The following is a 288,358-nucleotide window of genomic DNA, read 5'->3' as shown; positions in this document are numbered from 1 at the left end:
ATACAAATGTAGTGTCATGGCTCATTGTCAATTGGACATTGGCTTCAGTCACACTCTCAGCAACAGGAGCACCTATCCACACCCTCTTGTGAACAGAGGTATGTCAGTGGAATCAGAAGCTACAATGAGACGTGAGTCAATAACTATGGAAAAAAGATTACTTGATACAAAGCTGACCTGATCAAACAATGACTTCGCCTATAACACAGTCCTTTTATGACCAATTAACCTGCTGAGTTAAGCTAAACACAATCTTTATATTCATCCAATTTTACTCTGGCCTCACAAGACAGCTGCTCAAAGAACCCCAATGTCTTTTCAAATAAAATCTCCCCATTTTGCTTTTGTGCACAAAAAAAAAAAAACCAAACCATCTCAACCCCATTGCTTCATTCTATATCTCTATCTCTTCTATACATTTCACTTCAGATGAGTATAGCCAAACCTCCTCATCTATTCATCTCATATCACTGGCCCAACCAGGCAGAAGTTGAAAGAACCACCCATTGCCATTTATCCCAAAGCCCATCAGAAGATTTTTTTATCATTAAAACAGCACTTCATAAACAAAAAAAAACCCACAAATATACTAAAAAACTCACTATTGTGATATTTAGAACACTGATGAGAAAGATCATAAAACTTCTGGGCAAGATGGGGGCATAGGTAAACACAGCACTCACCTCCTCCTACAACCACATCAAAATTACAACTAAACTACAGAACAGCCATTATTCAGAACCAGCTGAATCTGACTGAATGGAAGTCCCACAACCAGAATTAAAGAAGCCACACCTGACTGGTGGTGGCACAGTAAATAGAGCTTTGATCTAGAATGCCGAGGTCCTAGGTTTGAAAACCATCAGCTTGAGCACAGGCTCACCAGCTTGAGCTCAGGGTCACTGGGTTGAGCGCAAGATCATCAAAATGATCCTTTGGGCTTGAGCCCAAAGGCTGCTGAACTGAAGCCCAAGGTTGCTGGCTGGAGAACAAGGTCACTGGCTTGAGCAAGGGGTCACTGGCTCAGCTGAAGCCCTCTGATTGAGGCACATATGGAGAAAGCAATCAATGACCAACTAAAGTCACACACTAGGAATTGATGCTTCTCATCTCTCTCCTTTCATGTCTGCTATCTCTCTTGCAAAAAAAAAAAAAAAAAAAAAAAAAAAGATGAAGATGCAGCCACATTCATGTGTGGCAGATAAAAATCAGGAGGGATATCTTAGCTGCAGAGATGGCCTTCTGAGGAGGGAGGGGTGCCAGTACCAGGAAGAGATGACACCATAACTTCTGGCTGTGAAAACCAATGAGAATTGAGGCTGAATGAGATGGAGGGCTGCTGGAGCCCTCAATATTTCTTTTAACAGGCCTGCACACAGACTTATCTGGAGTCACTCCCTCTGAGCTCCAGGGCTGGGGCAGCAGCTTGAAAGGCACCAGAAACCCACAAAAAGGAACTAAATTGTCCAGCATCAGCACAAGAGCTGGGGGACAGCTTTTCTCTCAGAAAGATGGGCTGGCCAAGTCCATTGTTCTTTTTCTGAGCCCTCCCCCACACAGAGCCAATAGGCAGGAGCCATATCTGAGTCTCCATCTACCTGGCTCACACTGTTTGCCCTGCCCTGGTGACTCCTTGAGGCCTCACCTCACCCAACTTGCAGGCCCACCCAAGCTATTTCAGCAGCTTTTCTACACAAATGGACCTGCCTTGACTCATGCTTCAGATTTTCCTAAAATTTCTAAAACAAGCAGCATCTGGCATCTGTGAGCCCAGTACCTCTAAGTGGCCCCAGCTGTAGCAGCAGTCTACCTTGATTCACAGCTTGGCTTCTCCCAGGTACCTCCAAGCCCAGCACAAGTAGCAGCCATCTGCAGATTGCTTTGTTGCTCATGCCAGGTGTCCCCAGGCAAGACACAGGTGGTGACTGACCTTGGCCTGCACCCCCTGAAAGGCCCCAGAGCCAGTGCACCCAGTGGACAGCTTCAGACCGCATCAAAACATCACCATTCAACCACCTCCACAGGTGACACACTCAAAGGGCAGACTCAGCAGGCATCAGAGCCCTGCTCAAGTTAGTCCTGCTCTGTGGGGTGAGACCCTGTACAGCTGATACCCTATGGTGATTGAAGGTCAGTGGTCAATGGTCACAGCCAATCTTTGCATGTTTTTTTAATGTGGCCTGACCAGGATCAAACTGGAACCTTGGTGTACTGGGATAATGCTCTAACCAACTGAGCTACATGGCCAGAGCTGAAATGTCATCTTTATAACATACCAAAACCTTATTATGCATGGATTTGGTTCATAACTCTTCTGGTAGCATCACCCCATTTTAGTTGCTATAGATTTGTAATATATTTTGCCGTGTGATAATGCAAATATTTTATCCTCATTCTTTAACACTTTCTCTTAACTATTCTTTCACATTTCAATTTTCCTGGTAAATTTGAGAATTAATTTAACATAAAAAGAAATTTAAATTTCAAAAGAGAAAAATACACAAACTATAAAATGACTTATTCCAAAAAAAATTGAAAGCGGTCTTTTGACAAATTGGAGAAATAAAATTAATTTATCTACTTCTAATACTATATTTCTTCTGCTGAAATCACCTCTTTCTCATTTTGACCCTTCTTGAAGGCAACAGAACATTGAACCCTAGACTAGGATACAAAATGTCTCTTCAAATATGAAAAGCATTGGCATTTATAAACCAGAAAATATTGATAGCTTATTGTTTTTTCAAGTCATTTGAACCTTTTATTTATCTCCCAAATATTTTTTTCTGGCCTCCAAAATTGGTGTGGGAGTCCAAGGATTATAACTTATCCTTCATTATAACTCCAAAAGTCCTCAACATTTGGTTAAGTGTTCAATAAATAACTGTGTAACCTACATAAAAGGATAATTAAATCATGTTAGTTGCTGCTTCAGGTATGGAGATTCTTATTGGTGCTACAGAAGAAACTATTGATGAACTGCATAATAAAGACTCAACAAGAGTAACTAATTCAGTGAGTCACCCACATTTTGAAGAACATACTAGAAGAAAGAAGACTCTAAATATCTGGTGATAGAGGCTCATTGCTGAAAGACTGTACTTTGAGCAAACACTATGACATTTCCATGATTCTGATTGCAGTCCTATCAATAAAACAAGAAGCTGACAATCCAGAACCGATGGCATGAGAAATGTAGGAGTGTATCACTGGGACAGGTGAAAGGAGAAAAGTAAGAAAGGATGGAGAAAGGATGTTTGGCAGAATAGGAAGGAGAACTGATGAGTGAGGAGAAAAAGGGAAGGGAAGGGAGGAGAAATCCAAAAGGAACAAAATATTCAGAACTATATTCTTTTTTTTTTTTTTTTTTTTTTTTTTTTTTGTATTTTTCTGAAGTTGGAAATGGGGAGGCAGTCAGACAGACTCCCACATGCGCCCGACCGGGATCCACCCAGCATGCCCACCAGGGGGTGATGCTCTGCCCATCTGGGGCATTGCTCTGTTGCCACCAGAGCTATTCTAGTGCCTGAGGCAGAGGCCATGGAGCCATCCTCAGCACCCGGGCCAACTTTGCTCCAATGGAGCCTTGGCTGTGGGAGGGGAAGAGAGAGACAGAGAGGAAAGAGAAGGAGAGGGGTGGAGAAGCAGATGGGCGCTTCTCCTGTGTGCCCTGGCCAGGAATCGAACCTAGGACTCCTGCACGCCAGGCCGATGTTCTACCACTGAGCCAACTGGCCAGGGCCTCAGAACTATATTCTTAATGGCCCTAAGTAAAGTTTATCATTGGTATACTCACAGAAATTATCATAATCCACTATTTCTTTCACTTACTTAACAAATGTATACTGTGATTCTGGTGTCAGGTAATGTAGTAAGAATTAAGTATTCAACAATATGTCATATACCATGATAATGTCTTCATTGAGCTTAAGATTTGTGTATAAATGTGTACATACTTAATAAATGTATATTGTTCTCATGTTATTGTTTTGTAATTCTCAATATATCCTTTTGTATTTTCATTAAAATTTAGAACAAAAAACTCATTACAGGACCTTAATCAGTTGGTCTTTCCTGATATGCTCAGGACTGAGGGGGAAGAGGTGCTGAGAGTATAAAGCCAAATAAGCAGCAATCTACACAATCATGTTTTACGAAAATTTATTTTTTCTGAGTTTAGTACATATTCCAGTTTCTGGTTTGTTTTTATTGCTGCTATTGATGCTAAGAGGGACATCAGGAAACTAGGGATTAAAATTTTCCAGCTCCGGGTGAGCTCAGGGTTACAACCCCAGAACTTACACAAGTAACTCTAATCAATTCGCCGAGGTCCTCACTAATGAATCTGTGAGATCAAGACTGGTGTGTCAAGGGTCTCCTGTATCAAGATATATTTTTTAAGCTACAGTCTCAGAATCCTGTTTTCCTCTGCGGCCCAGTAAGCCACTAAGATACATTGAGTCAGGATTTCAATAAAGACCAAACTCACATTTTACACATAAAATTGGAACCAGACAGAGAAGACTTGAAATTCAGTCATAAGCATTCAGGCAAATTATTCTGTGCCTCTCTCTCACACACAGACTAAAAACTATGGCTCTAAAATTGATCCCATTAGGGCCTGAAGCAAAACATTCTCCAGAATGAATGTGTTGTGCTAATTGCTCTCCTCTATCCATTTGTTTTCTATTTTCTCCCTGTTTTCCTTTCTCCTTACCTTTGCCCTTCAGTAATAGCTCAGGAAAAAAAATTGTTTCATTTTTCCTTTACAAAATCAAAAGGAATTGCTCACGAGAAAGGGGTTGTCTGAAATAAGAACCAAGAGGACAAAGGGCACATACAAGAAAAGAATCCCTGAAACTCTACTTTGCATTTGGATGTATCTTTATTCACAACTTGTGCAATTGAACACTTGAGACTAGGGGGGAAAAACACCCCAATTCTTTTATAGACCAAGGGGGTCATTCATCCTTTTACCATGTCCTCTCCTTTGCCTAAGCCACCCTAATAAAGAAGTGAATTCCCTTATCTTTTTATTTTCCTTGTGTGGCCGAGGCCTCAGATACACGTTGTTCTTCTAGAGACTTTGTGGACAAGAGAAATGAGGTGTGAGAGGCATGTTAAGAACCATTCATAGCTCATACAACAGAGTCTTAAAAAGCTCAGGGTCAGCACAGCAGTGTCTATTTCACCGAAAGCCAAATTTTAAAACTAAAGGGAAAATAGAAATAGTATTTGGTGCTTTATTTACCACATGCTGATAATGCAAAGAAAACAAAAGTAGCAAAGACCAAATGCACTGACTATTATTGACTCCTCTGTGCAGAAAAAAAGGGAGGGATTTTGAATGTGAAAAATTAAATATTAAACAATTACAATGCTTCAAATTTTTTGACAATCTTTCTGTGCCCTGGCTTCACTGTAGAAAAATCTCTGAAGCCAGAATTTCCCTTTTCTAAAACACTATAACCTATAAAAAGGGGAGACTGGTGATAATTATAGTACCAATATTCATCGTGTTGTTATGAGGCTTAAAGTACTTAATATAGTGCTTGATTTTTAGACTATGTTAAACAGCTTGTCAAAATAAAATTTAGGCTTGTTAAAATAAATTAATTTTAAAACGTAGATTGTAATCTGTTTATCACCACCATTTGTCATTAAAATACATTAACCTTTGTTACCTTACTTTTTAAATTTCTACATGCTTTACAGTAGACCCCTTTGGCTTTTATTCTTCTATTTTATACATCAAATAAAACTCAAAATTGTATATTCTAAATAAGCATTCTTTTTACCCCTAAACACAATAGTATCTAGCAAAAGATGTTAAACTGGAATAAATTTTAGCAAAAATTTACTTTCTTAATAATATACTCTCCCATTCCAAATGACATCAAACATCTGAGATCTTGTTTCACAGTTTATGTCATAAGTTAAACTAAGATAAACTCTCATAAAAATGCAAAATAGGCTTCTGATCAAAACGGCAGCATAAGATAAAGGTGCTCGACACTTGCATCTACCCACAACCACATCAAAATTACAACTAAACTATAGAACCACCATCTTTCAGAACAACCTGAAATCTAGTTGAATGGAGGTCCTACAGCTAATGATTTAAAAAAGAAGCCACTTTGAGACTTATAGGAGGGGAAAAGACATGGAACTGGCTGGTCTCACACCCATGTGTGGCAAATAAAAATCAGGAAGTTTATCTTGGCTATGGATGTCCTCCCAGAGGAGGAAGGGGTCCCAGCCCCACACCATGCCCCCAAGCCCAAGGTTCCAGTGCCAGGAAGAGAAATCTCTATAACTTTTCACTCTAAAACTAGCTGGCATTATGGTTGAGTTAGACAGAGGACTGATGAAGTTCCAGGTAGTTTCTCTTAAAGGGCCCATACACAGACTTACTTGGACTCACTCCCTCTGAGCTTTAGCTCTGGGGCAGCAGCTCCAAAAGCACCAAAGTCATAGGGGGCGGAACTGGATTATCTGGCATCAGAGAGAGCTGAGGGGGCAGTTTTTTGCCAGACAAAAATGGGGGCAAAAGCCATTATTCCTTTTCTGAGACCCTTCCCCACACACAGATCTGGCAGATGATCATCACATCTGAGTCTCCATCAACCTGGCTCACACTGTTCACCCACCCTGCTGATTCCCAGAGACACACCCCACTCCACTGGCAGGTCCAACCAAGCTATTTCCAGTGGCTCTTCCATATGAATGACCTGTCTCTTCTATACTTCATACTCTCTTAAAAATCTTTCAAATAAGCAGCATCTGGCTTCTAAATGCCCCATACCTCTCACTAAGTGGCCCCAGGCCCAGCACTAGAAGCAGCCAGCCTTGGTTCACAGCTTGGCCACACCTGGACACCTCCAAGCCCAGCACAAGTAGCAGCCACCTGCAGATTGCTTTGTAGCTCATGCCAGATGGCCCTGGGCAGAACACAGGCAGTGGCTGACCGTGGCCCACACCTCTTGGGAGACCCCAGAGCCAGAGCACCTGGTGGATAGCTTCAGACCATGTCAAAGAACCACTCAATCACCTCCATAAGCAACAAACTCAAGAGGCAAACTCAGTAGGCACCAGAGCCCCACTGAAGTAAGTCCTGTTCTATGGAGTGGGCACCAGCATAGCTGGGGCCCCACTAGTGGCCCCACTAGTCCTTGCTACAAATTGGCTTAGGGGTAAATGCCTCTTATTGATATGCCAATGGCAATCAAGGCTCAACTACAACAGGAGAGTATACACAGCCCACTTGGGGGGCACACCTGTAGTATCCCACTTAGGTGACTGGAGAGGCTGTGCTGCTGGACCCTTGAGAACACCGACTATATTGTGCCACTCTCCCAAGCCTGGGAGACATAGCACGTCTACAGAGCACACAGAAACAAACACAGGAAGACTGCCAAAATGAGGATAAAAAGAATCTTGTCCCAAGTAAAAACAGAACAAAACTCCAGAAAAAGAACTAAACAAAGTGTAGACAAGTAATCTACTAGATGCAGAGTTCAAAATATTCATTATAAGGATGCTCAATGAACTTAGTAAAACCTCAACAGCATAAAAAAGGACCATTCAGAAATGAAAGATACATTAAATAAAATAAAGAAGAATTTACAGGGAATCAATAGTAGAGCAGATGGAATGGCAAATCAAATCAGCAATTTGGAATATAAGGAAGCAAAAAATACCCAATTGGAACAGTAAAAAGGAAAAAGAATCCCCCAGAAAACGAGGATAGTATAAGGAGCCTCTAGGACAACTTTAAGGGTACCAACATTTACATCATGGGTGCCAAAAGGAGAAGAGAGAGAACAAGAAATTGAAAAAACAAGTGAAATAATAATGACAGAAACTTCCTTAAATTGGCTAAAGAAATAGACATTCAAGTCCAGAAATTGCAGAGTCCCAAACATGATGAATCCAAAGAGGCCCACATCAAGACACGTTGTAATTAAAATGTAAAAGATTAAAGACAAAGAGAAAATCTTAAAAGCAGCAAGAGAGGTGTGACGTCACGGAAATGGCGCCGTGAGCAGCGCGTCCGACAGATCTCCCCTAAATCACAACAAATTTATCAACTAGAAACAGAAAAATTTATCCTCGGAGCATTCCGGAGTTCCACACAAACTGAAAGCGAAAGGACTTTTATCACTTGAATCTGAGAGAGGAGGGTGTGGAGGAAGCTACCGCAGCGACATTCATTCAAAGCCGCGAGGGAGTGCGCCTGTGGTGAGTCAGCCCACACTCGGGAGCTGCGAGCAGCCGCGGGCGCACGCCTGGTACGGTTGCAGAGCGAGAACCACCCACACTCCGGAGCGCGAGCAGCCACCGGCGTGCCCGGTCCGGTTGCAGAGCGAGCACTGCCCACACTCGGGAGCCGCGAGCAGCTGCGGGCAAGCACCCAGTCTGGTTGCAGAGCGAGCACCGCCCACACTCGGGTCCGGTTGCAGAGCGAGCACCGCTAACGTTCCCAGTGGCCGGCGCACTGCGAGTGAGAGTCGCCAGCCACCGGTGCCCGGAGCAACCCATTCGCGCACGTGCCCTGGGCATTCCACATGCCCAGAGCGCCTTACTGGCCCGCACACCCAGGGTGCCCCATTATCCTGCGCCTGGTGGGATTCAGCCGCCAGCGGCAGGGCGAGCGGGAGAGGCACCAGGATGGTCTTCTACTTGGGAGATTCTCTCCGTGGGCGGGGCACCTCACCCAGCCATTCAAGCTAACAATCAAGCGTTGGAGGAGGGGCGCGCGCAAGCAGCCTAAAATACCTTCGGGAGCACAGCTGCGACCCAATCACTGAAATTAGCTTAACCCATGAAATCTGCGCACCCTCGGTTCTAATTGATAAGATCTCTCTCAGTTCAGCGACCCAAGACAAGAGGCGTGATATTTTTTAGTGCCTCTCGCTAAAGGGGTGGGGGCAACTTCTGATTGATAGAGCCTCCATATTCAGGGATAAATGCTAACAAGAGGGACTTGGCAGATAATAAGATCTATACTACACTAGTCTCAAGCAGAGACTAGTGCCTCTTCTTCCCAGCCAAAACAGGCTACAAAGTGTGGAAAGCCTGGGTTGAGAGGTCCAACTGAATGCTAGGTGCTGAACAGTCACCTTGACAACAATTGAATCCCACCCCCGCCTGATTACACTGGAGGCCCTGACTGCCAGAGCCTTTCCCAAAGCCTTGCACTGAGTGGGGATAGAGTGGGGATTTCCCAGCTCTTTGAGCCTCTTACTCCCCAGGCAGAAGCAGTTGCAGCCTTATAGCTGGATCACCAGGCTGCTAATTCAGGAAGGGGGGACTAGGAGAGAGAATACAGGAAAGCAAACTCTCTCATCGTTAGACCCTGCAAACGCCAACAAGCCTTGACTACCAGCAAGACTAAAGCCAATTATATGACATTTCCATAGAATCCCATCAACTGCAAATCCCTACCTAAGTGTGACACAGGGGCAGAGCCTGGGGTACAGAGTCACCGACCAGGAAGAGGGAGAGAAAAGAAAAAGGAAGAAGTTAACCTCTCAAAATCAAGAAAAATCCACAGACTTTACAACTTGTTCCACTAATTTTTTTTGTTGTTGTTGTTTGTTTCTTCTATCTTATTGCCTTTATTTCCTCCACCTTGGTCCTTCTATTCTCTGCCCATCTTATGCTTCCCTTTTCTTGAACTACACTACTCATAACTGTTACATTTTATTTCTCTTCTTCATCCTCACCCTCCTTTAAAGTTATACTCCAAAACACTTAACTCTCACTCTCTCCTCTTTTGTTTTTTTTTTTGATTTGCTTTATTTTGTTTTTTCTCTTCCTTTTTTATTTCTTCCTTCGTTTTTCTCTTTTTCTTATTTTTTCCTTTCTATTCGTTTTTTCTTTTCTCGTTTTACTTTCCTCCCATTTAATCCTCAATCACGAAAAAATTAGTTAATTTGGGACTCAAGGCTTTTTTTGGCTTTATTTTTCTTTTTTGCTTTTGTTTTTGTTTTTTTCTTGTTTGTTTATTTTTGTGGCATTTTGGGTCCTCCCAACCCAAGGTCTCCATTGTATTTAGTCTTCACTCCACTTAATACAACAGATTTTTACTTATTATTTTTATTTTTTTCTTCTTTATTATTCTTTTTTTGGTCCTTTATTCTGGTTCCCTCTTATCCCTCTCATTATATCTCTTAGTTGACCATCACTTACAGGCAAATCATCTTATGCTTGTCTAAAATTTTCTTCCTGTTTTTTTTTTTTTTTGCATTTAGTAGGTCCCTACTCCCTTTTTTTACCCCTTGAACTCTTCACCCCAAATCAGGCCCTCCATTATAGGCACGATATTTCCCTGAGGAGGGGAGAGGAGGGAAAGAGAAGAAAGAAAAAAAGGGGGAAATAATAAATTATTACTGTTTTTTTTTGTGGGGTGTTTTACCTTTTTTTTTTTTTTTTTTTTACTTTTTACTCTTTATTAATTCTAATTAGTGCTATCAACAAGACCACCCTCAGATGCCAATAAGAAAGAGGAAATCGAATATTATGGATACAAAGAAAGAGAGGTAACACAAATAGATGTGGAAAAATCTATGGAGTAAAGACTTAACGTACTGGAAGCCTTGGAGCTAAATGACAGAGAATTTAAAATAGAAATCTTAAAAATACTCAGATATATACAAGAAAACACAGAAAGGCAATATAGGGAGATCAGAAAACAACTCAATGAACACAAAGAATATATTACCAAGGAAATTGAAACTATTAAAACAAATCAAACAGAAATGAAAAACTCAATTCACGAGCTGAAAAACGAGGTAACAAGCTTAGCTAACAGAACAGCCCAGATTGAAGATAGGATTACTGAAATAGAAGACAAACAACTTGAGGCACAACAGAGAGAAGAAGAAAGAGACTCAAAAATAATAAAAAACGAGAAAGCCCTACAGGAATTGTCTGACTCCATCAGAAAGAATAACATAAGAATAATAGGTATATCAGAGGGAGAAGAGAAAGAAAATGGAATGGAGAATATACTCAAACAAATAATAGACAAGAACTTCCCAAGCCTGTGGAAAGAACTAAAGCCTCAAATTCAAGAAGCAAACAGAACACCGAGTTTTCTTAACCCCAACAAACCCACTCCAAGGCACATCATAATAAAGATGACACAAACCAATGACAAAGAAAAAATTCTCAAGGCAGCCAGGGAAAAGAAGAGTACAACATATAAAGGAAGGCCTATTAGATTATCATCAGACTTCTCAGCAGATACTCTACAAGCTAGAAGAGAGTGGACCCCAATATTTAAAGCCCTGAAAGAGAGGAACTTTCAGCCAAGAATACTATACCCATCAAAGCTATCCTTCAAGTATGAAGGAGATATAAAAACATTCACAAATACAGAAAAGATGAGAGAATTTATCAACAGAAAGCCCCCACTCCAGGAAATACTAAAGGGGGTTTTCCAACCAGATTCAAAGAACAAAAGAAAACAACACCACAAGTAACAGCTCCACCAAGAACACAATAAAACCAAACTTAAACTGTGACAACAAAAGAAAAAAAGGGGGGAGAGGATGGAGATTAACAGTAGCAAAGAACGATGAAGTGCAGAAATACTTATAAGATAGGGTACTACAATGAATATGGTAGGTACCCTTTTCATTACTTAATGGTAACCACCCTTAAAAAAACCACCACAAAAACACTTGACTTAAAAAAGGTAGCAACAGAGGAAAGAAGTATGGAACACAAACAAACAAAAACAAATGATAGAAAAACAAAAGAGAAGAATCAAACTAGATACAAAACTAACAGAAAGCATTTATAAAATGGCAGTAGGGAACCCACAAGTGTCAATAATTACACTAAATGTAAATGGATTAAACTTACCAATAAAGAGACACAGAGTAGCAGAATGGATTAAAAAAGAAAATTCAACTATATGCTGCCTACAAGAAACACATCTAAGCAACAAGGATAAAAACAAATTCAAAGTGAAAGGCTGGAAAACAATACTCCAAGCAAACAACACCCAAAAAAAAGCAGGCGTAGCAATACTCATATCTAATAATGCTGACTACAAGACAGAAAAAGTACTCAGAGACAAAAAGGGTCATTTCATAATGATTAAGGGGAAGTTGAATCAAGAAGACATAACAATCCTTAATATATATGCACCAAACCAAGGAGCACCAAAATATATAAGACAGCTACTTATTGACCTTAAAACAAAAACTAACAAAAATACAATCATACTTGGAGACCTCAATACACCGCTGACGGCTCTAGATCGGTCATCCAAACAGAGAATCAATAAAGATATAGTGGCCTTAAACGAAATACTAGAACACCTGGATATGATAGACATCTACAGGACACTTCATCCCAAAGTGACAGAGTATACATATTTCTCTAGTGTACATGGAACATTCTCAAGAATTGACCATATGTTGGGCCACAAAGACAATATCAGCAAATTTAGAAAAATTGAAATTGTACCAAGCATATTTTCTGATCATAAAGCCTTGAAACTAGAATTCAACTGCAAAAAAGAGGGGGAAAAACCCACAAAAATGTGGAAACTAAACAACATACTTCTAAAAAATGAATGGGTCAAAGAAGAAATAAGCGCAGAGATCAAAAGATATATACAGACAAATGAAAATGAAAATACGACATATCAGAATCTCTGGGATGCAGCAAAAGCAGTAATAAGGGAAAGTTCATATCACTTCAGGCCTATATGAACAAACAAGAGAGAGCCAAAGTAAACCACTTAACTTCACACCTTAAGGAACTAGAAAAAGAAGAACAAAGACAACCCAAAACCAGCCGAAGAAAGGAGATAATAAAAATCAGAGCAGAAATAAATGAAATAGAGAACAGAAAAACTATAAAAAAAATCAATAAAACAAGGAGCTGGTTCTTTAAAAAGATCAACAAAATTGACAAACCCTTGGCAAGACTCACCAAGGAAAAAAGGCACAGGACTCAAATAAATAAAATCCAAAATGAAAGAGGAGAGATCACCACAGACATCATAGATATACAAAGAATTATTGTAGAATACTATGAAAAATTATATGCCACCAAATACAACAATCTAGAAGAAATGGATAAATTCCTAGAACAATACAACCTTCCTAGACTGAGTCATGAAGAAGCAGAAAGCCTAAACAGACCAATCAGCAGGGAGGAAATAGAAAAAACTATTAAAAACCTCCCTAAAAATAAAAGTCCAGGCCCAGACGGTTATACTAGTGAATTCTATCAAACATTCAAAGAAGACTTGGTTCCTATTCTACTCAAAGTCTTCCAAAAAATTGAAGAAGAAGCAATACTTCCAAACACATTTTATGAGGCCAACATAACCCTCATACCAAAACCTGGCAAGGATGGCACAAAGAAAGAAAACTACAGACCAATATCTCTAATGAATACAGATGCTAAAATACTAAACAAAATACTGGCAAACCAAATACAACAACATATTAAAAAAAAATAATATGTCGGCCTAGTGTGCGGAGGACCCGGGTTCGATTCCCGGCCAGGGCACACAGGAGAAGCGCCCATTTGCTTCTCCACCCCTCCGCCGCGCTTTCCTCTCTGTCTCTCTCTTCCCCTCCCGCAGCCAAGGCTCCATTGGAGCAAAGATGGCCCGGGCGCTGGGCATGGCTCTGTGGCCTCTGCCTCAGGTGCTAGAGTGGCTCTGGTCGCAACATGGTGACGCCCAGGATGGGCAGAGCGTCGCCCCTTGTGGGCGTGCCGGGTGGATCCCGGTCGGGGGCATGCGGGAGTCTATCTGACTGTCTCTCCCTGTTTCCAGCTTCAGAAAAATGGGAAAAAAAAATAAAATACATCATGATCAAGTGGGATTCATCCCAGAATCTCAAGGATGGTTCAACATACGCAAAACGGTTAACGTAATACACCATATCAACAAAACAAAGAACAAAAACCACATGATCTTATCAATAGATGCAGAAAAGGCTTTTGATAAAATACAACACAATTTTATGTTTAAGACTCTCAACAAAATGGGTATAGAAGGAAAATATCTCAACATGATAAAGGCCATATATGATAAACCATCAGCCAACATCCTATTAAACGGCATAAAACTGAGGACTTTCTACCTTAAATCAGGAACAAGACAGGGTTGTCCACTCTCTCCACTCTTATTCAACGTGGTGCTAGAAGTTCTGGCCAGAGCAATCAGACAAGACAAAGAAATAAAAGGCATCCATATCGGAAAAGAAGAAGTAAAGCTATCACTTTTTGCTGATGATATGATCCTATACATCGAAAACCCGAAGGACTCCACAAAAAGATTATTAGAAACAATAAACCAATACAGTAAGGTCGCAGGATACAAAATTAACATACAAAAGTCCATAGCCTTTCTATATGCCAACAATGAAATATTAGAAAATGAACTAAAAAAAAAATCCCCTTCACGATTGCAACAAAAATATAAAATACCTAGGAATAAACATAACAAAGAATGTAAAGGACCTATATAATGAAAATTACAAAGCATTGTTAAGGGAAATCGAAAAAGATACAATGAGATGGAAAAATATCCCTTGTTCTTGGATAGGAAGAATAAATATAATCAAAATGGCCATATTACCCAAAGCAATATATAAATTTAATGCAATTCCCATCAAAATCCCTATGAGATTTTTTAAAGAAATGGAACAAAAAATCATCAGATTTATATGGAACTATAAAAAACCCCGAATAGCCAAAACAATCCTAAGGAAAAAGAATGAAGCTGGGGGCATTACAATTCCTGACTTTAAACTATATTATAGGGCCACGATAATCAAAACAGCATGGTATTGGCAGAAAAATAGACACTCAGACCAATGGAACAGAATAGAAAGCCCAGAAATAAAACCACATATATATGGTCAAATAATCTTTGATAAAGGGGCCAAAAACATACAATGGAGAAAAGAAAGCCTCTTCAACAAATGGTGTTGGGAAAACTGGAAAGCCACATGCAAAAGAATGAAACTCGACTATTACCTGTCCCCGTGTACTAAAATTAATTCAAAATGGATCAAAGACCTAAATATAAGACCTGAAACAATAAAGTACATAGAAGAAGACATAGGTACTAAAATCATGGACCTGGGTTTTAAAGAACATTTTATGAACTTGACTCCAATGGCAAGAGAAGTGAAGGCAAAGATAAATAAATGGGACTACATCAGAATAAAAAGTTTTTGCTCAGCAAGAGATACTGATCTAAAAATAAACAGACAGCCAACTAAATGGGAAATGATATTTACAAACAACAGCTCAGATAAGGGCCTAATATCCAAAATTTACAAAGAACTCATAAAACTCAACAACAAACAAACAATCCCATAAAAAAATGGGAAGAGGACATGAACAGACACTTCTCCCAGGAAGAGATACAAATGGCCAACAGATATATGAAAAGACGCTCATCTTCATTAGTTATTAGAGAAATGCAAATCAAAACTATAATGAGATACCACCTCACCCCTGTTAGATTAGCTATTATCAACAAGACGGGTAATAGCAAATGTTGGAGAGGCTGTGGAGAAAAAGGAACCCTCATTCACTGTTGGTGGGACTGTAAAGTAGTACAACCATTATGGAGGAAATTATGGTGGTTCCTCAAAAAACTGCAAATAGAACTACCTTATGACCCAGCAATCCCTCTACTGGGTATATACCCCAAAACCTCAGAAACATTGATACGTGAAGACACATGTAGCCCCATGTTCATTGCAGCACTGTTCACAGTGGCCAAGACATGGAAACAACCAAAAAGCCCTTCAATAGAAGACTGGATAAAGAAGATGTGGCACATATACACTATGGAATACTATTCAGCCATAAGAAATGATGACATCAGATCATTTACAGCAAAATGGTGGGATCTTGATAACATTATATGGAGTGAAATAAGTAAATCAGAAAAAAACAAGAACTACATGATTCCATACATTGGTGGAACATAAAAATGAGACTAAGAGACATGGACAAGAGTGTGGTGGTTACCAGGGGTGGGGGGAGGGAGGACATGGGAGGGAGGGAGGGAGGGAGGGAGAGAGTTAGGGGGAGGGGGAGGGGCACAGAGAACTAGATAGAGGGTGGCGGAGGACAATCTGACTTTGGGCGAGTGGTATGCAACATAATTTAATGACAAAATAACCTAGACATGTTTTCTTTGAATATATGTACCCTGATTTATTAATGTCATCCCATTACCATTAATAAAAAAAAAAAAAAAAGTTTCACCTCTAATGTAAAAAAATGAAAAAATATATATATATATGTACCCTGATTTATTAATGTCATCCCATTACCATTAATAAAAATTTATTAAAAAAAAAAGCAGCAAGAGAAAAGCAGTTAGTTACCTTTTAGGGAGGCACTATAAGACTGTCAGCTGATTTCTCAACAGAAACTTTGCAGGCCAGAAGGGATTGGCAAGAAATATTTAAAGTGATGAAAAACAAGGACCTATAACCAAGACTATTCTACCCAGCAAAGCTATCATTTTGAATTAAAAGGACAGATAAAGAGCTTCCCAGACAAGAAAGAGCTAATGGAGTTCATCACCACCAAACCAGATTACATGAAAAGTTAAAGGGCCTTCCTGAAAAAGAAGAAGAAATATTTTAAAATATGAACAATAAAATGGCAATAAATACAGATCTATTAATAATTGAATCTAAAAAACTAAATGAACAAGCAGAACAGAAACAGACTCACAGATATAGAAAAGATTTGACAGTTGTTAGATAGAAGAGAGTTCAGGGGGTAGAAAAAAAAGTGGGATTAAAACATATAAATTGGTTGTTACAGAATAATCATAAATATATAAAGTACAACATAGAAAATATAGCCAATAATATTCTACTATGTATTGTGTCAGATTTATCAAGATGATCATTTAGTAAGTGATATAATGTCTAATCACAGGGGTGTACATATGAAAATATTATAATATTGTATGTAAACTATAATCAAAAAATAAATATATGCCTGACCTATGTGGCACAATGGACAAAGCATCTACCTGGAACACTGAGGTTGCCAGTTCGAAGCCCCGGGCTTGCCTGGTCAAGGTACATATGGGAGTTGATGCTTCCTGCTCCTCCCCACTTCTGTTTCTTACTCTATTTCTCTCTCTCCTCCCTCTCTGAAAATTAATAAATAAAATCTAAAAAAATAAAAATAAATGTAAACTTTTTATTTCAAAATAAGTAAATTAAAATAAATAAAATAAAATTACTACCCTGTAAATGTATTCTGTAAAGGTGAACTTATTGTGGGAGAAATTGTAAAACTTCCATTTCCCCACCAAAGGTAGCTCAACAGCAGCTGCTGAGCATGGCCAAGAACTCTCCTCAAAGGAAACTCTGGTCAGCATCACCAGGCTATCCGCCTAACAGTGAATGCAACATTCAAATTTTTTTTTCTTCCTCATGTAAACAATAATATAAAGGGAGGTATTTTAAAATGGCACTGGAGCTACCACACAAGAGGAACTACCTTGCATGTCTTATGATCTCAAACCTTGAATGTTTGAAAAAGGGCAATATAACATTTGGATGGAACCTAAAGCAACACTGTTTCCCAAAACACTGTTTGCAAAGATAAGAAGAAAGCAGTAATTATGACTATTGGACTGATGACTACTAGACTAAAAAATTTTTTAGAATTACCATCACTATGTTATATGTTATATGTTATATTATCTACATCAACAGAAATGCCTTCCTCCTACTCATGTCAGTCTTTCCCTTCCCATTCACATAAATACTCATTGCCTTTGTCTCCTAATCAGAACATTACTGAGACTTCTTCTTGAATTAATGTTTTCTAAATAGTTATTCTTGCTGATCTCAATAAATGCACGTTGCCTCTCATTTTGCAAGGCATTTTAATTTTAGGTGAACACTCTGTATTCCTGAGACCAGAAGATGGCATCGGAGTAGGCAGATGTTCCAATTCCCACCTCCCAGAACCAAATTGGAATAAACTTAATTTAAGAACATTCATCTTAAAAAAATAACTTTGGACTAAACTAAGAGGAATGTGTAACCAATGATCACTGAAGAAGCCCCACTGAGCTGGTAGGAAGAGCAGAGATGTGGAAAGGGCTGCCCCACTCCCAGGAGCGAGCAGCAGCCTGGAGGGACACTCATGGTTGGGTGGGTTGCCCTGAGAGATGTAGGTCCTCAGCCCCAGGACCGAAGCCTCAGCCTAGAGCCTCAGAGACTAGACGATGTGCCCAGACAGCATTTAGCTGAGAAAAAAGCGGGTCATGGTTTGCAAGAAAGAGATAGAACTCTCAGACCCAGGCTCTGACTTAAAGAGATGGCACAGAAAACCTCAGTCACAGCCACTTACCTGGGGCTTCAGTGGTGTAGGAGAGCCAAGAGGACTGGAGTTGTGAGAGGAGAGTGTAACTCAGAGGCCCAGGGAGAGACACTGTGGGGGAAGGCCACTCTGGTGTTGAGTCATTTCCCAACACTAAAGTGGCCATTTTCCTGGGAAGAGCAACACCAACAAAAGGAAGCGATTACCACACACACCAGAGGCTCTCCCACTCAGTCAGAGCAAAGAGTCACTAAGAAGCAGGGGGCACACCAGGGACACAGGTTTTGAGTGCTAAGGTCTGGGCTACATCCCCCCACACACACACACTGCTGAGTACTCACTGGAGGACAGGTGGGCCAGGCGGCAGTGGCAGCAGCTGCAATAGCAGCATCCACATGCCCACAATGGCGGCAGCCACACCCCCACATGCCCATAGCAACATCAGCATACCCATGGGCCATGTGCCTGCATGCTTGTGGCACTGGTGGTGGCAGCGGCGGTGGTGGAGGCAGTGGTAGGGGCCAGTGGGCAGACCAAACCCTTATATCTCAGAGGGCACACCCACTGGACTCCTGTGCCCACACCCTTCTGAGGGCTGGAAAAAAAAGTCTAGATAGAATGACATCTGAGGCTAAGGAGCAAGCCATACCCACTGCCCTTCCTAATCCCTAAACTACCGTGCTAAGCCCATCAGGCTTATATAAAAATATTAAAAACCTCGAATAGCCAAAGTAATCCTAAGGAAAAAAACTTGAACTTTTAAGCAAACTTTACACAGCCAAGAGTAGATAAAATCTAGCCTAGGAGTGCAGCTGATATTTACAATGGCACCTGGGCCCAGCAGAGGCAGCCACAAATTTTGGATCACTGGTAGCTCCAAGAAGGTTGCTAAGGGCCAGTCATAGGCAGTGACTCCCACTGGTCTGTGTCATGTTCCTGCCAGGGAGGTCAAGGGCTGGCACATTCAGTGGCCAGGTGTGGAGAGCATCAGTTCAGGACCTAACAACCCTTGTTAGAATGGTATCTTAACAAAGGGCTCTTTATACCTGACCCAACTAAGGCACAGAAAACACCAACACAAATTGCAAAAAGAACAATGACAGCAGAGAAGTAGGCCACAATGGATTATAAACAACAGCTGATGCCAACACAAGAAGATCAAGAAACAACACAACTGGAAGCTGGAGGCAGACTACACCAACCCTAGACTCAGCTAGTTACACAAACAGCACACCCAAAGAAAGAGTCTATACACAGACAAAATGGGAAGACAGAAAAATGCAATCTAAATGAATCAGCAAGTGAAATCCCCAGGAAAATAAACTGAATGAAATGTAAGAAACCAAACTAACAGATGCAGAGTTTAAAACAATGATTTTCAAGATGCTCAAGGATCTTAGAGCAACAATGGATGGACATAATGAGCTCCTAAATAAGGAGATAGCAAGCATCAGAAAGGACTTTGAGATCATAAAAAAGAATCAGTCAGAAATGACAAATACAATATCAGAAATCAAGACTATACTAGAAGGAATTAACAGCAGGCTGGAAGAAGCAGAGGACTGAATCAGTGATTTAGAGGACAAGATAATAGAACAGAAGCAGAACAGAAAAAAGAAAAGATGCTCAAAAAGTCCAAGGAAACTCCAAGAGAACTCTGTGACAACATAAAGAGAAACAACATCTGCATCATAGGGGTTCCTGAAGGAGAAGAGAATGAACAAGGGATAGAAAACCTGTTTGAAGAAATCATAGCTGAAAACTGCCCTAAACTGATGAAGGGAATAGTCACACAAGTTCAGGAAGCACAGAGTTCCATTAAAGAGGAACCCAAGGAGGCATACAGCAAGACACATCATAATTAAAGTGTCAAAGTTAAGAGACAAAGAAAGAATACTAGAAGCTGCAAGAGAAAAGCAGTTAATTACCTACAGAGGAGTCCCCATAAGGATGACATCTGACTTCTCAACAGAAATACTTTAGGCCAGAAGAGAATGGCAAGAAATACTCAAAGTGATGCAAAGAAAGAATCTACAACCAAGACTTCTTTATCCAGCAAGGCTATTGTTGTTAAAATTGAAGGAGAAACAAAAAGCTTCCCAGACAAAACAAAAAACAAAAAAAAACAAACCTCAAGGAATTCATTACAAGCAAACCAATACTACAAGAAATGTTAAGGAGGCTACTGTAAAAAGAACAAAGGGAAAAAATTGAGAAAAAGAGGATTGTAGATTTAAAGAATAAAATGGCAATAAACAACTACACATCAATAATAACCTTAAATGTAAATGGATTAAATGTTCCAATCAGAAGACATGGGATAGCTGCATAGCTAAGAAAACAGGGCCCATACATATTCTGTCTACAAGAGACCTAAGTCAGAACAAGAGATACACATAGACTAAAAGTGAAGGGATGAAAAAAGTACTTCACACAATTAGAAATGAAAAAAAAAGCTGGGGTAGCAATACTTATATCTGACAGAATAGACTTTAAAACAAAGGCTAAGAGATAAAGAAGGTCACTACATAAGGATAAAGGGAGCAATACAACAAGATATAACCATTATAAATATAATGCGCCTAATAGAGGAGCACCTAAATATATAAAGCAGATGTTGATGGACATAAAGGGCAAGATCAACAACAATACTATAATAGTAGGGAACTTTAATACCCCACTAACATCACTGGATAGATTCTCCAGACAGAAAATTAACAAAGAAACAGCAGCCTTAAATGACACACCAGATCAACTGGATTTAATAGAAATCTTCAGAACCTTTCACCCCAAAGAAGCAGAATATACATTCTCTTCAAGTGCTAATGTTACATTCTCTAGGCTAGAACACATATTAGGGCACAAAAAGAATCTCAATAAATTTAAGAAGATTATAATCATATCAAGAATCTTCTGTGATCGCAATGGTATAAAACTAGAAATCAACTACAATAGAAAAACTGAAAAATAGTCAAACACTTGAAGGCTAAATAGCACGTTATTAAATAATGAATGGGTTAACAATGAGATCAAGGAAGAAGTCAAAAATTTCCTTGAAACAAATGAAAATGAACATACAACAACACAAAATCTATGGGATGCAGCGAAAGCAGTCCTGAGAGGGAAGTTCATAGCACTACAGGCCTACCTTAAGAAGCAAAAAAAAAAAAAAAAAAAAAAAAGCTAAAGTAAACAACTTAACCCTGCAATTAAAAGAACTAAAAAAGAACGAAATAAAAGCTCAGAGAAAGTAGAAGGAAGGAAATAATAAAGATCAGAGTGGAAATAAATGACAAAGACGCTAAAAAAAAAATACAGAAGATCAAAAATCCAAGAGGTGGTTTTTGAAAAGGTAAATAAGATTGATGAACCTTTCACCAGACTCACCAAGAAAAAAGAGAGAGAATTCAAATAAATAAAATTAAATATGAAAGTGGAGAAATAACAACTGACACCACAGAAATACAAAAGGATTGTAAGAAAATACTATGAAGATCTGTATGCCAAAAAACTGGACAACCTAGGTGAAATGGATAAATTCTTTGAAACATATAATCTTCCAAAAATCAATCTGGAAGAATCAGAAAACCTAAACAGACCGATTGCAACATATGAAATTGAAACCATTATTAAAAAACTCCCAACAAACAAAAGTCCTGGGCCAGATGGCTTCTCAGGCAAATTCTACCAAATATTCAAGGAAGAACTAACACCTATCCTTCTCAAGAAATTCAAGAGGAAGGAAGACTTCCAAACTCCTTTTATGAGGCAAGTATAACCCTCATTCCAAAAGCAGGTAAAGACACTACCAAAAAAGAAAACTATAGGCCAATATCCATGAAAAACCTAGATGCTAAAATTCTCAACAAAATATTAGCAAACCGAATTCAGCAATACATGAAAAAAATCATACATCATGAACAAGTGGGATTTATTGTGCAGAGCCAAAGCTGGTACAATATTTGCAAATCAATCAATGTGATTCATCGCATAAACAAAAGGAAGAAGAAAAACCACATGATAATTTCAATAGATGCAGAAAAAGCATTTGATAAAATCCAGCACCCATTCATGATCAAAACTCTCAGCAAAGTGGGAATATAGGGAACATACCTCAACATAATAAAGGCCATCTATGATAAACCCACAACCATCATACTCAATGGGCAAAAATTAAAAGCAATCTTCTTAAGATCAGTAACAAGGCAGGGGTGCCCCCTTTCACCGCTCTTATTCAACATAGTTCTGGAAGTCCTAGCTACAGCAATCAGACAAGAAGAAGAAATAAAAGGCAAAAGGCATTCAAATTGGAAAAGAAGAAGTAAAACTTGATGACATGGTACTGTACATAGAAAACCCTAAAGTCTCAGTCAAAAAACTACTAGACCCCTAATAAATGAATTCAGCAAGATGGCAGAATATAAATTTAATATTTAGAAATTAGTGGCATTTTTATACATTGACAATAAACTGTCTGAAAAAGAAATTAAGGAAACAATCCCCTTTACTACTGCAACAAAAACAATAAAATATTTACTTAAGAGTAAATTTAACCAAGGAGGTAAAAGACTTGTACTCAGCAAATTATAAGACATTGAAAAAGAAATAAGATACAGACAAATGGAAATATATATTGTGTTCATGAATAGAAAGAATAAACATCATTAAAATGTCTATATTACCCAAAGCAATGTACAAATTCAATGCAATTCCTATTAAAATACCAATGGCATACTTCAAAGATATAGAACAAATATTCCAAAACTATATGGAGCCAAAAAAGAACACAAATAGCCTCAGCAATCTTGAAAAAGAAGAATAAAGTGGGTAGTATAACACTTCCTGATATCAAGTTATACTACAAGGCTATTGTACTCAAAGTAGCTTGGTACTGGCATAAGAACAGACATACAGATCAATAGAACAAAACAGAAAACCCAGAAATAAATCCATACCATTATAGCCAATTGATATTTGACAAAGGAGGTAAGAGCATACAATGGAGTAAAGACAGTCTCTTTAACAAATGGTGTTGGGAAAATTGGTCAGGTGCATGCTAAATAATGAAACTAGACCACCAAGTTACACCACACAAAAAATAAATTCAAAATGGATAAAACACTTAAATATAAGTCGTGAAACCATAAACATCTTGGAAGAAAACATAGGAAGTAAACTCTCCGACATCTCTCATAGAAACATCTTTAATGATTTATCTCCACGTGCAAGTGAAATAAAGGACAGGATGAACAAATGGGACTATATCAAGCTAAAAAGCTTTTGCACAGCAAAAGACAATATGAATAAAATAAAAAGACAATCCACACAATGTGAGAACATATTTGCCAATATGTCTGATAAAGAGTTAATAACAAAAATTTACAAAGAACTTCTAAAACTCAACACCAAGAAGGTAAACAATCCAATTAAAAAATGGGAAAAAAAACTGATCAGACACTTCTCCAAAGAGGACATATAGATGGCCAATAGGCGTATGAAAAAATGTTTAACATCTCTAATCATTAGAGAAAGGCAAATTAAAACCACAATGAGATATCACCTCACACCAGTCAGAATGGCACTCATTAACAAAACAACACATAATAAGTGCTGGCAAGGGTGTGGAAAAAAGAGAACCCTCCTGCACTGCTGATGGGAATGAAGATTTGTGCAACCCCTGTGGAGAACTGTATGGAGTTTCCTCAAAAAATTAAAAATGGAACTGCCTTTTGACCCAGCTATCCTATTTTTAGGAATATATCCTAAGAATACCAAATCACTGATTCAAAAGAAGATATGCCCCCCCATGTTTATGGCAGCATTGTTTACAATAGCCAAGATCTGGAAACAGCCCAAGTGTTCGTCAGTGGATGAGTGGATTAAAAAACAGTGGTACATACACACAATGAAATACTATGCGGCCGTGAAAAAAAAGAAAATCTTACCTTTTGCGACAACATGGATGGACATGGAAACTACTATGCTAAGCAAAATAAGCCAGCAGAGAAAGACAAATATCATATGATCTCACTTATATGTGGAATCTAATGAACAAAGTGAACTGAGGAATGAAATAGAGGCAGAGGTGGGGTCACAGGAAGCAGAGGGACAGCTGTCAGAGGGAAGGGGGATGAGGGGATGGGATAAGAGAAGGTAAAGGGATTCGTGAAATTATATATACATAACACAGAGATATAGATAGCAGGATGGCAAATCCTAGAGGGAAGGGAGAAGGGTGTTGAGGGGAAAGGGGCAAGGGAGATGTAGGGGGGACACGGGGATGGGGGTGAGGAAGTTGTATTCGGTGGGACACTTGAATCCATGTAAACACAATAAATTAAAATTAATAATTAAAAAAAGACTCTCTATTCCTTAAAAAAAGATGCACCCTTCAAAAACATTTCAGGATACATAATAACTAACATTTACACCGCACAGTGGGGCTTACAGAATATTTTCATATATACACAAGTTTTATTTGCTTATTATTTTACAGAAATGAAAACAGACTTAAATATTATAATATAGGGTTCTCTCAAAGTCATTTCCTAGTTAGTGCTGGATTCACGACCCCACTGTCTCCTGCTAAATTCTAAATTTTGGTTGTTGTGGACCATAAATGGCAAAAGGCCTTTGTAGTCTCAGGGCTTAGCAAAAAGCTAAGTTCTCCCCCCTTCACCTCCATATTGGCTATGATGCTGAGTATTTGCACTCACTTCACTTGCTTCCTTGATATACAGACAGCAAATATTTTCTTATGGTTGTTTCCACTATAGAGACTGCTGTCTTAGGGACAACTACTGATGAGGAACTATTTCAGCAGTTTCTCCTTCTTCAAAGACTTGTACATCAACATAGAACTCCATGTTTTATAGGACAGAGTTGAGCTCACACCATGCTCCCTGGAGCTTTAGCACAAGAGAATGCCCTTGTTGATCAAACTACCCAAAAGAAAATTATTTGGAGCAACCATGACAGATCAAGCAATTCAGTCTCATACTGTTCATCATCAGAACGCTGCAGCCCTGCGTAAACAGTTTCAACCTTCTCAGGAAGCAGCATGGCAGATTATTAAATCCTGTTCAAGGTGTCCTATACTACGATCTGTCCCTTCATTTGGAGTTAACCCTCAAGGACTCCTACCAGGACAACTTTGGCAAATGGATGTTACTCATACCTTCATTTGGCAAACAGTCCATTGTCCATGTTACAGTGGATACTTATTATGGATTTATAGTAGCCTCTGCTAGAACAGGAGAGGCTGCTAAGCATGTTATAATTCATTGTCCATGCATTTTCTATTATTGGACTTCTGGTGTGATTAAAACTGACAATGCTCCTGCATATGTAGCAAAAGCATTTACTATATTTTGTAAACCTTTCAAATTACAAGTATTTCTTAAAATCTTTAAAGTCAAGGTATTATTAAAGTGTGCCCAGCAAATATATAAGGTCAATTTTAAAAATATAAAAGGGGGAGTCATATCCTGGAACTCCTACGGGTCTACCATATCATGCTTTTTACTTAAAAAGAAAAAAATATTTCTTTTAAATGCTGATGAACAGGAGATGCCAAATCTTTTTCTCCTGCAAACTTCTACCCTCTTTTATTTGATCCAGCTAATAACACTGTTTTGTCTTTTTCCAAATAGCTCCAGATATATGAAAAAGGTTTATATAGGCAATGGGGATCCTCAAACCCCTCAGTGAGATCTTCTGAGCATGGCTTTTAAGGTCTATAATGACCAAGAGGCAGAAAAAGCCCAAAAGAGATCAGGTGAAATACTAGCTCTTGGCATACACTCTCAAAGGCTTCAACACCCCAATGGGGCCTCATAGGACTCCATCTGGGCCCTGCTTCAATAGTGGAAAGTAAGGTCATTGAGTCAAAGTCTGCCAGGCTTACATGCCTTTGCTGTGAGGAAGAAGGGACACTGGAATGTAGGCTTCCCCCTCGCTCCTCTAAGGGAGGGTTCAGTCTCTTCCAGCCCTGCTCCAGCCACCTGTGACCTAACCTTGCCCAGAATGCTAAAACTTGCCACTGAAGGCTGAAGGTGCCAAGGACCATCGACCCCATCTACATCACTGTGGACGAGCCTAGGGTATTTCTTCCAAGTAGCAGGTAAACTGATCACATTTACACAAGGGTCACTTAACTATGTCTTGCCTGAATATTCAGGTTTTTTATTCTTCCCTCAAAGATCTCTGTTGTGGGTGTTGATAGTCCTATTTTCTGCTACTTTGTTTAATATATAGTGTTTCTTTTATTCCTCCTGCCTCAATGCCCCACTCATATTTTAGGCTAGGACCTACTCCTAATTCAGAGCTCCTTTTTTCCTTTTTTGCCAACTTACAAATTTACCTCTGCCACCCAGCTTAGTGTATCCCAAGGTTCTCCTCACCACCCCATGGCTGTAAAGCTCCAGTATAAGGTCCCCTGGGTTCATCTTTCCAGTTTAAAGAAAACAGAAGCTCCATCTCCACACATGCTGCAGATGGCTTTTCCAGTCTATCTGGATCATTACCAGCTAGAAGCAGTAAGTCATTGGGACTTTGACGCTAGCTGCAGAGTGTGGAAGTGTGACAGCAATTCCAGTGCCATGTGGACTTTTCCTGGATGTTTCCTGGACTCCTACTCCTGTGATAGCTTTTGATGGACTGAACTGGGGTTGGGTTACATTTGCAGAGATTTGGAATGGTGTTGGTGCCAACCTGGACTTGGTGAACATGTTAAGGACATTACTCTTTTTTTTTTTCTTTTTTTTTCTTTTTTTTTTGTACTTTTCTGAAGCTGAAAACGGGGAGAGATAGCCAGACAGACTCCCGCATGCGCCCGACCGGGATCCACCCAGCACGCCCACCAGGGGCAACGCTCTGCCCCTGGGGGGGGGGGGTCGCTCTGCCGAGACCAGAGCCACTGTAGCGCCTGGGGAGAGGCCAAGGAGCCATCCCCAGCGCCCGGGCCATCTCCGCTCCAATGGAGCCTCAGCTGTGGGAGGGGAAGAGAGAGACAGAGAGGAAGGGGGGGTGGAGAAGTAAATGGGCGCCTCTCCTATGTGCCCTGGCCGGGAATCGAACCCGGGTCCCCCGCACGCCAGGCCGACGCTCTACCGCTGAGCCAACTGGCCAGGGCCGGACATTACTCTTTTATAGATTCTTGTTATATTGGCTAAGAATTTGCTTAAAAGCCTTAATCACTGTAATGTATTAGAATGTTTGTTTGGATATCTGTTAGCATTGGCTATACTAATTTTGTGTTTGTTCTGTATTTTTTCAGTCTGCCTCCAAATTAGAATCTAGGAAGCTAGGAAATCAGATGAGTGCAAATCTCAGCACACAAATTAAAAAGAAAAAAGAAAAGGGGGATATGTTGTGGACCGTAAATGGCAAAAAAACCTTTGTAGATTTGAGGCTTAGCAAAAGGCTAAGTTCTCCCCCTTTCACCTCCATATTGGCTATGATACTAAGTATTTGCACCCACTTCACTTGCTTCCTTGACTTGCTGGAAGCAATTTACATGCCCTTCCTCTGATTCTTTGTTTTCAGATGTTGGTAGATTTCACTAATGCATCCTGTTTATGCCTTGGGAGAGTTCCTGTTTTAGCCTGGATGTATAACTTTGTATCAAGGACTTCCTTGATTTGCATATGGCTATATAATAAAGCAAATTATGGGGCTATGTGGCCCTTGGATATTGCCATCAGCATTTGAAGAGTCCTCCCAGTCCCATTTTTTCTTGATGAGTATGTTTCCTTAATTCTGCACCATTATTAGGAGCTGCACCGGTCTGCAGCATTTGGTGGCAACTAGACTCCTCCACTGCCATGTGCTAACGGGGAAAAAGATTTATTTCTACCTGACCAGGTGGTGGCATAGTGGATAGAGCATTGAACTGGGATGCAGAGGACCTAGGTTTGAGACCCCAAGGTCGCCAGCTTGAGTGCGGGCTCATCTGGTTTGAGCAAAAGCTCACCAGCTTAGACCCAAGGTTGCTGGCTCAAGCAAGGGGTTATTCAGTCTGCTGAAGGCCCTCAGTCAAGGCACATATGAGAGAGCAATCAATGAACAACTAAGGTCTCGCAATAAAAAACTGATGATTGATGCTTCTCATCTCTCTCCATTCCTATCTGTCTGTCCCTGTCTATTCCTCTCTCTGACTCTCTCTCTCTCTCTCTCTCTGTCCCTGTAAAAAAAAAAAAAAATTATTTCCTCTCCATGCTATCTCAGAAGAATATATAACATTCCATTTATATGAAATGCCCAGATCTGTAGGTTAGAAAGCAGATTCATGGTTGCCTGGGTCTGGAGGAAGGAACAGGGAGTAAGGGCAATGGGCACAGGGATCTTTTCAGGATGATGGAACTGTTCTAAAATTGGATTCTGGTGATGGTTACACAATTCTTGAAATTATTAAAATTATTAAAAGTTCTTGAATTGTAGTTTAAGATGGGTGAGTTTTGTGCTATGTGAATTATTCCTCCAAGAAACTGGTTGTTTTAAAGAAAGAAATTACATAGGGAAATCTATATTGTCTACTTTGTTTTCCTATGTTTTGTTTTCCTTTGCAGGCTGCTTCCAAGATGAATGCAACTAAGTAGAAAAACGAACAAAGAAAAGAAAAAAACAGCTTCAGTTACTGAATCCTATAAGCCAGATGCAGCTAAAGATGCCCTTCTCTTTTTCTTTCTTATTTTTTTTTATGTTTTATTTTGCTTTTCTGAAGTGAGAAGCGAGGAGACAGAGAGACAGACTTCCTCATGCACCCAACCAGGATCCACCCGGCATACCCACTAGGGGACGATGCTCTGCCTATCTGGAGCATTGCTCATTGCAACCAGAGCCATTCTGGAGCCTGAGGCGGAGGCCATGGAACTGTCCTCAGTGTCCAGGGCCAACTTTGCTCCAATGGAGCCTTGGCTATGGGAGGGGAAGAGAGAGACAGAAAGGAAGGAGAGGAGGAAGGGTGGAGAAGCAGATGGGCACTTGTCCTGTGTGCCGTGACCAGGAACTGAACCTGGGACTTCTGCACGCCGGGCCGACGCTCTACTGCTGAGCCAACTGGCCAGAGATAAAAGTGCCATTTTTCATCAAAATAGCTACCTTAAATGTATCTCATTTTGATACTTTCACTTTTAGATGGCATTTTAATGGAAGGACATGGAAGTTGAGGCCAGTTTGAGCAGTTCTGCGGTATAGCCTACAGCCGCGACTCAGTGTACTTTAAGTCAATCCTAGCTACGCAATGCATTGCATCATAAACTTCAGATTTTTCTCAGCAGTAAAACTCTTGTGAATCCTGACTTCCAGCAAGAAGATTCACATCACCTGTTTTAATTACTAATTAGCATAGCATGAACCAAAATATGCCATGACCAAAATCTTATACATATTCAGAAGAAAGTCCTGTAAGGAAGTACAGAGCAAGCACTCGGTGTGTGTGTTGGGGGGGGGGGAGGGGTATTTATTAATATGAAAAATAAGAAAGACTCCTGGAAACAAGACATTTAAAGTTTTCAACTCAATATGAGTTTAGAACCAGAGTTCAGAGCTTTTGGAGAGTAACTGATCAATTGCCACAGTTGTCACCAACAGCCTTTGTAAGGTGAAGACCAGAAAGTCACAGGTGTGCCACAACAAGATCTCTGTCCATCCTCTGCTCCAGTTTGAGCTGTGACCAATGAAGTGATATCCATTTAAAGCCCTGACACTTGATACACATGCTTCATAACAGCCAGCATGTTAAAGACACATATTGATTGACGTAATTCCAATTTAAAATAATAATGTCATGGTAAAATGCCTTCATTTCAAAAACATGAAAGCTATTTTAAAGGCAGATGAATATGTTTATAAAAATATTGCTAAGTAAAATCCCCAAAAGAAAAGTATGAGACTATGTCATAATAGTTTAATTGAGTATTCACTAATTAGAATTATGTGATTTCGATAATGTTCAACACTCATAGAATAAACCAGAATCTTTGTATTGTGCGTCACATTAAAAGAAACAGCAAATCTAATAGGATCAATCAAGATGGTAAAGAAGACAAATTAAAAGCAGCAAAAGCCTGACCGGGCAGTGACACAGTGGACAAGGCGTCATACTGGGATGCAGAGGACTTAGGTTTGAGACCCCAATGTCACCAGCTTGAGCGCGTGCTCACCAGCTTGAGCAGGGGATCATAGACATGAGCCCATGCTCACTGGCTTGAGCCCAAAGGTCACTGGCTTGAGGGTCATCTCTAGCCCCCTGGTCAAGGAACATATAAGAAAGCGATCAATGAACAACTAAGGTGCTGCAACAAAGAATTGATACTTCTCATCTCTCTCGCTTTCTGCTTGTCTCTCCCTATCTGTCCCTCTCTCTGTCTCTCTCTCTCTGTCTCTGTCATACAAAAAAAGTAGCAATAGACTCTAAAGTATCCCACAAATCACCTTGCTTTCACATTAACAAGAAAACAGACTAAATAGGATCTAAATGGGACAAGCCCTTTCAACCATAAAGGACTGTGCCTTCAAATATGTTGACCTACACAAAGTGAAATGGCCCTTATTAGAAACACAAGGTTGGAATTTTGCTGAGAAACACTTGACCAAAGCCTCACTGATCATCCTCAAGCTGCATAATCTAGTACCCAAGATTTTTTAAATCATTTGTCCTTTCCTTTGGAGAAAGATAAAGCTGAGTAACTCTTTTCAGCTCCTTCGTGTCCACACACACGCGTGCGCATGCACACACACACACCATGAGTTACTAACAACACTAAAGATATTAGGAGGGGAAATGCCAATAATCAGCTTTTCTAAAAAGAAACCTAAGTTTTAAACCCGGTTACTAAAATATAAATAGCTTTTAAGATTTTTCCGAATTCATTAGTAACACATACTACTAATGTGTTTTTTAAAAAAAAAAAGAAAAATGCAAAGAAAAAAATAAAAGTCATTTATTATCCCATCATTTTAAAAAGTAAATACTGACATTTTAGTGTGTATTTCACTTCATCCCATGGCACATATATATGTTTTTAGTTTTTATAATATTGGGATCCTACAGATATAGTTTTATAAACTTAATAATATACTATAAGCATCTATTCACATCATTAAATATTTTACTTATTTTAGTAACTAAATTGTATTTAACCAGTCTCTCAGATTATATAAATAATCTTTTGATTATCCAAGTAGATTAATCAAAAACTGGTTTCCTAGGAAACATTCTTAGAAGAGAGTTATTATGTTAAATTATATGTATTATTTTAATGTTTTGCAATATATTGACCAATTGCCTTTTAGTAGGCACTTTTTTTTGTTTGTTTGTTTGTTTTATAAAGATTTATTCTGCCAAACTTAGTGAAAATCCGACATAAAGTACTTGATAAGTAATTATTATTATATGCTTTAACTTGCTGTAACTCTGCTTTATAAATTTTATAAAGTAAAGTTACTTCCTTACTTTATAAATCACCATTACTGTGGAACTGGTGGGCGGTTGAAAATTTTACTACTAACAGAGATACAAAAGTGGGCGGTAGGTATAAAAAGGTTGACTGCCCCTGCTCTAGAGGCACCTTTCAGACCAGAGAAGGTGAGGCCTCAGGACAGTGGCAGTGGGAAAAGAAAGAAGTGGATAGATTTGAGAGATTTTTAGGAATGAGGTTCAAAATGTGATGGAAGATTGGGAGAATGAAGGAGAGACAGGTGTCAAAGGAAATGCCCTGGTTTTGACTTGAAGCTCAGGCAGGGGAAGGAGCAGGGAGTGAGCGGGTCCAGCTGTCACCTCCCCAGCTTTGCTTTCTGGATTCAGAAGATGTAGATGGTCCCTTACTGGCAGGACCTTTGGCTGTCAAGGGGGCTTTGGAGAGGCTTCCTAGTCATGCATCAGGGTAGCCTCACCTCAGCTGTTCCCAGAGCAAATCAGACTAGAGAACAGAAGTCACCTTCTGCTACCACTCTGTGGTCTACGAAGCTGGGGCCTGCTTCCCTCCAAACCCCTGCCCCTGCCCAGATGGAGATGGGGTATGTTTTCCTTTAACGTGCTTCATAGCAGGGGCAAATGAGGCCCAGCTAAGGGGAGAGCGCCAGCAATACGCAGAGCACAGGCTCTGCAGGCGGGGGCGAGCTCTGGGGTCCTGTCATCCCCAGTTTCCTTCCCTGGCTGTTCTGAAGGCCCCATCTGTCCCCATAGGCTCATATTTCATCACTAGTAACTCTGAAGAACCTGCTATCCAGTAATAGGTCCCATTCCTTGGAGTGCTCTGCCCAGAAACCTGGAATAATTTTCTTTTGTTTTAGAGGGAAATGCTGAGGTAGTTCTTTCATGTTCTAAGAAGTTGGGTAGTCATGGCAACACATTAGGGTGGGGTGAGTGAGGTGGGGGGCTTCTTAGCAGCATTTCATTTCAAAAGTAGGCACTTTTTTTAATATCCCGTGTTTTACCTAATTGACCAAGCTGCTAGCTAGATCAGTAGAGATCAGAGTTACTTAGAATCTTCCCGTGGTTCATTCAAAAGTTTTCCCTGAGGCTGGCTGCAGTACACCAAAGACACATCCATTATGTGATAGGTGTCTAGGATCTGCAAAACTGTGAATACTGGTATATCAAAAAGAAGAGTCAGGCCTCCCTTGCCCCTCCCTTCTGAGAAGAAAAAAAACCAAGAGAAAGAGATTAAAGGGGCAAAAGTTAGTTAGTAGTTAATTATAATTTAACTATAGTTCTCTGGAAGGACTGAGGCCACTACTTGCTAGACAGAGCAAAGAAGGTAGAACTTATCTTCCCCTTCCTTAAGAGCCTTTAGGAGACAATGTTTACATATCTTAATTAAAAATTCCTTTAACTCTTCCTCCCCTACTGGAGTCATAAAAGTGAGGTATACTTCTAGACAAAGAAATCAAGAGCCCACTCCCCTTACTTGAAAAAGCTGCATTCTGTAACATTTTATATGCTTTCTAATAATCATCCCTTTTGAAATTCTTTATATGTATAAAACTTATAAACTAAACAAGTGGGGACTAGCTTATTAGGGCTAGCCCCAACACTTTTAGCAAAGGTAATTTCATTTAGTTTCTCTCCTTATCCTCATTTCATTTCCCATTGTTGTGGCAACAGGATAAGTGTAAACCCTGGAAGATTTGGGAATGTCTTTGATATGTAAAACGTACTGCTACTGTGTTGAAATATAAAACAACATTTACCACTACTGTGCAGGGTATGTAAAACACTTATCACTATTGTGTTATCTTGTGGGCTTGATGTGTGGGAATGTTTTTCCTTTTAATAGATCCTATAGTAACCTGTGGATGAAAGTACAGTATTTTATAACTATTAGAGCTCATACATCATTGCTCCGCCATCAGCCACCACAACCAATTGTCTGTGCAAGGCCCTCTAACATCAGCACACACCTTCCTCCTGGGGTTGTATAGACATCATTCCTTTGTGATTGAGCGACATTCAAGAGAGGAAAAAATTGCTACATTTTCTAAAAATACTTCAGAAATGAAGACTTCAGATTCCAGGAAATTCTATACTATGTTGCAATACTCAATTTATATTTAGAGTAATTCCTAAATGGGTTCCTTTCAAAAAAACTATTTTGCACATTGTTTTTTCACAAATATTCCTCTAAGTTATAATTCATTTAAAGGTGAGTCCACATAATTTACCAGTTAAAGACAACGTTAAATTCAGCAATTGGCCTTTGTTTGGACTCTTTTTCTGTTATTTTCTGGTTCTGTGGTTTTGAGCAAGTTATTTAACCTCTTTGTGCCTCAATTTCTTCACATGTGAAATTTGAGTATAACAAGAGTGAAATTCTTCCTGCAGTTGTTCTAAGAAAACATTAAATAGGGAAAATCTATGCCTAGCACAGAATAGGCATTCAGTATCTCTTGATAGTAATTATTAAGCAAAAATGGCCCTTGGCTCTTTAAAACTGTTGCCCTTCATCCTCCATTGGCCTAATAAAAGAATGTACATTCTGTGATGCTAAAAGAACTTCCATGACCCTTTAGAAGCCAGCAAGGGTGCAAAGTATTGATGAGTGAACAGTCAGATAAAATTCTCCTGGGCTCGTGTGTCGCCTCAGTCTGAGTTTGCAATGAAACAACACTAACATCTAGTGGTCAAAAAGATGAATTACATGCTTTGGGAAATAGCAAATAAAAGTCTGGGTGATCTTGGTGGGAAGAGCTTTCCTCTTATTTTAGGAAAATAAGTTAAATTCCAGGTATATTATTCATATACCCTTTACATCGGCTATACCTCATCTTTTCTTTGCATAGAAAATGTTTTGAACAAGTAAAATCAACATTACCCACCACATCAACGTTTGTTCTTTTGTTTTCATCAACTTGCTTGTCTTAAAATTCTGAAAAAGAAAATTATATTTAAGTGGAATTTCAGTATATCTTAATTTTTCTTTTAAAGTATATACAAAAGTCTAGCAGAGTAATGTAAATTAATCCAACATAATACACCAGTCATAAAATACATTTATGGGCTTTGAATAGGATATATTAATTTATGAATTCCACTTTACACAATCTTATAATGAAGAGGACTTAAACATAACCAATCATGGGTTCTCACTTTTCACTTATATTACTCTATAATAAAGAGAGGTTGCAAATTTAATACTTTAGAAAAAAATTTAACACATCAATCCTTTAAAAAGCTCTGAGGCTTTAGAAGGCAGTTAGATTAGTCACAGGAAATCCGTCCTTCCCAATCTACATTTACTGAAGCTGTGCTAGTACCATTTTTCGTTATGTTAGAGTTGCTTGGTTAAACCCTTGTAAAGAAGCCTGGAGATTTAATTCAGCAACAGGCCCTCAGAAATGCTCATCAGAAATGTTAATAGGAGCAACAGCTAGATTATAAAGAACAAAACTAGAAGTGATCCCCTGAGTCAGCTGAGCCACTGGTTCATCATCACCAGTGTCAAAAGCAGCTACCACTTATAAAGGATACATCATCTCACCCCCCAGGCTCTACCCATGCATAATTGTTCAACAGACAAACAAGTGCACAGTGCCAGACCACCTCATAACAATGGTGGCTCACCACGGACACCATCCCAGCCCTCCAGAGAAGAGAATAACAATCCTCAAACTGAACATAAACATATAAGCTGTCTTATGGAATAAATCGTGTCCCCCCCAAAATTTACATATCGAAGCCGTAACCCCAATATCTCAGAATGTGACTGTATTTGGAGATAGGGCCTTTTAGAAGTAATTAAGTTCAATGGGGCCTTTAGGATGGGCCTTCATTCAATCTATTGGGTGGCCTTAGAAGAAAAGGAATTGTGGACCCAGATACCAGGGGGTCATGTGCAAGGGATAAAAGATGGTATGAGGATTCAGTGAGAAGAAAACCATCTGCAAGTGAAAGAGAGAGGCCTCAAGAAAAATCAAATTTGCCGACACTTTCATCTTCGATTTGTAGTCTTAGGAATTGTGAGAAATTAATTTCTGTTGCTTAAACCAGCCAGTCAGTGGTATTTTGCTATAGCAATCCTAGAAAACTAATGCACTGCAATAAAATGCCATTTAGGAAAGGTTCACAGACCTGTGAGCAGACACAGTAGAGCATTTGACTCAGTCAGAACCAGAGAAAAATGAACTCTGAAAAATGGCCAGAGGTCAGTAAGTCTGCAAGGGAGAAGCAGTATGTTCCGGGCTGAGAGAGAGCTTGCACAGGGCCCTGTGGTGGGAAGAATCGGGGCATTTTCCAGGAACCGGAGACAATCAATATGGCTGGCACACAAGCAGTGAAGGGGGGTAGGGGGGGTGCGCTAGGAAATGAAGCCGAAGAAGGAAACAGAAATCAGGCTGTGCAGATACTTGCAGGCCAAAAGTTAAAGATTTTGGTCTTCAACCTAAGAAAACTGGAAGTGAGTGATGTGTTTTAAGCATGGCATGATACAATTTTGCATTTCAAGATCCCTCCAGCTGGAGTAAGGGGAACAGATTGGAAGACAGCTGGAAAGGAAATGAGGAGACCAGGAAGAAGGTATTCTGGTGTTTGTGGTAAAGAAGTGATATACTGAAAGAGAGTGTTGGCAGGAAAGACAGAAAGATGTCTATAGATTTCAGAGATATTTAAGAGATAAGGCCAGAGGGACATGGCAATGTTTAGTTATGTGGGGTGGAGGATAAAGGTCTTTCCAGATTTCTGGCCTGTAAAATGGATATATAAACATGAATCCAGGCTCTGGCCGGGTTGCCCAGTGGATAGAGCGTCTTCCTGCACACTAAGGTCATGAGTTCAATCCCTGATCAGGGCACATATGAAAAGCAAACAATGAGTACACAACTAAATGAAACAACTAAGTAGAACAACGAGTTGATGCTTCTCTCTCTCTCTCTCTCTTGAAAATATATACTTTTTTTTTTTTAAAGAAACCATTATCAAAGATAGGAAAATGAACAAGATTTGCAGGAAAAAATATTTAGTTTTTATTTTAAATTTATTGAGTCTGAACTTTTCAACATTGAGAAGCCCAAGTAGAAATGTCAAGAAGTTAGTAAGAATGACAAGTTTGGAGCCCCGAGAAGATACAGATATGGAATTGAGGGCCATTCCCAAAGTGGTAAGTGAAGCCATGGCTGTAAGTGGGAATAAGGAATAAATATAAAGTGAGAAGACTAGGGTTAAGTTTAAGGAACTCCAAAGACAAGGGGCGAATGGTAGTAGGAGAAAAGCCAGGGAGGTGCAGTGTCATGGAGTCTAAGAAGGGAATGATTGCCAGTGTAGAATACTGCGGATATGTTAGGGTGAATTTAGAAATATGTGAGAGTTGTGTCAGGGTTTAGCTGAGGGGTGAAAGATGACAAAATAGAAACAATGAGAAGACAAGTATTATGAGATATTTTCCTAGAAGAGGAGTAGCTATGAGGGTGACAAAAAGTTTGGGGTGTAGTTTCTTGGGTTTTATGGGTATTGTGGACAAATATGTCCCCTCGAAATTTATATATTGAAGCCCCAAGGCCCAACATAACAGTATTAAAAGGTGGGGCATTTGGGAGGCCACTGGGACTAGTTCCCATATAAAAGAGACTCCAGAGAGCTTCCATCCGCTCCCCCCACCACCACATGGTAGACCACGCCAAGGGAAGTCAGCAGTCTGTAAGCCAGAAGAGGGATCTTATCAGAACTCAACCACATCAGCACCCTGATCTCAGATTCGCAGCCTCCATAACTAGGAGAAATAAATTTCTGTTGTTTATAAGCCACCAGTAAATATTACCTTATTATAGTAGCCCAAACTGACTAGGAGAGGTGGTAAATAGATACAGAGGAGGTCATGAAAATAGAGTCTCCATGATAGGATTAGTGCCCTTAAAAGAAGGGACATCAGAGCTTCCCCTCTCTACTCTGTGAGAATAGAGTGAGAAGGTGGTCATCTATAAGCCAGGAAAAGGACCCACCCAAGAACCAAGTCTGCTGGCACCTTGATCTTGGACTTCCTAGCTTCCAGAACTTTAATAAATAAATGGCTTCTGTTGAAGCCACCAGTATGACATTTTGTTATAGTAGTCTAAGCTGACTAAGACAGTGGGGATTGTTGCTTTTTTGTTTGTCTGTTTGTTTGATTTAGTGGAAAATTAAGAAATATATGTTTTAATTGAAAGACAAGATAACCTGGACTTGTTGATCTTTGAATATATGTAACCTGATTTATTGATGTCGCCCCATTAAAAAAAATAAAATTATAATTAAAAAAATAATAATAATTAAAAAAATAAAAAAATTTAAAAAAAGAAATATATGTTTTAAAACTGATGAGAATCCAACCACCTCTGAAAGAAAGGTATTTTGATTCACATGTTATAGATCAGGAACCCAAGAATCATAAAGATTAAGTAATTATTCTTAAATAATACAGCTAAAGCCTGACCAGGTGGTGGCGCAGTGGATAGAGCGTCGGACTGGGATGCAGAAGGACCCAGGTTCGAGACCCCAAGGTCGCCAGCTTGAGCGCGGGCTCATCTGGCTTGAGCAAAAAAGCTCACCAGCTTGGACCCAAGGTCTCTGGCTCCGGCAAGGGGTTACTCGGTCTGCTGAAGGCCCGCGGTCAAGGCACATATGAGAAAGCAATCAATGAACAACTAAGAAGTCACAACGCACAACGAGAAACTAATGATTGATGCTTCTCATCTCTCTCTCCGTTCCTGTCTGTCTGTCCCTGTCTATCTCTGCCTATGTAAAAAAATAAAAAATAAAAAATAAAAAAATAATAATAATAATACAGCTAAATAATAATAATAACAACAATACAGCTAATAAGTGACTGAGTCAGGTCCCAAACCTAGGTCTGTCTGACTTTACTTTGCCATCCTGACTCTCAATAAAGATCTATTGTACACCAGTTACATGCAAGACCAAATGACATCATTAAAATGCAATTAGGGTTGAAAACATTTGATACTTGGTATGATGGTGACCCAGACACACATAGAAACAGAAGCTGTTCTCTAGTACATACCAGAGACCCTTTCTTGCCCTTAGAATTGCCAGATCTGTGTAGTCACAACGTGAGAATTTAGAACCGCCTAGACATTTTGAGCACCCTAGAGACACCAGGAGTTGGGGTAAGGGACAAAGTGGAATATTAGACAGTAGGAAAGAGGGAGCAAAGGCATGTTGTAAGCCTCAGTTATGGTTCTACAATTCTAAGAGATTCATGGAGGGGAAAAAATGGGATTACTGATTTTTTAAATTTTATTAACACCGCAAAAGTTCTCATCCCATTACTAACCTTATGTCCCTCTTATAAAGATTTTTAATAGGATAGCACAGGAGTGATTGAAAGACATTTTCAATGGAATGCACTATCTTTGTTAGCGCTGTAATCCTTAACTACTGCTTGAATTCCACAAAGAAATAGCACCTCAAGAATCCCATACACATGGCTGTTTCTGTTCTTCCCAGGGAGTATTAAAAAAAAAAAACTGAAAAGCTTCTATTCCAGGGCTGTCAGCCTTGGCTACACACTGGAATCACCTGAAAAGCTTTAAGAATATTGTTTTTAAAAGCAGTGATGCCTAGGTCCTACCCCCAGAAATTCTAATTCAGTTGGTCTGAGGTATGGCCCATGGAATTTAAATTTTCCCCCAAGTTATTCAAATGGGTAGCCACAGGTCACTGAAATCCACATACAGGCTCTCTAGGAGAGTTAATTCCTGCAATAGGCAGGATTCACTGAGACAGACACCATGCTGGATGCTGGGATACAGATAAATCCTATCCTATCCTCAAGGAGCTTGCCTCTTCATGAAAGGGTCAGCTGTAAAACAAAGCAATTACAGTATCTTTAATAAGTCTTATAGTAGAGATAGAATCCTGATGCAACCCCACCAAAACTCCCCTTCCCATTTGAAGGATACCATTTATTAATTGTCAGGGTTCAGAATACTTGGTCTTATATTTCTCCACAGCAGGTGAATTTTTTCTAGAATTTTCACAGTCCACTTGAAAGGCTGATGCTCCCTCCCCCCACCCACAAGGCCCAGGAACATATGAGGATCATCAAAATGCCCTGTGGCACACTGTTATTTGGTTTCTTTAGATGTCCTTCTGTCTACCACACCATTTCTTCCCTCCGTGTACAGAACATCAATCCTGTGTTCAGGTAAAACTCAGGGAAGTCAGGCTTTCTCCTGCTGGTCCAATGTTGAATCATGATCAATTTGAAACAATCATGATAACACCTTTCCACGTTGCCAGGCATGGTCTTTCCCAGACTCCTTTGTAACTAGAGGTAACCAGGTAATACATTCTGGCTGAGAGGCTGGAAGGGGAATTCTGAGAGTGGGCTTCTGAGAAGACTTTTCCATGACAAGAGAAAGCTTGTGGCCCTTTTCTCCTCTTTCCTATCTTAAAAGAAGATGTGATGTCAGGAGCTGAGGCAGATATCTCGAAACCATGAGGCAACAAGCACAAACGCAAAAAATCCAACAAGATGGGAAGAGAGGGCAGAGAGTAAAAGAGCCCGAGTCGTACATGACATCACTGAGCCTCTACTCCAGTGCAAGACAAGCTTTGTCCAGATTCCCCACCCTACTCAAAATATAAATCCCTAGTTTTAAGCAACTCCTAATTGGGTTTTCTATTACTATCAAAATCATAAAGAACTAATACAGAGTCCTTCTTTCTTTGCCACTTTGTATGTTTTGGCCTCCAGAAAACTAAATTAGATGCCAATGTAACTATGAAGTTATTTTATTTTTAATAATTTTTCCATGATTTGAGAGAGAAAGAGAGAGAGAAGAAAGACAGAGAGAGAGAGAGGAAGGGGGAGAGAGAAAGAGAGAAGCATGAACTCGTCATTTCACTTAGTCGTCCCCTTAGTTGTGTATTCACTGACTGCTGCTCCTATGTGCCCTGACGGGTTGAAGCTGCGACCTTAGCACCCTGAGATGATGTTTTATCCACTGAGCCACCTGGCCAGGGCCTAAAGTTCTTTACTGAAGAGAAGTTCAGAAGAGAAATACAGTATGGGATAGACAAAGTCAACATTCTGGATAATCTGGACTTTTCTATGCACTATTTATGTGGAGAATCTCCAGATGTTGGCTTTTATCCTTCACAAAGGAGAGTGGCCACCTCATATCTAATCAGGTCCACTGCCCTCAGTGGCCCTGCTGTGAGGGTTTGCACTGTTAAACTAGGGGAAAATGTTCCTTAAGTTTTCCTTCCCTGGATTGTTCTGAAAGAAGCTGGACAGGAAAACTTGTGTGAGATTTAAAAGGCAGAGGTAAAGCAGCGGCCATTACTCTCTGAAGGTCACTGTTCACAGATACAGAGATGGACAGATACAGAAATAACAAGAAGGTTCCATTTCATCCTCACTCTCCTCTGTTCTACATCCAACTCTTTTTCCCGAATGCTGACCTCCTTGACCCCAGAGCCACCACTAGACACTTGGCTGCAGACCCAGCAGAAGCAGTAGCCACCCAGAGGCAGAACTTACCATAGTACTTTCCCTTCACAGCACCATTTCAGTGGCTGGCTGGACTGGCTCAGCTTCTTCATTTCTTTTCTGATCCTGCAGCTCTCCTTCCAGATCTTCACTTGCCCAGCTCCTCCACCGTATAGTCTAAAGCCTGTAATTTCCTATTACATAACACGCCTAGTGCCTCTGCTGCCCTGAATGATATTCCTGCCCATCTACTCTCTATCACACATAGAGGAGCCAGTTCCCACTTTTTCTCAGATCCGATGGTATGCTTGGAAATTACCCTCATCTTACTTCAATTCTTTAACCAAAGTGAACACATGAATTCTAGTTCCAGCTTCCCTTCTGTGACAGTGGCAAGCCTGCTGATTCTTTTCCTAGGGGACCAATTAAATAAGCACTATTCTCAGTGACAAATATTAGCTTTCCCTGGAGACAATAAGTCTCCATGTAGGAAAAAAAGAACATTTCTTCAATAGTCAGGCTGTGGCTTGCCATGAAGAAACAAAGTCTAACTAACACATTCCATTCAGGAAAACCTGTGATTCTGTTCAAGTGGGCTGAGACCAGGCAAAGAGACATACAACTGCACCCTGCCTTCCAGGTAACTGGCCCCAGCTCAGGTTGTAATCTTCCAAGTTAAGAGTCTCTCTCTCCAATGGAAAGAGTAGGGAAGAAGGGTTATTTGGCAATTTATCCCATCATAGAGTGAAATGAGAATGGAGAAAACACCAAAGATAGAGTGAATAAATGTAGCTGCGGAAAGTTGGAAAAGGTTTCACCTAAGAGCTTCTACTGTTAGAAAGGGAGAAAGATTTCTCCCAATAGAATATCCAACTCTTTCCATTCCTGGGTCCACACAATAAGAGTTAGAATAATAAGGGGACACAGCGTTATCTTAGTCTACTCCAGTTCTTGTTGCAGACAAAACTGGAACACATTAGTATCTCTTTGCAAAAGAAAAAAGAGGAAGGAAAATTATCACAGCAGTTTAGTAAAATATCATCCTTGTTTTATTACATAAGATTTCTAAACACTAGAATCCAATAAATCATAACCCATAATCATTTTGATAAAATAGTAAATGTTAGCACAGAAACCTCTTCAGCACCATTTCTCTAAGGGGAGAAAAGAATCGTCATTTAGACTTTTCTCAAATCTCAAAGCTATCCAAAATATGGATATTCCATGAGCTCCTAGAATATAAAAATAAAATAAAATAAAAAATAAAAAAGGACATCAAAAGCAATCTATTTGTCCATACTCTTTTAAAAGGAAACAGTCTTGTTTAAAAAGTAAGACTTAAATCTAGGTTTCCTTAAAGACAAGTGGCACTTCAACACATAAAGCAGGTCACAAAGTTCAGCCTCAAATTAACTTTTTCCTTGGTGAACTTTCCTGAAGCCCCTGAAATATTGCCATAAAAGATCAAACCTTTGGTACACTCCAGAGAGCGATACTGTTCAAATAATAGTCAGGTTGAAATATTTGAAACAGGCAATAAATGTGCTTACCATTTGAGCAGGATGAGACTGGGGTAGGTAGAAGGAGGTGAAACGCAGCTTGGAAAAGTCATTTAAATATAGCCAATATTAATGGCAGGCAGCAAACTCACATGGGAAAGAAAAACCACTTCTATTTTCTATAAATCAATGTAATTTTCGGCCAGCAAAAGACCTGTGGCATCGCCCTGGCCAGTTGGCTCAGCAGTAGAGTGTCAGCCCAGCGTGTAGAAGTCCCAGGTTCAATTCCTGGTCAGGGCACACAGGAGAAGCACCCATCTGCTTCTCCACCCTTCCCCCTCTCCCTTCTCTCCATCTCTATCTTCCCTTCCTGCAGCCAAGGCTCCATTGGAGCAAAGATGGCCTGGGCAGTGAGGACGGCTCCATGACCTCCACCTCAGGCGCTAGAATGGCTCTGGGTGCAACAGAACGCCCCAGATGGACAGAGCATCGCCCCCTCGTGGGCATGCCGGTGGATCCTGGTCGGGCGAATGCGGGAGTCTAACTGCCTCCCCACTTCTAACTTTGGAAAAATAGAAAAAGACTTGTGGCATCTTGATGCTCCAGCATGCACTCCCAGGATTTCACCAAAATTCCATAATCTCATCTAAGATCCTTGCAAACGTAAGAACATTTCTTCACCTGCCCTAACAGCTCATGCCTGTGAGCTGGTCTCAGTGGTTTGCTCCAAATCCTCTGCTGCTTCTTTGCCACAAATGGGATACAAGAAACAGCTGATGTTTGACACCCAGCACTTGGTGCTGCCTCCCTGCTCACACAGCCTCCCTCTGCAATCTGGCTACATCTGTGAAATACAGCCAAGGGTAGTATACTCTACAGCAGCGGTTCTCAACCTGTGGGTCGTGACCCCAGTGGGGTAGCCTAAAGCCATCGGAACATACATAATGCATATCAGGTATTTACATTCCGAATCATAACTGTAGCAAAATTACAGTTATGAAGTAGCCACCAAAATTATTTTTTGGTTTGGGGTCACCGCAACATGAGGAACTGTATTGTGGGGTCACGGCATTAGAAAGGTTGAGAACCACTGCTCTACAGGTTGTGCCCACAGATCTCCTTCCCCTCTTAGTCTTGGATGGTGTCCTCAAACTCCCTCCAGCTTCTCCAGGACACTCTGCGTCTTCCTTCAAACCCTATCATCCATACCTTTTAACCAAACACCATGGTGGCTGCTATGGTCTGACTGTTTGCATCCCCCCAAAACTCATCTGTTGAAACCTAGTACCCAATATTAGAAAGTGGGGCCTTTGGGAAATGATTAAGTCATGAGGGTGAAGCCAGTAGTGGGATTCAAATAATTTAACAACCGGTTCTTTACCCTAATGACCATTTTAAGTATGAAAAAACGATATACCAAAAGGTAGTTTATTATTTCATGCATTTAATACTTAAATAAAAACAATAAAAGAGGTACACAAAACTAAAAGAGAAAGAGTTTTAAAATATTGATGAAAAATATTAAATGATACCTGACTAAAACAATAAAACTGTTACTTAAGGTATTTCTATATTGCTTCCTGATTGATGTCCTCACTTGCAATTCTTTTCACCTATGGATGAAATGAACATTATTACTATGGGTGCTTAGAATACATCATTGCTCAGATGAACATTAAAGTAAGGAATGTAAATTTGTGATTTCCACATTGGGTGGTTGCCCAGGTGCCCACCTTAGAGAGAACCCTGATTACAGGTGCCATTTAACAACATGTTTGCCAAACTCAACAAAAAGCTGGGTCAGTTCTACCGAATCAGTGCAAACCAGCTGAATCCCACCACTGGATGAAGCCGTCCTGAAAAAGATAAGTGCTTGTGCAAAGAGACCGTACAGAGGTAGAACTCCATTGCTACTTCTAATGTGAGGTCACAGTGGAAAAACAGGCCTCTAGAAAGTGGGCTCTCACCAGACACTGAATTTCCCAGAGCCATGATCTTGGACTTCCCCACCTTCAAAACTGTGAGAAATAAATATCTATTGTTTATAAGCCACCCAGTTTGTGGTTTTTGTCATAGTTCGAATGAACTCAGACAGAAGCTGATTAAACCTAGAGCCTATCAGGCGTCCCCAAACTACGGCCCGCGGGCCGCAATGTGGCCCCCTGAGGCCATTTATCCAGCCCCCACTGCACTTCTGGAAGGGGCACCTCTTTCATTGGTGGTCAGTGAGAGGACCACTGTATTTGGCAGCCCTCCAATGGTCTGAGGGACAGTGAACTGGCCCCCTGTGTAAAAAGTTTGGAGACCTCTGTAAGTCATTATCTAACAGTCTCCTCCCTCCAGGGGCCCTCGATGCCTCAAACTTCCCTCCCTTATTGGCTTTATTTTGTTCTTAGCACTGTTCTAAAATCAGATATTCATATTTCTAATTGTATAGCTCTACCCTTTACATTTCTTTCTGTGCATCTTCCTATTCATTTACATAAAATGTAAACTAGTACCTGGAGTAATGCCTGACATGTTAGAGATGCTTGATAGAGTCGAACACCCAATTCAGCCACCAAACAATAGTTTTCCTGTCCTCATGAGCACGGGGGGTTTCATCATCAAACCATAAGAAAATACTTGGTTCCTACCCATCTAGTACACAGAATAAAAGGGAAAGAAACAAAAAGTTTGTTCCTATGTTTAAAATAGTCTGAATGTTTTTATCTTGCCACACATGTTTTCAAGTTATGCAGCCTAAGGTCTCCAAGAATTACTCACATTGTCCTGAAGCTAATTTGCTGCAGAAATGAGGACCTGCAGTTTTCTCCCCAGGTAATGCAATGAAAGAAACTTGTGACATTGAGATAGAAGAGGAGGAGGGCAGAAGGGATCCCTGCTCACACTGCACATGCTCTACTTACTCTTATATTTTCAATCATTAAAATATATCATGGTCTTCTGGGAAATTGTAGAAAAACCCTCTTTTTCAGTACAGTGAAAACTCTCAAAGGGAAAAGAATACATAGAAATTAAATAACAATTGTCATTGATAAATAGAAAAGAAATCCTTGAGAGAACGATGTCTGTCAAAATTATATTCTCATTAGTTCACATTTATCTAGACTATAGAAGAAAAGAGTAGAAATCTATTTTACAAAAAAGTCAGATGTCTTGTCTCTATCACTGTGTGAATGCACTTATAATGTATTCATCAGGCTTGTTGACTCAAGTTATTACATTCTAATATAGATTAGCTAAATTGTGGGAACACAGATGCACTCTCAAAGAGAGCATGGATTTAATATCCCATTTTATATTACAGTTCTTGAGAAGTTTTACTGTGGTTAGAAATCCATCCTGGAAGAGCACAGTAGAATATTCTGCCCATTTGTATTTTATGTGACAAAACCAACAGGTTTACCATTTATTCCTAACCTAAATTGAATTGTCTAGAATTGTAATAACTGTCAGCCTCTAAAGAGCTTATCTCATGTCTCACAATTTAATTGGATTGTTTTCTGAGACAGCCCTTCCTTTTCAATTTCAGAAGACCATAAATGCTTATATTACTGTTCTTTTGTTCTCTTTCCTCAGAACTTTGCCCATTGTAATTTTTAGTCATAGTAGCCTAAAATGAGCCTTTTTTTCCCTCCTAATGCAAAATTCAAGTGAACTACACTTACAGAACCATTTGACATTTTTCCATCTATAATTGCATGGATAAGATAAGAAGGTGCTTAATAAAGAAAATAATAAGTGAATCATTTACATTTTCAAGTGATCAAAATCATAAAGGGACGAAGGAAATTTAATTCTAAAAGCCAATGAGTTTTAACTTATATACCTGGAGCTAGACCAGTTATCAGGAAAATCAAACCATGAATGAGAGGAGGCATTATTTAGTCATTCCAAACTCACAGTTATAAGTGCTCTGACCACAGATAATCTTTGGGTAGCAAATGAGCTACTCAACAAAATTCACTGAAAAGCAAATATATGTAACCATGAATATTTGTGAGGCTTTAAAAACTAAAATAGGATTATACTGGGGAAAATGTCATCCATAAATACTTCAAATTTATTGAAGTCTTAATTATGTTTGGCACGGTATTAGACACTGCAGTAATACAAAAAAAATGTTGGTTCGGTTTAAAGTATAGTACAAATGTAAAAAAAAAAATTTAATTTTATATAATATTGTTTCATTATAAAAAAATATCGTAAAGAGAGGAGTTCAAGGAGCAAGCCACAGCATCTTCTAGATCCACATATCACTACAGATATGATTCCTATTACACACACACACACACACAGATATTAACTAAAAGCAGCTATCTCTGGGTGGTGGAATAATAAGTTTTATTTTCTCCTATATACCTTTAATATTTATAAAATTTCAACAATAACTGCATATTACCTTGGTAATCACATACATAAATGTATACCTAAGTCAATTTTACTCTTTAAAAATCTACTTAATCCAGCATACTTATCCCAAATACCAAAAAGATGTCCAAATATAGAAAATAAATACTAATTTTAAGGTGTTAAGAATGTAACCTTTTCAGCTTCCTCAAAATTGTAATTCATGCTCTGACCTGTTTATTATTGTCATGAAAATCAGAAGTTCCCCCCAAATTCCCAACACACACACCAGAATTCAGGCAAATAAATTCTCAACTTCTTTACACTTGTACGTCACAGTGAAATCTGGAAGGCAATGACTGAATATAAAAGTCTTCACTAGAAACTTTTAGGTAAGATACCCTTAAGATCCCTCCAAATTTCACTCTGGAGGACTACCATCTGCCATTCAAGAGTCATACTAGGTAGGCTCTTCAGAGGCCTAAACACTGAAGAGAGTAAAAATTTCATATGTAATTTTTCAAAATGACACAAAAATCATATACACATTAAAATGAAAATAGCCTAGTGATGTCAGAGAAATGGCGCTGTGAGGAGCGCGACCGACAAATCTCCCCAAAATTTCAACAAGTTCATCAAGCAGAGACAGAAAAATCTATCCTTGGAGCCTCTGGGAGTCCCACACACTGAAAAAGAAGGTATGATCGAGCGAAAAATTGACTAAATATATAATCAACCCTGAAGGAAATAAGACAGAGAAAGGAACACTCTGCCTTCCTCACTGACCTGAGCAAGGGCTGCTTTCACTTGGAACTGAGATAGAGTCAGGGGGGCTAAGGCTGTGGAGAAAGCTAGGCTGTGGCATGGACGTTCAAGCCAAAGAAAGAGTGTGCCTGCGGCGACTCAGTCCACACAAGCAGACGCCAGCGCCAGTCCCCGGCAAGGACGGGCGAGCAGCAGCTGCCAGCAGCACACAGGGAGTGCGCCAAAGCAAACTTCCCTATGCCCGAGCTTCTCTGGGCGGGTGGGGCACCTCACCCAGCCATTCAAGTTAACAATCAAGTGTCAGGGGAGGGGCGCGCGGGCAAGTACAGGGGGACAAACTATAGTCCATTTCATTATTTTGCATGTGACTTTCCAGTTTTCCCAGCACCATTTATTGAAGAGGCTTTCTTTTCTCCATTGTGTGTTGTTGGCCCCTTTATCAAAAATTATTTGACTATATATATGTGGTTTTATTTCTGGGTTTTCTATTCTGTTCCATTGGTCTGAGTGTCTATTTTTCTGCCAATACCATGCTGTTTTGATTGTCATGGCCCTATAATATAGTTTGAAGTCAGGTATTGTAATGCCCCCAGCTTCATTCTTTTTCTTTAGGATTGTTTGGCTATTCAGGGTATTTTATAGTTCCATATAAATTTGATGATTTTTTGCTCCATTTCTTTAAAAAATGTCATTGGAATTTTGATGGGAATTGCATTAAATTTGTATATTGCTTTGGGTAACATGGCCATCTTGATTATATTTATTCTTCCTAGCCAAGAACAAGGAATATTCTTATGTCTCATTATATCTTTTTCGATTTCCCTTAACAATGGTTTATAGTTTTCATTATATAAGTCCTTTACATTCTTTGTTATGTTTATTCCTAAGTATTTTTGTTGTTGTTGTTGCAATCGTGAAGGAGATTATTCTTTTGAGTTCGTTCTCAAATGTTTCATTGTTGGCATACATATTGACTTCTGTATGTTAATTTTGTATCCTACGACCTTACTGTATTGGCTTATTGTTTCTAGTAGTCTTTTTGTGGATTCTTTGGGTTTTTCAATGTATAGGATCATATCATTTGCAAAAAGTGAAACCTTTACTTCTTCTTTTCTGATATGGATGCCTTTTATTTCTTTGTCTTGTCCGATTGCTCTCGCTAGAACCTCTAGCACCACATTAAATAAGAGTGGAGAGAGTGGACAACCCTGTCTTGTTCCTGATTTAAGGGGGAAAGCCTTCAGTTTTGTGCCATTTAATATGATGTTAGCTGATGGTTTATCATATATGGCCTTTATCATGTTGAGATATTTTCCTTCTATACCCATTTTGTTGAGAGTCTTAAACATAAAATTGTGTTGTATTTTATCGAAAGCCTTTTCTGCATCTATTGATAAGATCATGTGGTTTTTGTTCTTTGTTTGGTTGATATGGTGTATTACGTTAACTGATTTACGTATGTTGAAACACCCTTGAGATTCTGGGATGAATCCCACTTGATCATGATGTATTATTTTCTTAATATGTTGTTGTATTCGATTTGCTAGTATTTTGTTTAGTATTTTAGCACTGTATTCATTAGAGATGTTGGTCTGTAGTTTTCTTTTTTTGTGCCATCCTTGCCTGGTTTTGGTATGAGGGTTATGTTGGCCTCATAAAATGTATTTGGAAGTATTGTTTCTTCTTCAATTTTTTGGAAGACTTTGAGTAGAATAGGAACCAAGTCTTCTTTAAACGTTTGATAAAATTTGCTGGTATAGCCATCAGGGCCTGGACTTTTATTTTTGGGAAGGTTTTTAATAGCTTTTTTTTTTTTCTATTTCTTCTCTACTATTAGGTCTGTTTAGGCTTTCTGCTTCTTCTTGACTCAGTCTAGGAAGGTTGTATTGTTCTAGGAATTTATCCATTTCTTCTAGATTGTTGAATTTAGTGGCATAAAGTTTTTCATAGTATTCTACAATAATTCTTTGTATATCTACGGTGTCCGTGGTGATTTCTCCTCTTTCATTTTGGATTTTGTTTATATGAGTTCTTTCTCTTTTTTCCTTGGTAAGTCTTGCCAAGGGTTTGTCAATTTTGTTGATCTTTTCAAAGAACCAGCTCCTTGTTCTATTAATTTTTTCTATACTTTTTCTGTTCTCTATTTCATTTATTTCTGCTCTGATTTTTATTATCTCCTTTCTTCGGCTGGTTTTGGGTTGTCTTTGTTCTTTTTCTAGTTCCTTAAGGTGTGAAGTTAAGTGGTTTACTAGGGCTCTCTCTTGTTTATTCATATAGGCCTGAGGTGATATGATATGAACTTCCCTCTTATCACTGCTTTTGCTGCATCCCAGAGATTCTGATATGTCGTATTGTCATTTTCATTTGTCTGTATATATCTTTTGATCTCTGCGTTTATTTCTTCTTTGACTCATTCATTTTTAAAAAAGATGTTCTTTAGTTTCCACATTTTTGTGGGGGGTTTTCCCTCTTTTTTTGCAATTGAATTCTAGTTTTAAGGCTTTATGATCAGAAAATATGCTTGGCACAATTTTGATTTTTTGAATTTGCTGATGTTATTTTTGTGGCCCAACATATGATCAATTCTTGAGAATGTTCCATGTACACTAGAGAAAAATGTATACTATGTCGCTTTGGGATGAAGTGTCCTGTAGATGTCTATCATATACAGGTGCTCTAGTTTTTTGTTTAAGGCCAATATGTGTTTATTGATTTTCTGTTTGGATGACCGATCTAGAGCCGTCAGTGGGTGTATTGAGGTCTCCAAGTATGATTGTATTTTTGTCAGTTTTTGTTTTTAGGTCAATAAGTAGCTGTCTTATATATTTTGGTGCTCCTTGGTTTGGTGCATATATATTAAGAATTGTTATGTCTTCTTGATTCAGTGTCTCCTTAGCAATTATGAAATGGCCATTTTTGTCTCTGAGTACTTTTGCTGTCTTGTAGTCAACTTTATCAGATATGAGTATTGCTACGCCTGCTTTTTTTTAGATGTTATTTGCTTGGGGACTATTGTTTTCCAGCCTTTTACTTTGAATTTGTTTTTATCCTTGTTACTTAGATGAGTTTCTTGTAGGCAGCATACAGTTAGAATTTTTTTAATCCATTCTGTTACTCTGTGTCTTTTTATTGGTGAGTTTAATCCATTTACATTTAGTGTAATTATTGACACTTGTGGGTTCCCTATTGTCATTTTATAAATTGCTTTCTGTTAGTTTTGTATTTTGTTTGAGTCTTCTCTTTTGTTTTTCTATCATTTGTTTTTGTTTGGTTATATTCCATACTTCTTTCCTCTGTTTCCATCTTTTTTAAGTCCTGTGCTTCTGTGGTGGTTTTTTTCAAGGGTGGTTACCATTAAGTAATGAAAAGGGTACCTAACATGTTCATTGTAGTACACTATCTTATGAGTACTTCTGCATTCCATAATCCTTTACTACTGTTAATCTCCATCCTCTCCCCTTTTTTTTTTTTGTTTTTGTTGTCACAGTTTAAATTTGGTTTTGTTATGTTCTTGGTGGAGCTTTTATTTGTGGTTTTGTTTTGTTTTGTTCTTTGTATCTGGTTGGAAAACTCCCTTTAGTAATTCCTGAAGTGGGCATTTTCTGATGTTAAATTCCCTCATCTTTGCTGTATTTATTTCTCCTTCGTATTTGAAGGACAGCTTTGATGGTTATAGTATTCTTGGCTGAAAGTTTCTCCCTTTCAGGACTTTAAATATTGGAGTCCACTCTCTTCTAGCTTGTAGAGTTTCTGCTGAGAAATCCGATGATAATCTAATAGGCCTTCCTTTATATGTTGTATTCTTCTTTTCCCTGGCTGCCTTGAGAATTTTTTCTTTGTAGTTAGTTTGTGCCAATTGCATTATGATGTGCCTTGGAGTAGGTTTGTTGTGGTTAAGGAAACTCGGTGTTCTGTTTGCTTCTTGAATTTGAGGCTTTAGTTCTTTCCATAGGCTTGGGAAGTTCTCATCTATTATTTGTTTGAATATGTTCTCCATTCCATTTTCTCTCTCTTCTCCTTCTGATATACCTATTATTCTTATGTTATTCTTTTTCATGGAGTCAGACAATTTTTGTAGGCCTCAGAAAGCAGAGTCTTAATCAATACTTAGAACAAAAACCAAGACTGAATTCAGCTGTCTAAAGTAATTAACTGTCAGCATCTCAAGGTGGATCTGAAATGTACTCAGTATTAAAGTGTCAGCAATTATAAATTCACAACTGTAGCTGCCATCTAAAATTATGGAGAGCGGGTGGCACCGTGGCTTAGTTGGTTAAAGCGCCTGTCTAGTAAAATGATGGAGAATATCAGTGCTACTATTTAAGCTCTTCTTACAATAAATAAAAAGGGAAAGAAAGCTTTATTTGTAATCTGAAAGACCACACACACACTTAAAGAAAACTGTTTCTACCATTATGCTTTCATAGTAGCAGTAACCAAAGAATTTAGAACCAAACAGTTCAAGAATTCAAGAGTCCATGAAGTAGAGGAAAATATTAGATCTACGAGCACTGGCCTCCCTTTTGTTTGAGTTTGATGTTTGTTAAATATCTTATTTAATATGTAATGAATAAGACCATACAGGCCCTACATCATCCAGAGATGTCCCCAGTTGTCACTTTAGCTATGAGGCAGAAATGCCAGACAATTTCTACTATGTGACTCTAAGAAATCTTCAAACCATATCTCCAAAAAAAAAGTGACAGGTAATTGCCTCTAATCCAATTCTCTTTCATCATCAAATGCATTTCAAATATAATTCAGGATTCAGGCTTTCTTTTCATTTTAATCCCGCAAAACTGCTTTCAGAAATGCACTAGTACAATATAAATGCTGTTTTATTAATGTATGTGTGTGCTAGTTCAGCCTTCATGCATGACTTTATGTTGTTAAAAACAGATTCAGGCCATCAAGAGGGCTGACTTTATATCTGGGTAAAATCCAGGGTTGTCCCCTGGTAAAATATCAGGTATATGATAAATGGCCTAATTTCTTGAAATTTACTATTGATGAAATCGTAAATTGGTGCAGTCACCACGAAAAACAGTATAAAGATTGCTCAAATAAATTAAAAATAAAACTAACATATGACCCAGCAATTCCAGTTCTGGGTATTTATCCAAAGAAATTCAAGCCACTAATTCAAAGAGATATATGCACCCCTATGTTCACTGCTTTATTTACATTAGCCAAGATACTGAAGCTACCAATGTGTCTGTCCATTGATATATGAATGAATAAAGATGTGGTAGTAGATATATACCATAGAATATTACTTAGACATAAAAACAATAAAATCTTACCACTTGCAACCACACAAATAAACCTAGAGGGTATTATACTAAATTAAATAAATCAGACAGGGAAAGACAAATACCATATGATTTCACTTATATGTGGAATCTAAAAAACAAAATAAATGAACAAACAAAACAAACATAAACTCATAGATATGGAGAATAAATTGGTGGTTGCCAAATGGGAGGAGGGTTGTAGGGCTGGGTGACAAATGTAAGGGGGTTAAAAAGTACAAGTTGTCAGTTATAAAAACAGTCACAGGGTTGTAAAGTACGGCTTATGAAATATGGTCAAAAGGTTAATAATAACTATGTATGATATCAGATGGAGGTGCAAGACTTCCTGGAAGAAGTACTTCGTAAGATATATAAATGTCTAATTATTATGTTCTATGCCTGAAACAAATATAATATTGTTGTCAAATGTAGTTTAAAAAGAAAATAAAATTTTAACACGCTATTTTTAAAATAAAAATTTTTTTTGCTGAATCCAGGAGCCTCTTTGGCTACCCTCAAAGAGTCATAATTAGTTAATAACTAAGTCCCAAGAATTTTCCATTAAATAATATAAAGCCAGCCATTTATAAAAATAATTTCTTATGTAAATAAAAGTATCTAAAATTTATTGTATTAAATAATGACACCATAACAGACTATATCTTATTGGAATATCTTATCAGTAAACAGTTTTTAAAACTATATGCAAAAAATTAACCAATCACTGATATTTGAGTACCAAAACCAGGGCTGCCAAATTCAGTGTATTTTTCTCTGTTTTGATCTTATTCAGCCTTCCCATATTATTTCCCCACCTCACTCCCTCTCTTTTGTTGGTTTCCATGACTCTATTCTCTCCAGGTTTTCCCACTGCTCATTTCTCCTCCATTTATTCCTGGCTCTTCATTCTCTACCTCTGAATTTTGAAGTGCCCAGTATTTATTCCTGCATGTTCCTCTCTTCTCTGTCTTCATTCTTTAAACAGCCTCATCAATTTTCACAGAAATATAGACTATCTATGCTAATGATTCTCAAGTTTGCATCTCTAGCTCAGACTTTTTCCTTTGAGCCTCAGACTCAGACAACAACCATTTAAAATTTTCACTTGAAGGTCATAAAAACATCTCAATTTGAGCATTTCCAAAATGGTACTCTGCCATCTCATCCATCAGTTAGATAGCATGGCACCTAGCCAACTGATTCCATCTATGTCATCCTTGTATTCCCATTTTCTCTTGTGCCCCTCAACCTATCTCCAAAAATATATCTTGAATTCCCCCCACACCTCTTATGTGTTTCTGCACCACTGACATGCCAGGTGACCATTATCTCTTACCTAGATTAGTACAACTGCCTCCTCCCTGCTCCCCTTCCACCATTGACCTACTCTAATCCACCAGATACATGGATGTGAAAGCAATCTTAAACACATATTTTGAACTAGCCATTTCCTTTCTTAAAACCCTTCTATAACTTCCTGTTTTGTTTGGAATAAAATATAAACTCCTTAACCTTCCCACAATGTCTTATATTACCAAACCTCCACCTATGTCCCCACCACTCTCCACCTTGCTCTGAAACCTCCAGTCACTCTTCCTATAGCTCATCAAGCTCTTATCCAACTCAGGAAATTTGCATACGCTACAGCTGTGGATAAAGTTCGGGTATATTTTTGGAGGTGGGTTGAAGGACATGAGGGAAGGGGAAATTGGAGGATAACTCTTGTCTGGTCTTGCTTTCACTCTTCATATGACTCTCCACATGGTCAGATCCTCACTCTATATCTCAGCCAGCCCTGAACATGATGGAACTCAAGTCTATTGACACTCCGCAACTGTCCCCTTCCCTTCTATTAGAACTAGTGGGACTTCCAGCACAGGAACAAATAAGAAGGAAGAGTCTTGCCAGGTGACATGGGACAGTTAGCGACCAGGTCACTATTGTAGCAGATAGGAATTAAAGAGTCATCAATAAAATCAGACTATCTTTATCATACAACTGTATATAGTTTTCTTGGCTCTGAACTTTCAATCAGCCCCAAAACAGATAATTTAGTCTATTCAATTCTGATAAACACAGTCAAATACAATAAATTGTGAGTCACGTTTAGTTTAAAACTTCCCTTTCAGTAAAATTCAAGTTCTATCTTAGTCACCAATCACAGCTCAAAGGTTTGTTTTTGAGCTTCTTCCCCTATACCTTCTTAAATTCACAGATGAACCAGCTCACTGCTTCCTGGCAGAAAGTCAGTAAAGATAGGGAGAATCTACTTATACAAGATAGTTTGCACAGTTGGTTCACAGTCCCTTTACTTGTGGTGCTGGCTACTGGAATCCCCACTGAGTTGACTGTGGTGCTGGTGGCATCCAGCTGCTGGCTCCATCTTATGGCAGGTTTGATGGTTGCTGAGCATCCAGCTGGGTAGTATCTCCTCAACTACTTAGTGTCAGGAAAAAGGCTACAGTTAGCCACCTCGGCTCTCAGTTTGTTGACTACTCCACAGCCTCTCTCTGAGTTTGGTCTAGAGCTCTAGATCTCAAGGAAAAGCTTTAATATCAGCTATGACAGGCTCAGTTCCACAGGAATCTAGGCACTTCTTGCCTTCTTCTGACAGGATGTGCACTCTGCCAATTCTCTGTTCTCCCAGTTTCAGAAGTTGGTTATGCCTATATGTTCTGCTTCTCAGAGAGCTCCATAGAAGAAGCCATCACCAGTGCCTGTGTTGAATAACTCTATTTTTTATGTATCTCTTATTTTTTATTTTTCTTCTTTTCCAAGTGAGCGGAGGAAAGAAAGAGAGACAGACTCTCGCATGCACCCCAACAGGGACCCACCCAGCAACCCCCTCTGGGTCTGAAGCGCTACCCATCTGGAGCCATACTCACAACCAAGCTATTTTTAGCACCTGAGGTGGAGGCTCCACAGAGCCATCCTTAGCACCCGAGGCAATGCACTTGAATCAATTGAGGCATGGTCGTGGGAGCGGAAGACAGACAGAGAAAGAGAGAGAAGGGGGAGGAGAGGAACGAAGAAGCAAATGGTTGCTTCTTCTATGTGCCCTGACTGGGAATCAAACCTGGGACATCCACATACGAGGCTGACACTCTCCCACTGAGCCAACTGGCCAGGACCATATTCCATTCTAAAGAGAATTTCTTTAGGACCCTAATCTCATGACCTGATACGATAGGCAGAACATTCTCCTCTCCTTGCATGAGGAATTAGAAAGGCACAAAGCACCTAACATTAATGTTTCATAAACTCTTCCTGCCACAGAAATCTTCAGCTTTCATCCATTTACCTTAGATTTCCTCTTCAGAAGTGAACAATCAAATTTTCTCACACCTGGCAAGGCCTACATCCTCTCTAGACATTGCCTTTGTCCTCAGAGATCTTGAGTAGAAAATAATCCTACAAAAGGGAAAAACAAGTTTTGTATTTTAATGTCTGAAGTTATGTCCATGAATAAATGAGCAGCATTTGTCTCATATTCCTTGTCAAAGATTGAAACCACTATTTAAAAATCTAAAACCAAAAGCACAATAATAATGTTTATTTTAAGTGCTGAAGACCTATGCTGGTTGAGCAGAGCCAATTTCTGATCTTATAAAGCATTCTTGGGAAATGTTTATTGATTATACAGGTGAGAGTAAGTTGACATCAATCTTAAAAGCATGTTTTATGTTGATTATAAATGTAGCAATTTGATGTTCGCCTTAGAAGTGTGTTTACTGAAGTGGGGCCACTACCCATTAGTGGTCACTGTCACTAATCAATGACAGGTTTAAAACCAGGTCTAGCCCTACCATAGTTGTAGAATTTTCAGTCATTTTCTAGAATGTGTGGAGAACCATATTTATTTATTTATTTATTTGTTTATTTATTTATTTTTTACTCTCAATCTCCTTTTGATCCTCTCTCAGCCAAAGCTGCAGGACAGATCACCAAGACTGTCCAGATCTGCCCCATTGTTGTTGATTCTTCTGGAAGCTGATATTTAATTTGCAGAGGCGTACTTTCCGGTGCGAGTATTTATCAGCATGATTTTACCTCTCTTTGTTTTTTGATCACCTGTTAGGAGAATGGTGTGTAGAAGCAAACAAGACTGTATAATAAACATGGCATAACTGTGAAGAAAACAAGAATAGAGTATATAAAAAGGCACTCCAGAACCATGGCCTATGACTTCCCATACTAGACCAAGAAAACAAGTCTCAGAAATTCCTTAAAGTTAGATTATCAGGTTGCTTTTTAATTTTGCTTACACATAAACTGTTTCACCATCCCCACCCCTGGTGTTAATCCAGGTACAAAATAAAGTGTTACTAATTGTACACATTCCCCACTGGCTGGCCAAAAGAAAATGCTATTATTTCATCTGTAATAATTTGGGCTAAGCAATTTAAACGTTTATTCTGAGATGGAGATAATTTATTTACAGAGATGGAGATAAATTTTGAGAACATCAGGATTATTCAACTCCTATGAATGGAATTACTATGTCCCAAAAGACTCTTTGGAAAGTTATTACGCCTAATAAAAGTTTTATCCCTTCGGACATTTTTAAGAAAATACAGTCTATTGAATCTATAAGAAATTCATTCAATAGGCATGATATAACTAATAGTTTCACAGAACAATTAGCCAGTTACTTAGTTGGTATTACCAATTACTGAGTTAGTATTAAACAGCCTGATTTCCACACAGGTAAAAGAATCCAATAGCTGATAAGAGATGCATTCAACCTTATCATAACTGCAGGCTTATTTCCTTTGAGTTTTTCACTCCAGTCACCTTTATATCCTAAGAATATCTATAGCCTCTGCTTGTAGTACAAGGACAGTTTTCTTTATTTCTGTCCAAAGACAATCATCACAGGTAAGGCTAATGTAACACATCTTTATACCAATCTTTAAATTGGCTGTGCTAGCAATAACTTGGGAGAGCTGAGTTATGGTAATAAGTATAATCATCCCTAGAGTCATGAACCTTAATATTGCAATAAAAGAACTATGATAAACTATCTCAGAAATATATAACCTTAAACCAGTGAAGAATAAAAATATGACAGAATTTGTTATCAGATGGATGTAGTAATAGAGATAACAATGGTCTCTTGTATCAGCTCCAACCTTTGGAAATTTACACCATACCTAGCAAGAAAGTGGGAACACTTTGGAATGATCAGGTTGATTAGTCCTTAAAGGTAAGGCAGTATGACTGACAGCCTGAGACTTTTACCCTTCTGAGCTGCATCCTCAGCAGCAATGAAGTATATAAGCCCCAAATAGTCACCCTTGCCTCAGGGGTGAATAGAGAAAGCATATAGAAAAGATATGTCCCTGCTGGCAGAGAGGTTTTATCTTTCTTTAAAGGCATTTAGATTCAGCTCCAAAAATAGTGAAAAAAATATCATGAACGAATGGAATGGATCATTACATATTTTTAATTGAATTATTAGGGTGACACTGGTTCACAAAACCATACAGGTTTCAGGTGTACATCTCAACAAAACATCATCTGCACACTGCATTGTGCCCCCACTGCCCCAAAGCAAGGTATCTCCATCCCAATTTATCTCCCCTTTGCCCACCTCCAATTACCCCAACCCCCATTTCCCTCTGGCTATCACCACATTGTTGTCTGTTTGGGTTTTTTTGCTTGATTCTTTCCCCTTCTTTCATCCAACCCCCCAACACCCCTCCACTCTGACAGCTGTCAGTCTGTTCTATGTGTCCATGCCTGTTTCTATGTTGTCACTATTTTGTTCATTAGATTCCACATATAAGTGAGATCATATGGTATTTTTCTTTCTCTGATTGACTTAATTCACTTAGAATAATAATCTCTAGGTCCATCCATATTATTGCAAAAGGTAAAATTTCCTTCTTTTTTACTACCAAGTAGCATTCCATTGTGTTAATGTACCACAGCTTTTTTATCCATTCATCCGCTGATGGACACTTGAGCTGTTTCTAGATCTTGACTATTGCAAACAATGCTGCAATGAACGTGCTGGTGCATATCTTCTTTTGAATTAGTATTTTGAAATTCTTAGGATTTATTCCTAGAAGTGGGATAGTTGGGTCATAAGGAAGTTCCATTTTTTAATTTTTTGAGGAATCTCCATACTGTTTTCCACAGTGGCTGCACAAGTCAGCATTCCCACCAGCAGTGCAAGAGGGTTCCCTTTTCTCCACACCCTCACCAGCACTTACTGTATGTTGATTTGTTAAGAGCGCCACTCTGACAGGTGTGAGGTGGTATCTCATTGTGGTTTTAACTTGCATTTTTCTGATGATTAGTAATGTTGAGCATTTTTTCATATGCTTATTGGCCATCTGTATGTCCTCTTTGGAGAGATGTTTATTCAGGCCTTTTGCTCTTTTTTTGTGACAGAGACAGAGAGAGAGACAGAGAGAGGGACAGATAGGGACAGACAGACAGGAAGGAAAAGAGGAGAAGCATCAATTCTTTGTTGCAGCACCTTAGTTGCAACAAAGTGCTTTGATTGCTTTATCATATGTGCCTTGAACAGGGGGTTACAGCAGATGGAGTGTCCCCTTGCTCAAGCCAGCGACCTTGGGCTCAAGCTGGTGAGCCTTGCTCAAACCAGATGAGTCCGCAATCAAGCTGGTGACCTCAGGGTTTAGAACCTGGGTCCTCTTTGTTTCAGTCTGATGCTCTATCCACTGCGCCACCACCTGGTCAGGCCCTTTGCTTGTATTTTAATTGAATTATTTGTCTTCCTGGTGTTGAGTTTTATAAGTTCTTTATAAATTTTGGTTATTAAACCCTTATCAGATATATCAATGAATATGTCCTCCCATAAAATAGGTTGTGTTTTTATTTTGGTGATGGTTTCTGTTTGCTATGCAAAAGCTTTTTAGTTTAATGTCCCATTTGTTTATTTTTTTCTTTTTTTTCCCTTTCCTGAAGAGGTATATTAGCAAAATTAGTTATGAAAAAGGTTTGAAATTCTACTGCCTATGTTTTCTTCTAGGATTTTATGGTTTCATGACTTATATTTAAGTCTTTAATCCATTTTGAGTTTATTCTTATGTATATATAAGTTGATGGTCTAGTTTTTTGTTTCATTTTGTAAGGATTTTTGCATGTATCTGTCCAGTTTTCCCAACACCATTTATTGAAGAACTGTCTCTGCCCACTGTATGTTCTTGCCTTTTTTGTCAAATATTAAGGGGTCAATAAGTATTTTAAATACATACTAATGAATGGACAGTGGAAGCATTTGGTCCTTCCTCAGAAACATCACCCCTCTGTCCTGTTGTATCTGCATGGTTCCTGTCCCTCCTCTCCTACTCTTCCATACCCATGATGACATTTAACTAGAATCTTAAAACTCTGCAAGTATGCTTTCAAATCATTCCCCCTTAAGCCATTATGTTTTTGACTAATATAGCCTGTGTTTCTGGGTGGCCATGTCTATCTGATTGGACCAAGGAAGGGGAAAGATCATTAAGTGAAAGAATTTAATGAGATAATTTCTTGGGTGCACAGATTAATACCTTGAAATACTTTCCCATCACACACAAGCTGCCACTAAGAATGAAGCCACTGACTTTACTTCCCATTTCTGATGTCATATTCAGTGACCTCTGTTTTAGGGGAAATAAATGATAAAGGATCAGAAGAGTGCACAGACTTCCCCAAGAAGCTTATGAGAGACCTGTTGGGGCAGCTCTGAGGAGCAGGGCCATAAACTACAGACAAGATATGAGGTCTCACCTCAAGTCAGATTGTTGAACAAGGTCCTGACATTTGAGGTTCATTGGTTAGAATCTCTTTTTCAGTTTCTGAGGCTCAGCAAGGATGTGGGCAGGGCTATCAAGGTGATGCTTTGCTATGCTCTTTGAATCTTTGTGGAGTTGATATAAAAGACTCTACTTCATAAGAGTGGGTTCCTCGTTTACTTAGCAAGGAATACTAAAACTAAGCTTCAGCAGAGTAATAAAGTGGGAACACATATACAACTTCCAAGGTCCACCTAAGGTTCAAACCGAGGTATAGGGTCCATTTGCCCACAACACCCAGTATGAGATTAACCTGTCAAACTCTAAGGGTAACTGAAAGAGACACAAACATTAAGGGAACAAAAGCAAAGAGAAATGGTGTCACTAGACAGGAGAACCTTTGACAGGGGAGATCGCGACTGTGTGGGAACTCCACCACCTCTACATCAATAGACACAAGCGCCTTCAGCACACTGTAGTCCAGTACAGCAGCAGCACTCACACACTGGGCTCAACTCCCAGGCCCAGGATAATGCTGGATCATGGATTTTGAGATGGCACTGCCACGTATGAAAAGAACTGCCTTTTGAAAATAAGAAAACAGCCTGACTGGTGGTAGTGCAATAAGTAGAGCATCAACGTGGACGCTGAGGGCCTAGGTTCAAAACCCTAAGGTCATTAGCTAGAGCTCAGGCTTTCCTGTTTGAGCATGAGGTTGCTGGCTTAAGTCCAAAGGTCACTGACTTGAAGCCCAAGGTTGCTGGCTTGAGCAAAGGGGTCACTGGCTAAGATTGAGCCCTCTGGTCAAGGCACATATGAGAAGCAATCAATAATCAACTAAAGGGAAGCAACAACGAGTTAATGTTTCTCATCTCTCTGCTCCCCTCATCTTCCTGTCTCTCTCATATATAAATAAATAAATAAGAGAAAAAGGATACCTACCAAATTCCGTGGTTAGCCCCAGGCCCTTGAATAAGTTGCATGAAACAGAGAAGCTGGCCTGGCCAGTTAGCTCAGTCCATTAAGAGTGTCTCCACAACATTATACGGAGTGAAATAAGTAAATCAGAAAAAACCAGGAACTGCATTTTTCCATACGTAGATGGGACATAAAAGTGAGACCAAGAGACATTGATTAGAGTGTGGTGGTTACAGGGGGAGAGGGGAGAGGGAGAGGGAAGGGGGAGGGGGAGGGGCACAAAGAGAACTAGATAGAGGGTGACAGGACAATCTGACTTTGGGTGATGGGTATGCAACATAATTGAACTTTAAGATAACCTGGACATATTATCTTTGAATATATGTATCTTGATTTACTGATGTCACCCCATTAAAAATAAATACAATAAAATATTTAAAAAAAATTGAAAAAAAAAAAGAGTGTCTCCAGAAACAATAATGTTACGGTTCGATCCCCAGTCAGGGCACACATGGGAGACAACCAATGAATGCATGACTGAGTGTAACAACACATAAATGCTACCCTTCACCCTCCCCTCTCTCTCCATTCCTCTTTCTGTCTAAAAAACAAAACAAAACAAAAAAAAACAAAAAAAAAACTGTGACCAGATAGCTCATTGGCTAGAGCATCGCTCCGGCACAGAGGTTCAGTTCAATTCCCCAAGCAGGGCACATATGCAGGAGTAGCTTTATGTTCCTCTCTCTCTCTCTTCTTGCCACCCTCTCACTCTAAAAAAAAGAAAGAAAAAAATAGCTAATATTTACAGCAAGCAAACCCAAGGGCATGTTTAACCCCTTATACACTTGAATCTTACTGAGGTTTCTTGAATTTTGGGTACACTACAAGGCACACATTTTTTTCTTTCCACAAAGAACCACCAAAAAAAAGGAGAAAAAAAAGCTAATAGTTTGCTTGTAGAACTCAATTATTTTTGTAATTTAACAAACAATGAGCACCCACTTTTTGCCAAGCATTTTAGGAAGAATTTGTTTAAATAAAATCAATCTGAAAATTAGATGGTACTTCCAACAAAAGCCCTCCAGAATTTTGTTGTTTTAGAATTGTAGGTACTAGAGAAGTTAGGAACAGTTGGTCTCAAAAGACCATCCAAAACAGGTGCTCCCAAGAAAGAATGTGATTCCTCTCATCATCTCTTGCTTAAAGCATCAAGTTAATTTCAAGTTGGTGTCCCTACCTCTCTCTTATCCATTACCTTCTCTCAAATGCATTTTTCCCATGTTGTCAGGGCCATTTTTCCAAAAAGACCAATCTAAGAATCTCACTTCCTCCTCTTTTCTCCCTCAATAATCCTACAAAAAGTCCAAATTTCATATCATGTCTCCCCAAGCATTCTATCACCAGACTGACTCTTCTTTCTGATCTCATCTCTTTTGTGAAGGCTAGAATCTCTCCCCAAGCTACAAACTAGAAGTTTGAAAAATGGTAATTATTTTGTTATAACTTCATGTTATTTGTGGCAGCTGGATGATAATATGGTAACTCTTTCCCAGAAACAGTCTTGTCAGAACTCCAAAGGGACCAATGGTTGGACTCTGATCCAAAATATGGCCCTTAAATTAAGAAGCATCCTCATTGCTGTGAGCAATGGGATTTCTTAGAAAAGCTACTTAGAACATTATTTGTGCCACAATGAAGAAGACTCAGGCCAGAATTTTAATAAACATTATAAAATCTGCTGAGACTGCCTGACCAGGTGGTTGTGCCATGGATAGAGCATCACACTGGGACACAGAGTTTAAAACCCCTTTGCCAGCTTGAGCACAGGCTCACCAGCTTGAAGCCCAAGGTTGCTGGCTTGATCCCAAGGCTGCTGGCTTGAGCAAAGGGCCATTTGCTCTGCTGAAGCCCCCCAGTCAAGGCACATGTGAAAAAGCAATCAATGAACAACTAAGGTGCCACAATGAAGAAATGATGCTTCTCACCTCTCTCCCTTCCTGTCTCTCTGTTCCTCTTCTCTGACCCTCTGTCTCTGTCAAAATAAATAAATAAAATCTGCTGAGACTAAGTAGTGACCACAAACCCTAATCTAGTACTCCAGTTGGGATAATAGAATGGTTCATAATGGACCCTGGAATCTTGCACTGCCATTGTTCTCTCTGAATGGTCCCCTTATTCATAGAAACAATCATAAATAAGTTTCTTGGTAGATAATCTTCTTGGGCTTAGGGAAGGTAGATAAGAGGATGCTATTTTCCTTTCTGCCATGCCCACCTGGTCTGGATGTCTCTTGCTGCTCTGTGCCAGACCCACCACCCAGTGCACCATGCATCATTTTCTCTCTCTCTCTCTCTCTCTCTCTTATCAAGAATGAGAGAGAGACAGACAGACAGGAAGGGAGAGAGAAGAGAAGCATCAACTTGTAGTTGTGGCACTTTTAGTTGTTAATTGATTGCTTCTCATATGTGCCTTGACCAGGAGGCTCCAGCCAAGACAGTGACCCCTTGCTCAAGACAGCGACCTTGGGCTCAAGCCAGCAAGTGACCTTGGCCTTCAAGGCAGCGATCTCTGGGCTCAAGCCAGCGACCACAGGGTCATGTCTGTGATCCCACACTCAAGCCACAATCCTGTGTTCAAGCTGGTGAGCCTGTGCTCAAGCCGGCAACCTTGGAGTTTTAAACCTGGGACCTCAGTGTCCCAAATTGGCTCTCTATCCATGTGCCGCCTTTTCTCTTCATATCCCTTCTACCTTGCCCTATGTCATTCACAGTTTCTCAATACCCTACTCCCAGCTAGAATTTGATTGAATTATTAATTCTCAGTGTTCCCCTGTAATGAATTATACACCCTTTGCCAAGTCACTTTGTAGTGCCCTGCCATGCATGTGAGCTGTCACTTGCTACTCCAAGTTATCCAGATAAGCATTACAGCACACTTATTTGGGTCTCGCTAAAATCCAAATGCAGTTGGTTCACTAGACTTCTGAGGTTATATTCCGAACAACACATCTGTGACTGAGTAATTGGGGTACCGGCAGATCAGAGTCCATGATTTACCCTTTTGAACCAGGACCTGCTTCAAACAAAAAAAGAAGGTAATGGTACTCTAATAAACATGAAGAATCAAGGAACTCTATCATATCATTTTATTATCATATTATTATCCACTACCACCAAGCTGAAAATGATGACATAGAAAACAAAGTGGGGGGGGGGATAAGGCAACCCACAGTTGGACTCATTTCAGTCCTTCCTTCCTCACCAGTAAGCTGAAAGTAGAGAGAGTTGGTAGGATACACACATATAAATAAGTAAAATAAAAAGTTAGTTTTGTGGATTTTTTCCCCACTGTTCTAGTAAGAATGAAATATATATGTATGCATGAGCTATTAAATGCTGATGATTCCACACATGAGTTAAATGCCTTTATATTTGCATTTAAAATTATATATTGTAACTATATATATAGGCATTATACAATATAAAGATAAGTGTTAATTTAAATTTTTAATTTTTCTATGCTTATATTGATCACATCACTATAAGTAATAAAATATGTATAAAGGGAAAAAAACTTTATAGATTAGTACTTTTAACAGTACATTTTTTTTAAGTGAGAGGCATGGAGGCCAGACAGACAAGCTCCTGCATGCAACCCTACCAAGATCCACCCAGCAAGCCTCCTACCTGGAGATATTGTGCCCATCTGGGCTGATGCTATGTTGCTAGGCAACCAAGCTATTTTTAGCACCTGAGGTGAGGCCATGGAGCCATCCTCAGCACCCAGGACCAACTTGCTCAAATTATTCGAGCCATGGCTGTGAAAAGGGAAGAAAGGTGGGGGAGGAGTGGAGGAGCAGATGGTTGCTTCTCCTGTCTGTGTGCCCTGACCGGGAATCAAACATGGGACTTCTGCACTTTGGGCTGATACTCTACCACTAAGCCAACCGGCCAGGGCCTTCTCTGCTTTTGGAACAAGGAGTTTTGCATTTTCCTTTTGCTGTGGGCCCCACAAATTACATAAATAGCTCTGAGTAGGTACTAGTATCTTATATTTATAAATTGAAAAAAAATAGGTGATATTAAGCTTTCCCAAGACCACAAAACTAGCAAGTGGGAGACAGCAGATTCAAACATAAGTCTGACTCCAAAGATACTGCTTCTCTACCTTTCCATATGGCACGCAAACTACAGTTAGGGAAGGGCCCAAGAGAAACTACAGTCATGACACGGAATCTGATCTTCAACTCCTGCTCAGGTAGACTTGCTTGGAGCAAAACTTAGATTAAGGCCCAGCACACATAACAAAAAATAGCTGTCAAGAAGGCTGTTTTAGTGCTCGCTTCGGCAGCACATGTACTAAAATTGGAACGATACAGAGAAGATTAGCATGGCCCCTGTGCAAGGATGACACGCAAATTCGTGAAGCGTTCCATATTTTTTAGAAAAATTAAAAAAAAAAAGAAGGCTGTTTTAAGAGACTTCTTCTAACATTCTTTCAATAACCTGTGATTTGGTTTCTCAGTTTCATAGGTACACTTGAGATTATCAGTTCAAATATAAGTTCATCATGCTCAGTTGTCCAATAAGAACCTTCAGTTTTCTCTCAATCTTTATTTTCTACAGTCAACATATATCTAAATTCCATTTATTGAGTCACATGGAAATATTTAATTTTTTATGTTGGTCATAATTAGCAACTAGGTGGTCCAAGGAATCACACTGATATGACTGCAATTCAAAAATTTTACATATTTTTCCCAATTTCTCTTTTTGCCTAATATTTTATATATACCTTGTTGTCATAAGACTTGGGTCTCTAACAGTTTACCTTCTGGCTTAAGGAGGCATTTTCCTAAATTCACAGCAACAGGTGCTAAGTTTTCTCTCTCTTACCTTTTCTACTAGCATTTACAGAGTCTCAGTCACCAAGCATGTAGACCAATAGTGAAGGGGTCATAATTCTTTGCTACCTGTAAAAGGTCAGTGGGAGTGTTATCTTTTTACCACACCTACAAGGGGGGAAGTGTTTATAAAGCTAAAAAATACAAATTAGAATAAAGATCTTTCCTTCTATTTTCTTGAACTAGAAGTTACCATCCATATATTGAAGGTATTTTGTTCTTACATATATATATATATATATATATATGCACAATTTTCCCCCATAGAATTGTAAAGCTGCTGCCAAAGCTAGGAATGTGAAATATTTGTGTCAAAATTTTATTTATTATTATTTTTTTACAGGGACAGAGAGAGAGTCAGAGAGAGGGATAGATAGGGACAGACAGACAGGGACGGACAGGAACGAAGCATCAATCATCAGTTTTTCGTTGGGACTCCTTAGTTGTTCATCGATTGCTTTCTCATATGTGCCTTGACCACGGGCCTTCAGCAGACCAAGTAACCCCTTGCTTGAGCCAGCGACCTTGGGTCCAAGCTGGTGAGCTTTTTTTTTTTTTTTGGCTCAAGCCAGATGAGCCCGCGCTCAAGCTGGCAACCTCGAGGTCTCGAGCCTGGGTCCTTCTGCATCCCAGTCCGACACTTTATTCACTGCGCCACCACCTGGTCAGGCTCAAAATTTTATCACAGCAACTCTTCCTTTGATATTTTCAGAGAATTGCATATATATTTCTTTTTCTAATCATTTTTTACTTTTCAATTAGTCAACATTCAATATTAGTTCACGTGTACAACACAGTGATTAGACATTATGTAACTTACTGATTACCCTGAAAAGTCTCACACCCATCTGACACCATCCATAGTTATTATAATATTATTGACTATTTTCCCTATGCTGTACTTTACATCCCAATGACTATTCTGTAACAACTAGTTTGGGTGGGATGGGATCTCAAGGAGTCACCTGAGCAGGATGAACAGTGTGAGCCAGGTTTATGGGCACTCAGATATGGTGCTCAACTGCTAGCTCTGTAGGGGGAAGTGTCTAGAAAAGGAACACAGGCCCCTTTCAGCAATTTTGTCTGGCAAAAAGCACTCGCCAGCTCTTGCCCTGATGCTCTATCTTCTAGTTCCTTCCCTTATGTCTTTAAAAACTATATTGCAAGAGCAAAATTTATCAAATCCCCTTTTAAAAATAAATTACTTTAATTCCTTAAATCATGTTTAAAATTTAGCCTTGCAAATAAATCATTTAAATGAGAAAATTTTTGGCAGAAATACTATAACATTATACATACATTATACTATACTATATTTATATAAATAACACTATATTTTATTATGATGATGCATAATATAATATGTATATATTATTTAAACTAATCTTTGAAACACTTTTTTCAAATATACGCACAACTACTACTGAAGGGATTTCTTTTTCATTCAATGAAAGTTTGTTGATTCCCTATACATGATGTGTTGTACAATTGTACACCCAAAACCTGTATAATTCTGTTAACTAATGTCACTCCAATAAATTCAAGTTTCTCTAAAAAGTAAAAGAAACAAGAGGATAAGACATATCTGGGAGAAGAGCATTCCAGACTGTGAGAACAGCAAGTACAAAGACACTGGTGAGTAAGGAAGCTAGTAAGACCAGTGTCTAGATTTCACCATCCAGAGGTCCTTCACCAAACTACACTGTCATCAGGAGTGTACCCAGTGCCTTTCTCCCACATACATGGTCTAGGTTTGAGGATGAATGGAAAAGCCCAGAAGTCACCATGCTGCCCAGATTGGAACAGATGTACCCTTCCCATATATAACATTAACCCAGAATCTTAGTGTATCATAATAGAAACAGTTCTGATCTGGGAATCAGGAGACCTGGAGTTTATTTTTAAGTATTCTGAGATAAATGTCAGTGGCCCAGGTATCTGTCACCATTCCAATATATCTCTCCTAAATCTCTAAATATCTTTGGAATTTAATTTTAGCTTTACAAACCAGTGGTTTTCAACCATTTTATACTTGGGGACCAGTAAAAATAGAAGAATTCTTTTGGGGACCACTAAGGCAGTAATCACTTTGAGCATAAGCAAATTTGACTAAGATCATTGGGTCTATAATCTTCATACAACTTCAGGGTGGTTAGCTTCTTTGCAGACCAGCATGGAATTTCTCACGGACTGGTCCATGAACCAGCAGTTGAAAACACTGGTATAAATCATTGTTTTCTTAAAATAAACAGTGAAAATGGGAAGAATTTTTCAAATTTTGGATTATAAGACAAGTCATCTGGTGTACCTCTTTTTATGAACTGTTTAACAATAATAAAATCACATAAAGTTCCAATTTCCTAGTGGCATTCTATCACAAAATGGTTAAGCTATTGAGGAATATACACAGCTAGAAGTTGGGTGTGACAATGCTACATGGTCTTCAGTTTGTGCACATAATTATATAGAATTCCTCCCTTTGGTAGTATCATTCTTGGGAAGATAAACTAATGATTTATCAAGGAACTAGTGATTTTTATAGTCATCATTTGAGATAGCAGTGTGTAATGAAAAAAGCACTTGTATTTGGAAGAAATAAGACCTGAGTTCAAATCCTGACTGTCACTTATTGGCTGTGTGACTCTGAGTAAATGACATATTTCTGCATCAACCATAAAAGAAAGATAACAGTTCTTGCCCATTTCCACCATAAAAAGTTATTCTGAAACAATGCTTTAAAAATTAGATAAATTATTTATGAAAATGTTACCTGAACTACAAACTGCTATACAAACATTATTTTTCAACTCTGCCTTATTCAATAACATGAATATTTTTTATCAAAAAAACTTTTTACTTTACAAAATATTTTACCTACCTTCTTTCCCTCTTATGTTCTATTGTGCCAATCAAAGCTTTTTCACCAGTGTGTCCTACAAGTTCAGAGATCTTTAGGCTTGTCTGACCTTTGGCACACCCAACACTAACACTAATGCAAGCTATTGGTGCAGGAAATGAAAGAATTGAAATGCGCAGGACCCTCACACTGGTCACACCCCTGAAATAATCTCCATTTCAAGCTTGTGACCAGCCTTGGACCCAGAGTGCTGCTGCTACATTCTCTTCACTCACTGTAGGTGCTTCCTATTACTGCTGTAACAAATCACCACAAACTGAGTGGCTTAAAACAACACAAATGTATTCAGTTACAATTCTAGAGATTAGAAATCCTAAATGGATCTTATTGAGTGTGGTAAGTGATCAAGCTGTCGACAGGGCTGTGTTACTTCTGGAAACTCTAGAGAAGAATCCATTTCCTTGCCTTTCCAGATTCTAGAGCTGGAATTCAGAGAAACTTAATTCCTTGGCACATGGCCCCATTCTCCTCTTCAAAGCCAGCAACATGGCATCTTCACGGGCCATATTATACTCACCACACTTGGTCTATCTACTCTGTTTTTTGAAACTATCTCAAGTTCAGATGTAAAGTATGAGCCTGTTTGCCTATATTCCCACTATCTTTCTCCCAGTAAAAAATAGATGCACTTTTCATTTTAAAAGTTTGCATTGCTAATGATTATGGAGCACTTAATAGAGGCAATAAAAGTAATAAAGGAGAGACACTGTAAAGATCCAGGAAAACTTAACAAGTCAGAGATAGACCACAGTGGATGAGGCTCATGCTTTAGCATTCGCAAGACCTGAGTCAGAGACCTGGTAACTCTAAGTTAACAAATGTCTCAATTTATTCATGTTGGTTATTACCAAAGTCAGATTGTGGGTCTGTTTCAATTCAAATCAGCCTCCTCTGTAAAGGGGAAATTGGATGGTTTTCTTTCCAGGCTTAAAAAGACACAGCAAAAATGTGTGGCAAGAGTACTATACGGTCCTAATTAGAACCTGGCTGCCTGGCCAAGTACTTAAACTCTTAGTGTGTGTAAAGCACTTAGAACAGTGCCTGGCACACAGGACATGCTGTGAAAGTGAGTGCTGTCTTTGCTGTGATGATGGGGGTTTCCATCTGGCCATGCAAGAAATAGTCTTAAGAGAGCCAGACCTAACTCAATTAACAAGCATAGGTTAGCGACAATCACAATGTAGATGATAATGAAAGTACTCTTAGCTAAACTTCAGAGCCTACTATGTGTCAGGCACCTTGCTGGGCAATTTATGTGATATTTACTCCTCACAACAACCGTATAAAGTAGGTCTATTATAATTACCACTTAACTGTGAAGTGTTTAATATCTTTTTTCCACTATACCCCAGACAGTGTTGTTTCTTACTTCCCTGGCTCTGCTCACACACTCTCCTCCACAGACCCCCACCACTCTATCCCACACATCCCCTTTGCCTTACCACTTGCCTGCCTCTCTCCAGGCCCTCCCCAGCTGGGTTAGGGATGCTTGCTCTGTTTTCCCGTAAAATATTGTTCACATCACTAGCATCACATACAAAATTCTCTTTCACGTATCCAATTCACACTGTGACCTCTTCAGAGCCAGGGCCACTTCTTCCTAACAGTTGCAGACCAGCCTCATACAGAGTAACTAACACAAAATAATGTTCCTTGGGAGGAAGGAAATACCTACAGATTAGAGAAAACCATTAGAGAAGCATACAAACATACAAAGATATATGATATGGGGGTAACCATATCCCAAATTGGAACAAAACATCCAGTCATAGGGACGGTTAAATGCATTTTATTTCCTCCATCATCTGCCTTTCGCGTCTTCCAAGACATTTAAAACCATGGAAAAGTGCTACATTAAACAAACAGAACACATACAGAAATAATATTACTACAATTGTGTTTATTATTTTTATTTAGAAATTAAATTTAACAGGGTGACACTGATCAATAAGAGTATATAGGTCTCAGGTAAACATTTCCATAGCATTTGAACTATTGATTGTGTTGTATACCCATCACCCAAAGTCAAATCATTTTCTGTCACCTTATATTTGTCCCTCTTTCCCCTCAGCCCCTTAGCCCATCCCTCTTCCCCACATCACCCTCCCCCACATTGTGTTTAAAAATAACCATATGGATATAAAATATAAGTAAAAATATAAAGTTGTATGTAGCTAGGTAAACTGTCATTTTATTTTCTTCTAAACCTTTTTCTGAATTTTCTATTTAAATATCAGATTATTTTTATAAATATCTTTATACAATACACATTCATTTTTTTAAATTTTTATTTATTCCTTTTAGAGAAGAGAGAGAGAGAGAGAGAAAGGGGGAAGGAGCAGGAAGCATCAACTCCCATATATGCCTTGACCGGGCAAGCCCAGGGTTTTGAACCGGCAACCTCAGCATTCCAGGTCGACGCTTTATCCACTGTGCCACCACAGGTCAGGCTACACATTCATTATTAATTATAAAATTCAGAGAAACAAAAATAAAAATGTAAACATAATCCCACAATAGATATGTGATAGATACCCAGACAGACGTGTATGTTTTATTTAATGAATTAAACCCATGAGGGTGCAAGCAGGAAACCTTTTTTTCACCATGTCCTTCAGATTGGATCCGTCCACTCTCCCTTCTCTTCCCTAGGACAAGTGGATCTCATTGCTTTGCAAGTCACTTTCAGCTATAAGGACCGTTTATTCTCTCCCCCACTTCAGAACTGGTCCAAGGATTAGAGACCTACAGGGTCCAGGAGCCAGAGGAAGGACACATGTTCTTTCACAGTCTTTGCTTTACCTCCTCCCTCCTTCTTCTGTTTCAGACAGGAAGTTGGGTCCATCTAAGAAGAGGGTGAGAAGAAAAGGCCTTTTTACCCAGCCGATGCCTTTGTGTCAATTACCTGCTGTCAAGGTAGGCAATCAGATTCTAGTTCTCTCTCAGTGGGTAAAGAACGTTATTTCCATCCTTATTTAAAGATTTCTGTGCTCTTCCAAGGGCACTTCCATCTGTACTATCCCAACACTAACGATGCTCACAACACCCCCCTCAGTGTCTGCCTTTTGGTGGTTCACCTACAGCTTCCTTTTACTGAAGCCCCACCCAAAGCAAGCAGCCCTCTTGGGTGAGAAACTTTATAAAAGATCATTAACACCATCTTCAGTGTCTACTTGGCTCACAGAACTCACACATCCTTGTCTTCACCTATGCCCTTTTTGTCCTATTTCAGGTAGCCTCCCAAAGTCAGGACTGTCCAAGTGAGAGGCAGTCACCAGTTTCAATCTTCCTTATATTTGTCCCCAAAGTCATACACACAGGTGTCCAGTTCTCATAAAATCTGTCATGTGCCACACCTATGTGTTTGTGCTGTTCAGCCAATGTCCAGCAGAGAAGCAAAATGTACTCTCCCCTTCTTACAAGTGCCCCTCCAACCTCACTGAGGGGTCCTCATATGGCTCTCTCCATTTGGAAAAGACTCAAAGTCCCACCCATTACAAACTCCCTTCAAAGAATCCTCCTAACAAATGTCCAGGCTTTACTGAAATAGGTGGCTGCTGGCAATAGAAACAGGGCCAGTCTGGCCCAAAATTCCATTCAATGTATCTCCTGGCACATCGCCTAGCCCTTCTTCTGCAAATGCAGTAGCATTTTTTGTCCAGTGTCCCTTAGCTTGGAGAATTTAGCCAGAATTCCATGACAACAGAAAAACCATCATTTTATAAGTTATGCACATAAATTTATACCAAAATGGGATTTTGTGTATACATTAATAAACATTATGTCTCAAAATGCATAGCTGGCCTATTATGTCCTTGGTACTAAGAGAAATAAAAAGATGAATATGATAAAAAAATCCCTGTCCTTTAGAAAGCCTGCAATCCAGCAGAGAAGATAAAATGTATGAATAAAATAACTGTTACAAAAAGCATTACAAATGCCATAAAAGTGACAGAAACAAAGCATTATAGTTGATACAGAAATGGAGAATTGCTTCCAGTGTGGAGTATGGAGGACCATTTCAGGAGAGGTGAAATTTCAGCCCGATTCTGGAGAATTGGTAAGATCTCCACAGTGTCAAATGGAGGCGGGAGAGCGCACAGTCCAGAGACGGGACCTGCATGAGCAGAAGGGCAGAGACTGCAGGGAATATGGAGCAGTCCAGCTTTCTGGGGAAGACAATATTGTGGAGGAGAATTGTGACAGTGTCTTAGGGCTACAACACAAGGGGCAGCTAGAGAATTTGGACTGTTCATTTGGCAGTGGGGAGTCACTGAAGAATTGTGAATTACAAAGAGATACCGAACTGTGCGAGGGAGGGCTTCTGGCAAGAAGGTAAATATCATGAAAGCACAGGCAATAATTCCTGCCTGAACTAGAACGGTAGTAGGGAATGCAAAGAAACGCACACTGATTCAGGTGACAATCCATAACCTTTCAAGCATTCAGTCCACCAATCCCCCCCCCCCCCCCCATAACAACAGTAAAGCCTTTCTGGAGAGACTGGCTTGCCTGGTCATCAGTAAGAAAGGATTCCCACTGAGAATATGAATTCCCACTTCATATCCAACACCCCCCCCCCCAAAGCCAGGGAAATGCATTTTCAAAGAGGCTGTCTGTCTAGTGTTAACGGCCCAGGCTGCAGTACCGGAAAGCAACAAAGTTAACTAACTGATAAGGGAATCAAACTCACCAACAGAGACAAAGAATCACAGGCACATGCCTGGAGGTTTAAATGGCAGGACAGAGGAAAGGGATGATAAGTCTGCCTCCATAATAAAATTTCTCAGAGAAAACTAAGAACTATATGATTTCACAAATAGGTGGGATATAAAACTGAGACTCATGGACACAGATAAAAGTGAAGTGGTTACCAGGGGGAGGAGGGTAGGTGGAGTGGGTAGGGAAGGGAGCAAAAAAGGACAAACATACAGTGATGGAAATTTATTTGACTTTGGGTGATGGGCACACAACATAATCAACAATTCAAATGCTATAGAAATGTTTACCTGAAATCTATGTACTCTTACAGATCAGTGTCATCCTGCTAAATTTAATTTTCTAAATAAAATTTTTTTTAAGTTCTCTCATAATAGCAAAACATTGAAATGGCAATGGTAAGTAATGATCTGTGCTACCTGAGAAATAACAATAAATGCTACTTCTGGATTGTGAATATTTAGACATGTGGTATCAGTTTGAAGTGCTATACACCACTCAATTTCTGTACTAGGTGCTCTAATAATGTGTCAATAGGACCATGAATCCTTCACGCTGCAGGCTGTCTTTTTTGTATTATTATTATTAAAATGCCAAGTTTAATAGATACTGTGACTTTGCCACAACCAAACCCAATCCAGCAACCCCTCGTAGCTACCTTGGTGTTTTGAAATTTTCACTTTGATGCCAGATATAATTAGTGATCAAATGTTTCAAGATTGGGTCAAGGGGAAAATAATGAAAGGAGAAGATGCTATCATTGGCAAAATAAGGTCATCTTCATAGAAGCAGGAACACCAATTACACATGTATAGCAGAAAAATCTGAGCTGCTTTGATGATACTGTACTGCCATCTGGAGGCACTACAACATCTGGCATGGTGAAAACTGAAAGTCTAAAACAAATGCAAGTACTGTACAATGAGGATAAAATGGAAAACATGTAAAATTCTAGAATAATCTTTTCAAAGACCTGCTGCATCAACAGGAAATAGAAAATGGTTTCTGAATAAAAAATAAAGACAAGGGTGTTTTGAAGTAAAGGATATACATTTGCCCAGAAATCTTGCAACATAAGGGTGAGTGAAGTAACAATGAAACTTGAAGCAGTGTAAAGATCAATATATAAATGGCTGAAAAGGAACTGAGGGAGGGGACAATAAAAGGAAAAGTTCACTGGGAAGGCAAGCACCATTAATGACTTAAATAGTAAAAAATGGTCCAAAAATTGGGGTGGAGGGGAATGAGGAGAGGCTGGTCAGAGTACAAACATTATAAGAAGAGTGAGTTCTAAAAGTACAGCATGGTTACTATAGTTCATAACAATGTATTGCAGCCTGGCTTGTGGCGGTGCAGTGGCTACATCATCAACTTGGAACACGAAGGTCACCAGTTTGAAACCCTGGGCTTGCCCAGTCAAGGCACATACCACAAGCAAGCAATAAACAACTAAAGTGAAGAAACTATAGTTACTACTTCTCTCTCCCCCCTCCTCTCTCTGTAAAATCAATAAATAAAATATTTAAATAATAATAATGCATTGCATATTTGAAGTTTGCTAAGAGAGTAGATCTTAAATGTTCTTACCACACACACACACACACACACACACACACACACACAAATCAATATGTGAGGTGTAGATATGTTAATTAGCTTGATTGTAGTAATCATTTCACAATATATACATACAGTGTGTCCATAAAGTCATGGTGCACTTTTGACTGGTCACAGAAAAGCAACAAAAGAAGATAGAAATGTGAAATCTGCACCAAATAAAAGGAAAACCCTCCCAGTTTCTGTAGGATGATGTGGCAGCATGTGTGCCTATGCAGATGATGACGTAACACCGTGTATACCAGGGGTCTCAAACTCGCAGCCGTGCGGACCGCCACCAATTTTGTGAGGCCCACAGACTAATCAAACTTCATGGATTAATCTGCGGGCCAGTCTCTGGCTGCACAAAATTGGTGGGCGGGCCGCATGTGGCCCGCGGGCCGTGAGTTTGAGACCCCTGGTGTATACAGTGGAGCAGCCCACGACCATGCCAGTCGAGATGTGGACGACACAGAGGAAAGTTCAGAGTGTTCTGTGGCTCGCTAAATTTGAATCCGTGACCAAAGTGCAATGTGAATATCAGTGCATTTATAACGAAGCGCCACCACATAGGAATAACATTACTCAGTGGGATAAGCAGTTGAAGGAAACCGGCAGTTTGGTGGAGAAACCCCGTTCTGGTAGGCCATCAGTCAGTGACGAGTCTGTAGAGGCTATACGGGATAGCTACCTCAGGAGCCCTAAAAAATCTGTGCGTGAGCCCACATTGAACTGCATTGAATAGGTATGAAACTGGGAGAGTTTTCCTTTTAATTGGTGCAGATTTCACGTTTCTAATGTCTTTTGTTGCTTTGCTGTGACCTGTCCAAAGTGCACCATGACTTTACAGACACACTGTATATCAAAACATCACAATACAGTATATTCCTTAAATATAGACAGTTCTTATTTGTCAATCATACCTCAATAAAGCTAGAAAATAATATGTGATTTATAAGGCCAGATCAATTCCCTTTCCCAGGCGAAAATCAAGGCAGGCTCCACAATGCCTCTGATCATTTTAAATAATACCAACATTTCTCACCTATAACGATGCCTCTAAAGCCTGAATCACATTCCTGCAGCCTATCCCTAATTTCAGCAGGAACTTTGGAGGACAGTGCAAAGTGAGCTTACAGTCACCCCAAAGTAACTGGACTAAGAGAATGTTGAACTATCCTATTAAAGGTCAAAAAGACACCAATTCAGGGATGATACTCTCTGCAAGACATAGGTACTATCCTCCAGGATGCCACACAAGCAATTCAACCAATGGCTGATAGAAAGATCTGTGATCCAATAGCTGAATATATGGGTGCAGAACCAAGAGGTGGTTGTAGTATTGCCCCATCTCTTCATCACTCCCAGTGACTCCATGTACAGAATGTATGCTTCCCTTCACTCCATTTGGCTCTCTGACCTTGGGTCTTCATTCTCAGGGGTTGTTATTTCCACCAGGAGGCAGGGCAAGGACTGCATTGAATCTGAAACTATAAAATGAAAACCTGATCACTTGAGGATCCTTATGCTAGTGTTCCATTAGACAACAAAAAAAGTTACTATGTTGCAGGGGCAGTGAACTCTTGATTATCAGGAGGAGCCAAGATTGCTGCTATGTAATGGGGGCATGGAGAGGTACATTGGTGCCCAGCATATCCATTTGCATCTTCTGAGGCTTCATGTGCAGTTATCACAGCAAACAAGCAACTGCAAAAACCAACGCTGGGAAGAGCAAGACAACCAAGAGTTCAGATCCCTCAGGGATGAGAGTCTGCCTGCATCACCGTGTCAGACAAGCAAACTACACCCTCCAAGAGCAGGCTAAGAGAAATCCAGAATGAATGGTACAAGAGGCAAACTTATCAGTCATGGCCTTGTGACCCACTGCAACACCAGGGACTAAAGCTTGTTCCTCTAACCCACTATGGTAAGTCTCACATATTTATTGAGGCCAGCTAACTCCTGAAGACTCAGTGAAATGAGGTCCGTGCAAATATGAGCTATGTGAGGGGTTGACAACAGTAGGTGCCTCCACTGTGTCTACATCTCACCCTCAAGGCCCACCTCTGATTTAAGCCATAACAGTGGCAGCCAGCTCCATGGACCTCTGGCTCAACACCAGCACCTTGCCATTTTAAATAAACACTACACTTCTTTCTACTGCTTCCAAGAATCATTTCCCAAATAAACTACCTGCATCCCTAGAAAGTAGCTTGTAACAAGCATTTCTCTTTTTCCATCCTCACTGCCTTTGTACTACCATTGCTGCTGCTGGTGCAGGGCTCTTACTCCCTCCACCCCGATCCTGCTGCATCAGTGTCCTCCACCACGTCTCCCAGTCTCATCTCCCCTGCTCCAAAAGCAAGCCCCAGAAAACCAGCACTTCTGTCCTTCCCAGGCCTGTGCTCAGACTACCAGGCCTCCACAAATGAGATTTCTGGGTTCTACTTTCTGTTCCATTGATCTGTATGCCTGTTCTTATACCAGTACCAGGCTGTTTTGAGTACAATGGCCTTGTAGTATATATCAGGAAATGTGATACTTCCTACTTTGTTCTTCATTTTCAAGATTGCTGAGGCTATTCAGGTTCTTTTTTGGTTCCATATAAATTTTTGGAATATGTGTTCTATTTCTTTGAAGTATGTCATTGGTATTTTAATTGGTATTGCATTGAATTTACAAATTACTCTGGGTAGTATAAACATTCTAATGATGTTAATTCTTCCTATCCATGAACACAGTATATGCTTCCATTTGTTTGTATCTTCCTCAATTTCTTTTAATATCCCTTTGTTTTTTAATTCCCAAGACCATACATAATTAATTTTTACTACTACTCAAGGGAAACACTAAAAATGAAAACCCAAATAAGTCATAATGTCTTGCAAACATTTAGTTTCCCATTGCAAAAAGCCCTGATCTTCCTTAGAGAACAAAAGTTACCCTTGCTGAAAGACCAGATATGAGGTGAGGAGGAGAATGGGTTCTTGCTACCTAGTCACCAGACCGGTTCTCACATAGCCTGAGCACCAAAGATCTGCCATTTTGACATTAGTTTTCTTTGGTCCCGGAAAGAGTTTGCTCTCTCCCTATGTACTCTGCTCATTACATCTGACGCTGTCTCTGCAAGACTACAAGCTCCTAGAGGTTCTCCTTGCTCTGAGAAAACACTTCTCTCCCCTTAGCAAGACCAGATGCCTGCTTGCTCAGGATTTCCTCTCAGTAAAACCTGTTCTGTCCCCAAAATGAACCCTTTTTCTTGCCAACCCCATGCTACCTATACCATCTGCTGTAGCTGGGCTGCCATAGTTGAATTCAGCTGCTGTAGACCACACAAGAACTGCAGTCTTCCCACACAGCACTTTGATTCTAAATTTCAGGCTCTCTATTTTTACTCGCTCAGCCTCACAGTGAACAGCAATGTTTAGGAATGCAAGGTGGTGTTAAGCTCAAATCCTGCCATCTCCTCACCTCTCCTGCTTGCACACTCTTCAGGCTTAAGAGCTATAGTAAAGAAACAGTAACCAGTGAGGAAATTACTAACTTATTAACAGCCAGGCCAGCACCAAATAACTCCCCATGCTGAAGTCTGACAGAAGCTGTGTTGAAGAATGTGCCTTGGTCCTGATGGCTTAAATGGGCTTTCCATCTCTTCCCCTAAACTGAAAATACAAGATTAGGAGAGAGAACAGACTCTACCATTATGTAACAATTTAGCTACGACACGGAAGGGGGCAAAAAAAAAAAAAAAAGAGAGACAACCTAGTCTAGATAGTTCAATGCCACAATTCCAAAAACAAAAGAAGAGGGAAATGCCTGGCCTGTACTAAAAAGATAGGACCTGCTTGTTTCGGTGCACTTACCACAAAGGGTAGGAAAACAAAAAAGAACACCACTCATATGTACCTACATTTAAAGCACAGGAATGTCTTTGGGCCTAGTAAATATCCTGGGCCCTAGCACACCAGATTATCAACGTTTCCTCCCTTGGAGAGGGGACACTCAGAAAGAGATGAACAGAGGGCAGAACATGTAGAAAAACAGATTTACACAAGAATTTGCCACACACAAAAACATACACATACTAGGCATCTCCCTAGGCCAGAGTACAGAACAAAGCTTAATTTCTCCCAGAACATTCAGACACCATCACAGGTAAACAGATAACTTCATAAGAATAGAAACCAAAACACAAAAACAGCTCTTTGGCTGAAGCAGAGTCACGATGAGGCTGAATCCTCTGGCCTCCTTATATTTTGTGCCTAAACTTCTCACTGTCCTCACCTTCATCCTGGCCCTGGACTACATGGAATTAACATGTCAGGTAGGCATCCATGTAATGCAGAATTGAGTGAATGCAAAGGAAACACAGAAATCCAGATCTAACTACCAAAGGAGACTCAAGGAGAGAGTCAAGGATTCAGCAGTCATCATTGGATAACCAAAACCCAGGTCTAAGAGAACAAGTGCCTTCCATCATGTCCCAATTCTCCATGAAATATGGATTTCTATATTCTATTATTAAATTTTTATTTTAAGTCTCACATTGTATTTTTATCTATCATTGCATAACAAATTATCCAAAAATAAGTGGCTTAAAATATGATCTCAAAGTTTCATTGGGTCAGGCATCTGGGCACCAGTTATCTATAGGTCCTCGGGCTCAGGGTCTCTCACAGGCTGCAATCAAGATGTCAGCTGGGCCTGACCAGGCAGTGGCGCAGTGGATAGAGCGTCAGACTGGGATACCGAGGACCCAGGTTCGAGACCCCGAGGTCGCTAGCTTGAGCATGGGCTCATCTGGTTTGAGTGAAAGCTCACCAGCTTGGACCCAAGGTCACTGGCTTGAGCGAAGGGTCACTCGGTCTGCTGAAGGCCCATGGTCAAGCACATATGAGAAAGCAATCAATGAACAACTAAGGTGCTGCAATGCGCAATGAAAAACTAGTAATTGATGCTTCTCATCTCTCCGTTCCTGTCTGTCTGTCCCTTTCTATCCCTCTCTCTCTGACTCTCTCTCTCTGTCTCTGGGGGGGAAAAAAAAGATGTCAGCTCATGGCTTCACTGGGGAAGGGAGCACTTCCAAGCTCACTCTGTGGTCATTGGCAAGGTTCATTTCTTTGCTGGCTGTTGGTCAGAGGTTGTCCTCAGTTTCCTGCCACTTGGGCCCCTCCAATAAGCAGCTTGCTTCATCAAAGTAAGCAAACTAAAGAAAGGCAAGAAAATGCCAATAAGACAGAAGTCACATTCTTTTATAACCTAGTCTTGGAAGTGACAGCCCAGCACTTTTGCATATTCTATTCATTAGAAGCAAGTAATTAGGTATAACTCATATACAAGGAGAGGCAGATTACAGAAGGAAGTGAATACCAAGAGGTAGGGATCATTGGAAGCCATTTAGGAGGCTGTCTACCATACCCATGAAAATCAGGGTTAAGAGAAGATACATGTCTCAAACTGTAACAAGTATATCCTATACTAACCTTGCACGATAACTCAAATAGAAATTTCCCTGCTTTAAATTTGGTGACCCAATAGCTGTGCATCATTGATTAAATGCTTAATGCTAAAGAATTAAATGATAAAGAATTAAAGGTTAAATGACTGTTCCAGCAGGATGGCACTCAGTGGATAAAGTGTCATCCCGGCTTGCCAAGATCATGGATTTAATCTCCAGTCAGGGAGCATATGAGAAGCAATCAATGGGTGTACAACTAAGTGAAGCAACCAGTTGATGATTCTCTCTCTCTCTCTCTCTCTCTCTCTCTCACACACACACACACACACACACACACACACACACATGCACCAATGGGAATTTTTTTTAATGTTTAAAGATTAAATATTTAATGCTCATAAATCACTGTATCATCAGCGGTCTTTACGTCATATTCAGATAGGTAGTCCTCAGTAGAGTCTATCTGTTTTTAATCTCCCCAATATACTTTTTTCCACTGAAAACTGGCTCCTTTCCATCCTGCATAATTCTGATTCAAAGTAATCACAAGTCCCTGTCTAACCCCAGGCTATTCGTATGACCATCGTCTCTTTTTCACAGTGATTGGGAAAAGGGGTGAGTATATGAGCCAACCAGGGCCAGAGTCTGTCCGTGTGATTTGAGAGGAGACAGGTCTCTTACTTCTGAACTATGAGTTACAAAATGAAAGCTTACAACTGTCAGAGACCACCTTTCCCACCATATGAAAGCCAAGAGACGAAGCGAGGAAGGACAGAGATAGCTAATGATATCTGAACCTATGTAGAGCATCATGGAGCACTCTTGTCCAATCTACTCTGAACTCCCCAGTTCCATGAGCCAATAAACCCATTTTGTTCAAGCCTGTTGGGTTTCTCATATTTGTTTATAACCAAGAGAGTCCTGACTAATACAGGCTTGTTGCAAGCTAACTCTTCTTACTAATTAATACCTATATTCTTTCTATGTGTGGTTCTCAAACCAAGAAACACAGCAGTCACCCAAAAAGGTTTTTGCTAAATACAGGTTTCTAGGCCCTACCCAAACCTACTATTTCAGAATCTTTAAATATGTAATCCTCATACCTTTATTATTTTTTAATTACAGTTGACATTTAATATTATTTTATATCTGTTTCAGGTATATGGCATAATGGTTAGATAATTATATAATTTACGAAGTGATCCCTAATAATTCAACTACCCATCTGGCATCATACACAGTTCTTACTGTATTGTTGGCTGTATTCTCTATGCTGTACTTTACATCCCCATGACATATCTGTATCTCTTTAATTCCACAAGTGATTCTGAAGCCTAGCCAGTATAGACATCCACAAATCTATCTGCAAAAGGACAAACTCCAAATTATAGACTGGCTTTCTGTTACCTGAATTGCAGGTGTGAATCCTGTAAAGGAAACAGATAGGTTTCCCTACATTGACCATCATTAAATAATAGGATAATCAGTGAAATATATTTTTAATTGTTTTCTAGAATTTATTGATTTTTCTTTACTTCTACTGATAGAAATCATTAGTGGGAAGAGTACTACAATCACAAATGTGGTGTGTGTGTGTGTGTGTGTGTGTCGGTACACACACACACACACACACAAAATGCTCCTTCAGTTCTTTATCTTAAGAACCAGAGTAGGCAGTAATGGATTTCTAATGCAAATTTCTATATTAAATGATACAAAACAAAGCCAAGTCATGTTCCTACATCTTTTTTTTTCCTACATCTTTTTATATACTGATTCATTACATCTGTATCTGAACAAATGTGTAAAATAGTCTTAGGTTCTCACATTTTAGCAAGAACAAAGAAAAAGCATCTTATAAAAACAGGCATTAAAATTCAATTTCAGCCTGACCAGGCAGTGGCGCAGTGGATAGAGTGTCAGACTGGGATGCGGAGGACCCAGGTTCAAGACCCCAAGGTCGCCAGCTTGAGCGCGGGCTCATCTGATGTGAGCAAAAAAAAGCTCATCAGCTTGGACCCAGGGTCGTTGACTTGAGCAGGGGGTTGCTCGGTCTGCTGAAGGCCCGCAGTCAAGGCACATATGAGAAAGCAATCAATGAACAACTAAGGTGTCAGCAACGAAAAACTGATGATTGATGCTTCTCGTCTCTCTCCGTTCCTGTCTGTCTGTCCCTATCTATCCCTCTCTCTCTGACTCTCGCTCTGTCTCTGTAAAAAAAAAAAAAAATTCAATTTCACATTTATGATCTAGGAAACCTCTGACCAGGTTTGTGCAAGGAAGCCTTGGGCAGTCCTGTGAGGCAGGCTGGTGGGACTGGCAGGGCACTTTTCAGCCATCTGCGATGTCACAATGATAGTGTTTTTATCCTAAACAGTTATGGAAATCTGCATGTTTCCTAGTTTATATTATCACTTCCTAGAGCAGCGGTTCTGATGGCTTTAGGCGACCTCTGTGTTTTGGTCATTTGACCCCCGCCAGGGTCGCGACCCACAGGTTGAGAACCACTGTCCTAGAGAAAGACTCCACTCAGGGCTCCAACTAAGGAAAACTAGTGAGCAAATGTCATCACTGATGATCCCCCTGGGTATAAAACCAGGAGACAGATCACCATGGAGGGAGCAAGCAGTAATCAGAAAATTTCTAGAGCTTGACCATGATCATATCACTTTCAAATACACCTCTTCTAAGGTTGAAGAGTAATGACAAGATATTTCCAGTTCTCCTTAGACTCTTGAAAATTAAGCAGAGGGGTCTCATAAGCAGAGGAATCTTATAAGCAGAAAAAGGAGAAAGAAATAAGAATCAGTTGAGATCATATTTGACTAGTAATGTTATCTTATTTCCAGCTTTATTGAAGTATTATTGAAAAAGTTGCTGAAAGTGTGGATGCAGACTACCAGAGAGAAGGGAGCTGTGCAGACAAAATGATCCAGAAATGTGTATAGGGTCCCTTGAGTCTTTTGCTAAGTAGTAAGTTGTGCACACACTGAATGAGAATCTACAAAGCTGCACAAAGAACTAGTATTGGAAAAAATAATTACCTGGCAGCTGTGAAATCAACAACTACTTGAGCTCACCCAAGTCCAGGGCCATTCTAGTTCTGATCCTACTGAAAATCATGCAGCATCAAGTGGACACTTCAGAAAGACTATATATATATTCCATTGCCCCCCCCCCGAGAGAGAAGGAGATGAGAAGCATCAACTTGTAGTTACATCACTTCTGTTGTTCATTGATTGCTTCTCATACAAGCCATGCCTTGATGGGGGGAGGGCAGGGATTCAGGAAGCAGAGCCAGTGACTACTTGCTCAAACCAGCAAACTTGGGTTCAAGCCACTGACCTTGGGATCATGTCAATAATCCTGTGCTCAAACTGGCAACGCCATGCTCAAGCTGGTGGAGCTATGCTCAAGTCGATGAGCCCATACTCAAGCCAGCGACCTTGGGGTTTCAAACCTGGGCCCTCAGCGTTCCAGGTCGATGCTCTATCCACTGTGCCACCACCAGTCAGGCAAGGTTATTCTAAAATTTATGCAGAAAGGCACAGGATCTAACATAGCTTTATTTTTTAAAAAAAATTAAGTATAAAGTAGAAGAAACACTCTACTCAATGTTAAGGCTTACTGTGTTGAGTCCTTAAGCCCATCCCAGGCTCAATGATTTTCCAGGAGGACTCGCAGGACTGAGTCCTACTCATGGGGATATAAAGCAGAGTCAGCAAAGGAGAAAGGTACATAGGGCAAGGTTTGCAGTAAAGTAGACATAACTTTCCAAGAGTCCTCTCCCACTTGGGTGACAGGAATTGCCTAATTCTTCCAGTAACAAATTCTGATAACACAATTTGAAATGTTGTATACCAGAGAATCTTGTTAGAGACTCAGTGCCCCAAGTTTTTATTGGGTACTGTCATGTAGACACTCTGCCTAACAGTAGTTTTCAAAGGCAATGGAACACATACTAAAATTTCAGATTTCAGGAAGGAAATCAGGTGTTCAGCATATACCATTCTTATTTGCACAGTTGATGCAAAGTGAGCATGTTAGGGTGGTGGAAATCCTCCTGAAATCCTAGTTTCTAGATGCTAGCCAAGGGCCAGCCTTGGAAGCTGACCTTTCTAAGGGTAGCAGTGACAGGTCCACTATATTAACTCTTTTTTGTGTACCATAAAGCTTCATCACTACATAGCTACACAAATCCAGACCTATGGTGTTGGCAGAGAGATAGATACATAAATCAATGGAACAAAATAGAGAACTCAGAAATGGATTCATGCAAATATGCCCACTGATTTTTGACAAAGGTACAAAAGTAATTCAGTGGAAGAAGGATAAATCTTTTGAACAAATGGTGCCAGAACAATTGGACATGTACACACAAACCTTGACTTAAATCTCACATCTATATAAAAACGAACTACAAATGGATCTAGGACTTAAACACAAAATTATAAAATTTTAGAAAAAAATAAAAAATCTTTGGGATATAAGGCTAGGCAAAGAGTTCTTAGACTTGATACCAAAAGCATAATTCATAACATTAAAAATTGACAAACTGGGACACATCAAAATAAAAAATGCTTGCTCTATGAGAGATCCTGTTAAAAGGATGAAAAAACAAGCTTGAGACTGGGAGAAAATATTTTCCAACTACTAATCCAACAAAGGCTTTTATCTGGAACTCTCAAAATTAGTAGAAAAAATAAATCTAATTAGAAAATAAGGGACAAACATGAATATATTTTATTGAAGATATACCGATGGCAAATAAGTACATAAAAAGCTGTTCAATATCACAAGCCATTAGGAAAATGCAAATGAAAACCACAAAGAAATAGTACTATACATCCATCAGAACAACTAAAATAAAAAATAATGAGCCTGACTGGTGTTGGCACTGTAGATAGAGCACCAATCTGGGAGATCAGGACCCAGGTTCAAAAACCTGAGGTTGCTGGCTTGAGCGCAGGCTCACCAGCTTGAGCGTGGTATCATAGACATGACTCCATAGTTGCTTGCTTGAATCCAAGATAGCTGGCTTCAGTAAGGGCTCACTGGCTCAGCAGGAACCACCTGGTCAACACACATATGAGAAAGCAATCAATGAACAACTAAAGTGATGCAACTACGAGTTGATGCTTCCCATTTCTCTCCCTTCCTCTCTCTTTATCTCTCTCTCTCAAAAAAGTTATAAAACCAAATGCTGGTGAGACTAGAAAAACTCTATCACTCATACATTGCTTGTGTGGTTATAAAATGGTACAGCAACTTTGAAAATAATATGACAGCTTCTTTCTTAACTATAAATGCGGTTACCAGATGACCCAGCAGTTGCACTCTTAGGCATTTATTCTAGAGAAATGAAAACTATGTCCACACAAAAACCTATACACAAACGTGAAAAATATTCTTGCGGTGACGTCACAGAAATGGCGCCGTGAGCAGCGCGTCCGACAGCTCTCCCCTAAATCACAACAAATTTATCAACTAGAAACAGAAAAATTTATCCTCGGAGCATTCCGGAGTTCCACACAAACTGAAAGCAAAAGGACTGTTATCACTTGAATCTGAGAGACGAGGGTGTGGAGGAAGCTACCGCAGCAGCGACGCTCATTCAAGCCGCGAGGGAGTACACCTGCGTGCTATCATTAAGACCACCCTCAGATGCCAATAAGAAAGAGGAAATCGAATATTATGGATACAAAAGAAAGAGAGGTAACACAAATAGATGTGGAAAAATCTATGGAGAAAAGACTTAACATATTGGAAGCCTTGGAGCTAAATGACAGAGAATTTAAAATAGAAATCTTAAAAATACTCAGAGATATAGAAGAAAACACAGAAAGGCAATATAGGGAGATCAGAAAACAACTCAATGAACACAAAGAATATATTACCAAGGAAATTGAAACTATAAAAACAAATCAAACAGAAATGAAAAACTCAATTCACGAGCTGAAAAACGAGGTAACAAGCTTAGCTAACAGAACAGCCCAGATTGAAGATAGGATTAGTGAAATAGAAGACAAACAACTTGAGGCACAACAGAGAGAAGAAGAAAGAGACTCAAAAATAATAAAAAATGAGAAAGCCCTACAGGAATTGTCTGACTCCATCAGAAAGAATAACATAAGAATAATAGGTATATCAGAGGGAGAAGAGAAAGAAAATGGAATGGAGAATATACTCAAACAAATAATAGACGAGAACTTCCCAAGCCTGTGGAAGGAACTAAAGCCTCAAATTCAAGAAGCAAACAAAACACCAAGTTTTCTTAACCCCAACAAACCCACTCCAAGGCACATCATAATAAAGATGACACAAACCAATGACAAAGAAAAAATTCTCAAGGCAGCCAGGGAAAAGAAGAGTACAACATATAAAGGAAGGCCTATTAGATTATCATCAGATTTCTCAGCAGAAACTCTACAAGCTAGAAGAGAGTGGACCCCAATATTTAAAGCCCTGAAAGAGAGGAACTTTCAGCCACGAATACTATATCCATCAAAGCTATCCTTCAAGTATGAAGGAGATATAAAAACATTCACAAATACAGAAAAGATGAGAGAATTTATCAACAGAAAGCCCCCACTCCAGGAAATACTAAGGGGGGTTTTCCAACCAGATTCAAAGAACAAAAGAAAACAACACCACAAGTAACAGCTCCACCAAGAACACAATAAAACCAAACTTAAACTGTGACAACAAAGGAAAAAAAGGGGGGAGAGGATGGAGATTAACAGTAGCAAAGGATGATGAAGTGCAGAAATACTTATAAGATAGGGTACTACAATGAATATGGTAGGTACCCTTTTCATTACTTAATGGTAACCACCCTTAAAAAAACCACCACAAAAACACTTGACTTAAAAAAGGTAGCAACAGAGGAAAAAAGTATGGAACAAAAACAAATGATAGAAAAACAAAAGAGAAGAATCAAACTAGATACAAAACTAACAGAAAGCAATTTATAAAATGGCAGTAGGGAACCCACAAGTGTCAATAATTACACTAAATGTAAATGGATTAAACTTACCAATAAAAAGACACAGAGTAGCAGAATGGATTAAAAAAGAAAATCCAACTATATGCTGCCTACAAGAAACACATCTAAGCAACAAGGATAAAAACAAATTCAAAGTGAAAGGCTGGAAAACAATACTCCAAGCAAACAACACCCAAAAAAAAGCAGGTGTAGCAATACTCATATCTAATAATGCTGACTACAAGACAGAAAAAGTACTCAGAGACAAAAATGGTCATTTCATAATGATTAAGGGGAAGTTGAATCAAGAAGACATAACAATCCTTAATATATATGCACCAAACCAAGGAGCACCAAAATATATAAGACAGCTACTTATTGACCTTAAAACAAAAACTAACAAAAATACAATCATACTTGGAGACCTCAATACACCGCTGACGGCTCTAGATCGGTCATCCAAACAGAGAAGCAATAAAGATATAGTGGCCTTAAACGAAATACTAGAACACCTGGATATGATAGACATCTACAGGACACTTCATCCCAAAGCGACAGAGTATACATTTTTCTCTAGTGTACATGGAACATTCTCAAGAATTGACCATATGTTGGGCCACAAAGACAATATCAGCAAATTTAGAAAAATTGAAATTGTACCAAGCATATTTTCTGATCATAAAGCCTTGAAACTAGAATTCAACTGCAAAAAAGAGGGGGAAAAACCCACAAAAATGTGGAAACTAAACAACATACTTCTAAAAAATGAATGGGTCAAAGAAGAAATAAGCGCAGAAATCAAAAGATATATACAGACAAATGAAAATGAAAATACGACATATCAGAATCTCTGGGATGCAGCAAAAGCAGTAATAAGAGGAAAGTTCATATCACTTCAGGCCTATATGAACAAACAAGAGAGAGCCGAAGTAAACCACTTAACTTCACACCTTAAGGAACTAGAAAAAGAAGAACAAAGACAACCCAAAACCAGCCGAAGAAAGGAGATAATAAAAATCAGAGCAGAAATAAATGAAATAGAGAACAGAAAAACTATAGAAAAAATCAATAAAACAAGGAGCTGGTTCTTTGAAAAGATCAACAAAATTGACAAACCCTTGGCAAGACTCACCAAGGAAAAAAGACACAGGACTCAAATAAATAAAATCCAAAATGAAAGAGGAGAGATCACCACAGACATCATAGAAATACAAAGAATTATTGTAGAATACTATGAAAAATTATATGCCACCAAATACAACAATCTAGAAGAAATGGATAAATTCCTAGAACAATACAACCTTCCTAGACTGAGTCATGAAGAAGCAGAAAGCCTAAACAGACCAATCAGCAGGGAGGAAATAGAAAAAACTATTAAAAATCTCCCCAAAAATAAAAGTCCAGGCCCAGACGGTTATACTAGTGAATTCTATCAAACATTCAAAGAAGACTTGGTTCCTATTCTACTCAAAGTCTTCCAAAAAATTGAAGAAGAAGCAATACTTCCAAACACATTTTATGAGGCCAACATAACCCTCATACCAAAACCTGGCAAGGATGGCACAAAGAAAGAAAACTACAGACCAATATCTCTAATGAATACAGATGCTAAAATACTAAACAAAATACTGGCAAACCGAATACAACAACATATTAAAAAAATAATACATCATGATCAAGTGGGATTTATCCCAGAATCTCAAGGATGGTTCAACATACGCAAAACGGTTAACGTAATACACCATATCAACAAAACAAAGAACAAAAACCACATGATCTTATCAATAGATGCAGAAAAGGCTTTTGATAAAATACAACACAATTTTATGTTTAAGACTCTCAACAAAATGGGTATAGAAGGAAAATATCTCAACATGATAAAGGCCATATATGATAAACCATCAGCCAACATCCTATTAAACGGCATAAAACTGAGGACTTTCTACCTTAAATCAGGAACAAGACAGGCTTGTCCACTCTCTCCACTCTTATTCAACGTGGTGCTAGAAGTTCTGGCCAGAGCAATCAGACAAGACAAAGAAATAAAAGGCATCCATATCGGAAAAGAAGAAGTAAAGCTATCACTTTTTGCTGATGATATGATCCTATACATCGAAAACCCGAAGGACTCCACAAAAAGATTATTAGAAACAATAAACCAATACAGTAAGGTCGCAGGATACAAAATTAACATACAAAAGTCCATAGCCTTTCTATATGCCAACAATGAAATATTAGAAAACGAACTCAAAAAAATAATCCCCTTCACGATTGCAACAAAAAAAATAAAATACCTAGGAATAAACATAACAAAGAACGTAAAGGACCTATATAATGAAAATTACAAAGCATTGTTAAGGGAAATCGAAAAAGATACAATGAGATGGAAAAATATTCCTTGTTCTTGGATAGGAAGAATAAATATAATCAAAATGGCCATATTACCCAAAGCAATATACAAATTTAATGCAATTCCCATCAAAATCCCTATGAGATTTTTTTAAAGAAATGGAACAAAAAATCATCAGATTTATATGGAACTATAAAAAACCCCGAATAGCCAAAACAATCCTAAGGAAAAAGAATGAAGCTGGGGGCATTACAATACCTGACTTTAAACTATATTATAGGGCCACGATAATCAAAACAGCATGGTATTGGCAAAAAAATAGACACTCAGACCAATGGAACAGAATAGAAAGCCCAGAAATAAAACCACATATATATGGTCAAATAATCTTTGATAAAGGGGCCAACAACACACAATGGAGAAAAGAAAGCGTCTTCAACAAATGGTGTTGGGAAAACTGGAAAGCCACATGCAAAAGAATGAAACTCGACTACAGCCTGTCCCCGTGTACTAAAATTAATTCAAAATGGATCAAAGACCTAAATATAAGACCTGAAACAATAAAGTACATAGAAGAAGACATAGGTACTAAAATCATGGACCTGGGTTTTAAAGAACATTTTATGAACTTGACTCCAATGGCAAGAGAAGTGAAGGCAAAGATAAATGAATGGGACTACATCAGAATTAAAAGTTTTTGCTCAGCAAGAGAAACTGATATCAAAATAAACAGACAGCCAACTATATGGGAACTGATATTTTCAAACGACAGCTCAGATAAGGGCCTAATATCCAAAATTTACAAAGAACTCATAAAACTCAACAACAAACAAACAAACAATCCAATAAAAAAATGGGAAGAGGACATGAACAGACACTTCTCCCAGGAAGAGATACAAATGGCCAACAGATATATGAAAAGATGCTCAGCTTCATTAGTTATTAGAGAAATGCAAATCAAAACTATAATGAGATACCACCTCACTCCTGTTAGATTAGCTATTATCAACAAGACGGGTAATAGCAAATGTTGGAGAGGCTGTGGAGAAAAAGGAACCCTCATTCACTGTTGGTGGGAATGTAAAGTAGTACAACCATTATGGAGGAAAGTATGGTGGTTCCTCAAAAAACTGAAAATAGAACTACCTTATGACCCAGCAATCCCTCTACTGGGTATATACCCCAAAACCTCAGAAACATTGATACGTGAAGACACATGTAGCCCCATGTTCATTGCAGCACTGTTCACAGTGGCCAAGACATGGAAACAACCAAAAAGCCCTTCAATAGAAGACTGGATAAAGAAGATGTGGCACATATACACTATGGAATACTACTCTGCCATAAGAAATGATGACATCAGATCATTTACAGCAAAATGGTGGGATCTTGATAACATTATAAGGAGTGAAATAAGTAAATCAGAAAAAAACAAGAACTACATGATTCCATACATTGGTGGAACATAAAAATGAGACTAAGAGACATGGACAAGAGTGTGGTGGTTACCAAGGGTGGGGGGGGAGGGAGGACATGGGAGGGAGGGAGGGAGGGAGAGAGTTAGGGGGAGGGGGAGGGGCACAGAGAACTAGATAGAGGGTGACGGAGGACAATCTGACTTTGGGCGAGGGGTTTGCAACATAATTTGATGACAAAATAACCTAGACATGTTTTCTTTGAATATATGTACCCTGATTTATTAATGTCATCCCATTACCATTAATAAAAATTTATAAAAAAAAAAAAAAAAAAACCTATACACAAACGTACATAGGAGCTTTATTCATAATTACCAAAATGTGAAATCAATTCAAGTGTCCTTGAACAGATGAATAGTTAAACAAATGGTGATATAGCCATAACATAGAAATTACTTAGCAATGAAAGGAAATAAACTCTTGATATACACCACAACTTGGATAAATCTGAAGATAAATATGCTCAGTGAACAACTCATTGTGGCTATAAAAGGTGTCAGAAGAGATTCTTGTGGTGGAACTATTGTGTATCTTGATTGTGTTAGTGGTCACAAAATCTACATATGATAAAACTGCATGAAACTAAATACCCCCCCTACCCACACACAAATAAACGCATGTCAAACTGTGAACTCTAAATAAGGTCCCTGAATTATAACAATGTAAATTTCCTGTTTGTAAAATTGTACCACGGTCATACAAGATGTTACCATTGAGGGAAACAAAGTAAAAGGTACACAAGATCTCTCTGTATTATCTCTTACAAATACATGAGAATATAGAATTATCTCAAAACTGAACTTTTAAAAAAAGGCTTTAAAAGAATCAAACTGATATGTAAGTCAATTAACTGCCTGCCAAAAGAGAATACTCCACTAAAGACAACAAAACTAGACTCACAACAACATAGCATGCATTATTTGAAGCATACATTAAAAATTACTAGGCATGTAGAGAAGCAAGAAATTATAATCTATAATCAAGGGGGGGGGGAATCACTTAATAGAAAGTGACCAAGAAACAACTGAAATGATGAAATTAGCAGATGAGAATTTTAAACAGCTATTATAAATATGGTAAAAAAAATTATTTTAAGGAAAACATCAATGTAATTAAAAGAAAGTAGGACATCTCAAGAGAGGAAATTGTTAAATATATATAAAAAAGATATTCTGCAACTAGAAAAATACAGTTTCTGAAATGAAATTGTTTTTACTTTTATTAGTCTTTAAAATTTTTTAAATTACAGTTTACATTCAATATTATTTTGTATTAGTTTCAGGTGTACAGTATAGTGGCTAAGCAATCATACACTTTACAAAGAGTTTCCCCTGATATTTCCAGTACCCACCTGGCACCATACATAGTTATTACAATATTATTGACTATATTCCCTATGCTGTGTTTGACATCCCCGTGACTATTCTGTAACTATCAATCTGTACTTCTCAGATTGATATAACTAAAAATGAAGGCAAAATGAAGATATTTTGAGAAATACAAAAGCAGAGATAATTCATCATCAACATACATTCTAGTTATGTATGACCAGGTAACAAATTACCCTAGGATTCAGTGAGTTGAAAAAACAAATTTTTTATTATATTTCAAAATATTGTGAGTCAAGAGATTTTATGCAGTACGTGATTGGCTTATTCTTTCCATGAGGGCATCAATTGAGTTCACTAGGTAGTTTTCACTCATATATCTGGCTCCACATACATGGCTTCTCTCACATGTCTAGAACACTGAGAGACATAGCTAGAAGGTCAGGCTTAGCATGGACTGTGAACCAAAGAGCCTACAAGTGGCCTCACCAATATGGGGCCTCAGGGTAGCCACAATTGTTACCTAGTGGCTTTAGAGCAAGAATCCTAGCAATTAAGAGAATCGACGTGGTCATTTGTGATCTAGACCCAGCAGTCACAAAGCATTACTTCTGCCATACCCTATGAATTGAAGCAATTACAATCTCATGATTTCAAGGGGAAAGAACATAGACCTTCAGATGGGTGGAATGCCAAAGAATCTGAGGACATGATTCTAAAATGCCACAGTGTTCCCTCTGGCCAAAACTTTTACAATTCCTCCCTCATGCAATATATATTTACCTCTTCCCAAGATTCCCCCAAATTCTCATCCCATTGTGGTATCAAGCTCAGGTTTAAAGTCCAGATCTTAACATTTGAATCAAGTTCAGGTATGGATGAGGCTACTTTCAGTGTCTGATATTCAAATCCTGATCTGAAAACTAAAAAGACAAATTATCTTTCCACACAGACCCAAAATATGGTGGTGTGACAGGCTCAGAGTAACTGCAACAAATAAATATTCATTTAATAAGGGAAGAAAATAAAACACCAATTCATCGAAATTATAAAATCCAGCTGGGCATATGCTACCAGTTCATGACAGGGACCAAATCCTGCTTCCTGGAGATGATTTTTCATGAGTTTTGGATCTTCCTTCTGAGATCTTGGTTTTGCCATGCAAGTCTTTCTTCTTTTTCCTTAGAACTACCCCATTTCTGCAGCTGTGAAGCCTATTCAGTCCACTTCCTGCCCAAAGATGTTTTAAGGTATAAAAATCTCTTTTAATTTCATATTATTCTCTTTCTTTTTTTTCAGTTCAAGCTGATCTACTTACTACATAAACTTTGTGGATTTTCTGTGTATCAACCTATTCCATTGGATAAAAGCCACATCCACAAATACCTTCTAGATAAGTCTTTTCTACCTTGGGTTCCCTTTTAGGCTGCTGTGGGACAATGTCCTAAAGATTCTTAAAAGTCTTAGTGTTTAAGAGAGAGAGTCGATAAGTCTTTAAGAAATTTATAAGCTCTTTTATCTGTTTCTAAACTCTTAACAGAAAGTTTTATAATCACAATCTTAGTTTTATCTCTACCTTAAATCCATGCTTTTTGAACCGGGCCTTAAATTAGGATCTTTGTCCTGTGTCTCTAGCTTACTTTGGGTATCTTTCACTGGGAGAAATGAAGGATGAGAAATAAGAGTTTTATTTTTAGATCTTGTTCCTATAGTTCCTCTAAGTTCTCTCTGAAAATTGAATAGCTCCTTCTCTAGTACAGCCTTGTCTACCCATACCTTCTGATACACAGTGTGGAACCAAACAAAAAACAGTTGACAGTTTCAATATCCAGCCTCAAAATCTCCTATGTCAGATCCATCAGTTCGTTAAATATATTTTGTTTGTTTGTTTGTTTTCTTTTTTTTTTATAATAATTTTATTTTTTTAATGGGGTGACATCAATAAATCAGGATACATATATTCAAAGATAACAAGTCCAGGTTATCTTGTCATTCAATTATGTTGCATACCCATCACCCAAAGTCAGATTGTCATCCGTCACCTTCTATCTTGTTTTCTTTGTGCCCCTTCCCCTCCCCCTTTCCCTCTCCCATTCCCCCCTGTTCGATTAGCTATTATTAGCAAGACAGGTAATAGCAAATGTTGGAGAGGCTGTGGAGAAAAAGGAACCCTCATCCACTGTTGGTGGGAATGTAAAGTAGTACAACCATTATGGAAGAAAGTATGGTGGTTCCTCAAAAAACTGAAAATAGAACTACCTTATGACCCAGCAATACCTCTACTGGGTATATACCCCAAAAACTCAGAAACATTGATACGTAAAGACACATGCAGCCCCATGTTTATTGCAGCATTGTTCACAGTGGCCAGGACATGGAAACAACCAAAAAGCCCATCAATAGATGACTGGATAAAGAAGATGTGGCACATATACACTATGGAATACTACTCAGCCATAAGAAATGATGACATCGGAACATTTACAGCAAAATGGTGGGATCTTGATAACATGATACGAAGCGAAATAAGTAAATCAGAAAAAACCAGGAACTGCATTATTCCATACGTAGGTGGGACATAAAAGTGAAACTAAGAGACCTTGATAAGAGTGGTGGTTAAATATATTTTTTAATTCATCATCGGTAATGTTCTGCTTCCTGATCAGGAAGCTGGTCAGATAAGTGTGGTGATTTAAAAACATAATTCTTAATGTTATAACATTTATTAAAGCATCTGCCATGGCACAAGAGCTTCTATCTTCCAATAACATTTTCCTTACTTTAAGTCCTCATTGACACCCTCCTCCATGCCTGTCAGGAGTCCACTCAAAGTTCTTTTGACTTCTGCCTGACATCTTGTCTCAAAGCAAATGCCACATTTTAGGTTTTTGTTACAAAAGCACCCCAGATGTTGTTCCACTTATCTAATGCTATGTAATTACTTCTAAAAATAATTGCTAAATCAATGACTCAATCAAGAGACTAGGGAATTGAGGCATGTTTTGGCTAGATGATCTTTCCATTCATTGTGATAGTAAAGGAAGTCACTCGGTGGTATTCACCAGGTAAATGGGAGGTGTAGTGGGTTCAAGACAGCTTCACTCACATATCTGACACCTTGGCAGGAAGGATTAGACTGCTGGGCTCAGCCGGCTCTGTTGATCAGATTATGACCTCTGCAGCCTGATAGTCTTCCCACACAGTGGCTCAGAGCTCTAAGAGAGAAGAGTTCTAATAAATAAAGCACAAACCTCATAGTCTTTTATGACCTAGCCTCAGAAGTCATAATGTTTCATTTCTGCTGTACAGAATAGGCCAAAGAAATCGCTAGCCTACCCAGATCCAAAAGGAAGGGACACAGACCCAGTGCCATGGTGGAAAAGGTGTCAAAAACTGTACAGCCATTTTTAAAAACAATATAGCAGATTTGCACTCCAGAAAACACTAAGGGGAGTTCTTTAGGCTGAAGAGCAGTGATATCATATAGAAACTTAGATCTACACAAAAATACCAAAAATGTTAAACACATAGGTATATAAAAAGAATAATTTTAAATTTTTTTCTTAAGTTCCCATGTAGCATTAAAAATATATGACAACCACAACACAAAGAGAGGAATTAATGAAGTGGGTCTGACCTTATGCGACCGCAGAATCACTCATTTTATCAACCAGCATTGAAACTGTCAATATTGTCACCCAGTGGAGCAAGGGAGATAGAAAAGGTTCCATTTTCAAACAGTACAAGACTAGAAGTATTCCCAACACATCCCAATATCAGAGGGAGGAAGAGAATGAAATTGGGGGTTTTAAATCCCCAGGTCTCTCAGTGAGGGCTCACTATAAACTGGTTGTATCTGTAAGCCGGCCTCTTCAAACAGGCTCTCTGTGTCCAAGTTGAAATTTGAATGTCCTCCTTTCATCTTTTCAGGCACTCTGACTACTCCAGGGTACTCACTTCGTTAGCCCTTGAGGTACACCTTGGACTTCTTTTGAATCTACTAACAAAGTTTATAGATTCAAAGCAAAAAATGCACTTTGGAAAAGTGATAGTAAAAATGGTTTATCAGTCCTAAAAAATACCTATTAAAACAAGAATGTGATGGTAACGGGGGGGGGGGGGGGGGGGGGGCAAGGAAGTGGGGGAGGGGAGGGGCACAAAGAAACCAGATAGAAGGTGACGAAAGACAATTTGACTTTGGGTGAGGGGTATGCAACATAAATGTCAAAATAATCTGGAGATGTTTTCTCTGAACATATGTACCCTGATTTATCAATGTCACTGCATTAAAATTAATAAAAAAAACTAAATAGATCAACATCTGCATATGTCTAAGGGAAAACATTATTAAGTATTTGATATGAAAATTTTGAATTGATTGTCAACCCACTCTCGTCATTACAAAGAATTTCAACCTTAACACTTGTCAGTGAAGGAACTATTAAATTCAGAGTACAATTATTAAAAGTCTAATTATCTAAATTCTGATTAATGACAATTCTGTGCTTTGAAGAATAGCAATAAATTCTCTTCTAGTATTTGCCATCACATAGTTATGTGTACAATAACTGGTTAAACTTCTGAGGTTAGGTCATAAAAGGCCATGCAGAATTTGCCTTGTTCACCGACACACTTGCTCTTAGAGACCTGAGTCACCATGTGAAAAGACACCATGCTAGAGCAGCCACATTCTGGTGAACAGAGACAGGTGAGTTCAGCCTTCTCTGTCAATGGTAACTACCTAAAATCTGAGGAATACATTATTAATACATCTTGAAGAGGATTTTGTATAGTCATTTCAAGCATAAAGCCTAGTATTAAGAAATTATGTTCATGATTACTCAATACAGGTGGCAGAGTTTAGAAAACTATTTGACAGTTTTTACTACAGTTTAACATATGCAAACACTAATCCCAGTAATTTCACACCTACACATATCTCAACATACATAAGGAACAAAAGACATGAACTAGAATTTCAAATCTGAACTTCTCATATTAGCCAAAAACTGGAAACTGCCCAAATGCCTATTTACAACAAATAGGACAAAAAAAATTATGTGCTATTTACAAATAGAATACTAAATAGTAATAGGACAATTTATGTGGAACAATATGAATGAATCTCACAACTAATGCTCAGAAGAACAAAGCTAGACACAAAGGCACATATTGTAGTATTCTATTTTTATAAAGTGCAAAATCAGGCATTATTAATCTATGCTATTAAAAATCAGGATAGTGGTTACCCTTGGGGCAGCCAGGTAATTATAGGAAGGTAAGGTTGAGACATTGGTAATGTTCTGCTTCTTGATTAGGGAGCTGGTCAGATAAGTGTGGTGATTTAAAAATATATCCACAGATCCTCTGACGCTCAGAAGGTGAAATCCAATTCCTTCCCCTTGAATATGGACTAGCCTTAGTGATGCGCCTCCATTATATAGAATGCACTGGAACTGACACCGCATTACTTCCAATGCGAGGTTAGAAAAGGCACTAGAGCTTCTACCTGGCTCTCTTTCTTGGGATGCTCACTGTTGGTACCCAGCCACCACGCTATGAGAAAGTTAAAGAATTACACAGAAGTATTCTAGTCATAGACGCACCTAAGGCCCCAGTCAACAGGTAGCGTCAACAGCCAAACATATAAATGAAAGAGCCTTCAGATGATTCCAGCCCCCAGCATTAAAACTATTCTAGCCAAGCCCTGACCAAATTGCAAATTCATAAGCATACTAAACGTTGCTATTTTAAGCTATAAGGTTAGAGGTGATTGGTTATGCAAGTATATATAACTGTAACACATAACAAGTGTGCTCACTTTGTGAAAATTCATCAAGATATATGCATAATTAGGACATACATTTCTCATATATAGAGGTTTGAAATAAAAGTCATATCATGGAAACAAGCTCAAGTTTCTCAATAAAATTTTAAATAGATTTTATAAAAATTCAGTATTTCATATCTCCCTAATACTTTGCATTTTCTTACAATTACATTCTATATAGAAAATGTAACATTTTTTTTCACCACACCCCATAGAGACACCACCTAATCACCAGTTCACTCTCGCACACTGCCCAGTTGTGATTATTTATCATGTGAGGATGCAATAAAAAAAGTTGGGAGCACTATCATGAGATATCTTCCCAGCACCATTTCCTCCTCTGTTAATAAGGTCTCAGTGTCACCTCACTTCTGATCAGTCCTGGTAGCTGAGACCTGATATTTGGCTTTTTCTTTCATTCTATTATTCCTTGTATCCTACCAATAAATTTCTTATTTTAAGTTAGCAATATCTGGTCTCTAGTCTTTGCACCCTAAGAACACTGATCCATATCTCCAGTGCTAGCACATTGTGTGGCATACAGTTGATAATGACTAAATATTAAATAAAATGTTTATAAAATGATATTGTCCAACTGTTGAGAAAAGCACAAAAACAACAGAGTAGAAAAGAATAGCCTTTCAACAAATGTTACTGAACAATTGATTACCCATATGTAACAAATAAAAACAGGGAACCATGTCTCAAATCAGAAATAAAAACTAACTCAAATATATCAAAGACCTAAATGTACAGCCTAAACTAAAAAATATATAGGAGAAAACATATGGAAAGGTATGTCTTTGCCTAGAGCAGGCAAAGATTTCTTTGTACAATCCATTAAAATATAGTTTGTGCTTTAATAAAATTTTAAACTTCTGCTCTTCAAAATGTACTGTTAAGAGAATAGGGGGAAAGAAGCCACATATTGGGAGAAAATCTTTGTAAAGTTTATATCTGATAAAGAATTTGTTTCCAGAAAATATAAAGAACTCTAAAAACTTAACTCAATCTTTTGTGTGTGTGTGTGTGTGTGTGTGTGTGTGTGTGTGTCATAGACAGAGCGAGACAGAGAGTAGGACAGACAGGAAGAGAGAGAGATGAGAAGCATCAATTCTTCATTGTGGCTCCTTAGTCTTCTTAGTTGTTCATTGATTGCTTTCTCATAGGTGCCTTGACCAGAGGGCTACAGTATATCTAGTGACCCCTTGCTCAAGTCAGCAACGTTGGGCTCAAGCCAGTGACCTGGGGCTTCAAGCCAGTGACCTTTTGGGCTCAAGCCAGCGACCTGGGGTCATGTCTATGATCCCATGCTCAAGCCAGCAACCATGTGATTTCGAACCTGGGTCCTCTGCATCCCAGTCTGACACTCTATTCACTGAGCCACCGCCTGGTCAGGCTAAACAGCCCAATCTTTTTAATTGGACAAAGATCTGAAGAGATACCTCACCAAAAAAATTTATACAGATGTCAAGTTAGCACATAAAATGATGTTCAACTTCATTAGTCCTTACGAAAACACAAATCAAAACCACAAGGTATTACTACACTTATTAGAATAGCTAAAATTAAAAATGACTTGCATAACAAGTGCTGATAAGAATATACAGGAAATGGAACTTTAATGAATTCCTAATGGGATTGTAAAATAGCACCACCACTCTGGAAAAGAATTTAACATTTTATTCAAAGTTAAATATACCTCTACCATGTGATTCAGCCATTCCATTTCTAGACTTTATCCAAGAAAAACAGAAATATACAAAAGTGGGCAAAAATAGGCTTACAGTTACATTGTGACATTCTTTTGAGTTAAAAAAGTTATTGTAATAATCATAACCTGTATGCCTTTTTCCATAACAACTGTAAACCTACTTTTGCCCATCCCTGTATGTTCATATAAAGAGTTGTACACAATGTTCATAGTAGCTTTATTGGTAACAGCCCAAAAGTAGATGCAACCCAAACATCCATCAACAAATAAGTGAATAAATCGTAGTACGTAAATATAATGGAATACACTCAGCAATAAAAAGGAATGAATTTTTGATACACAGAACATATTGAATGTCAAGAGAATGACATTGAGTAAAAGAAACCAAACCCCCTCCAAAAAAATAATATATACCATATGATTATATTTATATAAAATATTAGAAAATGTAAATGAATCTATAATGACAGAAAGTAGATCAGTGGTTACTTAAATGTGGGAGGCAGGGATGAATTGGAGGAAGAAATTACAAAGGGACGTGAAAAACTTGAGGATGATGGATGTATTCACTTGGCTGTAGTGGTTTCAAGGGGGTATATGTAGTCAAAACATCAAATTATATAGTTTAAATATGCTACATAGCCTGACCAGGCAGTGGTGCACTGGATAGAGCATCAGACTGGGACACAGAGGACCCAGGTTCAAAACCCTCGGTCGCCAGCTTGAGCATGGGGTCACTGGCTTGAGCATGAGATCATCGACATGACCCCATGGTCTCTACCTATAGCCCAAAGGTTGCTGGCTTGAAGCCCAAGCTGGCTGGCTTGAGCACAAGATCACTGGCTTGAGCAAGGAGTCACTCACTCTGCTGTAGCCCCCTGGTCAAGGCACATATGAGAAAGCAATCAATGAACAACTAAGGTGCTGCAATGAAGAATTGGTGCTTCTCATCTCTCTCCCTTCCTGTCTGTCTGTCCCCATCTATCCCTCTCTCCCTGTCCCTCTCTGTCTCTTTCTCAACAGCAACAAAAAAGTGCTACATATATTTGTCAATTATACCTCAATAAAGCTTCCTTTAAAATACTGAAAATCAGGCCAGACTTTGAGAGCAAAAAGGAAGCAGAATAAAAATCTTGTTAAAGGCTTCAGGGAGGTTTGTGAGTTATCCAAGTATGTGAAAAAATCTATGCTTCCTCTCCCTAGCCAAAAATGCCTCAGCTGAGTTCAATGAACCATCTCCCCCTTATTCCCCAGAAATGGTAAGAATCACCAATATTGGGTCTGTTTTCTGGAAGAGAATGCCCCAATCAGTATAAAATAAATTCCATGTTTTATGAAAGATTTTCAATTAAACACATAATCCAATTTATACACATTTTAAAGGACTTTCTACTTGCAGAATAGTTATAATACTGAGGAAACTTTTTTGCACATGAATTCCAATAAAGACACACTAGCTATTTAATCTCTCAGACCCTTAGTTTCCTCATTTGTGAAATAGAATAATAAGAAAAAGCAGGAAACTAAAAAGAGCAGATGTTGACAGAGTTATTAATTCTTTTTGTGCAGGCAAAGCCATCTTTCTCCCCCTCTCTGAGAGATAATCCATTTCTCTCCATCTTCATGGGCAGTTATTTAGCTTCAGTAAGTCAAGCTTCTCTCCCAGCCTCCATCCCTCTATCAATAAGAGTCCTTGAGAGAGGTCCATGAGGTCCATAGCCTGACTATCACATTAGTCAAGAAAGCATCCAAACTCCACTAGACTCAGCTGTGACTAAGGACCACAATAATGTGCTGGGCTGACGTTGAGCTCTCTGAATTGTGTATTCTAGAAGTTGAACTTCACTTTCCAAACAGTCATTATCTGTTGAACAACTAAATGGGGAAAATCTCAACAGTATCTCATTTCTAACTGCGAGTGGAGGTAGTTTTCCAGGGTGGCCTGTGTTCAATGAGAGCAAAGCCATGTTGGTTTTGTTTCTTTAAAGCAGGATACCAAAACTAGGGCCTACTGAAAATGAATGATGGTTGAGCCCACAGACTCTAACATTAAGCAACTGAAACTTAAATTTCTGGCTGTCACTTAATGTGTGCGACTTTATCATATATGAAACAGAAAGTTTTCATCTCTACAGTGGGCTGAAGCCATCTAATTTCTTTAAATGGTATTAACTTCTATTATAAATTACCACATTTGGGGCAGGCATTACATTCAACACAAATGACAGCATTTAACACACTAATCCAAATTTTCCTAAAAAGCCACTTAAATCAAAAGCTTGGATAATTATAACTTACTGAGAAAACAAAGATTTCCCCTTCTGAGTTAAGAATTCGAGAAGACAGGATCCAGAATCAAACTCAAATCAAATAAAGTCCAAAAGTTTTATAAACCTCCAAAAGCCAAGCGAGGTTGTCAACTAGGCTCCGCCTCCGTGGAAACCCTGCCCACTTTGGCTGCTTTACTCCCTAGAACACTGGAACCCAGCCCCTCTCTGCGAGGTCCCGCCCCCCGCACCTGATATTGGTTCCCATTGGACAAAGCTGAATGCTTGTATACACACCCGACACACACACGTTTGGCCGGGGCGTCTTCGCGCCTGCGCAGCAGTGCTGACAGGCGGCTGGGCACTGAGGCTTGCGGGGGGAGGGAGGAGAAGGGTAGGCCGAATCTTCCTCCGTAATAGGCAAAAGCGTCCCGCGGTCCTGGCTCCGTGGGTTCTGTCGGATCGGGCCTGGGCGCCGGAGCTGCTGTGGCTCCCGCCGCGGCGGGTGCGATGGAGGCCGTGCCGGAGCCCAGTGCTCACACCGGGGGAGGCCAAGACAGCCGGCGGTTCTAGTCCATGAGTCGGCGGCGGCAGCGACGGCGGCCCGGGCTCTCCATGAGCAAGCGGCGGCGGCGGCGGCGGGTGCGGCGGCACCGGCGGTTTTCGCTCCCCGGGGAGGTACGGGGAGCCGGCTTCCTGGGGAACGGAGGCTGTCGGTGTGGGAACACTTTTCGCGGCCGGGTCCTCCAGCCCGCTGCCCGCAGCCCCAGGAACTCTGCGAGGCCACTGCCCGGACGCAGACAGGGGTGTCCAGCTGTCTACACCGGCTTCTGGTTCGGGGACCGCCCGTGGTGGGGGCCAGTGCTGGGTGCCCGGCCTTCCAGGGTGCGGCGGGCCGGGGACAGGGTGGGCGTGGCCGGAGCGCGGGGCGCTGAGCCCGCTGCCCACCGCGCGCCCCGCGGGTCCCCGCCCGGAAGCTCCGTGCAGCTCGGTAGGGGAGCGCGTGGCCGCTATTCAGGTTATTTCGGAGCGCTGATTCTAGAGGGGACCTTTAGGATTCCCGAGCTGTCAGTGCATCACAGTCAATGCCTTGGACAAATGACCTGGTCTTCGTGACCAGCATGGAGTACAAATTGTCACCCTTGGAGACGGCCGGGGAAAAAAAATAAGAAGAGGAAGGAGAAGGGGTGTTTTGCCAAGGAAATAAGAAATTGGGGGAGTTTAGCAGATTTATTCAAACTGGAGGGCCTGTTGAGGCAGGAAAATCAAGACAGCAGGATAACTCTAACAGATTGCTAAAACAGTGCTTAAGGAACAGTCTTAGAAGTGTAGAAAGCAGAAGTTTAGTAAAGCCCTTTGCAGCCATGTATCCATCTTGTTAAGTAATTTTTTAATAATTTGTTTGGAACAAATCACCACGTTAATGATAATACTATATTGAGGCCTTATAGTTCTTCTGATCTTCTCTACCCCCCTCTTTTTTTCCCTCAGGAAAAGGCTAAAGAAGTTTCATATTATATGTGTGTGTGTGTGTGTGTGTGTATATATATATATATATATATATATATATATATATCACTGTAGTTTAATTCTCTTAGAATATAACTGTTGCTTTGTAGAGCTATAGTTATTCTTCATTTGGTCATGTCCAAAAGATAATTTGGGGGGAGAAAAAAGCCTGGAGATTTACAATTCCTTTTTCAATGCAATATTTACAAATCAGAACTCCAGCTCTTGACCTTACCACCCTGCTACAAACTTCTTTAAAATTCAATAGGAATAAATCAAACCATGAAGAAAGTTATTTTCATTTTTAGAGTATTTGAATTCCTTATGATTTTTTTCAAATCTGCTTCAGAAATGTTTTCGTTTTTAAGAAGAAACTGACTTCGTGTTTTCCTAGGTTCCAAATTTGCCACGCCCTCTTAGTCCTAATTGGTTGACTAGAGCCAATCTGGTACTATGTATAAATATCTACACTTCAGACTAAATATAGTGCTGAATACTTTAGAGTACAGAGTGCCTTTCTTCAAGCCACGAACTCCTTGTGTGTATTTAATATGTCATAAAACTGAATATTTAGTCTGCTGTTATTGTAAAATCAGCTTCAACTAAATTTCTTGCTCAAATAAAACATGTAGGTCTGCAGTATTGAGTGTTGGATTCCTATTATGCTTGGAAAGGTGTGGCCCTTGAAAAGATCAAAATAAGACACTGACCTCAATCACTCCTCTTTTCCTATTTCTCAGATGCTTCTCTTTTTTCATAAAAAAATACTTTTCCATAAAAGTTATATATTGGAAAACACTATGATGTTTTTAGTATAGACTTTTTTGTTGTTCCAGGTAAAGCAGTTTTTCAACTCAATTTCATTAGGACATTATTCTTTAATTTTTTAAAAATTTTGCTCTATATAATGTATATATGACATGAACATGTATATTAGAATACTGTCAGTGCCTTTAAAAACAAAATGCTTAGTGCCTGACTGGTGGTGGCTCAGTGGATGGAGCATCGACTTGGGTTGCTGAGGTCCCACGTTCGAAACCCAGAGATCACCAGCTTGATCCCAAAGGTTATTGGCTTGAAGCCCTTCAGTATTCACGGAGGGATAGGTGCCCGTTTAAATAAGGAAGAAACCTCAGTTTATTCCCAAAACATGAAGAGAAGGTAATAAAGTTCTAAATCATATCTTTATAGCGTGACCTATGTAGTTCAAATTGTAGGATATCTAGCATAGTCCTAAATTGTAAGTAAAAATCCCTAAGTTCATAGAAATCCTTTTTGTATTAGCTGTGCTACTATTCAGTTAAGCTTTCACAATTACTCTTATATGCTATTTCTCAAAGCTAATTGGACATTATTCTGTAGCCCAAATAAGGATTCCACTATAGTGTATTCATTTTATAAGTGAAACTGCATATATTAACAGCAAAATTAAGCACAGCTTGTATTTTGGAGTGTGGAAGAAGTTTACATTAGGAATATATACAACCAAATTTAGATTGTAGCTTAAAGAGCTTTACATTCACTTAAGATTTTTTTTATTACAGAGTATTCCTATATCAAAGATAAAATCTGCAGTATAATGTAAGGGCCTATCAATGGACATTCTGTAACTCCAATAAAGGTTGCAGCTTCTTAAGTGGTCTTTCCAAAAACCATGCCTACTGCTCTAAAAATGATTCGTAGTTGAAATTATTTTAAGTATTTTTGTTCCATTGGGAGGCCATCTAACCAAGTTAAAAATTTTAGATAGCTTTATTTTTATTTAACATATCGTATGTAGTCACATACATGTTCTATTTTAACTTTTTCCCCCCTTTTCTTGAATTTATTGTGGTGACTCTTATTTTTAACTTTTAAAATGCAGGATGAAGACACTGTTTGAAGAGATCAAAGCATCAATTAAAAATAATTATAACCAAGATCGCTCATTTTGGAGACCTGTTCTTCCTTGGGGAGGTGTTTTTACTATCAAAGCTGGCCGCAAAGCAGTATCCTGTACACCACTCTACGTTGAAATAAGACTAAAAAATACTTGCACCATAGATGGATTCTTGATGTTATTATATGTCATTCTTCATGAAAATGACAATTTTCCCAGGGAACTCTCTCTTCATTTAGGTAGAGAGTTTGTAGACTGTTTTCTTTATTTAATGGACACCTACAGTTTTACCACTGTGAAACTGCTTTGGATTTGGGACAAGATGGAAAAACAGCAATATAAATCTGAAGTTTATAAAGCTTCATTAATAATTGATTTGTTTGGGAATGAACATGATAATTTTACAAAAAATCTCGAAAATCTCATGTCTACCATACAAGAGAGTTACTGTTCCAACTGGCGATGTCCAACTCGGGTGCAGGAAGATCAGCAGCGCACAATTAATATAAAGTAAGTTCTAAAGTCTGTTTTATTTGCTTTAAAGTCTGTTTTGTCACTTTTAGTTGAAAATGTGCCTTTTAATGAAGTGCTATAAATATAAATCTATTATAGTCAAAGTAATTCTTAAAGTATAACCCTGTATAATTACTTACATGTTCATCAACCACACAAATTCAGGACTCTAGTAGGTCCCATGACAGAAACAGCCAAACATCTTAGAATTTACTTTACAAAACCAACTGATAACTATTTCACTTGCAAAATAATGAATTATTCAGAGTACACAATATTTTGCTCTTGCTTTGAATTTACTTATGTGACTATGTAGATAATTAGTTCCTGTGTCACAAATGTAGCCTCTTGAAGAACACTATCCAAAATATGTTTCTAATATGTTTCACCCCTTAAATAAATCTCTGTTGAGTGGGCTAGTTCTGTTTGAGGAAGAAGATTGAAAATACTCCTTCACAGTCATGGCTAGGGCGTAATTATAGACAGAAATCACAAACTTGAAATTGTAACACCTAGAGAAGATGTGGCTGTGAGGAGTGTGTTCACTGACTAGGAAGGGTAGTCAGTGGTAGCCTACTTTTGGCTTTCAGAGAGAGGGCCGACCGCTAAGCTGTTAAGTAGCAAGGCGGAAGGCCAAACTGGTACACCCTGGTTGAGTGTTGGAAAATCTTAAAGCCCCCAGGGGACATGAGCTGGAAAAGGGACAATTGCCAATGGGAAAAATTAGGGCAGAAAACCAGACCAAAACACATTGTTGTCAGAAAGTATAATTGGCCCTATGGTCTAGAAAAACTGCCCCTAATAGATTGTTTTCTTTAGGGGGGATAGACATCATATACCCTAACTTATTGAATTCACATTTCTTCATAGCATATTTTCTTTAATATTATAATAACATCGTGATACCTACAGAAAGCTGAAGACATTTTATTCTTTTTATTTATTTATTTGTTTGTTTGTTTATTCAGTGAGAGGAGGAAGGGCAGAGACAGATTCCTGCATGTGCCCAATGTAGCATCCACCGGGTACGAGAACAAATGTCGGAGACTTTCAGGAGTTAAGATGTTACTTTATTGGCCAGTTTAACCTGCGCAGGGGCGAACTCCCGAGATGTCCGGAGACACCGTGCCCACAAGGAGCTGCAAATGGGAGCCGCGCCTGGAGCTTACAGCCAAGCCCTTATATATCCTAAGTGAGCAAGCATAGACAGAAGCAGATGTGGCAGTTTAGCTATTGGCTAGGGAGGTCACACGCAGCATAGCAACAGGGGCCGGCATAGCAACAGGGGCCGGTTTTAGCTTAGTGGCGAATTTCAAACCTAAACTTCTGATAAGGGTCTCTGACCTTCTTTGTTCCCAGCCTCACAGGAGCCATATCAGCACTTACTGTTCCTGCAATAGTTACACTCTTTGGCAGCTCCAGTACTCCCTGAATCTAACATTCCCCCATCTCTTTTGGGCATAAATCAAACCCTTGATTCTTCATCAGTGGGGAGAATGGTATAAGGCTGGGGCTCATGAGAATTTTCTACTTTAGCTGTAGCTATAAGCTAATTGGGTCTTATACACTGGCTAGTGATTAGCCTACTACACCTCTCACAATGGTCAGCGAGGAGCTCAGGGGGAGAGGGGTATTTATAGGCGAAACCTACAAGGTTACAATGTTTTCAGCACATTTGTACAATATCTTTGCAAAAGTACACAAGCACACACTGTTTTAAGATAATAAACTGTTGATACTTTCCTGCAATAATGGGCAGGGCTGATACACAAGGAACCTGTCCTGCCTTGTATTTTTCTTCTCTGCACTAACTTCTTACAACTTGCACAAACCTTCTGCAACTTACATAAACCTTCAACTTTTATGCACTTTCTTATCCAGAAATAACTGGCCTTTATAATAACTTGCTTTTCCCTTTTCTTTTTAAAAGTACCTCTACACTTCATACTTTCTATTATCAAAACTATACAATTCCTTTCTAGTCAAAACTCTTTATTTAAAAATCTTTAACCTTTAGTAACAATTAAGTTGACTTTCTTTTTATCCTAGTTTCCCTTTTCCTAAAGCCTGATTAAAAGAGTCCTTAGTTAGTTCCTCTAGGCATTAGCCATGCGTGGACCAGTTAACTTCTGGTTTGTGGCTGAAGCAGGGCATGCTGTCCTTCTCAGGGTCAGCTTACAAGGGTTGGCGGGGTCAGTCTTCGCTGTCCACAAAGGTGTCTCTGCTGGGACTGTAAGCTTCAGCTGGCTGCGGTGGACCCAGGCGGGTATGCCTTCTACCTTGGCAGTAGTGGGGGTGCTCAGGATCATGGTGTGTGGACCCGTCTACGTGGGAGTCAGTCCTTGGGTGGTGTACTTCTAGAAGTGCCTCTTGGACAGTCTTTGAACAGTTTGCTGAGTAACCTGTAAAACCTTCTTATGTCCTACTTTCTACAGCATAGACATATCCCTTGATGGGGCCGGGAAGCCTGGCAGGCTTTCAGTTCAATGACCTTTCTTTCTACTCTGAAGCAGGGCCTGCAAGGACTTGAGGAAATTATGATTAGAAATCTCTAGTTCCCCTCTGGTCAATCGAGGTACCAGGGGCACAGGTTGACCAAATAAGATTTCATAAGGGGTCTATTTATTGAGATAGGGGGTACATCTGGTTCTAAAAAGGGCAAAAGGGAGAAGCTCAACCTAGTTTTCGCCGGTCTCCCCTCTCAGCTTAATTATAGTTTCCTTCAGAATCCTGTTCATTCTTTCTACCTGTGCTGAACTTTGGGGCCTATAAATGCAATGCAATTTCTAATTAATACCTAACTTCGTGGCTAATTCTTGAGATATCCTGGATATGAATGCAGGTCCACTGTCTGATCCTAGGGCTAGGGGAATGCCATGTCTAGGTATGATTTCCCTTAATAAGACTTTGCAGACTGTGGAAGCAGCCTCTCCTCACGTGGGGAATGCTTCTACCTATCCTGAGGTGTCTAATAATACTAGTAGATACTTATAACCTGACTTCCCAGGGGTCATATCTGTGAAATCTATTTCCTACAGTTCTCCCGGAGCTTTCCCCCAATACCTTATAAAGGGGGGTAGCTTCTTATTCTGTGCATTTACTCTGGCACAGATGCTGCACCTCGAGACAATGGAGTGGACAATATCTCTGATGTTGGGCCCTACATAATACTTCCTAATAAGTTGTTCTAGCTTGTTTTGTCCTAGATGGGTACTAGTATGAATACTTCCTACTATTTCTCTTACTATTCCCTGGGGTAAATAGAGCCGGGAGTCTGGAAGCTCTATCTCTCCCTGCTGATTTTTCTTCCCTTTCAACTGCATCCCTTCCTGCTCTTCTTCTGGGGAATAACTAGGATCCGGAGGTAGCGTTGGCTTAGGCAGCAATGGCAGAAGGCTTTCTTGTGGCCTAGTGGCTGCCCCTCTCTGGTGTCCTTTGCAGTGGATGATTGCAACTTTGGTAGGTAGCTAAATGGCGTTTAGGAGGGCAAGAATTTCATTGCGATTTTTAATGTCTTTCCCCCTGCTGTCTGTAAGCCTCTCTCCTTGTATATGGCTCCATGGACATGGGCAGTGGCGAATGCATACCGGCTGTCAGTATAGATGTTGGCAACTTTTCCCTCTGCTATCTGTAAGGCTCAGGTTAGTCCTATTAGCTCTGCCCTTTGTGCAGATGTTCCTGCGGGCAGTGCTTTCTGCCACAGGACCTTATTTTCCATGGCCACTACTGCCCCTGCATGTCGCTGTCCATCCTTAATAAAACTGCTCCCGTCTGTAAAGAGGGTCAGGTCTGCCTTCCTATATACTTGATCCTTAATTCCGGGCGGGAGCCAGTCACTGTGTCAAGGATTTGTTTGCAACTGTGGACCAAAGTGGAGTCGCTGGGTTTAGGGCAGCAGTTTTGAGGAACTGAACAGATGGAGGGTTCAGCAGCTGAGCCTGATACTGCATTAGCCGCACATTAGATAGCCACCTGTCAGGAGGTGCTCGCAGCACTTGCTCTCTATGTAGTGTTCCTCAATGACTTTGATGTCCTGCCCTAAAGTTAATTTACTAGCCTCCTTGACTAGTATGGAGGTGGCAGCAAGTGCCCTCAGACATGTTGGCCATCCCGAGGCTCCAGGATCAAGTCTCTTGGACAGATAGGCAACAGGCCTCTTCTACAGCCCAAGTTCCTGGCTCAGTACTCCTAAGGCTACCCCTCCCTTTTCTGCTATAAATAGCTGAAAAGGTTTGGCCAGATCTGGCAGGGCCAGAGCTGGGGCAGCCGCCAGGGCCTCTTTCAGCGCTTGGAACGCTTGCTTCTTCTTATCTGTCCATGTGAACTGCTCTTCCTTACCCCTGGTCAGTTCGTGCAGGGGTTTAGCTAGTTCTGCAAAGCCTAATATCCACAGTTGGCAGTATCCTACTGCACCTTGGAATTCTCGTACCTGTCTCTTGTTAGTAGGCTCAGGGATCTGCAAGACCGTCTGAATTCACTGGCTAGATAATGTCCTTTGTCCTCCCTGTAAGTTATAACCCAAATAACTTACAGTTTGCGTCACAATCTCGGCCTTCTTGGCGGAGACTCGATACTCTATTCGCCCAAGATCTTGTAGCAGGTCCAAGGTAGCTTCCTCACACTCTCCTTTATCCTTGGCAGCTATGAGGATGTCATCCACATACTGGAGCAGTACAATTGACGGATGGGAGAAGCGGAAAGCCTGCAGATCTTTGCTGAGGGCTTCATTAAAAATGGTGGGGGAATTCTTAAACCCTTGTGGTAGTCTGGTCCAAGTGAACTGCCCCACCAGTCTATTATCTGGGTTATTCTATTCAAAGGCAAAGATCCCTTGGCTCTGAGGTGCCAGGGGAATACAAAAGAAGGCATCCTTTAAATCCAGGGCAGAATAATAGGTATGAGTTGGAGGCAATGAGCTCAGTAAGGTATACGGGTTGGGCACCATGGGATGAATAGTCTCTACCTGTGCATTCACCTCCTGCAAGTCCTGGACCGGACGATAGTCTTGGCTCCCCGGTTTCTGGACAGGAAGCAGCGGGGTGTTCCAGGCTGATTGGCACCTTCGAAGGATGCCTGCCTCCAGCAGGCGTTGCAAGTGCCAGGTGATTCCCTGTTTAGCTCGGGCTGGGACCGGGTACTGCCTGATCTTAACCAGTCTAGCAGTGCTAAGCAGTTGCACCAGGACAGGCGGTTGGTGAGCAGCCAAACCTGGGGGGTTGGTTTCCGCCCAAACCTCAGGTACCCAGGCACGCAGGGCGTCTGGAACCCTTTCCTCAGCCTCCTTACCTTCTAGGACAGTGGCAAGTAAGTGTTCTTCAGATAGTAGGACAATTACTTCTATGCTGACCTCTGCCTCTTTGTTCCCCATAGGGCTTTCCTCCTGTCGGAAGGTTATGGTGGCCTGAAGTTTCTGCAATAAGTCCCTTCCAAGCAGTGGGTAAGGGCAGTCTGGAATGACTAGGAAAGAATGGGTGATGGTGCCTCGACCTAAGTCAGTAATTCTTGTGGTGGCCCATGGGTAGGCTTCTGCTTTGTCCGTTGCCCCTCTTATCTTAGTAGTTGTCTTCTGCATCTGGCCCTGTGGTTTCTTTAGAACTAAGTGGCTCCCATGTCGACTAGGAAGTCTATTAGTTTTCCTTCGACTGTTAAGGTGACCATGGGCTCCTGGGACTGGCGGAAATGGAGCCCTGGCCCTTTTGCTGTCCCCTTTTCCCTTTGGGAGGAGGTTTCTGGGCAGTGGCAGTAATCAGAATTTTGGCAACTTCCTTCACCCTGCCAACCTCCGGATCATCCCTATTGACATACATCTTCTGGGCTATCTCTAATAGCTTGCTTCTATTCTCTCCCTCGAACCCCTCAATCTTCTGAAGCTTTTTCCTAATATCTGAAGCGGCCTGAGTCACAAAGGCTATATTTACTAGTCTCCTGTTCTCTTCTGCCTCAGGATCTAGAGGGGTATATACTCTATAAGCCCCTATGAGTCTCTCTAGAAAGGCTGCTGGGAATTCCTCTCTTCCCTGGATGACTTTACTTACTTTACTAAAGTTGGTTGACTTTCTAGCTGCTGCCTTGAGCCCTCTCAACAGAGCCCGGCGATACTGGAGGAGCACGTCCCTTCCCCCAGCGGTATTAGGGTCCCAGGTAGGAGGTTGAGACGGGAGAACGTCTTCTATTTCCCTTCTTCCCTCCTAAGTTTCCCTTTCTTCTCCTAATACTGCCTTAGCTGCTTCTCTCATTATTCTGTCCCTTTCTTCAGAAGTGAAGAGGGTTTGTAAAATCTGCTGACAATCATCCCATGTGGGCTGATGGGTCCTAAAAATGGTCTCAAGGAGAGATATTAGTCCCTGAGGTTTCTCGTAAAATGGGGGATTCTGATGTTTCCAATTGTATAAATCACTAGTGGAAAAAGGCACATAGATGAGGCGAGGAGGTGCCCGTGGGCCAGCATCTGGTGCCAGCGGCGCCTCCCGGAGGAGGAGGCAAAATGGCTGCCCTCCCGGAGGAGGAGGCAAAATGGCTGCCCTCCCGGAGGAGGAGACAAAATGGCTGCCCTCATCTACCCACACATCCATATACAGGTATTGGTCTGGGTGGGGAGCCCTATAGACCATGGCTCTGACAGCAAACAAAATTGGAAGGTCAAAAGTGCCCTCTGTGGGCCGTCCTACATTAAATGTAGGCTATTCCAGCTGGCTCAAGGTCGGGAGGAAACCTGGACTTGGCTGCGGACCTCCGTACCCCTGAGCCCTCTTCTGGAAATCAGAAAAATTCTTCAACAGGCACTCGAGTGGGGATCCCGGCACAGACTCCTGTTGTCCCATCCTAGATGACTCAGGAATAATGAGAAAGGGTAGGATACAGGCAACACACGCTATTAACACAAGGAACACACTTGTCTCTCTCACACTCAACTCAGTCATTTGAGCTCAGACAAAACGCAGCGCAGCGCAAAACGGATTCCTAATGTGACCAGTCACTCCTAAAGTTAACAAATCCAAATATCCAAATTTCAGAGAGCGGCGTCCCGCTTCTGAAAGCCCTGGGTAGGTTACCAGCGGCGTCCCACCTACTACCTCAGGTTTATATGCTCCGGAGCCCAAAACCAAACCAAATGAGGATCCTCCGTGAATACTTACTCAACTCGAGCTGTCCTTCCGGTCTCCAACCCAAAACTCCGCCAAGGGAGAATCCCGGATGAGCCCCCAAAATGTAGCATCCACCGGGTACGAGAACAAATGTCGGAGACTTTCAGGAGTTAAGATGTTACTTTATTGGCCAGTTTAACCTGCACAGGGGCGAACTCCCGAGATGTCCGGAGACACCATGCCCACAAGGAGCTGCAAATGGGAGCCGCGCCTGGAGCTTACAGCCAAGCCCTTATATATCCTAAGTGAGCAAGCATAGACAGAAGCAGATGTGGCAGTTTAGCTATTGGCTAGGGAGGTCACACGCAGCATAGCAACAGGGGCCAGCATAGCAACAGGGGCCGGTTTTAGCTTAGTGGCGAATTTCAAACCTAAACTTCTGATAAGGGTCTCTGACCTTCTTTGTTCCCAGCCTCACAGGAGCCATATCAGCACTTACTGTTCCTGCAATAGTTACACTCTTTGGCAGCTCCAGTACTCCCTGAATCTAACACCCAACCTGGATTATTTGTTTGTTTGTTTGTTTATTCAGTGAGAGGAGGAAAGGCAGAAACATACGCCCGCATGTGCCCAACCTGGATTCACCAGGCAAGCCCACTAGGGTGTGATGCCCAACCAATTTGGAGCGTTGCTCTGTTGTTCAGCAACTGAGCTCCTCTTGGCACCTAAGGCACAGCCAATGAAGCCATCCTCAGCACCTAGGGCCAACTCACTCCAATCGAACCATGAATGCAGGAAGGGAAGAGAGAGAGAAAGAGAGAGAAGCAAGAGGGGAAGGAGTGGAGAAGTAGAGGGTCGCTTCTCCTGTGTATCCTGACTGGGAATCTAACCCAGGACATCCACGTGCTGGGCCAACACTCTACCGCTGAGCCAACCAGCCAGGGCCTATTTTATTCTTTTTAAAGTCTGACAATTAATGTCTCTCTTTTTCTGAAATATGCTTTATTCATTTTCCTGTATTGCTGATAAAATTATGTTGATTTTGAAATCTCTGTCAGGTGAAAAAGTTTTGTTACTCTAAATCATACTGGACTAAAAAGCAATTTATCTTGTTTTCTGTTTTTTAAACTATTTTAATTTCCATATGTAATGAAATATTTGCAATACTATATTAATATTCTATGCTTCTCTTTAAATATGTTTATCATACTGTGTACAACTGTTTTAAGCTTTTGCCTATTTTTTAATTCTATTTTTTTATTTTTATTGATTTTAGAAAGAGAGAAAGGAGAGAGAGAAAGACAGGAACATCGATCTGTTCCTGTATATGCCCTGACCGGGGATAGAACCGGCAGTCTCTAACCAACCGAGCTATTTGGCCAAGTCTCTTAATCCTATATTTAAAATAACTTCTGAAATATGTAGGAAATTTTTTTTTAACAAATCAGGTAACTGAAGCCAAAAGTGGCTATAACTTTAGCAACTTTAGTAACTTATTCAGCTGCTTTCCTGATTCTGGATCCTACTTTCTTACCCCTATACCAGAATCCCTTCTATTGAATCCTCTGGAAAAAAATTTAAAGTAACAAACAACAACTGCATAGTTCAGCATCAGTTTATAGGAAGATTTAATGTTTCTTGGAAAACTTCTTGCATTAACATTTATTAAATTTAACTGGTTTCTATACAAGAAATACAAAGATGAATAACAGAGGTTGTATTTTATTTGGTTTGCTAACAATGAATTGACCTGTATATTTTGTGACCCTAATAATGTATTTACCTGTAAAATGTTGAAGCAATTCTTACATGTATTTTGCAATTGTTATAGTCCTCCCCAAGAAATTCCACATGGAAACTTGATACGACTGGCTGTTGATGAGTTATTCTGTTCCAGGATTGAACTGTGTGAAGAATGTGGGTGAGTATATGGTAGATATTTAAGATGAAAGTATTCTGTGTTGTTTATAAAGAAACCTGGACTGATATGATGTTAATTGTATGTGAAATAGCTACTCATAAGTATTTAGGAAGTTTTAACATTTTTTAAATCTTAACACCTTCTAGTTTCTTCTAATATCTTTTGCTGTGTTGTCATTATAAAGTAGAACATAATACTATAATTAATTGACGAATACAAAGCAAATGCCTTTTCTTTTTTTCCCCCCCCTCACTGCTTAGTAGGTACAATAAAACCTTGGTTAACCGGAACCCAGCTAATCGGGACCCTCAATTAACTGGATTTTTTTCCTGCATTCCTCATTTAGGAGAAAGGTAAACTAACAACCAAAAATTCTAACACCGTGTAAAAGAAAAGAAAGAATGAAACACAAAGGGGAAAAAAGAATATATTCATCCTAAACTCTTAATTTCTCTATCTACTATATTGTACAATGAGAATCAGTATTTAGAAGGATGATTTTATAACTAATCACAAAAGAAGGAAAAAATAAAATATGTTCAGTTAATATTACTTAAGTTCAGAAAGTGAACTAATGTATTTTAGCAACAAATACTGAAACAAAATGGTTTTCCTGTTAACTTGGTTTAGTCAATAATATTTGTTAACCAAAAGTTTGTACCCTGAGCATTCCGGTTAATCGAGATTTTACTGTATAACTATTTGTTGTAGTCTGAGCATATGCTTAATACCTTATACTGCTAAGAAAACAAAATTTGCTTCATCCGATGAAAGAAAGCAGGGAATTTTATCCATAAAGAGGCTAGTAAGAATCATATTATTCCCCTCTGTCATTATTTCCCTTTGAAACCATCTTAGATAAATAAAAATGTATCTAAAAATAAAAGGTACTCACTTTTATAAGCAAAGATAAAATAGTTAGCTTTTCCTGGAGTTTTGAAAGTATCATTACTTGTATATAGAATCTCAGAGCTTATATAAACTTCTGGGAATAGATACACAGCGTTTGGCAAAAGTAGGTTTACAGTTGCAATACAAATAAGTAATATGATAATTGATAAATAGTAATACAAGAATAAACTCTATGTTTTGCACACATACAACTGTAAACCTACTTTTACCCCCATAAGATATTAATATAGCCACACCATTACTCATACCTAAAATAGATAAGTATGCTTATTATGACACAAAGTAATAAAAATAACCCAGAAATGATAAAAGGCAGTTTTATTCCAAATTTAATTTTCATGGCTATTTTCAATTCCAGGTGTGGTGGCTTAAGAGAATTCTCCCAACGCGTTTTCTGCCACGGGGCACCTCCATTTGTTGTCTTAAATATGCAGCACTGGAAATCTGAAGATTTGGCATATGTACCCTATTACTTGGATTTATCAGATCACAAGTAGGTGGTTTTTTTTGTGTGCTTTATAAAACTAGTGAAAAATAAATTTATATTTTTCTGCTGTTTTATTATGATTTTGTCCAGCCCTTCCTTAAGTGATATTGCTGAAAAGGTCATAACTGTTTCTAAATTTATGTTTTCTGAATAAGATCGGAATCTCCTTCAGGGAGTTAGTCGCTGGCAGTGGGCATCATGGTTAGGTGCTTGATTTATGCAATAGACAGATTGAGTTCAAACCCAGCTCCACCCTTTACAAACTCTGTGACCTTGTCCAGTAACTTAACTTTCTTATCTATAAAACAGAGATGACAGTATCTACCTGGTCCGATTAATGTGAGACTTCAATGAGATTATACATGCAAAGTATTTAGGATATACTTATGCGTAGTAAACAATAAATACTGGCTATTCATTGTATTTCAAGTTAAAGTGGTATATAGTATGAAGTAAAAATAAAATTTTACTGTCCTCATTACAGATAAAAATATCTGCATATAAATTTTAACTATTTAGTTTAAAAGTTTTTTGTGTTTTCTTATATTTAATAGAACTATACTGATTATGAATTAAGATTTTTTAAATTCATAAATTATATCAATTATAAAATTCTTAAACATTTGATTCCAAGTTGCCAATTATAGAACATTAGTTTTACAGATGGGTATCTTTTTCAGGGAATAGAATGCAAACAATTTCAATTTTTTATTCCTTAGTTAAAAATTTAGGGAGTGTTTATCTTAAAAACAAAGTATTGTAGGGCCTGGCCAGTGATGCAGTAGCTAGAGCATCCTCACGAAGCACCAAGGTCACCAGTTCAGTCCTGAGGTCCCTGCTCCACCTGAGGTCTCTGGTTCCAGCCTGGTCAGGACTCAGATAAGAAGCAATCAGTGGCTACACAACTAAATGAAACAATGAGTTGATGCTCTCCCACCCCTTCTCTGTATCTCTCCCCACCCCCCAAAAATAGTTTTTAAAGTATTGTAATTTTCTGCTACACTTTGTCATTGAATTTGCAGGTATTTGTTGGAAGGTGCCACATTATTTAACAAAGAGGAACATCATTATTCTGCAGCTTTTCAGATTGATGGACATTGGATGCACTATGATGGCCTCAGAAATGTGAATTTAATTTTGTTAAATAAACCCCCAGAGTTTCTCCTCTTGTCATCATTGGTTTATATTCGAGCAACAGAGAAATAAATATAGACTGATGCTAAATATAATTGTTTTCCCTCCTGCCCATGCTACCCAAGATGAAGGGCTTTTATTTGTACATACTTGGTATCCAAGGAAATAGTTCAACTATACTAGTTTCAGATATGTATTTTCCAGTGTTTAGCCCCAGGTAAATGTTTTATAGAGAGAATCTATGCAAAAATGTTTGTATTTCTTTTTTCTATATCCTGGGTTATTTTTATACAAGCACATTCTATGTTGAAATAAAATATATCTTTGTATATTTTGTTTATATGTATCGCAAAGATTTTTTACAATTCTGTCCCTGAATCTAAGAAAATACTTTGTCATTTGAATTCTCAACTTTTTTTTGGGGGGGGGAGATATCCCAATAAAACCTGGGTACAAGTCAGTGTTTCCGTTTATATAAATTTCACATTTCAAAAGGTACCTGACTATACAAAGGTGGGCAAAGTAGATTTATAAAGAACTCTGTGCCAAAGTATACTTGACTACAAAGGAAGTAGACTATGAGAATGTGTAAATAATGAAGGCCCGCAATGTGAGCACTTATGAGATTGTACCTAAGTGCACTGTGCCATTATGACATTCTTCTGAATCAAGAAAGCTATTTTAATCATAACCTGCATGTCTTTTCCATACAACTGGAAACCTACTTTTGTCCACCCCTGTACTTCTTTGCCCTACCTCACTATAATCCAAAGTGTACTATTAGATCTAGTATGTATTTGAATGTACAAGTTATAGATGGCTTAGTCTGTTTTACCTGTTGTTTTGCCTCATTTCCCTGAGCAATTTAAAATATTTTTTTTGGTAAGAATGTTTTTCTGGGCTTGAATAATTTCTTTACAATGACAAATTCCTTTATGTTTTTTGTAAATTTCTTTAACCACTTGCCAAAGTATTATAAACCTACCAGCAGATTTTAAGTGTTAACTGAGTTCTTAAGCTTAAAATAAATTATATGACTAATCTGAACATTTATCTCATAATGAAATGTAATGGAAATTCTCCAATAAAATGTATTTTGCAGATAAGACAACTATAAAAAATTAGGCAACTGGATGTTTACTAATGTTAGACTAACAGTAGAAATGTACTTTAAATATATACTTAAGAGAAAATGGGTGCTTGGAAATACTTCTTTTCCTAGTAAATCATATTGGCGCAGGAAATACAAATTTTTTTGAGTAACACCTATGACTCCCTTTTAAGTAGTAAGTTGGTAACATGAAGCTTTGATATACAATAGAAATCACTAGAATTGTCTAAATATCAGAATATTGTGTTTCTCTTTAAAGACCCTAAGATCTCTCTCTCTTTTTCGATTTAAAGGGGGAAAAAGTAAGTAATATTAAAGGAAAATACTTTTTATTAGTTCTTTTTAATGTTTACATTTCATTAAACAGTCCACTTTGGGTTTTGGATTGAGACTGTGTGCAATATATTTGTTGATTTCTACATGCTAACCCAGGATGCTGCCATATACCAAATTGCTACAGTGTGCTTCAGTAAATTAAGTCTTACAGTGGTGTGGTGCTGTGTTGAGAGAACGTACCAAAGACTGGATAATTGGGAGTGAAATGTGGCTGAGAATCCCTCACTTTGAGCAAATACTATGAAAATTCTTTTTTTTTAACATATAAAAAAATAGTGATTTATTTTACAAAAATAATTCACCCTAGGGTTTATTTAAATAGTTGCCCTGTGCATTTAAATAGGATTTGATTTTCAGTAAACTTTTCTGAGGACACCTTATTGCATGAACCAACATACACAAAAATACAGATTCTAGCACATACATAAATGGTATCATTAACAAAATTATTCCTAGTGCAGATTTATTATTTTTTTTTTTTTAGGAATTGTACTTTTTTTGAAATAATTCTAGTTTATCATAAAACCAAAACTTACCTACCTCACAGGGTTGTTGTGAGGATTTAGACATTTGTTAAAATCTTGACTACCTTGTACATGGTAATAAATGTATTTTTTTCTACCTCTTTCATCTACAGGCAAGTCTCCCAGATTCTCTCTTATGATTAAACTTTTCAGTTTTTTTTAATAATGTGGCAGTAGCGCATATCAGTAATGGATTTAATAGATAATGGAATTTAAGTATGTCTCTGGACCCAAGATGGTTTGGGCTAAAGGATAATACATATATAGGTTATTTTTATGGGATGGTTTGTTGGTAGAAAGAAGAAATTCCTCTCTGCTAACCAAATAGTAGAAAATGGGTGAAAAGGAATGAACTAAACTAGACTATCTGCAGACTAGTTTTCTATAACATTAAACACCCTTAGAGAAGTTGGGGTGGTGGGGCAAAGATGTGAGGAAATAATAAAATATATTTTTAATCAAAATTCCACAAATCATAACTATACCCATGGGGAGAACAAAAAATGATTTTAAAATCCTGGCCTTAGACGGGGATAAAGAATAAATAGAGCAAATTTAAGGAACAATTTCCATCTTCTCAGCGAAAGAAACCTTTTCCCTTTCAACTTAGCAAATGACCTTACTATTTCCTTCAAGGTGGCTTTTCATTATTAATTATTAGTGATTTCATATCTAATGCTTTCTCACTGGATCCAATCCAATCAGAGAAAAATATCTAAAGATAATATTACAGTCAAACTTTGCATGCTTACAAGGGTGAATTCTATATTCTATTTCATACTTAGAGTATAAGTAAAAAACTAAGCTATATAAGCAGATGACTACTGTGACAAAAAGCTGTGCTTAAGTATATCAACAGTTTAATTTTACAATTAAATGAATTAATGATGGTTATTACAAAATAACTATAATGCACTGTAAGAAAAAAGGGTAAGCAGTTCACATAAAAAAGACTGCAATAAGTACTAAACTACAGTCAAAGCAAGCATTTATACAGGGTGGGGCAAAAATAAGTTTACAGTTGGTTGTATAGAAAATAATACAATAATAAATAACACATAGTACAAGAATAAACTCTGGCCTGACCAATAGTGGCACAGTGGATAGAGTGTTGACCTGGGACACTGAGAGCCCAGGTTCAAAACCCCAAGGTTGCTGGTTTCAACATGGGCCCACCAGCTTGAGCATGGGATCATCAGCATGATACCATGATTGATGGCTTGAGCAAGGGGGTCACTGGCTTGGCTTCAGCCCCTTGGTCAATGCACGTATGAGAAATAATAAACAACTAAAGTGACACAATTAGGAGTTGATGCTTCTCATCTCTCTCCCTGTCTCCCTTTCTCTCTCTCTCTCTCTGTTCTCACTAAAAATAATAAAATTAGCTTGTGAGTCTTTCCTCCTTTTGAATTTTTTGGAATAGTTTGAGAAAGATAGTTGTAAATTCTTCTTCGAATGTTTGATAAAATTCACCTATGAAGCCATCTGGTCCAGGACTTTTGTTTGTTGGGAGTTTAATTTACTGTTTTAATTTCATTAGTTGTAATCTGTCTATTCAGATTTTCTGATTCTTCCTGATTCCATTTTTGGAAGATTGTATGTTTGTAAAAATTTACCTATTTAATTCTAATGGTCCAATTTGTTGGCATAGAGTTTTTCATTATATTTTCTTAAAATCCTTCATATTTCTGTGGTATCATTTGTTATTCTCTTTTATTTCTGGTTTTATTTATTTGAGTTATCTTTTTTCTTTTTCTCGAGTCTGGTTAAAGATTTGTCAATCATGTTTATATTTTTTTTAAAACAGCTCTAGGTTTCATTGATCTTTTGTATTGCTGTTTTAGGCTTTATTTTGTTTATTTCTGTTCTGATTTTTATTATTTCCTCCTACTCACTTTGGGCTTTTTGTGCTGTTGTTTCTTGTTTTTTAAATGTATTGTTAGATCAGTTATTTGAGATTTTTGTTGTTTCCTGATGTAGGCCTATAATATACTGCTCACAAAAATTAGGGTATATTTCAAAATAAATATGAAGCTATAAAATATCCTCTAATTTTTGTGAGCAGTATATTATGAATTTCCCTCTTAGGACCGTTTTCACATTGTTATAAGTTGTTGTGTTCTTATTTTCACTTCTTTCAAGGTGTATTTTGATTTCTTCTATGTTCTCATTGTTAACCCATTCATTGTTTAGTAATACTGTATATTATTTAACCTTCATGCCCTTATGGGGTGTTTTGTTTTTTCTTGTGATTAATTTCTAGTTTTATACCATTATGATCAGAGAAGATGCTTAATATTGTTTTAATTTTTTTAAACTTACTGAGACATCTTTTGTCCTAACATGTGGGCCATCCTAAAAAATGTTTTATGTACATTTGCAAACAATGTATATTCTGTTGTTTTGGGATAAAATGCTCTGAAGATACCAATTAAATCCATCTAATGTAGTGATTCATTTAAGGCTACTGTTTCCTTGTTGATTTTCTATCTGGAAGATCTATCCATTGATGTCTTACTATATTGACTGTATTACTGTCAATCTCTTTCTTTATGTCTATTAATATTTGCTTTATATATTTAGGTGCTCCTAGATTGGGTGCATAAATGTTTACAAGGGCTATATCTATCCTCTTGTTGGCTTGATTCCTAGTCAGATGCTGCCTATGACTGGCCCTAGGCAACCTGTTTGGTGCTACGAAGCAATTCACTGTTGCCTCTTCTGGGTCTGGTAGTATGTGAAAAGGACCATGCTGTGCATCAAGGCTGGTTTTACCAGCGCCTGGCCATTGGTCAGGTCAGCAAAAATCCCAAAGCAACCCAAGATCCTTCTCTGCCTTCCTCAGCTTTCTGGCTACCTTTTAGGCTCAGTCACTGAAAGAGACTAGCTATAGTCAAGTGTATGAGGTAGTTTCTAAATGAGTCAGCAGGGAGGGGCAAGTGGTGCTCACCAGATTGATACAGGTTTGAACTCGGGGCCAGTGCTGGGTCTGAGGCCACTTGGCAAATGTCCAAGGGTATACCAAGTCTAGCTGCTACCTGCTGGGGGCTTGAACACCTTTATGGTTCAAAATTTGTCTGTGTGAAGGGAGGGTTTTGCACTGGTCAAGTGTGCAAGAGAAAAATGGGCCCTGACCTAGAATTACATATCTCAGTCTGTCCCACATTTTGCCAGAAGCCCAAGTTCAGCAGGGCAGAGCCTAGAGGCCACAGCGTGGGGCTAGTCAATCTCCCACGAGAGAGAGGTATTGATAATTCTTGGGGGGAGAGAGTGGTGCCCGTTCCATACAACTCAGTCTGTCTTATATGCGGTCCTGACATTGGCAGGGCAGGGCCACTAGGAGTTGGGAGACTGGGGTTGCCAGGAGCCCAAGAGTGGGACTAATGGGTTACTCCAGTCAGATTCACAGGAAAGTGAGAGGAATGGTCCCTGTCCCAAAGCCATACAACTCAGTCACTGACACCCTGAGTCAGCCTAGACCTCTACACCCTGGCCCAGGCAGCTGATTCCTCAGCAAGGCACAAGCTCCACTGGGTAGCAGGAGAGGGAGTCCTAATAGTGAGGCTATTGCTTTACCCCAGGCTGATGCTACATGAAGGGGATTGCTCCCCCTAAGAAACATGGCACCTACAGTGTGGGAGAAGAACTCAGCCAGGCATTCTGGCAGTTGTCTCTTCAGCTATCTCACCTGAGGCACAAACCACAGTCTCTGCTTGGAGGACTCTGGTCTTCTCTGCCCTTTCTCCACAGGAGCCCAGGGTAAGTGAGATTTTGTGCATTGACCCTTTAAGGGGGGGGCTGAGTTTCTAGAAGATTCTATCTCTCCCTGGCAGACAGATTTGCCACTGATTTTCAAAGCTAGATGTTATGTGGATGCCTCTTCCTGGTCCTGGCACTCTGGGCTGGGGAGCCCATTGTGTGTTTGAGACACCAGGCTTCTAAGGGGGAACCACCCTGCAGCTGAGAGATCCCTCCCCAATGTCAGCCTGTTGCTGACAGGGCAGCCCTTTCACTTCTCCACCCTTCCTACCAGTCTTCTTTTTATTTTTTTAAATTTTATTTTATTTATCGATTTGAGAGAAAGGTGAGAAGGGTAAAAAGCATCAACTCATAACAGCTGCTTCCTGTATGTGCCTTTGACTGGGCAAGCCCAGGGTTTTGAACCAGCAACCTCGGCATTCCAGGTTGATGTTTTATCCACTGCGCCACCACAGGTCAGGCCCTACCAGTCTTGATGTGGCTTCTTCTGTAAATCCTTGGTGATGTCTTATCTTCAGCTAGTCTTCAGTAAGTTATTAAGGGTAATTGTTCTATATTTTAGTTGTAATTCCAGTTTGGTCTTGGGAGGAGCTGAGTGAAACATCCACCTACTCCTCACCATCTTGGATTTAAAAGTTTTCATTTCTTTATATTTAATTGTTAGATATAATTTGAGCCAAAAAGAACCTGAGGCCAAAGATCTGGAAACAGCCCACGTGTCCTTCAGTGGAAGAGTGGATTAAAAAGCTGTGGTACATATACACCAGTGGTAGTCAACCTGGTCCCTACCACCCACTAGTGGGTGTTCCAGCTTTCATGGTGGGCGGTAGCGGAGCAACCAAAGTATAAATAAAAGGATAGATTGAACTATAGTAAGTTGTTTTATAAAGATTTATTCTGCCAAACTTAGCAAAAATCTGACATAAAGTACTTGGTAATTATTATTATATGCTTTAACTTGCTGTAACTCTGCTTTATAAATTTTATAAAGTAAAGTTACTTCCCTACTTTATAAATCACCATGACTGTGAAACCGGTGGGCAGTTAGAAAATTTTACTACTAACAGTGATACAAAAGTGAGCGGTAGGTATTAAAAAGGTTGACTACCTCTGATATACACAATGGAATACTACATGGCCATGAGGAAGAAGGAAATCTTACCTTTTGTGACAACATGGATAGACCTGGAAACTATCATGCTAAGTGAAATAAGCCAGGCAGAGAAAGAAAAATATCATATGACCTCACTCATTTGAGGAATCCAATGAACAATGTGAACTGAGGAACAGAATAGAGGCAGAGGTGGGATCAAAGGGATAAGAGGGAAAGCAGTCAGAGAGAAAGTGGAAGAGAAGATGGGATCAGAGAAGGGAAAGAGGTTAGTGAAATTATATATACATAACATAGCATTATAGAGAACAGAACAGCAAATCCTGGAGGGAAGAAGGGAAGGTGTTGGGGGAAGGGGGCAAAGGTGGGGGCTAAAGGGAATAAGGGGGTGAGGGGAGATATATTTGGTGGGTCACTTGAATCTATGTAAACACAATAAATTAAAATCTTAAATTAAAAAAAAAAAGAACCTGAGTCTGGTCCTAGCCAGTTTGCACAGTGGTAGAGTTTCAGCCTCACATGTGGGTGTTCCAGGTTCAGTTCCCAGTCAGTGCACACAGGAGAAGCACCCATCTGCTTCTCCACTACTACCCCTTCTCTCTCTCTCTCTCATTCTCTCTCTCTCAACTCCTCCTTCAGCCATGGCTTAATTGGAGTGAGTTGGACCAAGGTGCTGAGGATGGCTCCATGGCCTCCACCTCAGGCACTAAGAAGAGCTTGGTTGCCGAGCAATGGAGTAGTGCCCCAGATGGGCAGAGCATCACCCCTTAGTGGGAGTGTCAGGTGGATCCTGGTCAGGGTGCGTGTTGGAGTCTGTCTCTCTGCATCCCCTCTTCTCACTGAATAAAAAAACAAAAACAAAAACAAAAAAAACCGGAGGCCAAGTGTTATCTTTTTGTTTGTTTGTATTTTTCCTAAGTTAGAAGTGGGGAGGCAGTCAGACAGACTCCCACATGCTCCCAACTGGGATCCACCCAGCATGCTCACCAGGGGGCGATGCTCTGCCCATCTGGGGCATTGTTTCATTGCGGCTGGAGCCATTCTAGCACCTGAAGCAAAGGCCATGGAGCTGTCCTCAGCACCCAGGGCCAACTTTGCTCCAGTGGAGCTTGGCTGTGGGAGCGGAAGAGAAAGATAGAGAGGAAGGAGAGAGGGAAGGATGGAGAAGCAGATGGGCGCTTCCCCCCCGTGTGCCCAGACCAGGAACTGAACCCAGGACTTCTACACGTGGGCCAACACTCTACCACTGAGCCCAAGTGTTATCTTTTAATAAACCTCAAGTAGGTAGACTACTAAAAATAGCCTATACAGTATGCTTCTTCATTGTTGATGAAAATGCAAAATGGTATAACCTCTTGGAAAAATTGGACATTATAGACTGAATGTGTCTCCTTTATATATTGACACCTATATTCTCCTATGGTAGTATTAGGTAAGGCCTTTGGGAAACAATTAGGATTAAATGAAGCCTTAAAAATGGAGCTCTCATGAATGAGATTAGGGTCCTTATAATGTCATGAGAGCTTTTTCCCCCTCAGTATTCTCTTCCATTTAAGGGTACAATGAGAAGTCAACAATCTATAACCCTGAGAAGGGTCTTACCAGAATCTGGCTATGGTGACATTTTGTTCTTGGACTTCCAGGCTTTAGAACAGTGAAAAATAAACTTCTGTTGTTTGTAAAACATCTGCTCTATGATATTTTGTGAGAGCAGCCTAAGCTAACTAAAAAAAGGCAAGTTGTAGCAAATTACATATCATCTACTTTTCCACCCAGCAATTCAAGTCCTTAAAATATTGATATATATCCAAAACATGCCTGACTTGTGGTACTGCAGTGATTAGAGCATCTACCTGGAATGCTGAGGTTGCTGGTTCTAAACTGTGGGTTTGCCTGGTCAAGGCACATTTGAGAAACAATCAATGAATAACTCAAGTGAAGCAACTGTGAGTTGGTGCCTCCCTCTCTCTCTAAAAATAAATAAATAGGCCCTGGCCAGTTGGCTCAGTGGTAGAGCATTGGCCTGGCATGCAGGAGTCCCGGGTTCAATTCCCAGCCAGAGCACACAGGAGAAGCGCTCATCTGCTTCTCCACCGCCCCCCCCCCCCAATTTCTCTCTGTCTCTCTCTTCCCCTCCTGCAGCCAAGGCTCCATTGGAGCAAAGGTGGCCTGGGCATTGAGGATGGCTCCATGGCCTCTGCCTCAGGCTCTAGAATGGCTCTGGTTGCAGCAGAGCAACGCCCCAGATAGGCAGAGCAATGCCCCAGATGGGCAGAGCATGCCCCTGGTGGGCATGCTGGGTGGATCCTAGTCGGGCGCATGTGGGAGTCTGTCTGACTGCCTCCCCATTTCTAACTTCAGAAAAATACAAAATAATAATAATAATAATAATAAATAAACAAATAAAATCTTTAAAAATAAATAAAACAAAAATTAAAAAGTATATATATCTAAAATAATGACAAATCACAAGGGTACTCATTGCAGCATTATTTGTAAATTTAAAAGTCTGAAAACAACCTAAATATCCATTAGCAGACTATAAAAGTGCTATGGTATATCCACATAGTAAGTTACTATGTAACTGCAAAAGAATAAGAACTTATCTCCATATATTGATATGAAATAATCCTCCAAATATATTAAGTAAAAAAAAGAGAACCCTGGCCAGTTGGCTCAGTGGTAGAGCGTTGGCCTGGTGTGCAGGAGTCCCGGGTTCGATTCCCGGCCAGGGCACACAGGAGGAGCGCCCATCTGCTTCTCCACACCCCCCCCCTCCTTCCTCTCTGTCTCTCTCTTCCCCTCCTGCAGCCGAGGCTCCATTGGAACAAAAAGATGGCCCGGGCGCTGGGGATGGCTCCTTGGCCTCTGCCCCAGGCGCTAGAGTGGCTCTGGTCGCGACAGAGCGACGCCCCGGATGGGCAGAGCATGGCCCCCTGGTGGGCGTGCCAGGTGGATCCCGGTTGGGCGCATGCGGAAGTCTGTCTGACTGCCTCCCTGTTTCCAGCTTCAGAAAAGTTAAAAAAAAAAAAAGAGAGAAAAATGTTTCTGAAGTATGCTATTTATTTTGTAAGTGATAGATACATGAATTAAAACTGCCCTTTTGCTGTTTCGCTTGGCTGCCTTAATTACTGGACAATCGCCCCTGGGACAAAGGAATTCCAGGAAGCTGGTCAATCGCCCCAAGGAGTATTCAGAAAGCCAAACATACCAACATACCCTTGCTCGAGGCTATCCCCAACCCTATAAAGTTTTACCTCAGTATGTTTTGGGGGCCCTTCCTCCCGGAGAAGTGCCCTGGCAGGTCTTTCTCCTCTAATAAAGCCTGCACATCTGATGTTCCAGTGCCGTCTCATTCTTACATCTGGTGCCAAAACCCGGGACAGGGGACTAACTGCCTGGATGATCCCTCTTTGCTGTCCAAACGAAGCCTGGACAAGCAATTGTAGGTTGACTGCCAGCAGTTTAACCCTGCCCTGAACCCCTTCCAGACCAGAAAGGTAAGGAGTTTCTCCCTTCCCTCCCCCGGTTGGCTTTAATTCGACCCATAAATCTCTAATCCATCATCGGACAGCTTTCTCTGGTCAGCCTCACATTTTGAGGGGTTTGCCATTTTTCTGTCCCAGGGACAACACATTCCAAAAGTCTAAGCGTTTAGTCAAATCCCTCCACATTCTCTTTGAGCTCCTTCTTAGGTGGTTATGACCCCTAAGCAGGACGATTCCACATTCCCAGGAGAGCTTTCTCCTTTGAGATTGTGATTGGAGGCAGGGATGCCTTCTCTAGATCACTAAGCTCCACATTGGGCTCTTCAGAGTCAAAGCCGGTTTGGTCAAAGGGCTGTCTTCTACTCATTTTCTTTTGCCATACTGCCTGACCACAATATAAACTAGACAATGACTCCCATTGGCCTAAAAATGGGACATTCGATTACAATATTCTGAAAGATCTTGACAACTTTTGCCACCGGACGGGGAGGGCATCAGAGATTCTTTATGCACAGGCCTACCTTCTACCTTTGCTCCTGTCCTTAATTTCTGTACTGCTTGTTCTACACGCAGGGTGTTTTTGGCCAGAGAAACCTCACCTAAAACCTCCACTCCTAATCCTTCTTTCTCTGCGGACTCCCAACTCTCTATCCCTCCTGCCTGACCCCCGGGACGCTGCTCTCTCGGGACACCTCTCTGGTACCTCTGCAAATCTCTCGCTCTAGTCTCTTCCCTCCAGAAAACCCCCTCCCCTCTCTTCACTGAATCCTCTTTCTTATTCACTTGCAAATACCAGTCTCTGTTTCTCCTCCCCTGCTGGCCAGGGGGCCCTCCCTTTTCCACTGTGTTCTTAAATTCCTCCTCCCTCCTTAAAAGCTGTGGCTCCTGCTGGCTGCGGTGCCTGTCTCTCTTATTTGACCCCTCCCATTGGCCTCCCACTGGCTTCTTTATTTCTGATATTGTATTTGTCCTCCCACTGGCTTCTAATACAGCTATGCCCTCCTCCCCCTCCTTCTGCAGATTCTGACCCTCCTTCTTTCCATCCAGCTATTCACACTGTCCATCCGTCTGCTTTCTCTCTTCCACCCCCTATGCTGGCAACTTTCTGCCATCTCGAAAAACTTAAAAAGCAGAATTGTATATTAAGCTATGTAAGTAATCCATCCTGTCTCTTTGTTTGTCAGAAAATATATCTAGTATAATTTTAATTGAAACAAGTAAAGCACACTCATTTAAATCCCTTAATTAATAATTTATATATAAAATCTTTGTTTACTATGTAACTGTGTCTGTTTTCAAGGCCTTAAACCAATAATTACCCACCTCTTAAATCAAGGCTTACTCATCCCCACCACGGACTCTCCCTGCAAAACCCCCATCCTTCCTGTTTGAAAACTTTCAGGGGCTTATCATCTCGTACAAGCCTTATACCTAATCAATGAGGCAGTAATCCCCCTCCATCCAGTAGTCCCTAATCTTTACAAGTTACTGTCACACATTCCCTCAAACACCACTCACTTCACAATCCTAAACCTCAAGAATGCCTTCTTCACCATTCCTCTACACCAGGGGTCCCCAAACTTTTTACAAAGGGGGCCAGTTCACTGACTCTCAGACCGTTGGAGGGCCGGACTATAAAAAAAACTATGAACAAATCCCTATGCACACTGCACATATCTTATTTTAAAGTAAAAAAACAAAACGGGAACAAATACAATATTTAAAATAAAGAACAAGTAAATTTAAATCGACAAACTGACCAGTATTTCAATGGGAACTATACTCCTCTCACTGACCACCAATGAAAGAGGTGCCCCTTCCGGAAGTGTGGCGGGGGCCGGATAAATGGCCTTAGGGGGCCGCATGCGGCCTGCGGGCAGTAGTTTGGGGACCCCTGCTCTACACCCAGACTCTTACTTTGTTTCCATTCATCTGGACTGACCCGGACACTAATGCAGCCCAGCAATTTACATGGACTGTCTTACCCCAGGGGATCAAAAACAGCCCACACCTATTTGGGCAGGCACTAGTTCAGGATTTAGCAGCATGCAGTCTCAAAACTAGTGCTCTCTTACAATATGTAAATAACCTACTCCTCTGCAGCCCCTCCCTGCCTGCCTCAAGGAGACACAGCGTCACCCTTCTTAACTTCCTCACCATGAAGGGATATCCTATCTTCTCTACTAAGGCTCAACTTCATTCTCAGTCAGTAGTCTGTCTAGGCCAGTGTTTCCTAACGTGGAGCCCACACCCCACAGGAGGGCAATTCGATAGTTAAGGGGGGCAATTTGAAAATGGACTCGACACGACTTTAACTCTTTCGCCCCGGGCCATTTAAATGCAATGCTAGATATTGGTGCCAAATTTAACAAAAAATGCAATTCTTAAATAATTGCAGTAAATAATTATTAAGTATAATTTTGTTTGATGAGACCAAAATATCAACTGGGTGATTGACGTCGTCAAGTAAACTTCGTCCTGGGTTCACCGTGGAGCGTGCCGTCTGCCGCGGGGAACCCCGAATGTTTTAAAAACTCGCTAAACAACGCAGTTATTCTCACCTAATTGGCCCATTGCAACTTCTGTAGTGTTTCACATCATTCAGTTGGTGTTAATTTGAAATAAGTGTCAGTCAAAACTGTTGTAAAAGCTCGTTGATTTAATAAATATACATATATATATTGTATAGATATAATTGGTAAGTATTTAATTTTATTTTTATCAATATTAAACTCTTTATTAAGTACTTTTGCATCGGGGCTAGAAAGCAATAATATTTTATAAATATTATTGAGGCTATAATAGTGCATGCACGACAATTTTAATTTTAGAAGCATAACTTTCCAGAAAATTTTGTCAAGTGGAAAAAATATAGATACCTTTTGATTTGCGGTGGTAGTGTAGTAAATGTGTTATATACATTTAAATAAATATGAATTTTTAGTATACATTTACTCTGTCACATTGAATATATTTTAACACATATTTTAATATTAGTTTTTAATTGATCTTATTTTTATTATAGCCCATAGTAAAATGAGTGGTGCAAGCAAGAAAAAAACTCGTCAATATTCAGAGGAATACTTAAAATTTGGGTTCATACCCGCTGTTCACGATGAGCGGATTCCTTTTTGTCTTTTATGCCAGCAATGCTTAACCAACGAATCAATGAAATGAGGTCATCTTGAGGCACATTTGAAGGTGAAATATAGTGCTCATATTAATTCAGATTTGAGTTACTTTAAAACTTTAAAGAAAATTTTTGAAAAAAGAACATTAAAGTCTCTATTTACTGCTCATACTTCAACTAATAATCGTGTTCTTGAGGCTAGTTATCAAATTTCTTTATTCATCACTAAAACTTGAGAAAATCACACTATAGGAGAGAATTTAATAAAACCATCAATATCAGCATTTCTTAAAATGGTTCTTGAAAAAGATGACAAAGATGTAAAAGCTATGCCACTCAGTAACAATTCTGTTAGCAGAAGAATAGACGAAATGAGTGAGGATATTGAAAAACAACTTATTGAAAAGCTGAAAACAAGAAAATTCTCCTTGCAAATGGATGAATCAACTTTGAGAGACAGTGAGGCAGTATTGATAACTTACGTAAGATATATTGATAAAGGACATTTTGCTGAAGAAATGTTGTTCTGTAAAAGATTAGAAAGCACCACTACCTCCAAAGATATATATAATAAGCTAAAAAACTACTTAGATGTCAATGATATACCAATGAAAACTATAACATCTTGTGCTGCAGATGGTGCTCCCAATATGATGGGCAAGAAAAATGGCTGCTTAAAATTGATGAAAGATGCGAATCCAGAAATGATTCTTGTGCATTGTGTTATTCATAGGGAAAACTTGGTAGCTAAAAACATCTCGCCTGTTCTGAATGAAGTATTACATACAGTAATAAAGTGTGTTAATGCTATTAAAGCTAGTGCCAAATGTGAGCGTCTTTTCAAGCTATTTTGTGAAGAACAAAGTGAAGACCATGTGAGACTTTTACTTCATACTGAAGTAAGATGGCTATCTAAAGGAAACTGTTTGAAAAGATTTATGGAACTGTTTGATACTCAGTGATTTTTTAAGCGACAAACCTGAAATGAAGTATCTGTTAACAATAGATGGTAAAACATTTGAGTTATTTAGCTGATATCTTTGAAAAACTAAATATATTAAATAAGCAACTTCAAGGAACAAATAAAACTCTTGTGGATGCAAAAGCAAAGATATTTGGTTTCATTACCAATATTGAGTTATGTCAGAAACATATTAACAACAAAAACTTTAAACACTTTCATTGGCTCCAAAAATGTGAAGTAACTGATACCGCTTTACTTGTTATTGTCAATCATTTGAATATTCTATCGGCTGATTTAAAAGAAAGATTTTTCTGATTTAAAACAAATTGATTTCCCAACATGGATGATGCAGCCAATGTTAGTGGATTTGTCTGATATATCAAATATGCAGTATCAAGAAGAACTCGCAGAATTGCAAAAGGATGAGTCAGTTAAAGCTTTATTTAATATCAAAGGAGCGATGGCATGGCTTTGTGAGGAAACAGAAATCAAATACCCAAATTCAACCAAATGTGCAAGAAAACTATTGCTACCATTTCCATCTTCATTTTTAGCTGAATGTGGAGTTAGTGCTGTAAATGATTTACTGGTAAAAAAAAGAAATCGGCTGGATATAACACAACGTGGAGACTTGAGACTAAAGCTAACCAAATTGGAACCTAATATAAAATCTCTGTGCAGCAAGCATCAAGCGCAAGGATCACACTAAATTAAAATAATAAATTAATATAGAAAAATCTGTATTAAAATTATTTGGAATTTAAATTTGTTTTTCATTATATGTTTTGAAATTTTACTTACTGTATTTTGTTAACAATTTCATAGTAATTTCTTCCTAGAACCTATCATTTATGTTTATTAAGTGAACAAATCAATTTTTTAATGTTAAAAATTATGTGTTACATAGGGGGGGACATAAAAATTTTAGAAAGGTTAAGGTGGGGCATGGCACAAAAAAGGTTGGGAAACACTGGTCTAGGTATTGCCTTAACCCCCAACACCTGAAGTCTCACCCTAGATCGAACTGAGACCCTCTGCAGTCTCCAACCACCTACCACCGCAGATCAAATCTTTTTTCCTCGGTCTACTAGGCTTCTTTAAACACTGAATTCCCAATTTTGCTCTGTTAGTCAAGCCCCTCAGTGAGATCTTCTGAGCATGGCTTTTAAGGTCTATAATGGCCAAGGAAGTAACAAAAAAGGCAAATAAGGCCCAAAAGAAGTCAGGAAATACCAGCTTTTGGCATACGCTCTTAAAGGTTCCAGCGTCCTAAAGGGGTTCATAGGATTCTGTCAGAGCCCTACTTCAAGAGTGGAAAAAAAAGGTCATTAAACTGAAGCCTGCCAGGCTTCCCGGCCCAATCAAGGGACACATCTTTGCTGTGGAAAGAGGGACACGAGAAGGTAAGCTCCCCTCTTGCTCCATGGAGGGAGGGTTCAGTCTCCTCTAGCCCTGCTCCAGCTACCTGTGACCTGACCTTGCCCAGCATGCTAGGAATTGCCACTGAAGGCCCAAGGACATTGTTCAGGAGCCTAAGGTATTTCTTCCAAGTAGCAGATAAACTGATCTCATTTCTTATAAACACAAGGGCCATTACTATGCCTTGCCTGAATATTTGAGTTTTATTTATCCCTCAAAGATCTCTACTGTGGGTATTGACAGTCTGTCCTTGTTGCTTTATTTACTCCTTTATTCCTCTTGTCTCAATGCCCCGTGCCTATTGTAGGCTGGGATCGGCTGCTAAGTCCAGCTAGAAGCAGTGGTCACTAGGATTTAAACTCTAACTGCAAAGTGTAGAAATGTAACTACCCTTTCCCTAAGTACTTACAGAATTTACAGGTTACTCAGCAGACTATTCAGACTGTCTAAGAGGCACTTCCAGCATTACATCACCCAAGGACTGACTTTCACGTGGACAGGTCCATACACTGTGATCCTGACAACTCCCACTGCTGCTAAATTAGAAAAACGGCATTCCTTACTCCAACCACAAACCAGAAGCTGGTTGGTCTATGTATGGTGAATATATGAAAAACTAAGGACTCTCTTAATCAGAATTTGAGAAAAGGGAAACTAGTGTAAAAAGGCCAACTTAACTGTCACTAAAGGTTAAAGATTTTTAAATCAAGAATTCTGACTAGAAAAGAACTGTATGGTTTTAATAATAGAAGGTATCAGGTATGGAAATACTTTTGAAAGAAAAAGGAAAAGCAAGTTGTTATGAAGGCCAGTTATTTCTGGATAAGAAAGTGCATGAAAGTTGAAGGTTTATAAGGTTTGTGGAGGTTGTAGGAGGTTTGTACCGAGAAAAAAGAATTTGAACAATCAGAAAACGGGTTTTCAAAGAATGTTTAATTAGTCACCCTAATTAACATTCCTCTACTCTCCCCACTTATTGAGACAACTCTTTCCTTCACCCTAACCATCTGGAGCTCAGAGACAGAGAAACGAAACTGATCCCTTGTCCTTCTATTCCCTATTCACCTCTAAGCCTGCCTCAACCAATCAGGGGCTTTCTACTCGTATATGACCAACACCTATATGTGTCTCCCTACTAATTGGACAGAAAAACTGTACCCTAGTCTATCTCACCCTAAATATCAACCTAATCCTACCCCATAAGCCTCTTTCAATTCCTAGTACACTACCCATCAATCTAAGGACCAAACGAGCTATACAGGTAATCCCTCTTCTTCTTACTTTAGAAATAAGAAGACCTACAGGACCTACAGAAGTAGGTCTAGGGGCAGGGGGACTGGCCACTGCTCTGTCTTATTGCCACTCTCTCTCTCTCTCTCTGAAGCCCAGAGAATTCGTAAACATGAAATCAGTGGTTTCACACAAACTGGGTGTCTTGACTATTGCCTTTCATTAGTCCACTCACTCTCCTATTTATTTTTCTAACTTTTAGACCCTGCCTCTTACATTTGTTCACTAGTTTCTTACAGAACCGCATGCAGACTTTCGCCAATCAAAAAATTGTAAAAACCCCTTGTTCTCAATGCTAGCACCAATTATAGGACCAACATAATTCTGTGCCTAATTTTAATGCTTGCCCCCTTCTTTATCAAGTTCCTACAGGCCTGGATGAAAGAAATCTCTAGAATTACCTACAATCAAATGCTCCTACACTCCTATTCCCCAATACCCCAAGGAGAACTTCACAAGGGAAATATCAAATAAGTAGGGATGACAGCAGGAAGAAGCCGCCCCTCAGCCCAAGAAGCTCCCTCCTGAATGTTCTCCAAACCCCCTTCCTTTTAACCACACATACTTAGTCCTTCTAAAACTTACACCAACAGGTTCCCTGTCTCTAAAAATCTCCACGTCTTCCCATTTGAGAGGAACCAGACCAGCATGTCTCATGAGGCTCATCCAGTAGACCATGTATCACCATGTCACCCTGTTCAATTGGCACTCGCAGCAAGCAACTAACAATTATTACCTCGCAAGATTTTTTTCCTTCCTCACTCAGGTTTTCAGAGACGTCGCCTGGTTCAGATCTCCCAGCACGGAAATTGACAACCTCCTTAACTGGATGGGGGACTTGGCTTTGCAAGGTTTTCTTGAGTTCTCTTCAGAGGAAACAATAATTTTCCAAATTTTTCTCCTTTCTCTTCGTCAACCCTTACCGTATATTATAAAATTAATAACTGCCTTTCTTTTATATGTAACCAGAGTTGAGAAATGATAGATACATGAATTACAACTGCCCTTTTGCTGTTCTGCTTGGCTGCCTGACCCCACCCTTAATTACCAATCGCCCCTGGGACAGAGGGGTTCCAGGAAGCTGGTCAGTCGCCCCAAGGAGTACTCAGAAAGCCGAACATACTAGCACACCCTTGCTCGAGGCTATCCCCAACCCTATAAAGTTTTACCTCAGTCTGTTTTGGGGGCCCTTCTTCCCGGAGAAGTGCCCCGGCAGGTCTAATAAAGCCTGCACACCTGGAGTTCAAGTGCTGTCTCATTCTTACAGTAAGGTAATGGGGAAGGGAGTGTACTCATATTTTCAAAATGAAACAATGAAACCAACAATTAATAAACATGATTAGTTACAAGAAAAATAGAGTGAAAAATATGGAAATGCAGACAAAGTTCTGTGAATTCATCTTTGCATTTAATGTACACTTAGGTTATTTTAATTCTAGTTTCAATTTCTAGGGATATACTTTTGATTTAACTTTATTTTATTTATTTTTTTTACAGGACAGAGAGTCAGAGAGAGGGATAGATAGAGACAGACAGACAGGAACAGAGAGAGATGAGAAGCATCAATCATCAGTTTTTTGTTGTGACACCTTAGTTGCTCATTGACTGCTTTCTCAAATGTGCCTTGACCAAGGGCCTTCAGCAGACCGAGTAACCCCTTGCTCAAGCCAGTGACCTTGGGTCCAAGCTGGTGAGCTTTTGCTCAAACCGGGTGAGCTGGCGCTCAGGCTGACGACCTCGGGGTCTCAAACCTGGGTCCTTCCGCATCCCAGTCCGACGCACTATCCACTGCGCCGCTGCCTGGTCAGGCGATTTTTTATTTAATTGAAATAAATATAAAATAAAAACACAAGACCTGGGCTGATTGGTTAGAACGTCAGCCTGGCATATGGATGTTCCAGGTTCAATTCTCAGGGCACACAAGAGAAGTGACCATCTGCTTCTCTACTCCTTCCTCACCTCTTCTCTCCCTCTCTCTCTCTCCCACAGCCAGTGGCTCAGTTCAAGCGGCAGCTCAGGGCGCAGAGGATAACTCGATTGGTCCAGGCATTGGCCCCAGATGGGGTTGCCAGATGGATCCTGGTCGGGGTACATGCAGGAGTCTGTCTCACTATTTCCCTCCTCTCATTTAAAATAGATAGATGATTAGATAGGATAGATGATAGATAGATAGATAGATAGATAGATAGATAGATAGATAGATAGATAGATAGATAGATAGATACACAGAGATAGATAGATGATAGATAGATAGATGATAGATAGATAGATAGATGATAGATAGATAGATAGATAGATAGATGATAGATAGATTAGTCTGACCAGTTGTGGTACAGTGAATAGTGTCTAGCTGGGATGCTGAGGTTCCGGGTTCAAAACCCTGAGGTTGCTGGCTTGAGCAAGGGGTCACTAGCTTAGCTAAAGCCTCCTGGTGCAGGCACTTAAGCAATCAGTGAATAATTAAAGTGCCACAACTACGAGTTGATGCTTCTCATCTCTTTCTCTTCCTCTCTTTCACTCTCTCTGTCCCTGTATGTGTCCTGACCAGGGATCCAACTGACAACCTCTGGGCTTTGATGAAGTTCTAACCAACTGAGCTATGCAGCCCAGGCTCAAGTAAACCTTTCTTATAAGGCTGGTTAGTGAATCTAAATGATAGAAAGCTGGGACTGCATTGATCTTACCCACTGGATCTTGTGCCTGCTCTGCTAATAAATGTTGCTTTAATAAGTATGTGAGTGTGTGGTTATTCAACACCCACTCCAACTTTTGTGGCCACTACCTAAAATACCTAGAAGAACCTAAAATTTGAGGATGATGGGTTAGCTTAGGTCAGTCAGTTCACAACAAGTGACACATACAAAGTCATGTTATTCAAATTTATTTTAAACATTTCACATTAAATGAAATGTTAATCATAGTCATTACAGAGCATTACCACAATAGTACATACAAGGAACTTTTAAAATAAAAGACAAAAGAAAACTACCTTCAACAAGTTAAATGCCACTTTACTATGTAAACAGAAATAAAATGAAACCCTGATGCTAAAAAGATACATATTCAGAGGTAAAATACATACACAAAAACATTTAAATATTAACATAATCCACAACTAGCTCACACTCTTTGCAATAGAGTACATATATTATTACATAGTACTCCACATCTATAAAATTTCAGAATCCTGTTAAAATCAAAACTATCTCTGGTTTATGATACAGCACAATTCATAAGGCAAAAATATAGGCATTATCATCCAGTTCTTTAATTTCACTTGTATTTTAAGGCAAACTTGGAACTTTTTGCTTGGTATATGAAAATAAATGGAACTTACACATGATAATTTGACAACAAAAGTAACAATAAATTATCTCTAGTTAAATAGGTGTAATATAAAAGACACATGAATAACAATTTTTCTCTCTGCAGAGATGTAAACTGGATTTTTTACTCCATATTCACACCAATAAGAAAACTTGTAAACCTATAGTATTTAAAACTTACTGTATTCCTCACCCAATGTTTTTCAACACTGAATCCATATACCGTAAGTGAAAATCCAATATATATTCAGCTGCAGAATAACTATATTTAATTAAATCATGTCTAATTTAAAGTGCTGCTTTATAAAGGAAAGAAAGATTAAAAGGTAGGTTAAAAAGTTAAAAGGATGTTAACTTGACATGTGACATCTTATAATTTCTTAACTTTCAGACTAAAAGGTTATAGAGGTTATCACACGTTTATTGAACTTTTATCAGTATATTTATTGTAGGATCTGATTTTCCTGAAAATGAGCACTTATGTGACAATACCAGAAATACAACACCAAAATGGAAAACAAACAGCACTTTATGTACATATATTTCCTTCATTGTCAGCCAGAGCCTTGATAATATACAGTGGTACCTTGACACACAAGCACTTTGAGTCACGCGCAATTTGAAAGATGAGCAGTCACTCACGGGATTTTTTGCTTTAAGTCACGAGTGGTCTGACCTGTGGTGGCACAGTGGGATAAAGCCTTGACCTGAAACTCTAAGTCACGAGTGGTTATTTGAATCACGAGCTTCTGCCACCCTCCAGTAGACAGCCTGCCAAACGTTCTGAAAGGGAAGGAAAAAGCAAATTTCTATGGAAAGGTTTTTGTTGATATGGCCTCTAAGTGAAAGTGAGGAAAGTGTGGTGAAAAAGTCAGAAGTCAGTCAGTGAAGAAAATGATGATTGTTGGGCAAATAAGTTTGTAAAATTTGTCTTTTCTGAGTTTGCTCACTTTTATTGTTAAAAATGGCTCTGTGCAGCTGTCTGTGAAATCGCTAATTACCTTCCTACTTGGGAAGGGCCATTGTTATGCTAATATCTCCTCACCTTCTGCCAGTATCTTTGCCTGACCTTAAGGTAAATAAACTTCATAAACCAGTTTATTTCTTTACATTCTCTCTTATTACATATAAATATATGTGTTTGTTATTTATAAAATCAATTTTCTTACTTAAAAGCATATAAAACAAAAAATTCATGTGGTTTTTGGGGGCTGGAATGGATTAGTTGCATTCCCATTCATTTAAATGCGGAAATTCAATTTGACACACCAGCAAATTGAGTCACGAGCTCAGCCATGAAACAAATTAAACTTGTTTGTTAAGGTACCACTGTAATTAGTATTTTTTAAAAGTTTCTATATGTTTCTCTATTAGAAAATTTATTATCAAATTTTGAGAAATTTGGAATTCTATATACGTTAAGTTTTTATAATTCTTGCCAATAAAACCTAATCGAACACTAAAGGACAAATGTTTATAAACTTGGTCTCTAATTACTTCTTATGATGTTGGAGATAGGAATTAGATTCACATTTTACCATAATAGTTATTTGGGTACAGGTCTCTCTCACTATATTTTATTCTTTGAGTGAAAAGACTACATCTTACTTATATTTCTAGCCTATATAGCATCTAGCACAATATCTCATACACATAATAGACCCTCTGTATTTGTCAAGCTATCAAAATAACTTTTAAAACCTAATGAATGCAATTTCCTATCACTTGATACCACTTCCTATAATTTTATATTCATTCACCTCTAAAACAATATTAGCAACAACATATGGAACTTACATAAATAATACTCTTTGGACTACATTAAAAATCACTTAAGTTCTATTACTATATTCAACAAACATTAAATAACCCAACATTCCTAACTGATTTAAGTATTCATAAAGTAATTATAAAAGGCAATTATCTTCCAACTGATTAGACAATTTCCATTTTTCATTGTCATTTATTTCAAAAATATTTTTGGGCAATCTTAAATAGCTGTCTCCTCCTTGATTATATAAAATTATTTCTAATGTCTTTAACCCTGGAAATTTATAATGAAACATCTGTATCCTTTTTAACATAAGAAACGTGGTTTTAAACTTACAATTTGTTAAGAGTATTCATAATGAAATCTCACAAATTTCAAGAAAGCTCCATCTACTGTAAAGTTTTTAGCTGTCAGGTCACATAAATACCTCTAGTTTTTAAGAACAGTACTGTAGGTTTAGAAAACTTGAAATAAATATTTCTAAGTTTTGGATGTTTTTTTCTCTTCCATATACAGGTTTTCATAACTTGTTCTCTGGTGTATGGCTTCTACTATCACCCAAAATGTTTCACATTTAGTCTTTTTCAACATGAAATTTAGATTTTCCCAAAACAATAACCAATAAATGCCTTTAATCTAATTTACCAAATGATTTATATATTTTATACTAATGTGATAGTGGCAATAATACATTGAGTAAAAAAAGCATTATTTAAAAAATGTATAGTATAGCTCTGTTTACAATTAAAGTAATTTTCTAGTCTTTCAAATTCCCTTCTGGGGAGAAATGATTAAAAATATTTTTAAAAATGTATTTACCAACTGTACTGATATAATTAGAAAGAGAATTGAGTTGGGAAATTTAAATTAATTATATGATTAAATCTATTTTAAATTGCTTTTCTTTAAATAAAGTCTAAGCCAATCACAATAGTGCACCTTGTTTCTATTCAATAAATTTATTCAACTCAATTAAAAAGTTATTGCTTTATATCATTGTTATTTACATAAGCAACATAGAAAATGCTCAGCCTGTCAAGTTTATTAGTAGCTCCTGATGAGTTCTTAATTAGAAGAAACTATAAAATCACTTGCAAGTTTCTATAATCTGTGCAAATATTCATAAAGCATGATACTACTTATGCTTAAAGGTGATTCGTACATAGTTTGGTAGTATTTAAATCTACAACTGGCAGTTTATGGAAGAACAAGGAAAACAGTGAATTGTCTGGCTACAGTTTTCAAGGAATAACATATATGCTAACAAATAAACTTATGTTTTATAATTACAAATGGCTACTTAACAATAGTTTAGAGCATTATGGCACTTAAGAATGCAGTATGAATTTTTCTTACAAATATACACTGGGTTTTCAGAGACTATAAAGAGATGGTAAGCAGGTAAAAAATAATCCTGGAAAATAAAATAAAATGACTACAGTACCAAAAATAAAAGTACCAACATCCTAATAAAATGCAAAGTAATGTGTTCAAGACTAATAGACACTTGCAAAACAAAATGAGTCAACCACTTCTTTTAAATAAGCTCTCAGTTGACAATAGCAAACAATTTTGCTTTTAAAAATCATTTCTTTAGTCAAAGTAGAACTAAAGTTAGGACCATTATGCAAGTAAACATCAAGTTCCAGTTTTCCTCAATAACTTTAAAATATTCAGTTACCTAAGAAATGTATGGAGCAATGCATAACTGCTTAGTGCTTTATATTTAATGCATATATTTCTGTTTTTCAGGAGGACATGTAATAAGTAGCACTAGAATAAAGGAAATCAAAAAGGTATCTTTCTTTAAATCTCTATTCAAGAACCATGGAAAAGATAATATAGGCATTTAGATAACTTTTGGATTTAACATTAGTATACTCACTAACATTTTTAATAAGCACAAATAAATTGACCCGTAAAAATAAAAAATACTATCAAAAGATGCCATGCAAATTTCATAATGAACATCCAAAAGAACATTGTTATAACCTTGTTATAGCTCCTACAGTTAGCACCATTTTTATATCTGAACACTTCTAAAAAGCAAACAAATGTCTTAAAAAACTGAAATTATTATAAGGATATATGAAAAAAACCAAAATACACTAAAAGTGGTACTAAATATTTGTCAAATATTTACATCAACACTGAGAAGCTTGCTGTATTACTAAGAATATTAAACTGATGTGCTTAACTCTATTCATGCTTAACAGAGCACAGATGGGTAGGTAAACCCATCCAGCATTAACCTGTCCACATAAAAAAGACATAGCAAATATGACTTCTTTAAATAGGCCCCCAAATATCATGATAGTAAAAACATTTTGTCTTGCAAAATTACGACATCCTCAGTCCTAAAGCCATTTATCAGGAAGAATGTCCAGGTGACATGCTATGGCATATAATTTATACTCCTTAAAAGTATCAAAAAAAGAAAAGCAGCCCTTTATTTAAAATGAGAAGCATATGAATTTACATCCAACAGACAGTAAGTATCAGCACTAGCTCTAGTCACACTCCAGTATCTAATCATCGTTCACCCTAGTAAATCCTGGTGCATAGCAAGGAGAAAGAGAGCTAAAATTTTAAAAAAGGGAAGGAAGTGTTTTTCCACATGTATACTTGTGAACATAAAACTACTTGATCCCAGTGTTGTTTTTTAGGAGGGAGGGGGGAGTGCGCAATTCAATTGGCAAGATCTTTCCTTTTTCTATTTTTTGAATATTGATTCATGATGTAATCAAGAGCAAGCAAAGCTACTTGTCAGTTCAAAGTACCCAACACAACCTTGAGTTTTCATGTCCTTTCAAGTGGAAACGAAAGCAATGCAGCTTTGGGGTTTCAAAAAATTGAGCATCCTTTCATGCAGCACAAGGTTCACCACCTCACTGTTTCTGTAGAATCCACACCTGTCAAAGTGCAGTTAACCCAAAATTGCAGCGACAGTATATCATGCCAGCTGAATCCAGCCATGTATCTGAGATAGGGTCATATTTCTGCACGGTGTTTAGATAGGAAGACCCTGAGTGACCACCAACTACATAAAGGTAGTTATCAATTACGGCAGCACCAACTCCTAGAAAAGGTGAAATGGGGAAAAAACATGTTAACCAGATAGTGGATTTCTCACTAAAAATAAATGAATTTGTATTTTAGTGTTTTCAACAATCTATTATTAATTATAGAAGCAATATAGTAATATAAGCTCACTGGTAAAATACCCCTGAATATAAAAGTAAGAGTTGAAGTCTCTCTTCGCCTCTGCTCCCCAATCCCACTCTTCCTCTCCTCCACCACAGGAAAATACTATTAAATGCAGTGATTCCTTTCCTACATTTTGTGTTAAACTATTTGTCATTATCATTAGCTTGCAAACTCCTTGAGAGTTGGCGCCATTTTTAAATTCATCTTTAAATTCCTTTAATATTTTGCACAGGATTGTGCATATGGTGGGTACTTCATAAAAGACTTTGATGAGTTAAAAAAAAAAAAAAAGAATGCAGTATAATGCACCAGCCACATTGATTGTTAATCAAAATGTTTGTAATGCAACATTTCTAATGAAGCAAAAACAAAGAATGCAGTATATCTTTCCACATGCTTTCTTCTCAATTCATATTTACATATATTTTTCAAGAAATCATTCATTTTCGTCAGGTTTAAAAAAGTATCTCCTGCTTTTCAAAAGTTCACATTACACCATTGTGCTTTTACAAAAAGACCTACATCACATTAATACAGACCCTTGAACAATGCAGGGGTTATGGGTGCCCACACATGTACAGGACTTTTTTTTTTTAATTTATTTCAGAGAGGGGGAAGAGAGAGAGAGAGAGAGAGAGAGAGAGAGAGAGAGAGAGAGAGAGAGAGAGAGAAGGGGGGAGGAGCAGGAAGCATCAACTCCCATATGTGCCTTGACTGGGCAAGCCCAGGGTTTTGAACCAGCGACCTCAGCTTTCCAGGTTGACGCCTTATCAACTGCGCCACCACAGGTCAGGCCCAGAACTTTTGACTCCCTAAAAACTTAATAGCCTACTGTTGACTGGAAGCCTTACCAATAATATAAACTGTCAATTAGCCCGTGCAGGGGTCGTCAAACTTTTTATAAAAACCGCCCACTTTTGCAGTGCTGGTAAAACTGGTCCCTACCGCCCACTAGTGGGTGTTCCAGCTTTCATGATGGGCCAATCGCGGCGCTGTTTGGTTGCACGGTAGGGACCAGGTTGACGAGCACTGCAAAAGTGGGCGGTTTTTATAAAAAGTTTGACGACCCACTATTCTTACAACAAAGTAAGCTAGAGGAAAAAAATATTAAGAAAATCATAAAGAACAGAAAACATATTTACCGTATTTATTGAAAAAAATTCATCTGTAAGTTGACTCAAACAGTTCAAACCCATGTTGTTCATGGGTCAACTGTACCTGTTTCACTAATCAGAAGAAATCTGAAGAGGATTTTCATTTTTACAAAATATGGCAAAAAGTAAAACTAGCACTCAGCACTTGCTTTGCAGTGAAGTTACAGAGGCAGTGTGCACCGCAAGCAGCAAGAGCGGCACCTCCGAACTCCTGCCCTGGAAACTACCCTCAGCGTCTCAGCATTAAGACACCAGAGCTCTGAACTGTGTCTGTGAGCATTTATGCTTTATCTCAATTTATTTTGGTCATCCATTAAAAAGATGTGCTCTAAGGTAACTGTTTCTAGGCCTTAGCCATACTGGCTTAGAAAAGGTTTCATAGGAACTCTCTATTTCAAGTAGCAGGAGAAACCTATACATTGAAATATTTAAAATGTCTGTTAAGCTACATAATTTATGGTCTAAAAATTCTCTATATATTATGGTTCTGAAAAGAACAAGGCTGCCTAAATATTTTACACTCTCTTTTTTTTTTATGGCTTTTTCTCTCAATGCTGCCAAAAAAAACAATTATAGTAAACAACTAGAATAGTTCATTCCATTTTGTTCTTTCAGTTTCTTTTGCATGTTTATGTTTCAGGAGTTTCTTAAGTCACAAATGGACTTAAGGATTCCATCAGAAACTTAAAACCTTCCCCTTAAAATAATGTGATTTGAGTTGGGGCTCAAAGATAATTTCTTCTTTTCCTTGAGGTATTTGTTTTTCTCTAGGAACCCTGAAATTCAGCCTTTTTTTGACCAACTGTACCCCATGAGGAGAGAACATGTGAAAGTAAACATACAGGCTACTGATGTGCAATAAAAACCAAATCAGAACACCTGAGGATTCTGTGTGTGTATGTGTATCACATATAAAAAGACAGCATTTGTTATATGGACAGAGAGCTTCTATAAGATACTTTTATTACCAGCATTTTGATAATATGCACACTGGCAATATTAAAACCACAGTACTTATGTAGTTTTGTCTAATCTAGTTGTCTTTCAGGTTTACCACAAAAGTGTTTTGGTTTTGTTATTTTTTCTGAACAAGCAATACTCTTACTATTATATTCCGAGAAACTACTATTTCAAGAACATCACTATAAAAATATTGTCCTGGTCCTGGCTGTGTGGCTCAGTGGTAGAGCGTCGGCCTGGTGTGTGGGAGTCCCGGGTTCGATTCCGGCCAGGGCACACAGGAGAAGCGCCCATCTGCTTCTCCACCCCTCCCCCTCTCCTTCCTCTCTCTCTCTCTTCCCCTCCCGCAGCCAAGGCTCCATTGGAGCAAAGTTTGCCCAGGCTCTGAGGATGGCTCTGTGGCCTCGGCCCCGGGCGCTAAAATGGCTCTGATTGCGGCAGAGTGACGCCCAAATGGGCAGAGCATCGCCCCCTGGTGGGCATGCTGGGTGGATCCCAGTCGGGCGCATGCGGGAGTCTGTCTGACTGCCTCCCCATTTCCAACCTCAGAAAAATACAAAAATACAAAAAAAAAAAAAAATATATATATATATATATATGTATATATATATATATATTGTCCTGTATGTTAGAAATGAATAAATTGTTATTACCTGTTCTGGGTTCTTTCATTGGTCTACACACAGTCCACTGATTTTGATGAGGGTCATATCTTTCAATGCTTGACAAATGTGAGACACCATTATGTCCACCTACCACAAAAATAAAGCCCAGCATAACACCCACACCAAAGTGAATCCTCTTATCTGCCATAGATGCAACCATCTCCCAGGAGTCCTTACTTGGATCGTAACGCTCCACACTGCAAATATTCACAAAAGGATTAATTAAGTCACAAATTCTTTGTGTCACTCTTACTCCTACAGCAAAATTAAACCCCACCATTTGAACATTTAAAGGTTTAAATAAATAGACAGATAAAATCTGAGTAGTTTGTCCCAAATGTTGAGATTTTGCTGATGAGATTATAGGAATAAAAGCTTACCTTGTGGACCAAGTACAAAAATAGCTAAATGTTATCCCATTATATTGTCTAAGCGGCAAGGTAAATCAAGTTTATACAATTTTTGAAGTCAGAAAGCCTGGGTTCAAGTGCTAGTGCTACATATCTATAGCTGAATGGACACTAGCCCTATCGCTTTGGATTTGTGTAATACTGAATAAGTCACTTCCTCTCCCATGCGAAAATGGCAATAATACAACCTCAAGGACCCATGTAAGAAAAGAGGCAAATGAGTATGCAGGTGAAAAAATTCTGAAAATTACAGACTGAATATAAATGTAATCTAAGGACACAAAGAGTCTTCTACACAGCTAAGAAAAAAAGGAGAGAAGGAAAGAAGCAGCATTTTTTTTCCTTACAGGAGAATTTAGGGTAGTTTACTGCAAAGCAAACACTGCAGTTTTCCTAACGCAAACTGGCTAATCATAATAGTCTGAGAATGATTTAGGAGAATTCGGGGATTTAAGTCAAATCTACATTCCAGGGAACACTTGGCATTTCCAAGCTGTATTATGGAAATCCAAATCAAATCAGAATTTCTAAAAGAGCTTCCCTAGAAAATTCCAGAAGGCCTTTTGGCCTGTGCTTTGCCTTGAAGGGGCACAAGGAAAGCTGGGGGAGCTTGTTCTGGTCTTAAACTAACCTCTCAAATAATCCTAAAGCATTTGAGAGTCAGTGACATAATTCTGGAGGTCAGAAAAGACTAGACTAGATTAGAATATAGACTAAACTGTAACTGTCTCTGAAAGGACACCAGGATAAAATCCATTAGAGCAAAACCACTGGACAAGAACAGTCAATAAAACACAGCAAAAACTTAAACTTCAAGAACATGATCTAAAAACTAAAATATCTAACCTTTCATCTTACGAATTTCTGCCAGCAACTTTTCAAAGAATAGGAATGTATGCCTGGGACCCAAATACTTTTACTTCAATGAAGGCAACAATAAAGAAAGGGAATACTTGAGCTTACACAGAAAAAAAATTTATAGATGAGATGCTGCTGTGCCATTGTTTTCTCAGTCAGTTAACAAACCACAATGTACTCCTTCATTAAAATGCAGACAATAAATACAACACATTCCACTCTCATTAGTATTAGAGATAAAATGTTTGGAATATCAATTTCCAACAAAGGTTTAAAGCTTTAAATTTATGATGTACTATAATATTGTGAAAGCACATAGGAATTACACTTTTCACTTTTTTAATCTATTAAGCAAACGCACTAACACACACACACCATATGCCAACCAAAATCTAAAGTTATCTAACTTCATCTTATTTTCAGATTTATGAATTTTAAACTCTAACCATTCATATTGATTGAAAATACAAAATTTAATCAGGCATTTGATTCTTAGGTTTGTGTTCAATCCCCCAAGTAAAACAATTACAAGTATGCTGATGGAGCAGATTAAATTTCCAAAATGTCTATTACTATTACTTTAAAAATTATAAAGGATTAATTTATACAAACAAATTGTTTAAAAACCAGAAATCCGCCCTGGCCGGTTGGCTCAGCGGTAGAGCGTCGGCCTGGCGTGCGGGGGACCCGGGTTTGATTCCCGGCCAGGGCACATAGGAGAAGCGCCCATTTGCTTCTCCACCCCCTCCTCCTTCCTCTCTGTCTCTCTCTTCCCCTCCCGCAGCCAGGGCTCCATTGGAGCAAGGATGGCCCGGGCGCTGGGGATGGCTCCTTGGCCTCTGCCCCAGGCGCTAGAGTGGCTCTGGTCGTGGCAGAGCGACGCCCCGGAGGGGCAGAGCATCGCCCCCTGGTGGGCGTGCCGGGTGGATCCCAGTTGGGTGCATGCGGGAGTCTGACTGTCTCTCCCCGTTTCCAGCTTCAGAAAAATACAAAAAAATAATAATAATACAAAAAAAAAAACACCCCAGAAATCCTTGTTAATAATACTTTAAAAATCTACAGCCTGATTAAGTTAAATACCTGTTCATGTGGGCAGGACCATACCCACCAATGGCATATATCATCCCGTCCAGCACAGCTGCGGCAAAACAACTTCGTGTTGTTGTCATTGGTGCCATAGGCTCCCATCTTCTTAGTTTGGGGATATATTTCTCTACAGATTGTAAATACGACTGTCCATCATAACCACCTAAAGCATAAAGTTCTCCTGCCAGTACTGCTACTCCAAGGGTACTTCGGTTCTCATTCATTCTCTCGAGAGAAGTCCAGGTATTTGTATCAGGATTCCAACATTCTACTGAATTGTCATGTTTTCTGATCGTAAAATCAGGACGCACGTCAGTTTCAATACCACCTATAACATACACTTTTTGGTCTAAAACGCAGATTCCAAATTCATAGCGCGGAATGTTTAGGGGTGCCAAACCAATCCAAGAGTCACTCTGCGGAAAATACATCTCCACGCTAGAGAATAAGCAGAAAAAATTAAATTTTAAAAATAAAAATGGTCCATAAACAAACAAATGTGTTTCATCTCATTACTAAACAGGAACATGAAATTGAAACCACAATAAACCATGACACACTTTCCAGACTGGGAAAAATTTAAAGTTAGATAATAAGTATTGGCAAAGATGTGGAGCTAGGAATGAATACTCAGTTGATGAGAGTGTAAACTGATAAAACTATTCTGGAAAACATTTTCACATCTTCCGGTAAAAGATATACAAACACATATTTGACTCAGCAATTTCACTCTTATGTATGCATTCTACTGAATGCCTATTACAGTCAGGTTTGCACCAGGACACATGTACAGAAATGCTCATAGCAGCATAACATAATCATCTGTTAAAAGGAGAATGGATAAACAGGATGGTATATCCACCCTATGACTAAGCAATTCCAGATATGTACCCAAGAGAAATGTATACATGTGTACATGTACAAGGATGTTGACAAAAGCATTACTTACAATCCAGTTAAAAACTGGATGTTTTTAAATGTTACAAATGTTCATCAACCAAAAAATGAATAAACTGTGGCATATCAAATAAGAGAGTACCACACAGCAATGAAAATGAACAAACATAGTTACATGCAACAGGATAAAACTTATACACATAATGGGGAGGGAAAGAAGCCCTGTTGGCTCAGTGGTAGAGTGTTGGCCTAGCATATGGTTATCCTGGGTTCTATTCCTGATCAGGGCACACAGGAGAAGCAACCTTCTGCTTCTCCACCCCTCTCTGCCCCCTTCTCTCTTTTTCTCTCCCCCCTCCCCCAGCCATGGCTTGATTGATTGGCCCAAGGTGCTGAGGATGGCTCCATGGCCTCCACATCAGGTGCTAAAAATAGCTTGGTTGCAAAGCAAAGGAGCAATGCCTCAGATGAGCAGTAGATCTCCATATAGGGGGCTTGCTGGGTGGATCCCGATAGAAGCACATGTGGGAGTCTGTCTCTTTGCTTCCCCTGCTTACACTTAATTAAAAAAAAAAAAAGATATTTAGAATTATATGTAATGATATTTAACTAATATGATATACCTCATGCCAATAATCAATGTCTTTAAGAACAGTAAACAATTCATGTAGTCACCATAACAAATGTTTTTACCTGAAGCCCAATTTCAACAATACTAGTTTTAGGATACAGTTAAGACTTACATTGAAGCTTTCTAAAAAGATTCAGAATATCAGTTGACATTGCTAAAATATCAATAGTTTCCTACCATTGAGGTGGGAAAAGCAATCTACCAAATTTTTGGAAATGGCCAGAAAGAAATTCAGTTTTCTAAAATATATCAAACACAAAACTTTCATGAAGCAACCCCATTCCAGGAGTTAGCAAAGGTAATATCCAGCTGTATTTTCAATGTGTAAAAGTTATTTTTATAATGTTCTAAATCAAGGATTGGCAAATGACAGTTATAGGCAAAATTCAGCCCACCAGGTATTTCTGTAAATAAAGTTTTATTGGAACCCAACTATCCTAATTTGTTTATGTATTGCCTATGGCTTCTCTCGCACATGGCACATGAGCAGTTATGCCAGAGATCATACGACAAAGAAAGTATTTTTTACTATTGTCATTAAAAATTTTATATGGAAGAGCATGGCCTGAGGTGGCACAGTGTATAGAGTGTTGACCTGGAGCACTTAGGTCACTGGTTTGAGGCCCAGGGCTTACCCAGTCAAGGCACACACAATAAGCAATCAATGAACAACTAAAGTAAAACAACTATAAATTGAAACTTCTTGTACTACCCCTCCTCTCTCTGTAAAATCAATAAATAAAATCTTTTTTAAAAAATCAATAAAAAAAATTTTATATGGAGAAATTACATGTAAAGTCCATGATTTGTATCAGTATCCTATTTTTTATTTCTTTGGCGGTTCTTCTAATTAAATTAATTCATTCAAACCTAATCTTGTTCCGTCTCCTTCATCATAAATTTCCCTCTGTTACATCCGTCTAAGACTCACTCTTGACACTTGTCTCAGTCACGTGATACATTTATTCGTCCCACCCTAAAGGCCGGTCCATGAAAATATTTTCTGACATTAAATCGGTCCATGGCCCAAGAAGGGTTGGGGACCACTACTGTAGAGAATGGACAGCAACGTGATTAAAACAATCAAATAAGAAAAAAAACAAAAAGAAGCAAATTTTAAAAACTACAAAAATCAAACTACTTAAAAAACATGGAAAACACATTTAAATAAGTATAAAATCTGTTAACGTCAATCCTTCTATTTACCTATCCAAACAGGCAAACAGTCCAGACTTTCCTCCTACGGCACAAAGTACTTTGGGAGCACAGCGAGGTCGCGTCATCAAGACTGTCTGATGAGAGAGTCTATGTTCAGGCATAAAGTGGTACTTTAGAGCTTCATTCAGAAGATGTTTACAAGTGCGATCATCACGAATAAGATGATTTGCTTCATACAGTCTAGTGAGAAACTTAACACTCAACAATGGTAATCGCACACTGTTAAGTAGCTGTGCTAAGTATTTCTGGCGTTCTTGTACATCATAATTGATCCAAGACTCAAGTGCATAAAAAACAGCCTCTTCCGTAGCTACATTCAAACAGTCATTGGAAACAATTTCATCTAAATCTGCATGTGTAAGCTCAAAAAACTCTTCAGTCTGGCAAACAGCTTCAAAATTCTGGCATATGTATTTAGTGGCTGCCAAATAAAGGTCATGACAACCATATGTCTCTGCAAAACGAGAAATTCCAATACAATTACCAGGATCAAGCTGGCTTTCAAGAAATGTACAACATTCCTTCAGGACAAGTTTTATCTGGAGTAGGTTTGCGGCCGGAAGGAGAGATTCAACTGTGTCCTGCGAAATAAAAATGGTCCCCGTGTAAGCATATTCCACAATGGCCTGTAGAGCAGTTTCATCAATGCACTGAAACTCGACCTCATTATTCTCTTTTTCAGAAAGGTTTCCAGTGAACATAGCTTTGAAATATGGGCTGATGCTGGCAAGGACCACTTTGTGAGCATGGACTTTAGCATCACCTACTCGAAGAATGATGTCACAGAGTTCGTGATGTTGACGAAGAAGATTCAGACCCTGCAGAAGTTGTTCAGAATGTAAGTGGGTTAAATTAGCAAGCATGTAGGTTGGGGATGTGTGGTCCATCTACAGAAAAACAAAAAGCACAGTTAATTCAAAATAATCTTGCCAATAAGATTTCTTTTCCTAATAGTACAAAATAATAAGATGTGTTGTTTTTTGGTTTTTAAATACTTTATGCTATATGGCAAACAGGGTCTTATAAAGTCAAAAGGGAAGTTATCAGTTATATAATTCAAGCCTTTTAAGTATGGATATTAAGAAACAGAGGCCAAGCCCTGGTTGGATAGCATGGCTGATTCGAGTGTCGTTCTGATTTGCAAAGACTGCAGGTTAAATCCCCGGTCAGGGCACATACAGGAACAGGCTGATGTTTCTGTCTGTCTCTCTCTCTCTCCCTCCTGTCTTCTCTCTCTAAAATCAATAAATATATTAAAAAAAAAAAAAAAAGAAGTAGAGGCCCAATGCTTATGTGTTATGCCCCAAACCACAAAGGTCTCTTGACAATAGACTTTTGACTCAGAACCCCGCCAACTCTGTTTACCTTCATTAAATTCAAGTCCGAGCTATCACTGTTACAAAATACAAATGTGAAAAAAAAATTCCTTAAATAAAAACTAGTTTGGAAACAATGCTAGTAGCTACTTGGCTATTTTGCAAACCTGTGCCAACCCAATAAATTTAATTAATAAAAATGATATCATTGTCTGCCAATCTAGTCAACAGGTGCTTTGATTGAAAAGGAATTTCATGGTAACGCACATATTTTACCCAAAGACTTATTAATTACTTTATAAACGGTGCTAAACTTAACAAAGGTACCACTACTGTCAACTAATTCAATGACAATATAAATTTAACGTGGAATGACCTGGCCAGATAACTCAGATGGTTAGATCATTGTCCAGAAGCGCAGAGGTTGCTGGTTCGATCCCCAGTAAGGGAACATACAAGAACAGATATTCCTGTCTCCCTCTTTCTCTCAAAATCAATAAAATAAACATTCACTAGACCATATCTACCCAACTGTTGATCATAATTTCAGATCATATTCAATTTACTTTCTAGTATGTGCTTTTGAAAGATAAAAATGAATAAAAAATGAGAGAAGAAAAGAGATAAGGAAAAATGAAAAGAAGAAAAAGTGAAAGGTAATAAGGACCGTGGTAGGCTAAATAATAGTTCTCCAAAAAGATGTCCACACTCTAATCCCAGTAGTGGAGATTCAGCTGGTTTGCATCAATTTGGCAGAACCAATACCTAATTTTTTGTTGAGTTTGGTGAACCATTTGTTAAAATGGCACTTGTAATCAGGGTTCTCTGTAAGGTGGGCACCAGGGTAGTCGCCCAACCTGGAGATCACAAATTTATATTCCTTACTCTTTTTTAACGTTCATCCATGCAACAACATATTCTAAATGCCCGTAGTAATGTTCATGCCATCCATCGGTGAAAAAAATTTGACAGAACTATGCTTGTAATATTTATTTTTTCACTTCATAAAACTCATTATCTCTTTGATGAAGTATTACATTTTATTCCGTCGTGTCTGTTACTTCAGTAAACAAACATACAATATAATGTATGTTTGGTTGGGTTTTTTTTTTGGGGGGGGGTTGCATTTTTCCAAAGCTGGAAACAGGGAGGCACTCAGACAGACTCCCGCATGCGCCTGACTGGGATTCACCCGGCATGCCCACCAGGGGGCGATGCTCTGCCCCTCTGGGGCGATGCTCTGTTGCAACCAGAGCCATTCTAGCGCCTTAGGCAGAGGCCACAGAGCCATCCTCAGCGCCCCAGCCATCTTTGCTCCAATGGAGCCTTGGCTGCAGGAGGGGAAGAAAGAGACAGAGAGGAAGGAGAGGGAGAGGGGTGGAGAAGCAGATGGGCGCTTCTCCTGTGTGCCCTGGCCGGGAATCGAACCCGGGACTTCTGCACGCCAGGCCAATGCTCTACCACTGAACCAACCAGCCAGGGCCAACAAACATATAATGTAAAGAGAAAAGGTGCCAAACAACCAGGGGGTGACAAGTTGTCACTGGAAATTTTTTTTTTTTAATCTAGTGAGAGGCAGGGAGGCAGACAGACTCCCCGCATGTGCCTCAATCAGGATCTACCCAGCAACTCCCATTTGGGACCACTGCTCCATTGCTCGGCAACAAAGCCATTTTAGTGCCAGAGGTGAGGCAATGGAGCCTTCCTCAGTGCCTGGGGCCAACTTGCTCATTCGAGCCAAGGCTGTGGGACTGGAAAAGGAAGAGGGGGGGGGTGAAGTAGAGAAGCAGAGAGTCGCTTCCCCTGTGCCAAGACCGGGAATTGAACCCTGGACTTGAACATGCCAGGCCAACACTCTACTGCTGAGCCAACCAGCCAGAGCTGAAATATCTTAACAGTTTCATTGGTTTTTTGTCAGGTATTATTTAATATTTTTCCATTAATATTTTAAAACTCTTTCTTATAATCTAGTTTTGTGTACCTCTTTTATTGTTCTTATTTAAGTATTAAATGCATGAAATAATATACCTTTTAGTATATATTTTTTTTTATACTTAAAACAGTCATTAGGGCAAACCACTGCCTAATTCCTGGACTTCTTTTTTTTTATTTTATTTATTCATTTTAGAGAGGAGAGAGAGAGGGAGAGAGAGAGAGACATAGAGAGAGAGAGAGAGAGAGAGAGAGAGAGAGAGATGGGGGGGAGGAGCTAGAAGCATCAACTCTCATATGTGCCTTGACCAGGCAAGCCCAGGGTTTCGAACCGGTGACCTCAGCATTTCCAGGTCAACGATTTATCCACTGCACCACCACAGGTCAGGCCTCCCTGGACTTCTGAATGTTAATTTACATGACAGAAAAAGACTTTGCTGGTATGATTAAGGATTCTGAGATGGGGATATTACCCTGGGTTATCTAGGTGAGCCCTAAATCGCTATCCTTATAAGAAGGACAGAAGAAGATCTAGGACAAACAGGAAAAGAAGGTAATGTGGCCACACAGACAGTGAGGAAACTATAAGCCAAGTAATACTGGCAGCCACCAGAGCAGGAAGAGTCAAGGAACACACGCTCCCCTAGCGCCTCCAAAGGTTGTACAGTCCTGCCAACAACTTAATTTTAACCCAGTAATACTAGTTTTAGACGTCTGGCCTCTAGAATTGTGAGAGAATACCGTATTTCCCCATGTATAAGACGTACCTTTTTTCAAAAAATTTGGGGTCTAAAAACTGGGTGCGTCTTATACAGTGTTTGTAGATTTTTTTACTTGCATTTCCCACTTTTCACGCTTGTTTTTGTGCTCACTGTTGAAGACGGTGATTCGTCATCAGACACAGATGAGGACAAGCTAATGGATGGGAATTTAGACAATGATGAGTTGTGTGAATTTTATGATGAATAAAACTTGAGTTCAATAACTTTATGTAATACATTCTTTTTCAAATTTTGGGCCCCAAAATTAAGGCGCATCTTATACATGGGTGTATCTTATACATGGGGAAATACAGTAAGATTCTGGGGTTTTTTTAAGCAATTGAGTTCTTAGTGATTTGTTATGTCAGCCATAAGAAATTAAAACATAAGTTCTTCAAACTCAATTATAGCAGCTGTTTAGAACAGATAAAACATAATACACTTACTTCCTTCCTATCTCATTCATACCTCAAAAACAAGTGGGAATAATAAAAAAGCATAAGATTTAGTTCCTATTTTTAAAGTATTATCAATAAATTAAAACAGTTCCAATATTGCCTGGCCAATAGTGCAGTGGATAGAGCACTGACCTAGGATGCTGAGGACCCAGGTTGGAAACCCTAAGCTCACCAGCTTGAGCTTGGGGTTGCTGGCTTGAATGTGGGATCATAGTCATGACCACATGATTGCTGGCTTGAGGCCAAAGTCACTGGCTTGAGCAACGGGTCACTGGCTTGGGTGAAGGAAGCCCCCCCACCCCCCGCAAAGGCATGTATGAGAGAGCAATCAACGAACAACTAAAGTGCCGCAACTATTCGTTGATACTTCTCATCTTTCCCTTCCTGTCTGATCTCTTTCTCTCACTAAAAAAAAGTAAAGAAAAAATAAATAGTCCCAACACTATTAAACAATATAAATGTTGATAGGAGTGAGAGCATATAGCACTTCATTCCTGTGCATTCCTGTGCCTTTTTAAATTAAAAAAAAAATTTTAATTTATTTTAGAGATACAGAGGAAGGGAGAGAGATAGAAACAGAAACATTGATCTGTCCCTCTATGTGCTCTGAGTGGGGACTGGAAACCACAACCTTTGTATATTGGGATGATGCTCCAACCAACGGAGCTAACCAGCCAGGGCTCCTGTGCATTTTTAAGTGGAAATATCCAAATATTAAAATTTTTATCTTTTTAAAATTTTTATCTTTTTAAAATTTTTATCTAGAACTCCATCATTTCACATTTTTCAATTAAATTTTAAGTCTGTTAATGAATGTATCAATATGGTCATCTTACAGTTGATATTACCAACCTCCACTTCTGGTCTTTCCAAATTATTCTACACATATCTATCAAAATAATTCTCGCCTGACCTGTGGTGGCGCAGTGGATAAAGCGTCGACCTGGAAATGCTGAGGTCGCCAGTTCAAAACCCTGGGCTTGCTTGGTCAAGGCACATATGGGAGTTGATGCTTCCAGCTCCTCCTCCCTATCTCTCTATCTCTCTCTCTCTCTCTCTCTCTCCCTCTCTCTCTCCTCTCTAAAATGAATAAATAAAAAAAATTTAAAAAAATAATAATAATTCTCAATCATGGTATGAACAAATCTCAAGGAACTCCTGGGTCTTCCAGTAGGTACTTAATTCCAGAACAAAATTTGGTAAGACAATAGAAACTAAAAGGTATAAGTTTAGATCTGGATTTGTTCTTCTACATATTATAGTTGACCTTTGAAACCTATTTAACTTCTTTAAGCCTCAGTTTAATAGAAAAGGTTAATATCTAAACTGAAAAGTAAAAAACTGAACAAAGCAAACAGATATAAAAAATAAGGGATGGGATTAAGAAAGCAGTCCTGCCTACTTTACACCATTAACTTTACCTTCTCTCATCTTCATTTTCCTTACCTGTAAAATGAGATCATAATAATTACCTAAACTATGTACCTCACAAGGTTGGGTTCATTTTTAGTATAAGAAATATATAGTGATAGAACCTTACATTAAACTAATTTTTGTATATCCAGTTCAAGTTCGGTAAGTTGCCATTTAACATATGATATGAGAACATGATAAAATATTGATCTGTAAATATACACACACACACACACACACACATATATATATACACACACAACGTGTGTGTGTTTCCCAAAAGACTGGGCTCTGGAATCAGGCTCCTAGGGTTACAATACTGTCTGGACCAGGTGTCCCCAAACTGCAGCCCCCTGAGGCCATTTATCTGGCCCCCCGCCACACTTCCGGAAGGGGCACCTCTTTCATTGGTGGTCAGTGAGAGGAGCACTGTATGTGGCGGCCCTCCAATGGTCTGAGGGACAGTGAACTGGCCCCCTGTATAAAAAGTTTGGGGACCCCTTATCTGGACTATTTTAAATAGCTATGTGACCTTGGGAAAGTGATCTTAAAGTCTCAGTTTTGTGTATACAGACAAAACAGTATACACAAACCATAATTGTTAGATGCTATTTATTATTATCATCATCATCCTTAAAAAGGCTTTTTTTTTTTGCGAGTTAAACCCATATGACTCCCTTCCATACTTACAAAAAAAGAAACAAAGCTTACTTACTATCAAACAAACAAATACAACCAGGTCAAGGCCAAAGTCTGACTAATTTGACCAATTAAAGATACCGTGAGCCACTTTTAAATTTAGACAGCTTATTATTTACAGACAGTGAAAAGAAGAGTAAGCCAAAGACTAAGCTCCCTAGATCCTTGTTCCATAAATCAGGAAGCTCAATACCAAGGAAAGAGAGCTGGATGACAGCAATTCAAATTGTAGAGAATCCAAACTAGACTGTAGCTAAGCAGTTTTATATTTTGCAGCTCTCTTCTGTGAGATGCGAGAAACAAAGGCCCCAGATGATATCACAACCAAGGAGGTGCAGAAACTGTCTTATGAAGGACTCCCAGGGTGACTGAAGGGCAAGTGGAGACGGCCTTCAGCAGCTCTTTAAAGGCCTTCCAACTTCTCGTGTTCCCAGAGAATCACAAGGTATTCCAAGACACCGATAATGTATGGTCTGCTTTACAAGCTTCTGCCTGTATGGACACATACAAGGTCACCAAAGTGGCATGATGAAGCTGTTTTCCTGCACATATACCTTCTATAGTATTTCTCCTTTATGTCACATTGCTTTTCTCCCTCCCCTCCAAATAATAAAAAAGATCAAAGTTTTTAAAAACACTCTTAAGAAAGGGTACTAGTAAAAATGACATTGTAAAAGACCACTCATATATAACTTCTATTATAATACTAGGTACAAATGACATAATGTCTACTTCCTTTAAGAACTATTAAGCCTGACCAGGTGGTGACACAGTGGATAGAGCATTGAACTGGGATGCAGAGGACCCAGGTTCAAAACCCTGAGATCACCAGCTTGAGTGCAGGCTCACCAACTTGAGAGTGGGGTCGCTCTGGCTTCAGCATGGGATCATAGAGATGACCTCATGGTCACTGGTTTGAGCCCAAGGTCCAAGGTCACTGGCATAAACAAGGGGTCACTCACTCTGCTGTAGACCCCTGGTCAAAGCACATATGAGAAAGCAATCAATGAACAACTAAGGAGACTAAGGAGCTACAATAAAGAATTAATGCTTCTCATCTCTCTCCCTTCCTGTCTGTCTGTCCTTCTTTCTGTCCCTCTCTCTGTCTCTGTCACACACACACACAAAAACTACTGAGAATAAAGTTTAAAGAAACGATACTTTTGCCTCATGGGTGGTAGCACAGTGGAAAGAGCATTACACTGGGACACTGAAGTACCACTTTCGAAATGCCAAGGTCTTGAGCTCAGGGTTGCCAGCAAGAGTGTGAAATTATTGATACAATGCCATCGTTGCTGGCTTGAAGCCCAAGATCACTGGCTTGAGCCACACACATCCCCCTTCCCCCATCAAGGCACATATGAGAAGCAATCAATGAACAACTAAAGTGATGCATGTGACATTCGAATAAAAGCTATAAAATATATTAATAGGCTTTAGAAATAACTTCAAAGGAACTAGTCCAGTAAACAGGTGAGCCCAGACTCCCAGGATGGCTAGGAGCTGAAGAGTCCTTGAGATAGAGAAGTCGCTAGACTCCCAGGATGGTTAGGAGTTAAGGAGTCCTTGAGATAAAGAAGTCACAAAGAACTCCTAAGACAGTAAATGTAACCACATCCTAGGGGATAGATAGGGATATTTCCAGCTGGGGCTTTCAACTGTATGACTGGTTACTAAGGCACGTGACTAGAATTTAATTTGGGGGAGCCAGTTGCTAAATGCCAACTTTGCTTCTGTATGAACTGCTTGCTTGCTACGCTATAAAAACCCCTAGACTGTAGGCGCTCGGTGTGGCTCTTATTACTACCACTAGAGTCCACCCCTGCGCAGGTTTATTTTCCTTTGTTTTGTTCTCTAATTCTTTTGGCCATAAAGATTTGTCTTAAACTCTCCAAGCGTCTCCAGTGTGTTTTACCCGGCGAGTGCTACAATGCAACGAGTTGTTGCTTCTCACCTCTCACCCTTCCTGTTTCTCCTTCTCTCTCTTTTAGTGGGAAAGAGGGGGGGGGAGAAATTATACTTTTAATACTTACTGGAAGCAATTCAAACTAAAAACTTTAAAAGGGTGAGGCAAAACTAGGGAACTCAAAATAAATTACACTGGAGGTTTACTATAAAGTCATTCTTACATATTTCAATATAAGCCCTCTCCTCTCTCAAGAAATCTTTTTGACTTAAGAGAAACATACAGACTTGAACTTTTTAAAACCAGGTAACAGCAACTTCAGCATTACCTGGAACCAGGTAGAAATGCAAATTCTTGAGACTAGCCACACACCAAAGGAATGAGACACTAGATTAGTGAGGAAGAAGTAAGTAACTTGTGATTTATGACCTCTGGGAACTCTTATGCATGCTAATATATGAAAACCAGTTAAAATATTTCTTGCACAAGTGTAACTGTTTAAAACATAATTGTAAACTGGAGACAAGATGGCAATGGAGTAGGCGGATGTACCAACTTCCACCTCCCAGAACTAAAGTGGATTACAAACTAATTTTAAGAACCACCATCTGGAAAAACCAACTTTGGAGTAAACTAAGAAGACTCTTCAACCAAAGAACACTGAAGAAGGCACACCAAGACTGGTAGGAAAAGCGGAAATGCAGAGGGCTGCCCAGCTCCCCGGAGCGAATGGCAGTGGGAGAGACTCGCATGGCGGGAAGAGAGGGGTGGGTCCTGAGTCCCAGGATCAAAGCCCTAGCCTGCGGCCCGAGAGCCTAGAAGAGGCGTATGGACAGTATTTAGCTGGAAACAAGACAGGAACTGTTCGTGAGAAAGAGACAGTTTTCTCAGATCCAGGATTCTTCTTAAAGGGACTGCACAGAAAACCTCTCTCACAATCACTCACCCGGGGCTCCGGGGGACAGGGAGAGAGGGGAGGACTGGAGTAGCAGGAAGAGAGTGTAATCTAGGAGGAACAGAAAGAAACACTTTAAGGGACAGCCACCCTAAACCCTGGGACGAGTCACTCCCAAAATCTGAAGTGAATATTTCCCTTGGAAACAGCAATACCAGCAAAGGGAAGCAGGAACACCAGCCAAACAAGCTCTCCCGTGGCACTCAGAGCAGAGTCACTTAGAAGGAGGGAGCTTTCGGGACTACAGTAGTGAGTGTTAGGGTCTGAGCTGCAGCGCACCCACTCACATGGCTGAGGGCTCGCCGGAGGGCGGCGGCAGCGGCGGGACGCGGAAGCGTGGTGCTGTCGGCAAGGGCAGAAGCCGGCTGGCCACCACTGAGGCCCAGGTGTGAGCTCAGTCTTGCACAGCTGGGGAGGAGGGGGCGTGCAAAAGTAGCCAAGCCCAGCTACAGGCTGCATGCAATCCAGCCTGCGGGGGGGAAGGGCGGGAGCCCAGGAAGAGGCGGAGACCCGCCCTTGAGCAAGGGCGCAGAAGCACAGCCTTGCCCCGCCCACAGAACTGAAGCTTGTGGCTTGACTGGGGAGCCGGCTCCTCCCATGGGGGTGGAGCCAAAAGCCCAGAACAGATGGAGCCCCGCTACTGAGCGTGGACATGCAGTCCCACCCAGCCTGTGGAGCCAAGGCTTGCAGCTGTCCCACAAATGGGCTCCTCCTGCAAGGGTGTGGTGAAAGCCCAGAATGAGGCGGAGACCCACAGCTGAGCAAATGTGCTCACCACTGCCCTCAGGGTCGAGCATAACGCCGCCCGCAGGGGCGGGGCAAAGGCCAAGGCCACCAAGGCTTGTATACCCGAGCACGTGATCACAGCCACTCCCGCGAAGGAGAGGCAAAAACCACAGTAACAGCCCCAGTGTGCAGGAACCAGCAACGTCCATACCTGAACGCCCTAGGCAGCAACAGCAGAGGGGGTGGTGGGCCTGCAGACAGACCAGACCTAGGGAACACAGAGGCCTCACCCAGTGCACTTCAGTGGCCAAAACCTTCTTTTACACAGACAAAATGAGAAAGCAGAAAAATGCAACACAAATGAATCAAGAGAAATCCTTAGAAAAGTACCTGAATGAGTCAGATATAACCAAATTACTAGATGCAGAGTTTAAAATAACGATTGTAAGGATGCTAGAAGATCTTTGAACAACAATAGATGGTCATTACGAACACCTAAATAAAGAGATAGCAAATATAAAAAAGGACATTGAAATAATAAAAAAGAATCAGTCAGAAATGACAAATACAATATCAGAAATGAAGAACACAATGGAAGGAATTAAAAGCAGAATGGATGAAGCTGAGAATCGAATCAGCATGTTAGAGGACAAGATAAATACAGGCATAGAAGCAGAGCAGAAAAAAGAAGAGAGACTCAAAAAGTCTGAGGAAACTCTGAGAGAGCTCTGTGACAACATGAAGAGAAATAACATCCACATCATAGGGATTCCTGAAGAAGAGAAAGAACAAGGGATAGAGACTTTATTTAAACATATCATAGCTGAAAACTTACATAAATTAAGGCAGGAAAACATCTCACAAGTTCAAGAAGCACAGAGAACTACAGTAAAGAGAAACCCAAAGAAATCTATACCAAGACACATCATAATTAAAATACCAAAGCTAAGTGATAAAGAGAAAATATTAAAAGCTGTTAGAGAAAAAAAGACTATCACCTACAAAGGAGACCCCATAAGGATGACTTCCGACTTCTCAACAGAAACACTTGTGGCCAGAAGGGAATGGCAAGAAATATTCAAAGTAATGTAAAACAAGAGCCTACAACCAAGACTACTTTATCCAGAAAGACTATCGTTTAAAATTGAAGGAGAAATAAAAAGCTTTCCAGACAAAAAAAAACACAAGGAATTCACTACAACCAAACCAAGGCTGCAAGAAATGCTAAGGGGCCTGCTGTAAACAGATCAAAGGAGAAAAAGAATATAGCAAAAGAGGAATACAGTTTTAAAGAATAAAATGGAAATAAACAATTACATATCAATAATAACCTTAAATGTAAATGGATTAAATGATCCGATCAAAAGACATAGGGTAGCTGCATGAATAAGAAAACAGTACCCATACATATGCTGTCTACAAGAGACACAACTTAAAACAAAAGATGCACATAGACTAAAGGTAAAAGAATGGAAAAAAAAATATTTCACGCAAATGGAAATGAAAAAAAAGCTAAGGTAACAATACTAGTATCAGACAAAATGGACTTTAAAACAAGACTATAGTGAGAGATAAAGAAGGTCACTATATAATGATAAATGGAGTAATCCAACAGAAATTATAACCGTTACAAATATCACGCACCTAATATAGGAGCACCTAAATATATAATGCAGACTTTGATGGATTTGAAGGGAGAGATCAACAGCAATACTATAATAGTAGGGGATTTCAATACCCCACTAACATCACTAGATAAATCCTCAAGAAAGAAAACAAAGAAACAGCTGACTTAAAGGACATACTAGATCAGGCGTCCTCAAACTACGGATTGCGGGCCGCATGTGGCCCTCTGAGCCCATTTATCTGGCCCCCTGCCGCACTTCGGAAGGGGCACCTCTTTCATTGGTGGTCAGTGAGAGGAGCACTGTATGTGGCGGCCCTCCAACGGTCTTGAGGGACAGTGAACTGGCTCCCTGTGTAAAAAGTTTGGGGACCCCTGTACAAGATCAACTCAATTTAATAGATATCTTCAGAACCTTTCACCCTAAAGCAGCAGAATATACATTTTCAAGTGTTCATGGTACAATCTCTAGGATAGACCACATGTTAGGGCATAAAAGCGGCCTCAACATATTTAAGAAGATTGAAATCATATCAAACACTTTCTCTGATCACAATGGCATGAAACTAGAAATCAACCACAACAGAAAAACTGAAAAATACTCAAACAATTGGAAACTAAATAGCATGTTATTAAATAACGAATGGGTTAACAATGAGATCAAAGAAGAAATTTAAAAATTCCTAGAAACAAATATTAACGAGTATACATCAACTCAAAATTTATGGGACACAGTAAAAGCAGTCCAGAAAGGGAAGTTCATAGCATTACAAGAATACCTCAAGAAACTAGAAAAAGCTCAAATAAACAACTTGACCCTGCATCTAAAAGAACTAGAAAAAGAATAGCAAGTCAAGCCCAGAGCTAGTAGAAGGAAGGAAATAATAAAGATCAGAGCATAAATAAATGATACAGAGAATCAATGAAACCAGGAGCTGGTTCTTTGAAAAGGTAAACAAGATAGATGAACCTTTAACCAGACTCACCAAGAAAAAGAAAGAGGATTCAAATAAATAAAATTAGAAATGGGAGTGGAGAAATAAAAACTGACACAACAGAAATACAAAATATTGTAAGAAAATACTATGAAGAACAGTACGCCAAAAAACTAGACAACCTAGATGAAATGGACAAATTCCTTGAAACATATAATCTGCCAAAAATTAAACTGGAAGAATCAGAAAACCTAAACAGACCGATTATAACAAATGAGATAGAAACAGTTATCAAAAAACTCCCAAAAAGAAAAGTCCTAGGCCTGATGGCTTCACAAGTAAATTCTACCAAATATTCAAAGAAGAACTAACTCTATCCTTCTCAAGCTATTTCAAAAATTCAAGAGGAAGGAAGACTTCCAAGCTCCTTTTATGAGGCGAGCATAATTCTGATTCCAAAACCAGGCAAAGACAACACAAAGAAAGAAAATTATAGGCCAATATCCCTGACAAATTTAGATGCTAAAATCCTCAACAAAATATTAGCAAACCAGATCCAGCAATATATGAAAAAAATCATACACCATGATCAAATGGGATTTATTCTTGGAAGGCAAGGCTGATACAATATTCTCAAATCAATCAATGTGATTCATGACATAAACAAAACAAAAGAGAAAAACCACATGATAATTTCAATAGATGCAGAAAAGCATTTAATAAAATTGAGCACCCATTCATGATCAAAACTCTCAGCAAAGTGGGAATACAGGGAACATACCTCAACATGATAAAGGCCATCTATGACAAACCCACAGCCAACATCATACTCAGTGGACAAAAATTAAAAGCAATCACCTTAAGATCAGGAACAAGGCAGGGGTGCCCCCTTTCACCACTTTTATTCAACATAGTTCTGGAAGTCCTAGCCACAGCAATCAGACAAGATAAAGAAATAAAAGGCATCCAAATTGGAAAAGAAGAAGAAAAACTATCATTATTTGCAGATGATATGATATTGTATATAGAAAACCCTAAAGTCTCAGTCAAAAAACTACTAGACCTGAAAAATGAATTCAGCACGGTGGCAGGATATAAAATTAATACTCAGAAATCAAAGGCATTTTTATACACCAAAAATGAACTGTCAGAAAGAGAAATTAAGGAAGCAATCCCCTTTACCACTGCAACCAAAAAAATAAAGTACCTAGGAAAAAATTTAACCAGGGAGATTAAAGACTTGTACTCGGAAAATTATAAAACATTGATAAAAGAAATCAGGGAAGATTCAAACAAGTGGAAGCATATACCGTGCTCATGGTTAGAAAGAATAAACATCATTAAAATGTCTACATTACCTAAAGCAATTTATAAATTCAATGCAATACCGATTAAAATATCAGTGACTTACTTCAAAAATATAGAACACATATTCCAAAACTTTATATGGAACCAAAAGAGAACACGAATAGCCTCAGCAATCTTAAAAAGGAAGAATAAAGTGGGAGGTATCACACTTCCTGATATCAAGTTATACTACAAGGCCATTGTACTCAAAACAGCCTGGTACTGGCATAAGAACAGGCATATAGATCAATGGAACAGAACAGAGAACCCAGAAATAAACCACAGCTCTATGGACAACTGATATTTGACAAAGGAGGTAAGAGCATACAATGGAGTAAAGACAGCCTCTTTAATAAATGGTGTTGGGAAAATTGGACAGCTACCTGCAAAAAAATGAAACTAGACCACCAACTTACACCATTCACAAAAATAAACTCAAAATCGATAAAAGACTTAAATTTAAGCCATGAAACCATAAGTATCTTAGAAGAAAACATAGGCAGTAAGCTCTCCAACATCTATTGCAGCAATATATTTACCGATTTATCTCCAGGGGCAAGTGAAATAAAAGGATAAACAAATGGGACTATATCAAACTAAAAAGCTTCTGTATAGCTAAAGACAATAAGAACAGAATAAAAAGGCAAACTACACAATAGGAGAATATATTTGACAATACGTCTGATAAGGGGTTAGTAACAAAAATTTATAAAGAACATGTAAAACTCAATACCAGGAAGACAAACAATCCAATAAAAATATGTGCGAAAGAAATGAACAGACACTTCTCCAAAGAGGACATACAGATGGCCAATAGGCATATGCAAAAATGCTCAACATCACTAATCATTAGAGAAATGCAAATTAAAACAACAATGAGATATCACCTCATGCCTGTTAGAATGACGCTCATCAACAAAACAACACAGAATAAGTGCTGGCAAGGATGTGGAGAAAAGGGAACCCTCCTGCACTGCTGGTGGGAATGCAGACTGGTGTAGCCACTGTGGAAAACAGTATGGAGATTCCTCAAGAAATTAAAAATCGAACTTCCTTTTGACCCAGCTATCCCACTTTTAGGAATATACCCCAAGAACACCATAGCACTGTTTCAAAAGAAGAAATGCACCCCCATGTTTATGGCAGCATTGTTCACAATAGCGAAGATCTGGAACCAGTCCAAGTGTCCGTCAGAGAACGAGTAGATTAAAAAGCTTTGGTACGCCCTGGCCGGTTGGCTCAGTGGTAGAGCGTTGGCCTGGCGTGCAAGGGGTCCCGGGTTCGATTCCCGGCCAAGGCACACAGGAGAAGCACCCATCTGCTTATCCACCCCTTCCCCTCTCCTTCCTCTCTGTCTCTCTCTTCCCCTCCCGCAGCGAGGCTCCATTGGAGCAAAGATGGCCCGGGAGCTGGGGATGGCTCCTTGGCCTCTGCCCGAGGCGCTAGAGTGGCTCTGGTCACGGCAGAACGACGCCCCGGAGGGGCAGAGCATCGACCCCTGGTGGGCAGAGCATCGCCCCCTGGTGGGCGTGCCAGGTGGATCCCGGTCGGGCGCATGCTGGAGTCTGACTGTCTCTCCCCATTTCCAGCTTCGGAAAAATACAAAAAAAAAAAAAAAAAAAAAAGCTTTGGTACATAGATACTATGGAATACTACTCAGCCATAAGAAATGATGACATTGGATCATTTACAACAACATGGGTGGACCTTGATAACATTATACTGAGCAAAATAAGTAAATCAGAAAAAACTAAGAAGTGTATGATTCCATACAGAGGTGGGACATAAAAATGAGACTCAGAGACATGGACAAGATTGTGGGGGTTACAGGGTGGGGGGGAGGAGATTGAGAGGATTTGGGGAGGGGAGGGGCACAAAGAAAACCAGTTAGAAGGTGACGGAAGACAATTGGACTTTAGGTGATGGGAATGCAGCATAATCAAATGTCAAAATAACCTACAGATGTTTTCTCTGAACATATGTACCCTGATTTATCAATGTCATCCCATTAAAATTAATTTTAAGAAATTATTAATTGACAAAAAAAATAATAATTGTAAACTATAACTGTAACTTGTTTCAAATTATAAATTACAGCTATATTTGGTGACTATATTTGGTTCTCGGCTATTTTCCCAATAAGTGGCTAAAAATAACTCAAAGAAGCAATCATTTCTAATCTTAAAAACCTAACTTTTGTCAGTTTGACACTGTTTAATGTATCTCAGTAACAACCTTGTGCAGAAGGTAGGGCAAGTAACATGGAAGACAGGAAGGGTAGTAAATATAAGTATGAATTTTAAAGCCAGAGAGATTTGGGTTTACATCTACATTTGACCACTTAATAGCTGTATGACTTTGGGGAAATAACGTACTCTAAACTTGGACTTCCTCATTTGTAAAATTTATTGTGGATTAAACAGAAGATTTGGTTTGGAGAAACAAAACTAATGGAGAAGAATATAAAATACAGAAATTGGTCATTTAACACATGTAAATAAATATAGGTTATAATCATGGCAGCATCCTACAATCAGTGAGGAAAAGAGGAACTTTTCAATAAACATGTAGGGATAACTGAGTAGCCATATAAAAATAGACAAAACTCAACCCCTTCTACATCAGGGTAAATTTCTAACAGACCATAGGTATAAATGTAAAAACAAATCATGTAAGTGTTAGAATAAAATGGGTGAAATCCTCCATTACATGAGATTAGGAAACAGTTTTCTAACTATGTGAAAAGATAGATCAAGTTCATTACATTAAAAAACTTTGAAGAGGTAAACATATCATAAGCAAAGGAAAAATATAAATGAGATTGAGAAAAATATTTGCAAAACATATATAAAACATATATCATATATCATATCAATAATATATAAAACATTTCTAAAATACTCTAGTCCTGTAGAAATGAATAAAATGGTTTAAAAATGCAAATGGTTCTTAGCTATATGAAAACTTTACCTAATAAAGTAAATTAAAACTATATAGAGTTCATTCCCTCTTGACCATATACTCTGTTGGTGAGGCTGTGACAAACACTCTAACACATTTCCATGGGAATGTTAAACAATATGAAATCTCTGGAGATAAACCTGGTAAATCTAACAAAATTAATTTACATTACCCTTGGACCCAACAATCCTATTTCTAGAACTTTATCTAAATAATACACTGGCAAAAAATATATAAAAACAAAACATGGCCTGACTACGCTGTGGCACAGTGAATAGAGAGCATCGGTCTGGGATGCTGAAGACCTAGGTTCAAAACCCCAAGGCTCATCCGGCTTGAGCGTGGTGAGAATGGGGTCACTGGCTTGAGTGTGGAATCATAGACTGCCGTGATCCGCGCAACGAGTCTATTCCAGGGTCTCGAGCGGGAAATGGTACGAAATTGAATTAAAGATAGACAGAGACTTAAAGATATACTATACAGGATAGGTTCAGAAGGACGCCACAGTTCATTGCCCACAGTCACTACTAGTCCGAGCTGCAAAAACATGGCTGTCCCCAGAAAACATCCGTCTTTATTTTCTGGGTAACGTGGGCCATTAGCAATTCAATTTAGCTTCTAAGGCAACTCAAAGACAACCCCCACCTACTAGTTAATCTAATTTTACACCAAAAAGAAACTAGCTTCCAGTCTCTTCCGGGGAACATGGGCAGGCAGAACCGAGTACTGAAGCACAGCCGTTTGTTAACTTAATTAGGCAGGTGAGGTGGGGGGTTGGGCCCAACACCTCTGTTCCCTACATCTCCAAACTGCAAAATACCCTGTTGGCTTATTTTTCATTCCCCAACAATGAACATGACCCCACGGTCACTGGCATAAGCCCAAAGATCGCTGGGTTGGACCCAAGGTCGCTGGCTTGAGTAAGGGGTCACTCGCTCTGCTGGAGCCCTCCAGGTCCAGACACATATGAGAAAGCAATCAATGAACAACTTACATGACTCCCTTCCTGTCTGTCTGCCCCTCTCACGCTCTCCCTCTCCCTCTAAAAAAATAAAATAAAAAAAGACAAATACAGTCATCCCTCACTTTTCGTGGTCTCACTGTATCGCAGATTTAAAAAACGTATATAGGCCCTGGCCAGTTGGCTCAGCGGTAGAGCGTCGGCCTAGCGTGCGGAGGACCCAGGTTCAATTTCCGGCCAGGGCACACAGGAGAAGCGCCCATTTGCTTCTCCACCCCTCCGCCGCGCTTTCCTCTCTGTCTCTCTCTTCCCCTCCCACAGTCAAGGCTCCACTGGAGCAAAGATGGCCCGGGCGCTGGGGATGGCTCTGTGGCCTCTGCCTCAGGCACTAGAGTGGCTCTGGTCGCAACATGGCGACGCCCAGGATGGGCAGAGCATCGCCCCCTGGTGGGCCGAGCTTTGCCCCTGGTGGGCGTGCCGGGTGGATCCCGGGAGGGCGCACGCGGGTGTCTGTCTGACTGTCTCTCCCCGTTTCCAGCTTCAGAAAAATGAAAAAAAAAAAAAAAGATAAAAAACGTATATATCTAATTTTGTATCACGGGTTTTTCAGTATATCGCGGGATTTTGCGGTAGATAGGCATTTTTATATATTTAATTATTTTAGCAATGAAATAAGCAAAATAAGTGTGGGAAAGGTTAGTAAGTGTGGGAAAGGTTTATAAGAGTGAGGGGAGGGTTAAAATATATATAAATAATAAAATAAATATAAGGCGGCTACTTTGCAGATTTTCGCCTATTGCGGGGTGGTGGGAAAGGTTCTGGAACTTAACCCTCATTATAGACAAGGGACTACTGTATATAAAGCTAATAATTACAGGTCTATTTGTAAAGGCAAGAGAATATTGATAGATATGTGTATTCCAAACTGCCCTCTTGATGTTCCACTTATCTGTCAGACCTCATCCTTACTGGACTATCGTCCCTGAGACAGAGGAACTCCAAAAAGCTGACAAGCCGCCCCAAGGAGGGGCTCTGGACATACAAGGACTTTTGATTCAACACCCACATGCTCAAAATTCTTCTTGACCCCATATAATTTGTCCCCCAGCTTGTACTGGTGCACTTCTCCCAAAGGAGTGCCCTGGCAGGTCTTTCTCCTCTAATAAAGCCTGCACACCTGGTGATCGAGTGCTGTCTCATTCTTACATCTGGTGCTGAAACCCGGGACAGGGTACTAACTGCCTGGACGATCGCTCTTTGAGGTGCATACTTACAACCAGGAAAGCAACGGGCAGTGGCAGCTTGTCCCGGGCTTACTCTCTGATTCTGTTTGGACGTGTAATTGTAGGTTGATTGGCCAGCAGTCTAACCCTGTCCTGAACCCCTGTCGGACCAGAAGATAAGGAGTTTCTCCCTTCCCCTTCCCCGGTTGGCCTCTAAATTTCTCTCTAAAAACACCCCTTCCTGGTCGGACAGTTTTCTCTGACATGCCTCACGTTTTGAGGGATTTGACTTTCAGTCTCAGTGGACTGCACGGAAGACTGGGCACCTAGCCAAACCTCTCCACTCTCTCGGACTTCTTGTCCTCAGAGCTCCCTGACAGGTGGTGACTACCTACATCAGGGACGACTCCCCCACACGGAGATTCTCTCCTCTTGGGACAGTGACAAAAGGCAGGGATGCCCCCTCTTGCTCACCTGTCTCCAAGGCTCTTCAGAGTCTAAGCCTTCTGACCAGACCCCTCTAGGATGTCTCATAAAAAACGTCATCAAACTGGTCTCTCAGACCTCAAACCGAAGAAATTAATCTTCTGTAACATGGCATGGCCTCAGTACAGACACTAGACAATGACTCCCATTGGCCTGAAAATGGGACATTCGTATTCTAAGAGATCTTGACAATTTCTGCCACCGTACAGGGAGGGCATCAGAAATTCCTTACGTGCAAGTTTTCTTCTCCCTTCTCTCCTGTCCTTAATTTCTGTGTCTTCTGTTCTACATGCAGCTCTGTTCCTTTTTCTTCTTTGACCCATTCGCCCACCTCACCAGCTTCGGCTGTCTTTTTTTCTTCTTCAACCCATCCTTATCCCTCCTCAGAGACTGTGCCTTCCAATACCCCCCGTCCTCTCCCCTCTCCTCAGAGCTCTAAATCTTTTTGACTCCTGACCACATGACGCCACACCAGTACTTTAATCTCCTCCTCCTCCTTCTCCTGCAGATTCTGACCCTCCTTCTTATCCATCCAGCTATTCACACTGTCCATCCGTCTGCTTTCTCTCTTCCTCCCCTCTATGCTGGCAACTTTCTGCCATCTCGAAAAACTTAAAAAGCAGAATTGTATATTAAGCTATGTGAGTAAGTAATCCATCTTGTCTCTTTGTCAGAAAATATCTCTAGTATAATTTTAATTGAAACAAGTAAACTATGCTCATTTAAATTCCTTAATTCATAATGTGTATCTGAAGTCTTTGTTTAATGTGTAACTGTGTCTGTTTCTAAGGCCTTAAACCAATAATTACCCACCTCTTAAATCAAGGCTTACTCATCCCCACCACGGACTCTCCCTGCAATACCACATCCTTCCTGTTCGAAAATCTTCAGGGGCTTATCGCCTCGTACAATCCTTACACCTAATCAATGAGTCTACAAGTTACTGTCACACATTCCCTCCAACACCACTCCCTTCACAATCCTAAACCTCAAGAATGCCTTCTTTACCATTCCTCTACACCCTGACTCTTAATTTGTTTGCATTCACCTGGACTGACCTGGACACTAACAAAGCCCAGCAATTTACATAGACTGTCTTACTCCAGGGGATCAAAAACAGCCCACACCTATTTGGGCAGGCACTAGTTCAGGATTTAGCAGCATGCAATTTCAAAACTAGTGCTCTCTTACAATATGTAAATAACCTACTCCTCTGCAGCCCCTCCCTGCCTGCCTCAAGGAGACACAGCACCACCCTTCTTAACTTCCTCACCATGAAGGGATATCCTGTCTTCTCTGCTAAGGCTCAACTTCATTCTCAGTCCGTAGTCTGTCTAGGCATCGCCTTAACTCCAACACCTGAAGTCTCACCCTAGATCTAACTCAGACCCTCTGCAATATCCAACCACCTACCACCGCAGATCACATCTTTTCTTTCCTTGGTCTAAATTGGAAATGGATCCCCAATTTTGCTCTCTTAGTCAAGCCCCTCAGTGAGATCTTCTGAGCATGGCTTTTAAGGTCTATAATGGCCAAGGAAGTAACAAAAAAGGCAAATAAGGCCCAAAAGAAGTCAGGAAATACCACCATTTGGCATACGCTCTTAAATACTCCAGCGCCCTAAAGGGCTTCATAGAATTCTATCAGGGCCCTGCTCCAGAGTGGAAAGAAAGGTCATTGAACTGAAGGTTTCTCAGCCCCACTGGTTTACACGTCTGTGCTGTGGAAAGAGGGACACGAGAAGGTAAGCTGCCCCCTTGCTCCATGGCGGGTGGGTTCAGTCTCTTCTAGCCCTGCTCCAGCTACCTGTGACCTGACCTTGCCCAGAATGCTGGGAATTGCCACTGAAGGCCCAAGGACATCGTTCACGAGCCTAAGGTATTTCTTCCAAATAGCAAATAAGCTAATCTCATTTCTTGTAAACACAAGGACCATCTACTATGCCTTGCCTAAATATCTGAATTTTATTTATCCCTCGAAGATCTCTACTGTGGGTATTGACAGTCTGATTTTGTTACTTTATTTAATGTATAATATCTCTTTATTCCTTGTCTCAATGCCCCATGCCTATTGTAGGCTAGGACTGGCTGCTAATTCCAGCTAGAAGCAGCAGCCACTAGGACTTAAACTCTAACTGCAAAGTGTAGAAGTGTAAACACCCTTTCCAAGTACTTGCAGGATTTATAGGTACTCAGCAAACTGTTCAAAGACTGTCCAAGAGGCCCTTTCAGCATTACATCACCCAAGGATTGACTTTCACATGGACAGGTCCACACACTGTGATCATGACAACTCCCACTGCTGCTAAAATACAGTCCATCTGTAAAGTCATGGTGCACTTTTGACCAGTCACCGGAAAGCAACAAAAGATGATAGAAACGTGAAATCTGCACAAATAAAAGGAAAACTCTCCCAGGCTCATACCTATTCAGTGCAGTTCGATGTGGGCTCATACACAGATTTTTTAGGGCTCCTTAGGTAGCTATCCCGTATAGCCTCTACAGACTCATCACTGACTGATGGCCTACCAGAACGGGGTTTCTCCACCAAACTGCCGGTTCCCTTCAAATGCTTATCCCACTGAGTAATGTTATTCTTATGTGGTGGCGCTTCATTATAAACACGCCAATACTCACGTTGCACTTCGGTCACGGATTCGAATTTAGCGAGCCACAGAACACACTGAACTTTCCTCTGTACAGTCCACATCTCGACTGGCATGGCTGTGGGCTGCTCCGCCGTATACATGGTGTTACGTCATCATCTGCACATGTACACATGCTGCCACATCCTACAGAAACTGGGAGGGTTATCCTTTTATTTGGTGCAGATTTCACATTTCTATTGTCTTTTGTTGCTTTCCTGTGACCGGTCAAAAGTGTACCATGACTTTACGGACACAATGTAGAAAAACAGCGTGCTTTACTCCAACCACAAACCTGAAGCTGGTTGGACTACGTATGGCAAATATCAATATATGAAAAAACTAAGGACTCTTTTAATCAGGCTTCGGAAAAGAGAAACTAGGATAAAAAGAAAGTCAGCTTGATTGTCACTAGAGGTTGAAGATTTTTAAATCAAGAGTTCTGACTAGAAAAGAATTGTATGGTTTTGATAATAGAAGGTACAGGGTATGGAAATACTTTTGAAAGAAAAAGGAAAAGCAAGTTGTTTAGAAGGCCAGTTATTTCTGGATAAGAAAGTGCATGAAAGCTGAAGGTTTATGTAAGTTGTAGAAGGTTTATGCAGGTTGTAGGAGGTTTGTACAGAAAAAAAGAATTTGTACAGTCAGAAAACTGGTTTTCAAAGAATGTTTAATTAGTCACCCTAGCTAACAATCCTCTACTCTCCCCACTTATTGGGATGACTCTTTCCTGTACCCTGACCATCTGGAGCTCAGAAACAGAGAAACAAAACCGAACCCTTGTCCTTCTATTCTCTATTCACCTCTCATCCTGTATCAACCAATCAAGGGCTTTCTATTTGTATGGGACCAACACCTATATGTGTCTCCCTACTAATTGGACAAAAATCTGTACCCTAGTCTATCTCATCTCAAATATCAACCTAATCCCACCCCATGAGCCTCTTTCAATTCCTAGTACACTACCCATCGATCTAAAGACCAAACAAGCTATACAAGTAATCCCTCTTCTTGTTGCTTTAGAAATCTCTACAAAAGTAGGTCTAGGGGCAGGGGGATTGGCTACTGCCCTGTCTTACTCTCTCTCTCTCTCTCTCTCTCTCTCTCTCTCTGAAGCCTAGCGAATTCGTAAACATGGAATCAGTAGTTTCACACAAACTGGGTGTCCTGACTATTGCCTTTCATTGGCCCACTCACTCTCCTATTTATTTTTCTAACTTTTGGACCCTGCCTCTTACGTTTGTTCACTAGTTTCTTACAGAACCACATGCAGACCTTCGTCAATCAGAAAATTGGAAAAATCTACCTAACCCTACACACACACCCTGAAACCTGCCCTCGCGAAACAGAAAAATCTGAAACCCTATATTAGCAAACCTCCTAAATCCTATCTTTCAACCCCTACATGTCCCCTAACCCTAAAGCTCTCCCATATCCTTGAAGAACTAGGAGAATGGATAGCATTCACTTCTTAATGCTTCTCAGTCTTTTTATCCTTCACATAGTAAGGGGACAAGATTGCTGGGTCTTCTTGTCTGAAGAAGAGCCTACAAACGAACATGAAACATTTCTTTTAGCTCAAGCTAACTGCTCTCTCCAGGGCTGCCAGGAAAAAATATCTCTAACTTTACCATGGAAAAACTTTCACCCCCGCTATACAACCCTCCTTATCTCTGCATTCCTGATCTCCAAACACTTGCCCCCTTCTTTATTAAGTTCCTACAGGCTCGGATCAGAGAAATCTCTAGGATTACCTACAATCAAATGCTCCTACACTCCTATTCCCCAATACCCCAAGGAGAACTTCACGAGGGAAATATCAAATAGGTAGGGATGACAGCAGGAAGAAGCTGCCCCTCACCCCGAGAAGCTCCCTCCTGAATGTTCTCCAAACCCCCTTCCTTTTAAACCACACATATTCAGTCCTTCTAAAACTTACACCAACAGGTTCCCTGTCTCTAAAAATCTCCATATGTCCTCCCATTCGAGAGGAACCAGACCAGCATGTCTCATGAGGCTCAACCAGGAGACCATGTATCACCATGTCACTCTGTCCACTTGGCACTCACAGCAAGCAATTCATAATTATTACCTCGCAAAATTTTTTTACTTCCTCACTCAGGGTTTCGGAGACATCGCCTGGTTCAGACCTCACAGCATGGAAATTGATGACCTCCTTAACTGGATGAGGGACTTGGCTTGGCAAGGTTCCCTTCTTGAGTTCTCTCCAGAAGAAGCAATAGTTTTCCAATTTTTTCTCCTCTTTCTCCTCATCACCCTTCACCATATATTATAAAATTAATAACTGCCTTTCTTTTATGTGTAACCACAGAGCTGAGAAATGATAGATACGTGTATTCCAAACTGCCCTCTTGTTGTTCCACTTATCTGTCAGACCTCACCCTTACTGGACTATGGCCCCTGAGACAGAGGAATTCCAAGAAGCTGATAAGCCGCCCCAAGGAGGGACTCCGGACATACCAGGACTTTCTTTTTTTTTTTTCATTTTTCCGAAGCTGGAAACGGGGAGGCGTCAGACAGACTCCCGCATGCACCCGACCGGGATCCACCCAGCATTCCCACCAGGGGGGGATGCTTTGCCCCTCTGGGGCGTTGCTCTGTTGCGTCCAGAGCCATTCTAGTGCCTGAGGCAGAGGCCACAGAGCCATCCCCAGCGCCCGGGCCATCTTTGCTCCAATGGAGCCTCGCTGCAGGAGGGGAAGAGAGAGACAGAGAGGAAGGAGAGGGGGAGGGGTGGAGAAGCAAATGGGCGCCTCTCCTGTGTGCCCTGGCCGGGAATCAAACCTGGGACTCCTGCACGCTGGGCCGACGCTCTACCACTGAGCCAACCGGCCAGGGCCCATACCAGGACTTTTGATTCAACACCCACATGCTCAAAATTCTTCTTGACCCCATATAATTTGTCCCCCAGCTTGTACTGGTGCACTTCTCCCAGAGGAGTGCCCTGGCAAGTCTTTCTCCTCTAATAAAGCCTGCACACCTGGTGATCGAGTGCCATCTCTTACAAATATAATACTTTATGCTTCTTAGTTTCATACTTGAGACACCAAGAACCAACTGACCAAGAATTGTAACACAACCCTAATGTTGACCAACAAAAGAATGGGTTAAAAATATGACACATCCACACAATGAAGTACTTTGCAGCTGTGAAAAAGAATGAGGTATCTCTGCATATACAACTCTGCAGGGACCTCCCCAAGTCCAGCAAGGAAGAGAAATATGTGTATAGTATGTCACCTTTACCTAAGAAAGGAGAGATTACGAACATACATATCCCTTTTATAAAAAATAAAAAACAGAAGAAAAAAGATAAAAATATAAATAAAATGGCAACAAATAAATATCTAGCAACAATTGAGTCTACAAAACAAAATAAGTGAACAAGCAGAACAGTAACAGACTCATAGATACAGAGCACATGTTGATGGTTGCCAGATGGGCGAAGGGGGTGAAAAAGGTGAAGAAATTAAGTCAAATTGGTTGTAAGCACAGGGATGTAAAGTACAGCATAGGGAATATAGTCAATAATATTCTAATAATTAGGTATGCTATCAGTTGGGCATAAAACTTAAAGGATAATCACTTAGTAAGTTATATAATATCTAATCACTGTATTGTACATCTGAAGCTAATATAATATTATAAGTGAATTGCAAATAAAAAACTGATTTAAAAAAGAAAATATTAAATAATATTAAAATTATTATTTATTAATTGATTTTAAGAGAGGCAAAGGGATGGGGGAGACAGACAAAGAGAAAGAGAGAGCACAAGGCATTCATTTCTTGTTCTACTTAATTATACACTGATCGCTTCCCATATGTGCTCTGACTGGGGACTGAACTTGCAACCTTGGTGTTTCAGGTTGATGCTCTAACTCAGTGGTCAGCAAACTCAGTCAACAGAGCCAAATATCAACAGTACAGGGATTGAAATTTCTTTTGAGAGCCAAATTTTTAAACTCAAACTATATAGGTAGGTACATTCCTTATCGAGTTAGTGCCCGCATGTGGTATTTTGTGGAAGAGCCACACACAAGGGGCCAAAGAGTCACCTGTGGCTCGCGAGCCACAGTTTGCCAACCAGGGAAAAGGCCAGGGCCTAAATAATATATATTTTAAAAGGTTACCTATAGGAGGGAGCAAACAGAGTGAGGTAGATAGAGAAGCTAAACATCTTTGAATATACCATTTTATAGATTTAATCAGGAAAGTATTTTACACAATTACAAAGCAACAGCCTGACCAGGTGGTGGTGCAGTGGATAGAGCGTTGGACTGGGATGCGGAAGGACCCAGGTTCGAAACCCCGAGGTCGCCAGCTTGAGCGTGGGTTCATCTGGTTTGAGCAAAAGCTCACCAGCTTGGATCCAAGGTTGCTGGTTCGAGCAAGGGGTTACTCGGTCTGCTGTAACCCCAAGGTCAAGGCACATACGAGAAAGCAATCAATGAACTAAGGTGTCGCAATGAAAAACTAATGATTGATGCTTCTCATCTCTCAGTTCCTGTCTGTCTGTCCCTGTCTATCCCTCTCTCTCTCTGTCTCTGTAAAAAAAATAAATAAATAAAATTTTTTTATTAAAAAAAATTACAAAGCAACATTAAATCTTAAAAACATAATCCACAAGAAATATGAAAATAAAAGGAAGCAAAGGACCCAATGTTTATCTAGTTAGTGCAGTGGTTCTCAGACTTTTTGAAGTCAGGGCGCATTTAAAATCCTAAAAATAGCCTGACTAGACAGTGGCACAGTGGATAGAGCATCGGACTGGGACGCGGAGGACCCAGGTTCGAAACCCCAAGGTCGCCAGTTTGAGCACGGGCTCATCTGGTTTGAGCAAGACTCACCAGCTTAAACCTAAGGTCACTGGCTTGAGCAAGGGGCCACTCAGTCTGCTGTAGCCCCCCTGGTCAAGGCACATATGAGAAAGCAATCACTGAGAAACTAAGGTACCACAACAAAGAATTGATGCTTCTCATCTCTTCCCCTTCCTGTCTGTCTATTCCTCTCTCTGTCTCTGTCACCAAAAAAAAAAAAAAAAAATCCTACAAATAATTGTAGGTGCACTATATACAAATTTCTGAGAAATATGTTATAAAGAAAAAAATATAAAGTCCAAGCGTGCTTTTATGGTAATTAAATGAAATAAATATGACAAAATGAAATTTATCCTGACATTAAAACAATTTTTTGTTACATTTTGAGTTATGCTTTTTAGAATTTGTAAAAAAGGGGTTAAAAAAAGTTATCTTTGTATATATATATATATATATAGATACATTCTTAATAAGATTTAGTAAATTCAACAGGTCCCAGTGCCAATGTGTTAAGTTTTTTCATTCTTGTGTTTATGAGAAACATGAGCTTGATGTGTCCTAGCGATTTCTTCAATGTTTGGGCATATATTTGAAAGGCAAACTCTCATTTCCTCGTCAATACATTGAAGAATTCCTCTCTTTTTACTCTTAATTTTGTTGAGGGTAGAAAATCCTAATTCACATAAATAGGATATTGAAAATTGTAGTAAAATGTTCAAAGCTTTTTTTAGATATTGCCACATATTCTTTTATAGAAATCCAAAAGGCTTCAAGAGACAATTCCTTATGTTTAATAATCAATCCACCATCAGTGGATATAGCTGCCAGTTCTTCTTCTCTTAATGTTAAACCAAAATCACTTGAAGCTTCCATGAATAGGTTTCTAATCCAATCGTATTGTTCAGTGTTAAGTGATGGAAAATGCTATAAATTAAATTCTGCCCATCAGCCTTCAAGTACTATTTTATTTACACTTAACTTTTGCTCACTTCCAGAATCCAATTCTTCAATATCACGCTTTTTGAGAAATCTACCCATTTTATTTGGGTGTATTTATCTAAAAATAATATAATGTGTTAATAATAAATATAATAATGATGTGTTAACAAAAAGAGCGGTACTTCCGTAATGAAATGGTATGAGTAACTATATTTATTTTTATATCTGGGCACATGCCATGAACCAGAGCAGCTAGTAATTCCAGGTCCCGAGTGGGAACAGTGTGGAATTAAGAAAATATGCAGCATTAAAAAAATACAGGGTCAGGAGGGCCCTGTAATTGCTGCTGGCAAGAACAAAGTGCACCCAAAAACCACATCTTGCTTTATTTATAGGGCAAAGTGAGGCCATTAGCAAATCTTAACTTTACACCAAACAAAGGATAGAAGAAATTTGCCTCCAGTCTTTCTGGGGAACATGGGGGGTAGTGTAAACAATCCAGCACCACAGCTTAACAGCCTTTTGCAACCTAATCAGGCAAGTGAGGTGGGGGGTTAGGCAGACTGTCAGCTTAGAGCCAATTCCCCACATCTCTGTCCCCCAAAAATCTAAACTCCAAAAACCCTGTTGGATTTTTGGTCCCCAACAGGCCCATATTTCTCTGGAATACCATAGGGCGCACCTGGAAATCTTCTAGGGCACACCAGTGCGCCCTGGTGCACACTTTGAGAACCACTGAGTTAGTGAATCAACGATAGCATTTCATGTAACCTTAAAATAATAATTTAATATACCATCCCTAGTGGGATATAGCTTCCCTCACCAAAATCTTAAACTCTTTTTGGTAATCACATTATTAGTGAAAGTGTTGTTTGCATTATGAAATTATTACATGTGCATTGCCGTAAATGCATAATAATGGGAAATTCCTAATTCTATCATCCCTAGGGTCACTGTAACCTGGAATTCTCAGTATGAGAGTAAAAAGATAAAGATGTAGGACTGAGACATTAAGTATAAGCTTTGTAGTCTGATTTTGAATAAAATAATATACAGAATAGAGAAACATTATTTACAAATGCTAATAATCTACATATATAACAAAGCATATAAGAGATATTAAAATGTACATAATATTATTAAAAGAATATTAAATTATATCATCTAGCTGTCTACTGAAAAGGGCTGGAAACTCTGACCAACCCAGTAGCAAAGAGCAGTTCTTGCATTAAAATATGGCCCCGAAATATTGTCTCCTTCCAAGAGAACAGAACTCTGATTTTAGGCCCGGGGCAGAAAAATGCCAAGACAAATTTGGAATCTTTACATACTAAGCAGCAAGAAAGCTATCAATGACTGAGGTCATTAAAAAAAAAATTAGGAGTTAAAGTGAATAAGCTCTCACTAGCCAAAGATGGAACAAACTGATCGCCAATAATCATAACTGCAATCAATTAAAACACATCGGATATACTTAAATCCATGAGTTCATAATGATAAAATTATACTAGTTTTTTTTAAAAGTCCTAATTGATCACCACTGGAAAATGCTGCTAAGCCAACTCATTATGGAAATCTAGGAACCAAAAGGAAAGAATCAAACATTTTTATGTTTCCTATACTGAGGGTACCACTGGGTTACCAGCAGCTGAGGGGAGGATTCTCTTTATAAAAGTACTCCAGTTAGTAAATAAAGAAGAAATGACAGAATACCAACATTTGGCAATCTTAATGAATTAATGGAAGCAGGCACTGATTATGAAGTACTGCTATCATCACTAAAAGAGAGACATCAGGCTTTCTCATGAAAGACTAGAATGCCACCTATGATATTCCTGCAACCCACCCTCCACATACCAAAATCAAACATGTAGTAAACAATATAGCTCCAACTCGAACTTACAAGAAATACAGAAAACATACAAACAGAAGGATGCAATAACCAAAAATATCCTGACTGAGAAATCTTATGGAATAGCTTGTGCATGCTTCAATAATAAACTAAAAGAAAAATAAAATTTTTAAAAAATTAAAAGATTAAAATAAACTTAAAAGAAACATCAATCAAATACAACATACAGGTACGTGCACATACATGAGTATGTACACATACACACACAAGGAAACAACTAAAAATTGGACATTGACTAAATTATTGATTATCTTAAGTAATCATTGTTATATTTTATTGCTGAACAGTGATACTGTAGTCACATTTTTAGAAGTTTTATCTTTTATACATACAAATCCATACTGAAATATCTGCAGAAAAAATAATATAACCTGAGGGATTTGCTTCAAACTAATACAGGATGAAGGAATGGATGGAAAAAGAATGATGTCATGAGTTGATAACTGTTGAAACTAGGTGACAGGCACACGAGGGTTCATCATATTATTCTACTCCACTTTTGGATGTTTTTGAAAATTTATGCATGAAAAAAATATATAAGGTACTAGTGGCATAAGACAAATGAAGAATCTGAAGTTCAGAGAATTTAAATGAATCCATAAGGTCACACAATCAAGAGATATTACTGGGAATATAATTTTTTTAAAGTACTAGAACAATTTTCTCTACACATTACATTTAAAAAAAAAATCTCAATGCTGAAAATTGCCGGTCTGATCCCCAATCAGGACACATATAGGAACAGATCTATGTTCCTGTCTCTCTCTCTCTCTCCCTTCTTCTCTTGCTAAAAATCAGTAATAAAAAAAGTTTAAAAAAAATTTACTGAATCTATTTATAATTGTTGCTACTCCTGACAAAACTAATTTACTCTACAAAGAGCATGTAGAATGACTTTGTCATAATGTATTAAGCTTTTCACATATATTAATTCCTTTCAGCCTCAAAGTAACACCATGAGATAGGCACTGTTGTTGTTATTCCCATTTTACAGATGAAGAAATCTGAGGCATGAAGAAATTAAACCCAAAGGAAGATTTAAAATTTGATACCCTGTCTCCACAGTTCTTATACACTGACTCACTTATAAGCTCATTATTTCTTATTCTTCAAGTTTTTAATTCAAACAAGAAACAAAAAAAGGTACAAAGCAGAAACACAAAAAGGACAGATCACATACCTATACAGATATATGATATAAACAAACACTATGTACATCAGATACAAAAACACATAAAAGATTTACAATGAAGGAGGGATCCATGGAACATTCATTTCTTTTTGTTATTTATATCACAGAAGAACTGATTCTTTTTCTACCACATCCCTGCCATACTCATTTTGTTTTTAATTTTGGTATCATAAAACAAAGATTGAGGAGTATCCTAATCCAGGTAACTGGATTAGTCAATATTGAATAAATGACATTCATTTGAAAACTTTTACAAAAGGTGATAGCACTGTACTTCACTTTTAATCACATTCTTGTTTATATCAACATTCACAATATAAAGACAATGCTCGATAAGAGTTCAACTTTCCAGAGTCTACAGCAGGTTCACAATTTTAGGTTCAGAAACAAAGCTAGTAAAGGTCAAGCTGTGTGTTTAGTAACTACTTAATTGACACCTCAGCTACAAAACAGTGGTGCTGAAATCAGCTGGGAGCCAATTATCTGCTGCAATGAAAGCAAATAAATGGTGAAGGGAAATGAGGCTTGTTAAAAAAAAAAAAAAAGTCCAAACACACATGCAGTTTTCTGTAAAGAGTGTAATTTAGAAATTTAAGAGAATATTTTTATCAAATCAGCTGTTTTCTTAAATTTTTTCCCATAGTTCAACTCTCCTCACAGAAGAACTCAATTGATGACATAATTTATCAGTGAGTCTATAGCACAAGTTTTCCTTTACTCTGTGACTGACTTTCATTATATGTGAAGGAACAAAAGTGAAATTAGAGCCTGTCATAATATGAATCATTACATCACTGATTCAGGAATAACACAGAAGAAAGCAAGTCCCCAAAGCCACTACTAAAAACTAAAAGTTACATAATCAAGCCATCCACTGAAAAACTGGTTGCAATGGATGTGAAATCCTGATAGCTTACACAAATTAGTGCTTAAAAGGCAACAAAAATTGGATTTCTGTGTAAAATTATAGTTTTGACTCAGTCATAAATGCACAATGGCTTTGAAACATAAACCTAAGTAATTTAAAATATATCACTGACATACATCAAGAGCACCTGTTTAATCCCACATGTGTAAAAATAAACTCATAATTCTTAACTTTCTTAAAGTTTTGACTCATACAAGAAACTAAAAAAGATTCAGAACAGAAACCCAAAAAGATTAGAACATATATAATCAAATGATATCGTATAAAAGATATGAATGATCAATAATGGAAAAATCTAATTCTATCCTATAGTTTCAACACCTCACCAAAACTTTTCCAAAGCTCCAACAAAGTAGCTAAATTAACTAATTTGAATTTTACTTTCTGAGTGGAGTTACAGACTCCTGCATGTGGCCCTACCAGGTTCCAGCCGGCAACCCTCATCTGGGGCTGGTGCTCTGCTCACCTGGGGCCATGCTGGCAACCAAGCTATTTTTAGCACCTGAGGTAAAGGCTCCCTGGGAGCCATCCTCAGTGCCCAGGGTGATGTGTTCGAATCAACTGACCCATGGCTGTGGGAGAGGAAGAGAGAGGGAGAGAAAGGGAGAGAGAAGGAGAGAGAGAGAGAAAGGGAGAGGGGGGGAGAGAGAGAGAGAGAGAGAGAGAGATGAAGGAGGGGGGGAGATACAGATGGTCACTTCTCCTGTGTGCCCTGATCTGAATCAAACCCAACTTCCACACACCCAACCGACACTCTACTGCTAAGCCAACTACAGGCCATGGCCTCAATTTTATTTTCCTTTTCTGTCCAATTGCTTTCCAATGGAAACATCCATAAAATAAGCATTGACCTGGAATGCTGAGGTTGTTGGTTCAAAGCCCTGGGCTTGCTGGGGCCAGGGCACATACAAGAAGCAACTATGAGTTGATGCTCCCTGTTCCTGTCCACTCCCTTTCTCTCTATAAAATCAGTATATAAAATCTTAAAAAGAAAAAAATGTGCCATAGTACAAATGCAGAAAATGTGACCAAAAAAATTTGTTGTGAAGATAAATGAATTAAAATTCATTAAGTACCTAGTACAGTTTATGGCAGATAGCAAACACTCAAGAAATAGTATGCTTATAATAACCTGTTAATATTAATAGCACCTTTCATTTGCATAGTATTTCTTCACAACTTCTTAAAAATTTTTTCATTTATTGATTTTAATGAGAGAGGAAGAGACAGAGATAGAGAGAGAGAGAGAGAGAAAGTAAGGAACATCAGTCTGTTCCTGTATATGCCCTGACTAGGGATCAAACCAGGAACCTCTGTGCTTCGTTCGGGACAATGCTTTAACCAACCGAGCTATGTGGCCATGTTTTTTTGTTTGTTTTAATTTCTATTTATTGATTTTAACGAGAGAGGAAGAGATAGATAAAGAGAGACAGGAAAGACACAATCCAACCAACAACTTCTTAACCTATACTAAATTCTTACTAGTTTACAGAACTCACACTAATTATCATTATTCTTGGATGTCAGTAAAATTTGAGTAGGAATACAGAAAAAACTAAAGTGGTTGATCCAACCACGTAATATCTAGTCACTAATGAAGGAAATAAAGGATGTTTTTAGGGCAATTGTGTTTACCTTACTTAAATATAGCTCAAAAATTAAGGTATCTATCATTAACACTCCTATAATAATCCATTATTTCAACTAAACTTTTTTGAAATTGATATTTTAACTTGTTTTACCTGAATTTGCTATTTTCAATGTATCCTAATTTACCCTCTTTCTACTTTCAGAAGTGTACTATTAATTAAGGTGACCAACTTTTTTACAATGAAAATGAGGACAAAAATAAATTGAAGAAAACAATATCGGAAATAAAAGTAACATTTTATTCATTGCAACAATAATACACTATAATATGATAAGTGCAAAATAAAAACATTTATAATATTTTATATTGTAATTATGCTTTCATGGCTATTAATTTTTAATAATAATTGTAAAAAAAAAGTACTCATTTAGATACAAATACATCACATCCCATACAATGGATTGACTCTGCATCAATCGAATAAGGACATTTACAGATTGGCCTCTCAATATCAAAAAGGAGGACATGTAGGAGGACCTTTTTGAGGGAGGAACTTACAAAAGAAGGACTGTCCTCCCTAAAGGAGGATGATTGGTCACCTTATATTAATACACCAACAGTATATTCCACTATTCTGGAATTTGATTAATGTTTTTTATCCTATCTCTACCTACGGTTTAATATAAAAAGCTTACAATTCCTAGAATTCCTTAAATTCCTAGAAGTCAAAAATAAGATTTTAAAATCTTTGTTAAGAAATACACAGAATATACATTAAATGGATGTGTTTTATCTTCCACGAAATAATCCTAAAAGATAATTAGTAAGATATGAGATGCTGTTAAGATTCTACTTCCTAAATATCCATCATGGGGGCTAAAATGCATTTTCCAAGTCTTCATCAAAGAAATCAAATATAACAGATAAAAATACATTGCTATCTATAACAGTGATCCTTCTATAAGGCCCTGAGAAAGTAGTAAAAATGAAGATTCATCTTGCTTTGTTCCAAGGAAAAGGACATCATAACTGGTTGATTTAAGTATCCAAGCCCCCTGATAAGTATTCTCTATAGAGACAAAGGAAAATTCTTAAGCATCTACCATAACTTTGATAATAAATATTATTTAAGACTTTACAAGTTCCATTTCTTTGACTCTATGATTACCACACAACCTCTACTTACTACAGGATTTCCAAGTTCTCAGATACAGGAAAGAGAGACTGGATTTTCAACCTGAATATTCTAAATCCCTGGAAAGAACACTCTTCTATTTCAATATAAACTGGCATTCTAATGTGTACATTCTAATGTGTATATCATTCTCTTATTTAGATTAGCTTGAATTGGCCTCTTGAAGTCTGAGAATACACGAGTAAAAGTATAATTGGAAATCTGAGACCCAGGCATTCCTTTTTTATATATGTAGACATTTTATTATTTTATTTATTTATTTATTTCTTACAGAGACAGAGAGTGAGTCAGAGAGAGGGATAGACAGGGACAGACAGGAACGGAGAGATGAGAAGCATCAATCATTAGTTTTTCCTTGCGCATTGCAGCACCTTAGTTGTTCATTGATTGCTTTCTCATATGTGCCTTGACCACGGGCCTTCAGCAGACCGAGTAACCCCTTGCTCGAGCCAGCGACCTTGGGTTCAAGCTGGTGAGCTTTTGCTCAAACCAGATGAGCCCGCGTTCAAGCTGGCAACCTCAGGGTCTCGAACCTTGGGTCCTCCGCATTCCAGTCCAACGCTCTCCACTGGGTCACCGCCTGGTCAGGCCAGACATTCCTTTCTTTTCATTACAACTACTACAACCATCTCTTGGTTTTCTCTCTCTGCCCTTACCTACCATGCTCTTACAAGAAAAAAAAAATGAGGCCCTGGCCGGTTGGCTCAGCGGTAGAGCGTCGGCCTAGCGTGCGGAGGACCCGGGTTCGATTTCTGGCCAGGGCACACAGGAGAAGCGCCCATTTGCTTCTCCACCCCTCCGCCGCGCTTTCCTCTCGGTCTCTCTCTTCCCCTCCCGCAGCCAAGGCTCCATTGGAGCAAAGATGGCCCGGGCGCTGGGGATGGCTCTGTGGCCTCTGCCCCAGGCGCTAGAGTGGCTCTGGTAGCAACATGGCGACGCCCAGGATGGGCAGAGCATCGCCCCCTGGTGGGCAGAGCGTCGCCCCATGGTGGGCGTGCCGGGTGGATCCCAGTCGGGCGCATGCGGGAGTCTGTCTCTCCCTGTTTCCAGCTTCAGTAAAAAATGAAGAAAAAAAAAAAAATGAGGGGGAACAGAAGGTGGTTTTTCTTTGATCTGCTGAAACAAAGCCAAACTAAATTTTGGCAGATTCATTTAACCACCGAAATGAGTACTTTTAAAAAACAACCTAGAACTTAAAACCCAAATAAGGATGCATGGTTTACACAAGCCCCATTTACATTTATTCTAGTCCCAAAAGAAAAAAAGAAAACCATGATATTTAAATTCCACTTTAAGACAACAGCTAGATATTGAACTTAAGTTATTCAGTAATATTATTTATAAAGTAGTTTGGCACATGTGACTCGATTATTCTAAGACCAAAAATGTATTTAAGAGACATCACATGTGGCACAGATCAGGATAGGTACACTTGCATTTGAAGTGCGTTTAAGTTGGAGACTTCCCATGAAAACTGAGACTTTTCCCACAGGGTCATTCAAAAGCAACTGTTACCCCATCAAAAACAAAAGATTCTCTTTCACACTTCAAAGAACTCAGGCTTACACCAGACACTCCATCTCTTCAATTGTGTCCGCTTAAGTTTTCATGTTTTACAAGAAAATGCTCACCAAATTCACAGTTCACCTAAAACAAAGAAATGTCTAGGATCAGCCTTAAATCTATAGGGCAAGATTCTCTTAGGACCATGATATCGAGAATTTCTACCCCAAATTAAATTTTCCTAGTTTTTCCCGTTTCCAGGAGACTGAAGGCTGCGGAGACCAAGGATCCTGTAAGGAGACTGGGTGGCGGAGGGAGCGGGAGGGGTGCAGGGGTGAATCCCACAGAGCTGCATTAGGAGACTTTGAGAACTTATAAGGCAGAGACGGAGTTTTAGGGAAAGACACTTATCTCCAGGTTAAATGTGTTCAAAGAGAACTTAGAGTGACAGTAGAAAGGGAAAATGACATAAAACGTTGAACCTTCTACGGCCTGGGGTTAAGCAAAGTAGGAAAAAGGGTATAGGGGGTTGTGTGGGGAGAGTAAGAACTCAAAAGACCAGTTTTTGAAAAAAGTATACAAGCCAGGAGCTTGGCCTTGATCTGGACCTTCTGCCCCAGTAAGCGACGGCAGGAGGAAGAAGTGCACTTCCTCGGGGTTGTAGAGAGCAACGCGTTCACAACGCTCACTAATCCTGCACAAGAAGATGTCTCCTCTCTCCCTGCTTGCTCCCGCTTATTTCTGTACGCACCGGCGGTACTCGGGCGGAACTCTGCCAATGCCTGCGCCCGCAGGTGCACAGCAAAAGGAAAATACCTGAGTCCCAAGAATCTTGCCGGCAAAGACAGGAGGAGGAGCCGTGGACAACTGGAGCCCGGGCAGGATCCCCTCTTGACTCTAGTCAAACCTCAGTTCTTACGGGTGGGGCAGGGCACTTCCGCCCTGAATCTGGAGACCGTCACTTCCGCCCAATGCTTCCTCTCCCTCAAACCGCACCCCCTGACAGACTCAAACACCTCCCCCCGCGCCTTCTCCGCTCTGCATACTTTCGCTTAGTTCCCTACGTCCGCAACGTTCTCACTACCTTTTCCAGACTTCTGTCTAGGCTTAACACCAGACATGGACTACATGACCCAGCATTCACCACGGCAGGTCAATTTCCGGGTCAAGAGGTCCGCGCTGGACACATCACCATGGAAGCGATCGGTTTGGTCACGTGGCGCTCCTGATTATGCCCGGAGGTAGCTGTGGGGTCTGGGGCTTCTTCCGGGGCCATTTTGCCGAAGACCTTGGGAATTGGAGACGGCCTGGCAGCTAGCTGAAGCTGTTTCTTTTCCTCCTCTGCAGCTTGGGGCTTGGAGAGGGAACGAGAAGGTTGGGCTTCATCCAGCCTTCAGAGACGATGGTTTTCTCCAGCCTCCGCCGTCTAACGACCCTCCATGGCGGCTGCGCCCTCCGCGCTGCTCCTGCTGCTTTCCCTTCCAGCCCAGTATTCCTGTTGCTCCCAGAGCCGCTGTCGTCCTTCCGCCCCAGTGACTGATGAAAGTCGAGGTGGGGGCACCATGAGAGGCGAGAAAAACTGCTGCCGTGGAGTTTCAGGAGACCACGATTCCTGCCCCCCGACGCCTTCGCCTCTGGCCTCGACCCTCTTGATGCCCGCGGAGGCGATCTCAAATAGTTGCTCTGGGACTGGAGGTAGCTTGTCAGGGGGAGATGAAGAGGAGACAAGGCTCCTTCAACTCCTCCGGACCGCGCCGGATCCCTCTGAGGCCTTCCAGGCTTTGCAGGCTCTTTTGCCGCGGCGGGGCGGTCGACTTGGCTTCCCCCGACGGAAGGAAGCGTTGTACCGAGCCCTGGGCCGAGTGCTTGTGGAAGGAGGTAGTGATGAGAAGCGGCTCTGCTTGCAGCTCCTCTCCGACGTCCTTCGGGGTCAGGGGGAGGCAGGCCAATTGGAAGAGGCCTTTAGCTTAGCACTTCTGCCGCAACTGATTGTCTCCCTGCGAGAAGAGAATCCAGCCCTGCGTAAAGATGCCCTGCAGATCCTACACATCTGTCTGAAACGTAGTTCTGGACAGGTGCTGAGAACGCTGATACAGCAAGGACTGGAAAGTACCGATGCCCGGCTTAGAGCTGCCACAGCACTACTGTTCCCTATCTTGCTGACTCCTGAGGATTTGCTGCTCGGCCTTGATCTTACCGAGGTGATAATATCCTTAGCTCGAAAGCTTGGCGATCAGGAGATAGAAGAAGAATGTGAGACAGCTTTCTCTGCGCTTCAACAAATTGGGGAGCGACTTGGCCAAGAGAGGTTTCAATCCTATATTTCTCGCCTGCCTTCTGCCCTGAGGAGACACTACAATCGCCGCCTGGAGTCCCAGTTTGGCAGTCAGGTTCCTTATTACTTGGAACTTGAAGACGCTGGATTTCCCGAAGATCCTCTTCCCTGTGCAGCGACCATTTCAAACAGCAATCTCAAATTTGGGATTATTCCTCAGGAGCTGCATTCGAGATTGTTAGATCAGGAGGACTATAAGAGCCGGACTCAGGCTGTTGAGGAACTAAAGCAGGTGATGGGACGGTATAACCCTAGTTCGACCCCTCATTCTAGTCTTGTCAGTTTTATTAGCTTGCTGTATAATTTGTTAGACGATTCAAACTTCAGAGTGGTCTACGGCACACTTCAGGTTCTTCATTTACTAGTTATTCGCCTTGGGGAACAAGTACAACACTTTTTGGGACCAGTTATAGCAGCCTCTGTCAAAGTGCTGGCAGACAACAAGTTGGTGATCAAACAAGAATACATGAAAATCTTCCTCAAGCTAATGAAGGAAGTAGGTCCTCAGCAGGTGCTTTGTTTACTCCTGGAACATCTCAAACATAAGCATTCCAGAGTGAGAGAGGAGGTGGTGAACATTTGTATTTGCTCCCTCTTAACTTATCCCAGTGAGGATTTTGACTTACCCAAACTGTCTTTTGATCTTGCCCCGGCTCTTGTAGATAGCAAACGCAGGGTTCGCCAAGCAGCTCTGGAAGCCTTTGCTGTCTTGGCATCATCAATGGGCTCAGGTAAAAACAGCATCCTTTTCAAAGCTGTGGATACTGTTGAATTACAAGATAATGGTGATGGAGTGATGAATGCTGTGCAGGCCAGATTGGCCAGGAAAATCCTCCCAAAGTTAACGGAACAGGGATTTGTGGAGTATGCCATGCTCATGCCTTCGTCTGCCCAGGGTAGGTCAAGCCATTTGGCCCATGGAGCAGATACAGACTGGCTTTTGGCTGGTAACAGGACTCAGAGTGCATACTGTCACTGTGCTGACCACACAAGGGATAGCATGCAAATGTATGGATCTTACAGTCCCACTGTCTGTACCCGAAGGGTATTAAGTGCAGGAAAAGGAAAAAATAAATTACCGTGGGAAAATGAGCATCCTGGAGTCATGGGAGAAAACCAGACCTCCAAGTCCAAGGATGTAGAACAGGTATGCATCTCTAATTTCCTTGTGTTGAAACTAAAAGAATTTAAGATGAAAACATGCCTGTAATGATTTAAGGTTGAGGCTGCTTTAGGGTTATTATGCTTTGTTTTTAAATCAATTTGAAGGCTGATGTGGGTATCTATTATAGTAGTACAGATCACATAGAAATATTTAATACACTTTCTGCTTGATGGGTTTGATTAAATTCTAGGCACAATGTGATATAGATAATATCTAGATTTCAGTTTTGACCTGTCACTTTGGCATATTGCTTCTCTCATTCATACAGCAAACACTAGTTACCTAGTGGGTACCAGATAAAGAGCTAAGTTCTGGGAATGGAAATGAGACCAGTTCCAAAAAGTCAGACCTGTAAACAGGCAGTTACAAATTTGTTTAGTGCTAAAATAGAAATTTAGAGTCTTGTGGGAAAACTGAAAACAAAAAAATCCGCTAGAAAAGTCAACAAAGCCTTCTCAGAAGATGTGACATCTGAACAGAGATTCCCCTCCCTGCCCCCACCCACCCCAAATTTTTATTTTGAAAATTTCAAATCTACATATAATAAATAGTACAGTGAATATTCCTATATTTCATCTATATTTACCAGTTGTTACCATCTTGCCCTATGTACTCTATATTTGCCAAACCATTTCACTCCTAAATATTTCTGCATATATCTTCTGAGAATGACATTCTCCCTTGTAACCATCACACTATTATCACACCTCAGAATATCAATAGTAATTCAGCAATATCTAATATAAAGCCTGTATTTAAATTTCTTTAGTTGTCCCCAAAATGTGTTTTATACTGTATGTTTTACTTTTCTCATCCACGATCGAATTAAGGTTCGTGTGTGGTTAATAATCTCTCCTTATCCAGAAAAATATGTCCACCTATTTGTTTGTTTATTCATGACATTGAGTTTTTTGAAGAGTCTGGGTAGTGTTTTGTAGAATTTCCCACATTCTTAATTTATCTGATCATTTCCTTATACAGTTTTAGCAGAAATACTATATAGGAAAGATGTTGTGAACCTAACCTTACATCACACCACGAGGCACGTTGTCCCAATATTGGTGATGCTAAATTTGATCACTTGCTTAAGGTGGTGATAGCTAAAGCACACCATTGTAGAGGTTTATTCTTCTTTATAATTAGCATATGATCTGTACGATGATATTTTGAGACCTTGTAAATACCTTAACAACCTTTTACCTGCTGTTCTTAGCATTCCGTAATAATCCTTATCTGCATCATTTATTACATTAGGAGCACCCAAAAAGGTAACTCTCTTTAAAAATATAAAAAAAAAAAATTTTTAAAAAGAAAGCCTGACCAGGCGGTGGCACAGTGGATGGAGCGTTGGACTGGGATGCTGAGGACCCAGGTTCGAGACCCCGAGGTTGCCAGTTTGAGCGCGGGCTTATCTGGTTTGAGCAGAAGCCCACCAGCTTGAACTCAGGATTGCTGGCTCCAGGAAGGGGTTGCTAGGTCTGCTGAAGGCCCACGGTCAAGGCATATATGAGAGAGCAATCAATGAACAGCTAAGGTGTTGCAATGCGCAATGAAAAACTGATGATTGATGCTTCTCATCTCTCTCCATTCCTGTCTGTCTGTCCCTGTCTATCCCTCTCTCTGACTCACTCTCTCTCTGTAAAAAAAAAAAAAATTAAAAAAAATAATATTTTTCCAATATGTTACCTGACATTTTTTTTTTTTATTAATTTTATTATTTTTTCTTTTTTTTTCAATGTTTTTCCTACTCTTTATGTTTTTCTCCGTTTTCTAAAATGACCAAGTCTTGCCTGACCTGTGGTGGCGCAGTGGATAAAGCGTCGACCTGGAAATGCTGAGGTCGCCGGTTCAAAACCTGGGCTTGCCTGGTCAAGGCACATATGGGAGTTGAAGCTTCCAGCTCCTCCCTCCCTTCTCTCTTTCTGTCTCTCCTCTCTCTCTCTTTCTCTCCTCTCTAAAATGAATAAATAAAAAAAATAAATAAATAAATAAATAAAATAAAATGACCAAGTCTTTTTTATTATTATTTTAATGGGGTGACATTGATAAATCAGGGTATATATGTTCAGAGAAAACATCTCGAGATTATTTTGACATTTGATTATGTTGAATACCCCTCACCCAAAGTAAAATTGTCTTCCGTCACCTTCTATCTGGTTTTCTTTGTGCCCCTCCCCTCCCCCCACCCCCTCTCTCCTTCCTGGCCCCCACCCCCGTTACCATCACATTCTTGTCCATGTCTCTGAGTCTCATTTTTATGTCCCATCTATGTATCGATTCATATTGTTCTTAGTTCTTTCTGATTTACTTATTTCACTCCATATAATGTTATCAAGGTCCATCATGTTATTATTGTAAAAGATCCAATGTCATCATTTCTTATGGCTGAGTAGTATTCCATAGTATATATGTACCAGTACTTTTTAATCCACTCGTCCACTGACGGACCCTTGGGCTATTTTCAGATCTTTGCTATTGTGAACAATGCTGCCATGAACATGGGGGTGCATTTCTCCTTCTGGAACAGTTCTATGGTGTTCTTGGGGTATATTCCTAAAAGTGGGACAGCTAGGTCAAAAGGCAGTTTGATTTTTATTTTTATTTATTTATTTATTTCAGAGACAGAGAGAGGGATAGACAGGGACACACAGACAGGAACGGAGAGATGAGAAGCATCAATCATTAGTTTTTCATTGCGCATTGCGACACCTTAGTTGTTCATTGATTGCTTTCTCATATGTGCCCTGACCGCGGGCCTTCAGCAGACCGAGTAACCCCTTCCTCGAGTCAGCGACCTTGGGTCCAAGCTGGTGAGCTTTTGCTCAAACCAGAGGAGCCTGCGCTCAAGCTGGCGACCTCGGGGTCTCGAACCTGTGTCCTTCCACATCCCAGTCCAATGCTCTACCCACTGCACTACTGCCTGGTCAGGCGATTTTTAATTTTTTGAGGAATCTCCATACTGTTTTTCACAGAGGCTGCACCACTCTGCATTCCCACCAGCAGTGCAGGAGGGTTCCCTTTTCTCCACATCCTTCCAGCACTTATTCTGTGTTGTTCTGTTGATGAGCGCCATTCTGACTGGTGTGAGGTGATATCTCATTGTGGTTTTAATTTGCATTTCTCTAATGATTAGTGATGTTGAGCATTTTTGCATATGCCTATTGGCCATCTGTATGTCCTCTTTGGAGAAGTGTCTATTCATTTCTTTCGCCCATTTTTTGATAGGATTTTTTGTCTTCCTGGTGTTGAGATTTACAAGTTCTTTATAAATTTTGGTTATTAACCCCTTATCAGATGTATTGTCAAATATGTTCTCCCATTGTGTAGTTTCTGTTTTTATTCTGTTCTTGTTGTCTTTGGCTGTGAAAAAGCTTTTTAGTTTGATATAGTCCCATTTGTTTATCCTGTCTTTTATTTCACTTGCCCGTGGAGATAAATCAGCAAATATATCACTGCGAGAGATGTCGGAGAGCTTACTGCCTATGTTTTCTTCTAAGATGCTTATGATTTCACGGCTTACATTTAAGTGTTTTATCCATTTTGAGTTTATTTTTGTGAATGGTGTAAGTTGGTGGTCTAGTTTCATTTTTTTGCAGGTAGCTGTCCAATTTTCCCAACACCATTTATTAAAGAGGCTGTCTTTACTCCATTGTATGCCTTACCTCCTTTGTTAAATATCAGTTGTCCATAGAGCTGTGGGTTTATATCTGGGTTCTCTGTTCTGTTCCATTGATCTATATGCCTGTTCTTATGCCAGTACCAGGCTGTTTTGAGTACAATGGCCTTGTAGTATAACTTGATATCAGGAAGTGTGATACCTCCCACTTTATTATTCTTTTTTTAAGATTGCTGACCCTATTCATGTTCTTTTCAGATTCCATATAAATTTTTGGAATATGTGATCTATATCTTTAAAGTATGTCACTGGTATTTTAATTGGTATTGCATTGAATTTATAAATTGCTCTGGGTTATATAGACATTTTAATGATGTTTATTCTTTCTAACCATGACCACGATATATGCTACCATTTGTTTGTATCTTCCTTGGTTTCTTTTATCAATGTTTTGTAACTTTCCGAGTACAAGTCTTTAGTCTCCTTGGTTAAATTTACTCCTAGGTACTTTATTTTTTGGGTTTTAATAGTGAAGGGGATTGTTTTCTTAATTTCTCTTTATGACTGTTCATTTTTGGTGTATAAAAATGCCTCTGATTTCTGAGTATTAATTTTATATCCTGACACTTTACTGAATTCATTTATCAAGTCCAGTAGTTTTTTGACTGAGATTTTAGGGTTTTCTATATACAATATCATATCATCTGCAAATAATGATAGTTTTACTTCTTCTTTTCCAAATTGGATGCCTTTTATTTCTTCTTGTCTGATTGCTGTGGCTAGGACTTCCAGGACTATGTTGAATAAGAGTGGTGAAAGGGGGCACCCCTGCCTTGTTTTTGATTTTAAGGGGATTGCTTTTAACTTTTGCCCATTGAGTATGATGTTGGCTGTGGGTTTGTCATAGATGGCTTTTATCATGTTGAGATATGTTCCCTGTTTTCCCACTTTGTTGAGAGTTTTGATCATGAATGGGTGCTGGATTTTATCAAATGCTTTTTCTGCATCTATTGAAATTATCATGTGGTTTTTCTTCTTTCTTTTGTTTATGTGATGAATCACATTGATTGATTTGCGAATATTGTACTAGCCTTGCCTCCCAGGAATAAATCCCACTTGATCATGGTGTATGATTTTTTCCATATATTGTTGGATCCGGTTTGCTAATATTTTGTTGAGGATTTTAGCATCTATAATCCTCAGGGATATTGGCCTATAATTTTCTTTGTGTTGTCTTTGCCTGGTTTTGGAATCAGAATTATAAAAGGAGCTTGGAAGTCTTCCTTCCTCTTGAATTTTTTAAAATAGCTTGAGAAGGATAGGAGTTAGTTCTTCTTTGAATATTTGGTAGAATTCACTTGTGAAGCCATCAGGCCCAGGACTTTAGTTGGGAGTTTTTTTTGTTTTGTTTTGTTTTGTTTTTATTTTTTTTTTTACAGAGGCAGAGATAGACAGGGACAGACAGACAGGAACGGAGAGAGATGAGAAGCATCAATCATCAGTTTCTCGTTGTGCGTTGCGACTTCTTAGTTGTTCATTGATTGCTTTCTCACATGTGCCTTGACCGTGGGCCTTCAGCAGACTGAGTAACCCCCAGCTGGAGCCAGCGACTTTGGATCCAAGCTGGTGAGCTCTTCGCTCAAGCCAGATGAGCCCGCGCTCAAGCTGGCGACCTCGGAGTCTCAAACCTGGGTCCTTCCACATCCCAGTCCGACGCTTTATCCACTGCGCCACCACCTGGTCAGGCTAGTAGGGAGTTTTTGATAACTGTTTCGATCTCATTTGGTGTAATTTGTCTGTTTAGGTTTTCTGATTCTTCCAGATTGATTTTTGCAAGAATGTATGTTTCAAGGAATTTGTCCATTTCATCTAGGTTGTCTAGTTTTTTGGCATACAGTTCTTCATAGTATTTTCTTACAATATTTTGTATTTCTGTTGTTATTTCTCCACTCTCATTTCTAATTTTATTTATTTGAGTCTTCTCTTTTTTTTCTTGGTGAGTCTAGTTAAATGTTCATCAATCTTGTTTACCTTTTCAAAGAACCAGCTCCTAGTTTCATTGATCCTCTATTGTTTCTTTAGCCTCTATGTCATTTATTTCTGCTCTGATCTTTATTATTTCCTTCCTTCTATTACATTTGGGCTCTACTTGCTGTTCTTTTTCTAATTCTTTTAGATGCAGGGTTAAGTTGTTTATTTGAGCTTTTTCTAGCTTCTTAAAGTGTGCCTGTAGTGCTATGAACTTCACTCTAGTACTGCTTTTGTTGTTTCCCATAAATTTTGAGTTATTGTATGCTCATTATCATTTATCTTTAGGAATTTTTAAATTTCTTCTTTGATCTCATTGTTAACCCATTCGTTATTTAATAAAATGCTATTTAGTTTCCGTATGTTTGAGAATTTTTGAGACTTTCTGTTGTGGTTGATTTTTAGCTTCATTCCATTGTGATCAGAGAAAGTGCTTGATATGATTTCAGTCTTCTTAAATTTGTTGAGACGACTCTTTTGCCCTAACATGTGGTCTGTCCTAGAGAGTGTACCATGAGCACTTGAAAAGAATGTATATTCTGCTGCTTTAGGGTGAAAGGTTCTGAAGATATCTATTAAATCAAGTTGATCTAGTGTGTCCTTTAAGTCAGCTGTTTCTTTGTTAATTTTCTTTCTTGAGGATCTATCTAGTGATGTTGTGGGGTATTGAAATCCCCTACTATTATAGTGTTGCTGTTGATCTCGCCCTTTATATCCATCAAAGTCTGCTTTATATATTTAGGTGTTCCTATATTAGGTGCATAGATATGTATAATAGTTATATCTTCCTGTTGGATTGCTCCCTTTATCATTATGTAGTGGCCTTCTTTATCTCTTACTATATTCTTTGTTTTAAAGTCCATTTTGTCTGATATAAGTATTGCTGCCCCAGCTTTTTTTTTTCATTTCCATTTGCATGAAATGGTTTTTTCCATCCTTTTACCTTTAGTCTATGTGTATCTTTTGTTTTAAGGAGCGTCTCTTGTAGACAGTATATGTATGGGTCCTGTTTTCTTATCCATGCAGCTACCCTATGTCTTTTGATTGGATCATTTAATCCATTTACATTTAAGGTTATTATTGATATGTAGTTGTTTATTGCCATTTTATTCTTTAAAGCTGTATTCCTCTTTTGCTATATTCTTTTCCCACTTTGATCTGTTTAGAATAGGCCCCTTATCAATTCCTGCAGCATTGGTTTGGTTGTAATGAATTCCTTGAGTTGTTTTTTTGTCTGGGAAGCTTTTTATTTCTCCTTCAATTTTAAACACTAGCGTTGCTGGATAAAGTAGTCTTGGTTGTAGGCTCTTATTCTGCATTGCTTTGAATATTTCTTGCCATTCCCTTCCGGCCTCAAGTGTTTCTGTTGAGAAGTCTGATGTCATCTTATGGGGCCTCCTTTGTAGGTGATAGCCTTTTTTTTCTCTAGCAACTTTTAGTATTTTCTCTTTATCACTTAGCTTTGGTATTTTAATTATGATGTGTCTTGGTGTAGGTTTCTTTGGGTTTCTCTTTAATGGATTTCTCTGTGCTTCCTGAACTTGTGAGATGTTTTCCTGCCATAATTTATGGAAGTTTTCAGCTATGATATGTTTGAACAAAGTCTCTATCCCTTATTCTTTCTCTTTTTCTTCAGGAACCCATATGATGTGGATGTTATTTCTCTTCATGTTGTCACAGAGCTCTCTAAGAGTTTCCTCAGACTTTTTGAGTTTCTTTTCTCTTTTTCTTCTCTGCTTTCATGCCTTCATTCCACTTGTCCTCCAACTCACTGATTCGATCCTCAGCTCCATCCATCTGTTTTTAATTCCTTCCATTGTGTTCTTCATTTCTTATACTGTATTTGTCATCTCCGACTGATTCTTTTTTAATATTTCAATATCCTTTTTTATACTTGCTATTTTTTTTAGGTGATCATAATGACCATCAATTGTTGTTCTAAGATCCCTAAGCATCCTTACAATCATTATTTTGTACTCCGCATCCAGAAGTTTGGTTATTTCCATATCACTCAGCTCAATTCCTGGATGTTTCTCTTGTGGTTTCATTTGAATTGCACTTCTCTGTCTTCTCATTATGTCTGTGTGTTTGGGTGGTTTTTCTTGTAGAGCTGGTTGAGTCTAGGCTTGGTGTTGTCTGCCTCCAGTTTTCAATTGTGTTATTTCTAGGTCTTCTTGGGTTGGCATCAGCTGTTATTTGTAATCCACTCTCGGATTTAACTTTTCTGGTATAGCAGCTTTGAAGTCTTGATTTCTTTTGTTCTCAGTTTTCTTAACACAGTGGTAGTCTTGTTTGCTGATCTCAGCAGTGGGCTTATTTAAAACTGTATCCAGGAATGCAGTGGGTGTAACCTGTGACTCTAAAGGCATGATCTTCCAGTTACTGTCTCTGGGGGCGGGATGTTTTTTCAGCTTCAGTAGGGGGAGGTGTATCTTAGATCTCCATGGAGACCTGAGTTACTGCCCCTCCTCCCCACTTCTTGTTTTCAGCTGTGTCTTGTTGTGCTGATTGGAGCTGGAGAGATGTCTGGAGATCTGTGACCTGGAAGCACTTTGTATTCTCTTTTGTGGAAGGATCAGCCCTTCCCCCAGCTATGGTCGCCTCCAGCACTGGATGAGTCAGCTTCTCTGATTGTCCCCTGCATTCCTCTGCCCTTCACCGTCTGTCTCACCCTCTCCCCTTTCTTTTTGGAAGACAAGCTGGCCCTTTCAACACACCTTGTTCCCTGGTCACCAGGCAAGTGGCTGTGAGCAGAATTTTCTGCTCTTTTCCTTGGAGTGAGAGCCCGTCTGGGCTCTCAGCCTCACCTCCTCTGTTCCTGTAAGCAGGGGGAGATTCAAGCGCTCCCTACCAGGTTTGTTGTAGCTTCTTCTTTGCTCCTTGGTTTTTGAGAGCTGTTCTTGTAGTCCAGAGTTGGTTTTTCACGCTGATTGTTCATAAATTAGTTTGTAATTCAGTTTGGTGGTGTGAGCTGGGAGTCTGTGCGTCTGCCTACTCTGCTTCCATCTTCCTGGTCCTTGTTACCTGACATTTAAAAAAAATCTAAACGTAAATAATTACACCAATATTCCTTTTTGCCTGACCAGGCGGTGGCACAGTGGACAGAGCATCAGACTGGGATGTGGAGGACCCAGGTTCGAAACCCGGAGATCACCAGGTTGAGCATGGGCTCACCACCTGGAGCATGGGTTTGCTGGCATCAGCATGGGATCATACACATGACCCATGGTCACTAGCTTGAGCCCAAAGATCACTGGCTTGAGTGCAAGGTCGCTGGCTTGAGTAAAGGGTTACTCGCTCTGCTGTAGCCCACCATGCAAGGCACATATGACAAAGCAATCAGTGAACAACTAGTAGCCGCAGTGAAGAATTGATGCTTCTCATCTCTCTCCCTTCTTGTCTGACTGTCCCTATCTATCGCTCTTTCTGTCTCTGTTGCAAAATATGTATGGTTTTTGTTCTTTTTTCTTTTGATGCTAAAATTGTTGTAACAATTTGACCAGTGGCTGATTCCTGTGTATTTTGTCTTTGAATACTTCCTTAATTTATTTAGGATGTTTTTTATTTTTATTTCTTTATTTTATTATTTTTTTAGTGAGAGAGACAGAGAGAGGGACAGACAGGCATTAAGGGAGAAAGATGAGAAACATCAATTCTTTATTTTGGCACCTTAATTGTTCATTGACTGCTTTCTCATATGTGCCTTAACCAGAGGGCTACAGCAAAGCAAGTGACCCCTTGCTCAATCTAACAAGCTTGAGCTTCAAGCCAGCAACCTTTGGGCTCAAGTCAGTGACCATGGGGTCATGTCTATGATCCCACGCTCAAGCCAGCTACCCCATGCTCAAGCCAGCGACCTCGAGGTTTCAAATCTGGGTCCTCTGTATCCCAGTCCAACACTCTTATCCACCGCGTGACTGCCTGGTCATGCGAATGCTTCCTGAACTTAAACATAACATGTCCAGGCTTGCAATTTTCTTGCTTTAGACATAGAATAAACCGTGTTTTTGGTTTGTTTGTTTGGTTGGTTTTTGTTTTTTCTCCAAGAGCCTAGCATTGGTTTTTTTAGTGAGGAGTGGAATTTAAAAATCAAAGTCTGGATATAGATGTACTAATGATTATTGCCTCCTACCATTGTGATTGGCCCTTTCACCTGACAGAACTAGGGCATACCTCTTTTTTTTTTTTTTTAATGAATTTATGCTGATACCTTCAGTTCAAATTCAGCACTGCAAGGTTCTTCCTTTCACAACCTAGTTTGCCTTTTCCAGAATGTCATGGCCCCTGGTCTGATTTGTACTGGCTCTTCCCCAGCTCTGCTTTAGTATATGCAGTCTACTGTTAATCTGTTAATGTGTCTCGTCCACATGTAGTGACATTAAATAGCAAAGCTTCCAGAAAAGCTAAAAAATGGTTCAGTTACAACTTCTATAGCTCATTTTGAAGATAGATAGACTAGTTTGCTTGGAAGGATGATTATTGTAGTGTAGTGGTAGGAAATAAGGTTACAAAAGGGAGGCAGGGGATTGGGGACTAGAATTTAGCCTCTAATTTTGACAGTGATTTGAGACTATGGGGTTTAGGATTTGGTTTTTTCCCTTTATTTTAGATTTTTTAAAGCAATGTTTAAGAAACTGTCCGGCAGAAATGATAGATTTTTCTCCCTTTGTTAAAGATGGCGCTGCTCGTGTGGATTGGCGTTGCCTAGGTGATAGTATTACCCTTTTGTTTGGGAAGGGGCGTGGTTATGCTGATGTTTGTTGGGGGAGGGCTTTCCCGCCAAAAGGTTTTTGTTGTTTTTTTTTTTTTGTATTTTTCTGAAGCTGGAAACAGGGAGAGACAGTCAGACAGACTCCCACATGCGCCCGACCGGGTTCCACCCGGCACGCCCACCAGGGGGCGATGCTCTGCCCCTCCGGGGCGTCGCTCTGCCACGACCAGAGCCACACTAGCGCCTAGGTTTTAAAAGGTGGAGCTAGGAGGCCATTTGGGGAGAGTGGCTATGTTCTTGTAGGGAGGAGGAGCGGGTACTGGAGCATGGCAGGGAAGCCACATGGCGGAGGCAGCCAAAATGGTGGAATGGGGAAGGAGAAGCCAGTTCGTGGAGGAGAAGGAGATGGAGATGGGGAACAGCGGTGAATAAGACTGGTGAGGTTAGGAGAACTCAGATGAGTCAGTAGCTTTGTGAGCGCTGAATGAGTGGGTTTTGGATCCCAGTGTATGTTTTTACTCCCTTGCCCAGTGCGAGTCTAGAATAAAGGAAAACGGACCACCAGTTTTTGGCTCCATTGTTTCTCTACCATCTATCCAAATCAAACCTGAACCTGCATTGGCCAGATGGCTTTGATGGTGGCCGCGGTTATGGGCTATATAGAAACTTAATCACAACAGGAGCAATGCATAAGTTGTGTGTGTGTGTGTGTTTTCAGAAAGGCTAGAGACTGGAGACAGATAAATTAGACTTCCACTTATTGTACTACTTTCGGTGTGAGGTGTTTTTATGAGGATTTGCAGAGTATCATGAATAGACTGGAAAGAAAGTGATGGGTGTGAGAGATATTTCAAAGGATTCATTGACTAAGTTTTGAAGAGAGAAAGAGGAGTAACTCTAAAATTTGAATGAGGGGACAAAATGCATAATAGAGCTATGAATACATGTAGTAAGATCCAAAAAGTGAAACTTAATTTTGGGGAATATGGATTTTAGGTGGGAGAAGATAGAGTATTACAGTTGAGTTTAAATACTGACATTCAAGAGATAAGGGAAAGAATTAGAGATGTATTCAATAAATCTTGGAAGTCAGATACTGAGAAGTAATTGCTGTACCTGAGAAACAATGGGCTCTCTGTTGAAGGGCAGATAGGGCCAGAGCAGAGTGCTTAAGACTCAGTCTTGGTGTACAGCCCCATTCAGGGAATAGCAGTAGGAGATATAAGTGAAGTAGAGTTTCAGTAAGTACATCAGTGCTGTTGAATGCTTAAGAGACTGAGGAGAATGAAAACTGAAAAGCATGAGTTGTTCTTGTATATTCAGCCTGCCAAATGTAAGAAAAATTTTTATGGTCGTTTCCTCTTAATTTTATCTAATCTTCCAATTTTAAAAAAGTTATATGTGCTCATTATAGAAAATTTGGAAAATACTAAAAAAGCACAAAGGAGAAATTTAAGTTTTCAGCAATCCTACTAGTAAGAGAGGTCTGCAGTGAGTATTTTTTGCTTGTACTTCCATTATCATTTTAGTTTATGTATACAGGTATAGATTCATTTTTCCATACATAAAAATCTCCCCTATTCACTTACTTTACCCTGAACATTTTTTTTCTTTAATATCACATAAACTGTAGTAGGATCTTGAATGGCTGTTTAATATTAGATCATATAATATCTTGGTCTGCTTCACTGTTCTTACTTTTGAATATTTAGACTTTACAATTCTGTTTTTGTTTCTACCATTTAAGTCAATTATTTTTGTGTCCTGACATCTCATAGAGTGATAACCAGATTCCTGTGATAGTCTAACTTTGCATCTCTTTCTGTGTTATTATGAGTGTTTTAATGGCTTACTGGGGTCAAGTAATCAGACATAACTAGCTGGCTACCATATAAGGTATATTTTTCCTAACAGATTTTTTAACAACATAGTAAGAATCATAGTAGTAAGTAACCTAGACTGAAAAGTATGGAGCCCACTTGCTTCAGAAGGTAGAGGATTTGGTTATTGCAAGTTGTCGGGACATGGCAAAGAGTAGTTTTAGAAGAATATTGTAGATAGGGCCAAATTTAAGAATTTAGGAGGTTATGCCTGACCAGGCGGGGCACAGTGGATAGACTGTAAGCCTGGGACAATGAGGACCCAGTTACAAAACCCGAGGTCACTGGCTTGAGTGTGGGCTCTTCAGCTTAAGCATGGGGTCTATGGCTTGAGCATGGAATATATCTAAGGGTTTGACAGTGTAAGAAAAGACCAACCAAGATATAGCAGGATGTAGCAGGCTAGTGATCAGGAAAACCATCCCTTGTGGTGGTGGTGGCGGTTGGCCGTGGTGGGCGAATGATCTGCACTGAGGAAAAGTATCTGTGGAGAGAAAGTATCCATAGCCCTTATATAGGCTATACACTCGTGGCTTTCTGACACGTGCTCACGCACTAATTGTGCAAAGTGCTTCCAGCAAGAAAACGAAGAGCAAGCCTTGCTTTCCCTACATGTGCCCTGCCAGGTATCAAACCAACAACCGTGACATATTGGGGTGACACTCTAACCAACCGAGCTAACTGGCCAGGACAGAAAAACTTTTATTTTTAATCTCATCAAAATCATGAACAATCATAGAGCATATCTATTCTTAGTGTAAATTATCTATTTTCAAACTTAAAAATAATTTTTAGGTAAAAATATAAACCTTAAACTCATATAAAATAAAACAACATAGATGTCATACTGATTTTACTACCTTAAAAAAGCTATAACAAGTCCCTTGATAAATGGATAAAAACAAACCTAATGTTTTATATACATCTTTTATTTCCCTCTAACTTTTTTTTTTAACTAGGGTGGTGTCAGCTATATCTACTAAATATAACCTTACCCAAAGAAACCAACTTTTGTTTTCTCACAGACAGAAAAAAACTGTCATGTAACCAAGAACTATCTTTTTATTCTCATGATACACATTTTATATCTTTTTAATAAGGATTTAAGTGGCAAAGTAAATATATTTGAAATCATCTAAAGGTATTTATCCTTTAACCTTTTCTTAAAATGGTTATTGTATAATGCTAAGAGATAAGGGTAAATTAAAAAGATTTGATGATCAAAGATTTGGATTTTTATCTTGGTTAGAAATTGTTCAGCCTGACCGGGCAGTGGCGCAGTGGATAGAGGGTTGGACTGGGACACAGAGGACCCAGGTTTGAAATCCCGAGGTCACTGTCTTGGGCAAGGGGTCACTCACTCTGCTGTAGCCCCTCAGTCAAGGCACATACGAGAAAGCAATCAATGAACAACTAAGATACCACAACAAAGAATTGATGCTTCTCGTCTCTCTCCCTTCCTGTCTGTCCCTATGTGTCCCTCTCTCTCTCTCTCTTTCTCTCTCTCTCTCTCTCTCTCTTGCTAACAAAAAAATAAATCATTTTACTTGTATTTCACTCCTACTTGATAATTGGCAAAATTTGCAAAGAAGCATTACTGAGAAGGCTTATGCTTTACCACATGTCTAGAATTGATTTTGCTTCCAAATAAATATATAGACAGTAAGTATAATTTCTTATCTTTCTCTCAATTTTTAAAATGTTCTATAGCCATGCCAAATTTGAAGTGATCCAGAATAACTGAGGTTGTCATTGGTGAAGAATTCTGAACACTTGAATCATGTTCTCATTCAGTTCCTTAACTATTATTAAGTAGAACATCAAAATTGTATACTGGCACTTTTGTGCCTTAAGGATCAAAGCGGGCATTTGAAAAAGGAATTGGAAACTGTAAAGTAGGAGACATATATTATATAAAGTGTTATATACCTTTTTTTAATTGAAAGGTCTATCATAAGAAAATATCTTAAGGGAACCATGACCATGTACATTTACATTTGGGTTGCAGGTTATGAATACTAAAATTTTCCTCAGTAATAATAGTTAAGTGGGATGCTTACTGGTTCAGTGACCTTCAGTTGCCATTTATTGTCTAATGCTGAAACACAGGTGGTGTAGTGTGACAGGCTTGCTAAATCAAAAATGTTTTTTCTATTTGAGTTGTCATTTCGCCTGACCTATGGTGACATGGTGGATAAAACGGTGACCTGGAATGCTGAGGTCACCAGTTTGAAACCTGGGCTTGCCCAGTCAAGGCACATATGAGAAGCAATTACTACGAGTTGATGTTTCCCATTCCTCACTCCTCCCCCCATCCGCTCTCTAAAATCAGTAAATAAATAATTTAAGAAAATGTTGTCACCTCACTTTTTTTGTTATTACTGTCCTTTCCTTTCTAACTGCTACATGTGTACTGTAGGAAGGTAAGATACAAAGAAAAGATGTGCGGTAAAATAGTAAGAAAGAGAGAAAATAATTGCTTTTTATATAATAGAATGAAAAATACTGTTATTGGACCCTACTATATCTGTATGTTTATTTGTATCATTGTGCATTTGATAATTTAATTTTTTCTTTTAATCTGAATTTCATATTTGGGTCTAAATTATTCTGTCTCATTTTTTACAAGTAGATTTAACACAAATTTGCTAACTTATTATTTTGTTTCTTTAGTTTTCAGCATATGATTTCATCCCATCTTCAAAGTTAAAGCCCTCCCAAGGAGTGCCACTCAATGATGATTTATGTTTTAGTAGAAAAAGAATGTCAAGAAACTTATTTCAGAATAGTCGTGATTTTAACTCAGATTTACTTCCTGTATGTGCTGCTGGTAAGTAATAGGCGCAGGTAATGGACATGCTGACCTAAATAAGAGATTTACTTTATAGTTTATTCAAGGGCTCATAGAACTTACAATCTAGTAGGCAGTTCAGATTCAATAAATATTTGTTAAAGATCTGATAAGAATGGACACTTGGACATAAATTGTATCAGAGGACCCTGGAGGGGCTTCTCAATGAAACTCTCTACGTTTTAATGTAAATCACTGTTACTGAGATTCTCTTAGCCTGACCAGGCAGTGGTGCAGTGGATAGAGTATCAGACTGGGACACGAAGGACCCAGGTTCCAAACCCCAAGGTCATGGGCTTGAGCACGGGCTCACCAGCTTGAGGGCAGGGTTGCTTGATTGAGCGTGGGATCATACACATGACCCCATGATTGCTGGCTTGAGCCCAAAGGTCGCTGGCTTGAAGCCCTAGGTTGCTGGCTTGAGCAAGGGGTCACTCGGTCTGCTAAAGCCCCCGGTCAAGGCACATATGAGAAAGCAATCAATGAACAACTAAGGTGCCGCAATGAAGAATTGATGCTTCTCATCTCTCTCTCTTCCTATCTGTCTGTCTCTATCTGTCCCTCTCTCTGATTCTGTCTGTCAAAAAAAGAAAGAAAAGGGAATTCACCTGTGTGTCAGGTACTTTCCTAAGTAATGGAGATATAGTCAACAAAAAGAGAGAACTTTGTGCTTAGTAAATCTTGCATTCTATTTGGGATGAAGCAAACATTAAATAAATGCAAAAGGTATTAGGTTAAATGATGATGAATCCTATGGGGAAAAAATTAAACAGAGAAGAGGTATATGGAGGAGGGGCCATTTAAAATAATGTGGTGGAGGCCCTGGCCGGTTGGCTCAGTGGTAGAGCGTTGGCCTGGCGTGCGGAAGTCCCGGGTTCAATTCCCGGCCAGGGCACATAGGAGAAGCGCCCATCTGCTTCTCCACCCCTCCCCCTCTCCTTCCTCTCTGTCTCTCTCTGCCCCTCCCGCAGCCGAGGCTCCATTGGAGCAAAGATGGCCCCGGACTGAGAATGGCTCCTTGGCCTCTGCCCCAGGTGCTAGAGTGGCTCTGGTCGCAACAGAGCAACACCCTGGAGGGGCAGAGCATCGCCCCCTGGTGGGCGTGCCGGGTGGATCCCAGTCGGGCGCATGCGGTAGTCTGTCTGACTGTCTCTCCCCGTTTCCAGCTTCAGAGAAATACGCCCCCCCCCCCAAAAAAAAGTAAAATAATGTGGTGGAAAAAAGGCCATACTCAGAAAGGAATACTTGAAGCAAACCACATAGATTTCAAGAGAGAAGAGCAAATAATTCCAGGAAAAGGAAATAGTAAGTGCAGATTATGGAACATATTTGAGAAAGTCAGAGAGATTGTTAAGTCTGGAATAAGCAAGGGGAAGAGAAGTAGAAAATGAAATTTAAGAAGTACAGCTTCTTGGCATGTGGATGTCCTTGGATTCAGTTCCCAGTCAGGGCACACAGGAGAGGCACCCATCTACTTCTCCACTCTTCCCCCTGTTCTTTCTCTGTTTCTCTCTTTGCTTCCTGCAGCCAAGGCTCCATTGGAGCAAAGTTGGCCCCGGGCTGAGAATGGCTCCGTGGCCTCAGGTGCTTGAATGGCTCAGGTTGCAATAGAGCACACCCCAGATGGGCAGAGCATCGCCCCCTAGTGGGCATGCCGGGTGGATCCCAGTCGGGCGCATGCGGGAGTCTGTCTCTGCCTCCCTGCTTCTCACTTCAGAAAAATACAAGAAAAAAAATTGAGGCTTCTTATTTATAAGACCTAGTAGCCTACTTAATGAACTTTGGCTTTTACTCTGAGTGAGGAACATTTTGAGGAAAGAATATCAGTTGCCTTGTATTTTCCAGGCTTGTTTTGGAGGTTACATTTAAAATAGACATAAGGTGGGTAAGGGTGAAAACAGAGAGTCTGCTGTAGCAATCCAGGCTCAAGTTGATGGAAACTTTGACCAGGTAGCAATAAATGTAAGGAAAGTGATTAGATTCTGATTATATGTCAAAGGTAGGGTTGATGTGACTTGTTGATGGATTGGGTATGGAGAGAGAGAGATCAAGAGCTCCATAAGGTTTTTTTTGGCCAGAGCAACTAGAAAGATGTTTAATTGCCTAAGTAAGTATTAAAGAGAGTAAATATTATGGTAGTTCAGAGGACAGTGTTGTTATCATGGACCATATCAGTTAGAAAAGGAATTGAAGAAAGGATATCACTTGTATTATATTTTGGGGGATGTATGTGATAAAAGTAGTTAGATGAGAAGGATGAGAAAAGCAAAGACTTACATTAAGGCTTGAGATATTCTGGGAGCTGTGTAAAGGCAGGATTCATTTTAGGAATCAAAGATAAATTTGGATATTGGGACCCTTGCGGCTAGGCTTAAACATTTGAATTCATAATTATAAGCTATAGGGAAGTAATGGAGTTTTTTTTGTTAAGGAAAAAAAGCCAGGGTGATAAGGTTACAAATAGAATAGAAAGGAATAATCAGGAAAATATGATGACATAAAAGATGAAGGAGTAGAGAAAGATAAGAAGACTTAGTACCCAGCTAATTAGAGAAATAATAACATGGCCTTACCAGGATGTTGCACAATGAATAGAGCTCGGTGAATCGGTCTGGAACTCAGAGGACCCAGGTTCAAAACCCCAAGGTCATCGACATTAGTATTGGCTCACCAGCTTGTGTGTGAGTACACTAGCTTGAGCATGGGTGGCTGGCTTGAGCATGTGATCATAGACATGATCCCATGGTCACTGGCTTGGAGTCCAAGGTCGCTGGCTTGGCTAGAGCCTCCTGGTCAAGAGACATATGAGAAAGCAATCAATGAACAACTAAAGTGCCATAATGAAGAATTGATACTTCTCATCTCTCTCTCTTTATTTCTCTCTCACACACACACTAAAAGAGGCGCCCATCTGCCTCTCCACCCCTCCCCCTCTCCTTCCTCTCTGTCTCTCTCTTCCCCTCCCACAGCCAAGGCTCCATTGGAGCAAAGATGGCCCGGGGATGGCTCTGCCCCAGGCGCTAGAGTGGCTCCGGTGGCGGCAGAGCGACGCCCCAGAGGGGCAGAGCATCGCCCCCTGGTGAGCAGAGCAGCGCCCCCTGGTGGGCGTGCCAGGTGGATCCCGGTCAGGCGCATGCGGGAGTCTGTCTGACTGTCTCTCCCCCGTTTCCAGCTTCAGAAAAATACAAAAAAAAAATAATAATAATAAGATAAAGAATAATGTGTTAACAAAACAAAACCAGTTGGAAATGAAAAGGTAAAAATTGAGTTTTTCATTGATGTTAACGTTTGTATAGTTTCCAAATAATAATTACTGAAATTTGGCTATGAATTTGGATACAATATTTAGAAAACATTGTTGCCCTAAAAGAATTTATAGACCTTTATGTAGAAATATTTCATAGTATTTTCATGTAAAAATGAAGTGCTATAATGATTGTTTAGTTTAATATTTATTTAATAGAGAAAATGAAATGCAAAAAGATACCTGGTTATGCTTTTACTATTACTTTGGATTTTTATAAGGCTCATGGTTTCTGTGCCATTGAGAAGCTCTTATCTAGTAGCACAGATTTTAAAAACTGGAAGATAAGACAATATATAACCTAATATGCTGTATTGGAGGGTGCAAATTATAAGTATATAGAGATTAAAAACAGGAGAAAATCATAGGTATTGAAGTGATTTACGAAAACTCTAAGAAAGAGGCTGGACTTGAGCTGGACCTTAGCAGGGAAGGGTTTGTGATTGGCAGTGAGGCAGGAGAGACTGTTGCAGGTAGGAAGGATAGTCAAAACAAAGGCAAGAATTAACTTAGAACATATCCAGTACATGCAGGATAAAGGGGCTTGAAATTAAAAGAAGATAATTTTAAAAATCATAGTTTCAAAACTACAAGGGATCAGCTCACTTTACATATGAATAAATGAATACCAGAGAGGTCATTATCTTCTTTAATTCAGATTTATTTCTATGTCCAGGATTAACCTTAACCAGCCACAGGAGAAGGAAAACAATCTGGGAAATATCCCTGGATATGCTTGGAAGCTATATAAAAGCTGTGTTATATGTTAGGAAAGAAGGTAGAAGAGTTCTGCAGTAGAAATTTTTGGGTAGAGTGTACAAATACTAGGAAGAAGGAAAGCCAGGTCTGAAGGAACATTCAATGGTAAGAAGGGAGCATGTAGGAAGAAACAGCCTTTGCATTTTTCAATATGCTTTTCTCTGCACTTGACCTATTTTCTGTCCTTTAACCCCTGCCACTAATTAGATCTGCCAATAGCAAAAGCTTTCTCCCTTTCTTGCCTGCCTAGGACACTACCCATATACTTCTATATTTATTCTTACACTAATGATACCAACATTTATGAAATTAAAGTGTTCATGAAATAAAACTAAGTTTTATTTTTATAGTTTTCTTTTCCTTCCTTCCAAAGGCAGTACTGGAACTCATCAGACAAATCTTTCTGGGAAATGTGAGCAACTTGGATTTTCACAGATATGTGGTAAAACTGGAAGTATGGATTCTGACTTACAGTACCAAGAAAATGGTCACCAAGATAAAGGTTTAAGTTGCAAATTTATTTAGATACAATGATTTAAATATATTACATGGGGTTTCCAAATTTAGCTTGTATGTTATTTTATATACTTATACTCATCAAAAAAGTTATATTTTAGTAAATTTTTTAATAACATAACTGTTACCCTAAAGTGATAAATTTCATAATGTTGATATATATGTGACTGAATAAAATTAGAGAGTTTCTGCCTGACCAGTAGTGGCGCAGTGGATGGAGCATTGACCGGGGACACTGAAGTCTCAGGTGCCAAACTCCAAGATCACCAGCTTGATCATGGGATCATCAAAATGATCCCCTGGTTGCTGGCTTGAAGCCCAAGGGCACTGGCTTGAGCAAGAAGTAACTGGCTTGGCAGGAGCCCCCACCCCCATCAAAGCACATATGAGAAGCAATCAGTGATCAACTAGAGGTGACGCAGCTACTAGTTGATGCTTCTCATCTCCCTTCCTGTCTATCTGTCTCTCTCTCTCTCTCTCTCTAAAAATAAAATAAAGGAAGATAAAATTAGAGAATTTCTACTCATGTGGAGATGAACATTTAAATACCAAAGAATTGAAAGTAACATTATTCAAAGATAAGTATATGTTAGCAGAAGACAATTATTTTCTATAACAGTTTTAAATTTGAAGGTTATTTATAATTTATTGTCCCCTGTTAAGAACCACAACTTCTTGACTAGCTATCATTTTATATTTGTTATATGTCTGTAAAATACAGAATAAAAGGAGGGTTTGAGGCTGATAGCCATGAACTTTGGATATGAAGGGGTTTTTTAATTTTCCATACTAATTGTTTTATCAATTATTATTTAGAGGTAGGATTAAATCAAATATTTTTAGATATATATTCATTTTTGTATATTTACTAAAATTTTTTGCAATGATAGGGATGTACTTTTGTCTTTTTTTTTTTAGAGAAAGAAAGAGATAGGAAGAGAGAGAGAGGGAGGAGAGAGGTGAGAAACATCAACTCATAGTTGCTTCATTTTAGTTGTTGATTGAGTGCTTGTCTATGTGCCTTTACTGGGGGCTCAGGTCGAGCTAGTGACCCCTTGCTCAAGCCAGTGACCCTGGCCTCAAGCCAGCATCCTTAGACTTCAAGCCAGCCATCTTGGGCTCAAGTCAGTGACCTTGGGATAATGTTGGTGATCCCTCATTCAAGCCAGGGACCCTATACTCAAATGGAGAGCGCGTGCTTAAGCTGGTGACTGGGGTTTTGAACCCAGGATCCCAGCATCCCATTTGATGTTCTTTCTACTGTGCCACCACTAGTTGGGCAACTTTTGTCTGTATTTGTTGATGAAAAAGTAATGCTCATTTGAAATTAGTAAAGAGGATTTAGTTAATATAGCACTTATATTTTAGCTACTTTTTTCTCCACCCACTACAAAGGGCTACAAGACTCTATAAAGTTTTTATTTGTGGTATTGTTTCCAATAAAATAGCTCATATTTCTTAATGATGTATGTAGTTCCTAAACTTGGCCAGATACCTTTAGGACTCATAATTGAGAGAAAGATTGTCTCAATTATTCTTTCATAATTAAAAGAAAAGAGAAGATTGTCTCTTATTTAGCTTGTTCCTGTTTAGAATATCCCTGAATAGTTACATTATTTTTGAAGACTACCTTTACTCTCAGTGTTTATCAGACCTTTGTAGTGGATTTAATTTTCTAGAACTTTTCAGAATGCCCATTAGAGCAGCTGCTAAAGGCATATGTTCTTCTAAAGTCAAGATTTAACTTAATAGTAAGTTATATATTGAAAATTTTGTCAGGACCACTACTTTCTTAGCTAACATTCTCCATGGTGTTTCTGAAGGACCTGGGGTGTGAATGCCAGATGCCAAATCATCTAGAAATTTCTGTCCCAATTTTAAATATTGCAGTGATCCACTCTAAATGTTGGAAGTGTTGGTATATTTTGTTGTATACCATTGATTCTATTTATGTGTATAAAAAGATCTTTGCAAGAAATATATTTAAATCTCTTAATAAAAGGAATATATAATGAGGCGCTGACATGGAAGGTTCAGAATCTGTTTATAGAGCACTGTAATTGAAATTAGGAAAGAAAGTTTTCATTCTATAATATATGTAAATTTATGACCACTTTAGCCCATTTTCCACCAAATAAGATTCAGGCAGAAGTAGAGGTTCTAACCATGTCAGATACGAATTAAAAGTAAATGCTATATTATATATATATATATATATATATATATATATATATATATATATATATATAGTTGTTTAAGTCTTTAGAAGAATGTTGTATTTGCTTAACTAGGTGGTAGTGTAGTGGATAGAGCATCAGACTGGGACGCAGAGGACCCAGGTTCAAAACCCTGAGGTTGCCAGGTGAGCTTGAATGTTGGCTCACCTGGTTTGAGCACAGGCTTACCAGCTTTAGCAAGGGTTGCTGGCTTGAGTGTGGGATCATAGACATGACCCCATGGTCACTGGCTTGAGCCCAAAGGTCGCAGGCTTGAGCAAGGGTTCCCTCACTCTGCTGTAAACTCTCCCCCCCCCCGCCCCCACCCAGCAAGGCACATATGAGAAAGTAATCAGTGAACAACTAAGGAGACTACAAAGCTGCAATGAAGAATTGATGCTTCTCATTTCTCTCCCTTTCTGTCTGTCCCTGTCTGTCCTTTTCTCTGTCTCTCTCTGTCTCTGTCACAAAAGAAAAAAGAATTTCATATTTGTTAGTATACATAAACTAGGTCTTTTGTCCATGGAAAGTCTTCAAAAAAAATTGAAGAAAAATTAAAAGGAACCCCTGAAAGGTTACATTTAGACTTTCATATTAGTTGAGGAATAAAAAGAAAAGGTCAAGAAAAAAGTAATAAGGAAGTAACACTATAAATAAGCACAAAATAAGACAGTAGCAGGAAACCACATTAGTAGTTACTATAAACCTAAATAGGCAGGAGGTACCATTTAAATAACAGAGATGATTATATTTTTTAAATATTTAAATGCTATTTTTGTTACACCTAAAATATATAGATTAAAATAGAATGGGAGAAAGTAAAACATGGAAAACACGTACAGTAGTCCTCTCTTATTTGCAGTTTTGATTTTCACAGTTTCAGTTACCCCATAGTCAACCTAGATACAGAAATACTAAATGAAGAAATTTCAGAAGTAAACAATTTATAAGTTTAAAAGTATGTGCTATTCTGAGTAGAATGATGAAATCCCTCTCTCTGACTCATCCCTCTCAGTACATGAATCATTGCTTTGTCCAATGCATCTACTCTATATACACTACCCAGCTATTAGTCACTTAGTAGTCTTCGTTATCAGATCAACTCTCATGGCATTGCAGTGCTTGTGTTCAGGTAACCGTATACTACTTAGTACTGAACCCAAAGCACAAGAGTAGTGATGCTGACAATCTGGATACGCCATACAGAAGCCATGAAGTGCTTCTTTTCAGTGAAAAGGTGAGGATAGTATAATAAGATATACTGCTCACAACAATTAGGGGATATTTCAAAATGAGATGAAGTGATAAAATATCCCCTAATGTTTGTGAGCAGTGTATTTTGAGAGATTCATATAACTTTCATTACAGTGCATTGTTATAATTTTTCTACATCACTGTTCCTCATGTTCTTCTATTATTAGTTATTTTTAATTTTTTACTGTGCTTAATTTAAAATTAAACTATCAGATAGGCATGTGTAGAAAAAACAGTATATACAGGGTTTGGTACTACCCGTGGTTTTCGGGGGTCCCCTAAAGAGTCTGGAATCTATCCTTCATAATAAGAGGATAACTACTGTCCTACACAAATGCTCAAAGTAGGTATACAATATTAATGGTAAGGAAAATATACACAACTAAAGCTAAAAACACTTTTAGGGCTAAAGAGGGTCATTATGATGAAAAAGAACAGTTCACTAAGAAGATAAGACTTTTTAAAAAACTGTACATGTGTGTATATATATATATAATTTAACAAATTACAAGGAGAAAATGAAATCTATAAATATTAGTAGGAAATTTTAATAAGATAAAGAAGTTTAAGATTAGAGGATACAGAATATTTAAACAGCACAATTAGTAAACTTCTCAAAGTTATCTCAGAAAAACTGAACTAATCTATAATCTTTAAAGAAACCTTAGGTTTAAAATTTTACCCACAAAACCAAAAAAATATCCCACCCAGATGGTTTTTCTGGTGTTCTGTCAAATTTAGAGCAGGGGTCCCCAAACTACGGCCCACTGGCCGCATGCGGCCCCCTGAGGCCATTTATCCGGCCCCTACTGCACTTCCGGAAGGGGCACCTCTTTCATTGGTGGTCAGTGAGAGGAGCATAGTTCCCATTGAAATACTGGTCAGTTTGTTGATTTAAATTTACTTGTTATTTATTTTAAACATTGTATTTGTTCCTGTTTTGTTTGTTTTTTACTTTAAAATAAGATATGTGCAGTGTGCATAGGGATTTGTTCATAGTTTTTTTTATAGTCCGACCCTCCAATGGTCTGAGGGACAGTGAACTGGCCCCCTGTGTAAAAAGTTTGGGGACCCCTGCCTTAGAGGCAGAGGGAAATCCTATCTTATAAAAACTAAGAAAATTAAGAAAGAAGGCTCCCTGTCTGACCAGGCTGTGGCTCAGTGGATAGAGCATAGGACTGGGACACACTGGACCTAGGTTCGAAACCCTGAGGTTGCTGGCTTGAGCGTGAGTTCACTTGGTTTGAGCAAGGCTCACCAGCTTGAGCCCAAGGTCACTGGCTTGAGCAAGAGGTCACTCAGTCTACTGTAGCTCCCTGGTCAAGGCACATAAGAGAAAGCAATCAATGAACAACTAAGGTGCTGCAAGGAAGAGTTAATGCTTCTCATCTCTCTTCCTTCCTGTCTGTCCCTATTTGTCCCTCTCTCTGTCTCTCTTGCACTGTGTCTGAAAGAAAGAAAGAAAGAAAGAAAGAAAGAAAGAAAGAAAGAAAGAAAAAAAGAAAGAAAAAAAGAAAGAAAAAAAGAAAGAGAAAGAAAAAAAAGGAAAGAAAGAGAGAGAGAGAAAGAAGGAGGGAAGGAAAAGAAAGAAAAAGAAAGGCGGAGGGAAGGAAGGAAGGAAAGAAAGAAAGAGAAAGGTGAAGGGAGGGAGGGAGGAAAGAAAGAGAGAGAGAGAGAGAGAGAGAAAGAAAGAAAGAAAGAAAGAAAGAGAAAGGCGAAGGAGGGAGGGAGGGAGGGAGGGAGGGAGGGAGGGAGGAAGAAAGGAAGGAAGGAAGGAAGGAAGGAAGGAAGGAAGGAAGGAAGGAAGGAAGGAAGGAAGGAAGGAAGGAAGGAAGGAAGGAAGGAAGGAAGGAAGGAAGGAAGGAAAAAGAAAGGCTTCCTAATTCATTTTATGAAATGAGCACAAACTTAGTACTACGACCAGATAAGGTCAATGATTAAAGGAAAAAAAGTGGTGGTCCAGCTCTCACTTTGACTTATCAAAGTCCTAAATAAAGTATTAGCAAACCAAATCTACATATTAGCTAGTAATATATTTTTATAACTTGTATGTTACTTATGTCTAAATAGGTGTTTTCCAGAAAAACCTATAGTTAAATCTTATCACAGATAGCAGGGTTAAAAAAAACATATAATTGTGTCAAGAGATTTAGTAAAAGCAATTGATAAAAATTCAACATCCATGCATAATTACAAACTCATAACAAACTAAGAATAACTTTTTAACCTGATTAATGATACCTGTTAAAAGCAATAGCAAATATACTTAGTAGTAAAACATTAGAATTCACTTTAAAGTCAAGAACAAAACACAAATGTTCACTGTTACCACTGCTATTCAGTATTTATTATTAATTCCTCTAGTATTTATTGAGACTAGACATTTCTAGAATCTAAAGATCAAAGGCTAGTAGAGAAAAATATAGTAAATCAGCAACAAAAATGCCAATTAGTGCTATGAAGAAAAAGAAGGCAGCACAAAGGAACAATGTGACAGGGAAGGCCTCTCTGAAGTGATAAGTTTTAAACAGAAACCTGAAGTAAAGCAGTGAACCACATGGATATCTGGGGAGAGAAATTCCAGGCAGAGGGAACAACAAAGTACAAATGCTCTGGAGTAGGACCGTATTGGGCTTTTTTGGAGCAATGAATAGCAAGTGCGTGGAATGATTGAGTGAAAAATAATAGTAGGAGATAACGTGTGGCCTTATAAGGTATAGTAAAGATTTGGGATTTTATTTTGAGTGGGCTAGGAAGTTAGTGGAGGTTTTTGAGTAGAGACATGGCATGATCTGACTGCCTTTTAAAAGGATCAGAGCTGCTGTGTAGAGAATAGGCTTGGCAGGAGTGGGGGCAGGTGCAAAGCAAATGAGTTAGAAAGGTAAGGCAATAGGAAAGGTGAGAGATGGTATGGCTTCTAGTAGAGAGGAAACAATGAAAGTGATGAAAAATGTTTGGATTCTGATATACAGCATGGCTGTAAAGTTTTGAAACATCAGTAATTTTATTTTACTTGTACACTAATATAAATAAGCCATTTATTCTGTATTCACCTAAGTTTCCAGATTTAATGATCACCCTGTAGAGAGGAGCCAAAGATGAGTCCAACAGTTATTGGCCTGAGCAACTTGAAGAATAGAGCTGCCATTTACCAAGAAGAAGAAAGTGAGGAGAACAGATCTGACTGGGAAATCAGAAGTTTTGTTTTGGATATGTAATGTTTGGGACATCTGTTATCTCTTTAGAGATGTCAGGTGTCATTTTGATGTTGAGTCTGGAGTTTAAGGGAAAAACCAATCCTAAAAAATTGGGAGTCATTATATTACCTATCTTGGGGAGTACCTAGCTCAAAATTAAAGGTATAAAATTTTAAGAGGAAGAAACAAAAATTGTCATTATTCCCAGATAAAATGTGGTGCAGTATAGTGGTTAAGAGCACAGGCTTGGGAGCCAGAATGCCTAGGTTGATATCTGTTTTGTAATTTCCTAGTGTGTGACTTTTAGTAATTTATTTCTTATCCCTTTGTACTTCTTTTTTTTTTTTTTCTTTTTTTGACAGAGACACAGGGAGAGGGAGAGTCAGAGAAAAGGATAGATAGGGGCAGACAGACAGGAAGGGAGAGAGATGAGAATCATCAGTTTTTTGTTGCGGCACCTTAGTTGTTCATTGATTACTGTCTCATATGTGCCTTGACTGTGAGCCTTCAGCAGACTGAGTAACCCCTTGCTGGAGCCAGAGACCTTGGGTCCAAGCTGGTGAGCTTTGCTCAAACCAGATGAGCCCGTGCTCAAGCTGGCGACCTCGGGGTCTCAAACCTGGATCCTCCTCATCCCAGCCCAACACTCTATCCACTGCACCACCGCCTGGTCAGGCTCCCTTTGTACTTCTTAAAAAACATATGTAAAATAGAAATAATGCCCACACAGGATTGTTGTAAGGATTAAAGTAGTTAATACATATAAAGTGCTTAGAACGCCACTTGGCACATAATAAGAGCTCAGTAAACTTTAGGTCATCATCATTATCATAGTCACCATCATTATTATTATCACTATTAGATTATCTACATAGAAAATCCAAACGGATATATAGAAAACTATTAAAATATTAAATAGTTTAGCAGGGTTGCCAGGTATATACTGGGATGTAAAGTTCAGTGAAGTTCATGAACACCAGCAACTTTCTGAAAATGTAGTTTTTAAGAAATCATAGTATTAACAAAATTTGTAAATATCTGGAACTCTAACAATGATTTGCATATCTTTTGGTATGATAGCTAAAATACTTTTTTGTGAGACATGAAAGAAGACCTGAACAAGTTTTAAACTCCCATGTTTTTAAACTGGGAGACTCAGTATCAGGACAGTGACAATTATTCCCAGGTTAATCTGTAAATTCAATATCATTTCAACCAAAATTGCAACAGGATTTTTTATGGAACTTGGTAAAGTTATCCTGAAATTCATATGAAAGAATGGAGGGTCGCCTGACCAGGCAGTGGCGCAGTGGATAGAGCGTCGGACTGGGGTGCAGAGGACCCAGGTTTAAAATCTCGAAGTCGCTGGCGTGAGCGCAGGCTCATCTGGTTTGAGCACAGGGTCGCTGGCTTGAGCATGGGATCATAGATGTGACTTCATGGTTGCTGGCTGAAGCCCAAGGTTGCTGGCTTGAGCTCAAGGTCACTGGCTTGAGCAAGGAGTCACTCGGTCTGCTATAGCCCCCTGTCAAGGCACATATGAGAAAGCAATCGGTGAACGAGTAAGGAGCCAAAACAAAGAATTGATGCTTCTCATCTCTCCCTTCCTGTCTGTCCGTCTGTCCCTATCTTTCCTTCTCTCTCACACACAAGAAAAAAAAAAGAAAGAATAGAGGGTCAAGAGTGCCTAGGTAATTCTAAATACGACCAGAATGTAAGGGAACATCCTATCAGATAGTGTGATAATTTGTAATAGGTATGGATAAATAGACTAATGGAACCAGTAAGAAGCATCTAAGAATAGACCCAAATAATATACAGTAGAAGAAATTTATAAATGAAACAGAAAGAATGGATTGCTCAAAGAGTGGCACTGGGAAAATTGCACTATCTAGAAAAATGTTAAATTAAAGCCTGACCAGGAGGTGGCGCAGTGGATAGAGCGTTGAACTGGGATGCAGAGGACCCAGGTTTGAAACTGTGAGGTCGCTGCTTTGAGCGCGGGCTCACCAGCTTGAGCACTGTGTTGCTGCCTTGAGGCCAAAAGGTCTCTGGCTTGAGCCAGGGGGTCACTCCCTCTGCTGTAGTCCCCCACTCTGCCAAGGCACATACGGGAAAGCAATCAATGAACAAGTAAGGTGCCGCAACGGAGAATTGATGCTTCTCATCTCTCTTCCTTCCTGTCTGTCCTTATCTGTCCCTCTCTCTGTCACCCCAAAAATAAAAATGGAAATTAAAAAAAAATTATAAAAGCAAGATGGAATAAAAATGTTAATATGAAAAGCAAAAATCTTAAAACTCTTAATTGTGTATATATATAGATAACATATACTCTCTTTTATATATTTCTTTCAATTTTATTTTGTATTGGTTTCATGTATAGAGCCTAGTGGAAATAACATATTCTCTTTGTTTTATTACAGTGAATGCTAGCCTAAATTTTGGCAGTAAGACACAGCAAACATTTGGTAGTCAAACAGAACATACTTCATCATCCTCTGGTCCAAATCCAAGTCCAGGAGACTTCATCCTTTCATCCTGTCCGCTTTCATCATCTCAGACTAGTCCAAAACACACGTCTCTTACTATATCTTTAAAGAAGTCTCCAGATACTTCTGTTAATTTTTCAAATTCCTGGCCTCTTAAAAGCTTTGAAGGACTGTCAAAGCCAAGTCCTCAGAAAAAACTTGTCATCCAAAAATCATCTGGCCCTACAGGAAGAAATGATGGTAAAAATTAATACTTTTTTTCAAATTTATTTGTATGTTTGATTATTATTTTGCAGGTTGGGTTATTAACCTTTAAAAGCTGATAAATTGCATTTTATTTCTGTGTGTTAGTAAATATTTAGGGAAAGATTTAACAGTATCAAATGTGTAATATAAAATTCAGTTTAAATTGTCAATTCCTTTTTTTTCTTATACTGCCACTTCAAAATTCTTTTTTAGAACTAGAAAGTAATAATGCTTTGTAATGGACATGAACATGAACAGCCTGAGAGCCTGCTAACAAATTTTAGTTTTACAAATATAAAATGTCTTTCATATATTTATTATAATGTCTAGTATTCATTAATTCAACATTTATTGAATGTATAATACACGTTAGTTATTTTGAAGGGTTTTCTATTTGTTTTTAACTAAAATATTCTTTTCTTAACAATAGCTCACTACAAAATCACAAAATTAGCATGTAAGTTTGTTGAAGACAAATTCAGTTTCAAAATAAAAAACCTATTAAAGGCAACCCCTATGTCCCATATGCTTTCCTATCCCCAGCATCTGAGGTAAGATGTTTCACCTTTATATTAGCCCACAATGCTAATGTTCCCGTTTATAAACACAAGGTCACTTTAACTTCGTAGTCAATTTTACCACTTTCTGTTAGCACTGAACCTTCATTCCCTTGTATTTATCTCTATTTGAAATTGTTTTTCCTACAAGATTAAATATTGTATTGAAAACTGAGACATTCAACTTGTTCTCCCCAGTGACCAGTATTACTGCTTTGCATATAGAAATCCTTCAGATGTTGCTTATGTAATTAAATCAGGCAAGAAAAGTAGCTTTTCTATTTTATTATGGATTTTGTCATAGAAATATTAGTTATGGTGATATATATGAAGATGGTATATTTTTATTTATATAATAAATTTGCAGTGGCTCACTTTTATTTTTTTAGGGGACAATGATACTTTTAAGTAATAATCTATTTCTAATAAAAGATAATGTGATGTTTGTTTTAATTTAAAAACACTGCATTCCAAACACTTGTGATTACAACTTCTTCTTTGAAATTTAAAAAAGGAAGGAAAATACGTATTTTTCATGCAGGAGGAAATTCTCAAGAAAAACCTTCTCCAGGTCAACTTACACCTGCCTTAGTGAGATCACCATCTTCCCGACGAGGACTGAGTGAGACCAAGCCTGTTCCTCCCATCCCAAGAGGAATCAACCTTTTGCCTGATAAAGCCAATTTGAGCACAGTAGGATCCAAAAAGAAAGAGCCTGATGATATTTGGAACAGTGAAAAAGATAGTCTTAAAATTGATCTTTCAGAATTAAATATCAAGGATAAAGATTTGGATCAAGAAGAGGTTAGAACCAAATATTTTTAATAATTTTTAAATCCTTGTAATCTTCTATTACATAGTTTTATTTAAGGGAAAATCAAGTAGTTTTTAATCCTATAATATGTTTTCTTATTTATACAAATAGTTTATTATAGAAAATATGGAAACTTTAATGAATCACTAAGGAAGAAAATTCATCACACCAAATCCTCTTGCCCAGAATAATTTATATTAACACTCTTACGTTTTTCTTCAAGTAGTTCATCTATACATATATTATTTCTTTAGAAATTAAAAGTAAGACTAATATAGCATATACTCTTGCACTAAGTCCTCCCAATTGAACAATTTATCATATGGGGGTCCTCAGGTTACAACAGTTTCAACATACAATGTTTCAAGTTTGCGATGCTCTGTCTCGTAAAAACTTAAAAAAATTGAAACACAAGTGTTTCTGCTTATGCCATTAGCTTCGTCCTTATGGACTGTGTGGGTGAACTAAAGTAGTTTGGTTGCACACGGTGGAAGAATATGCAGTAACGTGGTGTGTGAGCGAGGGAGTTGGTGTCCCCCTGTACGCTTACCTACGCCATTTTGGACCATTAAAAGCAAAAGTGTTCTGTTTGTGTTAGGCTAGGGTGTGTTTGACTTACACCAAAATTCGGGTTACATCACTGTTGTAGGAATGGAATTGTGTTGTAAGCCGAGGACCCCCTGTATTTCCATTTTTTAAATAAAAAAAAAAAATAAGATAGCTTCCCCCACTCTTGAGCATGGCCCTTATGCTTGTGTGAAGTTTATCTTTATGAAATTGAGATATTGGAGCCTGACCAGGCGGTGGCGCAGTGGATAGAGCATCAGACTGGGATGCAGAAGACCCTGGCTCAAGACCCCGAGGTCGCCAGCTTAAGCGCGGGCTCATCTGGTTTGAGCAAAGCTCACCAGCTTGGACCCAAGGTCGCTGGCTCGAGCAAGTGGTTACTCGGTCTGCTGAAGGCCTGTGGTCAAGGCACATATGAGAAAGCAATCAATGAACAACTAAGTTATCACAACGAAAAATTGATGATTGATGCTTCTCATCTCTCTCTGTTCCTGTCTGTCTGTTCCTGTCTATCCCTGTCTCTGACTCTGTCTCTGTAAAAAAAAAAAAAAAAAAAAAATTGAGATATTGGACATTCATCTTTGAAACCTAGGTCACTCAATTTAAACTATAAAAATGTATTGCCAATATGATAACTGTGTACATGTCAATATGCCAGAGAAGCAATGTGGCTGCTATATTACTTTGGAGTCACAGCACTTATATTCATAGTTGCTTCCTTTTTATCATATCAATTTGCCTGATGTCAGGTTTAAAATAGTGTATTTTACATTAAATATGGAAACTGAAACTAGATATCTTGTGGTTTTTCTATTTATTTATTTTTAATTTTGGTGAGAGCAGGGGAGGCAGAGAGACAGACTCCTATATGCGCCTCGACCGGGATCTACCTGGCAAGCCCACTAGGGCACAATGCTCTGCACATCTGGGGCCGTTGCTCCGTTGTAGCAGGAGACATATTTTAGCCTGAGGCGGAGGCCGTGGAGCCATCCTCAACACATGAGGCCATCTCGCTTGAGCCAATTAAGCCATGGCTGTGGGAGAAGAAGATAGAGAAGGGGGAGAGGTGGAGAAGCAAATGGTCATCTCTCCTGTGTGTCCTGACCGGGAATTGAACTCGGACATCCACACCCTGGGCTAAGGCTCTACCACTGAGCAAACCGGCCAGGGCCTGGTTGTCTTTTTCTAACCAGTTTTAAAGTTGTAAGCATCATGTACAAATCTCAGTAAGATAAATATTAATGCATATTTATTTTAAAGTTTCTTTACTAATAAAGTACCAACATTGGTTCTTAATGAGTCATTCTAAATTCTAAGAGCTTATAAAAATCTTTCCTTATTTTTTATTTTTTCAATTGTATTTCAATTCTACTTGGAAAGGAATTTATTTAAAGAAAAGAAACTTGGCCCTGGCCGGTTGGCTCAGCGGTAGAGCGTCGGCCTGGCATACGGGGGGACCCGGGTTCGATTCCCGGCCAGGGCACACAGGAGAAGCGCCCATTTGCTTCTCCACCTCCCCCCCCCCCTTCCTCTCTGTCTCTCTCTTCCCCTCCTGCAGCCAAGGCTCCATTGGAGCAAAGATGGCCCGGGCGCTGGGGATGGCTCCTTGGCCTCTGTCCCAGGCGCTAGAGTGGCTCTGGTCACAGCAGAGCGACGCCCCAGAGGGGCAGAGCGCCCCCCCCTGGTGGGCAGAGCGTCGCCCCTGGTGGGCGTGCCGGGTGGATCCCGGTCGGGCGCATGCGGGAGTCTGTCTGACTGTCTCTCCCCGTTTCCAGCTTCAGAAAAAATACAAAAAAAAAAAAGAAACTTATGGAAGAGGCATTTACATTCATAACTCATAAATTTCATCTGATTATATATTTTTGTATTGTTTTTATGATAACTTAAAATTAGGCCTTTTTATTTTAGTGGATAATTGAAAAAGGTAATTTTTAAAATCTAATTATTAGTAAGTATAAGAAGATACTATTTTTGTGTATTGACTCTGAAAGATTTACTAGAGAAGTAACCATACTGTTGAGTCAACCATTATAATTGTTATAATCAAAATGTAAACAGAACAGTTTATGTATATTGCTGTGCTCCTTAATTTGTTTAAATATTCCCAACTTTAATGTATTAGTTTCAAATAATTTCTACTCTGTATTTCTAGAAGTACATATTTTCAGAAGTTACATAAAATGATGTTATTCTCTGAATCTAACACTGGCAAGCTGAAAGAGAGCTTTAAATTTTAGGAAACTGATCACTTTTTGCTAACCTCATAGAATTTCTAAATAGCCACACAACAACACGGTGACCTAAAATTAGTTGGACCTCTGTGACTTTAATTCACTCTGCTGTCTGCTATCTGATTTAATTATGTATTTATTAATTGAATTAATGTAATATATTAGTCTTTGTGCCCAGTGCTGGAAATATGGTGGTGAATAATAGCTTGAGATACTTCCTTTTCAGGGATTTACAACCTAGTGAGTTGTTTATAAATACCTCATGAAATCTTTATACTGTGTGCAGCTATGTTAATATCCCATCTTGTTAGTACTGGATTGAAGAAGCGTGACTAGCTAGCTATGGTTAATAGATTTTAAGATCTAAGGGTAACATGTACTAATATAATTATTTTGTAAAGTTAATTATTTTTATATTTTCTTAGATGCAGAGCTCTCTTAGGTCCCTTCGTAATAGTGCAGCTAAGAAAAGAGCAAAACTGAGTGGCAGCACTTCTGACCTTGAAAGCCCTGATTCTGCAATTAAGCTCAACATAATTATGGACTCTTCATCTCGATCTTCCTCTCCAAACATCAGCTCATACAGTGAAAGTGGAGTTTACAGCCAAGAATCATTGACTTCTCTGTCTACAACTCCCCAGGGGAAGAGAATAATGTATTTTATGTTTTGACTTGTTAAATGAATGCTAATCTATAGTTTGTAGTCTGAAGCCTTAATATCATATTTGATAAAAACCTTTAAAACAATTTTCAAATTTTTTAAACGTTGAAATACATTTAAAAGAATGGAAAAGTTTAGATATATTACTTTGCTTAGCTTTGGTTTGGGTTGGGGTGGAGAGAGAGAACACAATCCTAACTGTAATCTAGAGCAGTGGTTTTCAACTGCTGATCTGTGGACTGGTCCAGTCCACCAGAAATTTCATGCTGCAAAATAGCCACCCTGATGTTGTGTGAAGATTACAGAATCTAACCACTGAGCTAGAGCACCTAAATTAATATGTATAAAGTATTCTGCAAGCCCGTTTTTTGTTGCCTATCTAAGATTTATCTCAGTATTCCTTGTTCTTTAGCTCTTTGATCATTGACTCTTTGGCATTGACTTATAGCTGATATTACGGCTTTCTTGTAAAACTCAGCACCAGTTTCCTCTAATTTGTGGGTAAACTTCACCTAGATGTTACCCTACTATTATATTTTGTTATTCCATTATTTGGTGGAAATTTAGGACTTCATGCCATAGTGTTTGCAGCCCTTTCAGGAGTCTTAAAGCAATAGTGCTGGAACTAGAGCCCTGGTCACCCCACACCAACAGAGAATATTTTCCAGGATAGCAGTTTGACAGATATTTTTTTTAGCTTACTTCAGTAAACATTAAGTCTCACACAGTGATCCTGCCTTGATTTCTGAGATCTCTGTGACCCTTTTCTACGATTTTAGGGAATTCTTTCCTTCTTTATTTTGACAAAAACCAAAGAGTAGAATTGCTTTGTCATAGGGTAGATGTACATTTAACTTTTAAATAAGTGCTAAACAGTTATCTATGATGATTGTGCAATTTTTCACTCCCAGCATCAATGTGTAAGAGTTCCAGTTGTTTCACATTCTTATTAACATTTAGTCTTGTCAGTCTTTTTTATTTTATTTTTCCTTGATTTTATTCTGAACCATGTTTATACAGCTATCAGAAGTAAATATTTAGGCTCTGGCCAGTTGGCTCAGTGGTAGAGTGTCAGCCCGGCATGTGGATCTCCTGGGTTTAATTCAGGGTACACAGGAGAAGCATCCATTTGCTTCTCCACTCCTCCCCCTCTTTGCTCTCTCTTTCTCTCTCTCCTTTCTCTAAAATGAATAAATAAAGTCTTCAAAAAAAAAGTTTAAAAACATAAAATAAAATATACATCTTTTATAGCTAGAGTCTTTCACTTATCTTGCAATAACGTGAAATTTTGTTATATACTACTGTAGTTGCAAGATGCTTTAATAACTTGGTACCCAGTTGGGGAGAGAACTTCATTTGATACTATATTCCCTATATTATCTTATGGAGTTACTCTCTTCAGATATTGAACTCTGAGAAATTAGTTCAGTATACTCTCTTTTATGGACTGAATTGTCTGTAATGAATTTAGTATTTCTACATTTAAGTTTAATAGCCTTAAAGTAATTATTCTCAACCTGCTCACATTCTTCTTTAAGAGTCATGGCCAAAGAAAGCCACTACTACTTCCTGCGGGCCTTTACCCTTACATAGGGGAGGAGGAAAAATTGTTTAGATCCAAACTTTTAGAGACTGAAATATTTTCTTTCATCCAAGTGAAATGTACTGAATGTCAGTGTAAATTTACAGTAATCTATTCTAGAGAAATTACTCCTAAAATGTTTAACAGTGATTTCTCAGTAGGCCAATTAACAAATATGCCTACACAATTACAAAGAATTGTTGCTCCTTCATAACAACTCTTTCTCTTTTTAAAATATCTATCATTGGACTTACATTATAACACATTGACTTAAAAGTTTTCTTTCAGTAAGATTTAACATTTTCAATTTTCTTTCTTTGTTAAACAAGGCCTGTAGGTCTTTATAAAGTCAAGAAAATACTGGCCCTGGCCGGTTGGCTCAGTGGTAGAGCGTCGACCTGGCATGCAGAAGTCCCGGGTTCAATTCCTGGCCAGGGCACACAGGAGAAGCGCCCATCTGCTTCTCCACCCCTCCCCCTCTCCTTCCTCTGTCTCTTCCCCTCCCGCAGCCAAGGCTCCATTGGAGCAAAGTTGGCCCGGATGCTGGGGATGGCTCTGTGGCCTCTGCCTAAGGCGCTAGAATGGCTCTGGTTGCAACAGAGCGACGCCCCAGATGGGCAGAGCATTGCCCCCTGGTGGGCATGCCGGGTGGATCCCAGTCGGGCGCATGCGGGAGTCTGTCTGACTGCCTCCCCATTTCCAACTTCAGGAAAAAAAAAAAAAAAACCCAAAAAAGAAAATACAGGAAATGATAGTCCAAAAAGAAAGTGGCATTTTCTAAACTCACTTGTTGCTGATCTCTTATTTATCATATAGTTAAGGCTCTATTTTTATGTTGTTATGCATGAAGGTAGAAGTATAGTAGATAATTAGAATCTTTTGGTTTAGTTGGAATGGATTCTTTTTGGATTAGTTTTTTTTTTTTTTTTTTTTTTTTTTTTACCCACTGTAAGCTTATATGGCACAGTTTGGAGAGTTTTAAATTCCTTTAGCACTCTTATCATGAATAATTAAGAATTAGCCATATGTTAAAAAGTTTGGAAGTTCAAAAGGTAAACTAGGAATATTTACCAAATTTTCTTAGCTATAGTTTTTCATACTATTGCTGCCTGTTTAGTGACTTAATAAAAAGTATAGAGACTATTTGATTTAAGAGTGTTGTTTATTGGCCCTGGCCAGTTGGCTCAGTGGTAGAGCCTCAGCCTGGCATGTGGAGGTCCTGGGTTTGATTCCCGACCAGGGCACATAGGAGAAGCACCCACTTGCTTCTCCACTGTTCCCCCTCTCCTTTCTCTCTATTTCTCTCTTCCCCTCCCACAGCCAAGGCTCCATTGGAGCAAAGTTGGCCCTGGGCGCTGAGGATGGCTCCATGGCCTCCACCTCAGGCAGTAGAATGGCTGTGATTGCAGGGGAACAACGCTGCAGAGGGGCCGAGCATCGCACCCTGGTGGGCAGGCTAGGTGGATCCTGGTTGAGCACATTGCGGGAGTCTGCCCCCCCCAATCTGTTTCTCACTTTGGAAAAATACAAAAAAAAAAGAGAGAATGTTTATTGAAGTTACTTTCTTTCATTGTAGGTCAGACATATCTCCAACATTTGGATCAAAACCTTGTCTAACAAGACTTTCTTCTGCGAAGAATAAAATCTCTCAGATGGCTGAGCAAAGCCTCAATACAGGTATTGTATGACTTTTATAAATGTGATTTATGGGAAGTATTAATTAATTTATTTTCTAAACCTTGCTGAGGGGCCTGGCCAGGCGATAGCACAGTGGATACAGCATTGGACTGGTACACAGAGGACCCAGGTTCGAAAACCCAAGGTCACCAGCTTGAGCACAGGCTCATCCAGCTTGAGCATGGGTTCACTACCTTGAACGAGGGGTCGCTGGCTTGAGCCAAAAGATCACTGGCTTGAAGCCCAAGGTTGCTGGCTTGAGCAAGGGGTCGCTCGCTGTGCCCCCAGGTCAAAGCACCTATGAGAAAGCAATCAGTGAACAACTAAGGAGCTACAACAAAGAATTGATGCTTCTCATCTCTCCTATCTGTCTGTTCCTCTCTCTGTCTCTGTCACACACACAAAAATAAGATACCTTGCTGGGGGAATATATAACCCAGATTGTCACAAATGGATTTTTTAAAAATTGATTTTAGAAAGAATAAGGGAGAGAGAAGGAACATCAATCTGTCCTGTATGTGCTCTGACTAGGGATTGAACCCGATAACCTCTGTGCTTCAGGACAGTGCTTTAACCAACCAAGTTGGAAAGGGCTGGCCAGGGCTGGAAAGTATGGTTTTTAAATGTTGTCAAAAATGACAATGGATACATTTTAGAGTTAGAATTTTATAATTACCAATTAAGATTAATCATCTTTTAAACACCTTAAAGGGACATTTTGGCAAGAATAAATATTGTATTATTTTTAGAAGAGGAAATATTTACCTAAATAGTTGGTCTCCCTTTAAGCCCATAGCTCCTGCACCCAGATATTTAGACCTAATTGACATGGAAGTAGACCTGGCCATCAGAGTTTTGAAAGCTCTGCAGGTAATTCTAATATGCACTTTAGTTTGGGAATCACTGGGCATCACAAAAGATAATTTCTTTAAAAAGAAATTATCAGTAGTTGTGTTTGCATGTATCTTGTGTCAAAATTTTTGTGAACTAACATGAAATTCTTTAATTTATAATCACTTTTCACAAAAATTTATTAATAATCAATTAGAAAATATACTAACAAAAATTAGGAGATATTTCAAAATAAATATGAAACAAGAAGTGTTTGATTTTTTTTGTAATTCTTTTTTTTTTATTTTATTTTTTTAGTGGGGCAACATCAATAAATCAGGATACATATATTCAAAGATAACATATCCAGGTTATCTTGTCGTTCAATTATGTTGCATACCCATCACCCAAAGTCAGATTGTCCTCTGTCACCTTCTATCTAGTTTTCTTTGTGCCCCTCCCCCTTTCCCTCTCCCTCTCCCCCCTCCCCCCGTAACCACCACACTCTTATCAATGTTTCTTAATCTCACTTTTATGTCCCACCTACGTATGCAATAAGCAATTCCTGTTTTTTTTCTGATTTACTTATTTCACTTCGTATAATGTTGTCAAGATCCCACCATTTTGCTGTAAATGATCCGATGTCATCATTTCTTATGGCTGAGTAGTATTCCATAGTGTATATGTGCCATATCTTCTTTATCCAGTCATCTGTTGACGGGCTTTTTGGTTGTTTCCATGTCCTGGCCACTGTGAACAATGCTGCAATGAACATTGGGCTGCATGTGTCTTTACATATCAATGTTTCTGAGTTTTGGGGTATATACCCAGTAGAGGATTGCTGGGTCATAAGGTAGTTCTATTCTCAGTTTTTTGAAGAACCACCATACTTTCTTCCATAATGGTTGTACTACTTTACATTCCCACCAACAATGTATTAGGGTTCCTTTTTCTCCACAGCTTCTCCAACATTTGCTATTACCTGTCTTGTTAATAATAGCTCATCTAACAGGTGTGAGGTGATATCTCATTGCAGTTTTGATTTGCATTTCTCTAATAACTAAAGAAGATGAGCATCTTTTCATATATCTGTTGGCCATTTGTATTTCTTCCTGGGAGAAGTGTCTGTTCATGTCCTCTTCCCATTTTTTTATTGGATTGTTTGTTTGTTTGTTGTTGAGTTTTATGAATTCTTTGTATATTTTGGATATTAGGCCCTTATCTGAGCTGTTGTTTGAAAATATCATTTCCCATTTAGTTGGCTTTCTGTTTATTTTGTTATCAGTTTCTCTTGCTGAGCAAAAACTTCTTAGTCTGATGTAGTCCCATTCATTAATTTTTGCCTTCACTTCTCTTGCCTTTGGAGTCAAATTCATAAAATGTTCTTTAAAACCCAGGTCCATGAGTTTAGTACCTATGTCTTCTTCTATGTACTTTATTGTTTCAGGTCTTATGTTTAGATCTTTGATCCATTTTGAGTTAATTTTAGTACAGGGGGACAAACTGTAGTCCAGTTTCATTCTTTTGCATGTGGCTTTCCAGTTTTCCCAGCACCATTTATTGAAGAGGCTTTCTTTTCTCCATTGTGTGTTGTTGGCCCCTTTATCAAAAATTATTTGACTATATATATGTGGTTTTATTTCTGGACTTTCTATTCTGTTCCATTGGTCTGAGTGTCTATTTTTCTGCCAATACCATGCTGTTTTAATTGTCATGGCACTATAATATAGTTTGAAGTCAGGTATTGTAATGCCCCCAGCTTCATTCTTTTTCTTTAGGATTGCTTTGGCTATTCGGGTTTTTTTATAGTTCCATATAAATTTGATGATTTTTTGCTCCATTTCTTTAAAAAATGTCATTGGAATTTTGATGGAAATTGCATTAAATTTGTATATTGCTTTGGGTAATATGGCCATCTTGATTATATTTATTCTTCCTAACCAAGAACAAGGAATATTTTTCCATCTCATTATATCTTTTTCGATTTCCCTTAACAATGGTTTATAGTTTCATTATATAAGTCCTTTACATTCTTTGTTATGTTTATTCCTAGGTGTTTTATTTTTTTTTTGTTGCAATCGTGAAGGGGATTATTCTTTTGAGTTCATTCTCAAATGTTTCATTGTTGGCGTATAGAAAGGCTATTGACTTCTGTATGTTAATTTTGTATCCTGCGACCTTACTGTATTGGCTTATTGTTTCTAGTAGTCTTTCTGTGGATTGTTTGGGGTTTTCAATGTATAGGATCATATCATCTGCAAAAAGTGATACCTTTACTTCTTCTTTTCCGATATGGATGCCTTTTATTTCTTTGTCTTGTCTGATTGCTCTGGCTAGAACCTCTAGTACCCCATTAAATAAGAGTGGAGAGAGTAGACAACCCTATCTTGTTCCTGATTTAAGGGGATTTTTTTTTTATTAAACAAGAACATCAGGAAAAGCAAACGACAAGTCAAAGAAAGTTGTTCAGTTATGCAAATGAGATGCAAAACCAACTTTTATTTCATTAGTGAAATGCACTATACAGAAGGCTGAAAGTACTGGAGCATCTGCATGTTCCCTGACCTTGAAAATACACATCCTGCAATTTCCCAGCCCTTGCAATGCCCCTCCAACAAATTTACCCAAATGTGAAGCCTGGAAAGCCATAGGGCATCTTAAAACTGGTCAAACACAAATGACAGTGGTGGCAACAGCACTTGGAACATCCCAAAGTGTGATTAGCAGACTGGAATCGCTTTCAAGAGACCGGCACAGTACGAAGAAGATGAGGGCATGGTCACCCATCTGCCACAACAGCAAGAGATGACCTTTACTTGGTCTTATTGGCAAGAAGGAACAGGTGCAGCAATGCAGCAGAGCTGTGGGGACAGTTTCTTGCTGCCACTAGACGATGGATATGCACCCAGACCATACGAAATCGGCTCCATCATGTTGGACTGCATGCCCGGCGACCAACTGTATGCATTCCATTATCTGCTGAACAGCGTAGAACCCATAAAAGGTGGACTGATGAGCACCGTCATTGGACCCGTGATGAGTGGACAACTGTCATCTTCTCTGATGAGTTGTGGTTCAGTCTGCAGCCTGACAATCGTGTCTTGATCTGGCTTGAACAAGGAACAGGAGAGTCCATGTTTCATGCGAGAAAGGAACTACTTCGGTGGTGGTGGAATCATGGTGTGGGCTGGCATCAGCATTGGTGGTTGTACCGACCTCCACGTCATCAGAAATGGATTGCTGAGTGCTGTCAGATATCGAGATGAGGTCCTGCACCCTACAGTGGTACCCTATGCTGGAGCAGTTGGAAACAACTTTCTTTTCATGGACAATAATGCAAGGCCCCACCATGCGCATCTTGTCAACCACATGCTTCAGGAGGCAGGAATCAAACACATGGACTGGCCTTCATGTTCTCCAAACCTGAATCCCATTGAACAGGCTTGGGATGCACTGGGAAGACGTCTGGCAAACTGTCCAGTGCCTCCCACACTTCTTGAGCTGGAAGTTGCCCTGGAGCAAGAGTGGTAGAGCATCCCACAAAAACTGCTGGACAATCTGATTCTCTCCATGCCCCGTCGCAGTCAGTGTGTTTTGGCAGTCTTAGGTGTCCATACACCCAACTGAACAGTCATTGTGTGGCACTCTTGTCCAGTTTGACGTGCTTCTGCCCACCCCCACCAATATGTCACTTGCTACTCAATCACAATAATTGAGTTTGCATCTCATTTGCATAATCAAACAACTTTGACTTGTTTTCTAATGTTCTTGTTTAATAAAAAATAATGCTTTTTTTTTGCCTGACCTGTGGTGGCGCAGTGGATAAAGCGTCAACCTGGAGATGCTGAGGTTGCCGGTTCAAAACCCTGGGTTTGCCTGGTCAAGGCACATATGGGAGTTGATGCTTTCTGCTCCTCCCCCCTTCTCTCTCTCTCTCTCTCCCCCCTCTCTATAATGAATAAATAAAATCTTTAAAAAAAAAAAAAATAATAATAATGCTTTTTATCGCTTCATGTTCATTTTGAAATATCTTTTAATTTTTGTGAGCAGTATATTTGGATTTTGATCTCTTTAAGATAGGAACTCTATATTATTCTTTTTATGATTAATAAACTGTATGTAATTGTGAATGAATTTTCATGAATTGGGGTATAATACTTATTTTCACATGATCTCATTATAAAAGTCATAATAACTTTAAGGCTGCTTTACATCATAATTACCATTCTAAGAAGCTATGTTTGTATCTAATTGTTTGCTAAGATTGTTAATTTCTTGCTACTAAATACGTCTTCAATTCAACTCATTTTAATTCCCACTGTCGCTCTTATTCATTTCTTATCTCCTTAGCCTACTAAGATTTCTCTTCAGCTTTAGTATCATTCACTTACAATCCATTTCCCACAGTGCAAATCTAATTATATTGCCCAGCTTAAATTTATGCAAGACATTCTTCTATGCTCTGGCCCCTGCGTACCTCTCCAGCCTCATCTTTAACTTTCTTTATATCTGCTGCTCTGGTTACCCTATTTCCTTATGTATAAGATGCTCCCATGTATAAGAAGCACCTTAATTTTGAGGCCTGAAATTTGAAAAAATGTATTACATAAAGTTATTGAACTCAAGTTTTTTTCATCATAAAATTCATACAATTCATCACTGTCAAAACTCCCATCTATTAGCTTGTCCTCATTGTGTCTGACGATGAATCACTCAATGTCTTCAACAATGATCGCAAAAACAAGCATAAAAAAGCAAGAAATTCAAGTAAAGTCATCTACTACCACTGTATCAGACGCAGCCAGTTTTTAGACCCCAATTTTTTTGAAAAAAAGTGTGTCTTATACATGAGGAAATATGGTAAATCAGACCTCCTTCAGTACCTTTTCCTGTCTCTTTGCAGTGGCACATACTATGGAATTTACACCATACCTATTCAGCTGTGAAAACAGCTCAGTTGCCCTCTCTGGGAATGCTTCTCAATCTGTAAACAAAACTGATAATTTTTCTGTGCTATTACATTTTGCACTGACATCTTTATATTGTCTCTCAAACTCTTAATCCCCAGAGATTGTTTACCTCTGATTAACCTACCAAGTTCTTGCTGTAATCATGAATGCCCACCTCAACCATGAGTGCCTGCTATACTGGCTTTTCCAAAGATCGTATTCACCAAAGAGATTCTTTATAACTTTTAAATGTTTAGGTAGGTTTGATGAGATATTATTGCTAGGTTGTATCTAGTTTATAAAAGTAGAGCCCTCTTTTGGAAGAGCATCTTTGGATGTAAAAAATAGCCTTAGGAAACCTAGTTTGCATTTCTCTCTGACCCTAGCTGCATGACCCTGTGATTCTTTTAAGTTTTGTTAGAGCTATAGTTGTTATAGCAGTACATACTTCTAGATGCAGTACTCAGTGTTTCCCAAAACTGTCTAGTATTTAATGGCTCTCAGACTTGCTTAATCCTAGGAATCACCAGGGCTACATGCAACATACAGAGTCTAGGATCTCACCCCATACCTAATGAATCAATCTTTAGGGTTAGAGACCTGTATTTTTAGCAAGTAACTTAGGTATTTCTAGGATCAAGTTTTAGAAACACTATTATTGAATTCACTATAAGAATATTTATGATTCAGTGTAATAGAAATGCTCAAAATATAGACTATTTGAAGACAAAAAAATAATTACATAAAAATAATAAACTTGCCTGACCAGGTGGTGGTGCAGTGAATAGAGTGTCGGACTGGGATGCGGAAGGAACCGGGTTCGAGACCCCGAGGTCGCCAGCTTGAGCGCGGGCTCATCTGGCTTGAGCAAAAAGCTCACCAGCTTGGACCCAAGGTCGCTGGCTCCAGCAAGGGGTTACTTGGTCTGCTGAAGGCCCACGGTCAAGGCACATATGAGAAAGTAATCAATGAACAACTAAGAAGTTGCAACACGCAACAAAGAACTAATGATTGATGCCTCTCATCTCTCTCTCTCTGTTCCTGTCTGTCCCTGTCTATCTCTGCCTATGTAAAACAAACAAAACAAAAAAATCAATAAACCTAATCTGTCTTTACAACAGCATTTCCAGTAACTATTTTCACATGTACTATTTTACCACTATTGTAGCACATTGTGTAAATTTTTTTCTATCGAATTAGATTAGTATCACCTATTTTTTAATTGAGGTATAATTGGTATAAAACATTATATTAGTTTCAAATGCATAACATATTAAATACTTATATATATTGCAAAATGATCACTTATAACAAATCTATTTAACATCTGTCACCACACAGTTATAGAATGTTTTTCAATGATAAGAACTTTTTATATGTCTGTTGGCATATTTCAAAAATGCAGTACAGTATTATAAATTATAGTTGTCATGCTGTATATTACATCTTTATGATTTATTTTATAACTGGAAACTCGTACCTTTGACTCCCTTCACTCATTCAGCCAACTCTCAATCCTCACCTCCGGCAAGTTCTCTGTATCCATTAGCTTCCTTCTTCTTTTTCTTTTTTATTCCACATATAAGGGAGATCATATATTATTTGTCTTTTTTCTGCCTTATATCATTTATCATAATACCCTCAAGCTTCATCCTCAGTATTGCAAATGGCAAGATTTCATTCTTTTCTAATGGCTGAATAATATTCCATTGTGTATGTATATCACATCATCTTTATTCATTCATCCATAAGTAGACACTTAAGTTGTTTTCATATCTTGACTGTTATAAATAATGCTACAGTGAACATGGGGGCGCAGATGTCTTTTCAAGATAATGATTTTGGCCTGACCAGGAGGTGGTGGTGCAGTAAATAGAGCATCGGACTGGGATGCGGAAGACCCAGGTTCAAGACCCCAAGGTCGCCAGCTTGAGCGCGGGTTCATCTAGTTTGAGCAAGGCTCACCAGCTTGAGCCCAAGGTTGCTGGCTCAAGCAAGGGGTCACTGAGTCTTCAGTAGCCTCTCCAGTCAAGGCACATATGAGAATGCAATCAATGAACAACTAAGGTGCTGCAACAAAGAATTGATGCTTCTCATCTCTTTCCCTTCCTGTCTGTCTGTCTCTATCTGTCCCTCTCTCTGACTCTGTCTCTGTCACAAACAGAAAAAAAAAAAAAAGATTTTATTTATTGATTTTACAGAGAGAGAGGAAAGAGAGAGTGGGGAGAATTATCAACTCATAGTTGCTTCACTTTAGTTGTTCATCTATTGCTTGTCATATGTGCTTGACTGGACAAGCCCAGGGTTTCTAACCAGTGACCTCAGCATTCCAGGTAATGCTCTGTCCAGTGTGCCACCACAGGCCAGGCATGAGTTCTTTTAAAACTATATTTTGGATATTAGCCCCTTATTAGATTTATAATTTCCAAATACTTTCTCAGTCTGTGGATTGCCTCTTTATTTTGTTGATGGTTGCCTTTGCTGATAGGTTTTTGGTTTGATGTGTCCGACTTCCGTGTTTTTTCCTTTTGTTGCCTTTGTTTTGGGTGTCAATTCCAAATAGCCCCACCACTGATGTCAAGGAGCTTATCATCTAACCCATTTGAGTTAATTTTGGGGTATTTTGTAAGGTAATGGTCCAGTTTCATTCTTTTGTTTGTGGCTGTCCAGTTTCCTCAACAGTGTTTATTGTAGAGACTATCCTTTAGCCGTGATATATTCTTGGCTTCTTTGTTGTAAAGTAACTCACCATATACGTGTGATTTTATTTCTCGGCCCTGTCCTGTCTCATTAATCTATGTGTCTGTTTTTATGCCAATACCATTCTGTTTTGATTACTAGTTTTGTAATATAGTTTGAAATCATGGAGTGTGATGCTAAAGGTTTGTTGATTTTGTTTAGCTTTTTAAAGGTTAAAGACTGGTTTTAATGATTAGTCTTATCTATTAATAGAAAGCATTTCCACTCAAAGACACTATCTTTATGAGGCTTACTTTATGAATTATCAAAACTAAGAAGAATTTAGCAAGATACCCATTTTACTCCTGAAATTTCTTATTAATTATCAGTTATTTTTAAAATCATTCACCATGAACTGGCCTGGTGCCCTTTACACTAGGCACTCTATCCCAGTGCAACCATATATCTCCTCTCCTCATTATTTTGTTTTTATTAAATACTCTCAACACCTGACCAGGTGGTGGCGCAGTGGATAGAGCGTCGGACTGGGACAAGGACCCAGGTTCGAGACCCCAAGGTCACCAGCTTGAGCACGGGCTCATCTGGCTTGAGCAAAAAGCTCACCAGCTTGAACCCAAGGTCGCTGATTCAAGCAAGGGGTTACTCGGTCTGCTGAAGGCCCGCGGTCAAGGCACATATGAGAAAGCAATCAATGAACAACTAAGGTGTCACAATGAAAAACTGATGATTGATGCTTCTCATCTCTCTCCATTCCTGTCTGTCCCTGTCTATCCCTCTCTCTCTTTCTCTCTCTCTCTCTCCCTGTAAAAAAAAAATACTCTCGACAATATTAAAAAGATTACATTTTATTGTTACTGCTTAATGGTTAACATAGGTGCTATATGTAAAAATGGACGGTGGCTCAAATAGATATTGCCTAGGATTTTCAGTTAGTATACATTTTGTGGTTTCACAGCTGCACACTATTAGTATAGTCAGTTTAAACATTCAGACATAAGATTAAATCTCTGGTACTGTATTTGTTAAAAAGAGGCCTACCTTAGGATTTTGATTTTTTTTTTTTTTTACAAATCCATTATATTTACTTCTTTTTTAATAAGTGAATCCTTGAAGAGTACAGCATTATACAGATTCTGTGTCCAATGGCCTTCACAGGAAGGTTGCTTTGGAATTTGGTGTGAACCATCCACTGTTTTCAGAAGCACTAGTTACCTTTCCCAGGTGACTCTGGTTTTGTTTGGTTTGCCGCCAGGAGTCCCTGTGTTGTTCTTTGCTTTGCACACACAGCACATCTCTTGCCTAGATAGAATTCAGTTTCATCTCTAGCATAACCACCTTTAATTTTAAGAAGAGCTGTGTGCTTTCTTTGGTTCCAGACACCCTGCTTATAGCCAGCAAATATGGCCTTGGACCACAGCCTTGCAGACAGACAGACATATTTGTAACATTTAGGTGTTTATAATATGCACTGTGCTAAGTCCTTTACATCTATTTTCTTCATTTCATCCCCACAACAGTTCTGGAAGAAATACTAGTGTTATTCTCATTTTATAAATAAGGTTCAGTGTGTTGCCCAGGTTCTGTCAGTGATTTGAGTGGTAGTAAAATAATTTAAAGTCAGGAAGCAAAATTCCAAATTCTGAGCTCTTAGTCACTGTGTAGTTTACTGCCTCACCAGCCAGACCAGTGTAGACCATTGCACAAGAGTGGGAAAAAAGGGAGGAATGAAGAATAGAGGCATCTCTCAAGACACAGTTCAAACATTCTAGATTTAAATGTTTGCATCTGCTGTAAAGTTTAAAATGTCATTCAGCATTAAATGCTTGTCATATTTTAAATATATGTATAATTATCTCTTTCAACATGGAAATTTCATTGTAATTTTAAAGCCTTTTTAATAAAATGTAGTACCGCTTATAAATCTTATATGCTAGTAAGTAAAAAGTATTACAAAATTTAAAATAAGATAAAAGTTTTAAAATTACTATACTTTTATAATTCCTACTATTACTGATAGTTTGAAAAAACTAGAAGGCAAGAAGATTTAGAGATATGTATCTCTCTATCATATTATCTAAATCATTCAAGTAAATATTTTTTGTATTTTATTTTATAGGGATTATATCATCTAATGTAAGCATAATTGGTCAACGAATGAACTATGGGTTTGGATGTGGTGATTTTGAAGATGATAGGTCACATGACATTTCATCTAGTGTTTTAAAAATACAAAATAAGGAACATCCAAGACATAAGCATACAAAAGGTTAGTAAATTTCATGACAAGTTAATTTTTAAGATTGTCTCTAAGTCAGAATCCTTCTTAAGCATGCCAATAAAGAAACATTAACAAATTTCTCAGTTTTAAATTTTTTTTTTATTTTTCTGCTATGTTGTTTAAATAATTTTACTAAGTAGGAGAACACACCGATTCATGTACTGGTTTATGGGCTTGCCTGAGGAACGGTGCAAGGAAGCAGCTGCCCAACAGATTAAAACCAGGGAATCCCTACTGACACTACCCCCTGAACACACACACACACACAGACACAGACACACACACCTTTTAGAAGACATTTTACCACTAACGGTGAAAGAAATCATGTGCGTAAATGACTCAGATACTTAGGTTGTGACTATGAAGTAAAAGCTGTGGAAATGGGAATATCATTTCCCTGTGGTAGAACCTGGGAAGACTTCTTTGTTATCCCTAACAATTTACATTCTTTGTTTTTTTAACTTAGTAGCAAGTCGCTTTTCTGTGACTGCTCTGTCCATTTTTTTTTTTTCCTTGTATTTCTCTGAATCTGTAAACGGGGAGAGACAGTCAGACAGACTCCCACATGTGCCGACCGGGATCCACCTGGCATGCCCACCAGGGGGCGACGCTCTGCCCACCAGGGGGCGATGCTCCGCCCCTCCGGGGCGTCGCTCTGTCGCGACCAGAGCCACTCTAGTGCCTGGGACAGAGGCCAAGGAGCCATCCCCAGCGCGCCCGGGCCATCTTTGCTCCAGTGGAGCCTCGGCTGTGGAAGGGGAAGAGAGAGACGGAGAAGGGGAGGGGTGGAGAGGCAGATGGGTGCTTCTCCTGTGTGCCCTGGCCAGGAATCGAACCCGGGACTTCTGCACGCCAGGCCGACGCTCTACCACTGAGCCAACCGGCCAGGGCTTTCTTATAATTTTTTTTGAAATAGTGGCTGAACGTATTCATTACTAGTGGTATTCTTTTTGGACGGCAAAATCTTAAAAATATGTATATATTTTGACCAGCAGTTAATTCTACTCTAGGAAATGACTTCACACTCAAACTTCCAATTCTAAACTGAACACTAGATCTCACTGATCAACAAGAATAAAAATGTTCAAACCAAACTTACCTTCATTTCCAGACCTATCCTCTTTGTTATCCGTATCAGTTAGTAGCATCAGCATTTTTCAAGTCATGGAGACTTAAAACTTTAGAGTCGTTTTCTCCTAACCCTTCAAGTTCAGTTAGTGACCCATCTTGCTCAGTTTAATTTGGGCCTTGATTACACTGCCTGGATAATTACAGGAATATTCTCATAAGACAGCTTGCCTCTTATTCTAATCCTTTTTTATGCAATCTGCATACTCTTTCAGAATTATCCTTTTTAAGTAGTCATCCTCTCTTGCATACTCAAAATCTTTAGTGGTTCCTTGTGTCCCACAGAATAAATTTCCTCCTCTGAGGCTTCATTTTTCAGACCCCTAATCTTGTTGCCTGACCCAATCTTTGGGCTCAAGCTAATGACCATGGGGTCATGTCTAATGCCACGCTCAAACCGGATGAGCCCACACTCAAGGCTCAGGTTGTAAGGCAGTGAATAGAGCATCAACCTGAGACGCTCAGGACCCAGGTTCGAAACCCTGAGGTCTACCCACTTGAGCATGGGGTCACTGGCTTGAACATGGGATCATAGACATGACCCCAGGGTCCCTGGCTTGAGCCCAAGGTTACTGGCTTGAGCAACAGGTCACTGGTTCAGCTGGAGCCCCTGAGTCAATGCACATATGAGAAGTAATCAATGAACATCTTAAGTGCCACAACTACAAGTTGATGCTTCTCATCTCTCCCTTACTGTCTGTCTCTGTCTCTCTTGCTTTTAAAAAAAAAGAATCTTGCCTTAGCTTAACTTTTTTTTTTGAGAGAGAGAGAAATAGGAAGGGAGAGAGATGAGAAGCACCAACACATAGTTGTACCACTAAGTTGTTCATTCATTGCTCCACATATATGCCGTGGTGGGGGGGGGGCTCCAGCTGAGCTAGTGACCCCTTGTTCAAGCCACCAACCTTGGGCTCAGGCCAGTGACCTTGGACTTCAAGCCAGCAATCTTTGGGCTCAAGCTAGTGACCATAGGGTCATGTCTAATGCTATGTTCAAACCGGATGAGCCCACACTCAAGCCATTGACCTTGGGGTTTCATACCTGAGTCCTCAGCATCCCAGGATGACGCTCTATCCGCTTTGTCGTCACTTTGTCAGGCTTTTATTCCCCCCATACATAGTTATTTTAGACTATATTCCCTATGCTTTATTTTACTTCCTTGAGACTATTCTGTAACTACCAAATTGTATTTCAAAATCTCTTTACTTTTTCCACCATTTTCCCAATCCTCCTCCCATCTGGTAACTGTCAACATGTTCTCTGTATCTATGAGTCTGTTTCTGTTCTGCTTGTTCACTTATTTTGTTTTTCAGATTCCACATATAAGTGAAATTATGTGTCATTGTATTCCTCTGTCAGACTTATTTCACTCAGCACAACACCTTCTAGGTCCACACATATTGTTGAAGATAGCAAGATTTATTTTCTTTTTTTATGGCTGAGTCATTTTCCATTGTATATATACAACACTTCTTTTTCCACTCATTTGTTGATTGATGATCACTTAGCTTGCTTCCATATCTTGGCTATTATAAATAATGCTACAATAAACATGTGGATGTACATTGCTCACAAAAATTAGGGGTTATTTTATAGCTTCATTTTCATTTTGGAATATCCCCTAATTTTTGTGAACAGTATATATGTCTTTTCAACTTAGTGTTTTAGATTTCTTTGGATAAATACCTAGAAGTGGAATTGCTGGGTTCTTCTTTGTCTCTTGTTATATAGTCTTTGTTTTAAAGTTTATTTTGTCTGGTACAAGTTTTGCTACCCTAGCTTTTGTCTGTTTGTTTATTTTCATTATCATGAAATACTATTTTCCATCTTTTTACTTTTAGCCTGTGTCTGTCTTTTGATCTGAATTGAGTTTTTGTAGATAGCATGGGTAAGGGTCTTGTTTTGTTATCCATTCATCCTCCATAAATATGTCACTTTTTTTTTTTTACAGGGACAGAGAGAGGGATAGACAGGGACAGACAGACAGGAACAGGGAGGGATGGGAAGCATCAATCATCAGTTTTTCCTTGCGAGACCTTAGTTGTTTATTGATTGCTTTCTCATATGTGCCTTGACCGTGGGCCTTCAGCAGACCGAGTAACCCCTTGCTCGAGCCAGTGACCTTGGATCCAAGCTGGTGAGCTTTTGCTCAAACCAGATGAGCCCGTGCTCAAGCTGGCAACCTCGGGGTCTCGAGCCTGGGTCCTCTGCATCCCAGTTTGACACACTATCCACTGCGCCACCGCCTGGTCAGGCTAAATATTTATATGTCTTTTGATTGGAGGATTTAATCCAATTGAATTTATGAAATTGTTGATAAATACATATTTATTGCCATTTTATTGTTCAGATTTTTTTTATCTTTTTTGTTCTTTTTTTTTTTTTTACAGGGACAGAGAGAGTCAGATAGAGGGATAGGTAAGGACAGAAAGACAGGAATGGAGAGAGATGAGAAGCATCAATCATCAGCCTTTCGTTGCGACACCTTAGTTGTTCATTGACTGCTTTCTCATATGTGCCATGACCGCGGGCCTTCAGCAGACTGAGTAACCCCCTGCTCAAGCCAGTAACCTTGGGTCCATGCTAGTGAGCTTTTTGCTCAAGCCAGTTGAGCCCCCGCTCAAGCTGGCAACCCCAGGGTCTCGAACCTGGGTCTTTTTACATCCCAGTCCAGCGTTCTATCCACTGCGCCACTGCCTGGTCAGGCTTTTTTCTTCTTCTTAAAGAAGACTCAGCCCTGGCCGGTTGGCTCAGCGGTAGAGCGTCGGCCTAGCGTGCGGAGGACCCGGGTTCGATTCCCGGCCAGGGCACACAGGAGAAGCGCCCATTTGCTTCTCCACCCCTCCGCCGCGCTTTCCTCTCTGTCTCTCTCTTCCCCTCCCGCAGCCAAGGCTCCATTGGAGCAAAGATGGCCCGGGCGCTGGGGATGGCTCTGTGGCCTCTGCCCCAGGCGCTAGAGTGGCTCTGGTCGCAACATGGCGACGCCCAGGATGGGCAGAGCATCGCCCCCTGGTGGGCAGAGCGTCGCCCCTGGTGGGCGTGCCGGGTGGATCCCGGTCGGGCGCATGCGGGAGTCTGTCTGACTGTCTCTCCCTGTTTCCAGCTTCAGAAAAATGAAAAAGAAAAAAAAAAAAAAAAAAAAAAAAAGAAGACTCTTTCACATTTCATGTAATAGTGGTTGGGTGGTGATGAACTCCTTTATATGCCTTGTTTCTTGTCTGGGAAGCTCTTTATATGCCTTGCCCAGGGCCTACAGGCATGAGCTACATAGCAGTCTGCAGGTGGCTGCTATTTGTACTGGGCTTGGTGGTGTTCAGGAAAGGCCAAAGTTTGACCCTGGGGCTACTTAGCAAGAGGTATGGGATATGCGGAGGCCAGAGACTGCTTGTTTGAGATACTTTAGGGAAGTCCAAAGCATGAGCCAAGATAGGCTGCTCATATGAAAAAAACACTGGAAACAGGGCTTGAGTGAGCCTGCAAGTTGGATGGGTGGGGTCTCAGGAAATCACCAGCATGGGACTAATAGTGTTACTCAGGTTGATGGAGACTCCAATACGGTACCTGCTTGCTGATTCTGTGTGGAGTGGCCTCAGAAAAAGAGAAGTGGAATATGCCAGCACTTTGTAAGGGAGAAAGCTGCTGCTCTAGCTTTCTCTCTAATGGCAGACATTTCCATCGGAATGTCCCTGATGCCTTTCAAGCTGCTACCTTAGCAGTGGAGCTCAGAGCAAATAGGTACTAGCATGGGCCCTTTGAGATGAACACTTGGGACTCTAGCTGCTCTCACTCTCACTCAGCCACAATCCCCATTAGTTTTCCCAGCCAGCAGTTATGTAATCTCTTCCTGGCACTAGAACCTTGGGCTGGCGGGCCTGGTGTGGGGTCAGGGACCCTTTGCTCTTCAGGGTGGACCTCCAAAGCCAAGATATCTCTTCCAGTTTTTATCCCTCACATGTGGGTGTGGGATGAGCCCATTCCATTTTTCCACCCCTCCTACCAGTCTGGATGTGGCTTCTTTTTTATATCCTTAGTTGCAGGACTTGGGTTCAGCCTGATTTCAGGTTAGTTCTGAATGATGGTTGCCCTTTAGTTTACTTATAATTTTGATATTTGAGTACCACAATTTGAGTACCACATTTACCTATGCCACCATCTTGACCACATAGCTGCTTAATTAAAAAAAAAAAACTGGTTTTTTAAATTAAATTTAACATAGATAACTGAGTTTCTTTCACAGACCCTAAATTAATTGTATTTTGCTCCTTTTTTTCCCCTTGTAATATTCATCTAACATAGATTTATTGAACACTTGCTGTGTGCAAGCACGGTACTAATGGGCTCTAGAGAAGAGGGATTATCAGAGCTAGATACATGTTCTGTCTCTATAGAGCTTTCAGTGTGGCAGGAGAGAGAATAATTAAATAATCACAAAGTGAGGTAAAAGCTACCCTGGAAAGTACAGATTGCTGTGAGATTGACTTGATCTGTTTCCAGGGATTAGAGGCTTTTCTTCATGGGTACCGTTTTTTTACTTGATTATTATGCTATGATTATTTTCGTATACTAAATATCTTTCTCACTAACCTTTCTTAGGGGAAGGAAGGTTTCTTTTCTCTGATGCCTAGTCAGTAGTAGGTATTTTAATGATAAGTATTTGTTGGATCATCATGACCATGTGTGAATAAATCCAAATTCTTTGTATGAAATAAATTTTGAGCTTTAAAAGACAGTATTAGGTATCCTAAAATACTATAAAGTAAGTATTTTTAAACACTTTTTTTTTCTTTAGGATTTACAATGTCATCATCAAATTTACAACAAATTTCCAGTTTTGACTTCACATCCACAAATACCTTATCAGAAGACTTAGTAGTAGTTGTTGGAAAAGGTATTTCAAAGTTATTTAGCTTTTTAATTGTATTTTATGTTCTTCACATATAAGTAAAGTGTATCAATTAAGAATAGGGAAGAGTGTGATTCAGGTGTTGAATAGAACTTTCTTTTTGAAAAGTGGTTAAACTGAAAGAATTTGAAGTGAATATTTCACATTTCTTTCCTCTAGTGAAACTACAATAAACTCACGTCAGTAATTTTCAGAGAGCTGTTTTATGTACATGACAGTTACAGTTTGGATACCTCTAATACACTTTTAGGATGGCCAAAACGATTTTACCACATAGCATAGCTAAGATAGTTTAAATTCAAATGGTAGTTCTTATTTATCAACCTAGTAATCAGTTTAAATTAATATAACTTTATTATTGTTTAAGTAGGTGTCTACCCAAATCAGAATTATCACCTATTAGATATTAGAGAACCTTTGAAGTACATTTTTTTTTTTTTTTGGTATTTTTTCCAAAGTGAGAAGGGAGGGCAGACAGATAGACTCCTGCATGCGCCCTACTGGATCCACCCAGCATGCCCACCAGGGAGCATGCTCAGCCCGTCTGGGGCATTGCTCCGCTGTAATTCAAGCCATTCTATCGCCTGAGGCGGAGGCCATGGAGCCATCCTCAGCGCCTGGGGCCAACTTTGCTCCAATGGAGCCTTGACTGCTGGAGGGGAAGAGAGATAGAGAGAAAAGAGAGGGGGAAGGGTGGAGAAACAGATGGTGTTTTTCCTGTGTGCCCTGGGCAGGAATCGAACTGAGACTTCTACACACCAGGCCAATGCTCAACGCTGAGCCAACCGGCCAAGGCTTAAATATCCTTTAAAACGAGGTGGGCTTGGCCTTGCCTATGGTGGTGCAGTGTATAGAGAGCTGAACTGGAATGCTGAAGTTGCTGGTTTGAAACCCTGGTCTTTCCCGGTTGAGGCTTGTAAGACAAGCAACCAATGAACAACTAGAGTGAAGCAAGTTTTTCTCATCCCTTTACCTTCCTCCCTCTGTGTAAAATCAGTAAGAAAATTTTTTTAAAAATGAATAAATAAAATAAGATGGGTTTGTTCAGCTTTATTAATGTTTTGCTGGGGGTTTTTTTGTAACAAAGACAGAGAAAGGGGCAGATAGGGACAGACAGGAAGGGAGAGAGATGAGAAGCATCAGTTCTTCATTGCAGCACCTTAGTTGCTCTTTGATTGCTTTCTCATTTGTGCCTTCACTGGGGGCTATAGCAGACCAAGTGACCCCTTGCTCAAGCCAGCAACCTTGGGTCCAAGCTGGTGAGCTTTGCTTAAACCAGATGAGCCCGTGCTCAAGCCAGCGACCTCAGAGTTTCAAACCTGGGTCCGCCGTGTCCCAGTCCAACACTCTATCCACTGCACCATTGCCTGGTCTGGCAGCTTTATTGATGTTTAATTGACAAAGTTGTAAGATATTTAAAGTGTAAAACATGATGATCTGACATCCATATACAGGGTGGGGCAAAAAATGGATTTACAGTTGTTTGTATGGAAAAGAATACAATAATTAATAAATAATACAAAAATAAACTGTGTTTTATGTACTCACAACTGTAAACCTACTTCTACCCAATGCTATACATTGAGAAAAGATTCACCTATCAAGTTAACTAACATCCCAACTAGTCTCTTTTTAAATTGAAAAACTAGAATGTGCTGATAGGCATTGAGGGAATACATCTTATTTTTGGTAAATAGAAGGAAATGTTTGGGAAGGTTTGCTAACTCCTTTGATAGCATGTCATTAAGTCATTTTAAGGCCCTTCCTCCTTAGATTATCACCAACCTACTCTTGCAAACTTATTTTCTGTTATTTTCTACTTGCCTTGTGCCAAACTCCACATACATGCTTCATACTTGCTTAGCTCTGCTTACAAAAATATCTATCTCATAGAACACCCTTCCCTCCTTCCTCTCTGATCTTCAAATCCACTGTCTTCTAATCCCAGCTCAAATCCTTGCTCCTTGAAACCATTTTAAACACCCAGCTCATACCAACCTTTCCTTCCAGTGAACTTGGTACTCACATGATCTCATTTGATATCATGTCTTGTAATACTCTTAAATTATTCTTCTGTTAAGGTATTTGCTTTTATATATTACGATCATTTAACATGTATTAACTATATTGTTTATTTCTGGAAGGCAAGAGCCTTGTCTTACACTTTGTTATACAAAATGACATCATATAAATATTTAATAGTACTTTGATTCTTGGTTGATTTCAGGTGTATTTGGAAATCCAAACTCAGCACCAGCAACCTACAGCCAGTCAGTGATACCTTCTGTGGAAAATGGGAAGAACTATTCAGTTAAACAAAGCATTGAACCACCGTCAGGGATTTATGGAAGAGCAGTCCAACAAAGTATTCCATTATATCTTGATGTTGAGAATGAAAATGATGTAAGGTTATTTGCTTAATTATTAGAATAACTGTAAGCCTATAATACATTATTATTTTGTATATATCAGATTTGGTTTAGTGAAAGTGTTCCAATTGAAATTTTTAAAATTGTAATGTAATTGAAAATTCTAGTGCTTAATCATTTAAATAATAAATTATTCTTTTCAACAAAATATGTTCATGTTCTGGTATAAAGCACCTAGTGTATTTTATACTATGTGTGTACTTTATATATGTGTGTGTGAGTGTGTGTATGTATTTACATACATATATACATATTTACATATGCATATACATAAGAAAAGTTTTCTAGGATATACTCAAGGAGTAGCAGACGTATATCCTCAGGCACAAATTTAGTTGGATATTAGCACTATATAATTTTATTCCATTTTAGAATTCCTGAAATAAGAACAAAGAAATGTATATTTTATATTGAGATGAAGTGTGTTTTTTTTTATAAAGATTGATTTTAGAGAGAGAAAGAGAAACATAGATTTATTGTTCCACTTACTTATGCATTCATTTGTTGATTCTTGTATGTGCCCTGATTGGGGATCAAACCTGAAACCTTGGCATATTGGAATGATGCTCAACGAACTGAGCTACCTGGCCAGGGCCTGCAATAGTAATTTTCAATGTCAAACTCCCTGAATACTTTCAGATATTTCAACCTTTTCATGCAGATTAAAATTTCTGTTTCAAAATCTACTTTTGACAAGATGAAACAAAAGAGAAAAGAGGAAAAAGAACTTTTTGACATTAAAAATTGTGAAAAGAAGGAACAGAATACCTGGGAACGAATTAAACATACAGGAACTGAGAAAATGGCATCTGAAAGTAAGTGGAATATACCTTTTCGTGTGTTTCTTTATCTAGTAATATTCTAAAGCTAGTATACTATGATTTAACAGAGGGTGATGTGTGGCTAACACCAACATATGTTGAACTATAATGCTGAAATTTGCAAAACTCAGTAGATTCTATTATAATAAATATTAATTATTTTTCATCAAGAAGAAGTTATTTTTCTCTTTCTAGACTTAAATATTTTTAGAGATGAGGTGGGAATATTAAAAAATGAGAAAATTTTAGGCCTGACCTGTGGTGGCACAGTGGATCATGCGTTGACCTGGAATGCTGAGGTCACTGGTTCAAAATCCTGGGCTTGCCTGGTCAAGGCACATATGGGAGTTGATGCTTCCTGCTCCTCCCCCCTTCTCTCTCTCTCTCTCTCTCTCTCTCTCTCTGTCTCCTCTAAAATGAATAAATAAATAAAAATAATTTTTAAAAATGTGAGAACATTTTAGAAAACATTACCTTTAATTCTCCATTGAAAGGAGGGGCCAGTTTAAAAAGGTCACCATCTTTAGTGTTTTCAGATTCAGATTAAGTCACTTGTTTAAATGTAAAGAGCAATATCACAAAACTTGTTAAGTCTACGAGTCCACATCTGGTTCAGTTCATTTGCGATGGAGAGAGCCCTAAATTGGTAAGGGTCATTAGACAGATCGGGCTTTTAAGTATCAGTTCTGCCTTTTTATTAGCTGCTTCTTTTTTTTTTTTTTTTTTTTTTTTTTTTTAGAGAGGAGAGATAATGGGGAGGGAGGAGCAGGAAGCATCAACTCCCATATGTGCCTTGACCAGGCAAGCCCAGGGTTTTGAACCAGCAACCTCAGCGTTCCAGGTCGATGCTTTATCCACTGTGCCACCACAGGTCAGGCTCAGGCTCTTTTTTATTATTTTTAAATCATTTTTTATTTTTCAATTATAGTTGACATACAATACTTTATTAGTTTCAAATATACAGCCCAGTAATTAGACATTTTATAACTTATTAAGTGCTCACCCTGACAAGTCTTGTACCCATCTGACACCATACATAGTTTTCAGAATATTATTGGTTATGTTCCCGGTGCTGTACTTTACATCCTCATGAGTATTTGATAACGACTGATTATACTTGCTAACCCCTTCACCTTTTTCACTCATTCCTCTAAACCGCCTCCCATCTGGCAACTTTGAAAATGTGCTCTGTATCTATGAGTCTGTACATGTTCTGCTTGTTCATTTATTTTTTTTTAGATTAAATTGTTGATAGATACATATTTATTGCCATTTTATTATTCATATTTTTTATCTTTTTTTCTTCTCTAAAAATGCCTTTTAACATTTCTGGTTTGGTGGTGCTGAACTTTAGCTTTTCTTGTCTGGGAAGCTCTTTATATGACCTTTGATTCTAAATGATAGCTTTGCTGTGTAGAACAATCTTAGTTGTAGGTTCTTGCTTTTCATCACTTTGACTATATATATGGCCATTTCTTTCTGACCTGTAAAGTTTCTGTTGAGAAATCAGGTGATAATCTTATGGAAGCTCTTTTGTAGGTAACTAACTACTTTTCTCTTGCTGCTTTTAAGATTCTCTCTTTGTCTTTAACCTTTTACATTTTATTTATTTATTTATTTTTTACAGAGACAGAGAGAGAGTCAGAGAGAGGGATAGACAGGGACAGACAGGAATGGAGAGATGAGAAGTATCAATCATTAGTTTTTCATTGCGTGTGCGAGACCTTAGTTGTTCATTGATTGCTTTCTCATATGTGCCTTGACCGTGGGCCTTCAGCAGACCGAGTAACCCCTTATTTGAGCCAGCAACATTGGGTCCAAGCTGGTGAGCTTTTTGCTCAAACCAGATGGGCCGTGTTCAAGCAGGCAACCTCGGGGTCTCGAACCTGGGTCCTTCTGCATCCCAGTCCAATGCTCTATCCACTGCGCCACCGCCTGGTCAGGCCTAACCTTTTACATTTTAATTATGATATGTCTTGGTGTAGGCCTCTTTGGGTTCACCTTTTTTGGGACTCTCTGTACTTCCTGGATTTGTAGATCTATTTCCTTCATCAGGTTAGGGAAGTTTTCTACCATGATTTTTTCAAGTTGTTTTGAATTTCTTGCTCTCCTCTCTTCTCCTTCTAGCACCCCTATGATGTGAATATTGGTACCCTTGAAGTTGTTATATAGGCTTCTTACACTGTCTTTATTTCTTTTCATTCTTTTTTCTTTTTGCTGTTCTAATTGTGTTTTGCTTCCTTATATTCCAAACCACTAATTTGATTCTCAGCTTCATCTACTCTACTGTTGATTCCCTGTAAATTATTCTTCATTTCAGTTAGTATCCTTCATTTCTGACTGGTTCTTTTAATGGTTTCTAAGTCCTTGTTAAGTTCTTTGAGCATTCATATAACCATTGTTTTGAACTCTGTACCTGATAGGTTGCTTGCCTCCATTTTGTTTAGTTCTCTTTTTTTGGAGATTTCTCCTGTTCTTTCTTTTGGGACATGTTTCTTTGTCTTCTCATTTTGGCTTCCTCCCTATGTTTCTTTCTACATATTAGGTAGAGCTGCTACATCTCCTGGACTTGGTAGAGTGACCTTGTGTAGTAGGTGTCCTTAAGGGCCCAGTTGCACAACCTTCCCAGTCACCTGAGATAGGTGCTCAAGGTGCACCCCTGTGGACTGTGCACACTATGCTAATATAGTTGAGCCTTTCTTTTTTTTTTTTTTGACAGAGACAGAGAGAGGGACAGATAGGGACAGACGGGAAGGGAGAGAGATGAGAATCATCAATTTTTCATTTCAGCTCCTTAGTTGTTCATCGATTGCTTTCTCATATGTGCCTTGACTGGGGGGCCACAGCAGACTGAATGACCCCTCGCTCAAGCCAGTGACTTTTAGGGTCAAGCCAGCGACCATGGGGTCATGTCTATGATCCTACACTCAAGCCAGTGACCCCACGCTCAAGCTAGTAATCCTGAGCTCAAGCCGGATGAACCCCATGCTCATGCCAACAACCCTGAGGTCTCAAACCTGGGCCCTCTGCATCCCAGTCCAACACTTTATACACTGTGCCACTGCCTGGTCAGGCTATAGTTGAGCCTTTATTGCTGTTGGCATCACTAGGAGGTATTGACCCCAGGCTAACTGGCTGCAAGGACTGACTGCAAGTACAGGGGAACAGCTGCTGTGTAGGAGTCAACCATATGGAGCAGGACTTGCTTTGGTGCTCACCAAGTTCGCTCTACTAGGCATGAACTGCAGAGTGATGTGCAAATGGCTACTTCTTGTACTGGGTTGGAGATGCTGAGGAGAGGCTAAGTTGTGAACTAATGCTGACTGCTTCTATGCCATGCCTGGGCCTACTTAGTAAGAGATACAGGGTATGCAGAGGCCATATGCTGCTTGTTTGAGAGTTTTTAGGGAAGTCCAAAGCATGAGGCAAGAGAGGCCATTTGTATGGGAAAGCCACTGGAAACAGCATGGGTGGGCTTGCAGGTTGGGTGGGACATGGTCTCAGAGAATCACCAGGACAGGACAAACAGTGTGAGCCAGGTCAGTTGAAACTCACCCACCTGCCGGCCCTGTTCGGGAGATGAAGGGGGTCTCAGAAAAGAAACAGTAGCCTCTGCCATCACTTTTTTTTAAATGAGAGATGGGGAAATAGACAGATTTCCACATACACGCTGACTGGTTGCTGAGGGTCCCCCAGGCAATCCTCATCTGGGGCTGATGCTCAAATTAACCAAACTATCCTCAGTGCCTGAGGCTGACACTCAGACTGGCTGAGCTATCCTCAGTGCTTGCGCTGACACTCACACCAGTCGAGCCACTGGCTTCAAGAGGAGAAGAGAGAGAGAAGGGAGAAAGGAAGGAGCAGAGAAGTAGATAGTTGCTTCTCACATGTGCTCTTACTAGGGATGGAATTCAGGATGTCCACACGCCAGGTTTACTCTTTATCCACTTAGTCAACTGGCCAGAGCTACCATCACTTTCAGCTGGCAGAAAACTTTCTTCAGTTCTTGCCTTGATGCCAGATAATCCAGTTCCTCCTTATATGTCCCTGGTTCCTTTGAAGCTGCTGCCCCAGTGCTGGAGCTCAGAGGGTGGAAGTCCAAGTAACTCCATGCATGGGCCCTTTAAGAGGTGCTGCCTGAGACTCCTTCAGCTCTCCTCACTTAGCCACAGTCCCCTTTGCTATCTACAGCCAGAATTTATGGGGACTTATCTTCCTAGCACTGAAACCCTGGGCTGGGAGGCCTTGCTTTTCAGTGGGGACTTCGACAGCTAAGATATCTCTGCCCGTTTTATTTATTTATTTTTTTAAGATTTTATTTACTGATTTTACAGAGTGAGGATGGTGAGAAGTATCAGCTCATAGTTGCTTCACTTTAGTTTTCATTGCTTACCTGTATGTTTCTTGACCGAGCAAGCCCAGGGTTTTGAACCGAGACCTCAGCCTTCTAGGTCAATGCTCTATCCACTGCACCACCACCTACCACTATGCCCATTTTAAACTGTCACCTGTGAGTATGGCACCAGCCCATTTCACATCTCTACCCCTGAGGTTCCTTCCAATCTCCGTGTGGTCTCTTTAAATCTCTAGTTATAGGACTTTCATTCAGCTAGATTTGATGTGGTTCTGAATGATAGTTGTTCTGTAGTTTAGTTGTAATTTTGTTGTGGTTGTTGGAGGAGGCGAGTACCATGTTTACCCATGCACCATCTTGACTGGTAGATTTCCATTTTATTGGTAAAATAACTGAGATTGTGAAGCTGGTTTATATTAGGTCATGATAAAAAGAAAATTGTATTTATCGTTTATTCAACATCTCATTGAACACTTACAAGGCTCTATACCCGGCCAAGAGTATGCTCCCTGTTTCTTACATTGCTTTTATAAATATTGAATAGGTCTTAGTTTTCACAGCAACTAGGTAATATCAGAGGTTGAAATGAAATATTGTGGGACTATAACAAACATTAAGGATTATTGTTTATTATTATTAATTGTTTCTAAGGAATAAACTGTAGTAAACATACTTAAATTTGTACTAGGTCTGAAGTCTAGATATCAGCAAAAAAAACCTCAAGAAGTGCCTGACCAGGTGGTGGCGCAGTGGATAGAGCGTCGGACTGGGATGCGGGCGGAGGACCCAGGTTCGAGACCCCGAGATCGCCAGCTTGAGCACGGGCTCATCTGGTTTGAGCAAAGATCACCAGCTTGGACCCAAGGTCACTGGCTCGAGCAAGGGGTTACTTGGTCTGCTATAGCCCCCACCCCCCCCCCCCGTCAAGGCACATATGAGAAAGCAATCAATGAACAATTAGAGTTCCACAACAAAAAAAATAATAAATCGATGCTTCTCATCTCTCTCCGTTCCTGTCTGTCCCTATCTATCCCTCTTTCTGACTCTCTCTATCTCTTAAAAAATAAATAAATAAATAACTTCAAGAAATGTAGAAAAAATATATATATAAATATGATATTTGACAACATACTGAGAATAAGTCTTAAAAGTTCTTATTCTAAAAAAGAAAATGTAACTGTATAGTGACAGATGTCTATAAATATTGAATCATTATATAATATTCCTGAACCTAATATATTATGTCATTTATGCCTCATTTTTAAAAATTAGATAAAATTTGTTTTAAAAAAGAAAAAAATTATCTTTAAAACTAAAAATTGTTGAGAGTATGGCCTGATCAGAGGTGTTAGCCCATAAAATTACTAGGTAAACATGGCTCTAAGAACTGGTTAAGTGTTGGTGTTTATGAAATTGAAACCTGTTAGCCTTCTCACATAATTTTACTACTTATTACTGTCAAGTAATCTGTGGGGAGGAAAATCCACAAAACTTGTTACCTAAACCAATAGTTAACAGTAGCAAATAGTACAATTAGCAGCATATCATAGATTAGTCGGTATTCATTCTTGCTTGAAACATCAACTGATTTTGTGAATTTTGCCTATAATGAAGGCTTAACAGATTTTTTAAATGAATTAAATAAGTTTTTTTTTAACTTATTGATTTTAGGGAGTGAGAGAGGGAGGGAGAAAGAAAAACATCAATTTGTTGTTCCACTTCTTAATGCTTCATTGGTTGATTCTTGTATGTGCCTGACCAGGTTGAATATTTGGTGTTTATCTACATCTCTTCCATAATGAAGAGATTGGGTAGACTAGATACAGAAAGAGAATCCTTAAGACTTTAGCATCAGTTTCTTTATAATGTAGCAATACTATTATTACTTGACAGGGTTCTTGAATGAGTGAAATTAGATCATGTAAATGAGGCACTTAACAGAATGTTAGGCAAATCTCAATAAATAATGGCTAATATTTTGTATTTGCTATTTTTTCTGGGTTGTGAAATTGCAAAATTGGAGGATTTTATTTATACATATCAATCTTACCAGATAGATAAAATGCGGGTGCTTGTTTCATTAGCATATATTAAAATTAGAACAGTATAGAGATTAACATAGCCCCTGCACCAGGATGACATGTAAGTCCATGACAAATCCCATATTTTTATACAAAATAACATTGAGTGTAAACTGTAATTGAAAAAGAATTTTAAGAGAAAAATAAAATGAAGTCTACTTATTATTTTCTCTGTCACATTACCTTCCTCACATATGACTTAGTCTGACAAAAACTGTTACTAATTTATCCAAAATACCATATTTATCTATTTGATAGCTCTTACCAGATATGTGGTAAATTTCTTGAAAGCGGAATTTTGTCTTAGAACACTTTATATAAAATGAAAGGTGCTAGTAGACCTAGATCTAAATCTTGCCTTTGTCACTCATTATCACTGAGACCTTGAATACATTTTTTAGCCTCTGTAAAACTCAATTATTTTCTCAGCTACAAATACAGATAATGAGAGTATCTACCTGAGCTTTTCTTTTTTTTTTTCCTTTTTTTTTTTTATCAAATGAGAGGCAGGGAGGCAGAAACAGACTTCCATGTGCACCTCGACTGAGGTTCACCCAGAAACCCCTGTCTGGGGCTGATGTTCTGCCCATATGGGGCCTCTGCTTCCTTGCTCAGCAACCAAACTCTTTTTAGCACTTCAGGTGAGGCCATGGAGCCATCCTCAGCACCCGGGGCCAACTTGTTCATTCGAGCCATTGGCTGCAGGAGAGGGTGAGGGGAGGGAAAGAGAAGCAGATGGGCGCTTCTCCTGTGTGCCCTGACCAGGAATCGAACCTGGGACATCCATACACTGGGCTGATGTCTACCACTGAACCAACCAGCCAGGGCCTATCTGAGCTTTTTTGAGAAAATTGAATGTAGTAAAGTTTGTAAAAGCACAAAACATTTAGTAAAAGTTAAGTAATATCTTCAAAACCTTGTTGCCTTTAGATTTTAAATGCTTCTGAATACTAATTAGCATAGTATTCTAATTAGCATACAGCATCAAGTAAAATTTCTTATATTTGTGTATCTCATGTTTCATGTAACATTGTCTTACAAATAGCATGATCAATAGATACTTTTATGATAGTAATTTTTATGCCTAGTATTACCTTTTTACAGGTAATATTAACATGAAAAATAACTAATAAATCTTTACCCATTTATAAAAGCCATTATGCATTATTTGCTCTTTTTGATCTTTTCCTTTCTAACACTTCCACTGCACACCTTACATCGTGCAGTACCCTCAGGGCATTACTTGAGCACTCGGGGATGATGATTGGCTTCCCCATCATTGAAGGCAATGCCTTACATCTGGAAAATGGTTGATTATAGAAAAAACATTGTCCTTATTACTACACATAGCTTTAGGATTTGTGATATACTATTAACTTTACTCTAGTAGCAAAAATTGTTGTTTTTAGAATTCAACTAGAATTCTATGTACAGATGCCATGAAGCTTCATTTTCAGTTATCAGTTGTATAGTAAAACAGGTACTGTATATAGTTACATATTTTTACAAAATAGGATATTTTTCTTACCAACTTATATCTTAAAGTTAGACTTTGTTACATAAGACCTTTAACTGAAAAACCACTTTTAAGTTTATATTATATGTAATTTAATAATTTTGTATTTAAAAAGTAAAGTTTTAGCATGACCAGTCAGTGGCACAGTGGATAGAACGTATGACTGGGATCCAGATTCAAAACCCCGAGGTCGCCAGCTTGAGCGCAGCCTATCCCGCTTGAGCACGGGCTCACCAGCTTGAGCGAGGGGCTGCTGGCTTGAGTGTAGGATCATAGACATGACCCCATGGTCACTGGCTTGAGCAAGGTTTCATTTACTCTGCTGTAGCCCCCCAGTCAAGGCACATACCAGAAAGCAATCAATGAACAACTAAGGTGCCATAGCGAAGAATTGATGCTTCTTATCTCTCTCCCTTCCTGTCTGTCTGTCCCTCTCTCTGACTCTCTCTGTCTCTATCAAAAAAAAAAAAAGTAGTGTTAAATAGCTTTGGTTTCTGGATATTGCAGTTTTGTTGGAGACTAAATTAATAGTATTAAGTCTTATAAAGAACATTCACAGAATCTATAACCAGAATGCCATTTGTATTCCTTTATATCAGAATTCCCTGATTCTTTATTTTTAGTATGTCTTTTTGTTTTAGATGAAACATCTCCTGGATCCATTCCACAGTATAAAGAAAAGATGTCTTCTGTTACTCATAGTCCAGAAATAATGGACTCATCTGAACTACGGCCATTTTCCAAACCAGAAATAGTGCTGGCAGAAGCCCTGAAACTTTTAGCTGATGAAGATTGGTAAGTTCATCATTCTTTAACTTAAAACTGAACTAAGTTCCAAAAGTTTTCTGTAAATTTTGAATTAAAAACCTTGAAACATTTTGCCCCTGGCTGGTTTACTCAGCAGTAGAGCATCAGCTTGGTGTGTGGAAGTCCCGGGTTCGATTTCCAGCCAGGGCACACAGGAGAAGCGCCCATCTGCTTCTCCACCCCTCCTCCTCTCCTTCCTCTCTGTCTCTCTTCCTCTCCCACAGCCAAGGCTCCATTGGAGCAAAGTTGGCCCGGGCACTGAGGATGGCTCTGTGGCCTCTGCCTCAGGTACTATTAATAGAATGGCTCCGGTTACAACAGAGCAATGCCCCAGATGTGCAGAGCATCGCCCCCTGGAGGGCATGCCGGGTGGATCCCAGTCAGGAACATGCGTGAGTCTGTCTTCTGCTTCCCCCCACTTCTCACTTTCAAAAAATACAAAAAACAAAAAACAAAAATAAACCCTTGAAACATTTTCTCAAAATAGTCTTAGAAATGATTATTTTAGTTCTTAGGTAATTTGAATTTTTCTTAACTTATTAATATAACTGAACTTTGGTTCTAATGGTACTGTATTACCAGTTACATTATAACTTCTGTCCACTGTATACCATAAAGACATAGATTAGCTTTACTATGGATTACACAAACATTTTGGTGTTGGAATAGAAATGTCACCATTTCTCCAAGCATTTCTTGAGATACACTCTCCAGTTGTCCTGGAAATACTTGTCCATCCCTACTGCAGCCACAGCAGCCACTGGCCAGCCCAGCCAGCTCCAGGGAGACAAAGACTGTGGCACACCAAACACTGCATCTGGAGTGTCCACGGCAGCCCTTGTCCATCTGCTCCCCTGCTCCTTCAGCATCTCTCTCCATCCCCATCCTCCTGCACCTTATCTTCAGTTAGCTTCTTTATGAGACCATATTCATCAACACTGAATGTGCTACAGCTCTCATGTTTTACAAACCTGCCTAAATTGCACATCTTTCCTTCCCTGTTTTTAGCAAAAGTCCTTAAAAAGGCTAATTCATTGTCTATTGTTTTCCACCTCATGTTCTCTTCTCAGTGTTTTTAATTGGTTTTCAGTCTTTCCACCATGACTACCACTTTACTAAAACTGCAAAAGTAAGCATTTTGCTAAATCTATATGTGTCGTTTATTAGTCCTCATTTTACTTAGCCCTCAGCAACATGTGACATAGTTGACACTCCTTTCTTCTTTTTTTTTTTTTTTTCCCTGTATTTTTCTGAAGCCGGAAACGGTGAGAGACAGTCAGACAGACTCCCGCATGCACCGGACTGGGATCCACCCGGCACGCCCACCAGGAGGCGATGCTCTGCCCCTGGGGCGGGGGGTTGCTCTGTTGCGACCAGAGCCACTCTAGCGCCTGGGGCAGAGGCCGAGGAGCCATCCCCAGCGCCCGGGCCATCTTTGCTCCAGTGGAGCCTCGGCTGCGGGAGGGGAAGAGAGAGACAGAGAGGAAGGGGGGGGGGAGGTGGAGAAGCAGATGGGCGCTTCTTCTGTGTGCCCTGGCCGGGAATCAAACCCGGGACTTCTGCACGCCAGGCCGACGCTCTACCACTGAGCCAACCGGCCAGGGCACTCCCTTCTTCTTGATACTCTGTTTTTTATTTCCTCTTAGAAAAATCAGAGTCTTTTGATTTCTTTTCTACTTCAGTACTTCCTGATTTCTTCACTTCTGTTTTACTTCAAAAGTGAGGAGTTCTATAGAATTCAGTCTATTGGTGTTCTCTGTCTGCATTCATTCCATAGATCCAGGCTGGCAATCCTTTCTCTAAAAAACCAGCTAGTAAATATTTTAAGCTTTGAAGGCCAAATGTTTCTGTCACAGCTAATCAAGTTTGGCAGTTGTGGTGCAAAAGCAGCCTCAGGACAATATGAAAACAGTGGGCATGGATGCATTCCAGTCAACTTTACTTATAAAACAAATCGATGGAAACAAATTTGGTCTGAGCCATAGTTTTTCAACCCCTTTTTTTTGTTTGTTTTTTTTGTTTGTTTGTTTGTTTGTTTTTGTATTTTTCTGAAGCTGGAAACGGGGAGAGACAGTCAGACTCCCGCATGCGCCCGACCGGGATCCACCCGGCATGCCCACCAGGGGGCGACGCTCTGCCCCTCCGGGGCATCGCTCTGTTGCGACCAGAGCCACTCTAGCGCCTGGGGCAGAGGCCGAGGAGCCATCCCCAGCGCCCAGGCCATCTTTGCTCCAACGGAGCCTCGGCTGTGGGAGGGGAAGAGAGAGACAGAGAGGAAGGAGAGGGGGAGGGGTGGAGAAGCAGATGGGCGCTTCTCCTGTGTGCCCTGGCCGGGAATCGAACCCGGGACTTCTGCACACCAGGCCGACGCTCTACCACTGAGCAAACCAGCCAGGGCCATTCAACCCCTTTCTTAAAGGATTCATTCAGTTCCATAGCTTTTAAAATTTATCTATAGTCTGATTTATCATAAATGTATATCTGGATCCCTGGTATTTTTCTCAGCTCTAAATTTATAATCCAACTTCCTCCTTGACACTTCCACTTGGATACCAATAGATATCTTTAACATGTCCAAAATAGAACTCTTGGATTTCCACTTCCTGTCAAGATATATTGACAGACATTAGATTTGCCTTCACATCTGAAAGAACTAAAGAAATTATACAAAATGTATAGCAATGGTTTTCAAAATACTGTTCACCAAGCTGTGAAATATAGTGATGCCTGAGAGATGGAAAATAAGCAAAGTGAGCCTTGTAGTGCCGTGCCTAGGCTTACTTCCTGAAGAGAGTTTCCAGGTCACAGCTCAAAGAGGGAGAAACCATCGAGTTATCAGCAGACATGGAGAAGGAGGTGGGAGTTTAGGGAGGCCACGGTCGCTAGAGTTTACAGGACAGAATGCCAGAAAGGATAGAGCTCTACAGAGAACTCCAGCGACCGTTAGACGATTCTTCTCAAAAGTTTAGCAAAGTACTGCTCAGGGCATGTCTGTGAGTAAATCACTGGGAGGCAGAATAAGGGCCACTCAAAGAAGTTATAGGGAACAATCCCTAGAGCATATACAAAGCCAAAATACCTCTGTTCCTACCAGCAGAGTGAAACACTTGATAATTTGCAGGGTTTTAGGTAGAGTTTTCCTTATCTATAAAATGAGTAAACCCTAAGCTAAAGACTGGATCGGGCCCTGGCCCAGTGAGCTTAGTCAGAGCATCGTTCTGAAACACCAAAGTGGAGGGTTCAATCCTCGGTCAGGGCACATTAGGAAGTGTCCAATGAATATACAACTGAGTAAAAGAACAAATTCATGCTTTTTTCTCTCTCTCCCACTCCCTTTTCCTCTTTCTAAAATCAATCAATTAAAAAAAAAAAGACTGAATTGGTCTCATCTAACAAAACAAAGAAGCAAGGCCTGACAGAATAAAAAATAAATATTTTTTTAAGTGAGAGAGAGAGAGATAGACAGGGACAGACAGGAAGGGAGAGCAATGAGAAGCATCAGCTTATATTTGTGGAACCTTATTTGTTCTTTGATTGCTTTCTCATATGTGACTTGACCAGGGTACTCCAGCAGAGCAGGGACCCCTTGCTCAAGCCAGTACCATGGGCTCAAGCCAGCGACCATTGGGTCATGTCGATGATCCCACGCTCAAGCTGGCGACCCCATGCTCAAACTGGCAACCTCAGGGTTTCAAATCTGGGTACCTTAGTGTCTCAAGCAAACGCTTTATGCAAAGGGCAACCACAGGTCAGGTTCACGGGCAGTATTTCATACACACAAAAGAAGACATCCTATACCAGTTGAGCGCCATTTTAATAAGTGATTTTGCGTTTGTTTCTTTTTCTCATAGGGAGAAGAAAATTGAGGGACTGAATTTTATTAGATGCTTAGCTGCTTTTCATTCTGAAATATTGAACACAAAGTTGCATGAAACAAATTTTGCAGTGGTTCAAGAGGTAAACTTATTTTCAACTGAATTAAGGATTATTTGAATGACAAAGAATAACTATGCCACATTTATTCACCTTAAAAAACTGTACTAAAGGATGTAAATAGGCTTGTATATAGTTAAGTTTTGTATATAAAGTAACATGCCTTACTTTGCAACATTTTTAAAAAATTATTAAGGATTGATTTTTTTTCAGGACATAAGGTAATATATAATAAAACCTGTTATTTTAATAGTGAATTTGGTTTCAAAGTTGTTATTACTGATTTTCTTTCAGAATATCAGCAAAACATACACTTTGGAAATTTTTTTTTAGGTGAAAAATTTACGATCTGGAGTTTCTCGTGCTGCTGTGGTCTGTTTAAGTGATCTTTTCACTTACTTGAAGAAGAGCATGGATCAAGAACTAGATACTACAGTAAAAGTTTTGTTGCATAAGGCAGGAGAATCAAATACATTTATAAGAGAAGATGTCGACAAAGCCTTGAGAGCTATGGTCCACAGTGTAACTCCTGCACGTGCAGTTGTTTCTCTTATCAATGGAGGGCAAAGGTAATGTTCAAAATAATCTTGATCTGTCCTTAAACTAAAAAGCCAGTTGTTTGTAACCTGAGGTGTAGAAAAAGAAAACAAGCAGATTTTAGTATCATTTCAATTGAAAAACATTTATTAAAAAATTGGTATATGATAAACATTATATTAGATGCTAAACATACAACGAATAATAGTATTATCCTAATGTTACCTACTTTCATAGATCTGGAACTAAATAAATGTTAATGATTGAGGGGTTTTTTTTAACTCTATGAGTAATAGAACATTTATGTATGTCTTCGTGCCTCCTCTGACCATCCAGAGTATGATCGATTTATTTTAAAAATGCATAAGGATTGCCTGACCAGGCGGTGGCGCAGTGGATAGAGCGTCAGACTGGAATGCAGAGGACCCGGGTTCGAGACCCCAAGGTCGCAAGCTTGAATGCGGGCTTATCTGGTTTGAGGAAAAAGCCCACCAGCTTGAACCCAAGGTCGCTGGCTCCAGCAAGGGGTTACTCAGTCTGCTGAAGGCCCGCGGTCAAAGCACATATGAGAAAGCAATCAATGAACAACTAAGGTGTTGCAACGCGCAATGAAAAACTAATGATTGATGCTTCTCATCTCTCTCCGTTCCTGTCTGTCTGTCCCTGTCTATCCCTCTCTCTGACTCACTCTCTGTCTCTGTAAAAAATAAATTAATTAATTAAACAAAATGCATAAGGCAACATTAAAAAAAAGGCAAACGCATATTCTTCTTGTTTCTATAAATTGGTTATCAAACAAACATGATTTTAAGTTAATAAAACTGTAACTGAAACTACTTTCATTTTTTGAAAAAAAACTCACTTCCGGGGGTCAGCGAGCATGAAAAAAACTCACTGGTCAAAGGGTTAACTTCTTGAGGAGGGATAGTTAATGCAAATAATTTGTCAGTTTAGCTTTGAAGGATGATAAAGAACTAGTTTAATCATTTAACCTTATAAGTATATCTGGAAAATTGTTCATATATCAACTTTGTTTTAATGAACCCTGTTTCCTTATAGCCATTTACACATCGCAGTAAGAAGGTGTGCAGCCCAGCACCTATCTGATGTAATGGAACTTATGACAGGGGAGCATATTTTCTCTGGAACAAAAGATATGGCTGACCGTTTATTACCAGCTGCTGCTAAGTTTGCTCAGGACAGCTCACAAGAAACCAGGTGAATAGCTGCTGATAATATTTGCTGAATCTCTTAGTATAAGGGCTTAAAGAAACAAATGTTTAAAATAATGAATGGTTTTCTAAATGGACAAGTGGTATCCCCAAGGATTGGTACTGGGGAAGTGGTTTTATTTAACCAATTTGTAAATGGTCTTGAGGGAGTGCACAGTGAATTCTCCAAATTTACAGATGACACTACATACTTCTGTGTAATAAGATGCTATGTCTCAGGGATGAACTGCATGAAAACGGCACAAGACGTATGAATGGGCAGAAAAATGGCAGAAGAACTTTATTGTGGGCAAATGTAAGGTAATGCATTTAGGGGGAAATGATGTATTTTCCAAGCAGTGAGGTCAAATCAAGGAAATACGTTCACATGAAAAATGGATAGCATACTATCTCCTGAAACATGAAATATCTGCACTTAGAAAATTCTGTGAAGTTTTTATTGCTATCTTTACTGGGAGAACAATTTTATGAGAGTTAAGAACAGTCAAAGATGACAAAATAAGTAAGATGTGAATGATACAATAGGTGTAGTAGTGACAGAAATTTTGGATGTAGTCAGAAGCTGATGTTCAGTTCCTAGCCCCATCGCTCTTTGCCGTTAAGCAAGTTACGTAGCCTGTTTCCTTGTCTATATAAATTTAGGAGGTTGGAGTGGGTGATTGATAATGTCCATGTAAAACCTAAAAATTTATGGCAGTTATATATGAAATTAGATTAAAAGTAGAGAGGGAGGCCCTGGCAGTTTGCTCAGTGGTAGAGTGTCGGCCTGGCATGCAGAAGTCCCGGGTTCGATTCCCGGCCAGGGCACACAGGAGAAGCGCCCATCTGCTTCTCTACCCCTCCCCCTCTCCTTCCTCTCTCTGTCTCTCTTCCCCTCCCGCAGCCGAGGCTCCATTGGAGCAAAGATAGCCCGGGCGCTGAGGATGGCTCCTTGGCCTCTGCCCCAGGAACTAGCTAGAGTGGCTCTGGTCGCAATAGAGTGATGCCCCGGAGGGGCAGACCATCGCCCCCTGGTGGGCAGAGCGTCGCCCCCTGGTGGGCGTGCCGGGTGGATCCCGGTCGGGCACATGCGGGAGTCTGTCTGACTGTCTATCCCTGTTTCCAGCTTTGGAAAAATACAAAAAAAAAAAAAAGTAGAGAGGGAAGCCATGGCCAAATGGCTCAGTGGTAGAACATTGACCTGGCTTGTGGATGTCCAGGGTTCAATTCCCGGCCAGGGCCCACAGGAGAAGCACCCATCTCCTTCTCCACCCTTCCCCCTCTCTATCTCTCTCTTCCCCTCCACAGCCAAGACTTCATTGGTGCATAGTTGGCCTGGCTGCTGAGGATGGCTCCATGGCCTCTGCCTCAGGAACTAAAATGGCTCCAGTTACAATGGAGTAATCGCTGCAAATAGGCAGACCATCGCCCCCTGGTGGGCTTTCCGGGTGGATCCTGGTCCGGTGCATGTGGGAGTCTGTCTCTCTGCCCCCTCGCTTCTCACTTCAGGAAAAAAAAAAGTGAAGAATGAGCCTGACCAGGCAGTAGTGCAGTGGATAGAGCGTCTGACTAGGACACAGAAGATCCAGGTCAAAACCCCGAGGTCACCAGCTTGAGCACGAGTTCATCCAGTTTGAGTGTGGGGTCACTGGCTTGAGCATGGGATCATAGACGTGACCTCATGGTCCCTGGCTTGAGCCCAAATGTCTCTGGCTTAAAGCCCAAGGTCTCTGGCTTGAGCCCAAGGTCACTGACTTGAGCAAGGGGTCACTCACTCTGCTGTAGCCCCCACCCCCCGTCATGGCACATATGAGAAAGCAATCAATAAACAACTAAAGTGCTGCAACAAAAAATTAATTTCGGCCCTGGCCGGTTGGCTCAGCGGTAGAGTGTCGGCCTAGCGTGCGGAGGATCCGGGTTCGATTTCCGGCCAGGGCACACAGGAGAAGCGCCCATTTGCTTCTCCACCCCTCCGCCGTGCTTTCCTCTCTGTCTCTCTCTTCCCCTCCCGCAGCCAAGGCTCCATTGGAGCAAAGATGGCCGGGGCGCTGGGGATGGCTCTGTGGCCTCTGCCTCAGACGCTAGAGTGGCTCTGGTCGCAACATGGCGACCCCCAGGATGGGCAGAGCATCGCCCCCTGGTGGGCAGAGCGTCGCCCCTGGTGGGCGTGCCGGGTGGATCCCGGTCAGGCGCATGCGGGAGTCTGTCTGACTGTCTCTCCCTGTTTCCAGCTTCAGAAAAATGAAAAAAAAAATTTTGAAAAAAAAAATTAATTTCTTCTCATCTCTCTTTCTGTCTGTCCCTCTCTCTGACTCCATCACACACACAAGTGGAGAGGGAGACTCCTGAGTTCACAGACAAAAGTAAAAAAGGATATTCCCCTAAATGGATAGAGTGTTGACCTGGAATACTGAGGTCACGTTCGAAACCCTTAGCTCTCCAGGTCAAGGCACATATGGCAAGCAATGAACAACTAAAGTGAAAGAAGCATGAGTTGATTCTTCTTTCTTCCCGCTCTCTTTCCTCTCTCTGTAAAATCAGTAAATAAAATCTTTTTTAAAAAGGTGAATAAAGATATGTTTAAACATTTTATGAAAAAGATGCTTATTTAGGAATAAGAAAAGATAATGGTTATTTATGATATAACTTTTTCTTAATGGCATATTCTTATAATCCACTTGTTACTTTCTAGATTTTTATATGAAAATTAAATTTAAAATTATATAATGGTGCCCTGGCTGGATAGCTCGTTTGGGCAGGCGTCCCCAAACAATGGCCGGCGGACCGCATGCGTTCCCCTGAAGCCATTTATCCCCCTCCCTCCCCCACCCGCCGCTGCACTTCCGGCAGGGGTACCTCTTTCATTGGTGGTCAGTGAGAGGAGCACTGTATGTGGTGGCCCTCCAATGGTCTGAGGGACAGTGGACTGGCCCCTTGTGTAAAAAGTTTGGGGACCCCTGGGGTAGAGCATCATCCTAAAGCACAGAGGTTGCTGGTTTGATTCCGGTCAGGGCACATACAGGAGCAGTTCCATGTTCCTGTCTCTCTTTCTATCTCTCATGCCCCTTTTTCTCTCCTTAACATTAATAAATAAAAAATTTTTAAATTATAAAATGGTTACAAATCCAGTTTTAATATTTCTCACATTTTATGTCCCTATTGCTTGTTTACCTTGTTTGTTTTAGCCATTCCAAATCATTAGGGCCCCTGAAAAACCTCTAGTCTTTACATTCTGGGCTAAAAAATTAGAATTGTCTTTGAAACTATAACTGATTAGGGGTGACCTATGTGGTTGTGAGTAGAGAAAAGGTCATTTTTATTCTCTGGTATACCCTTTCTGTAATTTCATTACCATATTTTTCACTCCATAAGACGCACCTAGGATTTTAAGGAGGAAAATAAGAAAAAAAAATATTCTGAACCAAATGGTGTGTTAAATATTTAATAAAATACACCACAATAATATTTCAACAATGTAAACTCAACAGCAGTATTAGCAACCGTTAGCACTGTTATTAACAAATGAGAAGAGATGGCCCTGGCCGGTTGACTCAGTGGTAGAGCGTCGGCCTGGCGTGCAGAAGTCCTGGGTTCGTTTCCGGCCAGGGTACACAGGAGAAGCGCCCATCTGCTTCTCCACCCCTCCCCCTCTCCTTCCTCTCTGTCTCTCTCTTCCCCTCCCGCAGCCGAGGCTCCATTGGAGCAAAGATGGCCCGGGCGCTGGGGATGGCTCCTCGGCCTCTGCCCCAGGCGCTAGAGTGGCTCTGGTTGCAACAGAGCGACACCCCGGAGGGGCAGACCATCGCCCCCTGGTGGGCAGAGCGTTGCCCCTGGTGGGCGTGCCGGGTGGATCCTGGTTGGGCGCATGCGGGAGTCTGTCCCCGTTTCCAGCTTCAGAAAAATACAAAAAAAAAAAAAAAAAAAAGGAACAACATAAAACAAAAAAACAAATGAGAAGAGACTTTAATGTTAATACTCTTCTAGTTGTCCGAGAACCTACAGCAGCTAAAAAAAAATGAACATTCGCTCCATAAGACACACGGGCATTTTCCACTCCACTTTTGGGTTAAAAAGTGCATCTTATAGAGTGAAAAATACGATATATTTGAGAATCTGTTGATATATATGTGATACTGACTTCATCCTATACCCTTCCCTATCAAAAGTATTACCTTCTCTGGTTCTTCTAATCCCATATATATCCTAAGTTGTAGGCAAAAGTATAACTAATTTATTTTGGGGCCAAGCTTTCTTGAAAAATAATAATATAGTATTGTTATGAAATACTGTAAGCTCTCTATCCAAAAATATCTCCAATATTCACTTCAGTGATATTTGATATTCTACTGTTAGAATATCTTGGCTTAAGGTATTATCCTAAAAGAATTATTTTAAAATTCATATAACATAAAAAAACCTAGTTTGGAGAACATTACACATTCATTAGTATAACAACCATGATTTATCAACAAACTTTGAGTGCTTTTTAGGTAGCACAGGATAGGTTTTGACAAATTGGAACCCTGTTAAGTTGTGGCTAGAAAAAAAGAGACAGAAATACAGAACTAAGGGAAAATTGAGTCGTCAAAACATCTGGCAAGCAGATGAGCAGCAAAAGGTCACTGGGCAAGGAGCCCAGGACAGAGATAGACTTCTAAACTCTCCTGCCGAAGGCCAGTCTTAATAAAATTCTCAGGTGCATAAGAAGTAGAATCAAAGATTTTGGCTTTTCATATCTAAGGACAGAAATTGAGCTTATTAAGATACATAAAATGATTTACATATTTCTCAAATATCTATAGGTATTATGGTCGGAAGATGCTTTCTCTCATGATGTGTCATCATAACTTTGATAAAATGCTTGAGAAGTATGTCCCATCTAAAGATTTGCCATATATTAAGGAATCTGTTAAAAGCTTACGACACAAGGTATGTGGAAAAAGTTTATTATATAAACAACTTTCAAAGCAATGTTTATCCAGGAAGGTAAAGGATAGAAATAATTTCTTCAGTTATCTCTGTTATTTATTTATTGATAGAATATATCTACAGTAACATTTCAGCAACTGCAGTGTTAAGTAGACATTAAGAGTATCAGTAAATGTTTACTGAACAGAAGCTTGATATTTGATAGAATGTTGTGTAGCTTTATTGGAGTTACAAGATTTGGGTTTGAATCAACTCTGAGAATTAGCACTATATATCATTTTAGGCACATCATTTCTTTAATCAGATTTTTTTTAATAAAATGAGGATAGTAATGCTTATCGTGTTGGGTGCCTACTTTATTTATCATGAATGTTTTACTATTAGAAATCCTACCACACTGCAGAGTATTGATAGGGAGCTTCTTGAAAGGAAGCCCCATTTATCCTGGTAGACAATGGGATTCAGAAATGCTTGTGAAATGAGTGCCTGAGGGAATTCTGAGTGAAATAAAATGTGAAATTGTCTTGTAGAAAAGTATTCTATTTAGATATTATTTTTTTGTAAAAATGTTTAATATTGTAAAATTTTGCTATGGTAATTTATATTTTTTCTCTCCGATAACCTTATAAAGGGATTAATTTATGAAAAGATGTTGGAAAAATATATGGTTATATACATTTTAGAACATTTTTTCTGCCTATTGATGTTAAAGACTTCAGTTTCATCATATAGAACTTATTAAAATAACCATGAAAAACATTATCTTACCCCCAAAAAAGTTATCTTACTCAAATGAGGCATATTATATTTGTGAATCATTTCAAGTATGAGTATCTAGAGGGGGGGAAAGGTTTTAAACAGTCCTTATTGAAATGTTTACTCTCACACTGATGTTCCATAGGAATTCCTTGTTTATGTGTTCATATTTTCTATATAGAGTTTAGCTTTAAGAAGAGTACCTATAAAATATAGCATATTAATTTTTAAAATTTAAACACTTTATCAAGCCAATATTATTTCCTATTAATTGGTCACATATTTTGTTAATTTATTACTAATTATAAGGTATTTTATATACACGATATATCTAATAACCTTTAAAGCATAAGTATAGCAGATTATTAAAATGCTTTCAATCATAAAAAAGATCAATAATATTTGCTATGAAAATTACTTTTGGCCCTGGCTAGTCGGCCGGGCGTGTGGAAGTCCCGGGTTTGATTTCTGGTCAGGTCACACAGGAAAAGTGCCCATCTGCTTCGTCACCCCTTCCTATCCCCCTTCTCTCTGTCTCTCTCTTTTTCTCTCTTCTCCTGCAGCCATGGCTCAAATGGTCGAGCAAGTTGGCCCCAGGCGTTGAGGATGGCTCCATGGCCTCACCTCAGGTGCTAAGATAGTTCGGTTGCTGAGCAATGAAGCAGCAGCCTAGGGTGCGCAAAGCATCGCCCCATGGGTGTTTGCCAGGTGGATCCCGGTAGGGGCACATGTGGAAGTCTGTCTCTCTGCCTCCCTGCCTCTCACTTAATTTATAAAAGAAAAGAAAAGAAAAAAACTACGTATGACGAGTTATTTCAATTTTCTAGTTTTAAGACTTTTATTATACTGCCTTTCCTTATATTTCCTTACAGGGTTTGGGAGATTTACCTTTAGATACTCCTTCAGCAAAAGGAAGACGATCTCATACTGGCAGTGTTGGAAATACAAGGTCATCATCTGTTTCTAGAGATGTTTTCAGTTTAGCCGAAAGGTAGGATTATTGGATAGTCCACATCATTAGAAAAATTCTTTTCTAGTGTTTGTAGTCTCATTTGGGTGTTTCCATGTGCTATCTCAGAGGTTGTCAATTTTTTAAACTTTTTATTGAGAAAATTAAATTTAATGGGGTAACATTGATCGATAAGCATGCATGGGCATGAGTTTCAGGTAAACATTTCTATAGCATTTGAATTGTTGATTGAGTTGTGTGCCCATCACATCATTTTCTGTCATATTTTTTTTAATTTAATGGAGTTTTAGAAGTTGTTAAGAGCTTAGAAAGTATGAGGTAATTAGATTTAATAAGTCAGTTATACATATGCTCACAGCAACTTGCTACATGTATTAAACATTAGTAAAGCTTTAATGTTATTGAACTTAATATTAGGCTTGTGTTGGATAGCTATGATTAATTTTTTTAATGTTTATTTCACTGATTTTAGAGAAGGGAAGGGACAGAATGAGAGAGAGAGACAGGAACATTGATCTGCTCCTGTATGTGCCCTGACTGGGGATCGAACCAGCAACCTCTGTACTTCAGGACGATGTTCTAACCATCTGAGCTATCCGGCCACCACTAGTTAGGCTAAAAATTTTGGTTGAAGAGCCTGACCTGGCAGTGGCGCAGTGGATCAGGTGTTGGCCTGGGATGCAGAGGACTCAGGTTCTAAACCCTAAGAAAACTGTCTTGAGCCAGACTCACCAACTTGAGCACGGGTCACTGACTTTAGTGTAGGATCTTACACATGACCCCATGGTCACTGATTTGAGCCCAAAGGTTGCTGGCTTGAAGCACAAGGTTGCTGGCTTGAGCAAGGGGTCACCTTTTCAGCTGGACTCCCCCACTCAAGGCACATGTGAGAAAACAATCAACAAACAACTAAGGTGCCGCAACAAAGAATTGATGCTTCTCATCTCTCTCCCTTCCTGCCTGTCTTTCCTGTCCCTGTCTGTCCTTCTCTCTGACTCTCTCTCTCTGTCTTTGTCTCTCTTACTAAAAAAAATAGTAAGTATAATTATGATTGAAGAAGAAAAAAAAAACAACTTTAGCCTAATCAATCACCACTGGTGGATAGTGCGTCAAACCTGACTGCTGAGGTTGCTGGCTTGAGCACAGGGTTGCAGATTTGAGCCTGAGGTCACTGGTCTAATCCCTGGTCCAACTCATACAAAAAGTAATCAATGCACGACTAAGTAAAGCAACAAGTTGATGCTTCTCTCTCCCTCCCTGTCCTTCCTGTCTTGCAACAAAAAAATGCCTTTTTAGCACTTATTAAGAGTATACTGCGTTCCAAGTCTTTTCTACACACTTTACTAGTCAGTTACTTATTTTGTAGCTGTTTCTTAATTTAAGTTTATCTGATATTTTCTCACAGTCAGTTGAGGTTTGCAGTTTTGACAAGAATATCACAAAAATGATGTTTTGCCCTTCTTAGTGCACCATTTCATGAGGGGGATGATGTTATGTCTTTTTACTGAGGATGTTAAGGTGGTTTCTCCTGAAGGACTTCTTTAATACAGGGGCTTTTAGTGTGTATAATTTCCAAATAATTGGAGATTATTTTCCAAGTATCTTTTTGTTAATAATTTTTTATAGTTCTGTTGTGTCATTAATTGTGCTTCATATGATTTCAGTTCTTTTGAAATTACTGTTTCATGATACAGCATGTTGTTTGTTAGAGAATATTTTTATCTACCTGAAAGTGTATGGATACTCTTGTTGAGTGTAATGTTCTATAAAATGTCAGGTTAAGTTGACTGATTGCATTAAAGTCTTATTTATCCTTACTGATTTTCTGCCTACTCTCTATCAGTTGCTGAGATTGGAGTATTGATATGTCCAAGCATATTTGTGAAATTGTTTATGCATTCAGTTCTATCATTTTTTGCTTTAAATATTTTGATGCAATGTGATTTTTAGTTATATTTAGGATACTTGTGACTTTTTAATAAATGGATCTTTTTATCATTATGAAATATGTATCTTTCCCTCTGACAATATTTCTTTTGCTAAAGTCTACTTTCTCTAATAGTCAGTAGTGTTTGTTTGATATATCTTTTTTCTTTTGGTCTTTATTTTTTTTCCTCAATAACTATTAACTAGATATAATTCTTATACTATATAATTCACTTATTTAAAGCATACAAGTCAGTTGTTTTTAGTATATTCACTGAGTGTGCAACCATCATCACAGTCAATTTTAGAACATTTTCATTACCTCAAAAAGAAATCCTAAACTCATTAGCAGTCACTACTCATTTTCCCTCAATCCTCCTATTCACATCTAGGCACATTTGTGAATTTACATATTCTGGACATTTCACATAAATGAAATCATATAATATCAGACCAGCTAGAATATAGAAAGAGGGGGGAAATTAGCACACACCAGCAGTTCTCAGGAGAAAGTTCCAACAGATCTTTCCCTCCAGCACACACCCAAAAATAAATCAGTGTCTCACCTTCACATATGACCTAGGTGCTTTCAAACTGCTGCCTCTGTCCCAGGACTCAGAAAGAATGCAGCCTGGGTTTCCTCTACCCCTTTGGCTCTTGCAGACGTAAGCCCCACTGGTGTTCAAAGCCACATGTTATGGGCACTCCTTTTCCTGGTACAGGTCTCCCAGGCTAGGGCTCGGACCCCTCACTCTTCAGGAACAACCTCTACAGTTGTGATGTCCCTCCCACTTGTGAGTCACTGCATGGTGAGTGTGAGGTAGGGTACCTGACTAGACTTAGTTTCTACCCATCCTGCCCATTTCAGTGTGATTTTTTTCTTTATATCCATAGTTGTAGAAAATTTGTTCTGCTAGTCGTCAGATTGTTCTCCGAGATCGCTGTTCTATATGCAGTTGTAGTTTCCCTGTCTTTGAGAGGAGGTAAGCTCAGGATCTTCCTACTTTGCCGAACTTGAAGCCAGGAGCTTTGTTCTTGAATGCCAGTTTAGTTTGTCTGTGAAATGTCGCTCGCCGATGTTAGTGCACGCCCTGCAGAAACGTGTCTTGGGGCGGGATTGCCAAATCCTCTTGTTTATCATTGTCTTACAGTGTTCGGTGTGCAAGCCTTTCAGTCCCTGGGTAAAATTTATGCCTAGGCGTTTTATTTTTATGTAATTATAATTAGGGTGATTTTCTTAACTTCTCTGATAGTTTATCATTAGTGTTTACAAACACAGCTGATTTTATTTATTGATTTTGTATTCTGCAATTTTTCTGAATTTATTGATTAGTTGTAAGATTTTTTTGGTGGAGTCCTTAGGGTTTTCTATATATATCAGTTGCAACTAGAGACCTCTGGTTTTTATATCCTTCTTTTCTATTCGAATACCTTTTATTATTCTTGCCTAACTGTTCCAGCTAGGACTTTCAGTAGTACATTGAATAAAAGTGGTGAGAATGGGTATTCTTGTCTTATTCCTAATATTAGAGAAAAAACTTTCAACTTTTCATCATTGATAGTGATATTAGCTGTGGCCTGTCACATACGTCCTTTAATATTTGAGGTACATTTTCTCTGTATCCAAATTGTTAAGTATTCTTATCATGAGTGGATATTGATTTTTATCAAATGTTTTTTCTGCATCTAATGAGATGTTTAAATGACTTTTTATCTTTCATTTTTATTAATGTGGTATATCACATTGACTTGTGGATGTTGAACCACCCTTGCATCCCTGGAATAAATCCCACTTGCTCATTTGTGTATGATTCTTTTTATTTATTGAATTTGGTTTGCTAATATTTTGTTGATGATGTTCTATGTATCTATGTTCTATTATCATTCTTACTGTCTCCCCCCCTCCACTGATTTGAAAGAGAGAAAGACAGAGGGGAGGTGGAGAGAGAGATGGTAAGGGAAGAACAGAGAGAGAGAGAGAGAGAGAAGCATCGACTCGTTGTTTCACTTAGTCGTTTAATTGTGTGCTCAGGCCTGACCAGGCGGTGGCGCAGTGGATGGAGCGTCAGACTGGGGTGTGGAGGACTCAGGTTCGAGATCCCGAGGTCGCCAGCTTGGGTGCGGGCTCATCTGGTTTGAGCACAGCTCACCAGCTTGAACCCAAGGTCACTGGCTAGAGCAAAGGGTTACTCAGTCTGCTGTAGCCCCACAGTCAAGGCACATATGAGAAAGCAATCAATGAACTAAGGTGTCGCAACGAAAAACTGATGATTGATGCTTCTTATCTCTCTGTGTTCCTATCTGTCCCTATCTATCCCTCTCTCTTGACTCTCTCTCTGTAAAAATAATAATAATAATAATAATAATAATAATAGTGTGCTCAGATTGCTTCTCATATGTGCCCTGACCTGCAGTCTAACCTGCAACCTCTGGTTCACCTGGTTGACACTTTATCCACTGAACCACTTGGCCAAGACCTGTCTTCTCTCTTTTTTATTTATTTATTTATTTATTTATTTATTTATTTTTAATTTTATTTATTCATTTTAGAGAGGAGAGAGAAAGGAAGAGAGAGAGACAGAGAGGGAGAGAGAGAGGAGAGAGAGACAGAGAGAGAAGGTGGGGAGGAGCTGGAAGCATCAACTCCCATATGTGCCTTGACCAGGCAAGCCCAGGGTTTCGAACCAGCGACCTCAGCATTTCCAGGTCAATGCTTTATCCACTGCACCACCACAGGTCAGGCCCTGTCTTCTCTTTTTTTAAATACATTTTATTAATGTTAATATATCTAGTGAGTTTCTCCATGTTACTTTGTCTTTTCCCTGCAAGGTATATTAAGTGTTATTTCACTATCAATTCCATCTTATTTTGAACAATAAAGAAGCCATCTTTATAGATATTTCAGTAATTATATGGTTTCTTGAGGTGTTCTTCTGTTTTCTGCTTTTCATTTATTCACCTTTTATGCACATGTAGTTCTCAGTTTAAATATAAATTTAACCCTTTATTTTTATCATTGTAGAATTAATTAGAATAGAATTAATTATTTCACAAACTAATCTTAGATTAATTTATTTAAACAAATTAAAAATAATTGATAAATATATCTTGGGTCTATATTTTTAGGTCACCATTCTGTGTCTACTTTCATGATTCTGAGTCATTCATTAAATCTCTATGGTTATAACAACTTTAGCATTGATTCTTATGCTGCTAGTCAGTGAAATGTTGGTAACTGTCAATTGTTAATCATTTTCTTTCTGACCTATCAATTTGTAAGACTCTTTAGTTTCAAAAGTATTGTCATCTGCCACATTGAGGCACACCCCTTTATGGTAATGGAAAACATTGTACTACTTACCAAGTCACTGAAAAAGTAAATCATGGCCTTACCTGTGGTGGCGCAGTGGATAAAGCGTTGACCTGGAAATGCTGAGGTCGCCGGTTCGAAGCCCTGGGCTTTCCTGGTCAAGGCACATATGGGAGTTGATGCTTCCAGCTCCTCCTCTCTCTCTCTCTCTCTCTCTCTCTCTCCTGTCTCTTTCTTTCTCTCCTCTCCTCTCTAAAATGAATAAATAAAAATTAAAAAAAAAAAAAAGAAAAAGTAAATCATGCTGGGTCAAATTTCTACTTTCCTTTCATGTTCACATGGATATTTCAGAGAAAAGGGTTAACATACCAGGCCTGAGACTGAGTTCCTTAGAAAGACTGGCTTGCAAGGTTAGCCCTTGGTGGCATCTGGAAACTAAGATTTCAAGGGGATTTTCACTATTCCCTAACTGAAAAGTGTAGTTTACAGTGCCTACATTATTTGGGCAATCAAAATGGTTTATACTGAAGTTCTTGCTTTCCTTTCGGTAGTCTGGAATTTTGGTATGTCCATGGCAGAGGACCAACCGTGACCAACTCCCAATAAAAACTCTGGACACTATCTCAATAAACTTCATTAGTAGCAACATTTCACATGTGTTGTCAACTTGTTGCTAGAGAACTAAGTTTGTACTGTGTGACTCCACGGGGAAAAGGACCCTAGCAAGTTTGTATCTTGTTTCCGCCAGACTTTGACCCGTGTATCTTCTTTGCTGATTTTCTTTCATATCCCTCTATGGTAATAAATCTTAAGATCTTGGGGGTCTCAACATAGGTATGGTGGCTATGGGTTACATCATTTTATGAATTTTTAGAAAATAATTGTATAATGAGAATTATTTATTACATTGGTATTATAGGAAATTAATAATGAAATTAAATTTACCTGTCTTTTACTTTAGAGAAGTAACTGAAATTCGTGAAGTCACCAGAAAATCAGTTCCCCGTAATTCCTTAGAAAGTGCTGAGTATATCAAAGTCATAACAGGTTTATTAAACGCAAAAGACTTTCGTGATCGTATTAATGGAATTAAGCAGCTTTTATCAGATACTGAAAACAATCCAGAGCTTGTTATAGGAAACATTGTGAAGGTAAGGACACGTCAAAACTAATTTTCGGACATAGATTAAAATGAAGTGGTTACCAGGGGGTGGGGGGAGGAAATAAGAGGGAAGAAACATTGTGATGGAAAATGAGTTGACTTTGGGTGATGGGCACACAGTATAGTCAGCAGTTCAAATGCAATGGAAACATTCACCTGAAACCCATGTGCTGTGCTCATTGATCAGTGTCACCCCGTTAAATTTAATTTCTTTTTCTATCCACAGCTAATGAAGTTGATTAGTATAAAACATTGCTCTAAATTAAGTACTTTATACATATTATTTTAAAATGTTATAATAACTGTAGTGAAAAGAATGGATTACTTAGGTTTTGCTCTTTTAAAAGTCTTCTAAAACAATTCAAAGTAATTAGACAAAAATAACAAAATAGGTGCTTATTTGTATGAATCCTCCCACTAGATGGTAACTCCTTGCAAGCTCTTGAAACCTGACATTCAGTAAATGTATGCTGAGTGAATCAATAAATATTTTAAAAAGCAAAAGATTTAAGAGACTTGATATTACTTTAGAATAGGTGTAAATGTTTTCATATTTAGGTTAGACATGTAAATATACCAATTTATATACCTACTTTTAGGAAAACAAGAAGCAGTAGAAAGAGGGGTAGTAATAAATGTTAGTGGTAGTATGGCAAAAATTATTTATGCTTCATAAGAGTTAGTTAATTTTACTAGTAATTTATTAATTAAATTTAATTTAGATTTTGTATTATGTACATTAAACTTGGCAAGCATACTGTAAATACTCTTTCTTGATTGATTGATTGATTTTAGAGAGAGAGGGAGAGAGGGAGAGGCATTAATTTGTTGTTTCACTTATTTATGCATTCATTGGTTGACTCTTTGCTTCCTGACTGGGGAGCAAACCTGCACCCTTGGCTTATCAGGACGATACTCTAACCAACTGAGCAAGTCAGGAAGACTATTCTTTTTTTTTTTTTTTTTTTTTAGAGTGGACAGAGAGAGAGAGACAGAGAGGGAGAGAGAGGAGAGAGAGACAGAGAGAGACAGAAGGGGGGAGGAGCTGGAAGCATCAACTCCCATATGTGCCTTGACCAGGCAAGCCCAGGGTTTCGAGCTGGTGACCTCAGCATTTCCAGGTCGACGCTTTATCCACTGTGCCACCACAGGTCAGGCAGGAAGACTATTCTTAACATGAAAAATTATATATTATAGCCTCAGCCTCAGAGAATAGCTCTTCATTCACCTGACATGACTTAAGAATTACTTAGCATTTACTTTATTATATCGTTAATTTATGAAAGTTATGAATTCTGAAGAGCAAGAAATAATAGTTACAATAATCAGGTTAAAAAGTAATAATAAAATTTAACTCTGAAATTACAGCTAAAGTTCTCATAAGAAGCCTAAACTGAAATCTCTATGGTAAAATTTACATGTCTAATTTTGCTATGAATAAATAAAAATAGAAACTTGTCTTAAGTTCTTAGAGTTAGCTGAACTAACCTGCACCTTCCAGAAAACATAATTTTTATCACATTTATAGTAAAGTAGTCATATGCCTACATGAGCCAGATTTCTCAACCTTAATTTACTAGGGTATCTTTTGGGGTGATCTTTTTGAAGCTTCTCTTTTTGCTATAAGAAAATTCAACACTTAGATTTATCATCTGAATTTTTATACAGTTTCTATTTTCTAAATTCAGGTTAAATAAGATGTTGTGTGTGTATTTGGAGAAATATTGTGAAATGCCAAAAGAAATTTAAATATAATAGCTATAAACAGTATTTCACTTTAAATAATTTACCACTTTACTTTCAGATTTTTGATGCTTTTAAATCTCGACTTCATGATTCTAATAGTAAAGTAAATCTGGTGGCTCTGGAAACAATGCACAAAATGATTCCTTTGCTCAGAGACAATCTATCTCCTATAATCAACATGCTAGTTCCAGCAATAGTAGATAACAATCTGAATTCTAAGAATCCAAGCATCTACGCTGCTGCCACAAATGTTGTTCAGGCACTGAGTCAGCATGTAGGTAAGACATGTTACTTTGGTAGTCCAATTACTTGGGCTTTACTTTTGTAATTTTTTACTTTACACTTATTTATAATACTGAAATCCTAACTATTCAATTTTTATCACTTAATGTTATCATAAAATTTCATTTACTTAGTTTATCTTAAATTACTTTAGTGATTAAATGTCCCATTAAATTGACTTTCTCTTCCCTTATCTTTGATTTTTCAATTATTTTTTTCTACCTCAACCTCACATCTTATACAAAATTAACTCAAAAATGAATCATAGATTTAAATTAAAAACTTAACTCTGGAACTTTTAGAAGATAACATAGGAGAAAATCCTCAAGATCTAGGGTTTGGTGAACAATTGTTATCATGACACTAACAGCATGATCCATAAAAAGTTGATAAGTTGGACTTCATTAAAATTAAAACATTTGCTCTACAAACGACTATGTCAAGTAGATAAAAAAAAATAAACTACAGATTGGGAAAATATACTTGCAAACCACCCGTGTGACGAAAAATCTATATCTAGAATATGTAGAGAACTCCCAAAACTCAACATTAAAAAAGATGAACAGCCTGACCAGGCGGTGGCGCAGTGGATAGAGCGTCGGACTGGGATGCCGAGGATCCAGGTTCGAGACCCCGGGCTCACCAGCTTGAGCGCGGGCTCATCTGGTTTAAGCAAAAAAAAAAAAAAAAAAAAAAAACTCACCAGCTTGGACCCAAGGTCCCTGGCTCAAGCAAGGAGTTACTCAGTCTGCTGAAGGCCTGCTGTCAAGGCACATGTGAGAAAGCAATCAATGAACAACTAAGGTGTCACAATGTGCAACAAAAAACTAATGATTGATGCTTCTTATCTCTTCGTTCTTGTCTGTCCCTGTCTATCCCTCTCTCTGACTCTCTCTGTCTCTGTAAAAAATAAAAAAAAAAAGATGAACATTCCAATTAGTAACTGGGCAAAATACATGAAAAAAAATTTTAATAAATAGGATAGATTGATGGTAAATAAACACATAAAAAGAGATTCAACATCGCTGGTCATTAGGGAAATGCAAATGCAAATGCAAATTAAGACCATGATCACTACACAGGTGTCTCAGGGCTGCTATAACAAACTGCCCACAGACTGAATGGCTTTAAAATGACAGGTAATTTATTTCCCACAGTTCTGGAGGTTGGGATGTCCCAAGATCAGTTGTTGGCAGAGTCTGTGTTTGGTGAGAGCCCTCTTTCTGATTAGTAGATAGCCATTTTCTGGCTGTGTCCTTGCATGATGGAAGGGTCAAGAGAGCTCTCTGGAACTTTTTATAAGGGCACTAATCCCATTCATGAGGGCTCCACTTTCATGACTTAACTCCTTTTTTTTTAAATTTATTTATTGATTTAAGAGAGAGAGGGAGAGACAGACAAAAATGTTGATCTATTTCTGTTATGTGCCCTTACCAGGGATTTAACCCACAACATTTGCATATCAGGAGAAGGCTCTAACCAACAGAGCTCAGGCCAGGGTTGAAAGACCCATGCTTATTTACTTATTTTAAAGATTTTATTTATTTTACAGATAGAAGAGGCAGGGGGAGAAGAACAAGAAGTATCAACTCATAGCTGCTTCACTTTAGTTGTTCACTGAATGCTTGTTGTATGTGCCTTGACTGGGCAAGCCCAGGGTTTTCAACTAGTGTCCTCAGAGTTTCAGGTCGACGCTCAGCTCACTGTGCCACAACAGGCCAGGCCAAAGGCCCACGTTTAAATACCATCATATTGGGGATCGGGATTCAGCATGTGTATTTGAGGGAGGTGCACAAACATTAGATCTATAGCAAGTATCACTACAGCTGAAATAAAAAATGCTAATAAGGTTGCAGGGAAACTGAATGTTTTGTATATTGCTGGTGAGAGTGTAAATAAAATGTTATGGCTATTCTAAAAAGTAATTTTGCTGTTTCTTTAAAAACTGAACATGTACTTGTTATATAAGCCTTCAATTGCATTCCTAGGCATTTATCCCAGAGAAATGGAAACCTGTCCATTGAAAAATCTGTACATGTTTGTTCATAGCTTTATCTGTAATAGATAACGAGAACAACTGATATGTAATTCAGAGGGTTAATGGTGAAACGAACTGTGATACATCCATACCATAGATTACCACTAAGCAATAAAAAGGAATGCACTGTTGACACACAGCACAATTTGGATGGATCTCAAGAGCATTATACTGATTTAAAAAAAAATAGCTAGTCCCAAAAGGTCACATGCTGTAGGATTCCATTTGTATAACCTTCTCAGAATGACAGAGATGGAAAAGGATTAGTAGTTTTTAAGTTTAAGGGCAATTAAGGAAGAGAGGGATTGGATGTAACTATAAAACAGCAGCTCTAGGGGAAAATTTGCAGTGATAGAATAGTTCTGTGTCTTAACTGCAGTGATAGTTACATAAATCTACACATGTGATGAAATGGCATAGAACTATACACACATTTGAATCAGTGAATGTCAGAGTCCTTGTTCTGATATCATACTATAAAGGTATATGTTGTTGTGAGTCAGGGGTGCAGAGAGAGATCAGCAGACGAAATGTCAGCGAACTAGCAAAGGACAACCGCTCACTCAGGCAAATGGCACCGAGTTCATACTGTGTCCTATTTTTATTCACAAGATTTCAAAAAGCTTGTTTACTGAGAAATTGGCATAGCATCAAGCATAACCTTTACTTAAAGATACATGGAATACATCTGCATGATAGCTTAATAACAGTACAATATCAAAAGGCATTAACTGCTATTGCTTCTATGATTCCCACAACATTCCTTTCTTTATCTCAAGGAATAGCCTTGAAGGGAGCAGTAAAATCTTATGAGAATGTTTTACTGAGAAGAGAGTCTAGCAACGCCTTCGGTAACATGAACTTGTTCCAGTGACTCGCCTTCGAATCACAAAACAATTCTCTTGGTAAAACATTCTTTTCTTGTTGGCTGTGTTCCCATCCAAGGTCATGCAATGGATTATTCCACTACAGGTGTACCCTGATATCCAAAAGTAACGTGTTTCTATGAAACCTTTCAAAATCCAAAATGGCATAAACTGAAAAGCAGTCACCTTAGGAGATACCTTTTGAATGGATTCACAAAATAAATCAAGACAAAGCACAGAGGCTCACAGGCACTCTTTTTCTCAGAGTTCATAGCTCTAGCAGCTTAATGCTAAGATGAGTTGAGCTCCAGGGGAGAACGTTTGATGGTGTCACTCTGCTGGGGGTATGCTTAGCCTCTATGTATTGCTGCTGCTAAACAAATGTGATGTGAATGGCATTTTCACTTACTGCTTTTTTTCATAAAAGTGAAAAACATCTTTGGGTTTCTTTTTTTTTTCAGAGACAGAGAGAGGGATAGATAGGGACAGACAGACAGGAACACAGAGAGATGAGAAGCATCAATCATTAGTTTTTCGTTGCGACAACTTAGTAGCTGTTCATTGACTGCTTTCTCAAGTGCCTTGACTGGGGGGGCTCAGCAGACCGAGTAACCCCTTGCTCGAGTCAGTGACCTTGGATTCAAGCTGGTGAGCTTTGCTCAAACCAGATGAGCCCGTGCTCAAGCTGGTGACCTTAGGGTCTCGAACCTGGGTCCTCCATATCCCAGTTCAACGCTCTATCCACTGCACCACTGCCTGGTCAGGCTGGATTTCTTTTGGTTAGCAAAAACAGGTACTAATGTAAGTCTTTCATAAAAGCAAGGTGATGTAAATTTTTTAAAGTGAACTTTGAAAAAGCAGGGGACACCTGTGATTGTGTAAGTTGTAACCTTTGGGTAAAACCCAAAGGTACACGAGACCTCTCTGTACTATCTTCACAACTTCCTATGACTATAATCATTTCAAAATAAAAACTTTGGAAAAATCAGTAAAAGTAAAATACAACCCTCCAAAAACAATTATTTTTCTGTTTTTTGATAAACATATAGTATCATTTAGAACAGGGGTCCCCAAACTACGGCCCGCGGGCCGCATGCGGCCACCTGAGGCCGTTTATCCGCCCCCGCCGCACTTCCGGAAGGGGCACCTCTTTCATTGGTGGTCAGTGAGAGGAGCATAGTTCCCATTGAAATACTGGTCAGTTTGTTGATTTAAGTTTACTTGTTCTTTATTTTAAATATTGTATTTGTTCCCGTTTTGTTTTTTTATTTTAAAATAAGATATGTGCAGTGTGCATAGGGATTTGTTCATAGTTTTTTTTATAGTCCGGCCCTCCAACGGTCTGAGGGACAGTGAACTGGCCCCCTGTGTAAAAAGTTTGGGGACCCCTGATTTAGAATAAGATGCCTAGGAGATAGGCAGTTCGTGTGTGTGTGTGTGTGTGTGTGTGTGTGTGTGTGTGTATACCATATAATAACTCAATATTTTGTGATGTATTTGTATGTCTCACTTGCTCTAAGATACTACTCTTAAGGTTTTATAGAGAATTTTAAATCGTGCCAACTAAATTTAAGAAAAATTTTTAACACATTTGCAATCATTTGCATATGTTTTTGCTTTGAATGCTTTGTAATTGAAAATAACTAAAATCTTATAACTCTTTAAATATTTCTCTGTTCTTTTTGTTCAGACAATTATTTACTTCTACAGCCATTTTGCACAAAAGCTCAGTTTTTAAATGGAAAAGCAAAACAGGATATGACCGAAAAGCTAGCTGGTAAATATTTTTAAATTGTTATTTCTAAGTAACTATTTTATTAAGGATAAACTAATGGTTATTTCATTTTAATTTTAGATAGCTACCAAGTTCAGTATCATTACCCATTAAGTAGAAATAAATTGTATAATGATCCACAAAAGGCCTTTAAGACTTTTACCCCCAAAATTTACTTTAAAAGAATTGTATCCTTTGTTTTCCTTAGTGTTTAGTGTTCCTGTTAGTAGAAATAAACAGAATACATACAAATAATTAAAATCAAATACACCTGACTGGTGGTGACGTATTGGATAGAATGTCAGCCTGAGACACGGAGGACCCAGGTTCGAAGCCTCCATGTTGCTGGCTTGAGCACGGGCTCATCTAGCTTAAGCACAGGCTCACCAGCTTGAGCCTAGGGTTACTGGCTTGAGCAAGGGGTCAACTGTTGTGGTTGGTGCCCCCCCCCAGTCAAAACACATGAGAAGCAATCAGTGAACATCTAAAGTGCCGCAACTACAAGTTGATGCTTCTCATCTTTTTCTTCCTGTCTGTCTTTCCCACTCTCCCTCCCTCTCTCTCACTAAAAAAATAAATAAAATAAAATAAAAATTAGTGTTCACAGAAAAATGATATTTTGTCTGCACCAGAATGGCCAAGTGGTAAAGGTGTTGGACTTAAGAAAACTGCTAATTTCAAATTATGTGTTTGATATAAGGTCCACGGATTGAAAAATGTATAAATTTTTAATTAAGTGCATTTGGAAAACATTGAGATGAATTTTGGGTTTCATTCCCATCTTTGCTACTTTTGCCTGAACTAATTGTCGTATACTATATAAAATTCTAATATTTGAAGATTCCAGTATTTGGGAGGAAAGTTTCTGACCTACTGTGTGTGTGTGTGTGTGTGTGTGTGTGTGTGTGTGTGTGTGTGTGTGAGAGAGAGAGAGAGAGAGAGAGAGAGAGAGAGATAGGAAGGGAGGAAAATGAGAAACATCAACTCATAGTTGTGTCACTTTAGTTTATTGATTGCTTCTCATATGTGCCTTGACTGGGGGACTTAAGCCACGCCAGTGATTCCTTGCTCAAGCCAGTGACCTGGGGCTCAAGCTAGAGTCCGTGGGCTTCAAGACAGTGAAACTTTGGCTTCAAACCAGAGAACTTTGGGCTTAAGTCAGTGACGATGGGGTCATGACTATGATCCCATGCTTATGCTGGTGACCCTGCACTCAAGCTGGTGAGCCTGTGCTCAAGCCGGCGACCTCAGGGTTTTGAAAGTGGGTCCTCAGCATCCCAGGCTGACACTATCCACTGTGCCACCACTGGTTAGGCTGACCTACTTCTTTTAAGATATCTAACATTTTAGAAAAATGACATTGGGAAGAAGTTTAGTATCTGTTTTATATGGTTTTTAATTAGCAAAACTTAATTTTTTAAAAAACCTTACAGTTTATCATATTTTTGAATTTCAGATATTGTTATGGAACTCCATCAAAGGAAGCCCCATGCCACAGAACAGAAAGTGCTGGTGGTTTTATGGCATCTCTTAGGGAACATGACAAATAGTGGCTCTCTGCCTGGAGCTGGAGGAAATATACGAGTAGCCACAGCTAAATTATCAAAAGCACTTTTTGCACAGATGGGCCAGAATCTATTAAATCAGGCTGCATCTCAACCACCACATATTAAAAAGAATTTAGAGGAATTGCTCAGTATGACAATTTGAAATTAATTATGAGTCACGAAGTATGGTATGATGAACAAAACTGTTTACATGACAAATGGAACTTTTTTAAAGTTGCATTTTCAGTGCCTATACTTCTCATTGAAGAAATTAAGTCAATGACTATTTTTATTTACAGCCTGAGTCCTCATCTGTCCTGTATCAACCCCATCACACAAAACCCTAAAGTAATTAACATAACGTAATACTCATGAAATCTGAGGCACATGTAGAGAATCTAATTTTAGTATTCTTGAGAAAAGTCCTGCTCATTTGCACTATTCTGTAGAAATCACAGTTTGTTGCCCTATATGTACAATTAGATTTGTAATTAAAAATATACTTTTTATTATGTAATCATGTTCTGCTATGTCTCATTACTCAAACTTATTTTATGAAGTTGAAGAAAAGTCGAACTGTTATCACAAAGTTTTGTGGGCTATTTGTGAAAAAGATGTACTTCCCAAATCAGTCTGCTAATATGATTGTGCAGTATTAGCTTGCTTTTGCTGTTTTGTGTTCACGTTATATTTGCTTACCACTTCGATTTAATCATCTACATAATTGTGAAATTTAACATATTATAATAAAGCATGATGACCAAAGTTTTAGAAAACATTTAAATAGTTTAAATGCACGTTTAAGAAAATGTGTTGAATGTAACTTCCCTATTTGTGCAAGCACTAAATTTTATTTCTATATATTTTGACATTTATAAAGGTATTATTTTGCTGCCCAGTTGTGTAATTCTCAAAAATAGTGCCAGGTCTTCTATAGCTTTTCTCAAAATTCTTGGGCTACAAGTACTGTATGCATCTTAAAAAAGAAAAGGAATGATATAAAATAAAAGAATTTATTTCTGTAGATGTGTGGAAAGTTTCCTGTTTTTCCAACTCCCATATATGTTAAAATGGAAATATATATATATATATATATATATATATATATATATATTATAATGTTGCCCTATCTCTACTGACCTGGATTATAGTTCTAGCTTTACAGGAAAGTAGCTGTGTGACTTTGCCAAGGGTAAACCTCAGTTCTCTCGTCTGTAAAATAGGAGGGCTGTACTGTATGATTTTTAAGGTCTCATCTTGTTCTAAATTTCTATGATTGTATGTTATAGTTTATTCTATGATTATTTTATTTATTATTAGATTTTATTTATTCATATTTAGAAAGAGGAGAGAGAGAGAGAGAGAGAGAGAGAGAAGCGGGGAGGAGCAGGAAGCATCAACTCCCATATGTGCCTTGACGAGGCAAGCCAGGGGTTTCGAACCGGCAACCTCAGCATTTCAGGTCGACACTTAATGCACCGTGCCACCACAGGTCAGGCTCTATAATCATTTTATTACAACTGTGAACTATCTTCATTCTCCTTAGTGGACCAGTTTTTAAATGTATTTGGTTGCTTTTTAAAATGAGATTTTTTTTTTATTAATCCGTGACTTCTGAAAATAAAACAAAAAATGAACCCTAGAAATAATTTCACACTTATAAAACAGATAAAAATTAGACAAAGAAATTTAAAAAAAAATTAGCCATTTGAAGCTAAATTAAGAGGAGAGTAAAGACTTGGTTAATTTTTCCATTTATACGCACTGTTTTATAGTTACAAACATACTTGATCTTCTAAGTGTATTTTATGTTCCTATAATTTAGGTCTGAAGTTGGCAAACTTTTTCTGTAAAGGACTAGAAATTTTTTGGCTTTGTAAGCCACAGACAGATTGTGGCATATTCTTTGATATTTGTTTTTGGGTTTTTTATAACTCTTTAAAAATGTAAAAAACATTGCTAGCTCCAGACAAACAAAAACAGGCCTCTGGCATAGTTTGCCAACACCTAGTTTACACTCTTAATCTCAATTGTAAATCTGAACATGTCATTAATTACACATTCCACATTTTATTAATTTTGACACTGACCTTGTGCCATTGCAAATGCGCCTACTAAGTTTGCACTGATTGATGGCTCAATAAAGTAAATTTTAAAGACAAAATAATACCATTGATTTTTTTTTTTTTTGTATTTTTCTGAAGTTGGAAACGGGGAGGCAATCAGACAGACTCCCGCATGTGACCGACCGGGATCCACCCGGCATGCCCACCAGGGGCGATGCTCTGTTGCAACCAGAGCCATTCTAGTGCCTGAGGCAGAGGCCATGGAGCCATCCTCAGCGCCCGGGCCAACTTTGCTCCAGTGGAGCCTTGGCTGCGGGAGGGGAAGAGAGAGAGAGGAAGGAGAGGGGGAGGGGTGGGGAAGCAGATGGGCGCTTATCCTGTGTGCCCTGGCCAGGTATCGAACCCAGGACTCCTGCATGCCAGGCCGACACTCTGCCACTGAGCCAACCAGCCAGGGCCAAGACCATTGATTTATATATAAGCTTACCTAGGTTTTTTTTTTTCTTTTTTATTTAATTTATTGCCATGACACTGGTTAACAAAATTATACAGGTTTCATGCTCACAGTTCCTCAACAGATCATCTGTACACTGTATGGTGTTTACCACCCCAAGTCAAGTCTCCTTCTATTACCATTTATTCCCCCTCTACCTTCTACCTGCCCCTGCCCCTTTCCCCCAGCAATCACACACTGTTGTCTGTGTCCATGAGGGTTCTGGGTTTTTTTTACTCAATCCATTCACCCCGCACCCAGCCCCCAACAAGCACTCTGCAGCTGTCAGCTTACCCTATATCAGTCTGTTTTTGTCTGGCTCGTTAGTTCATTTTGTTCATTAGATTCCACAAATGAGTGAAATCATGGTCTTTCTCAGACTGGCTTATTTCACTTAGCATAATGCTTTGCAGGTCCATCCATGCTGACACAAAGGTGTTAATGTTACAAAGCAGTGGTCCCCAACCTTTTTTGGGCCACGGACCAGTTCAATGTCAGAAAATATTTTCACGAACCGGCCTTTAGGGTGGGAGGGTTAAATGTATCACGTGACTGAGACAAGCATCAAGAGTGAGTCTTAGACAGATGTAACAGAGGGAATCTGGTCATTTTTTAAAAATAAAACATCGTTCAGACTTAAATATAAATAAAACAGAAATAATGTAAGTTATTTATTCTTTCTCTGCGGACCAGTACCGGTCTGCAGCCCAGGAGTTGGGGACCACTGTTATAAAGTACTGCACC

The 288,358-nt window shown here is 39.3% G+C and overlaps 3 protein-coding genes, 1 non-coding gene and 2 pseudogenes across 23 annotated transcripts; 4 read left to right on the top strand and 2 right to left on the bottom strand.

Annotated features, from left to right (window-relative positions):
- Positions 1-66,202: 66,202 nt before the first annotated feature.
- On the top strand, positions 66,203-66,309 carry LOC136336900 (U6 spliceosomal RNA). Its single transcript, XR_010731636.1, has one exon. It is a non-coding gene; the product is annotated as a U6 spliceosomal RNA (small nuclear RNA).
- Positions 66,310-103,957: 37,648 nt separating this feature from the next.
- Positions 103,958-119,187, top strand: C4H14orf28 (chromosome 4 C14orf28 homolog). Of its 2 annotated transcripts, XM_066277854.1 has the most exons (6): positions 103,958-104,091; positions 106,787-107,311; positions 116,231-116,320; positions 116,581-116,673; positions 117,591-117,725; positions 118,742-119,187. In XM_066277854.1, the coding sequence occupies exons 2-6, from the start codon at positions 106,788-106,790 to the stop codon at positions 118,923-118,925; spliced, it is 1,026 nt and encodes a 341-aa protein (XP_066133951.1). In that variant the 5' UTR covers positions 103,958-104,091; position 106,787; the 3' UTR covers positions 118,926-119,187. The 2 variants fall into 2 exon arrangements, with proteins under 2 accessions (XP_066133951.1, XP_066133952.1); XM_066277855.1 differs by lacking the exon at positions 116,581-116,673.
- A 20,837-nt stretch (positions 119,188-140,024) lies between these two features.
- Positions 140,025-189,701, bottom strand: KLHL28 (kelch like family member 28). Of its 7 annotated transcripts, none has more exons than XM_066277851.1 (6): positions 189,432-189,701; positions 152,936-153,055; positions 152,157-152,749; positions 149,417-149,860; positions 147,057-147,265; positions 140,025-144,161 (listed from the first exon to the last, which is right to left on the bottom strand). In XM_066277851.1, exons 2-6 carry the CDS (start codon positions 153,053-153,055, stop codon positions 143,998-144,000), a joined length of 1,530 nt encoding a protein of 509 aa, XP_066133948.1. In that variant the 5' UTR covers positions 189,432-189,701; the 3' UTR covers positions 140,025-143,997. The 7 variants fall into 7 exon arrangements, with proteins under 7 accessions (XP_066133948.1, XP_066133943.1, XP_066133949.1 ...); XM_066277846.1 differs by lacking the exon at positions 189,432-189,701 and adding an exon at positions 176,608-176,822; XM_066277852.1 differs by having other exon boundaries at positions 152,157-152,986; positions 189,432-189,700.
- A 108-nt stretch (positions 189,702-189,809) lies between these two features.
- On the top strand, positions 189,810-286,079 carry TOGARAM1 (TOG array regulator of axonemal microtubules 1). 13 transcript variants are annotated; one of them, XM_066277840.1, is made up of 22 exons: positions 189,810-192,097; positions 207,024-207,180; positions 211,638-211,766; positions 220,871-221,176; positions 222,254-222,543; positions 225,777-226,006; positions 229,171-229,271; positions 239,868-240,017; positions 245,947-246,045; positions 248,288-248,463; positions 249,151-249,304; positions 254,353-254,529; positions 257,903-258,056; positions 261,920-262,025; positions 262,335-262,570; positions 263,598-263,756; positions 268,552-268,678; positions 270,307-270,425; positions 276,602-276,791; positions 278,607-278,822; positions 283,425-283,511; positions 284,965-285,100. In XM_066277840.1, exons 1-21 carry the CDS (start codon positions 190,055-190,057, stop codon positions 283,470-283,472), a joined length of 5,367 nt encoding a protein of 1,788 aa, XP_066133937.1. In that variant the 5' UTR covers positions 189,810-190,054; the 3' UTR covers positions 283,473-283,511; positions 284,965-285,100. The 13 variants fall into 13 exon arrangements, with proteins under 13 accessions (XP_066133937.1, XP_066133940.1, XP_066133941.1 ...); XM_066277832.1 differs by having other exon boundaries at positions 189,811-192,097; positions 222,281-222,543; positions 278,607-278,826; positions 284,965-286,079; XM_066277833.1 differs by having other exon boundaries at positions 189,811-192,097; positions 254,353-254,454; positions 278,607-278,826; positions 284,965-286,079.
- On the bottom strand, positions 238,833-239,177 carry LOC136333963 (large ribosomal subunit protein eL33 pseudogene; annotated as a pseudogene).
- LOC136336996 (U6 spliceosomal RNA) lies at positions 255,735-255,834 on the top strand (annotated as a pseudogene).
- Positions 286,080-288,358: the final 2,279 nt, after the last annotated feature.

This window comes from Saccopteryx bilineata, chromosome 4 (genome assembly GCF_036850765.1).
Source record: "Saccopteryx bilineata isolate mSacBil1 chromosome 4, mSacBil1_pri_phased_curated, whole genome shotgun sequence".
NCBI lineage: Eukaryota > Metazoa > Chordata > Mammalia > Chiroptera > Emballonuridae > Saccopteryx > Saccopteryx bilineata.
Note: the sequence above shows the minus strand (reverse complement) of the source record. Positions and strands in the feature narration are given on the sequence as shown.

What these genes read in the sequence shown, in the direction of transcription:
- TOGARAM1 (XM_066277831.1), top strand. Translation starts at nt 190,055, where the DNA reads ATGGCGGCTGCGCCCTCCGCGCTGCTCCTGCTGCTTTCCCTTCCAGCC. An exon ending in ATCACCAGCTTGGACCCAAG is followed by an intron (nt 254,530 to 257,902) that starts GTCACTGGCTCG and finishes TTTTTGTTTTAG; the next exon opens with ATGAAACATCTCCTGGATCC. An exon ending in TTATAGGAAACATTGTGAAG is followed by an intron (nt 276,792 to 278,606) that starts GTAAGGACACGT and finishes CTTTACTTTCAG; the next exon opens with ATTTTTGATGCTTTTAAATC.
- KLHL28 (XM_066277845.1), bottom strand. Translation starts at nt 176,802, where the DNA reads ATGGTGAAGGGTGATGAGGAGAAAGAGGAGAAAAAATTGGAAAACTAT. An exon ending in GGTCCTGCCCACATGAACAG is followed by an intron (nt 147,266 to 149,416) that starts GTATTTAACTTA and finishes GAATATTTGCAG; the next exon opens with TGTGGAGCGTTACGATCCAA. An exon ending in AATGAAAGAACCCAGAACAG is followed by an intron (nt 144,162 to 147,056) that starts GTAATAACAATT and finishes CACCTTTTCTAG; the next exon opens with GAGTTGGTGCTGCCGTAATT.
- C4H14orf28 (XM_066277854.1), top strand. Translation starts at nt 106,788, where the DNA reads ATGAAGACACTGTTTGAAGAGATCAAAGCATCAATTAAAAATAATTAT. An exon ending in CAGCGCACAATTAATATAAA is followed by an intron (nt 107,312 to 116,230) that starts GTAAGTTCTAAA and finishes CAATTGTTATAG; the next exon opens with TCCTCCCCAAGAAATTCCAC. An exon ending in TTGGATTTATCAGATCACAA is followed by an intron (nt 117,726 to 118,741) that starts GTAGGTGGTTTT and finishes TTGAATTTGCAG; the next exon opens with GTATTTGTTGGAAGGTGCCA.